Source organism: Nothobranchius furzeri, chromosome 8 (assembly GCF_043380555.1).
Source record: "Nothobranchius furzeri strain GRZ-AD chromosome 8, NfurGRZ-RIMD1, whole genome shotgun sequence".
NCBI lineage: Eukaryota > Metazoa > Chordata > Actinopteri > Cyprinodontiformes > Nothobranchiidae > Nothobranchius > Nothobranchius furzeri.
This window is the reverse complement of record NC_091748.1, coordinates 48,462,046-48,721,912: the sequence shown is the minus strand read 5'-3', so window position 1 is coordinate 48,721,912 and position 259,867 is coordinate 48,462,046. Positions and strand designations below refer to the sequence as shown.

The 259,867-nt window shown below is 42.0% G+C and overlaps 7 protein-coding genes and 1 long non-coding RNA gene across 19 annotated transcripts; 4 read left to right on the top strand and 4 right to left on the bottom strand.

The window, feature by feature from the left end:
• Positions 1-29,275: 29,275 nt before the first annotated feature.
• On the bottom strand, positions 29,276-53,708 carry hapln4 (hyaluronan and proteoglycan link protein 4). Its single transcript, XM_015971621.3, has 7 exons — positions 53,563-53,708; positions 52,342-52,468; positions 34,091-34,280; positions 33,703-33,875; positions 33,498-33,613; positions 32,994-33,180; positions 29,276-29,867 (listed from the first exon to the last, which is right to left on the bottom strand). The coding sequence occupies exons 1-7, from the start codon at positions 53,563-53,565 to the stop codon at positions 29,476-29,478; spliced, it is 1,188 nt and encodes a 395-aa protein (XP_015827107.3). The 5' UTR covers positions 53,566-53,708; the 3' UTR covers positions 29,276-29,475.
• Positions 45,306-46,925, bottom strand: LOC139071543 (uncharacterized). The gene is made up of 4 exons (XR_011521393.1): positions 46,787-46,925; positions 46,167-46,262; positions 45,995-46,084; positions 45,306-45,536 (listed from the first exon to the last, which is right to left on the bottom strand). It is a non-coding gene; the product is annotated as an uncharacterized lncRNA (long non-coding RNA).
• Positions 53,709-63,073: 9,365 nt separating the features above from the next.
• On the bottom strand, positions 63,074-82,102 carry tm6sf2b (transmembrane 6 superfamily member 2b). 3 transcript variants are annotated; one of them, XM_015971626.3, is made up of 11 exons: positions 81,993-82,102; positions 76,031-76,152; positions 73,527-73,630; positions 70,229-70,326; positions 69,782-69,885; positions 69,402-69,484; positions 68,948-69,072; positions 67,651-67,752; positions 67,282-67,374; positions 63,844-63,963; positions 63,074-63,416 (listed from the first exon to the last, which is right to left on the bottom strand). In XM_015971626.3, exons 2-11 carry the CDS (start codon positions 76,108-76,110, stop codon positions 63,180-63,182), a joined length of 1,146 nt encoding a protein of 381 aa, XP_015827112.1. In that variant the 5' UTR covers positions 76,111-76,152; positions 81,993-82,102; the 3' UTR covers positions 63,074-63,179. The 3 variants fall into 3 exon arrangements, with proteins under 3 accessions (XP_015827112.1, XP_015827111.1, XP_015827110.1); XM_015971625.3 differs by lacking the exon at positions 81,993-82,102 and adding an exon at positions 76,356-76,440; XM_015971624.3 differs by lacking the exon at positions 81,993-82,102 and adding an exon at positions 76,345-76,435.
• On the top strand, positions 81,116-169,357 carry sbno2b (strawberry notch homolog 2b). 2 transcript variants are annotated; one of them, XM_054730010.2, is made up of 32 exons: positions 81,116-81,268; positions 99,887-100,116; positions 103,365-103,453; positions 122,521-122,644; positions 153,523-153,696; positions 154,561-154,644; positions 156,169-156,277; positions 157,771-157,931; positions 158,018-158,151; positions 158,295-158,385; positions 158,478-158,621; positions 158,720-158,837; positions 158,922-159,027; positions 159,156-159,309; positions 159,396-159,572; positions 159,657-159,754; positions 160,292-160,374; positions 160,489-160,671; positions 160,756-160,877; positions 160,993-161,124; positions 161,231-161,366; positions 163,853-163,965; positions 164,949-165,020; positions 165,110-165,218; positions 165,317-165,388; positions 165,471-165,614; positions 165,774-165,868; positions 166,882-166,974; positions 167,069-167,200; positions 167,390-167,466; positions 167,709-167,899; positions 168,201-169,357. In XM_054730010.2, the coding sequence occupies exons 2-32, from the start codon at positions 100,006-100,008 to the stop codon at positions 169,256-169,258; spliced, it is 4,686 nt and encodes a 1,561-aa protein (XP_054585985.1). In that variant the 5' UTR covers positions 81,116-81,268; positions 99,887-100,005; the 3' UTR covers positions 169,259-169,357. The 2 variants fall into 2 exon arrangements, with proteins under 2 accessions (XP_054585985.1, XP_054585984.1); XM_054730009.2 differs by having other exon boundaries at positions 154,558-154,644.
• Positions 169,358-175,488: 6,131 nt separating this feature from the next.
• Positions 175,489-197,954, top strand: tjp3 (tight junction protein 3). 4 transcript variants are annotated; one of them, XM_015971628.3, is made up of 30 exons: positions 175,489-175,594; positions 185,408-185,464; positions 185,911-186,035; positions 187,561-187,663; positions 187,740-188,073; positions 188,217-188,320; positions 188,422-188,611; positions 188,736-188,811; positions 188,907-189,001; positions 189,150-189,234; positions 189,561-189,740; positions 189,839-189,942; positions 190,071-190,155; positions 190,777-190,853; positions 190,948-191,038; positions 192,164-192,249; positions 192,328-192,400; positions 192,955-193,028; positions 193,225-193,288; positions 193,371-193,527; positions 193,603-193,711; positions 193,784-194,003; positions 194,100-194,305; positions 194,388-194,483; positions 194,597-194,673; positions 194,784-194,994; positions 195,089-195,189; positions 196,183-196,770; positions 197,415-197,473; positions 197,552-197,954. In XM_015971628.3, the coding sequence occupies exons 2-30, from the start codon at positions 185,417-185,419 to the stop codon at positions 197,673-197,675; spliced, it is 3,942 nt and encodes a 1,313-aa protein (XP_015827114.3). In that variant the 5' UTR covers positions 175,489-175,594; positions 185,408-185,416; the 3' UTR covers positions 197,676-197,954. The 4 variants fall into 4 exon arrangements, with proteins under 4 accessions (XP_015827114.3, XP_054585987.2, XP_015827113.3 ...); XM_054730012.2 differs by lacking the exon at positions 175,489-175,594 and adding an exon at positions 178,702-178,720; XM_015971627.3 differs by lacking the exon at positions 175,489-175,594 and adding an exon at positions 179,562-179,802.
• Positions 197,955-201,082: 3,128 nt separating this feature from the next.
• Positions 201,083-218,036, top strand: arhgap45b (Rho GTPase activating protein 45b). 4 transcript variants are annotated; one of them, XM_015971630.3, is made up of 24 exons: positions 201,083-201,484; positions 202,512-202,743; positions 203,760-203,942; positions 210,144-210,284; positions 210,364-210,448; positions 211,278-211,350; positions 211,515-211,590; positions 212,271-212,402; positions 212,497-212,558; positions 212,658-212,768; positions 212,843-212,923; positions 213,001-213,168; positions 213,247-213,384; positions 213,483-213,679; positions 213,776-213,885; positions 213,974-214,060; positions 214,139-214,240; positions 214,328-214,491; positions 214,776-214,964; positions 215,047-215,184; positions 216,068-216,330; positions 216,405-216,627; positions 217,064-217,163; positions 217,262-218,036. In XM_015971630.3, exons 1-24 carry the CDS (start codon positions 201,206-201,208, stop codon positions 217,675-217,677), a joined length of 3,750 nt encoding a protein of 1,249 aa, XP_015827116.3. In that variant the 5' UTR covers positions 201,083-201,205; the 3' UTR covers positions 217,678-218,036. The 4 variants fall into 4 exon arrangements, with proteins under 4 accessions (XP_015827116.3, XP_015827115.3, XP_015827118.3 ...); XM_015971629.3 differs by having other exon boundaries at positions 202,497-202,743; XM_015971632.3 differs by lacking the exon at positions 201,083-201,484 and adding an exon at positions 201,854-202,115.
• A 292-nt stretch (positions 218,037-218,328) lies between these two features.
• Positions 218,329-226,417, bottom strand: polr2eb (RNA polymerase II, I and III subunit E, b). 2 transcript variants are annotated; one of them, XM_015971633.3, is made up of 8 exons: positions 225,958-226,417; positions 225,422-225,596; positions 225,122-225,237; positions 221,416-221,496; positions 221,280-221,338; positions 221,097-221,175; positions 219,468-219,540; positions 218,329-218,652 (listed from the first exon to the last, which is right to left on the bottom strand). In XM_015971633.3, exons 1-7 carry the CDS (start codon positions 226,012-226,014, stop codon positions 219,475-219,477), a joined length of 633 nt encoding a protein of 210 aa, XP_015827119.1. In that variant the 5' UTR covers positions 226,015-226,417; the 3' UTR covers positions 218,329-218,652; positions 219,468-219,474. The 2 variants fall into 2 exon arrangements, with proteins under 2 accessions (XP_015827119.1, XP_015827120.1); XM_015971634.3 differs by having other exon boundaries at positions 218,329-218,458.
• A 648-nt stretch (positions 226,418-227,065) lies between these two features.
• gpx4a (glutathione peroxidase 4a) lies at positions 227,066-231,122 on the top strand. Of its 2 annotated transcripts, none has more exons than XM_015971636.3 (7): positions 227,066-227,232; positions 228,261-228,355; positions 228,428-228,572; positions 229,966-230,117; positions 230,266-230,290; positions 230,422-230,481; positions 230,694-231,122. In XM_015971636.3, exons 1-7 carry the CDS (start codon positions 227,137-227,139, stop codon positions 230,724-230,726), a joined length of 606 nt encoding a protein of 201 aa, XP_015827122.1. In that variant the 5' UTR covers positions 227,066-227,136; the 3' UTR covers positions 230,727-231,122. The 2 variants fall into 2 exon arrangements, with proteins under 2 accessions (XP_015827122.1, XP_015827123.1); XM_015971637.3 differs by lacking the exon at positions 227,066-227,232 and adding an exon at positions 227,963-228,120.
• The last annotated feature ends 28,745 nt before the right edge of the window (positions 231,123-259,867 follow it).

Sequence of the window (259,867 nt, the reverse complement as noted above, 5' to 3'; positions counted from 1 at the left end):
ACGCCAAACAAACACGGATCGTAAACATGAACGGGATCGGCTTGGATTTTACTTCGTCGGAGTTTACTTCACACTTTAAAACTGAAGAAATTGTTTTATAAAGTCAGAAATTAAATAGACTAAACATCTCCGACCCTTACCGTGCCCCTGGGATACTTTTTAAAAACGCCAGAAGCTGTCGGAGCGGACTTCTTACCGGACCTGGCCGGGGAACCCCTTGGGATTTACCTGGAGGAGCTGGCTCATCAGGCGGCTGGGGAGAGGGAAGTCTGGGCCTCTCGACGCTACAGCCCCCGCAACCCGACTCCAGATACGCGGATGAAAATGGATGGACAAATAACAGATTTACATGTAAGAAGTTTAAATAGAGTGCTGTGCTGTTTGAATGTATAAACTGAACGCCAAGAGAAATCACCAGTTTGATTTTTTTTTTCCGTGAATAAAATAAATATGTCAGGCAGGAGCGTCTCAGGATCTGTCTGAGATCTGCCTCGGTAAGACAGATAATAGCAATCCAAAGTGCTTTTTATGTGTGATCTGACAATTGATCAACCATTGCTTAAAAATTAAATACAGCTTAGCCGGTTAATTGCTGTGATCATAAAACACGTAAACGGCAGCACGCAGAAATCACGAGGCAACGTTTTACGTGATGTTTACTTGTTGCTATGAGTAATAAGACAGAAAAAGCCACGCCAAAATAAGTTTAGGAAGCCCACTAAGAATCGTAATAAAAGCATTTAAAATAAATACCATACACAGTTGAGGAAACGTTGGTTTAAGTACCTGATATGAAGTGGTCGCTGCATAAGCGAAAACCTTTACTCTCGGGATCCCACAGCTTCATTTTAGCCCGGTCACTAGCACGTTTTATTACAATGATCCAATGTTTGCGGCGCTCCGGATCTTGGGGAATCCTGTAGATGGCTCATTCCTTATGTCGTCCGTGTCTGTTCTGCATCCTGGGGCACAACAGGAAACTACCATATTTCCCATCTGATTGAGTTTTCTGACAATAACAAATAGTCCAGCTGCGGGCTTCTGCCTGCCAATATGGCGCCGTTTCGATTTGAACTGTTGCATGCCGGGAGAAGTGACGTCAACTCCCGGAGCTCTATAGTGGGGTTGTGGGCAGTTAGTGCTTGTGTAGGGGTAAATATAGTTGCTTTTAAGCTTTATATATTACCTTTACTTATGACCATTAAGCTGGGGATATTCTATATTTATATTCTATATAAATATAGAGTATCACTCTGATTGGTTTTTGAATGTTTAATCAGAAAATTCTAGGATTCTTTGCTTTTTCAGGGATCAAACACACTTCGTATCATTTCAGACTGAGTCAGGTTTATAAAAGGTAAGAATTTATTTTCGAAACTATTAAAAACATGACGAGTTAACCAAGGCTACTGTGATGGATGAATCTAAGTGGATGGGATGGGATGTATGGTGATTGAATGGTGTGTGTTTATCAGAACCTCGTATCTAGAAGAACTGAGTTTTGGGTGTGAAAAGAATTTGGTTTGCATTAAACTAGGAAGTCGGTTCTTATCAAAACGGAATCAGACGTAATCATGCTGTGTCTTCCTCACCCTTTCTTTGGAGACCCCCTTCGCGGATCCAGAGGTCAGGAAGGTCGGATGACCACTGGGCACCGAGGTTCAGTAGATTAACCGCAGCACCGACGCTCCAGTCCAGAGATGTCGCCAGGCACACAGGTTGGAACTAGTTTGCGTCTAGAGCAGCTGTTTCTGAATAGCTGAAGGAACCCTTTTGCTGTGTCAGCTGCAGGCAGCTTTTAGCTTGTCGAAAGCTTGTCAAGAGATGTGGTGGTTATAAAGTTTCCTCTGGTGGCCAATCCGGAGTTCTGCTCAAAACTAACTGAATGCTGAATCACTCCGCAAGTGATCCTGCTTTAATATTCTCATATTATGATTTACTTGGCCAATCGGGACGTGCCATGTTGAGGTGTTAACAACAACCCTCAGAACATCACGCCTTCTCAGATACAGGATGCTCTGATTTGTGGGTAAGAAAATATCTATGTGCAGTGACATTACTTTAACTTTAATTTATCTCTAATGAACATTGTGTATGAGTGTAGATAATGATTCACTTGTTAAATCAAGCATTACTGATCATAACACCAAAATGTTTCATTGTAATAATAAAATTCTTTTCAACCACAGTAATTTAGGCACAGATTAATCAAAACATTTCATTAGTATTCATATAGCATTTGTTAATTCAACCATATTATTATTTAATGATTATTTAACTTATGAGTTGTAAAAGTTCCTTTTTCATGAGAGTGAGCAATCCTGCGGTCTTATCAAAAGAAGGCTTTGTTTGGGAACATAGGCTGACATCCTGTTCCCCCTGAAATGTCAACAAGGTTTGCAGAGTCTTGTGGCTTGTTGGAAGATAGAATAAAACCTACAGATGCACTTAAATGCCAAAATAATGACTACACATGTCTGCAGCATTATAAGACACTTGTCTATAATCAGGATGAAATTAGGTCTGTAGATGACCGGTGGCATGTAGGTCAATATGTAGGTGAAAACTGTCCATTTCTGGGCGTTACACTTGTCTCTAGAATTCATAAGGTGAGAGACAAGGACATATGTCCATTACAGGGATGCACAGACTGACTGGACACACCGATACACATCTGGTCATAATTTAGAGGTTTCAAATGACCAAATATGCATGCGAGAGGAAACCAATAGATGCAAGAGGAGAACCTACTAACTCTCCTCAGACAGGCCACAGCTGGGAGTTTAACCTGTAAGATTTCTGATGCAAGGTGTAGCGTTAGGAAGCTTATAATGGTCTGCCTTAACAGCTGCCCCTTCACACAGTACCATCGCCAAGGTCGAACGTTTGGTTCAGTATGTTTACATTCCAGAAGAAGAGACAGAAGAACAGAAGAAGAACGCTTTTCATTGATTAATCAAAGTACTTTATTTGTGATAAGCTAATCAAAGCATTTGTTGATCATTAATAATCAGGTGAATGATCTGTGAAATAAAGATGTCATGAGTTATGTGTTTAAATGAATAAACAGGGCAGCACCAGACACACTGACATGCATTACCATGGAAACGCATGACACATTGTTTTCAACCAATCAGAACTTTCATCTGTGGTAGGGCAGAATCTGGTTTGTTTATGAAAGTAGTCCAATCCGGTTTACTAAGATTCTTAAACAACTGGGAGATATAAAAAGAAGGCAACGCCATTTTAAGTCAGTTCCACGTTCAGTTCCACTTTAAGCAGTTGCATGTTAAACTCAGCTCCAGGACATCCGAGTTCCTAAGGATTTCCATCGTCATCATTTGGAAGTGCAGACTGGCCAGATGTACTTCCGACTTTGAGCTGAAATCTGTCAAGCTGGAGATTTTGCGTCGTTTGTACCAACGAAACGACTTTCCTTCAAAATAAGGGTGAACTTGCTGACGCCTGCCGACTACACCGGAGTTATCCTCAGACGGGCGTTGTGTGCTGCGACCGCTGTTTCAACCAGCTCCAGTACCCATTAAGGTCCGAGGACCTGGCAATTCCTGATCTACACGGGAGACTCCCTACGGTACGTGGTCACGGCACAAAATGGCGGCTCATGTCATCAGCTTCTGAAGCCTCGTGGTAGCCTAGACATAACAAACCAGACTCGCTACGTCAGCCTAGAGATTCTGAACAAAACACACACACACACACCAACACGAAACATCTAAATCCATATGCATTCATCATTGAGATAGTCCTGGTAGATTGTAAGAATTTATAATTATAGAAATTAAAGATTCTTAAACGATCCCAACTCTCTCTCTCTTTCTTGTCTCTCAGTCAATACAGAGTGTTTAAGTAAACTCCCTGATGATAAAAACAGCCACTTCTGATTGATTTAATTACAGTGTATAAATATACAAAATCAGATAATTAAATAATCTAATTACAGTATATAACTATACCACTTCAAATCACAACAAAGGCAATGATGCAACCATCTGGTAGCTTGGTTGTTTATGTATGAGGTCATTTCCTTATGTTTCCACTTTATTTTTGTTCCTCTGCTGGTGGGTCAGTGGGCTGATCTGTTCTCTGTGCTCACACCTGCTGGTAGAGTTGCCTGTCTGGAGCTGTGATATCACACCTGCAGACCATCACCTCATCAGCTAAGCTCAGGGAGCTGTATATCCACATGGCAGTGTCACCTGATATGGGACCAGGGCAAATCACAACCTGGGTGGAGTCTTGCTTCACCCACATTTCCTGTTAGTGTGCCTAAAGGGGGCATCGCCTGGCAGACCGAGAGAGTGGCACCTATTGGTGACAGGCACCCCCCTCAACACCCCATAACACACACACCACCCCTACCCCATACACACAAGCACACACATAGAAGACTTACCACGTAGTGCAAGCAAACCAAGAACCTGCAGCAGGCTGGAGGGATTTCTCTCCATCTCCATCACTGGGAGAAAGGGAGGAGGCAAGCAGCTCTGAGCCGTATCGTTTCATATCGACCTGTGAGTGGCCGAGCCAGCTGGAGGTGTGGGCGGCTGAGACTTTCTGTCCTGTCTCTCCAGTCTCCGTTCGGTCCTGTGTCTTCCCTAATTGCTCCCATCTGCCTCTCGTCTTCCAATCACTCCAGATCCCAGTTCCTCTTGTACTTCAACCCTTCCAGTTCTGTGTTCCTGGTCCGTTCATTGTTTTAGTGTCCCGCGTGCTTCTGATTACAAACCTTTCTGAATGTTCTTGCCTGCCTGTTTTTCCCCTGCATCTTGGATCCTCACCTCAACCTCAACTCGCCCTCAGACAGATGCACTTAAATGCCAAAATAATGACTACACATGTCTGCAGCATTATAAGACACTCGTCTATAATCAGCAAGAAAAGATTTTTTAGGATGTTACTTGCTCTTTAACTTTCCTGTCCTCTTTAAAGATTTCTGTGACCTGCTGTCAATCTTGTTTTACTTACCATAGATCCTCACAGAGTTGGATAGCTCCTCAGTCCCCTATCCTCTGAAAAATGTGCATCTAGTGATAAAAAGATAAATCTTGTCTCATTAAAGTAAATTCAAGTGTATGTAGAGAATACCAGATGCTAAAATGCTTCTCTTCCTTCCTGATCCATAGAACCTCCTCCTCCTTTATCTGTAGCACAAAAAAAAACAACAACAACAAGCTACCTGCTTCTGTTTTATGTTTTTAAATGTGTTTGAACTCTTTTTGTAACATGTGGTCATTGTATTCAAACAAATCCATCTGATTTAAATGATGAGCTAATGTAACGTCTGACCCAACCCTTTAACACTGAAAGAGGTGCAACCATTATTTTCAACAACCTGAAGTGAAGTTCTCTGTTGCTGACAGTCTGATTATCACCCAGGATTCATCTGCAAGCCGTGGGAGAGTTTCCAGAACATAAACAATGTGTTTTCTCTCCCGTCTTGCTAGCTGAGTGAGTCACACATGCACACTGATGCGTGAAGGATTAGCTGCCTGCTGAGACGCAGCAGACACTCGGCGTGTGCTGGGGATTTACTGACTTCTTCTCCTCTGGTTTGTCTTTGTTTGTAGTTTTGTGACAACAAAGTTGCAGTTATGAATGGGTTTGGAGTTTAGTGAGGTATTTATTGAATAGCAAACTGGCGGTCTACTTGAAAAACTAAAATTAGATCTAGAAATGTACTTGTGATGACCAGTGGTCAAAAGAAAGGTGTTGAAATAATAAATGCCATGAAAGCATCTGAAGAACAATTTAGCTGCCAAACTAAAGTGTTTACAAATGGACTACCCCTTTAGTTGTGGGTGTAATTAAAGTTATTGTGCAAACTTAAAGCAGGATCGTGTTAATTAATTTTTTGTGTGCAAGTTGAATTATTAAAGACCAAAACTGGGAGCAACATTTGAAAAAGTAGAAAGATTTTGCCAAAAATAATGGAAACAAAATATCATGAGAGGAAGGTTTGTTTAATTTATGGATCTCATAACCAGACTAGGATGGCAAATATATTTAACCTCTGAATATATTTTCTCTAAATATTTTGGGTCTTCACATCAGCCTCTGAGAATTTTTCCTTTAAGGCAGAAAACTGCGCACAGGCCAGCAGGTGAACTGGGTGTCCTTTGTGACTGGGAAGAGATAAAGTTTTCTCTTTCTGAATTTATTCTGCTTCCTCTCACCCACAAAGAGCCTCAGAAGCGTTCTGTAACGTCCAGCAATGGTCAGTTTAGGAACAGTCTGACCTTTCAACATCTATTCAACATCTGGTCAGAAAGGAGACACAACACTGCATGTGTTCCCTTTAAATGAGCCTGCCTTTATACCAGCTGGGGCCCACAGACTCTGCAGCTCTGAAAGATGACAATAACTTTCTTTCCCCAAGGTCCCATCTGTCTGCCTCCACAGAAGGAACACCTCCAGCTCGAATCAGTTGCTAAAATCAAGAATGATTTCCTAAATCAATATGAACGTCTTCCATGACTTATAATCTAGATAATTATTAAATAAATATTTGTTTATTACTACTTACAATCATATTATAATGAAATGCTTCATAAATCTGTGTTCAATAATTATGTTATGTTATGTCTACAGTAGCAGTGTGGCAGCATGTTTATACGACGAGGTCCTCACAGTTGCGCTCACACAATAACAAGTACGGTTAAGTTAAACTCCAACACATGACTTGCCCGTTTAAGCAGTCAGAGAGTCCGGTATCAAAGGAGGTGTTTCTGAGTTGTCTTGGTAACATCTCCCAAGCTGTCAGCCTTTGATTGGCTGTGCAAATCATAACATCAAAATCTTAAAACTGGATGATGCTGAGTGATTTGTGAGTTCTAGTGAAAGCTTCAGACCGGCCACCTGTCGCAACCTCTTTAACCATCAAAGATTTTGACACGTCGTCAAAAACCTTTCTGCACCTACAAAGTTGAGACAGCAAAACAGTTCCTGCAGAACAAAGCTGATATTATTATTAGACTCCTTAAGAGTCCTCCAGACGCATGGATCCATCCAGCTGTTGTAACCCAAGACATCTCTGGACTGAAGAGTCGGCACCACGGTATTCTGCAGCCCTCTGGTGCCAGCGGTCAGCCGACCCCTGTGACTTTCGGATCCACTAAGAGGGTCTCTCTGAAACAGCTGAAGTAGACATGACAGATTGTGTCTGATGTCTTTATGAAAGATAACAACTTCATAGTTTAGCGCAAACCAAATTCTTTTTCATTCCGGAGACGCTGCTCTCCGAGACTCGGAAGTTCTGACCTACATCACATTGACACATAGCTTTCATCACATTTAGCTCCATTCAATCACAGAAAATGCTTAGTTCACTTATCATGTTTTAATTGTAATGAAATAATTTCTTACTTTTATAAACCTGACTCTTTTCTAAATCAAAATGAAGTGTGTACATACATATTTCATATTTATATAGAATATCACATCTTCCTGGTCATAAGTACAAATAAATAATCCATTTGCCAACGCTACAGTGTTGACCAGACGGTTTCTGCACACCAGGGCAAAACCAGATACTGTCTGCTATTTCCATCATTCTGCGTCCAAGACGCTTCTTTACCTCTCCCCTCTCTTCCTCTTATCTTTCTTCATTATTTGAAGTATCTTCCTCCACCCACAGCATCTCTTCTTTATTCTTCATCTCTATTTTCTCTCTGAACATGTGTTTAACATTCAGTTTTATCAACCTTCTGCTGTTCCAGAGAGTTGAAGGAATCCACAAAAAGCCACCATAAGTCCGACTCTTGATTTGCACAGAAGATTGCTGCAGGACAGCAGTCATTAGAAAGAACCATGATAACAGTAAAGCACATGTTTCTTTAAAGCTATCTGCAAATTACAGGGAGAAATCTCTGGTTCATTAGCTTCAGTGCACTCCGTTAGATGGTTACCACTTTCAATTAACTCAGCACTAATCTCGTTTCTTCCTAGCAGTGAAGAAAACTCCTCACAATTTGGCTAATTACCCATCTATACAAACCAGTTCCTTTCAGTGCCTAACATAAATCAGCAACAGGCACGGCACACAGGATGCATGAGGCATTATGGGAGATCATTTAGTGGGGCAGACTCTTTTCTTTTGCTGCGTCCCTTGGGCTAATGGTGTTTGGACACTGAGTTTATTTGTGTGCTCAGTCACAACAAAATGTGGGATAAACTGTGGGGAGGAACTTTCCCATTGTTGTTATCTTTGTAAGCTACGCAGTCTGTGAATGATTGATCTACACGAGAATGTCAGATACATTTATTTCATCCAGATCTTAATTAAAATTCATAATAAGGTTTTAAGGGTAAACTCCTAAATTTCTTTTTTCATGTGTGACTGTGATTTATTCCATTTGTGTTTGAAATAAATTCATAAGATGTAAAGAAAAGACAATTTTAAAAACGAGCATCAAAGAAAAAGCTTATCTGAAGTAATCATGAACAGAAACCGTCAGTAAATAAAACTTCCAACCTATCAAACCACACAACTCCGAAGGTGGAAAAAGGAAATCCTACAAACCTTTTTAACGTGGGATTTGAATGACAGGTCCTGGTTGAAGATAACACCAAGGTTCCTTGCTTTGTTCTCGGAGACTAATTTAATGCCATTCAGGTCAGATTATTGACTAAGCAATTTCCTTTTCTGAATTTCAGGCCCAAAGATGAGAACTTCCGTCTTGTCTTGATTTAAAAGCAAAAAGTTTTGACTCATCCAATTTTGTATGTCTTCAAGACAAATCTGTAATCTAACTAACCAATTAGGTTCTTCGGGGTTAATGGATAGATATAACTGAGTATCGTCAGCATAACAGTGGACGTTTATCCCATGCTGTCTAATGATTTTACCAGTTGGAAGCATGCGTATATGTATATATATATATATATATATATATATATATATATATATATATATATATATATATATACATATCCCTTGTGTTGCGTTAGAAAGCTGTTTACACCTGTGGTGTTAGCGGGTCCATTTGGGCCCGTGATTTTAAAATGCTTGAAAATGTTTAAAATTATCAGTTTTCTTCAAATGTTGTTTTTCAACTAATTGCTGGCTTAGTATGTATTCATATAAATGGAACCAGTGTGTGAATGGTTTTTTTAGTTAGCGCCACAGACACAGCAATTTAAAATATACCACTCGTTTCTGATTGCAAAAACGGTTTAAATTCACTAAATATATTTCTTCTTCTTATAGAATGAGTAATAATAAACTATAAATGTGTTATAAACTAATATTAGAGTACACCTATCAAATTTTTTTTTTTTTTTTTTACTATTTTAAATTATTAACAATAGTGACATCTTTGGTGTTTCGGGTCAAAACTGACCCGCATAGATTAATGGTACGATAAAGGCAAGTCATTTTTTTTCCATAAAACCAACTTTTATTCAAGCAAACCAATTAACCAAACAATTTAACCATAAAATGAACAATGATAAACAACACTGTGTGTGTGGTTGTGTGTGTGCGCATGCACCTGCATTGACCGTAAACTGAACATTGAAAATAATATGGTGTAAGTGCAGGTATGTTGTTTTAAATTAATCATAATCTAAACAATGGAAACAATGAAAACAAAATATAAGATTGTCGAAAAATTTGAATAAGGGTGCCCCATGTCGGTGTTTGCCTTTGGCCCCCAAATTGCTAAATCTGCCACTGTGTGTGTGTGTGTGTGTGTGTGTGTGTGTGTGTGTGTGTGTGTGTGTGTGTGTGTGTGTGTGTGTGTGTGTGTGTGTGTGTGTGTGTGTGTGTGTGTGTGTGTGTGTGTGTGTGTGTGTGTGTGTGTGTGTGTGTGTGATGTGGGCCATAACTGTGCACACTGGGCCAAAATTGATCCTCCGAGCAAGCCGTAGCTTTTAAGTGATGCATACAACAGCCAGTTTTCTCTGCCAGGCCATTTTGGACCCGTAACACCACATATGTAACTCTTTTTTTTTCTGAGACCTTTAGAATTTACTAAAACTGTGAAAATTGACTTTGCTGCATTTAAATAGGTGTGTCTGAGGATTAGATGAAGTCTCATTCCAGGACAAAAAAGGAAAGAGTACTTTTTACACAGTTAAACTTGAAAATGGATCAATTTAGACCCTAACACAACAGAAGGGATTTAGTAAAAAGAATTGATTCAAGCACTGAACCCTGTGGTACTCCACAAGTAACCTTGGAGTATGAAGAAGATTTGTCATGTACATTTACTAAATGAAATCTGTCAGACAGGTAGGATTTAAACCAGCCTAGGGCTGTTCCTTTGATCCCTACAACATGTTCAAACCTTTCTAAAAGAACATTGTGATCAGCTGTGTCAAAGGCAGCACTGAGATCTAACAAGACTAGAACAGACACAAGACTCTTATCTGAGGCCATGAGAATATCATTTGTAACTCTCACTGACGCAGTTTCAGTGCTGTGATACTCTCTAAAACATAGGCGTCATTTTAACCGGGGACGCCGGGGACATGTCCCTGGCAAAATTTGTGATTGGCAGCTGTGTCCCCCCCACTTTCAAAAAAGCCTGCTGATGAGGATTTTTGTTTTACCAGCTCAGATCTTATACCAGGGGTCGGCAACCTGTTCCCATCAAAGAGCCATTATTACCCGTTTCCCACAGTAAAGAAAACACTGGGAGCCACAGCGGCCGCAGCGTTGTGGGCGGGGCCTACCCTCAGACAGCAGAGAGCTGCTCACAACCAGGTGACAGCAGCCGGTACCGGTCGCTCGCATGGGCGTCGCACCTGTGGGGGATTCAACACCCACACTTTTCCTTCTGTTTTGCTCACCTCCACACCAGTCTGGTTTCTTTACGTCGCACTCACTCTGTTTGCCTCGTCTCCTTCTTCACCTCCCGCTTCTGACAGCCGATGTTGGGTTTCCAGGAGAGCAGGAGAGGGAGGGACGGAAGAGCTCGACTGAATTCATAATTTTACATCTTGACATTAGCTGTACAAAGTCTGAGTTTGATAAAGTGAAGAACAACAATTTGCAGAGGTTTATAACAGGTGCGGTGCCAGGTTTTCATTTTTGGGTGGGCCACGGTAATTTTGGACGGACCTTAATAAGCAGTGACTTAGTGAAGCAGGCAGGACGTGCTAGAACATTTCGTTTAAAAAGACGTCATAAATGTGTTCCCCCGTCATTTTAATTTCTAAAATATGAAGTAAAAACTCCCAGTTTAATTTTCATTCATTTGTCATTAATATGTAGTCTACACCTGTGCGTTATTAAAAGCAAAGCATCCAGCCCACCTCTCCAAATGCGTAAAATGTGCATCAGCCGCTAGTTAGGCGCGCCGCGCGCACCGTCAGCTGATCAGCCCAGACAAGAGCAGAGCAACTAGAGAAAGAATAGAGGATAATTGTGTCTGGATGTGGATGGAAATTACATTTTACAGCAGCCTGATCATCATTTAAATACATAAACCATCACCTGGCTTCTTGTCCACGCTATCAGCATTATTTTAATTGGTGTGTGTGTGTTTTCCACTTCAAACACTGGTCTAACCAACCAGAGCAGCGTGTCCAGTAACATATTAATGTTACAATTAAACAGTTTCACTTCATGTAGGCTAGGAACATTCCACCTGCCGTGGCCCGACTGCTTCTGCTCCACATGAACTTGGTGCGTGATCAAATGTCTCTACAGGTGCTTTCTGAGCTGAATAGGCGATTCTGCCTCAGACTGGATGCGTCATGCGTCTCCATATTAGAGACGGGAACAAGCGCTGTTCAGCCAAAGTTTCATAATTTCATAAAAAGAACATTTTTCCAGGTGACACATCCCTCAGGGAGACCGGGTTTCCAGAACGCTTCAGTGGGAGGAAATCTTATCGCATGCACCGTGGTTCTGCGCTGCGAACCCCTCTACAGATCTTCATCCCACTGTCCACCGTGGGCGCTCCGAGCCGCGCTGAACACAGTGTCCAGTATAAAGCTCTGATGTTCTGATGGGAATCAAGTTACCTCTGCGATGTGCGTAACGATTGAAATGTCAGCTCATCCATGCGCATCAGTGTGCGTCGGGGTAATTCTTTCAAAACAACCAACATCCTTGAGTTTATCCGTCAATATGTGGCAAGGTAAGGTGGAGAAATGAGGGCCCGGGAGGGATTCGATCCCCAGACTCCCGGGTGAGAGTCATACGCTCTAACCAGTCAGACAAAGGGACATCCCCTTGGCCAAGTAGCCAGGGCGCATTATCTATTGGGACACTGTGACAGGACACTCACACTGCCACACCTGATTATGAAACTTTGGCTGAATAGCGCTTGTTCCTGTCTCCAATGTGGCGACGCATCCAAGAACCTGTCTGAGGAGAAGCCCAGAATCTGACATCCTCCAGCTCAGGAAGCGCCTATGATTACGCACAAGCGTGACGCGTCAACCCGGTCTCACAGTAAGACCGGGTTGGACCTGTTCAGGTTTATGCAGACCATCTTTACATTTAGAATTGGCATACAGATGTAAAATTAATGCAGTAAAATATAACGCTTTTTATTTAAATATCCATTCATTATTTTACAAGCACAGAGAGCCGCATCATGGAAGAGCCGCATGCGGCTACAGAGCTGCCGACCCCTGTGCTATCCTACTTTATTGTCCCCAGCAATTTTTAAACCCCACTCAAATGTATGGTTATTGTCCCCAGCAATTCTGAAAACAAACTGACACCCTTGCTCTAAAACCAGACTGAAATTCCTCAAACAGTGTTTAGATGCTCAGATACTTGGATGGCCACTATTTTCTCAAGGACTTTGGATAAAAATGGAAGGTTAGATATTGGTCTATAATTCCTTGGGTCATCTGGATCCAGAGAAGGCTTCTTAAGTAAAGGTTTGATTACAGCAACCTTAAAATCCTGTGGCACGTATCCATTTACTAGGGATAGATTGATTACATCTAGAATGGGGGCAGTAACCAAAGGAAATGCTTCCTTAAATAATTTGGTTGGGATTGGATCCAAAATGCAAGTTGAAGGTTTAGATTAAGCTAATATTTTTAAAAATTCTGAAAGCTCAACTGGATCAAAACGGTTCAAACACTGATGAGGTTCTACAGTTACCACTGATGCTGTTTCACTTACAGAGGAAGAAGATATCACATTAAGAAGGATCTAATGATTTTGTTTCTAATAGAATTAATTTTACTTGTGAAAAATCCCATAAAGTCGTTGCTGCTGAGGGCTAAGGGAATAGATGGTTCAGAGCTATGATTCTGTGTAAGTTTGGCAACTGTACTGAAAAGAAATGTTGGATTATTCTTATTCTCCCCAATTAGCGATGAAAAATAAGCAGTTCTATCTTGTCAACCCTTTTTTATAAAGCACAAGACTATTTTTCCAGGATAAGTAGGACTCATGGTGCATAGAGCGCCATGTTCTCTCCAATTTTCTAAAGTTTTTTTTTAAGTTCGTAAATGAGAATTAAACCAGGGAGCAAACTTCCTGTGCCTAATTACCTTCTTTTTTAAAGGGGCAACATCATCTAATGCCACACGTAAAAAAGAAGTAACATTATGAACTAAATCATCAATTTGTGAAGAGCTGAAAATGAAAATATTGCCCTCTGCTATGTTCCTCTGAGATGCTGAAGATAGTAAAGATGGAACAGTGTTGATTTAAAAGATGCAACAGATAGATGCCAGACAGAGACTGACTATAGTGAAATGTATTTTCATGTCTCGAGAACTCGGTTATAAAAAACTCAAAGGTTATCAAAAAGTGGTCCGAGAGGACTGGATTATTTGGAAATATCGTTATTTCCTCACGCTCTATGCCATAAGTCAGCACAAGGTCTAATGTATGATGGCAGGAGTGGGTGGAGCTATGTATTCTTTGGGTATAACCAATTGAGTCTAAGATATTACTAAAGGCTACATTGAGGCTATCATTTTCTATGTCCACATGAATGTTAAAATCCCCCACTATAATGTCCTTATCAGTATTTAGCACCAAATCAGATAAAAAATCAGAGATCTGATCCAAAACCTCAAAGTAAGGGCCCGGTGGATGATACAAAACTACAAACAAGAGTGGTTTTACAGTTTTGAAATCTGGATTAGGAAAACTAAGAAGAAGATGTTCAAAAGAACTGTAACTATTAATTGGTTAGGGATTGATTAATAGGTCTGAATGAAAAATGGTTGCTACTCCTCCTCCTCCTCACCCTGTACTTCGAGATATGAGATGATTTATGTAATTAGGAGTCGACTCTTTTAAACTAACATAGTCCTCTTGCCGCAGCCAGGATTCTGTGAGAGAGAGAGCACTGACAAAGTGGCAGCTATAAGCAAACAGTTTACTCAACTGGCCACTCCTGAACATTTGCTACCACAAACTCCTTCTAGCCCAACCATCTATAGCCCTACTGCTTCATTTTTCTCTTTTTCCCCTCTCACTGAGAACTGTGTGTCCAAGCTTCCCATGTGCAGCCGCCCTACTACATGCCCACTTGACCCCATTTCGACTAAGCTGCTCCAAGCTATTGCTCCTACAGTAGCCGCAGCAGTCACACATGTAAACAACGCTTCACTGACATCCAGTACATTTCCCACCTCTCTCAAGCATGCTCAGGTTAAACTGCTGCTAAAAAAAAACATCTCTTCCTCTTAATCATGTGGAGAACTACCGACCTATCTCTCTCCTCCCTTTTCTGTCCAAAATCATTGAAAGGGTGGCTTTCAAGCAGATCACAGAAACCTCTCACAAAACTGTCTGCTTGACCCTTACCACTCTTGGTTCAAAAAGGGCCACTCCACTGAAACTGCTCTATTAGTAGTGGCGGAATCCTTAAAAGAAGCTAGAGCGACTGCCAAATCCTCAGTGCTTATCCTGCTTGACTTATCGGCTGCATTTGACACTGTCAACCATGGCTTCCTTTTGTCCACTCTCTCTAGCATGGGCATCACAGAGAAAGCACACGCATGGTTTGAAACGTACCTCACAGGACGATCATTCTGTGTATCTTGGCTTGGACAATCCTCTACCGTGCACCATCTTGCCACAGGAGTACCCCAGAGCTCTGTACTAGGACCCCTTGTCTTTGCCATATACACCACCTCACTGGGTGAGATCATTCGATCACATGGCTTCTCCTACCACTGCTTTGCAGATGACACCCAGCTCTATCTGTCATTTCCACCGGACGACCACACTGTCTCTGCACGAATATCAAACTGTCTCTCTGACATATTAAAATGGATGAAATCCCACCATCTCCAACTCAACCTCTAAAACTGAACTACTTGTCATCCCAGCAAAACCATCCATACAGCACAATATCTCAATCCAAAATGACTTTCTATCTCTGGCTCCTTCAAAGGCAGTTCGAAATCTGGGTGTTGTGATTGATGAACACCTGACCTCTAAAGATCATGTTGCCTCTGTTACTCGTTCATGCCGCTTTGCACTGTATAACATACGAAGGATCAGACCATACCTAACACAACATGCCACCCAGCTCCTGGTGCAATCTACTGTCATCTCCCGCCTCGATTACTGCAATGCCCTTCTAACTGGTCTTCCAGCCTGTACTGTGAGACCTCTTCAAATTGTCCAGAACACAGCAGTGCATCTGGACTTCAGTCAGCCAAAAAGAGCACATGTCACCCCTCTGTTCATTGAGCTCCACTGGCTACTGCTAGCAGTACGCATCAAATTCAAATTGCTAACACTAGCATACAAAGTCAGAGATGGTACGGCTCCCATCTACCCAAATCCTCTTGCAAGGGCTTACGTCTTGGCCCGGCCGCTCCGGTCATCACAGGATCGTCAGCTAGCAGTGCCTACACCACTCTCAGGACAATCCAAACTCTTCTTATGCATCGTTCCGTCAGCCCGGTGTATCTCTGACTCAGAAGCTCTGGTGTTGTGCACAGTTAACTCCGGTTGTAGCTAGGTTGCTACCTCCATTAGCTTAGCTCCCACCTCCACGTTAGCTTTGGGTTACCTTCAGGTTAGCTTGTAGCTAGTTCGACCGAGTGTCGTCAGTTGATCCCAGCCTTACGGTCCCACCCTCAGCTCCACCTCTCTTCCCTTTTGTGGAATTGTCTGGGCTTGATGGAACCTGTGACACGGTCAAAATGGCGGTGGTGGCCACCTCCCATTTCTCCTCAAAAATGTGTTATTGGTGCCAATGGAAATGAAGTGTCCAGTATATATGTTGATGGTCCCAGCACAAACTCTCAAAAGGAGGAGTGTTCCACAGCTTCGGCTGCAGGCCAGACTGACAGCTACACAGAGGGCGGGGCTTAGGCTGAGCTCTGAACAACGCTAGATGCAGAGTGCAGAGTGCAGTGAACTATCATTCATAGCCCATGCAATATGGGCTTTGTTATTTTCTACGTGAGAAATCTCATGTGTGCCGTGAATGCATTTAAAACAGGAAGATGCATGAGTCTCATGCTCATTGTGTGAGGTTTGAGAACTCTACTGTACAAAATTGGGATGTTAGCGCACAAGTTTAAGCTAGCTAGCTAGCATCGTTCACTCATGAGACACTTGGGGCGTTTCTCAATGCCAAGGGACCTTGCCTTGATGTCTTGGCCCCGCCCCAGTTGCCTAGGAGATACGTCATCAGGAACCACCAAGACGTGTTCCAATGTTCATGTTCTACCGAGGCATGTGTTCTCCGTTTGCTAGCCATTTAGCTAGCTGAGCAAGGATGCACGAGAGGTGTCTTGTAGCCCAGCCTTGGTCAAAAATTACCCAGAATACACCGCAGTATTTTAAAAAGGATAAGCCGGCAGCTACTTTGGGTACAAATTTCAAGTTTAAAAGTAAGTCAACTGACTAAAAATGTTTTGTTATATCCAAAGAAGTTATCTATGGTTGGTTAGTTGCTTAGTAGTTGCAGCTTCGGTGGCTAGCGGGTTGTAACTCACTTATATATTTAATGTAACAAATATAAAAATATTATTTAAAAAGTAAAAAGCCCGTTATATATTTATATTAAAAGTAATACGTATAAAATACAACATTATCTCCTGTGTCACGTGACGTTACGTGACTGCTGTGGAAGTCGCGGTCATGTGATGCAGGTCTGTTCCATTTAACCGTTTTTGTTTTTTTCAAGGAAGGACAGTTTCCTCGTAAGCAAGGATGCCTGGTCTCGCAAGACATCATCTCCCAAGGCCAGGCACCTCGACACTGAGAAACACCCCTGCTCTCTCCACAGAACCTCCTGACACCACAGCTAAATCTCCCTCCTTTGGCCATCGTTTCTCTCTCTCGCTTGTCTCTGCTCACTGGGGCATGCAGCAGGCTCATAACTCTATAGTTGTGGTCCACCATAAGTATAATTATAAACATTTAAAGTTTCCTCTGTATCAAAGCCGGCATTAGAATACATTTATCACTAAAATGACTCCCAAAGCCTAAATAATTTATTTGTGTGTATATTTAGATCGAGTTAATGTTATGCGGGGCGGATTTAGGACTGAAGAAGATCCAAGGCTTAACACAAACACACACGCGCACATGCACACACGCGCGTGCACACACACACACACACATGACACACACTAGTCAACATCATATATATTTGTCCTGTACCACATAATTTTTAATCTGAAGCTACATATTAAGCATATTCAGGACAGAGTATTGTTCCTGTTAGTGTTTAGTGTGAGATGATAGTAAATATTCCCTTTCTTTCCTGATAGTAAGCTAACTTTAGGCAAACCAGCAGCACAACAAATATTTTCAAATATGACTCACAAACCTGAGTCAACACCAGTATCATTAAAGCTGGGGTTCTGTCGTTGTACTTTTGGTCTAAAAAACGTCCTTATGTCCATCTTCACACATGTTTCAGGCAGAGACTGCAGAAGAAGCCGGCTGCTGAAGGGCTACTTCTTCAGTGGTGGAGGCTCAGGCAGGCTGTATACAAACTACTGCCAGCTGCTCCCTCTCTGTTGGACTTTGGTACTGCATGTTACTTCCGCGATTTAGATCCGCGGCTTTTCATGAAACATTTGGGGCTTGAGCCCAAGTAGCCGGGCCTAACCCCGCCCCTGATGTTATGTTTCTCCAAACTTTTGCTCAAGTGAGGCTCTAACCAGCAATATGCTCTTTAATTTTCAGGATGCATTTAAAATTGTTAAAGATGTGGTAGAGATCACAAATTTAACAAGTCATTGCAGCCGATAAACCAGAGGTGCAATAAACAAAAACAAGGAAGCAAAAAAGTGTAAAAAATAAAATTTTATTAACAAAACTCTCATCTAATTTATTGCCACCCGAATGCAGTAGATGGGTTTGCGTACCTGCATGGTCCTCAAGGCTCTTCTGTCAGGGTTAGCTCCAGGTGGGGTCTACTATGGAAAATATGCCCAAGATAAGGGGTCAGGATAAAAGTGATTCTAAGACTAATTTTATAAAAAGCCACAAAAATGTGCTTTTCTCATATATCACACCGTGATGAAGTCCTGATGCCCCACCCAGCATTTTGTCAGAGCTGCAGGAAAAAAGATTGAACAAACCTCAGCAGCAAAAACCTGAAAGCATGCAATTTTTTCATCACCTTTCTATACCTAAACTTTAAATAATTCAACCCACCATAAGTCTCCCTTACCCAGTTTTCCTTTGTAGTTTGTGTCAGTTTTCATCACTTGACCCCACTTTCTCCTTCCCCTGAGCCCTTGACCTGTGTGCCACAACTCATGAACAAAAGCCATCTCATCGCTCTTTACGCTACATTGTGAGCTGTCTCTGCTGTCACGAGGTCGGATAATTTCATTTGAAGCTCAGAGGGAAAGATGATACGGCCTGATGAAATGAAGAGAGCACGGTCATCTTCTGAGTAAACACGTTTAAAAGACTCAATCACACAACTCTGCTGCAGAACTGTCCTTCTGCCTCAAGTGGTTATTGAATTAAGGATTGTAAACAGCTTTAATTAAGATTTAATACTTGGTCCTATGAGAACTGACTCATTAAGTTCACCATCTGTGGAATGAGTTGATTTGTTTACGCAGTTTGGTCCAATATGTGGCTCTTGCTGCTGTCGTTATTCTTGATAACAAAAACATATTGCTAGCATTTTATTTCTGTTTACCAATTAGCAGGAGCCTTCCTTCTGTTTAGGATAACCTTCACAATTTAAATGTCAGTTAAATTTCTTTCAGCGGCATCAAAAATTAGAGCGCTTTCAAGTGAAAGTTTGCAGCTGATCATGTATTTTTTTTTTTTTTTTTGTATTAGCATCAACGGAGACGACTGTTCATCGAGTTTTATAATTAAGGATGTTCCTGTTCCTTTTTCTCTTCAAAGTCTGAAGCGGCACATGAATCTGTCCAAAAGCAGGATTATTTTCACATCTCAGACCTGTCACTCACTGTATTTCTTTTATCTTCTTTGACTTACCATAACTTCATTTTACACTGCCAGTTGCTGTGACAATTTGACACAACGTGTACTGATGTGTTGGTACAACACCAACATGTGACTCACGACTGTAGTCACTATTCAACAGATGCTGTCACTGTCAAGCTCTCAAGTATGTTAGATGAAAGCTGGGTACCAACTGATACACAGTGTTTAAAACACAAAAACTTTTGTTTTTTTTTTACCACCAACAGGTCTGATTTCTTACTTATTCATTAATAAATCTGAAAGTCTGCCAGAGAAACTGGCACAATTAGGACATCACTGGGTATTATTATTCTAGATCAAGAAATCCCCTAGCAAATGTAGAAGTCTTTATACGATATATACCTGCATCAGTTCTTCCTGTGTTTGCATTTGCACTTGGAAAAGGCAGATATTGATGTTGTGTTTTCCTAAAACTATTGATCTATTTTTTTATTTAATAGCTGAGGTCAGCTGATAGGATGCTCTTGGAAGTGTCAAAAAGAAGGCGCAAGCTCAGAGGTGACAGGGCTTTTTCTGTAGCGGTCCCTAGGCTGCCTTTGAGCATTAGGCCAGCCTCTTCACTGTCTGGTTTTAAATTTCTTTTGAAAACCTATTTTTATTATTTAGCTTTTAACTCAACATGAGTCTTTTTAGTGTTTTTTGGTGTTAGTTCTTAAGCTTTAGTCTTTATGCATTTTTTGTTTGTGTAATGTTTTTAATTTCTGTGAGGCACTTTGGTCGATTTTATACTGTTGTAAGGTGCTATACAAAGAAGCGGCCTTACCTTGCCTTGCCTATATATTTTATTTTATATATTTTATGTTCCAAAGCATACTGGTTGTGCAACGCACCAGGCTAAAGGTCAAAGGTGACAGATTATTTGCTGCTGTGGCCCCCAGACTCTGGACCTGTCCCCCCATTGAGTCTGAGATCAGTGGAGACAGAGGTCTCCTTTAAAAAGCAGCTGAAGACTCAAATGCTCAGGCTGGTTTTGGTGTGACATTTATCACCACCCCCTCCTTATTCTGCTCTTTCTACCTATTCCACCTTTCCCGGGATCCACCAATTTCCCTCCTTCCATTTCATTTTCTGTCTCTCTTTCCCTTACATTTGTAATCACTTTTATATGCGTAGATATGTATTCATTTTATTAGTCATTTAAACTTGTTTTTTAATCTTTATATATATATATATATATATATATGTATATATTTTTGTGAAGTGCCTTGTGATTTTTATCTATATAAAATATTGTTAAATTTCTTTCTCTCTTTTCTTTATCTGACAATATTTTTATGGAGAATTTACAGCAACTAACATTTTGTTTCAAGTCTCACAAAGTCCCATTAGTTAACACACACTGGTGAAATTCATCTCCGCATTTGACCCATCCCCATGGGGAGTGGTAATCTGCAGAAGTGACCGCTATTCGACGCTCCGTTAGAGAAACCTGAGGGTGTGTACGCACACAGGTGCTCACATGGTGCTCTCATAAGTATGGACTTTTATCAACACACGTCTTAAGGCTGTGGTTGACTCTAAACGCACTGTGATTTATTATCGTGTGATTGTTCAGTAAAACAATGTTGAGTTTATATTTCCTCATCAGGTTGATGCAGTGAAAGCGTGTTGCTGCATGTCCGTTTTTTGTTTTGTTTTGTTTTCTCTTTCTGCAGGTTTAGAAGCAGACTCTTGTTTATCGTTGATTCCTTTTGTCTCATCCTTTCTCTTTCACCTCTGTCTCCGTGTTTGATCGGAATTATAAAGCATCCATAAAGTTTTAAGTACCAGGCGTGACATTAAAGCAGACGCTTGGATGCTCCACCTGAGAGTAAATATGTAAGGCTTGTCACCAGCATTCAAACATTAATTCTGTTCGCTTCACAGCCAGACAGGACACGGGAAAAAAATAAAAATAAAAAAGCTGCAGCTGCGTTCAGAAACTATTTGATGGTTTAAGCCCCCGATCCAACCCCTTAGAGCTGAATGTCAAGCAGGGAGGCATTGAGTCCCCTTTTTAAGGTCTTCGGTATGACCCGATCTTGATTTAAACCCCAATCTCCCAGTTCCAACACTCTACCACTACAGGCCACTGAAAAGGTCATTGAGAATGTACTAACAGTACTAATAATAATAATACTAGTAATAATGATAGTAGTAATAATAATAATAACTAGAACATTTTAAAAAGGGATCTGCCACCTGGCACAAGACAGTTTTTATGCAAATTAAAAAACTGCCACACACTCAAAGTTTCAAAGGATAGTTCCCCATTGTAAATCAGATCACTTAGATACATAATAGTACACCTCCCACAGCTGAGACACTCATTTTGATGTATAATTTGTGGGGGTGCACGCAGCCTTTTTAGCCACATTAATGTCTGTGGAAGAGTAATAATAAAGGATATTAATGTTGAAAACTCCTCAGGTGCATAACAATAAGGGCCCTGCTTGCTGAAGCAGCAGCAGCAAGCTCCTTAATAAAAAAGTGATTATTGGCAGAAACTAGACAACTCAAAAATTCAAAAATTCCTGAAGACATTTTAAAAAGGGACTTGCCTGGCACAAGATGGTTTTATGCAAATGTAAAAAAATGCCACACACTCAAAGTTTGAAAGGGTAGCTCAATCTGCCCAAAATAGATACATTTTTCATATAGAACTCAGCAGCCCGTATTATCACCAGAACACCTTCCTTTCACCACATCACCCTAGTTCTCCAGCAGCTTCACTGGGTCCATCTTCAAGATTCTCCTCCATACCTTCAAAGCCATCCACAACCTCTCTCCTTCATATATTTCAGACCCCCTCCCGTTCCCTCAGATCATCTTCCTCCCTCCATCTTGCTGTTCCTTCTGCCTGTCTCCGCACAATGGGGAGCAGAGCTTTCAGGGGGGTTGAGGGTGCTTGAACACCTGCCCCTTTTGTCCAAAGTGCCCCTTTTCCGGTCGTTCGTCCGATTTTACCGTACAAAACTGTTATACTGTGATACATATCGGGCACTAGGACCTTGCGGAGGCAACCGCCTCAAGCTGAGCCCTATTTTTCTCTTAGATCTGCCTACGAGCTCACTGATTGGCTCTGCCGCATCATACTAATGTGTGATTGGTTGTCCCTGCTGTCGCTCTACCTTGCAGCCATGAAGACGACAGACCGGTGTTTGTCTGCTCGCAGGAGTCTGCGTTCATCTACTCAGGGATTCCCAAAGTGTGGTGCGCGCACCCCTGGTGAAAAGTGTAATGGCTACGGAGCTCAGAGAAGTCTGTCACATGTCACCATTAGCGTAGAAACTCATTTGTGGGTGGGCCAAAGAAAAAGTAAGTGGGCCCAATAAATGTAATTGAAAACAAGTATATTTTTGCGTGTGTCCTCCACATGTGCCCTAGCTTCATAATAACAATGCGCCGAGCTTCAGCACTCTGGCCTGCGCACGCCGATATGTTCCGTATTTGATCATTTTTAACGGTGTTGGAGGAATCTGAAGGTGGCGAGTCATTCTGGCAGATTGTAATTAACACCTGTCTCATGCAGGCGTTCTGACATTGTAAACCTCACACACAGAACATTGTGAATGTAACAAAATAACAAGAAATTATTCCCATTCAGACTATTGACAGCGCGCTGAAGATCTGAAGTTCAGAGTGCATCTGTCAGAGGTCAGACGCGTTCCAGCGGAACCACGGCTCACGGGTGCACAAGTGAGCACATCTGGGTTGGGCAGAAGTCATTTTACAACATTGGTTTAAATAGCGTCAATAACGAGACACGGTGACTTGAGCGGCTGTGCCGCGCGCGCGCGCGCACACACACAGATTCAATAAGCGCGCACGCTGCTTTAACTCCGGCGCGCCGTCAGACTGAAGGCAGAAATGAACGCTGCCTCCACCACGATAAAACTTTTAAGAGGTTATTTTTCATTCAAGGTCAAATTAAGATATTAGCTTCTGGGATGAGTCGGGTCCGCTCCAGCCAGTGACTCCTCATGAACCTGACCACATCTCATGTTACTGCAGCATGTGTCATTCCAGTCCGCGTGGCAGCGGATCACAGATTCAGCCTCACCATAAAAAAGCAATAAGTCGGTCTGAGGTAAAAGTGAACATCATGGCTATATCTTTTCCCCTATTGACATTTGATTACGCACAAGTAGGTGATCAGCTCAGGTTTAAGCAGAGCAGAAGGAAGGAGAGCGCTCTGGCTGCACAGGTTAAACGTTCCTACTTTAAGAAAACCGTTAAATTGCATTGTTTATGTGCTACCTGGGCACTCTAAATATTTATTTAAAATAAAATCAAAGGAAATTGTAATGGTATCGAATGTTTATTAATTACTATTTAAAAAATGAAAGTGATGGGGAATTTTTTTAACCCTGTCTGTTTAGCTTGACATCTGATATATAAATATATATAGAGAGAGAGAGAGAGAGAGAGAGAGAGAGAGAGAGAGAGAGAGAGAGAGAGAGAGAGGGGCATGCCCTGATGTGGGGGCTGGGGGGGGGGGGGGCGTCGACATGGTCGGGACATAGAAGGGGGTGCACGGCTAAATAAGTTTGGGAACCACTGATCTACCTGTAAGTTTTTTTCCGCCTGCTTCTGGTCAGCTGGATGGATTTTAATATCAGAGCTTTTGTTTATGTGCGTTTGAGTCGGTGGTTAGTGTGTGTGGAGCAGTGAGGTAGCTGCATGTCTGGGACAGAAAATGGGACATGAGAGAGACTTCTGAAGTGTAGAAGAAACTCACAACAAAGAATCACAGATGTTGATATTTCTCACCGTAGATTCTCCGGGTCATAACTTCTGAATTACAAATCGAATAAAAATACTTCAAATGGTTTCTAACAGTACATAAAACAAGCTTTTCAACGAGGTATTACATGATGTAATTCATGTTACTCGAAAAATCGCTATTAGAGGGAAACCAGCTTTGCAGCGTCACAGAAAAAAATGGAGCGAACCACGACGGGAGAGCAGAGAACCAAAGGGAGGAGATATGGACACGTCAATAATAAAATCCGCCTGGTTGGTCAGGTGTCCCAGAAGGCTGTATGTGTAGATGGTGACATGAGGAGGGACAGATTACAGTCACACTGGTTTTTATTTGAACACTCAACTGTTTACTAAATGATTCAGCTTCATTCCAGCATTATTTATACGCACAATAAATATTTATTTAGCTGAAAATATAATTTTATCAGTGTAGAATTTTATTGACTTTTTGTAATGAATATTTAATCTTTTATTTGGCTTATTGATCTTCATAATGCTGATAGAAATGTAGCTACAGATGTGAAGTAGCCTATGAGTGTTAATTTATGATACTTAGTATTTATTTTACTGTATCCCGTTCTCTGGACCAGACAGGGTCACAGACAGGCTGCAGTCATTAAACTGGTAAACGTGAGGTCAGGGGTCACACTTTTTTCTGAGTGTTTGCAACACAGTTCTGAGTTTAAATAGTTCTTTTGAAATAGTTTGCTCAAGTCATTTTGAGGTACCAGTTTACTAATAAATGTAAAGAAAATTCAAATCCTTTTTTTTCAATTAAGCTGCAGTTTTACAGACCTTAATAAACATAAACACAAATACAAACCAGACTCTGAAAGCTGAGGTTGTTCTGAAAAAAGGAGCAGAGTTACAAATATTTTACACTTTTATTACAATTTTAAAGCCATAAAACAAAAACAAAAATACTTGTTATATTTATGGTCATAAGAGGGTTAACCGTGATAAATGTTCCACCTCCCACAAAGAGATGGTAAAAGTGAATGTGAGCATAATTATATACGTTTTATGACTTTATTATGTATTTTTTATTGACTATTACTCCAAAGGGTTCAGATGAATGATAAATGGCCCGCACTTGTATAGCACCTCTCAGAGTAAGGACTCCAAAGCGCTTTACACTACAGTGTATCATTCATCCATTCACACACACATTCACACACTGATGGGGATGAGCTACGAACAGCTGCCCTGGGGCGCACTGACAGAGGCGACTAATGAAGGCAACTGGACTTCTTTGGTTTCTTTAAAACATTTCACTTCTCATCTGAGGAGCTTTGTCAGTTCTAACTGGAATATGGGAGAGTCAAGCTTATAAGCTGTAGCTGTCTGTTGTTATTTAAAGAGCAGAAACTACTCTGAGTACCCCGCCTCTCCATCTCCTGATGAGTCGTTAGCCTCTATTGATGGTGAGTCATCGTGTTGATTAGATGCAGGAAGGTGTGACCTAGACTGAAACTGCTTAGGAATGTGATTCAAATCTGCATTATTGGTGCTGGAAAGGTGAAATCTAAGCCCCACCCCCATTTAAAGTGGGGTTTTCACGTTTGACATAGATAGCTTATTTTACTCTTCTCTCAAATCATCTATCTTCTCTGTCCAGAATGTGGACTTTGTCATTTTCAAAGGTGTGTCCCTTGTCCTTCAGGTGAAGGTGGACTGCAGCGTTTTGACCTGAAGAGGCGGCTCTCCTGTGTTGTGTTATGTTCTTGTGTAATTGTTGTTTAGTTTCTCTAATGTAAACATCTGGACAGTGCTCCTACACTGGACTGCATAAACGACCCCACTGAGCTTCTGTTTGGGTGTTTTGTCTTCTGGATGGACCAGGTTCTGTCTGAGGGTGTTGTTGGGTTAAAGTTTACCGGGATGTTGTGTTTGGAGAAGATTCTTCTAAGTTTCCCTGGGACTCCTGCCACGTATGTGATGATGGTGCCTTTGTGTAAAGGGTGTTGTTGTTAGGTTGGTAGCAGAGCTCTCATGTTTAGTGTTAAGTTCAGTGAGATCATGGAATGGGATCAAGAATTTTCTACTGACAGGGAAAAGATCTCAGCTAACATAGCTGTAGATCACACTGGATAACTCTCTGTGGTTGCATTTATTTTACTACCTCTTACTAGAGCTGTCTTTAGTAGGTGTAAAATATATTTGGTTGTACACCTGTGCAATAGCAATAAAGTATCTTGATTCCTGTTAAATGTACTTCCTGAATGAGTGACCTTTTCAGGCTAAAATAACAAAATGACAAATACAGACAGAAGGACGACTTCTTTCTTCTTTTATAACGCGTTGCATCACCACCTGGTATCAAAACAGGACTCAGTATTGGAAGATAATCAAAATCAAAGAACTTGGACTCAGATCAGGGGCAGAAATGTGGTTGTAACATCTCTAGATATGTCAGCTTTAAAAACTAAAACTATTATTTATGAACTAACATTAACACTAATGACACTAATTTATATTTTTTTATTATGTTGTTTGAACGGCTGGTGTACTGGTGCAGCAGCAACAACCTGGAGCTCAATGCTCAGAAGACAGTGGAGATGATTGTGGACTTCAGGAAAGTAACAGCCCCATCTCTCCCCCTCGTCCTGACAGACACCCCCGTCACCACTGTGGACTCCTTCCGCTTCCTCGGAACCACCATCACAGATGACCTTAGGTGGGAGTCATCCATCAGCTCCCTGATCAAAAAGGCCCAGCAGAGGATGTACTTTCTGCTGCAGTTTAAAGAGGCCAAACTGCTGACCCAGATGATGGTGCAGTTTTACACGGCCATCATTGAGTCCATCCTCACCTCCTCCATCGCTGTGTGGTACGCTGGAGCCACAGTGAGGGACAAACATAGACTGCAGCGCATTGTGCGCTCTGCTGAGAAGGTGATTGGCTGCAGCCTTCCATCTCTCCAGGACCTGTACGTCTCCAGAACTCGGGGGCGTGCAGGTCGGATAGCAGCTGACCCTTCGCACCCGGGTCACAGACTTTTTGAGCCGCTTCCCTCAGGCAGGAGGTTACGGTCCATCTGGACCAGAACCTCCCGCCATAAGAACAGCTTCTTTCCTTCTGCCGTTAGACTTGTGAATAGATTATAAACACACAACCATGCTCGTCTTCTGTACTCGACACAAAGTCACGTTATCGGCCATGTTACATTACCTGCCATTTTTTATAGCTGAAAGTTTTATTCTAGTTTTTTTTATTATTCTATTTTATTCTATTTTTAATCTTATTATTCATGTTATATGTAGCACATTAGTACCAAAGCAAGTTCCTAGTTTGTGAATTGTTTGTTCACTGACAATGGCAATAAACCTATTCTGATTCTGATTCTGAACCCAAGGGTCTCATTATCAGAATTTTCTAACTTGTTGGATTGCTCTATAAGTGCCCCTTTTTTTTACTTTAACCACCAGCCCAGTCAAAGGTCTCTGTCTGTCTGTTATACGGGCAGTGGCGCCCCCAAGGTGTGGTATTGTTCACCCGTAATGAATTAATGGTACCTCCCTTACCCCGCCCCTTAATAAATCGCCTTAATGTTCCCACAAACCAAACACATACATCTTCTAAGTAAGTTACTAAGTTCACTTAGACATGTGTAAGTCATGGTGAGTCAACAGTACAATGAAATGTGCTTGAAAATGGAAAAATAAACTCATATTTTAGTTAAAATATTTAAATCATTTTTGCTTTTTTATGAAAAACAAAGATGAAGCAACAAATCAGCTAAATTCTCCCAGAGTTACAACAGGGACCGATTTGGTGTGCAGCTCCAGAATTCCTTTGCCCCGTCTTGGGCCCCCCATGAAAATAGTGCGGCGCACTGCTGTAAACAAGGTTTAACGTTTTTCTTCCTGGTAGAAAACAAAGCACAAGAAAAACACGTTTAAAGACATTTTATTTTCTACTCAGTGAACAGTTGCAAATGTCCTGATAATATAAAGATAAGAGGGTAACAGGAGGCCCAGAAATCATCCATTCTGAGGTCAGTTGTAATGTAGCTTTGTATTTTTTGAATTTTCAGCCTGAGCAGCTACTCTTTAGCCAAACAATACATGCATGCCAGTTTAAACTACGACAGCCATAATAAAGCCTGGTTCATGCTTCTCCGTCCGCTCCGCAAGGGAGAGACGCGCACGGATTGACGGAAGCGTTTTGCTCTCATACTTCTCCGTCTCCTGGGGAGTGTTGCAAAGCAATTCCCCGGCAGGACAGCAGAGGGCGTAGCGCTGTTCTGTGGTATCCTGTCATGTATCGGTCCAAGATAGTGTGTTTATATTGTGTTTTTTTGTGTATTTAAGAGACTTTTTAACACTGACTTATTTGTCTCTCATCCTCCTCCACCTCTTCATGCGCTCGCAACCTCTAAATCCACGTTTCCTGTCATTTCCGTCAACAAATAAAATGTCTGCTGCGCATCTTTTCACTCCTCCAGTCACGGGGGAATTAAACATTCACATTTTTAGAGTTTTTCGCGAGGATTCTCCAAGCTTCTCCGTCTCTGCCGCTTGTTATCCTCGGCTCTCTTTATGTTTTTGAGGGCGCAATGGCGGCGCTCTAAACAACAGCGGCGTCCTGACCAATCACAAGCTTGCATTGTCCGTCTCGACTGACGGATGTTTGGAAAAGAGAGCTCGACTCTGTACGTACTTGTGTGCCTGCCGGGGCCCTACGCAAGGACGGATAACGGCGTAGCGTGTCTCCTCACTGACGCAGGCGGAGAAGCATGAATCAGGCTTAAGTAGGACCAAATATTTTAGTTTGTGCAATAATTACTCAATACAGCCTGATGACAAGATTCCAGTGTCTCATTCGGGAGGCTTTAGCGAGAAGGTTGTCTACAAAGTATGAATCAAAGTCATTCAAACCTTCCAAGACATCTTGGATTTATCCAGTCCAACAGGCAGATCAAGTTTTTTTGACCCTGGAATTCAGATTCTGACCCATATGTTTTGGATCTCGGAGCGGAGGCCAACAAACCAGTCCTGTCCATGTAAACAAGAATATTCACAGCCAAAAACCTGTTGTGATGTATGCCTGATTGATGATCAAGCTGCAGTTTAAACCCTGCAGTGTTCCGTATGACAGATCTGTGCTGACACACTACTTAAGATGATTGACTGACCGAAGGCAAAAGGAAAATCTGCTTAATAAAGAAGTCTCCCTTTATTTTGGACAGCCTTGCTTCTTCTTTTTGGCAAATCTGCAGATGAGGACATCTAATCTGTGGGTGTTGGGATTTAAAAGTAATGAATGGAAGCTGCTAAACGGCAACAGCCAAAGCCTAATCTAATCCCTGTTCTGTCAGTTTTCCTGCTTTAAGTAACATTTGTAATATTCATGGGGGTGCTATTGCTGCTCTTCCACTTTGGCAAACTTCGCTTCAGGCTTTGTGTCACTTTAGAACCACCCGTTGTTTCCTCCGGGTTCTTGCAGAAACAGTACACCCCGTAGAGGCGGAACTTTTTATCTGGGAAGCCCAAGTGTCGGACTCCTGGCTGGGATCCTCCACAGCGAGAGCGAGGGTTGACTATAGGGTACCGAATGCTGCCGTCCTCCAGCCAGCCGGCTTCACAGCGGTCCAAAAGCTGAAACTTCCACGCTGCATAAAGCTGACCCACTTTAGCCACCGCTGAACCGTCTCGAATGCATGCCTTCACCGCCTCTGCATAGTTCACTTTCTTGAAGCGCTTGAGGAAGTACACCTTTCCTGTAAGTATGCAGAAAAAACATGTTAGGAATGATGGATTAACCTGAGAAAAGATCAAATCCAGAGATGGATGGAAGCCCCCTGGTGCTTATACTCCTCTGCAAACAGTCATGGTGCTTGTTCTGCTTGACAAACTAATCACAGCTAAACTGATGAGAAACATGAAAACTGGGAGATCAACAAATAACAAAGAATTCAATGGGAGTCAATACCTGGAAAAATGTATTTGAGCTGTACTTTTAGGTTTTAATCAGAAAAACATCCTATTGTTGGGATACAGAGGGGGTGAGACCTACAATCTGAACTGGTTGGTTTTCTTCGTTCTGGCTTCTAGATTATAATTCTCAATAAGGTACAATATGATGAACCTGATTTTCACAAAGGTCAAAGGTCGGGTTTATTTATAAGCGTTGTTACAAACAAATCCTTGTTGTCCTAAAGAGCTGGAAAAGCACTTCAGTAAACATGAGAGAACATGAACAAAGATTACAAGGTCATATGAAATAAATAAAAATAACTAAGCAATGAAAGTGTAATGTCACCCTTTAAAGCCTAAAACTCAAACTAGCAGGAGAAAAGTCTCTGGTAAATAAATAAATATAAACATTGATGCTGCATGTGTTCAAGGATGGCCCTATTTCTAATACTTGTTCCTTCTTGACTGAATTCAATTCAGTTCAATTCAGTTTATTTACATAGCACCAAATCATGTCAGGAGTCGTCTCAGGGCCTTTCATAAAGTAAACATAATACATAATACCAGTCAGTAAAAGGTTTCCAATGTAAGGAACCCAGCATAATGCATCAAGTCACCAACAGGCATCAGTTTCTTTACAGCAATCCTCATACTAAGCAATATGAATGAATGAATAAAGGTGGAAAGCAGTTGCATCATTAGTCAGATAAAGGTCAACGTTGAAGTCAAACTGAGTTAAAACCCAACGCACAAAATGTGTCTTGAGAGATCTTTCTATGACAAGTTTATGAAGTTCTTTCTACAAAGGCCTTCTCACATGAAGCTATTTCATCTATTGTAATTTTGACATTTTCAGTACCTTCCAGAATGATCCATTTCAAGACTCTGTCACCAATAAAACTGATGCCTTTTTTAACAAAAATAACAGATGGTTGTAACATCTAGTTGCTCCCAAAACTGCCCATAAAAATCATGTCAGCAACCTCGGCCTGGTTCTTGCCTTAGCTATTGATTGTCTGCTTATTTGTGAGACTGAGGGCTATTATAGAGGCAGAATATTGTCTCGTACTCCCTCAGGGGACTTTCAGTAAAACGCCTTCCAGCTGGACCGAGGCTCACTATTTGTTTTTGACCACTGCTGCAACCTGCAGCCCACAGCAGACTGTCCTCAGTAATTAACACACATGGGAAGCAACGAGCAGCTATATGGAAGGTTTTACTAAAATTACAGTTATTTTCACAGAAAAAAAATTCTTCCTGAGTGTATCGAGACCCAAACACTGTTTGTGACTGAAATGAAGTCTATCGCCTTTTCTTTGATCTTTAAACAGCTATGAAGTCATGTTTATCAGACCTAGAGTTTATTTCACATTTATTTGGTAACAGAAAATTTCAAATTTCAAGGTATTATGACAGTCATCACAAAAGCTTTGATGACCACAATAAATCCAAATACAGAAAGATATTTTTCAATGGGAAAATCATGGCAGTTGTTGGTCAGTTGTTTCTGTTAGCAGGATAAAATGTCATGGGGTCCATCATGGAAATGGAAAATAGAGAAAAGTAAGTTTCTGAAGGGTTAAAATGAGTGTAAACTGGCTTAGGCCCTGTCCACATGTAGCCGGGGATCTGCCAAAACGTAGATATTTTTCTACGTTTTGGCCTGTCATCCACACGAAAACTGAGTTTTTCACACGAAAACTGATCTTTTTAAAAACTCCGGCCAAAGTGAAGATCTGCGTTTTCTCCGTTTTGGGTGTCTGCGTGTGGACGGACAAAACCGGAGTTTTAAGTTCCGCAACGTCACTTTCCGCGACAAAAAATGCTGACATCACGTGTGCGACCTGTGTTTACACTAGCCGACAGCATGGATGCCCTCAGAGCTGCGCTCGCTTTATCAATTGTCCAAGCGCTTTCTGCTCGTTTGTTTTTGCAAGCGGAATTACTGCTCCTTGCGGAAGACCACAGACGAAGGACGAGGTTAAGAACAGGGGAAGTACTGCCGCCTACAGGTCTGGCATGTCCTTAACAACGTATTTATCCGGGTACGTGTGGACAGAGTTTTGTTTTAAAACGAGGTGGTGTGGATGCAAGTTTTTGGAGGGGCGGATATTCGTTTTTAAAAAACCCGGCTACGTGTGGACTAGGCCTCAGTGGCTTGCTAAAGTGTCAGCATTACAACATTTGTAACTATTTTCATTGGCCCTACCACTGAGTGTGAGACATCACCAAAAATGTCTTTTCACTATGTATTAGGATTCAGTCATTTCTAAAATTGGGCTTAATTAATAGATATGAAGGCTAATGTCCATTAAAGAGGAAAACTATTAATTACGGCCTGCCAGAATGTTCCTTTAAGTAGCAGAATATTAAAATATTAAGAACAATTTTAGTATTGACTGCATCTCTACATGCACACAACAGCTGAGTCTTTTACTACTCCATTTTCTTGTCTGACAAGAGGATCTTGTCATGTGTCATCTGCCCTGCGGACTGTGCAGAACTTTGATGTGATTAAAACTAACCCAGTCTTTGACTTTCCCAAGTTTCTTTAGGGGTATAAACCCAAAGGTGCCGTGTGCAGGCTTTCTTTGGGAACATGATGTAAATTAAAGCTCTAAGATGAAAGTCAATGCTTTGCACCCAGAGGACGCCATGGTCCTTGCAGGACGGAGCCTTTACAGTCTGATTTTAATCCAGTGGCCTCAGGCTGCCAAGATCACAGAGATCACAGAAATGGGTCTCGGTTTCTCGTCATCCAGCGCCCCTGATACATCCTCCTTAAGCCAGCTCTGACGATAATATTCTCTCCTTCAGTCACACAGAGCCACACACACTAAAATCTGGTTTAAGGTATTTGCATTTGAGTTCAAGCAGCTACCCCTGAGTTATTTTTGACACATCTATCTGTTTGTCTCTGTCCAACTCACCATTGGGTTTAGAGGTGAAGCAGAAAGCATCATAGCGCTCGTCGCCCTTGTGCCTGTAGCCGTAGTTCCGTACCCCAGCAGGCGTGTCCTTACGACCGCACTGGTCTCTGGGATGAGAGATGGGGTACTGGACTGAGCCGTCCTCCAGCCATCCAGCATTACACCAGTCCAACCCATCCAGCCAGGCCTGATGATGGGTTAGTGGGTCAGAGTGAAGGATTAAAGACGTTAAAAGGACCGGAACATTTTTTTCTCTATCACCCCTGTCACATCTCTATTAGCCTTAAACCTAATCGCCTGCAGCTCTTTGTTCTGACCACAATCCAGCTCTTCTGCGTATTTTATGATTTTAGACTTGCTCATCTAAAATGTTCGTGACGTCTCCAAATAGGCTCAAAGTTGCAACTTAAACATGTTTCATGAGAGAACAACGGAACATACATATTCCTGGGTCATTTCTGTATTTTTCTTCAACATCACAGGAAAACCAAAGTGTGAACTGACTTTGTGAAGCTGAGCATGAGAAGCCAGGATGGCATCCTGGTGTTTGCAGGCATCTTCTGCCTGGTGGTAGTTGAGCTTATAGCGCCCCTCGCGGACGTAGTATGGAAAGACCACTCCTGCGTGGGCAAACAGCAAACATAGCACCAGAGAACCCAGACATTTGAGGCATTTTACCTCAAAATAATCCAGAAAACTGATTCCTAACCTTCTAGGTCAAGGTTCACAAACCCCGTATCGTCCTCCATGTCATTTGTGACCTCACACTCGTAGCGTCCGTAGTCCTCCAGCGTGACGTTTTGGATGATCACTGAGGCATCACCTCGTCCCGCCTGCTCCAAAAACACCCGTCCTTGATATGAGCCGAACACACGCTGCTGCCTGGAGACAGTTTACAGACATGCTGTCAATTACAGTAGAAGCAAAAGCATCGCTGTGTGCAGCTCTGCCAGAGTAAACTTTGCAGAACTGGTCTTACTTTGTGGGTTTATTAAATAACAGGAAGTTAGTGAAATAAATAAAAACTTGCAATTTTTGTTAATAATTCAGAGCATAAATTATTCTTTTATTTTAAGAAATGTGGAAGCTGAATTTACTTTCCAAGCGCCACAAACACATCCTCAAATTGCAGAGCATCAGTCACTTTAGTCCATTTAATGCGAATGCGAGCGGGATCGGTGTTATCCGGCTCGTGATGAAATCTGCACGGCAGAGTGATGGAGCCACCTCGATGTGTCACCACCTTACCAGGAGCTGTCTGCACAATCACAGCTCCGGATTCATCCTCTGAGGGAGGAAAAGGGAAAAGCAAGATCAGTTGTGACAATCAATGGTAGTAAACCAATAGTTTAACGTGTGTTTTTTTTTCTGATCGCAATAATCTACTTACTTGATTTTTTTCATTTGTGTAGTCATGCTTGGATCTGACATCAGAATATATTTTTCTAAAATTCAGACCCATCATGAACATCTGATCCAAGAATAGCATGAACAACGGAAAGACCTTATTTGTATGCTGTTTGCAAGCATTTACTGGAGCATGGCATTACCATGTAAATGCATAGAAACAAGCAGCTGTGAAAGGCTTCTTGCAACATGTGGACCAGATAATAACACAGACAATTATCCAGCAGCTTCTCCCTTCACTGCCAGCTGCTCTTAAACTCTGCCATGACAGCATCAAGTGGTGCTTAATCTAAACTTTTAATTAGAAGGCTAAAAGGTTACACTGGTTTTTATATTGATGAGATAAAATTGTGGTGGGTTGTGTTTGAAAGTTTAATGACAGCAAAAAGCTACAGATCAACAAATGGTACTATCTTTCCTCTCCATATAAAGCACCTGAGGCATTCTTCACAAGCATGTGCACTTGAGTTGGTGGGTTCAAGCAAAACTAGGATCAACGTGTTTCGTAGGATGCACATTTACTTCATTTTCCAAGGAAGAACATCTTGAGTTTGCGTCTCTGCTCAGTGTGCTTCTCACCCACGGGAAGTGTGCTTTGAAGCTTGTTGTCAGCATGTTTTTCATGATGTTTGTCAGTTTTACAGTTTGAAATCAATTAAATTAAATTAAATTAAATTCAAATATACTTTATTAATCCCAGAGGGAAATTAGAGTTTCAGTACACACAATTCTGAGATCAGACATACATGCATACATAGACACATGACAAGAATTGGTGACTGTGGTCTTTTGTGACCCGAGTCGTGCTACCGTAATAGATCATGAGGGTTTATATGAGGATAGAGTCGGGGGAGGGGAAAAAAGGCACTTCAGAGTTACTCTCACCCGAGAGGGCAGCTTTGCCAGGCAAAAAAACACCTCAGACAGATATGCACACACTTCTGACATTCCACAACATAAGTATCCGCTAGGTGGGGAGGCAGGGTTGGGACTCTCCTCACTTCGGTGCGTGCATCCACATGGTGCAGCGCTTATCACCTCAATTTGGACGGGAGGGAGATTAATGGGTTAGAGGGCACAGTGACTCCTAGATACGGTTCCATGGCCTTCACCGGTCACAGTCCCACCCAGGCTGGGAGAGGGAGAAAGAGCTGCCTAGCGACGGCAGCTGTGTCGTGCACCGTCTACTTTTGGCCTCAAGAGGCCCTCGGTCCGCTGCCTGCACAGCTGCAGGCTGTTAGATAAATTGAGCCTCCCTGTTAAAAGGGAGCTCTTGGAGATATTCTGGGAGAGATGTGCAGATGGGTGTTGGCACGGAGGTGTTTGCTCTCCTCTCTAGCTCTCCTCGCAGTACAGACGTTAAAAGTCTTCGATTCGCTACCTGAGTGGTATTTCCGTTTGTGTTAAGACCTTAGTGGTATTTTTGTGTTTGATAATATTAATAGTAATTCGTGTGTCTTCGTTATAGAGACTTTGCTCACCCTTTTGGTGCAGTTTTGCGTTTACCGTTTAGCCTTATTCCAGCCTATGTGCTGCGCTTTTAGTTTATTATTAGATATCGTTTTTCTTTATTGGGAAATTCCTTTGTTTATTAATACCCAGTTTTGGATGACCCTTTTGTTCCCTTTTCAGCCAAGAGCTTCGTTTTTGTTTAATAAATTTCTTATGGAGAACTGTAAAAGTGTTTGATTCTTTACAGTACAAAATCTTCTTTACTCCCTTAACCACATCGTGCTCCTAGCGAAGCCGAGGGACGTAAAAGAGTGGGGGCTCGTCCGGGATTTTTTGTTATTTATAACATTTTTTTACCCGGAATTTTCATTTGTACTGTGCTTAAAACTAACCTTTTATTTTTTTCTCTTAGAGGCGAAGCAGGAATCATGTCTACCTTTGACATGCAGGCATTTGTGGAGGCTCCATCACGCCAGCTGCTGGAGAATTGCAGAAAATCCGATCTGCAGCAGGTTGCCGCCCACTTCAGTCTGCTCGTCCCCAAGCAGCTAACGAAAGACGCCCTACGTCAGTTCGTCTTGGATTTCCTGGTTGCACAAGAGATTCTTCCGCCTGTGTCACGCCCTCCGTCACCCCCGGTGACTAACGAAGAAGAGAGGATGGAGAAGCCTGAACTAGCCTGCTCCTCGGAGTCCGCTTCACCTCAGCAGAGCCCTTCGTCATCTCCATTAACCGGAGCTCGCCTGAAACTCCGACTGGCTCGTTTGCACATTGAGGCCGAGGAACGCGCTCTGGAAAGAAAGCTTCGACATGAGATTGAACTCAAAAGACTGGGCGCGGATATTCAACTGAGAGAACTTGAGCTCACGTTACAGAGCAGGAAGCGTGATCCTGCCACTGTTCGGACTGTTGAACCAGCCGGGGACTCAGACGCCGCCATTTCGCCTCCCCTTGGGGATGTCCGACCGCCATCTGAGACTCCGCTTACTCCTACGTCTTCTACGACACCATTCGACATCAGCAAATGCCTCACGCTCCTGCCTCCCTTCCGAGAGACTGAAGTGGATGGGTACTTCCTTGCTTTCGAGAGGATGGCTGCGATACTCCGGTGGCCTCGCGATGTCTGGCCTTTGCTTTTGACCTGTAAGTTGACAGGTAAGGCTCTTCAGGTGGTGTCTGCTTTGTCTCTAACAGACAGTGCTAATTATGATACGGTAAAGTCTACTGTTTTGCACGCTTACAAACTCGTACCGGAAGCCTACAGGCAATGGTTCCGCTCCGAAACACCGCGAGACAATCAGTCTTACGTCGAGTACGCTCATAACAAATCGGTTTTGTTTGAAAAATGGTGTGTTGCTTCTCATGTCACTTCACTAGCTGAGCTCAAAGAGCTAATCTTCTTAGAGGAATTTAAGAGACATGTCCCCGAAAGACTAGTACACTACTTAAATGAACAGGTTACTTCCTTCTCCGAAGCCGCCTTACTCGCTGACCAGTTTTCTCTCACCCATCGAGTCAAAGAAACTCGTTCAGAGCCCGTACGAGGAGTCAAATCTCCTCCTAAACTTTGCCCTGCTACTGAGAGTTCTGAGTGTTTTTACTGCCACAAGCGTGGCCATGTCATCAGGGACTGTTATGCTCTAAAGCAGAAAAACAGACGAAACGGCGACTCGCCCAGAAAAACCCGACCGGAAGTGGCTCTTTGTTCATTAAAACCCTGTGCTGAGATAAATGTAACCAAGCCCAACTCATGCTACAAACCATTTTTGTCAGAGGGGCGTGTATCACTTCCGGGTTCTGCAACAGATGAAAAAGTGGTGATATTAAGAGACACCGGAGCTTCACAAACGTTAATTAAAAAGAACGTTTTGCCTTTTTCCGAAATGAGCCGAGCTGGCTACTCTGTGATTTTACAAGGCATTGAAATGAGAACAGTTGCTGCTGAAGTGCATCAGATTAATCTGTCTTGTCCTTTAGTTTCTGGTGTTTTAGCTGTGGCTGTAGTGGATGATCTGCCAACGAAAGGGGTGCCTGTTCCTGAGCTCATCACAGAACCAGAGGTGCAAGAGAGTACTGACAGTTTGCCTGCCTGTGTTCTAACTCGAGCTCAAGCAAAGAGGGATCCAGATATAACCCTCCAAGGTTCCGTTCTGAGCAAGCTTTTCTCAGATTCTGGTAAACAACCAGATTCTGCCATTCGTGTGTTGCCTCAGGTTACTCCTGAGAACTTCCCCATAACCTGTGATGCTCTAGTGGAAGCTCAAAATTCGGATGAAACTCTGAAGCCCTTCTTCGCCCTAGTTCGTGGTGATGCTGAGTCCGCAAGTAGTCCCTCTACTTTACTTTGCTTTACTTGGGTTCTGCTTTTGCTAAGCTCCAACATCCCATTCTCTTGGACCTCTGAATGTAACCAGGCGTTCCTTGCTCTGCGTGACCTACTCTGTTGTGCTCCAGTTCTTACAGCTCCTGACCATTCTCGACCTTTCAAGCTTGAGGTCGACGCCTCTGATGCCGGAGCCGGAGCTGTGCTTCTCCAGGAAGATGCTGGTAGACTTGATCACCCCATCTGCTACTTCTCAAGGAAGTTTAACCTTGCACAACGCCGTTATTCCACCATAGAGAAGGAGACCCTAGCCCTCATATGGTCCCTGCAACATTTTTCTGTTTATGTTGGCAACAGTGCATTCACCACCATTGTGTTTACAGATCATAATCCGCTGGTCTTCCTCCACCGAATGTACAACCACAATCAGCGCTTGATGAGATGGGCCCTCTTCCTCCAAGAATTCAGCTTGGACATCCGCCACAAGAAAGGGACAGAAAACCTCATGGCTGACGCCCTTTCCCGCAGTTTTTCGATTGAGACTCCCTTGTAGGTTTTAGATTGTTCGATCTCTGATAAGGCTAGTGTTGTCTGTTCATTCAGACATCTCGGGAACACTCCGCGGCGCTGGGGATCAGCGCCGTGAGATATTTTTTGTTTAATCTGCCCACCTTTGAGATCTAGGGGTTAGTTAGTTAGTTTTATTTTGTGTGTAGTTAGCGGGAGTTCTCTTTAGTCGTTCGGTTACAACAACTATGGTCATTTTTAGTTGTTGTTTTGAGGGGGGGAGTGTGACGTGCGCCGTCTACTTTTGGCCTCAAGAGGCCCTCGGTCCGCTGCCTGCACAGCTGCAGGCTGTTAGATAAATTGAGCCTCCCTGTTAAAAGGGAGCTCTTGGAGATATTCTGGGAGAGATGTGCAGATGGGTGTTGGCACGGAGGTGTTTGCTCTCCTCTCTAGCTCTCCTCGCAGTACAGACGTTAAAGTCTTCGATTCGCTACCTGAGTGGTATTTCCGTTTGTGTTAAGACCTTAGTGGTATTTTTGTGTTTGATAATATTAATAGTAATTCGTGTGTCTTCGTTATAGAGAGACTTTGCTCACCCTTTTGGTGCAGTTTTGCGTTTACCGTTTAGCCTTATTCCAGCCTATGTGCTGCGCTTTTAGTTTATTATTAGATATCTGAAGTGGAATAAAGGCTTCCAAAATGATGACGGACGACAGCGTCTTTATCTTGAACATTTAATGCTCATTTCATAACGTGAGCAATATCCAAACCTTTTTACGTCTCTTTTTTCTCTCGTCAAGTATAACACAATCAGCGAAGAAGAGTGCATTTCCTGAAGGTTCCCTTCAAAATAAAATACTTGCACAAAAACATTTTCAGTGCTAACAACAGGATTGTATGTATTTTGTAACTAAATACTTAAATGACAAATAAGTCACAACACACTCCCGCCCGATGAACAGATGTTCATCAACAGTTAGCCGTCCTTAACATACCTCTAAGGGATATAGTAACTGTACAGGTCTTCTCAAAATGGTACCTGTAGAACTGCAAACCTTACAGGAACGAATCAGTCCATCTCTGCCTGGAAAAACCTCTGTTATTCTACCCATTTTCCAGGTCTGTCTGGGTGTGTTGTCCTCTCCTATTAGAACAACATCTCCCACCTTTACTGCAGTGGGTGTTGTGGTCTCAGATGTGTGGGCTGATCTTAAGTCCATCAAATAGTCTCTGTGCCAGCGCTTCCAAAAGCCGTTCAAAAGTCTCTGGCGGTATTCCCATCGTCATCCCAGCTCCTCTTTGTTTACAATGGGGGTGTGAGGCTGGGAAGACAGATTCTTTGGTGGTAGAGAAGTTAGTCGGTTTCCATCCAGGAAATGAGAAGGGGTTAGTGGCTGAGGTTCTAGAACATCATTATATACATAAGACAATGGTCTAGAGTTCAACACTGCTTCAACCTCTGTCAGCACAGTTGTTAGTTCCTCAAAGTGCAATGAGGCCCTCCCCAGCACTCTTTTCAAACATGTTTTTACAGATCTCACAAGCCTCTCCCAGAAGCCCCCCCACCAAGCTGCCCGCTCAGCAATGAACTTCCAGGTGATTCCTTTCTCGGTAAAGAACTTAGTGAGTTCTGAGCCTTTAATCACCTGCCACATCTCCTTCAAGTCCTTATCTGCCCTTTTAAATGTTTTAGCATTGTCAGAATACATGATCCTACATAGCCCTCTTCTAGCAATAAATCTTTTTAGGGCTAACAGGAAGTTTTCAGTGGTCTGATCTGATACCAACTCCAAGTGTACTGCCCTTGTTACAGCACAAGTGAACAATACAATGTAAGCCTTTGTCGGTTGACTCTTAGTTTTAACATACAAGGGTCCCGCAAAATCCACCCCAGTAACTTCAAATGCAGCTGATTCTGTTACTCTATCCTGAGGTAAAGGAGCAGTAATCTGCTGTGCCGCTTTAACCTTTAGCTTCCTGCAAATAAAACATCCAGAAACAATGCGTTTAGCGAACTGTCTCCCTCTCAAGATCCAGTATTGCTCCCTCACTTGGATTAAAGTGTCTCTAACCCCAGAATGCATCACCCTTTCATGACAAGAATGAACCAATAGCTCAGAGTATTTATGACTGCTTGGTAGCACCCAGGGGTGCTGCTCTCTGAAGCTAAGATCAGAGTTCTGAAGTCTCCCTCCAACACATATCAGTCCCTCTTCATCCAAAAATGGTTTCAAATCCTTAATCTTAGAGTCTCTCTTCACATTCTGTTTCAGCTGTAACTGTAGGATTTCTGAGCTAAAGCTACTCTCCTGTGTCTGCTTCACCCAGTACCTTTCGGCAGCCCTGATCTCGTCTGCGGTCAACTCTCCTTTCAGTTTCTGACTGGATCGTGTGTTTGTCACAAATCTTTTAACCCATGCAGTTACTCTTAACACTGTCCTAAGTCTACTGTATTTTTCAATGTCAAACAGTGGTTCAACCTGCTCAGATGTGTCAGTTGTACTACAACCTGGTGCTTAGTTTTAAGTTCACAGTTCACCTCAGATGACACATAGCTCTCATCCACCTGTTCTCTTTCATCGGCTGCTGGCAATGATTTAGGTCCACTCCACCACAGCTGACTGTCAATGAGGCTCTGGACATGCTGGCCTCTTGTCGGTAGGTCTGCAGGGTTGGTTTTGCCCATATAATGGGACCACAGCTCTGGATTTGTGAGCTCTTGTATCTCGGTCACTCTGTTGGCCACGAATGGTTTCCACCGCTGAGCAGAGCTATGAATCCAGTGAAGCGTGATCATCGAGTCCGTCCACATGTGAAGCTGATTTCTTTCCAGATCAAATGCCTTTAGAAGACTGTGTCCCAATCTGGCTCCAATAAGTGCACCCATAAGTTCTAAACGAGGCAAAGTCATTTTTTTTAATGGTGCAACTCGTGACTTGGAAGCAACAAAACTTGTCACGGTCTCTCCTTCTCTGTTTTTTCCTTTCAGATAGGCCACAGCACTGTAAGCCTTTTCACTTGCATCGCAGTAAACCTGTAAGCTTACGTTCTGTGAATCTGGATGCTCAATGTGATGCCACCTAGGAATGACCACTAGGTGGAGCAGTGGTAACTCAGCACACCACTGTTCCTATTTCTCCTTTAACTTAGGGGGTAGTTGTTCATCCCATTTAAGCCCACTTTCCCACATCTCTTGGAAAAGGCAATTGGCTCTGATGGTAAATGGTGTGAGAAAGCCAATGGGGTCAAATATGCAAGATGACGTCTGCAAAACACCTCGTTTTTTGTTTTCCTTCCCCTTTACAATGTCCATAAGTCCTCTTTGATCAAACACAAAGTCATCAGTTCCAGATCTCCAGACTAGTCCTAGGACCTTGAGTACATTTCCACTTAACTCACTTTCCACACCATGCTCTAGTCCATTCTCCTTCCACAAGGCTCTGAGCTCAGGGGAGTTTGTAACCCACTTGCACAAGTTCATCCCGGCTTGGGACAGAATGTCTTTTGCTTCTGTTGTCACACAATGGGCTTCTTGCACATTTGATACACTGGCAATAAAGTCATCAACATATAAGGAGTCTCTCAGTGTCTGCACTGTTTTTGTCTGCTTGGTTTCATATTGTTTGAGATGCTTTCGGATTGTGGCGGCAAGCAGGAATGGGCTAGGAGACACTCCAAATACAACTCTGTTCATTCTGAGAATACGCACCTCATTCTCGCAGTCTTTGGTTGGGGGTCCATGGAGCCACAGGAATCGAACTGCATCCTTGTCTTTATCCGTCAGGGATATCTGCAAAAAAGCCTTTGTGATGTCTGCAGTAAAGGCTATCTCATGCAATCTGAATTTAATCAGCACATCCAGCAGATTTGGGTTCAAATTGGGCCCAGTGTACAGACAGTCATTTAGGGATGGGGAATTTTCCTCATGTGATGATGCATCAAAAACCACTCTGAGTTTGGTTGTTGCCTTGTCTTCTCGCACAACAGCATGGTGTGGCATGTAATATTTGACTGAGTTCCCTGTCGACCATGTGTCCTCTGACAGATCCTCACAAATCCCTTGCTTCAGGTAGTCTTGTATCACATCGTTGTAACTGGTATACAAAGCGGCATCAACTCTCAGTTTTTTCTTTAGGCTTTCAAGACGTCTTTTGGCCACCTTTAAGTTGTCTGAGAGTTGAGTTCTGTCAGGTCGCCACGGTAACTCAACTTGGTAGCGTCCATTTTTGAAGGTCGTTGTCTGCTCGAAACTTTGCAAAACCTCTAAGTTTTCTGTGCTCTCTGCTGTGTCTTTAACTATGCCCAATGACTCCACTTCCCAGAATGCATGAAGTTGGTTTGAAATCTGAGTGTCTTCAGATAAGCTAATGTGCATACAAGTGGTATCTGTTACACTGGAGCTCGTCACTGGACCCTGGAGAGTCCATCCAAAAATGCTTTCAACAGCTACTAATGTCTTTGTGACTCTTTGAACATTACCAGAAACAGCTTGCCAGTAGTAGTCAGCCCCTATTAAAACTTGCAGCTCTGCATCATTAGCACCTTCTAGTGGACAGTCTGCGAGCTGCAGCTCCCTTCTTTTCAGCTCTGCTTGAATCGGTCCACTTGGAACTTTAATCACAGCTGCGCATACCTGGGGGGTCTCTATTGCTTCAATCTCCAATTTTTGCTGACTGTTCCACACGTTCTCCAGCTCAACTCTCACAATGTTGCGCTTCTCTGTCACAGGAGTAGTGGATCCAAAAACATGGAGAGTTAGCATCTCTTGTCTGATAACTGGTAGTCCAAGGGCCCTAGCAACATCCTTGTGAATGAAGCTTCGCTGGCTGCCTCCATCCAAAAGACAGCGAGATATTTTTCGGTCTTTGGGGCCCACTGCCCATGCCTTGACGGTCTGAAGCAGTACGGTGTTCTGAGTTTTTATCCTTGATTGCGCAGGACTTGTTACTGAAGATAACACAGCATCTGTATGTACACTACTATTGCTGTTGTCGACCTCAGGCTTCACTTCAGATTGCTCACACACTGACTGATGGTGTCTACGTCTACATAAACCACATGAAATTTTTGTTCTGCAAAACTTTGCTATGTGTTTTGGACCTAAACACACATAACATCTTCCAAGTTTTCTCAGCTTTTCTTTACGTGCACTTACTGAATGTTCTGGGCAATTTTCAGGCTTGTGGTTACTGCTGTCACAAAACACGCAGGTCTGGGGCACAGTGTTTGCTGTGTGCAAGGCAGTAGCTGATGGGGTGCTCCACCTTCTAGGTTTAACATCAGAATCATAGAATGGTTTACCGCCCTGCTTTGGGGTAGCATCCTTAAAGGAGACATAACATGCTTTTAAGTTATTCCTTTTTACATCTAAATCCTTCAGTTGGGGTCTAAATACAGTGGAACTGCAGTTCTTTGGTCTGATTTCCTCATTATTGTTGCTCTACAGACCCTCATCTACCCCTGTTCTGAGGAGAGTCTTGAGAACGAGCCGTTTTTGGGTACTGTCTCTTTAAACTGGAGGAGGAGCTGTAAACTCCGCCCCCCTCCATAGTGCAGACCTGTACTCTCCTCCCCCAGTCGGACTTTGTAGTTCTATAGAGAAATCATTATTTAGCATAGCAGATTTAGCATAGCGTATTAGCATTTTTAAAACATGTGGGGAGGGTAGTTCATCAAGCTGTTTCAAGGCTGCTAACTCTCTCATGCATTTGTCTGTAGTCACACACACACACCCGTCACTGCCGACGGAGGGATCAGCTAGCAGGCACGTGCGCGCGCGCGCGCACACACACACACACACAAGGAATGCTGCTTGCTTATTTATTTCTATAAAAAAATGTTTTAAAAAATGATACAGCTCATTAAAACACCATTAAAAGAATACATTTTATTAAGATCTCTATCTATATATATACATACATATAATTATAAATAATTTTATAAGTAGTCTTATTTTATATTGGGTGTCTTAATGGCTGAAAATGGATAAAAAGCAGTTACATTTTAATTTAAAGATTTGAGATTCGAGTCAAAAATAAAGAACATTCCTCCAAATGTTCTTTAATGTGATCATTATAATTCTAATGCTTACAACTTTGTTTTTATTGTCTGCAATGCGTAGCCTATATCTTTATTAAATATGTGTTTAGCTGTAAAGTGGTAATTCTCTCTAATGTGTACAGAGAGGTGGACATCAGTGCTGCAGTGAAATTCCCAAGATCAGTCTGCTTTGCTAACAAATATAGTTAAATCTGACCTGCATTCTAAATAAATACCGTTAGGTGAAAACATCAGTAGGCATTGAGTTATTGATACAATCCCTAACAGCCAGAATGGAAGAAGAGCATGCTGGGTCATCCTGGATCTGAGCCTGTTCTGTGTATTTACCTACAGGATGCAATAAATGTCTACAAGGCTGAGTTTGGACCATTACATCTAAAAGAAAACATACAATCAGTGATTTTTTTAATTGTTTACATTAATATACAAATTTTCTAAGTATTAACCTCACAGCAAATAAGTAGAACAATATAATAAACAGGCTTTTGTAGTTAAACAGGCGTTGTGCACACAGGTGCTTTGTGTCTCGGTGCTGGTGGTGTCTAGGTCTCAGAGTTCCTGTCCTCCTGCCGTCTTCTGTTGTCCTCAGGATACGGATTGATGTTTCCTGATGATGAGGGAGGGGAAGTATGTGGGCTTCAAACTGGTCCTGGATAACAGTGGGAGACCTCCGTTGTCTGAATACTGAGACCAGAGAGTTGGTGAGATGCAGATCTTCTCTACCTCATCTAGAAACGGAGTTGGTTCAGGGAAAACTTTTCCAAAGACCAGTTCCATGATGTCATCGCCATATTCTGCAATGATAGACGATAACTTTAATGACATATTTTGTTTACAAGCAGCTTTAGGAAAGTTGTTTCTTTAGCTTTCATGTTTATAGTCACGTTTGTGTTTGTTCACAAGTTCACTTTGCTGCAGTGACTTCATATTTTCCTACAAATGTAATAAAATAGTGACACTAAAATTATACAAATGATTCCTTATGAAAGGAAGCTCATTAGAGAGCAGTGCAGACAGACTTACTACATGCTGCAGCTGTTTTTACAGGCCAGCTGCTGCTGAATTTGGGGAAAGTTATTCTGCACACATCCAGATCAGATGGTCGATTACAGAAAATAATGTAATTCAATAATTTCTAAACAGATTAAACAAGTAAAACATCAAATAAATCACTCTGCTGTCATCAGACGGAGTGATTCAGGGGGTGAGGTGTTCTTAATGATGAGGGTGGCTGAGGTGTGTCATCACTCACTTTGGTCTGGTCCAGCTACCATCTCTTTACTGGTGGGTCTCCTTCCTCAGTAGGTGACGTGAAATGCCAACATCTGAACGTTCTGTGTTCCTTAGAAGAGAAGAAAAGTAACATTAGCAAGCTGGCTAAATTATTTTTTACTAGCATCTCGGAGAAGCAGATCTTCACTTACCTAAACATCAGACCAGTTTGTCCCAGCTGAGCTCATCAGGGCTTTAGTCTGACAGCCTGTCAGTGAAACACGGCTCCAGTCTTCTGGATGTTGACTCTAAAAAGCAAAGGAGCATTTTTACTTTTGTTTTACAGCCGATTTTATCAGCTTTCCGACGCTCACGCTCATACAGACGGTGAGCTTTGCTGCGTATGACTGATAAAGTTAGTTTTTATATCTGCAGTGAGACAAAAAACTAACCTCACTCCACTCAGAGATTGTTCTTTAAAACTATTAAATCCACTGTGTTGACGCACTTTAATGACTTTGTCACGCTGCATTTTAGCTGATATGGGACTTTATTTACTGGATGCTAAGATTACATCACACTCACGTAGAATAACACACAGGCTCTCTGCTGCTACAATCAGTGGGAGGTTATCATCTGGTGTAAAAGAAGGCGTTGATCAGAAATCACGTTTTATTCCACGAAAATCAGCCAAATCCACATTGATCTGGGTGCTAACTTTACTAGCATACTGTGCTAGCGATAGCAAGCCGGATGCTAACGCTTTAGTGCTGCTAATGCCCGTAAATCTAAAGTAAAGTTTGTCGACATTTTAGAGTGATATGAAGCTTACCGCTCTGCTGCTGTGTCCCGGTGCTGCCACATTCAGATGCAAATGACTCCTTTTAGATAGATGAAGCCCTCAGTACTTACTAGCCTGGAGACAGGAACGAACGAACCACGCGCACGCGCGCGCGCCCACACACACACACACACACACACACACACACAAACACAAACACACTACTTTTTCTTCTGTGTTTTTTTAGCAGTAGTGTCATCAGTTCCTGGGTTTAAATACTGCCACACCACCCTTCCTTAAAACGAGGAACAGTTTTGAGCTGTGTGTGGCTAAAATAACCAGACATTCTGCATTTTTCCAATAGGACTACAAAAAATCTTAGCGAGAAGAAAAAATGGCAGATTGGCTCTGTGTTTAGCCGAGGGCCATTACCATATTTGGTAGTTATCCTGACTAAATTAATTACTGACGTAATGGATAATGTAAAAACTGAACGGGTGGACAAATATGCCCAAAACTTAATTATTAAATATCTAAATAGCAACTCCAGTGAATAATATAAGCCTTTTTGCTCACTTAGACACTTAAAATGTGAAACACACTGTGTTAATGGATAAAAAAGTGGGTTTTTCATGTTATGTCTCCTTTAACATCATGTCCAGGTCTGGTTAGCTGTAGCGCCCTTTCTCTGCTTTGCAACTCATTCTACAGAAACTCGATAAGCTCTGGAACCTTCCATTCACTGTTGGAGTCTGATCGCCTGGTGTAGGCTAAGGCTATATCCTCTGGGATGAGCTGCAGCAGCACTGGACATAGCAGGCAGCCATAGGTGTCACTGTGCACCCCCAAGGATTCCAAGCTACGAATCTGAATCTCACACTCATCATACAGGTGTCTCAAAGATGCCACATCAGATGATTTCTTTACTGGTGTCAGGTTTAATAATTTGGACATATGAGCACTAATCACAATGTCCTTTCTTCCAAATCGACTCTGGAGTAATTCTATTGCATCATCATAGTTGTCATCTGTCATGGTGAGTCCTGCAATAGTCCGTGCAGCTGCTCCAGTTAGGTAGGATCTCAAGTATGTGAACTTGTCTGTTTTACATAATCCATCATTTTTGTGAATAGCTACTTCGTACTGAGACCAAAATGCTTGCCACTGACTTATTTCACCATTGTACTGGGTTATCAGTAACTTGGGAAGTTTAACAGTTTGTCTTGACTGTGATGCAAATGAACCAGAACCCGCATCACTGACTCGCGCTCTTGTGGACTCACGTGACCTTTCAATTATTCCAGTAGCGCGAAACTTCCATGTCAGAAGGCGGTCCATATAATCCTGTGTGTTTGAAATCTCCGTCTCCAGTGCATCTGTAGGTGTCTCCTCTTCTATGCCCTTATCCAAATCTATTAAACTTTCCTCCTTGGAGATCAAAAGTGTCAGAAACTCACGTAGATTGTCATTATCTGGTGTCTCCTTGCCCACCTCACTCTCCAGGCGGGATAACAGCTTTGTTACCGAGGTCCGTATTGTAGCACGTTTCTTCTTCATCCGCTCGAGCCGGTCCGCCATCTTGGCTGCTAGCAATAGCAGTTAGCACTTCACTCAGTTCTGAAATTTAGTGTAGTCTTACACTTCCCGGGTTTCGGCACCAAAAACTGAAGTGGAATAAAGGCTTCTAAAATGATTACGGACGACAGCGTCTTTATCTTGAACATTTAATGCTCATTTCATAACGTGAGCAACATCCAAACCTTTTTACGTCTCTTTTTTCTCTCGTCAAGTACAACACAATCAGCGAAGAAGAGTGCATTTCCTGAAGGTTCCCTTCAAAATAAAATACTTGCACAAAAACATTTTCAGTGCTAACAACAGGATTGTATGTCTTTAGTAACTAAATACTTAAATGACAAATAAGTCACAACAATATCGTTTTTCTTTATTGGGAAATTCCTTTGTTTATTAATACCCAGTTTTGGATTACCCTTTTGTTCCCTTTTCAGCCAAGAGCTTCGTTTTTGTTTAATAAATATCTTATAGAGAACTGTAAAAGTGTTTGTTTCTTTACAGTACAAAATCTTCTTTACTCCCTTAACCACATCGTGCTCCTAGCGAAGCCGAGGGACGTAAAAGCAGCATTCCACATTTCTTCTGAGGGGGGGAGTTTTTACTTCAGCCTCACAGGCTCAAGGGCATTCCCATTCCCATCGTTGTTTTAAATTGGACTGGATGGAGATCTGGTGACTGTGGAGTTCATTGGAGTCAGGTGAAGTATTTAGAAACCAGTTAGAGATGATCCGAGCTTTAGAACATGGTGCTATTGTGGTCATGGGGTGATGGTGGCTCAGGGGTTAGGAGTTAGCCCTGTAACCAGTGAGTTGTCGGTTTAAACCTAGGTTCCATCCATGTCAGTCGTTGTGTCCTTGGGCAGAACACTTCACTCTCCTTGCTTGATGATGATGGTACCTGTCTACGGCAGCCTCACCTCAGTCAGCCTACGCCAGGGCAGCTGTGGCTACAACGTAGTTTATCACCATCAGTATAGGGCTGGGCGATATGACGATTTTAGACCGTTTTACGATCTACACATCTGACGGTCTGTCATTTTTGAGAGACCTTTTCATCACGATTCACAGCTCTGCTGTTGAAATTCTGCCTCTGAATGAAAAGGGAACTTACCCCAGGCGAATGACACGCCTTTGTTTGACCCTTAACCAATCAGAGTGAGTCATGGCAATATATTAGTGCCCCGCTTGTTTTCACCTGTGTGTGAACAAACATGGCTTCGGCCGCGGCTGAGAGCGACAACGAGGTTTTCGTTCCGAAGAGGAACGCCTCGTCCATTATATGGAGCTGGGTTGGTTTTTCACCAAATGACAAAGAGCAGCAAAACATCATTTGCAAAGTTCGCAAGGAGAGCATCAAGGCAAGTGATGGCAACACCACAAACTTGTTTAATCACTTGAAAAGAAGGCATCCCAAACAATACAATGAGAGCCAGCTGGCAGCTAGAGCTAAAAAGCCTGCGGCTGCAGCGGCTAGTGCTTCTTCCAGGCAGCAAACGCTAACAGAAACACAAAACTCACTCCCTACGACAGAGACAGCAGACGATGGAACAGCGTGACAGATGCAGTGACATACCACTTGGTTAAAGATTTGTGTCCCGTGCGAACAGGAGGAGTGAGATTTAAGAAAATGATAAAAACATTGGATCTGCGCTACGAGTTTTCCAGCCGCAAGTATTTTTCGAACACAGCCATTCCACGCATGTACGCTGAATGCAAAGTGAGAGTTGCAGAAAATATTCAGAATGCGCAGTTATTTGCTACCGCAAGCGATATCTGGTCCAGCCGCACATCAGAGCCTCATATGAGCTTAACTATCCACTACATGAGCAACTGGGAGCTACATAGTATTTTGAACAAGTTAATGTTTGCACAATACGTTTGCAATTGACATGTTTGCACTTTAAATATGTTTACGATTTAAATTTATGTTAAGTTACTTGAAAAACGAGGAAAACTGATTTTTGTAATTGTTTTTCTCAGGGCTTTTATCATCTCTGGTGTGAGTTTAAAATATAAGTGTGTTAGCACTGTGTTGATTATCCCAAATATGAATAAATGTTTATTTATTCAATGTTTCTCTTCTTTAATATGCAATTGAAGTTATGCTATTCATGGATAAAAAATCGTGATAAAATCGAAATTGTGATAAAATATTGGAAAAATCGTGATATTCTATTTTTACCATATCGCCCAGCCCTACATCAGTGTGTGAATGTGTGAGTGACTGCATGTCGTTTAAAGCACTTTGGAGTCCTCTGACTCAGAAAGATGATTTACAACTGCAGGTCACTTATCATGTCATAAAGGGTTGGCTATAGTCAGCACCAATACTCATGTAGTACTGGTGTGTGACAAGTCTCGGGGTAAAGTTGGATGCTGATCTCTCAATGGACCCACAGATAAACTCCGTAGTGAGGTCTTGCTTTTATCAGCTTTGCCGCCTTACTCGCCTCAGACCAGTCTTGAAGTTGAGGCATTCGGAGTCAGTCATCCATGCTTTCATTACCTCTCACCTGGACTATGTAAAACACCCTCCTAGTTGGTGCTCCAGTCTCTGCCCTGAATCGGCTGCAGGTCGTCAAGAACGCTGCTGCCAGGTTCTTGACAAATATGCACCGACGTAGCCATATTACCCCTGTCCTGGTACATCTTCACTGGCTCCCTTTCATTTTCCGAGTACAGTTTAAGTTATTGACATTCGTCTTTAAAGCACTCAATGACCTGGCACCTCCATACCACTTCCAAGCTGCTCACTCCCTATGCACCCACGCGCACGTTGAGGTCGGCTGACCTCCTGCTGCTGTGCACGCCCCGGATGCGATACAAATCACGGGGTGAACGAACATTTGTACATGCTGCCCCAAAGCTGTGGAACTCTCTAGCCATTAAAGTTTGGCAGGCTCCATCATTGGCGGTTTTTAAATCTCATTTAAAGACCCACTTCAACGATGTGGCTTTTAGACAGTGACTCGTTTTAGTGTTTTATGGTGTTATTACTCATGTTTTTATTTGTTTTTGATCGGCATTTTTATCTTCTGTTTTAGTTGCTTGGATTGGTCGTGTTTTGGTCCAGCCTGTGCAGCACTTTGGGCAGCTCCCATGCTGCGTTTTAAATGTGCTATATAAATAAACCATGGTATGGTAGGCTGTAGTGTTTTAACCATGCTGGGTCCAAAGTGGGCCAAGAACATCTCCCCCACATCATCACATGACCAGGTTGAACCATCGATACAAGGCAAGATGGATCCATGTTCTCATGTTGGCTCTCGTGTTTTCAGCCTCTTCTGGTGCAGTTCTGGTGCTCCTGTACGAGTTGTAGCCTCAGGTTCATGTTCTTAGCTGACAGGAGTAACACCTGGTGCGGTCTTCTGCTGCTGGAGTTCATCTGCTTCAAGGTTCAACATGCTGTGGTTTAGAGGTGCTCTTCTGTAGACTTTGGTAGGAACCAGTAATTATTGTCTGGTTTGACCATTCTCCTCTGACCTCTACAGATGCTGCTAACTGAATATTTCCTCCTTTTTTGGACCATTCTCTGTAAACCAGACAATTGTGGGAGAAAATTCAAGTAGATCAGCACTCATACTCACACCAGTTCATCTGGTACCAATAGCTATGCCCTGTTCAAAGTCACTTAATTTTTTTTTCTTTATCAGCCAAAGACTCAATTTGATCTTCTCATCTTCATTATATTTCCATGTCTACATGCACTTAGCTGTTACAATGCGATTAGCTGATTAGCTTTTATATTATGTACCTAAGAAAGTGGACAACAAGTGTGTAGAGACCTGTGATTTCGAAGCCTGTTCGAACTTCAAATGCAAATTCTGTTTTTATTTTGTGTTTCAGTTGCTGCTTCTGTATTTTATAATTCTCAAGAAACGGATACTGAGAAGCTCTTTAGAATATATCCATGTATTATAGAATTTTCCCATTTAATTTTTAAATGTTCAGGGTCGGATCAGTAACAGCCTCGGTGGTTTGCAGGAATACAGGTAGGTATTAGACACATAGAAGAATAAAAAAGGACTTCACCAAGAACGTGCACCACTTTTCTCCTTCCTTTCTCTGTATCCATGGGTGGGGACGACACAGAGAGGGCAAAGGTCAGGATAAACACCATGGAGAACACAATGATCGGTGGGTGAAGCTGCTTTGATAGCTGCAGGAATGAACAAAGAAAGATGAGCAGGACAGACAGGAAACAAACAAGACCTGAAATAATATGGCAGTAAAAAGGAGCTAATTCACCCAGCTTGTTATTAATAGAAATTGTTAAAATAATTAACTGGATCACAAGAAATTTGGCAGAAAAAAATTGATTAAAGTGTGCTGAACTTGTGCTAAAGCTTCATCAAAGAAGGAAAACACTGCAGATCACTGGTTACTTTCACCGTGTCAAAAAAAAAATAACTGAGATTCAGATGCACTTCTGAAAAAAAATTTGTAATAGTTTAAGAAATGCTATTATATATATATATATATATATATATATATATATATATATATATATATATATATATATATATATTGCATGTTTAGTCAGAGAAAGCACCAGTACCTCAGATAAACCCCCTACTGCAGTGTCTGTTTGGTGCAGGAAGGGGGAGGTAGTCTGTGCAGAATTCAATCAGAAGATGGTGTAAGAAAAACAAATGTAAACAAACCAACATTGTGATTATCTCATGCTTTTAGATCCATTGGACATCAATTTATGTTTAAATGCAGTTTAAATACCATTTTGTCCTTACATTTAATGAATCTTTTAGGTTAAAACATTTTATCATTTAACAGAGCCGACTCTGCAGCAAGTCTGCTCTGCTCTTTTTTGTGATGCATGTTAAAGTGCTGATTCGTGCATTTAGATCCACAGATGTGCGCGTGTAGTTTGACTCAGCATGTTAATGATGCTGCATCAGATACAGTAAATCCTGCAGAAGAGAGAGCATTATGCATGTCTGAAAATAGATTTTAAACCTCTGTGCTGTGACTTTTGTGCAGATTTGAATTGTCATTTTTAGCTTCTGTGATCATTCTGTGCTAAAGTTCTGCTGCAGCACATCAATGCTAATCATGAATTCAGACCCCAGTAAAGTAAAGTTTTTAAAGCAATGGCTGACTGTAAACAGCCTTGCTGTATTCATTCTCTCAAGGTTAGTCATGTGATCAAGTCTGCAGCTGCACAGTCGACAAGCACAGGCAGCTGCAGCCCCAGCTGTGAGCTACAGAAAAAGCACAGGAGTCATTTGAACTTACCATGGCTGTCACACGGATTTGCAGCAGATGTTTCTCAGTGAAGTGTTTTAAGTCCTCGGTTGGGATGAATGTTGCTCTACAGCAGCAGCAGTCACCGTTCTCCCTCCATCCATCGCTGCTATCACACACTACAGGGGAAACACCAGTGTTTGTGGGTCCCGCAGTGCTTTAGTGACGCAGCATATAGTTGACTGCTATGTGTGTGAGTGCATGTGTGTGTGTGCGTGTGTGTGTGTGTGTGTGTGCGTGTGTGTGTGTGTGTGTGCGTGCGTGCGTGCGTGCGTGCGTGCGTGCGTGCGTGCGTGCGTGTGTGTGTGTGTGTGTGTGTGTGTGTGTGTGTGTGTGTGTGTGTTCGTGTGTGTGCGTGTGTGTGTGTGTGTGTGCGTGTGTGTGTGTGTGCGTGCGTGCGTGCGTGCGTGCGTGCGTGCGTGTGTGTGTGTGTGTGTGTGTGTGTGTGTGTGTGTGTGTGTGTGTGTTCGTGTGTGTGTGTGTGTGTGTGTGTGTGTGTGTGTGTGTGTGTGTGTGTGTGTGTGTGTGTGTGTGTGTGTGTGTGTGTGTGTGTGTGTGTGTGTGTGGAACAAGGAGGAAACACTGATAGAACCTTAGAAAGATTAAGAAAACAAGTTAAACTAGAAAATTCCTGAAGAAATTTTAAAACGGTTCCTGCCACCTGGCACTAGATAGTGTTCACGCACATCTAAACAATGCCTCTTCAAAGGGCCTGTCATCTATTTCAAATAAATTATTTATGCACACATTTAGCTGGCAGCATGGTGGCACAGTTGTTAGCACTGTTGCCTCACAGCAAGAAGGTTGCAGGTTCAAAATCCAGCTGCGGACTTTTTGCGTGGATCTGCGTGTTCTCCCCATGCATGCGTGGGTTTCCTACACGTACTCCAGTTTCCCCCACAGATCGCAACACGCCCTATAGGTTAACAATTGTACATCGCTTTGGATAAAAGCGTCTGCCAAATAAATAATCATAAACCTTTAACTGATTATTATGCAAATTTCATGCAAATTTAGAGTGGAACACACTCAAAGTGACAAAGTTTTCTCTGTTTTTTGCTAATAATTTTGCCATGAAAATAGAAAAGTAACAGTACAACTCCCACGGCCATGGCACTCGTTTTGATGTGTAACTTGTGGGGGTGCATGCTGCCATTCGAGCCACATTAACATCCGTGACAGAATAATAATACAGAGAACAAATTAGTAAGTAATTAAGTGAATAAATTTTATTTATATAGCACTTATCACAGACATAGAATCACAAAGTGCTTCACATACCTAAATCAAACAAAATGAAACTTAAAGTCATAAAATCATAATATCAAAACAGAAAAAGATAAACATCAGAAATAATACAGTCATAAAATTATAGCATTTCATGAACAGATAAAATATTACACATTTGAGTTAAAAATAAGAAAATAAAGGATTTAGGTAAAAGCAGCTTTACATGAAAGGGTTTTTAGCTGTTTTTAAGTGTCCAGAGTGTCAATGCTACATAAGGTTAAAGGAAGATCAGTCCAAAGTTGGGGTGCAACAGTCTGAAAGGAGCGATCACCTCGACTTTTATATCTGGTCTTTTGGAATTCTCTGGAGAAGAACAATAAGAGGCCTGCTGACAGAGCAGTGACCGTGAAGGACCCTATTCCTGAGTCACTGTCAGTGTCTTCACAGCAATCCTCACTCTAAGCAAGCATGCAGCAACAGTGGAGAATGTCAACCAGGGACAACCCTGAGACAGTAATGGGGGCTCTCCCTACTACAACTACACCGGCAATGTTAAACACTCAGTCAAGGAATTATCAAGTCTGCAGAGGAAACAAGAGGCTGGAGAAAAGGCAGATCAGGTCTTGTGCTCTCCGAGGATCTGCTCCAAAGTATCCTTTAGACTGCTGTAACCCTCTTCCCCCTGCCTCTGATTGTGATTGTGTTCAGCTGGGTGCTTCGGGGCGGAGACAGGTAGTGCAGAAGGAGGCAGGATTCAGACTGCCATGCCATCGTGAAGCGTGGTGCTGAAAGGACAGCTCCCCTGGAACAGTAGTTGAGCCTCCTCCGTTGCAGTACCACAGTGAAATACAAAGGAAGGGGGAGAAAAAAATACACAAAACAAACACAGAAGGCAATTTGTAGATTTTTTCTCCCTTCATGCCTTAGCACCCCCTATGGATGAGCTGCCACTAATTTACATAACTGTTTAAAAAGTTAGTAAAAACAACTAACAGAAAGCCAAGAAACTATGAATGGTAGAAGACCAAAATAGAGTGGTTTTCTATCTAAAACACTAAAAATGTTTGCTGCAAGTTTGAGCCAAACAGCTCTCCATAGCCACTATGTTTTATTCTGAGATGCTGAACAGAACACAATCTATCGGGCTCAAAATTAACGGATGAATAACAAGACTGCTTCAGTGATGTAAAACAAATCAGATGTTTCACGTTGATGAGAAAAAGGAACATGATGGAGTCTGTGTTTACATTAAAATATCAGTCTAACCAGCAGGGCACCACAGGGAGTTGAACTCCGTCTCCTTACTGAGAGTACCATCACCAGTGCCTTTAGCTTTTTATTGTGACATTAAACCATAAAGCTGAACCTGCATCAAGCAGATCTGTGATCAGGATTGGTCATTAAAAAATATTCTGTTATGTTTTTGTTTTTTTACTAATTGTTATTTTGGTAAGACAACCTGCTTACCATAATCTTCTTTCATAAAAGTTTTAGATTCACTCTTAGTCTGACCCCTCACCTGAGACCAGGTTGTTATGGGAGACTCCACCAGAGATGGTGGCAGAGTCCCAGAAAAGCCCAGACCTCAGGATCACAGGGGTACACGAACCCCTTCCCTGCATTAAGATGGTGATTCATCAACGAGTTTTGACTTTATTTTATTTTTAATGTTTTGTATTTTGTATAATGCTTTTTGTGTTTTTTATTAACATAAATGCAGACAAACGAATGACATATACTAGACAAATTGCATTTCTTGCAGAAGAGCTGAGCAGCTCCATCAGGGTAACGCGTCAGGATTTTAGGATTTGGGTTTGGGGCGAACTGGAGTACACAGAGGAAAAAAACCATGAAGCACAAGGAGACACATAAATTATTTAACCAGCTGATTTGTTTCCTTTAAAAAAAACTTGTGCTGCTGTTTTTTTTTTACTTTTTTATTTAATTTAATTTTTTTGGTTCCTCATGGTGGAAGGAGGTACTTCACAGATTCACCTACTCACGCTGTGCAGACATCTCTCTCTTCATCATGCCTCACACCACACCCGACTTCACACTTACTAACATGTTGATACCTAGTTAGTGTTTAGATTCGTTAACTAACCTGATGGGGGGGGCTGGAGCACCCACAGAAAAACCCCACGTAGTGCAAGGAGACACAGAAAGGATTTAGACGAGTGTTTTCTGTGACACAATCCTTGTGTTGCCGTTTTTACGGTGGTGATGTGTGTTAGGGCAGGATGTAGTTGACAGTCAAGCTGTGAGCTGTTTTGCTCTGCTTTGCTTTTGTTCCTTTTCTCCTGGAACTACTTTTGTAAGAGTTTAGGCTTGATTGTTAGGAATCCATGATGTCAAAGGCCAAGTTTGTTAGAAGAACATCAAACCTGTTTTCTGTTTCAAACTCACTCAAGAGATCAGAAAACGACATAATATGGAGCATTTCCCAATCGGAGGGAGTTTGAACTAGATGGACATTCTTCTTTTTGTATTTTTTCTTCTTTCCCTGAAACTTTTTAGCAGGAGCTTTAGTTTCTTCCTGTTCCTGATCTTCACGGTTTGCCATGGTTCCTGAAGACAGCTCTGAAAGTGGTGAAGAAAAGTCCTGTTGTTCCTTAACTCTCCGACTTGGGCCTGATTCAGAATCTGACGTTTGTGGTTCTGTAGCTACGGGTTGATCTGAAACTGGTAGGTTTTCGATCATCCCAGAATCTGATGAATCTTCTGCAGAAGCAACCTCAGTTATTTTAGAAGTAATTTCTTCAACCACTTCTGGGACAGAGTTATGGCTGGTCTTTCTGTTCCTTTTTCTTCTATGAGACATTGTTTTTGTGACTTGTTTTGCCTCCCTGGGCTTTGTGATGATAGCAGATTCAACCAAAGGCCAAATCTGTTAGAAGAACATCACACCTGTTTTCTGTTTCAGAAGATTCTCAGATTCTGGAGCGTTTCCCAATCTGAGGGAGTTTGAGCTAGAAGAACGTTCTTTTAGTCTTGTTTTTTCTTTCCCCGAGACTTTTTAGGAAGAACTTTAGTTTCTTCCTGTTCCTCATGTCCACAGTTTGCCGTGGTTTCTGAAGACAGCTCTGAAAGTGGTGAAGAAACTTCCTTGATCATTTCAGAATCAGAGTAGGTTTCTGGTGTCAGGTTTTGGCTGGTCTCATGTTCTGAAAAAGTTGACTTCAGAAATTATTATAGTTTCTTGGTTTTTATTTCTGTCTCAAAATTTATGATTTCCGTGAGAAAACTCTCTGCAGGACTCATCTGGTTCCCATCTAATTCCAAAGTTTCCAAGTTTTGAGTTTCTGAAACCAAATAATAAACAAAACTTGTTTAGGGATGATTGGTTTGATACAACACTCAGGCCGAGTGGCAATTTTCTCCGAGAATTTTTTTTTAAATGACCAATCCTGATCACAGATCTGCTTGATGCAGGTTCAGCTTTATGGTTTAATGTCACAATAAAAAGCTAAAGGCACTGGTGATGGTACTCTCAGTAGTGAGACGGGGTTCAACTCCCTGTGGTGCCCTGCTGGTTAGACTGACATTTTAATGTAAACACAGACTCCATCATGTTCCTTTTTATCATCAACGTGAAACATCTGATTTGTTTTATATCACTGAAGCAATCTTGTTATTCATCCGTTAATTTTGAGCGCGATAGATTGTGTTCTGTTCAGCATCTCAGAATGAAACATAGTGGCTACGGAGAGCCGTTTGGCTCAAACTTGCAGCAAACATTTTTGTTGTGTCAGATAGAAAACAACTCTTTTTTGGTCTTCTACCATTCATAGTTTCTTTGCTTTCTGTTTGTTGTTTTTAATAACTTAATTAAACAGAAAGAAGGCACGGAACCGGTATAAGGAGGGCTGGCTGCTCCATCTGGTTCAGATGTGACAGAACTCCTTTTGTTCAACAAAACAAAAACATTAATACAAGCTAAAAGGCTGTTGACTCATTAAAATGCTTACCTGTTAGCACATGAAAACAACCCAGGGTTGGGTGACATTGTTCACATTAAATCCATTTATATCATGAGTGTTTTAGAAGCATGTAGACTAATGGGGCAATGGTGGCACAAGAGTTAGGTGGCCACCCCGTAAATGGAGGGCTGCAGGGTCATTCCCCGCTGAGTCTGTCGTACGTCTGCTGGTTAAAGGGAGTAATGATGCTGATTGTGTTTCAGCCTCTCTTCTGTCAGTGTGCCCCGGGGCAGCTGTGGTTGCATTACATCACCATCAGCATGTCACTCACCAACAGCATGTCAATTAGTGGCAGGTGATCCATAGGCGGCGCTAAAGCATGAAGGGAGAAAAAAATCTACAAATTGCCTTCTGTGTTTGTTTTGTGTATTTTTTTCTCCCCCTTCCTTTGTATTTCACTGTGGTACTGCAACGGAGGAGGCTCAACTACTGTTCCAGGGGAGCTGTCCTTTCAGCACCACACTTCATGATGGCATGGCAGTCTGAATCCTGCCTCCTTCTGCACTACCTGTCTCCGCCCCGAAGCACCCAGCTGAGCACAATCACAATCAGAGGCAGGGGAAGAGGGTTACAGCAGTCTAAAGGACATTTTGGAGCTGATCCTCGGAGAGCAACAGACCTGATCTGCCTTTTCTCCAGCCTCTTGTCTCCTCTGCAGGCTTTATAATAATAAGTGTTTAATATCGCCAGTGAAGTTGTAGTAGGGAGAGTCCCCGTTATAGTCTCAGGGGTGTCCCTGGTTGGCCCTCTCCACTGTCGCTGCATGCTTGCTTAGTGTGAGGATTACTGTGAAGACTCTGGCACTAGTCAGTGACTCGATGCAGTCTGCTGGATTCCTTATATAGGAAACTTTTTACTGATTGACTTAATGAAATGAACTGTTTTGAAATGTTTACTTTGTGAAGTGCCTTGACACGACTCTTGTGATTTGGTGAAATTTCTAAAATTTAGTTTTTCTGTCGATGTGGGATGCTGTGTGTACATTAATGAGGAACAAGTGAATTTAATTGATTTTAGCAAATGGCTGCAATATAACAAAAAATTAAATATTGACGGGGGTCTGACTACTTTCTGCACCCACTGTATGATGGAAGTGTTTGTAAGAAAATAAATAAATAAAGGAACATCAAAATGCCAACCTTCTTCGTACAGTTTGTTGGTCGTTTATTTTTGTGGAAGATATTTGAACTTCAATAAAGTATCTGGATAATAAAGTTTTTAATTCAATTCAAGTTTATTTATTTAGCACCAAATCACAACAAGAGTCATTTCAAGGCACTTCAAAGTAAACATTCCAACAGGTCAGGTTAAAGATTTAACAATGACCCACCCACTGCGAAAGCTGCAGTGGGCAAGGTGCTGTGTGGGTAGTCATCTTTTTAGTTATTTTGCTCTATTTTGTTGTGTTGTTCTTTGTTATTGATTTGTTCAGTGTTGCAAAGGTTGTTTGTTGTTGTCATGGTTGCACCTTAAGTGAGGAGGGCTCATCAAGGAGTTGACCAACAGGTTGAGCGGGTTGTCCAGTAATCGGAAGGTTGCAGGTTCGATCCCGGCTCCGGACAGAGAATTCTGCTGTTGTGTCCTTGGGCAAGACACTTAACCCACCTTGCTTGCTGGTGGTGGTCGGAGGGACCGGTGGCGCCTGTGCTCGGCAGCCTCGCCTCTGTCAGTGCGCCCCAGGGCAGCTGTGGCTACATCGTAGCTCATCACCATCAGTGTGTGAATGGATGAATGATACACTGTAGTGTAAAGCACTTTGGAGTCCTTACTCTGAGAGGCGCTATACAATTGTGGGTCATTTATTTATCAAGAAGAAGAAGAAAGTATCATTTCTATAGTGCCTCTCAAGATAAAAATCACGAGGCGCTTCACAAAAACAAAAATTGTAAAAATATAAAAAAGTATTTAGAAAATGTTTAAAAATATATTAAAATGAGCAAATATAGGCAATTGGGATTTAAAAAATGTTAAGAAAGAGAGAGAGTGAATATGTAAGAGGGAAATCAGTGGATCCTGAGGAAGGTGGAATAGGTGGGGAGAGCAGAATAAAGAGAGAGTGGTGAAGAAGGTCATACACGTGTGTGTGTCTGCTCTGTCTTCTTGATCCCCAGTGAGTCGTGGAGGATGGCTGCTTATACTGAGCCAGGATTCTCTGGAGGTTTCTTCCTGTTAAAAGGGAGTTTTCCTCTCCACTGTCGCTTTATGCTTGCTTAGTATGAGGATTGCTGTATAGTCACTGACACTAGTCAGTGACTTGATGCAATTTGCTGGGTTCCTTATATAGGAAACATTATTTCTGATTGGCTTAATGAACTGACCTGAATTGGAATGTTTATTATGTGAAGTGCCTTCAGATGACTCTTGTCGTGATTTGGCGCTATATAAATAAACTTGAATTGAATACAAAAGCCAGCTTGAACAAGTGAGTCTTCAGCTGCTTTTTAAAGGAGATCACTGAGTCCACTGATCTCAGGCTCAGGGGGAGGAGTTCCAGAGTCTGGGGGCCACAGCAGCAAATGATCTGTCACCTTTGGTCTTTAGCCTGGTGCTGCACAACCAGTAGACTTTGATCACTGGACCTCAGGGACCTGCTGGGGGTGTAGGGACTAAGAAGATCACCAATGTAAGATGGTGCTTGTCCATGTAAGGCCCTATTGACCAGAACCAGGATCTTGAAATGAACCCTGAAGTTGACTGGCAGCCAGTGAAGCTGGAGGAGAAGCGGGGTGATGTGGGTGTGTTTGGAGGACTTGGTCAGAAGCCGAGCACAGGTGTTCTGAACCACCTGTAGACGTTTCAGGGAGGTTCTGCTCAGACACGTGAAAAGAGAGTTACAGTAGTCTAAGCGTGAGGAGATGAAGGTGTGGACAACTGTCTCAAGTTCAGAGCGGGCCATGTAAGGTTGTAGGGGGTGTCCCCTGTTCAGGTTAAAGTAAAATATTTATAGTCAGGTTGTAGTTGTCAGAGTTGTCAGTTGACGAGCGCTGCTTATCGCGGCTGCATGCACTGATGTGTGGAGAGTCCCCAACCCTACCTCCCCACCTAGTGGACACTTATGTTGTGTTATGCCTGCAGTCTGTTGCATTTCTGTCTGAGGTGTTTTTTGCATAGCAAAGCTGCCCTCCCTGAGGAGGGTAACTCTGAAGTGCCTTTTCTTTTCCTCCACCTGACTCAATCCTCATATAAACCCTCTGATCTGTATTAAGTAGCGCGACTCGGGTTGCGAATGACCACAGTCACCAATTCTTGTCATGTGTCTTTGTATGTATGTCTGATCTCAGAATTGTGTGTACTGAAACTCTAATTTCCCTCTGTGATTAATAAAGAATAAATCGATCTACGTTCCTACCCTCACCTATGGTCACGAGCTTTGGGTTGTGACCAAAAGAACGAGATCGCAGATACAAGTGGCCGGAATCAGTTTTTGCCGCAGAGTGGCTGGGCTCTCCATTGGAGACGGGGTGAGAAGCTCGGTCTTCCAGGAGGGGCGTGGAGTAGATCTGCTGCTCCTCCACATTGAGAGAAGCCAGTTGAGGTGGCTCTGCCATCTGATTAGGATGCCTCCTAGATGCCTCCCTGATCAAGTTTTCTGGGCACGTCCAATCCGGAGAAGACCTAAAGGAAGACCCAGGACACCCTAGAGGGACTATGTCTCTCTTAGGGTCAGGGAACGCCTTGGGATTCTCCCAGAGGAGCTGGCCCATGTGGCTGGAGAGAAGGAAGTCTGGCCCTCTCTGCTTAGGCTGCTGCCATCACGACCCGACCCTGTATAAGCGGACGAAAATGAGTGGCTTTATTCTGTTTTTAGTCACTTTATATTCATTTTCGATTTTAGTTTGTTAGCAGTCCATGATGTACAGCAGTGTATTAATGAGGATTGTGTGACTCATAAAGGCTAAATTTTAAGAATATTTGGGGCTTTTCTGTGGTGCCTTGTCTCAGGAATGAAGCCTTTGTGCCTAGTGGATTGGGTTTTCATTATGCCATCAGATCACATGAAAACAACCTCTGCAGAGTTTTGATGGTCAATTTAGCAGTTCAGAAGCTTTGACATGTTCTTTGAGACATTTCTAAGCAGGTTTTACAGAGCTGATGTTGTCCTGCTGGGGAAGCTGCAGCTGTCAGACTGCACTTACGCTGTTAGATGTATCTGAAGGATACATCAAAGAACAAGTCTGCATGTAAATGTCTGGTTTTCTCAACATTTCATGTATGACTGAATCTTAAAAAAATTATGTGTTGCAAACACACACACACACACACACACACACACACACACTAAAAGCATGCAGTTGCGCAAAATAATCTTTTAATTTTCAAGAAATTCTGATAAAGCAGGTTGTTATGAGCCATTGGATTTTAGGGATTAGCTCCACTAACCAATAACAGTTAAAAAAATCATTTGTCTTTGTACTTGGTGTCTTTCTCCTCACTGTTTGGCAAACCGGTCTGGCCGGGAAACGGGGAAATCTTGAGGAAAAAATAGGGATTATTTTGAACCCGCATTGCCACCAGAACTGGGGTGGCTGCATAGAGCAAGTTAGCTGCCAACACGGTCCAGAAGACATCGTTTGGGATCCGAAATGGAGCAGCAGTGCGCGAGTGGAGGGATCCTCCAATGTGGGCCCACTGGCACTGAAACATAATAGAATAAGATGGAGGTTAGATGGAGGAACAAGATGGAGGTTAGACTTTTCCTCTTCCATTTTAGTCTGGTTCTCTTTTCTTTGCAGACATATGAGAAGACAATTGAAAACATGGTTTTGCAATCATAATCCAGAGGAATGACTGACATGGTTACTTTCACGAATAAAGAAAATAAACCACCGCAGCAGAGGTGTCCAGCATTAACAGGCTGTTACAGTCTGCAGCCGCCATGTGCAGCAAAATAAAACTCCAAAAGTTCCTCTAGTCCCATGTCCAATCTTTCTGTCAGATTAATATGGACTCACTGGTTTTGGTTCTATTGCTGCAATGCAGCGCATTTGACTTCACTGAGCAACAGTTGTATCTTTAAATTAGCATTTTAGGCCAGAAAGACTTACTGTTTGTGTTGCGTTACCTGGATCATGGCTCCTGCAAAGAATGTTGTCCAGTCTGACATCCAGGTGCACCCAGGTTTAAGGAGGCCATAAACAAATGCACCCAGCAGCGGAAGTCCATAAAAGAATATGAGCAGCATCTAGGAAAACAAACGGGACCATTTTATTCTCTTCATCTACAATTACAGCTGCAGTACCTCAGGAGGTAGCGTGGGTTGTCCAGTAATTGGAAGGTTGCAGGTTCAATCCTGGCTCCAACAGAGAATGCTGCTGTTGTGTCCTTGGGCGAGACTTGCCTGCTGGTGGTGGTTGGAGGGACCGGTGGCGCCAGTGTTTGGCAAGCCTCGCCTCTGTCAGTGCGCCCCAGGCAGCTGTGGCTACATCGTAGCTCATCTCCACCAGTGTGTTCACGTGTGTGTGAATGTGTGTGTGAATGTGTGTGTGAATGTGTGAAAGACTGATTGTGTTGTGAAGCACTTTGGGGGGTTGTAGAACCCTGAGAAGGTGCTATGCAAATACAGCCATTTACTATTCATCATGAAGGTATAACAGAGTACACGCGCACGTGTGTAAACAGAAAGTATCCCAGCATATGGCTGTTAAAAGGGCCAGATCATGGAAAATGCACTTTTTAGAGATTTTTACCATGTGATATTGTTATTTCCTCATAAAAACAACCCCCAAACCTGTTTTTGGTTGCATTTATGCTTTTTCCTGTATCAGCTGCAAATTTAGAGTTTTACTTTGAAAATTCTGAAAACATCTGAATGAAAACGACTTGCCTCGTCAGGTATTTCTCCTCTCCCTGAAGCTGATTGTCTCGATTTTGAAACAGGGATATTCTGACAAATTACTTCTGCATTAGGGTCAAAATGCTGCCATAAAAACCATGCCTCCTGTCTAAAACAACACAAATAATGGCCAACACATGATACATACAGGCATTTGTTTGTATCAGGCCCTGTAGTCTGGTGGTTCGAGTATCACACAGGCATGTGCCGGCTCGTCTCCCAGTTACAGAAAATCTTTTTTCTTATTTTTAGCTACACTTGCCCGTATTCTGTTTTCAACCCTGTCTCAACCGCTTAGAATATAAGGACTATGTTTTTTTACTTTCCTTATTTTATTTAGCCAGTGTGAGTCCATGTGAGGAGAGCAGAGCATCAACTAAAATGCTGTTTGGAAATTACCAAATTCAAAGACGTTTAGAGACACAAAATATTTGGCAGAAAATAACAAAACTAAAACCTAAACAAGATGAAATATTCTTCGGCTGGCTGAATAAATTACTGCCAACACTGGGAGTCAAACCCACATCAACACACATGGCTAAAGGTAGCAAATGTGACTACTGGACTTTCAAGGCCAACGGTGGGCTTGCCTATAAGTGTGTTGTGTTGGAGCGGGGATGGGTGGAGTTTCACTGATTCAAATCATTTCAGTTCCAGGTATAAATTCAGACTGAGAAAAATAACTCTTATTTAAGATAAACGACATCTCAATAGTGCCAACGGTAATATTTTATCAAATATTGTGCCTACCTTTGCTCTCAAACATTTAAAATAACATGATCTGGAACCTTTAAGTTACATTTAGAGGTGCAGAACAATTATTGTCCTTGAGTGTGTTTTTTATTACTGACCAACTCTTTAGCAGGCAATTACCTCTCTAGACATGCTGCACTTTGGCTGCTAACACTAAAGCCATAAAAACAAAGGTTAAAGCCCAAATTTCAAACAGACTGATTATTTTTAGTGTCTAATGCAGGGGTGTCACCGAATCCGGCCCGCAAGCGGGTTAAATCCGGCCCACGAGATGGTTGTGTAAACTTTATTTTCATACTTTACAATGTAGAGTGAAAATAAACTTATTTTTGTGAGCAAGTTTTCTCTGTAACGAGTATAAATAAAACAAAGCTGCGCTCAAGGCTCACACAAGAACTTGAATCACATCCTGAAGTTGGCCGCCACTCAGGATGTGACTTCTGATATTGATGTGCTGGTGAAAGCTAAAAGATGTAAAGTAAAATGAGTCAAATATACTTTAAGTGCTGCATGAAACTGATCTAGCCTTGTGATCTGTAAGCTCTTTGAATCACTAAGGAATGTTTATTTATGTATTTATTTATTTATTTATTTTCAAATTTTCAAGTACACTTCGGGTGTTGTACTTATACTATTTTGGATACACTGTCCTCAGGCTCCAGCCTTGTTTTATATTGATTGTATTAAAACAAAGAAAACAATCTGAAGTTGTTTTTAATTTACCGGTCCGGCCCACTTGGGACTAGATTTCCCTCAATGTGGCCCCTGAGCTAAAATGAGTTTGACACCCCTGGTCTAATAGAACATTTGCTCTGTCAGAGTAGAACATTTGCACAAAAGGTACTTTAATCTTTTTAGATGGCAACAAATCTAATCTAATCCTTAAAGTGCTTGGGTTTAACTTCAGTCAAGCCAAGCAGAAAATGCATAAAACCGAAAAACCCTGAATGCAATCATGCAGTTGTTCTCCCTGCTTTTCAGTTTTACATTATTCTGCAGGCCCAGTGCTAATGTATCAACACAAGCTTCAACAGAAACTTGCATGACCTTCAGCTGAAAGCATTTGGAGTGTGAAAACCAGTTTCCAACTTCATAAAATTCTCAAATTAAACCAGTGAATGATTTATTTTCACAGTCTGCATGAATTCTAATGTGTTAAGCCTAAAAGCCAATCATGTACGCCCTTCAGTCTTTTGATGAAATGTCTTTGTTACTGCTGCAATGCTAATTTAGCATATCATCCATCGTTATCAGTGAAGAAGAAGAAGAAGAAGGTGAACATTAAGTAACAAGCCAGGTCTCATCATATATTAGCCTTAGCCAAATGTGCACAAACACACACATCTGCAAACTCCAATGACCGTAATTTTACATGATGCACACACACACACACCCTCCTCCCACCCAGACAGATGCTGATGGGAAGCTTTGGGCGAGGGATTAGCTTATCAAGTTCCCGCTGTGTGCTTTGTCTATCTGATCAATGATTTCAATTGTTCCTGGACTGCAACCTCGGCAATGTCTTTGGATAACCTATTGACAAAGCCTCGCACACCAAACAAAACACACCGAAACGCAAAGTAGTGACAGGGTCAGAGGGGAATGAAAACAACAGAAAGCAGACCCACTCTCAAAGTGCAATCTGTTATCCATCTCAGGTGAATGATGGAGGGAGACAAAGATGTACTGGTCTTTTTGACCCACTTTCGTTTCTGCTGTAATGATGAAAAATGGCTTCAGGTTCACAGAGTAGATGTGATGCGGGCAAAGTTCTAGCAAGTTCAAAGTGATGTCTATGGAAGCAGAGGGCTATTATTATCTGGGATGTTATCTAAAACAGGATGAGGAACAGCTCACAGGTGCTGCAGCAGCTCTTCAGGATGAATGTGGAGACAGAGAGAGACAAAGACCCACCATAACTTTAGGGTAGCCCACGGGATCCTTCAGGTAGGGCTCATACTGGTTCAGATACACAGCACAGGCTTCGAGTGGGGAGTCCAGCGCCACCTTCAGAGAGCAGTTTGTTATTACAATAAGATGAATGAATTAATTAATGTTAAGCTTTGATCAAAATGTCATTTACATTTTTAGATAAAAAAAAAGTGCAACATATTTAAAGAGAGAACCCCTCCCCCCAGCGTCCAAGTAAATAAAGGGGAAACAAAAATCAACAATAGCCACAAAGTAACATGTAACTCTTCTACAAGAATCTACTTTGAAATCTATCATTGCAGCCTGGCATTGATCTCTAATCACAACAAGCTGCGTGTCTGATCCACTAACCAGGCCTCTGAGGACGGTGAAGGACATGGCAGCCAACAGGAGCACCACCAAGATCAGATCTAAGGGACGCCAGATTAGCTTCATGCTCTGGATGTGTTGAGCCTGTGTGTAGGTGTCACCATGAAGCACAGAACAGACACGGTCAGTCATAATTCTTTTTATTTATCATACGTTTATACGTTTATCAACTTAAAACAATGATTAAAACAGGCTGCTCCAATTTGTTTGGTTTTTGTTTTTCATTCCTTGGAGGAAATCTGCCTTTTTCCACAAAGATATCTAGTGAACAATTTCACTTCCTATGTATGTGACAGGATGTATGTGAGTGAATGTTTCAAAACGTCAACTTTAAATCAGTTCTATTTCAACTTAGGCGTGTCTGCAGTTTATGTTCTCAGCTAAGTCCCAGTGTGCAGTCATCCTTAGGGAACATTTTAAAGCAACTAAAACATTTTTATGATGCTTTTCCAAACCCCATTCCATGTTGCTCCAGTTTTTATATTTGTATTTTTACGTTTCTTTGTAATTCAAAGCTCCACCTCGCTGGTGGCGCCAGTGTTCAGCAGGCCTTGCCTCTGTCAGCTACCATGTGGTAGCTCATCACCACCAGCGTGTGAACGGGTGAATGACTGATTGTGTTGTGAAGTGCCTTGGGGGGGGGGGGGGGGTTAGAACCCTAAGAAGGCTCTATACAAATACAGACCATTTACCATTTGCAAATATTGCAGACTAGGTCAGTTAGATCACTTAAAAGGGTTTTAAAGGTAGGCCAAATGCGGCAAAGATCTGCAAGTTTTACCCTCTGGTGGTTTTCCATGTTTCTGAATAAATCTGCATCAGGATAAACACTTAAATGAAAAGGTTTGTCGGGTTTATCGGGTGATTTATTATGGAAAATTTAAATAGAGTGTACAGTTTATCAAGCATCTGTGCACAAATGTACTTAAAATTCAGGTTATAGAGATTAGTGATTTTCTATAAGTCAGAAATTGCAGCTTTAAAAATAACAACGAGTCAAGCGATGACACACAGAAAATTAGGACACTGTAAGATGAAAAGTGAGTTTTGGACCTTTACTTATTTGTGGTGACTCATCATAGTTCCGCTTGCTACTGAAATGTGTTGTCATTATTATCAGGCGAACGCGTTTAGCCTCCATAAATCATAATCATCACAATCACTTGCTCAGGGACTGGACCGTAGAGTTTAATGTACTGATTAAGTACACCCAGCAAACACTGCAGCTATAAAACTCCTACTTCAAATCAAGGTTTAATCATTAGTGCACCGGACTCACATTGTACCCGCCGATTAGTGGTCTGTCCTTGGGCCGAGTGAACAGCGTAACAGCTCCCAACACGGGCATCAACAGAAAGAGAAAATTGAGCCAGAAAGCTGGGCGGATCTCTGTTCCGTATTTACCTGCCACAGACAAACCGTTATCTACTCAGCCATGCAAAGGATTACAGTAAACATGCCGGTTAAACCTCCTAATAAAAACCTCTAGGACACACACACGCACACAGCTTGGGTGAACACACTCACACACAAGTTTGATCTTATGACACTCATGTATGCAGACTGAAATGTCAACAACAGATGCTCCGAGTGTGTTTGGTGCATTGTTCTGTGGGTTGTGTTGGCAGGCTGAACCGTGACACTGATGGGACACGGCAGGGGCAGATGTTCGCTTGATTAAAGTTTGTCATCATGGAGCTGCTGGAAGAGGGATTGAAGATTAATGGACTCACCTGCCGCTATTCCAGTAATAAACACACTCATGTTGGCGCACAAAGAGCCGGCCCAGAACAGACCCAGGGTACGGTAGGCTCTCCTGCGGGGGAAACACAAACATTACAGGGCTGTGCATCATCACTAACTCATTCAGCACTTTCTAAAGCGAAGAGCTGATGTTTTTATGCTAAACTTTAGATCAAACACAGAAAAAGTGGGCCTGAAGCTCATCATGCATGTTGCGTATGAATTCCATTTACTTTTCATGTCATTCTTGTGTCTACAACATCCATACTCTCCTACAGAGTTGTTTGCTCCTCTTGAAATGTGTAACATGCTATTTGAATGAGGTATTATGGGATGTAAAGTGTGTACAGAGTACTCTGCAGATACCCACCTGTCTGTTATCCTGCTGATCATCATCAGGTACATGATAAAATGTGCTATTCCATCCCAGTAACACATCATGATGCCATAAGAGGTCCCCAAGTAGGGTTCACCCTAAACACAATACATTCAGATAAGTTTGGAACAGGGCTGCATATTGGTACAGTTGGCAGCACTGCCCTGCAGCAAAAAGGTTGTGGGTTCAACTCCCAGCTGCAGCCCTCCAGCATAGAGTGAGCATGTTTTACTCATACATGCGTGGGTTTTCACAGGGTGCTCCGGCTTCCTCCCAAAGGCTAAAAACATGCACGTTAGGTTGACTGGTGAGTGAGTGCGTGTAATAGTAGTGATGATTGGATTGTTTGTAGCAGCATAACTAAATTACAAACAGGGTTTTTTTAAACATGAATTTATTCTGCCTAAATTCATACAGAAAATGTGAAAATACTAAACTTACAGTCTTCTGGTAGAATTCCATGAAACCGGAAACAATGCCGTCATGTTCCAGTGCACTGATCAGGTCGATGACACAGGTGAAAGAAAATTCTGCAAAGACTGCAAAAAGAACAAAAAGTACTTTAATGCCTGGTATTATTTTTTTTTATGTCAAAAGTGTCTCTTTGTGTCTCTTTCAAATATTTTAATTAATGTACGTCAGTAATTGAACTCAAAAGGTGAAACTAAAATGGACTACTTACATGCAAAGCCAGATGTTTCTAGCCTTTATTTATTATAATAGTGATGATTATGGCTTACGCCTGATGAAAACCCCACATTCAAAATCTCAGACAGTTAGATTATTGTGAAACGGTTCGATATTCTAGACTCACAGTGTTACACTCGAATCAGCTAATGAAGCCAGAACACCTGCAAAGGTTCCTGAGCCTTTAGATGGTGTCTCAGTCTAAGTTGAATGACTTAGCACCACCTCACCCCTGCCACGTGGACCTCAAGGGATAAACCATCAACCCTGCTCAATGGTCAACTTTCCTCACAGGGTCACCCATGAAGACGGTGGGGGGGTTAAATAGATAAATAAAACAATACTATCTGAACTGACACAATTTGACACTGTACTATGTGATATGATAGATTTTCCCCTTCAGTAAATTGGTTTTGCACTCTGTTTTGCTTTTTTGTTTTTCAAAAGAAATTTTATGATTCACACAACGTTGAACTGAAAATAACACGTTTGCTTTTCCTAACTTGTCAAGAAATGTTCTCGGCTGTTACTGAGTGTGAAAGGTTTTCTTTCCGTTGGTTAGCTACTGGTTAACGGAACACAGTGGTGAGCAAATGAAGTCTGAGCAGAGAGATAAGGTGAAGACATGTTTAATTCACAGCGAGGAGCCTGCCTTCAGGTTTAAAGCCCTGCAGAGCTAAAGGCCACATCCAGCTGGTACAGTTTGAGCATGGAGCCATGCAAAAACATGTTAACTCTCAAATGTAGTCTAGTGGTGGTTGTGGCTTGGGATTCAAGTCCGGTCGGGTCATACCAAAGACCTTAAAAATAGGACCCAATGCCGTTGCTGCAGCTCACTGCTCCCCACAGGGATGGGTCAAATGCAAAAATATCATTTCTAATGACTAATGGGACTTTTAAATCAGGAAGGTCATTATTGTAAATGCCATTTGACATCAGTCTATTTATTTGGATCATGTTAATTGCGATCCTTTGTAACAAGCACTTGTTGTGAACCATTAAAAGCACATGCAGACTGGATGTTTGAAATATAGGTTAGAGATAAAATTCAAGTTATAGAAAACAAACAGCAAGATCCGAAGAACTGAAAAGTGAATGTGCACTTGTGTTGCACTGAATCATTTCATGTTTTCCTCTGAGTTGGTCAAATTGGGTATTTGTGTATAAAACATAATCAATAACTATAAAACATACGTAGAGTCCCATGGGTCATGGGTTCGATTCCAGCTCCCGCCAGGGGTATCCTGCTGTTGTGTCCTTGGGCAAGACACTTCACCCAACTTGCCTGTGTTAGTGGTGGTCAGAGGGGCCGACGGCGCCAAATGGCAGCCTCGCCTCTGTCAGACCTCCCCAGGGCGGCTGTGGCTACAAGTAGCTTACCATCACTAGCAGTGTATGAATGTGAGAGTGTGTGACAGCGTCTTTGGGTGTCTAGAAAAGCGCTATATAAGTTCAATGCATTATTATTAGTAGTCTTCATCTCTTTCAGCATGGGCCCCAGCAAATCGTGCTTTTTGTGCATGGGCTTCAGGAGAGGCTTCCTTCGTGGACGATACCCATGCATGCCGTTCCTCTGCAGTTTTCTCCACATGGTGTCACGGGAAACGGTCCCTCCGCTTTGGTTTTCTACTGCTTTAGCTAACTGCAGTGAACTTGCATGGTAATTTTCTTCAACCCTTCATCAGAAGGCACTCCCGTCGAGAGGTTAACCACCGTGCAGAGAGCAGGACGTCTCTAAAGTTTTTGGATCACTTTTATTTTGACCGGTATGCAAATATTTGCTCATCTTCTTGCGGCCCTCACCTCTTTTGTGTGAAGAAATGATTTCCTTTCTCAGATTTTGTGAGGTTTCTTTTCCATGAGGAGTCATTGCTGACACCATGAAATGGGAAGGGCTTCATTAGTCATCAGTTACTGGCAATGTTGGTGTGTAGACACAACAGTGTAACTTATCCTTCTGTTGGCATATTTGCATATTCTACTCATGACATACTGCATTTATTCTCTGTTGTCTTCTCCTTCCTCAAAATCACCAAATTCTTTTTTGAATATCCAACAGGAGGACTGAAGAGAGCAGATAAAAAACTTTTTTTTTTTACTTTTCTTGCTTCTTGTTCATAGCATTACCTTAAAGAGCAAGTCACCCCCTACAAGAAACTTACTTCACTCCCTTTTCATATTTGAAAAATGCAACAAATGCTGTTGCCTTGCAGACCGAGAGGGCGGAGCCGCAAACAAATACGCACACACACACACACACACAGGCTGGCTCACAACGACATTGTGACATCATAAGGACCATTTTCCATCATAGCATACCTCTTAGCCAATAGCGGTGGCAAATTTAAATTCAAATGCAGTGCAGAGTTTTTACCCGACGACGGCACAACACTGACAGTTTTAGGCAGAAAATTTAAATTTTAACTAAAATGCACTTAAGTGCAAAACTATTGACGACACGTGTCTGCAGCACAATTAGACACATATTTATATAGTTTATCAGCAAAACAAAGTTGATTTGGGGGTGACTTGCTCTTTAAGCCCCACCCACAATCATCCTATTGACGTCCAACGAAAATGACCTCAAGCATCAACTGCAGCAGGGATTTGTTAGACTAAAACTAGAGAGCAGTGTGAGCTGATGCTTTTAACTAGCCACAAACAAATGAAGCACAAAGTAACGGATTAGGCACGGGGCAAGACTTACTGCTGTCACGAGAATATTTTCTAATATTTGTGCACGAGGCCAGTCTGGAAGAAAGTCTTAAACCTAAAGCTAGAATGTTAAGTAAGAGTGAGTGCTGTGAAGTTTGCATAGGGATTGGTTCAGTCATGCCACTGAAAAGTCTGATTAAGCTGATCGGTTTAAGCAGCTTTCAGCATTTCGGACAAACTCTGAACACAATTGGTGTTTTTCTCTCTGACATAGCGAGCAGAGGGGGAAGATTCTGGAAATCCTTTTGTGTGAGTTCAAATCAGCTTCAGATGAATGTATATAACTCGTGTATTTGGGAAAAGTGTGTGTTGCGAGTTCAAAATTATACATTATTACCGAAGAACAAGATGTCTTTAGGGGGGTTTCCACGAGTGATGATGAAGTAGAACAAAAACACAACTACCAGCACAGCCACACCGATCTCTAGGATCACGTAGGGCCTGTGGAAACAAAACAGGGAAGAAACACATTGTTGGTGAGTTTTTCTATGGAAACTCACAGTTCAGCCGTACATTCAATATGAGAAGTTTAATGAGAAATTAAAATCAATAGCACAATATAATAGTATAACAAAGAAACATTTGCAGGTTTACAAGCAAACACTCAACTTACACAATGCTAAGAATGGGTGCAGGCAGAAGCCCCCCCCAAACCCTTTGAACTTAAACAAAATTTTAGAATGGCACACCGATTCCATAATTTTTACATCATGTTTGAAATGTATGGGAATATATTCAAATCCCTATTCTAGCTTTATAAAAACAAAATAATGACCTTTAATGTTTTATGCATTTTTTTCATTGACTTGATTCATAATATTTAATCACATTTGATTTAAACATACCCTTAAACTTTACCATTGTTGAACAATCTTTTTGCTCCTGGTCTAATTTATTCCACACATCAACCCCAACACAAGAAATACAAAGTTGTTTCATTTTAGTTCTTACTTTAGGCTTTCTAAACATTTTATACCCTCTGAGATCATAAACACTCTCTCTGATCTGGAACAGATCCTGAATGTTTTGGCATCAAATTATACATCACTTTATACATAAATTGTGCAGTTCTTAATGTAACTAATTATCTTAACTTTAATGCTTTTAAACGAGTAAAAAGTAAATGTGTATGCTCTCTACAAGCTGCTTTGTATTATTCACATCTTAAAATCACTTCATTCATTTAAAAAAAAAGTTTGCTTACAGTTACATGAAATCTTCTTTTCTTTGTGCTAAACTGCTAAACAATGACAAATAGACACCAACGATCATGCAACACCCACAGGAACAAAGAGAAATAAGATGGAAGTGTGAGGAGAAACCGTCTTCATGCTTAAAGTGTGTGCGCAGGCAGGCTTCATATGGTGATGGATCAAACTGGCCAATTTTTTTAAATTTTTGCTGTTTTTGTTGCTTCAAATTATCTTTTCAAAAAGAAAATGCTCATTTGAAATCGGTGCAAAATATGGAATAAACCTATTTTGTGAGCTTGGTGTGACTGTATTTCCACTCGTGGCTTCAAAAAGCAGCTCTGAAGAGCTTTCATCAATCACTGGCAGGACGTGTGGGAAGCAGCAAGGTAAGGTGATGTTAGTTCAGCAGAACCCTCCATGTTTACCGGTCAAAGGTGCCACCGACTAGCAGCAGAAAAGATTAATGTAGCCAAGATATCGTCCAGCAAACAACATTACAACCGCTGAAAACTCAGTGTCTGCTCATAGAGGGAAAGCAAAGGCTGTGAGAGCCAAGGCAGCCTCTCTCGCTGCCTCAACAGCACGCTGGGGAAGATTTATGCACACAGTACTGTTTGTTTGCAGAGTGAAAGAGCATGAGGCATTCTGAATGTCAAGAGCAATTCATCAAATGTCTCTGTGCCGTCTGGGCCGATTGTCAGTTTCCACACAATCCATAAAAACTGCTGAAATGGTCACTTGAAAGTGGTTTCAGCATTCTCTTACAGGGAAAGTCGTAAAATTAGAATATGGTGCAAAAGTACTTTTATTTCAGTAAAAGCAAAGGGTCCCAAATCAAGTACTGAGAATGCATGATTATCGTTTTTCAGAAGTTTGGCATTTCTCTATTTAAAATCCTTGTTTTATTGATTTTATGTAATTTTCTAATAATCTGAGATTTTTAATTTGGGGTTTTTATGAGCTGTAAGCCATAATTATCACAATTATGACAAATAAAGGTTTTAAATGTGTGACTTTGCATGTAATGAGTCCATCTCATATATTAGTTTCACCTTTTTAGTAGAATTACTGACATAAATATACTTTAGCACGATATTCTACATTTTCGAATTTCAGCATTTCACACTTAGTGTTTTTTTAAGATCCTATGTAAGGTAGGAAGCCTTTCTATTCAGCTGTAAGCATGTGCATTACAGCTATGAGCAGGAGACAAACCTGAGAAATAAGAAAAACATCTTGCAACTTTAAATTCAGAATAAATCCACAAATATTTTGTTTCAGTCGCCCCAATTTTTACTCCTATTTGAATTCAAGTCATATGAAATGTCATGTTTACTATATGTGAGCTTATCGCTTATAGAAGAGGGGGAAAACGTTCTGATTAAGTTGTTTAAATATTTGTATTTTTTGAAGCTGAAACAAACACACACAGACAGTGCCCTCTGGTGGCGAAAATGAAAAAGGCGCCCTAATATTTGACTTGTGTACATCTTAATTCTAGATTTTTAAAGGTTTTCATGACTATAATGATATGCATTTTAGTGTCTAAATATTCTAACTGGATTAACGTTTTAAGAGATTTCTCCCATAGACAGTAACCTTGTCAATCTCTTTGAAAAAAAAAAGATTAGTAAAAGTTACAACTTACTCTTGAAGCTCAGGAATGGTGTTCATGGCGTAAAGAACGCCAAGAGCAGAAAATGAAAATAAAAAGACCAAAATTTCCATCTTTTCAAAAAGCTGTTCTGCCCCCCTCTCCCAGCAGCAACGCTGAAAAGAAAACACAATTACAATCCTATCAACATTCAATCAGAGCCACACCTGATCAATACTAAAACAATATCCCAGCAATCAGGCCTTTTTATAGAAACTTAAATTTAGTATGAAATTTGATTGGCATGAAACAGATTCTAAAATGAAAACTGCAGTTTAAGGAAGACGTGAAGCAGAGCAGAGTCTTACCGCGTGCCTACCTCTGGGTGGATTAATCAAATTACAGCGTGCCTGAGGCAAACACGGACTTTACTGGGGGAATAATCAAGTGGCAACAAAGAAGCTTTGCTGGAGAATGTTGTGCAATTAGGTTTTTGTCAGAGATTTAGTTTTAAGACGATTTTAAGTTATGTGAAATCCTAAACAGTGGCGCAATTACTTGTTTCACAAAGACGCACGTGCGTGGAGAGCAGCCTGTGATGGTGTTCCAGACACTGCAAATGTCATGTTGTGTGCTGAAGTTTTAAGTAGCTAAAATTTGAATAGAAATTAACAGAAATATGTAAGATCGTTTTTAATTTTGGGTAAAATAAACATTAATTTAGTTTCACGAGGAGCAATGTGGTTTTCGTCCTGGCCGTGGAACACTGGACCAGCTCTTAGGGCAGGGGTGTCAAACTCATTTTAGCTCAGGGGCCACACTGAGGGAAATCTAGTCCCAAGTGGGCCGGACCGGTAAATTAAAAACAACTTCAGATTGTTTTCTTTGTTTTAATACAATCAATATAAAACAAAGCTTGAGCCTGAGGACAGTGTAGTACAAGTACAACACCTGGAGTGTACTTGAAAATTTGGAACAAAATTAAAAATCAATAAATAAAAAACACATTCCTTAGTGATTCAAAGAGCTTACAGATCACATGGCTAGATCAGTTTCATGCAGCACTTAGAGTATATTTGACTCATTTTACTTTACATCTTTTAGCTTTCACCAACACATCAATATCAGAAGTCACATCCTGAGTGGCGGCCAACTTCAGGATGTGAGTCAAGTTCCTGTGTGAGCCTTGAGCGCAGCTTTATTGCATTTATACTCATTACAGAGAAAACTTGCTCACAATGATACGTTTATTTTCACTCTACATTGTAAAGTATGAAAATAAAGTTTACACAACCATCTCGCGGGCCGGATTTAACCAGGGCCGTATGTTTGACACCCCTGCCTTAGGGGGTCCTGGAGGGTGCGTGGGAGTTCGCCCAACCAATCTAAATGTGTTTTGTGGATTTGGAGAAGGCACTTGACCGCGTCCCTCAGGAGGCCTGTGGGGGGTATTTCAGGAGTATGGGGTACCAGGCCCTCTGATACGGGCTGTTAGGTCCATGTATGACCGGTGTCAGAGCTTGGTCCGCTTTGCCGGCAGTAAGTTGGGCTCGTTCCCAGTGAGAGTTGGACTCCACCAAGGCTGCCCTTTGTCACCGATTCTGTTCATAACCTTCATGGACAGGATTTCTAGGCGCAGCCAAGGTGTTGAAGGGATCCGTTTTGGTGGCCTGAGGACTGAGTCTCTGCTTTTTGCAGATGATGTGGTCCTGTTGACTTCATCAGAACGTGATCTCCAGCTCTCATTGGAGCAGTTCACAGCCAAGTGTGAAGCAGCTGGGATGAAAATCAGTTCCTCTAAATCTGAGACCGTGGTCTTGAGTCGGAAAAGGCTAGAATGTCTTCTCCAGGTCAGGGACTAGGTCCTGTCTCAAGTGGAGGAGTTTAAGTATCTTGGGTTCTTGTTCACGAGTGAGGAGAAAAATGGAGCGTGAGATCGACAGGCGGATTGGTGCTGCGTCTGGAGTGATGTGGGCGTTGTATCGATCTGTTGTGGTGAAGAGAGAGCTGAGCCAGAAGGCAAAGCTCTTGATTTACTCGTTCATCTTCCAACCCTCACCTACGGTCACGAGCTTTGGGTAGTGACCGAAAGAACGAGATTGCGAGCACAAGCGGACGAAATGAGTTTTCTCTGCAGGGTGGTTGGGCTCTCCCTTAGAGACAGGGTGACAAGCTCAGTCATCCGGGAGGGGCTCGGAGTAGATTTGCTGCTCCTCCACATCGAGAGGAGCCAGTTGAGGTGGCTCAGGCATCTGGTCAGGATACCTCCTGGACTCCTCCCTGGGGAGGTTTTCCGGGTCATGTCCAACCAGGAGAAGCCCTAAAGAAAGACCCAGGACACGCTGAAGAGACTATGTCTCACGGCTGGCCAGGGAACAACTTGGGATTCCCCTGGAGGAGCTGGTCCAAGTGGCTGGGAAGAGGGAAGTCTGGGCCTCCCTGCTTAGGCTGCTGCCCCCGCGACCCGACCCCAGGTAAGCGGCTGAAAATGGATGGATAGATGGATGGATGAAGCATTAGTTTTGTTACTTAGAAATCGTGTGGGCTGAAAAGTTCACTTGTTTATTTGTGGAAGCTTCATCACAGCAAATATCAGCAGATATTTGATGCTGCTAGTGATGTGAACGTTCACAGAAACTTACTTGTACATTAGGAATAAAGTGACTGACAGACAAACATGTGAAAAGAGACAAAGAGTGAAAACAGCAGCATATTTAAATGCTTTTGCTTATTTGTTTGGCTTAAAAAATCCAGCTCATATCAATCTTGCCAACTCAATCCAGCAGGGGGCGCTACATACTAAACAATATGTTGCACTTCAAATGCAGTTTTCACACAAAAATACATTTTATCTACATTCTGTTAATATAATATTGCATTTTTCCTACCTTACATTTGCTGTAGAGTGTTCCTCAAGAGCATTAATCTTCTGCAAGCAAGCTAAATGTCCACATTAAATCATGCATTAGCATTAAAAGATGTGTACTACATGAGTAAAGCACATACCGGTATTAGTTTAGTCTAATGTAAAATGGCAAATTAATTTAAACATCAGAATGACTTTTGTTCATTTAATATTGCCTCTAATTCTATGAAGCTGCAAGGGGAACAATAAAAAGAGATGTGAATCAATATGATCTAAATTGTCTGGATGCAATGGTGCTTTTTTTGTTTAGTGTTGTTGTTGTTTTAATTTTGAGATGTTGGTTTTACTTCATTTCTCTTTTCTTGTAAAGAGCGAACAGGGTGGGCAAACGATTGCATGAGTTTTGTAACACATGCAGGATTTGTTTTACAATGCCTAGTACCTGCACTACTGCAGTTTTGTATTCCATCAGCCATCACCTCGCTGACAGCTGACATCTGATAATTGCGCAAATCTAAAAAGCAAAGACAAAGAACATCCCTGTCGGTGTCTCGCAGCAACAGAGACACCACCCTCTGCTTTCCATCACTCTCCTTTTGTTGGGAAAAGGAAAGATTGTTATACCAGGAAAGCAGCGGCTGCGTGTGCTTACGGGAAAACCTTTGGAACTCTTCCAGTTTTGTCGTTCAATACCACAAAATGGACAGACGAATGCCAAAATCAAACTATGGACCCACAGGAGGGAAAAAAGTGTATTTGATCAGATTAAAGATTGAAATAAAACGTGCTTGTAAATAGAACAACTTCTGCAAGGGGCGTTGACTATTTGATGAATAATATTTTTGAGACATTATTGAATAAATAAAACACAAGAAGAGAATGTGCTTTTGTATCCTGAGAATAGCTTAAATTCACCATAAAGAAAAGCAGCTGTGAACGTTAAAGCTGCCTGTTTGGGAATGAGTGGGAATCAAACTTAGAACAAAGACTTTTTTAGCCATAATTATTTTTGCTTCGACAAATGATGGTCTAGATTCTAGGCTAAGGCTTGTGTGTGTGTGTGTGTGTGTGTGTGTGTGTGTGTGTGTGTGTGTGTGTGTGTGTGTGTGTGTGTGTGTGTGTGTGTGTGTGTGTGTACTTCTTAAATGTAGACTATTTCATGTGAACACAAAGGTAATCAATTTCAAGCATTGTTTATGAAGAAAGTTGCTGTTCATTAATTTTGAAAATGTCATTTATTTCTCCTAAAGTAAATAATAAAACAAACAGTTATTCTAAAGGTGTGGTTGACTGAAAAAACATATTTCAATTATTATTTCTGATTATAACAGTCACTCTGAGTTTTTCATGCTGGGTAAACATGAAAATAGTCTCCTACACCTATCTTCTGCATTTGCTTCTGATAGAAAACTCTAGGACTTGAAAATCCTCACACTGTGATCCATTCATGCCTTTCCCATGTTGGCTTGTGCCTGCCCACGGTAAGGCTTCTTTTATGTTTGCAACAAGGAGAGAGAGTGGAGAGTGTGTAAGTGAGTGACTTTGCAACATAGCTGAATGCAATCTGTTAGCCAATCAAAAGCAATGCGTGTGCATATCATTAATAATAATGAGCAATCCTGCTGTTGTCAACCCATCTCCGCACCAGCAAACTTCTGCATCTCAGAACAGGAGCATCACAGCTTTTTAAAAATGACTCAAAAGCCAGTGATTTACACCAGAGAACACTGGAAATGTATTGAATAAACAAGTAAACCACACCTTTAAAGCCTATGCTCTGTGACTAGCAACACATATTACAGTTTATCAGTTTCTTTCTAACCTTTGTAAAGGCCTAAAAAAACTTTCATATTATCGATATAGATTTGTAGCATAATTTTAATTTTAATCATAGAAGAACAATTAGACACTTTATAGATGAGATGCTTTAGAAAATTAGAATCCAAAATTGAACAATTATTTCAAATAATTTATTTGACTGGAATCCATGCTTCAGTTTAGAAATCCACCCTTTTTTTAAATGAAGGTATAGCCTTGACTTGACGGAGCTTATTACCATATTATTACTTAATGTGTTAGTACATACTATTACTGCCATTAAGCACTTGTGTGAAAATAATTTTCTTTCGTGCATATTGGTGTGTTCGACCCATGGTTCGACCAGGTGTGCAGACACTGCTGCTGCTGAACTATTTGTGGCCTGTCTGTTCTCGGCTCTAGATCAACAAGCAGCACCGAGCGTGACGACAGCGGCGGAAATATTTTTCCCTATTCAAAATGGCACCGTCTCAATCAGGAAGTAGAGAAAACAACTACGAAGAATAAGTTGGATAAATATCCCCATTCGCGTGACTTTGGCGCGGGCAGACGCTCAGAATCGCTCGGTGTGTGTGCGGGTTGGACTGAGGGTAAATAACACATTCACGGTAAGTGTTCGTCGAGGATATCTTCCAAAGGCGAGCGACACATCGGCTTTATAACAAGATGCATTCTAGGCAGCCTCTCCTAGGAGCGCACGTTTTTAACAACGGTCGGCGCCGGGGTTTAAAAAAACGTGTCAAGTTCAGTGTTAGTACACAGTTATAATAGTTCCTAGGTTGATTGTTAATATTTGTTGGCTATTAAAATAGACAGCAAGTTTTAGATATTTCACTTTTAGCATCTAGTAAGGTCATTAATTATATACAGCTTAGTTAGGTTTTCATAACCAGTGACATCTGCGTCTATTGTGGGTCTTTATAAACTTGTTAACTTTTAGGTTTAAAATAATCAAGTGGGTGCTTTTAAATAAAAATTGTACACAAAATTACAACTTTTGAAGTGTTTGAAGGAACGTTTATCCCATCGTTGTTGTAGCAGTGGTCTCAAGCAGTGTACAAAACAAGCATACCCAAAGTCGCCAAAGGGCTATTAAAGATGCTAACACAGCTAGCCTCATTATCTATATAAAGTATGCCGTTTATTAATCGAATATTACGAACATGTGTTTTGTTTCGGCTTGTGTGGTTGTTAAAGAAATAACAAAATGTTTACACGATGTACGTTTTAAAGTCCTGCTTTGGGTTCTCGCCTCTATTGTCGTTCGTGAAGCTAACAGCATTAGCATTAACACTCCAGCTTTAGCTGCTGTTCTTTGTGCTTTGTACTCACCAGAGTAGCTTTCTACCTTTATTGGAGTCCACATATCGCTTTGGGTCAATACTAGCAGTGTGGAAACTTCACTTGAGTCTTTAGGACATCATATGTGGACTTAAGCATGTACATTTGCAACATTTAGATTTATTAGGGGTTCGTTTCAGAAACATTTCTATGGACGTGTTCGGCTTAAAAGTCTTCTCACAAGGCTGAGGGAGAAGTCCGTGCCTCTTTTCTGTGGAAAAGTTGGGAACAGCTAACTTCACTCAACAGTGAAACATTACCTAACTTTATGTGTTGTGTCTAATCCAGCCATCACGAGTTTTTCTGGCTTTATATGGACATTTAAAGCTAAGACTTACGTGTTGCCTTTAGGGTTTACACTCTTATACAACCCTTAATTTATGTTGATGAACAAAAGGAGAAAAGTCAAGGTGTTAGAAATGTTTTTTCCAAATATATTATTTTTATTTGCGTGGTTTCAGTCATTTGAGGTAAAAAAAATGTCAATGCCATGTCCAAACATATGGCTTCAGTAGAGAAACGTGGCTGCTTAGAGAAGGTGAAGGTGGTAGGTCTCAGAGCTGGCCCCTCCAGTTCCTTTGATTTCCTGCAGTTTTCACCTTTTGGTTTCTCCTGTCTGTCGCCTGCAGCAAAGGCTAGTCGAGCCTCATGCAAGCCTAAACACAGCAGGCTGCCATGGTGGTTGGCTATTTTTCTAATTATGTCAGTCCCACTTGCTGTGAAATGAATAACATGCCAGGTTCCTCTTTCAGTTTTAGTCAAGTACCCATACCCGCCTTTGGTCTGCCTTTAGGGTAATTTTATTTTCAGATCCCTCCTGCAGCCACATCAGGATCGTGTTCTGTCACCAAACAGGCTGCTTGTTGTTTCTACTAGTGTTGTATTTTATTTACAATGCCTTTATAATAACATGCTTTATTTGTTTGGGAAACAGATGAGTAAATATTTCAAACAAGATGTTCATAGAAATGACAAGATGAGAAGGATCTGGTGTCACACCAACACTTACATGTGTGTTTTTTCTCCAGCGACTCTCATTAAATTCAGCTCGGGAGGTTTTGCGTAATCTACCTGACAGGCAGACAAATAGCTATGAAAGCATATCTCTGTCTTGGGTCTCTTCTTGACTGAGCAATATTAGTGAGGGTACCCTGTGAGTAGGGTGTGTGTGTTAATGTGTGTGTGCTTATTCTGCACAGCTAATTTTCCACTGTGTCAGGCGATTGATGGTTGCGTGCCCTGCGGGGACGTTGAGGGTCAGAAAACATTAAAATCTGTTTGCATGGTGTTTACAGCCTACAGGAAATGTGAGGATGATACACGCAAAGTATGAGGGCATTTCTTACAGCAGGATTAGCAAGTTTGATGAACTCATATTCCATTTTGTAAATATCAGTTTGAATGTAACATTATTTATTAGTCTTCTTTTACTTTTGTGTGGTGAGTTTGGTCAGTATCAACTCTCTCCCCCCCCCCCCCCCCATGCTTTTTGTGACTTAGCCTTTATTCTGCTCTTGTGTTTGCAACCTTTTCTCTCCCCCTCCACCCTTCAATTGATGCCAGTAATAAATCTCATTTATGGCTTGTGGGTTGATTAGAGTGAGACTGAAAAATGTGGCGTGGAGGAAGGGAATTGGGTCCAGGTGATATGTTTGATTCAGTTCCTGCTTTCTCGGAATCTGGCCTTGGTTAGATAATACTTCATGCATTTTAAATATAGTGTCAATATTTGGCCAGAGGGATAAAAAGAACTGTTGTTGTGGCCACAATTACATGAAAAAAGTCCTTTGTGACAGTTTAAGTTGGTAAATTATTTTAGTATTTAGACCTGGAGAGTCTGTGGATGTGTCTCAGGTCAAATGAGAAAATGCTGAACGTTTTCCCAGCATGCCTTAGTGCTTTGTCTTCTGATTTTCTGGGTATAAATGTGTCATATGCTTTCTGAGAAAAGCAAACAAGGAGCTCGTCTAAAGAAATATGATAACTTAATAGTGTGTGTGACTGAGTACACAGTTTTACATTTTTTTAGTCATCAGATTATATTTGTAACAGAGTTCATGTGATGAGCAGAGTTGAAAAGGAATATATGTCATGTAATATATATACATGACTGGTTATTTATTCTCATCACAGTTGCAAATATAATGCTTTACATTTCTATGTTTTTAATTTGTCTCAGGACACAACATACAAAATAAATTTACAGCCCAAAAATGTATACATTTTTAAAATGTTAAAAATCATAAAAAGGCGTATTTAAGAAAGTTGCATTAAATATAATTGTTTACTGGATGCTTTTTGCTTTTTAAGCTGTGGGAAACTCAACATTCAGTTTTAACAAAACCACATTTCCATTTTGCAGTCTACTTTTTTTTTTTTTTACTTTTTACACACTTATTACATCTACTACTTCCTGAGCTGTTAATCTGCAGTTGGTGGGTAGTTTCATCTTGACTGACTTCATTTACTCAGGACTATTCATTTTATTGTATGAGTGTGGGACATGCAGATGAAATGTTCATAAAGGAAATTTCTGCCTCCTTTGACGATTTCCTCAGCCAGTTTGTTTTCATGCCAAATTGTGACCAGTTTCATCCTGCCTTGTATGTTTGCACAGTTGGCAGACTGTTTGTTTGTCCTACTTACCTTTGTCCATGTGAATCAGGTCTCCACATTTTTCAAATACACTAATGTATAAAAAAGGGATTCTCCGCATCTTTAACATTGGTTTTATACAGGAGGGGAGTTTAAACAATCATTTGTGTTGAGTCAACCAATTGAGATTGCTTCATCTCTTTAACTTCATCTTTCTAACTGTGTTCCTCAGAAAGAGTTACTTGTTACTCATTTATCAAGTGAGTTGTGATGTTTTATATCAGCATAGATAAAACCCATCCTTATTTGGAAAGCTTAGTTCATAACTTAAAGTGTGGTCATACAGCTTTTAAACAAATGCTCTGACATCCCAACCTCACATCTGCAGCAGCTGCCTGTTTAAAAACCTCAGACTGAAGTAACACAGCAGCCCTAAAGTCATCGAGCCACTCTGTCAACATAACTCACAATCGTGTTCATTTACCTAAAATAATTAACCCTAATATGATTTGTTACTCTAATTACATTTATTATCTGGCAAATGGACATTGCCTCGTTCATTTTTGCAACCTTCATCTTGTGGTTTGTCTCAGTGTTGACAGGAGGAGTGCAACGTTTGAACTCATTCCTAAAGAAAACATTGGACCTTGTTCACAAGATAAAGAAATGCACTAATTGTTTGAATAATTTGAAATGAGCGTCCGTTTTAACGTCACATAAACCATTCTTTTAATTCAATATTTGCTGGAAAGTGCGACTGTAGGAATGTAAAGGCATATATTAAACACCTGGTTTCTCAGTTTATAAAATGAATATGGGTGATAAACATTGGTGAATTAGCTGCACAAATCTGGTCAGTTTTCCAGCTCCGTTAGAGTTTGTGCCACATTTACAAATTCAAGAAACATATTAAAGATATGGAACACTGAAAAACCATTAATTATTTCAGATTAATCAGTCACTGAGGTTTTTATGCAAGCTGAACATGAAAATGGTCTCCTACACCTATTTCCTGCATCAGCTTCTGATGGAAAATAGTAGTGATGCACCGATATGAAATGTTTGGGCCCATACCGATATCCATTATTAGGGCTCTATTAATCGAATTTTAATCAGAATTACGATCTGACTTTGGAACAATTCTAAAAACAAAACAAGCTGATTATTTGCTTCACCCTCTTGCGCTGCTCCAAGTTGCAAAACAAGCACATCTCATACAGTGTTGCTAACTTAGCAACTTGTCAGCATTTCTAACAGCTTTTCAGACCCCCTTCTTGACCTTTTAAATCCTAAAATTGCCTAGTGAACAACCTAGAAACATTTCTGGTAACCCTTAACTACTTTCTGGATAACCTTCGTTATGTTGACAGGGTGGGTCAATGACTTTAGGGCTGCTGTGTTACTTTTAGTTTGAGGTTTTTAAACAGGCAGCTGCTGCAGATTAGGGATGGGTACCTTTGACATTTGAATCGATTCGGTACTAATTCCCGGTACCTAGGAATCGATACCGGTACTTAACGGTACCAATTTTCGATACTTTTGGGTGTTTATTATTTTAATTCTCTTTCATAATAAAATATATATATTTCTCAATATATAACAATATTTGATAAATATCACGATAAATAACATACAACTGTTTGTATTTTAACATTGTCCTTGTAGTTTTATAAGCTGATAATTAAACTGAAGCAAACATCTTTACTGTGAACTAAATTTACTGTGTATCTTCATTCCTTTTGCCGTCTTTTTTCATTTCATTTTTCCCACTGGGAAGATAGAATTTCCGAGGAGAAAGCGAACGCACCATTAGCTGATAACAACGGTGGCAATGGAAGCTAACATATCAAGCTAACGTTATCTTAAACAGTTTATTTAGCTGCTGGAGCAGATTAAAACGATGATGCCTCACACTTAAATCGTTGTTGCTGGTCTCATCTTCACCCAATCACCCGTCGCATTTAGTAAAGTGAAGCCAAACTTTAGAGTGCGTTCATGTTCTTCTAGTTGGAAATTCGGAGTTCCGAGGAGAAAGCGAACGCACCATTAGCGAAACGGAAGCCAACATATCAAGCTAACGTTATCTTAAACAGTTTATTTAGCTGCTGGAGCAGATTAAAACGATGATGCCTCACACTTAAATCGTCACTGGTTTCGTCTGCACCCAATCACCCGTCGCATTTAGTAAAGTGAAGCCAAACTTTAGAGCGCGTTCATGTTCTTCTAGTCGGAAATTCGGGGTTCCGAGGAGAAAGCGAACGCACCATTAGCAAAACGTAAGCTAACATATCAAGCTAACGTTATCTTAAACATTTTATTTACCTACCGGAGCAGATTAACATGAGGATGTCTCCCTTAGATCTTTGTCGCTGGTTTTATCATCACCCTGTTACCCATCACATTTAGTGAAGTGGACCCAAGCTTTAGCGGGCGTTCTTTCTACCATGCTGCCAAGTTTACAACTGGCTCGCAGCGAGCGATGACATAACGCTCTTGCGCATGCGCAGCTGTCTTGTCGAGTTCTTGTTATGAAGGACGGGTACTGAAACGAGGCACCGTTTGAAATGACGTGAATCGGTGCTCGGTCGGTACTATCGAGCTCCGGACCCCACGTGTCTCTCAGTTAGTAGACACCATATTGGCAGGTAAAAGAATCTAAACAAACACCGATGTAAACATGAACGTGACCGGGATCCGCTTGGATTTTACTTCGTTGGAGTTTACTTCACTCTTTAAAACCGAAGAAATAGTTTCATATAGTCAGAAATTAAATAGACTAAACATCTCCGACCCTTACCGTGACCCTGGGATACTTTTTAAAAACGCCAGAAGCTGTCGGAGCAGACTTCTTACCGGACCTGGCCAGGGGAACCCCTTGGGATTTACCCGGAGGAGCTGGCTCAGGTGGCTGGGGAGAGGGAAGTCTGGGCCTCTCGATGCTACATGCCCCCGCAACCCGACTCCGGATAAGTGGATGAAAATGGATGGACAAATAACAAATTTACACATAAGTAGTTTAAATAGAGTGCTGTGCTGTTTGAATGTATAAACTGAACGCCAAGAGAAATCACCAGTTTGATTTTTTTCCGTGAATAAAATAAATATGTCAGGCAGAAGCGTCTCAGGATCTGTCTGAGATCTGTCTCGGTGAGACAGATAATAGCAATCCAAAGTGCTTTTTATGTGTGATCTGACAATTGATCAACCATTGCTTAAAAATGAAATACAGCTTAGCCGGTTAATTGCTGTGATCATAAAACACGTAAACGGCAGCACGCAGAACTCACGAGGCAACGTTTTACGTGATGTTTACTTGTTGCTGTGAGTAATAAGACAGAAAAAGCCACGCCAAAATAAGTTTAGGAAGCCCACTAAGAATCGTAATAAAAGCATTTAAAATAAATACCATACACAGTTGAGGAAACGTTGGTTTAAGTACCTGATATGAAGTGGTCGCTGCATAAGCGAAAACCTTTACTCTCGGGATCCCACAGCTCCATTTTAGCCCGGTCACTAGCACGTTTTATTACAATGATCCAACGTTTGCGGCGCTCCGGATCTTGGGGAATCCTGTAGAAGGCTCATTCCTTATGTTGTCCGTGTCTGTTCTGCATCCTGGGGTATAACAGGAATCTACCATATTTCCTGTCTGATTGAGTTTTCTGACAATAACAAATAGTCCAGCTGCCGGCTTCTACCTGCCAAGATGGCGCCGTTTCGATTTGAACTGTTGCATGCTGGGAGAAGTGACGTCAACTCCCGGAGCTCTATGGAATTTGGTCGGTACCTTAAAAAGTACCAAATTCGGTACCCATCCCTACTGCAGATGTACTTCAGCAAGTTACTAACTGCTAGCCACTGAAGCTGCAACTACTAGCAACCAACCAACCTTAGACAGCTGCTTTGGATCTAAAAACATTTTAGATATCAGCCCGATAGCTACAATTAGCTGACTTACACTGGAAATTTGTCTCTGAAGTAGCTGCTGGCGCCTGATCTACCATCCTTTTGAAAATTCTGTGCTGTATTCTGGGAAATTTTTGACCAAGAGAAAGCAACAAGGCACCTCACATGCATCCGTTCTCAGTTAGCTAAGTAGCTTACAACAGGCTAGAGGCACTAGCTGAAACATGTAAGGTAAACAAATGACTTTTACCAAACTGTGTAAGATAAGAACTAAGAAAGTGGATTACGGACAAAACACAGTACGAACGCACAAAAGAAGTGTAATAAGTAAGCACTGGTTACACAAAATATTATAAAGCCAACAGAAAAATGCTCTTGAGTTGTTTACAAACAGTGTCCTTTTTATGTAAATTAATCAAGCCTTTGACCAGATATAGGTAAACAAGAAGACTTTTGTAAAAGCTTTGCTGTAGTAAAATGATTAAGATACAATATTTCAAATGTTAATACGGCAGCAAACAGTATTATTCTTTGAAGATTAGTGCACTGTTGTTGCTACAGCTGACAACATTTTACTGTTGCACTGCTGCATTGTAGTTTTTTTATACAAAGCATTTCTTTATATTAGGTGTAATCAGGATTGTGTTCAATCGCATCTCCTTTCAGATGAGTTATTGCTTTAGAAGATCAGCAGCATAATGTTTTTGTTTTTTGTCCTGTTTGTGATTTCTCACAATGGTGTCGCTGCCCTATGAAACACTGGTCTTTATAGGTCAATAAACAACGTTGTTTACTGGATTTGGTAACGATTGAATTCAACTTGCATGTGGGAGGAGGAGGCTTATTGCTTTAGATGTATTGAAACTATTCTTATTGAGATCTTTCATGCTTTCAGACTAAATAAATTGTTTCATCTAATTAAATGTGTTGAAATATTCCTGATTTATGATCTGCCCCTAGTCACTCTCAGATTGCAGCGATGTTTGATTCCAGTGGTCTGGTTGCAGCCCTAGTGGGTCTGATCAGCCAGCTCCAATAGCTAAAGGAAACTGGGCTGAACTCAGCAAAGCACAGGGATACAGGCAGGCAGACGGGTTCTTTGCCGATGTACATGTGGTGAAATGTTCTCACGCCTGCCAATATAGCAAGGTCAGTTAGAGTGGAGCGGAGTGCTGTCTGGGTTTCAACAGTAATTGAAGGCAGCTCACCACATTTCAGTCACCTCAGTGAGTTTTAGACCGCAGTTCACAGATTTTTTTCCAGGCTCTTTTTCTGTAATATTCATTATTTTCCAAACTGTGTTGTGTTGTTTGGTCTTAAAATTAACTCCATGAAGAACTCTTTGACTAACCACAGCAAAGAGATCCGGGTGTTCAGATGTTACTGTCTCCAATAAGCAGAGTAAACCATCTGGAGGTCAGACTTGGTGCGAAGCAACAGTTACGACTCCAGCGTTTTGTTTCTGCAGACGAGTGAGGAACAGATTTAATGACAGGCATTGCCATTGGAGATGGCTGCAGAAAGAAGAAAACAACAATCTGTTACAGCAAAAGAAATGTACATTTCAATATCAGACAGTGAGATAATATGAAGAAGCAATGAGATTACAGCGTGGGAGTGTGACATGAATGTAGAAGGAGATGGTCCACATTTTGAGAACTGAAAGGGCCGATATGAGTGTTTGACAGGGTTAAGGTGGGAAGGCTAATCTACCACAAGAAAAGACGAGGAATGGATAAGCGATTGTGTTTGCTTTTGCGTCTCGTTAGGACCGGAGATACCCTCTTGACATTTGAAATTTGTTACCTGAAGTCTCAGTTGTTCAATATTGGTATTGAACTCAGAAGTTTGTAGTAATTGTGACGAATAGCAAATGCCTGGCACCTACAGCTCAACTAAAGCTTTCGGTTTTTGGTTAGTACTTTTACAAATTAGTTTGAGCAAATCAAGAAGTAGTCTTTTTAACTGATTAGCTTAACTAGAACAATAAAGCTAAGAGCCACATACTGCTAGCATGTGTCACCATCTTTTAGTTCAGAGAAAATTAGATGATGGAGGAAAATGGGGCAAAGAGGCAGCAGCTAAGTGGATTGTTCATTCTTTGATCTAGTCGGCCTTTGATCTATTTCTGGTGGGTGCTGCTGGTGGAAGTGGAAGAAGAGGTATTATCCCCAAATCGAGTGTCATCAAGCTGCTACAAACCCTTTAATGTGGTTTTGTTTGGCTCTTTTATGCTCCTCAGAATCTTTCTTTTTTTTTTTGTCTTTATTTACAACAAATAACCATTACGGGAGCCTCAACGGCTTCATTAAGGTTTATGAATTGATTACGTTAATGCTTATTTCAGATGGAGGGTCTTGATGATGTTATTCGTCATCATCAGAAGGATCCATTTAGAGTGAACTGATTTGAGCAGATGATTCTTCTAACCATTCTTCTCAGTGTGCTGAAATCATTCAGAGATCTGCTCATTCATTCGGCTTCTCTTGTCCCGGTCCAGAGGGACAGCTGATAAATATTTCAATGGTGGAAATGAAATAACAGCAGACTCCTAAAACCAAATTTGTTTTCCATTTCCCAGCTTTTGATAAGACAACAGATTCACTTCCAGTCATTTGATCATTATTCTCTGGATGGTATCTCACTTTTATGGACATGACTGTAATATTAAACAAAGCTCCAGTCATGGGAGCTTATCAAGCATAGCTAACATTAATTTTCTTTATAGGTGTGCTTACAGCTAGGTGTCGTGTATGTTCACATAATGCCAAGTTTGGAATTTTTATGCGTGGATGAATAATGCAAGTTGTTTTTAATGACTGAGCTCTGTGTTTCCCTGGGAAGTAACTTGTTCCTTTTATGAATATTTTATCAGAGCAGCTAATGAATCCAGCCGGTCACGACAATCATAACCAGCTAATGACCCCCTCGTTCCTCCCTTGTAAAGCAGCTGGACCTCGATTATTTCTAACCCGATTACTTTTTGATGCAGATGGACTCAGACCAACGATGAGTCAGTTTCATTCACTGGACAGAATGATCGTAAGTTGGCTTGCTTTTAGCAGAGACAGATACAGGCTACAACAGGAAAGAGAAAGCCTGAGGGTTGCCTGTCACATGAGAAAAGTATGTATGCTGACACCAATGCAGTAGATGCATGTGGGCTGAAAGTATAACTGCGTTCCTTTCATGGATGGATTACGGAGCAGGCCTAAAGGACGGTGTAACCCAGTGGGTTCCTGGGTTTCACCCTCAAAATGCTGCTGAAAGTAGCAAAAACATTGGTAGAAAGGTCACACTGACTGCAGAACGGTCACATTGACCTCAGAGAAATGTATAAAATCACCAGACTCTCAACATATCAACTAAAGTAAACAAATAATAATAATAACCTTAAGAATAAACACTGAATGTGCATGGTTCTCTTAATTTTTCATATTTGTTTTCTCTTTGTTCTATGATTGTATAATAGAGGCTTATCTGAGTCTTATTGTGCCATAAATGCTACGTCTGCTTTCTTTGAACTACAATCGGGAAATGCTGTTTACTCTCAAAATGCTCTCCTTATGATGGTGCAAATAGTTTAACTAAATAAGATTTTAATGCTGAGAATTGAAAGAAAAATTGGGGAGAAAATAATTTTTTTATTGATATTTTGGTCTAACATCTATTAGGTACTTACTGATGTTGTAAGCACAAGCTGCTGTGATGAAGATTCGTTATCATTCCTCTGGAGGCAGGCGTTGCAGATTTGCAACGGTTAAAACCTACCTACCTGGTTACTTCACACACGTATTTCATGAGCATTTTTTAACCCAGAAGTACCCCTGAAGGACTTAGTTGTTCGTCCTTTTATCAAAACTTATTTTGAGCCTGAGAGGGTTAATTCTTTTCTCCCAAATTTTCCCCGGTTTATTTACTCTATTTTATTTTTATATTGAGGTGATTGTTTTCCTTAGTTTTTAGTGATTTAAATTTATTTTTATTATATTGTTTTCAGTGTTTTCTCAGTGATTCTTTTTTCATGATTTTATATGATGATCAAAAATTTTTTTACAGATATAACACTAGAAAAACATATGTCACGTGATTGCACGTCTCCCTATTTAGGGACACCTGTGTTAAGGTTTCGGATGATGCCCTGAAGAAGGTTGCACGCGACCGAAACGCGTTGGCTTATATTATAATAAATTATTTTTCGGAGTGCATGACTTTTTTTCTTCCATATCTACTTTTGAAGCATTCAAATATGTTTGTTACAGTTGAAACTTATAGTACATATGTGATCTATTTTAGTTCAAAGGTTGTTGCTGTGCCCATGATAACACATTGTGTATCACAAACTGGAATCCCCTCGTATGAAGTAGCTCTCAGCTTCACAAAGGTTGATAACCCCTGGTATAGATTTTATAATCCTTTACACAGCCACCAGTTTCATGTTTCCGGGGGAAATTTTCCTTCAGCCATCCTGTATTTTTAAATATATAGTCTGGCCACCAGCCATCGCAACAACCCAGTCGCAGTGCAGAATTTACAGTTGTCTTTCAAACAGTCTCTGCACACAATTGGACAGTGCTATGATTAGAGCAAAGAAACACCTTGAGGCTTCAATGGAGTGTGGCTAGACTGACCTACTACGGCCGGTCTAGGTTTCTTGGCTAGTTTTCTTGCAGAAAGTGTCCTAAAAGGTAGCGCGACTCGTGTTGCGAAGGACCACAGTCACCAATTGTTGTCATGTGTCTTGTCCATGTATGTCTGATCTCTGAATTGTGTACTGAAACTCTAATTTCCCTCTGGGATTAATAAAGTTTTGATTGATTGATTAATTGATTGATTGATTGATTGATTGAAAAAACAGTGAGTGCTACAGCTAGCTGCAGCTATTTGTGCTAGCTAAAAACTACAAACCTCTATGTAATCAACCAATCCCCAAAGTTATGGGCTCGACACACGGGAGGTGACAAACGACCGCGATCAGCAAAATTTGTCGCTGTCGCTTTTATTACCTGACACACGGGAGGCGATCCGCGGCGGCGGCCAGCGGCAAAGCCGTACGCGTTCTGTTCCATGGCGAAATCGAAACTTCCGTTGTTTTGTTTGGCTGTGTCAGGTTGGAGGGAATTAAGGTTATTTAAGCGGTTCAGAGTTAATAAAGCGGTAGATATGATGTTTCACAAGGTGCTGCTAGAGTTATGTGAAATCTTACTTCTGATTTTACTATATAAAACATAACAATAATCAACTTCTCCTCCATGTTTGCTCGGAGATGTACGGAGCATCCTGTCCGCTCATTGGTCAGTGAATGAAACCTCCGTTGATTGGTCCTCGTCCGAGCGACAGCGATGAAAAGTTGAAAATGTTTCAACTTTCTGGTATTGTGTCGCTGGGTCGCCTGTGCACGACACGTGCATGAGCGCAAAATGTCACATGCACGTTTTTCGCGTTTCGCTTGGTAGGAGAGAGACCCGCGATTATCGCTTTGTCTCGCATGTCTCATTGAAAATGAATGGAGGAGAGGCGATGTCGCCTCCCGTGTGTCGAGCCCATTAGGCTTTCTACAGAAATGAACTAAAACAGGTCTTAACTGTTGCATCAAATACAAATATTTTTACGCCTACATTTTATCCTAACCCTAACCCTAAAAGCTGCATTTCAAACTGATTATTGGGTATACAAAAAAAACAGAATTTCACTATGATGTTCTGTCAGGACTCCACATGTGACTTTGTATTTGTCAATGGGATAGCGTGCACAGCTGCATGCCAGGCAGGAGGTCTCCTTGTGAGCATTAATTGTGACTTAGCAGCTTAAGGAAGTCACACTTCCCGGGGTTATCTCCATGTGCTCTGGCAGGACAGTGAAAGCCACCAGTCTTGATGTCAGGAAGTCATTTGTGTCATCAACTCACACTTGGTGCTGACACATGGGTGCAAGGTGGGAGGTTTTAGTGGTTCCTACAGCATAGGTTGGTTGGAATGCGTTCATCAAGGGTGATATTAATGTTTCTATAAAGAGAATTCATGTTAAATCTATACATTGGTCTTTTGTGAATGGTGTTTGGGGGTTTGTTTCACTTTGTTGTAGATTTTGCTCACATGAAATGGCTTATTATGCTTTCTGGCCACCCATAGGGAGAATCAGGTGGGGGGTGCACACCAAAAACCAACAGTAACCTCTGACGTAACAAGTCAAAAGGGTTACACTTCTGTTCAGCTCAGGTCACGGAATGGTGTTTCACCGGCCCAAAAGGTTTCGTTAACCAACAATCCAAACATCAACTAAGCTTAAAGAAATACAGTCAAGAGTCATACTTTAGCGTATTTTGGCTGGAGAGGACATTTATATTCAGTTTTGGTTTTTTTTTCCATCACCCTCCTTGCTTTAGTTAGGGGTAATACGGAGTTTGACCTTTTGTTTTCCTGGAACGGTAACCCTGAGCTAGGGCTGCTCAATTAATCGAATTTTAATCACGATTACGATCTGAGTTTTGAACGATTATAAAAAACAAAACAAGCCGATTATTTGCTCCTCCCGCCTGCGCTGCCCCGAGTTGCAAATGAAGCGCTCCTCCCACAGTGTTGCCAACTTGGCGACTTTGACGCTATTTCTAGCAGCTTTTCAGACCCCTTCTTGACTTTTTAACTTAAAAGTATCTAGCGAACACCTCAGAAACATCTCTGGTAACCCTTAGCTACTTTCTGGATAACTATCGTCGACGTTTCCTGCAGGTTAGCTAAACACTCCGCCTGCTCTCCGGACCGTTCTTCAGGACATTAGGAAAGGGAATGATGTAGTGATGTGTCAGTCGCTAAAGAAACAGCTCTCGGAGCCGACTCCCTGTTGGAGTAACCAGAGTGAGTGACACACACACCACCTGCGGACTCCTGAGCCACTAAAAACGGCTAAATGTGTGCGTGCTGCGCGCTAAACACACGTGCAGCTAGCCCCGATTGCTGTGAGAGCAGGTTGGGGGGTGGGGGGTGCAGCTGTGGTTGGGACAATTATTACATTAACTGATGGACTTGTAAATAAATAGTTTATAAATAAGGTAGAAATAAGTTCCTCACGCTGATAAATAATAACTAATCTCTCTGAGGACACGGTGCTAGTGCACTCTCCTACAGCACCTTGACATGACTGAATACGTATTATGCAACATTTTGTGAACATCAATTTATTTGCATGTATTTGTTATGAATGCCACAGTATAATTCTTCCTGTCAGTATTTGCAAGATATTGGTATTTGGGTCTGTACTGGTTAGACTTACATGAGTTAAACCAAGGTCTATAGCCCTTGGGTCATTGACTATGAGCTATAAGTATATTGGTCTTTTTATACTGCGAATCAGGAGTTCTTTTAGTGATCATCTTGTTTCTTATTTTCGTCCTGATTGTGCCCTGAGCAGTTTTATGACTGAATAAAAACAAATAAAATCAACATAAATTGAAAAATCGTCCTAAATAATCGTGATCTCAATTTCAGTCACCATAATCGTGATTATTGTTTTTGCCATAATCGAGCAGCCCTACCCTGAGATATCTGGGAGTAGTCTTACTAAAATCAGTGCTGATTATCTGCAGAAGATCTCTGGAGAAGTTGGGATGTAAACCAGCCTTCTGCGTAAGAGACAGCCACTAATACTGTCTTGTGTTGGTTGGTGGTGGAGGATCAAAGGGTGGGGGATTATGGAAAGACGCATGAAGAAGTGTGACTTATAAATGACCGCATTCAACAAGAAGCAGCTTCACCGTTTGAAGATGTGATCTTGGGTTGGAGGGTAATGAGAGGCTGCCTGCTATTGAAGAAAACTGAAGTGGTTTCAGCTGTCACATGTCCTGACTTAAGTTATGTCAACCTGTTGCTACACTTAGTTCTGAGCTTTCTCAAGTGCCATTTCACATGACATCCTTTTTTCTTGCAAAATATTATTTTGCCTGAACATTTTGGAATTGCATCTCTTTATTTCTAACTTAAAACTCATCCACATGTTTCCCACTCATAGCGTCACACCGGCAGCCTGCAGGGAAAATGGCTTCTGCCATCGACACGAGTGGGAAATACACACACTCAGACAAAACTGCTTTTATTTGGACCCACATGAACTCTGTTAGACTTCATTGCCTCACCATTGTGCCCAGTGTACACATCTGGTTTTTGCTCCAGATCAGCAAGTACAAAGGGGAGGAAGGATGAGAGAGAAGAAGGAAAAATAGTTGAATTTTTTGGCTTTGCTTGTGTCTGCAAGGTGTTTAAGAAATGGCTTGTCAAACTGGAAAGATTTCAGAAGCATTTGATAATTTATCGAAGAGGAGTTTACATAAAATTCATCCGTATCTTGTTGTTTTAACATATCAAATCAAATAACCTTTTGTTGGAGGTTCACTATATGTTTCGAATGTACAGATCAATCATCTTCATAGTGATATTAGGTTTAAAAGGTATGAGCATTAAAATATGAAAGCAGTAACTAACTACGGGGGAAGGTAGTCACCAGAGTTCAGCATCTTGACAGCTTGTTGGATGAAGCTGATGGTTCCCTGAGTGTAATGGGTGGGAGGAGTCATCAGCAAGGCTGAGGTGTGTGTGGAAGAGGTGGGTGTCATTGAGGGAGGGCGGCGGGGCTCTGGTGATCTTACTGGGGGGCATCTTGTGTCCGTTGCAGGGGCTTTCAACTCAAGGCAGTGCAGCCTCCGTACCAAACAGAGGTGCAGCAGGTGAGGATGCTCTCGATTGTCCTCCAGTAGAATGAGTGCACGATGGGATGTGGGACTTGTGCTTTCCCTAGTTTGCATAGAAAGTAGAGGTCACTCTGAGCTTTCCTAGTCAGTTATGCGGCGTTCATAGTTTCAGAGTTACTGAAGGTGCTATAATTTCATTTAAAGTTTGTTGTTTGTGTTAAATCAGAAAATAATGAATTATTTTGACATGGAGTTTTAGGTTCTTTTTTTAACACAGGAAAGATTTTTTACCTTGCTGACAGTTTCAATCACTCCTGCGATCTTCATCAGAGCTAGCCGCTAATGGAACGTCACTTCCTTCTCCGTTCATCTGCGGGCAGCAGAGGACGGTGTCGCCCTCTGCTGCCGGTTCTCTCCTCACAGATGACACAGTTCCATGCATGATCATGGAATAAACGGAGCAGGAAGTGACGCCGCCAATAGAGGCTAGCTCTGATGAAGATCGCAGGAGTGATTGAAACTGTCAGCGAGATAAAATAAAACTTTTCTGTGTTAACCCTCTGGAGGCAGGCGTTGCAGATTTGCAATGTTAAAACCTACCTACCTGGTTACTCCACACACGTGTTTCATGAGCATTTTTTAACTCAGAAGTACCCCTGAAGGACTTAGTTGTTCGTCCTTTCATCAAAACATATTTTGAGCCTGAGAGGGTTAAAAAAAGAACCTAAAAATGCCTTCAGAAGAAAAACACAGAATGAATCTACAAAAGAAAATTGTTTTGATAGTTTTTAACTCATTCGCTGCCAGCCATTTCCTGATCGGTGAAGCTGCCAGCGTTTCTCACCGTTTTTACTGTTTTTTAAGAGTCACAGAACGTTGCGTACTAGGATGATGTCGACGCCAAAACAACCAAAACAAAGCGGAGACTCACCTCTTACATCAGGAAGAATCCACGCGTTTCGAGCTTTATCCGTTGTTGAATTGTGATCGGCAGAAGCTTTTCCGGTTCATGCCTCACTTTTTTTACAGCAGCGGCCCAAAACGATCTCCTAACACATGGATTTTCTGCTTGCTGATCACGTGACGTGTGACGTATGTGGATGAAGATCGGCTTTAGAGCTGAGATGTTTGTTCTCACGGTGCGGGGGCTCGTTCTGATGCCCACACAGTAAAATAAGGCAAATGACGACTTTAGTCGTCATTGGCAGTGAATGAGTTAAAAGTATTAGTGGATAAAATGAAATAAAATAGTATTTTTATTAACTTGTTTCATTCTTTTGTCTTTGCTTTAATACACATTGACGCTGCTTCTGTAGTCTCTAAAATGTAAATAACTGAGAACAGCTGTAGGTGTTTATAAATGTCCCCCCATTCCCACCCCACATCACATAAACTAAGTCATGACAGTGATCACGAAGAACAACTTTGTGTTGATCTGTTGTAATGATTTAAATGAAGTGTAACAAAACTAAACCATTAAATACTACTGACTGATGTGATTAGCACTTAGGGGTTCAAGTGGTTTTCTTATCCCTTTCCCTGCTAGTCAGAAGAGTCATTTTGTTAGAATGCCTTTCAAACGAAAAGCCTTTTTTCCAGATTACAAAACCTATTCTGTAAAAATATTCTGTTTGTGCAAAGAAAGCAGGAGGAATACTGTAGGAGAACTGTAAACCAACAACACGATGTGATGTTTCTGCCCGTGGAAGTGAGGAAGAGTTTCATGTCTGGGGTTTTGGAGGAAGAAGCTTGTGTCTGGTCTAACCGGTCTGACCTGTCTGTGTGTTTGGCACAGTTTGAGTTGTAACACACACACACACACACACACACACACACACACACACACACACACACACACACACACACACACACACACACACACACACACACACACGCGTATTTATATGTGTGGACCTCCATTGACTTCCATTCATTTAAGTGACTCCTCTATGCCGAACTCATACCTCATCAGTGGGGTTCTATTCCTAACCCTAACCCTCTAAAACCAAGTATTAGGGTTCTCCATGTTGTGGGGACCAGCAAAATATCCCCACATCATGGAAATGTCCACACTTCACAAGTTAAAGTCAACATTTGTCCACTTAAACATGTAAAGACAAGTACGTACACACACAAGCTTCAGTCAGAAACTAACCTGTCCGTGCACAGCACTGCCTGATTATGTTTCCTTTTTACGTTTGGCATTACATATCATAAAGTTTATTTCTGCTTCCCTTGTTTCTAAAGGTTCTCTAATGAACCTTTGGTAACACCAGTTAATAAAAATGCCCAAACAATAATTATAACATCTAAGTCATTATAAACATATCTGAATTGTATTCACGCATTTACAAAAGCTTTTATGTCTTTATTGTTTATTAATGTCATATGACTGAAGTTTGTTTAGGTAATTTTTAACCATTTAAAATAATTAAGTGAAGAAAACATTGAAGATATTTGTCACTTTTCCACCAACATAGTGTTCTTTACATTAGAATAGGCTAGGCCAACTCTTTTAATGTAGTAAGTTTTATGTTTTAGGGAAAATGAGATTAGCACCAATGCAGTCTTTATTTGTTCCCTGAGTTTGAGGTATGTAATCTTTAAAAATGTTGAAAATGATTTTACATAATTGTCTCCAAAGCGTATTATCATGTCTGCTCTGTTTCTTCTACCTCCCATTGATCCCCATCCTCCTCCCCAGATCATGGAGAGCCCCTGTCCCTGTTAGGGGTATCACTTCATACACAGCCAGAACGTGGGCAGCAGGAGGAGGGTGCATCATCTAGTTCTGCTTGTAGTCATGTGTGAAGCTGCGATCTGATGCCCACCCTTACCTCAGCTCTGGCCATGGACGGGGAGAACTACCTGCATCCAGAAGGCCCTCAGCTGGACAGCAGCTTGTTCTCAAACATGGGTTCCTCAAACATGGAGGTAAACCAGGATGCTGATGATGCTTAATACTTTGGTTCACACTGTTATTGTTTGTGAGCATTATATTCAAGCAACAATTTTTTCTGCGAGATAAAGATCTTGAAGTTGCAGTGTGTAAGAATAAAGTAAAATTTCTACAGTGAAATAATCCCAAAACAGACGAATGTTTCAATCATGTTGGATTAAAGGTTACATATTTTATTCTCAGCAGGCTGGGGGGGTTGCCAGTTTTTCTCCTTTCAAATTAAAGTAAGGAGGGATGTAGCTACAGTTTACCATCAGTGAGTGTGAGGTTGCCTTGTCTCCTGTGAGTTAACGCTGCAGCTCTGACATTTGTAATTTGACTACGGCCAGCAAAAAGCACCAGAGTTGTTTGAAGAACCAAAGCCAGTAACAAGATCGATCTAAAAGTTATTTCTTGTACCCCTAAGAAGCCACGGCATCTTTTTGTTTTACTCTATTATTGGGTGAAGCAGGCTAGAGGCTAACGTTGAGCTAACAATGCTAACGGTGAATTATAAACAAATAGGCAGCTCTAAAAATATCTCAACCTACTTTTTTAATTACCAACAGCTCAATATTACAGTAAAATGTGTGTGTGAAGTGAATAACGAGTCAAAAGTGGCATTTTACTTTCTTAATGTTCCCACTGTCCTAATGGGTGATCCCGTGAGGAAAGTTGGCCATTGAGCAAGACTGAAAAAGGTCCACGTGGCAGGGGTGAGGTGGTGCTCACCCCTGCCACGTGGACCTCAAGGGATAAACCATCAATCCTGCTCATTGGCCAACTTTCCTCGCGGGATCGCACCCATTAGGACAGTGGGAGCGTTAAATGAGTCGTTCAGAGCAATAACGGCAAGCTACCAGCCAGACGGTTAAAAACAACACTTCCTTTATGCTGGAAACATCTTTGCATAATAAGCGTAGTAAGTGCTCCCTACCATAAAACACCTAAGAGTGCTAGCACCAGCTATGACAAAGTATTTATCCACTTATGAACTTCAGTGTATGGCTCGTCATTGCTAGTCATCTAGAATATTCTGGTGCAGATTTGTAACTGGTGACAGGCACGAAACTTACAAAACAAGAGTGAGAGAGTGACTGCAGTAACTACATTTGACCACAGGATGCCGTCTTACTTTTTTTTACACACTGCGCCTTTAAACTTTAACTGTAAGACACTTTATCACTGCTTCATGTGACCTGTGGTAAACAGAAGTCCTAATGGAAAGGAAGTCAACCCATTTGTATCTCCACCTAGACAAAATCAGTACAAAATCCGGCCACCATTTACTGATAACAGTGGTAACACATAAGTAGACAAACATGCTAAAATATGATAAAAACTTATAAAATGGGCAAAAATATTCTGCAACATTATGGTGTAGAACGTCGGGATAAAATTATGATGAAAATACATGTGAAAAGGACAAGAAAAACATTGCATTGAGGTAGGGATGCACTGATGGATCAGCATTTGATCCCAATCGGCCGATAGCGCCCCTATCGGTTTTGATCGGAGTTTTCAAAATAGATCAAAGCAGACCGATCAGGTAGGGTTGTCACGGTAACCGGTGTAGCGGTAAACCCCGGTAAAAAAAAGTTGACAATAATAATAACCGTCTTGTTTTTTAAAACATATATTATCTCGGTGGGTTTACCGTGGCTGCGGTGCAGGCGCGGTGACCCTTACCAGACACCGTATCATCTGCTGAAGTTGCCGGCGGCACATGCACACTTTGTTGTTTACAACCAAAACTTTCTTGAAGCTAAAGCTGAAATAATGGTCAAAGGAGGAGACGGAGACGCTTCAAATCTCACGACACATCTGCGTGACCATCACCCACAACTCTACAGTCAACGCAAGGCAAGCTAACGTTAGCGTTTAGCTAAAATGCGTGATCCGAGGATTTGGGTTGCGGGAGAATGCAACGAGTCGCTATATAAAGCAGCAGCAGCGCCGCTACCTGCATATAAACCGTGTCGCGGACACCGCCATGTTGAAATGACGCTATGCATTACGGGGCTCCCAGGGGCAGATAAGAGTTGGTCTCTCTCCGAGAATAATTATGAATTTAACAATGATTACTGCCTGATGACATTTTCCCACATCTGCAAAGCTCACTGGAAGGACACAAACCGAGGACAATATTTTCCTGATATAGGGTTTATTACTCAAGTAAGGGTAAAAAAGTATCTGATTAGAAGGCTACTTGAGTACTGAGTATAATCTGATCTAATATTTTTAAAATGATGACATCAAACAGACAAAAAATAAGAAGTTATGGGCAAATATTGGTATTTTAAAGACTTAAGGGGAAAAATGTAAACAAATAAACAACATAATTACAAAATAACACATTTTAGGCAAAATTTAGACACAAACTGAGGACAATATTTCCTGACATACAGGGTTTATTTAATTGTGTGAAAATGTAGCATGTTTAAAAAAAATACCGCGATAATACCGAAAACCGTGGTAATTTTGGTCACAATAATCGTGAGGTTAAATTTTCACACCGTGACAACCCTAATACAGACCATTTTAGATTAGGTTACATTTCCTTTATTCCCAGATTATGTAGTTTGTAGCACTCATTATAATGTTGTAGAAAATTTCTGGCCAGTCCACGTGATCGGTATCGGAGATCGGCATTCTTTGATATCGGTATTGGTGATCGGCAGCAAATAACCTGATCGGTGCATCCCTACATTGAGGTAGATGAGGTAAGATGTAAAATTAAGTGCAAAAATAGGTAAAGACGCATTAAGAAGTAATAAAGCAAAAGTATAAGTGGTGCAATTTGTTTGACTGATTTTGCATTTATATCTCTCCCTCCCTCTGTTCATGTGTGTGTGTGTGTGTGTGTGTGTGTGTGTGTGTGTGTGTGTGTGTGTCATACATGAAAGTGAAACCTCATGATGATTGGTTAGTTTAACTAAGCCAACCATGTCTGGACCTGTTTAATCACAAAACTTTCTGTCATCAGACTCAGGTGGCCGTCTAGTTCTGAATAAGAGTTCATATGGACTTCTTATTTATTGATGTCGTTGGTAAAGTGTAGTTGTGCATTATTGTGTTCATAAATAATATGAATAGGACAGTTTTTTTGTTATACATTTTTTATAAATGCACCACTTAGACAAACTGAGGCCATTGTGAGAAATCTCTTATGGGTATAGACATTTTTAATAGTTTTAGATATATCCTATTTTTGTAATCACAGACTTTTCTTTTGTGTGTTTAGAGTTCCATATATGTCCCCTCTGGCACCTGGGGGTCCTTCCCTCAGCAGCCTGGCTACAGCATACGCTGCCCTATGCAATCTGGAAACCAGTAAGTGAATATTAACTTGTCTTACTGTAATGTGCACGATCACGAGACACAAATTCTATTCAAGTAGCAGAAAATACTGCAAGTGAAGGGAAGTTTGACCTAAGGGTTTGTGCTGCAGTTATTTTCCATATGGCCAATAAGCAATAAAAAGTAAATGGTCCATAAAAAGCTACGACTTTCAGCTGAGATAGGATTGTATTGGTGAGACAACCGCAGCTTCTGTGTGTACATCTGAAAGTCATAAAACCAAACATATTGATTATAAATCTTCTTTGCTTTAACATTAATGTCTTATCCAATACAGGAACATATATGAAAATATTAAAGTTCTGGCTTTTCTTATCTAGATCCAGTGTTGCCTAAAAACACCAAAATCCATGCTGCCACGTTATAGAGCCTGATACAGTCGTGTCGACATGGCTAATATAAAACTTTCTGTCACCACGCCTCAGGCACGCATTGCAGGGGGTGGTCTTCTTCATAATAACTCTTTCACTTCCTGTTGTGGGCGGCTTGATGTCAGCTGCACTAGATGGGGGTTAAACGTAACATCCTGCAACTTTGAGCTGATTTTGTGATCTTATCTCTAAATGAGATGAAGTTGTCCTTTCTTGCGTGATGCTTGTATGTGTCGGAGTGTCATTCAGACACTGTGAGACATCTTTGCTTTGTTTTGAAGGTTAGCAGAAAGATAACTGCTTTGCAATCAGGTGTATTTAGGCACTTAGTACAAATGATGGTACTTTATAGTGTAACCCATGACTCACCTTTTCCTTACATTTGAGCTTGGTTACTTGTATTTGGATATACACATATATTAAAAATCCTCAACTAAAAGTAACCAAGAGAAAAACTTTGCACAGACCACTACAGCAGCTTTTCCCAAACTTATTTAGCCGTGCAGCCCCTTCTATGTCCCGACCATGTCGGCGCACCCCCCAGCCCCCACATCAGAGCATGGCTATATGTGTGTGTGTGTGTGTGTGTGTGTGTGTGTGTGTGTGTGTGTGTGTGTGTGTGTGTGTGTGTGTGTGTGTGTGTGTGTGTGTGTGTGTGTGTGTGTGTGTGTGTGTGTCAGACGTCACTCTAAACCAGGGATTCCCTAAGTGTGCCCTGGGGGTGCGCGAGCTGCCGCTAGAGGGTGCGCGAGGTGAAAAGTGTAATGGCTGCGGAGCTCAGAGAAGTCTGTCAAAAGTCACCATTAGCGTAGCCAGAAACTCATTTGTGGGTGGGCCCAATAAAAGTCATTGAAAACAAGTATTTTTGCTTGTGTGTGTGTGTGTGTGTGTGTGTGTGTGTGTGTGTGTGTGTGTGTGTGTGTGTGTGTGTGTGTGTGTGTGTGTGTGTGTGTGTGTGTGTGTGTGTCCTCCGCACATGCCCTAGCTCAGGGGTCAGCAATCCGCGGCTCTGGAGCCGCATGCGGCTCTTCCATCCATCTGATGTGGCTCTCTGTGCTTGTAAAATAATGAATGGATATTTAAATAAAATGCTTTATATTTTACTGCATTAATTTTACATCTGTAAGCTAATTCTAAATGTAAAGATTGTCTGCGTAAACCTGAACAGGTCCAACCCGGTTTTACTGTGAGACCGGGTTGATGCGTCACGCTTGTGCATAATCATATCGGCGCTTTCTGAGCTGAAGAGGATGTGAGATTCTGGGATTCTCCTCAGACGGCTCCTGGATGTGTCGCCACATTGGAGATAGGAACAAGCGCTATTCAGCCAAAGTTTCATAATCAGGGAACATTTTCTAAGTGACAAGTCTCGCTTCAGTCGGAGGAATCTTCCTGCATGCGCTCTGGTTCTGCGATGTGCTCCAAGCCCCTCTCCACATCTTCAGCTCGCTGAGGACCTTATGTAGTACACGCTGACAGTGAGCTGCGCTGAGCAGTGTCCAGCTCAGATGTTCAGATGGGAATCTTTTCTTGAGTGATTTAGCTACATCTGCGATGTGCGAAACGAATAAAGTGTCAGTTCGTCTGCTTACGTCGGGGTAATTCTTTCTATTCTTTCTCCGTCAAAATAAACTGTCAAATACGGGAACTATCCAGTCAACACAAGCCCTGCTTTTAACTGTTCTGTTTTCTTGTGAAAATTGTTGCAAAGAGATATAATTTAACTTGATTACCACCAGAGCCGGGCGCACTGCGCCATTATCTCCGTCACTGTAAATGAGGGAAAAACAAAATTGATCGGATGCTTTTCTGACCTTCCCCACCTACAAAGTTTAATTACAACAATCAAATGTGACAGAGCCTGGATTTGTATTCTGAACAGTCTAAACATGTTTTAAAAAGAAACGTATGACAAAAGTGGCACCTGCTCAGTAAAACCAACAACAGGGTGAAAAATATCAAATATTGTAGGCAGAGACGGGCTACAACTTCTGGATCCACTTTATATAAATCGTTTTATTGATTATCGTCTTATGAAAGATAACTTTGACGTACACGAGCGACCGGTACTGGCTGCTGTCACCAGTTGTGAGCAGCGCTCTGCTGTCTGAGGGTAGGCCCCGCCCACAACGCCGTGGCTGCTGCGGTGTTTTCTTTACTGTGGGAAATGGGTAATAATGGCTCTTTGATGGGAACAGGTTGCTGACCCCTGGTTTAGCGTGACATCTGATATATATATGTATATATATGTGTGTATATATATATATGGCCATGCCCTGATGTGGGGCTGGGGGGTGCGTCAACATGGTCGGCACATAGAAGGGGGTGCGCGGCTAAATAAGTTTGGGAACCACTGCTCTAAACAGTCACTCGACAAGACAGGGTTAAAAAAATATGATCGACCTTTTTCCCCATCACTTTCATTTTTAAATTAGTAATTAATAAACATTCAATACAATTACAATTTCCTTTGATTTAATTTTAAATAAATATTTAGAGTGCCCAGGTAGCACATAAACAATGCAATTTAACGGTTTTCTTAAAGGGACTTTACGGACTTTTGAATTTTTATGCTCGTGATTGCCCCCTCAGGCCAAAAGCGTAACGGCAGCTTCAATAGTAGGCTCGTGCACGAGGCGCGCATGCTGTACATGCACACTCCTTAACGAAAATAACCGCTGAGACAGTCCCATGTGTGTGTGTGTGTGTGTGTGTGTGTGTGTGTGTGTGTGTGTGTGTGTGTGTGTGTGTGGCCCAGAGGACAGGAGAACATGCAGCTAATTAATTAAATAATTTGGTTCTGTACCTTTCTCTTCAGCACAGCCGACGAAGGTTTATGATGGGTCAGTCCTCCTGCATGCTCAGATCATTCCCTTCCCTTGCTTGGAAAATTGTTCCAAAATGAAAGTTGAACCCACATCTTTTTTATCTGTGAATTCAATGCCGTTCAGCGAGTCTCAAATAAAAATGTGGGCATCTTACTGTATAATAATATATCATTAATGTAGAAAAGAAACTCTTAATGAACTATGTTCACACCCAGACTTGAACTCAGGTCTTCTGCATGGGAGTCAGACATCTTACAAGGTGAGCTACACTCTAGTAACATTTACAGTATCTGTAACTTTTATATCCTTGATGACACCTGAAACAATGTCAAACCAAAGAACGGTTCGAAGCGAAAATGGCTATTTTGTTGCTAATTTGCAGGAAATATCTAGAAGAAAGTTCTACAGAAAGTAGCTAAGTGTCCTCAGAAATGTAGCTAGCTTTGTCACTAGGCGTTAGGAACAGCGACAAAGTGGCACGGCCTCACTCTCTGCTGCTAAAGCTATGGATAGCAAATGCTACGGGCTATGGCTGAACGTGAACGCGCATGAAGCAGCCTGCTCGACCCGAGCATCTCTCTTTTTCTGTGATTTTACAGAAAAACAGGCAATCGCAGTAAAAATGCCAGGGCTCATTCTACAGGACCAGGGCATTGCAGGAGAATGTATGAAGAAGACATTTATTATTTCTGTACATGTTTTGGCTGTCAGACTTCCATAATGTCCCCTTAAAGTAGGAACGTTTAACCTGTGGTCAGAGGGCTGGGGGTAAACGATTATTTTTAAAACAATTATTCTGACGATTATTTTTTCGAATAGTCGACTATTCTAATGACTATGTAGACGATGAATCTAGCGATTATTTTCTTACTGCACAATTAATCAAAACAAGAACATCTCAAATAAATTCCTCCAAAACGTTGATAAATTGTTACTGTAAGAGAATAAACACTACAGACCTTCCATTTTGTATAACACTGCTTTTATTGTTGGTTATGTTCTGGTGACGTGTAGAACTTGGGAGTGCAGGATGCTGCCTGAGAGGTGGTTGGAGACGGAGTGTCCCCATGCTGCTTTGTTTTGGTCACTTATGTGCGTGAGGCGAGTGGTGTTACGACTCTTCCTGGGGAGTTTGGCTCGTATGCAAAAAGGAAGGGACAATAACGGGATTTAAAAGTTAAAATGATGATCAGGTTTATTTACAACAACAAAAAACAATAATCTTTCCATCCACAGGTTGGGAATAATAAAACTAATTCTGCCTGTGGGGAATTAAAACAAAAGTACAAATAACTAGGGATGTCCCACTGGGCAAAGATTACAGGGTTCTGGACCAAAATATGGATCTCCAAAGGTCCAAACTCTAAACTGGGTGGTTAAAGCAAACTCAAGGTGATATTTTAAACTAAACCGTAAACCCACAACACTCTAAATGTAATAAAAGGGAGATCTACGCCACAAAAAAGATGAAGTCTAAACCAAAACGTAACAGCTTATCCAAACGCAAGAAGCTGTTAGCGAAAATGCTAACAGTAGTTTTACCAACATTAAGTTCAAGTTACCAAGTTTAAATAAACCAAAAATACCCAACAGCAAACAGACCAGCACGGAGGAGAGACTGCTACCACCAAAACAGCTCTCCTAATGTCTGAAAGAAGCTCCTTTATGAAGGGAGAACTGCTCCCGGTGATTTTCTACATCTGCGGTAGAGACGGAGCAGCGCATTTCACCCCGGGAAAACAGGAAAGGAACCTAGTAGCGGACGGACATTGTTCCGGGTCTTCTGTATTTGGCGGAGATGTTAGTGAAGGCAGAGAAGAGGGCGAACTAGAGGAAAAACAGGCAGGTTCCTCCTCTATTTACAAACTCCTGGGGATGCAACAAGTGGGCGTGGTGCGTCGACTGCCGGATCTAACGTCGACAAATTTTGAGAATCGAGCCGTCAGCGTCATCGACGCTTCGCTACAGCTCTAGCCAGAGCTCTCTCCTTCCTTCTGCTCTGCGTAAACCTGAGCTGATCACCTACTTGTGCGTAATCAAATGTCTATAGCGGAAAAGATGGAAAAGCTATAGCCATGAGGTTCACTTTTGCCTCAGACCGACTTATTGCTGTTTTATGGTGTGGCTGAATCTGCGATCCGCCGCCACGCGGACTGGAATAACAAATGCTGCAGTAACAGGAGTTGTGGTCAGGTTCATGAGGAGTCGTTGGCTGAAGCGGACTCGAATTTCATACGTCGTCCCAAAATAGAAGCTAATATCTTAATTTGACCTTGAATGAAAAATGTTGTTATAAAACCTCTTAAAAGTTTTTTATCACGGAGGAGGCAGCGCTCATTTCTGCCTTCAGTCTGACGTTGCGGCGCAGCGCAACGCCGGAGTTTGCGCAGCGTGCGCTTATTGAATCTGTGTGTGTGTGTGTGTGTGTGTGTGTGTGTGTGTGTGTGTGTGTGTGTGTGTGTTGGGCACAGCTCCATGAGCCGCTCCAGTCAACGCGTCTCGTTATTGGCGCTATTTAAACCAATGTTGGAAAATTACTTCTGCCCAGCCCAGATGTGCTCACATGTGCACCCGTGGGCCGTGGTTCCGCTGGAACGCGTCTGACCTCTGACAGACGCACTCTGAACTTCAGATCTTCAGTGCGCTGTTAATACCCTGACACGTTTAGAATGCTGTCCCACAGTCAGTGTGCTAATATAATATAATAATGCTAAAATTTTCAGATGGGAATCATTTCTTGATTTATTTTGTTACATCCACAATGTTCTGTGTGTGAGGTTTACAATGTCAGAACACCTGCGTGAGACAGGGTGTTAATTACAATCTGCCAGAATGACTCACCTTCAGATTTCTCCAACACCGTTAAAAATGATCAAATACGGAACATATCTTGCTATTGACAGCGTGCGCATTATTATTATGAAGCTGGGGCACATGCGGAGGACACACACACACAGGCGCAAAATATACTTGTTTTCAATTACATTTATTGGGACCATTATTATTGGGCCCAATTACTTTGTCTTAGGCCCACCCACAAATGAGTTTCTGGCTACGCTAATGGTGACATATGACAGACTTCTCAGAGCTCTGCAGCCATTACACTTTGCACCTCGCGCACCCCCTAGCGGCGGCTCTCGCACCCCCAGGGGTGCGCACACCACACTTAGGGAATCCCTGCACTGCTGCAACGCTATGATGATGCACATTAGCTCACAAACAGGAAGAAATTCCAGTCATTTTTATCACAATTTTTAATTTTTTGTAATTTTAGACAACTTTTTAAATAATTTGTTACATTTTTATTTTATTTCATTTTTTTTGTTAAGCACCTTGTGATTTTTGAGAGGCACTATATAAATGATTGTTTTCTTTCTTTCTTTTTTTCCTGTAAAAGCTGCAATCACAGATCAAATGTTATGTGTGTTTTTGCTTTACTTTTCTACATTTTTTTCTTCTCAGCATGTTAAATAAAAGTTACATGTGACGACGTTAAGGCACAGTCTGGTGTTTTCAGCCGAACTAAAACAGAAAGTTTGTGATAGTTGTAAAAGACCATTTTCTCAATTTCTACTTCATGATGAAGTGATTTAAAAGAAACATGAAGGGGCTGTGGGTTACAAACGATATGTTGATAAACATCATGAACATCCATTTTCTGAACCCGCCTTGTCCATGCAGGGTCGCGCAGTCCATCGCAGGGCAAGACAGAGACACACAGGACAAACAATCATGAACACACAGACACCTAAGGACAATTTGGACAGACCAATCAAACTAACAGTCATGTTTTTGGATGGTGGGAGGAAGCTGGAGTACCTGGAGAGAACCCATGCATGCACAGGGAGAACATGCAAACTCCATGCAGAAAGATCCCAGGCCAGGAAGCGAACCCAGGACCTTCTTGCTACAAGGCAACAGCTCTAACCACTGCGCCACTGCGCAGCTAACATTATGAACATTATGGTTTTCTTCAGAAATGGATTGTCACTTAGAGGAAAATGAAGAAAAAAACATGTGAAAGCTGAAAATTTCTCTGAGGTGTTTTGTTTGAATGGCGTTGTGAGTCAGACATGTTCCCAAAACAGACTCATAATACCAATGTGAGACCAGTGTTTGGAACTCACTTTGCTCCATCTCACACATTTTCTCAGTTTTTGCTAACAATCAGGAGAACATGCTTGGATCACAAATGTTGCACCATTATTATGTTTTGTTTACTTCTTGTGTTCAGTCTGATTTTTCACCCACGTGACTTTGAGTGCACTTTGGTGCTCGATTGAACTGCTGTTTGGTTACTTTGCTCTCTGCTGGCAAAGTCCATAGGTTAGACTTGAAACTGCTGGTTTGTCTTCCCAGTTTGTGTCTGATAATAAGCAGAGGAGTACATGAGTCACATGACTCCAGTGAAGGAAATAAAAATGCAGGGCAAGTTTGCTTGAACCATTATCTTCTAGTGCCCACTCACATCTGCAAAAGCACACCATGTTCTTTTGAACACAATGAAATATACTAATTGGGATCAAATTATTCTGGCATTATTGTATTTAATCAAAAAAATAAAACTACATTGTTGGCCATTTGCTGAGTTCCCCTAAAGTATCATTTAAACTAGGGATGTAAGAAAATATTGATATGGCAATATACCGTGATATTTTTTCCTGCGATATTATATCGAAATTCAACAGCCATGTATCGAGTTTTTGGAAGAATTTACATTCAAACGTGTGTATTTTCTTTTGATTTGGTGCAAATCAAATGTCAACCACTAGTTTGCAGCAGTGTGCAGTAGGTTTTGTTTCCACCACTGAAATGTAAATCCCTCTATTATGGTTCAGATACCTCATGTTACACATGTTACATATCAATTTGGACTGTTTATTGAATTTTCCTACGATAAAATCAGTCTAGAAAATCTCTTAATATCATCTGGCTGAATGTATCGCAATATATTGTGATATATCGTATCGTCTCCCCTTTATAGTGATACGTAACGCCAGAATATCACCACATGTACATATACAGTACATTCCTAATTTAAACCATCTCTTTGTTTAGAATTTCTGGAGAACAGCATTGAAAATCTTTTTACTGACGCATTTAGTTAAAAATGCACTAAAAACAGCACTCTTGTTTCTCTAGGTGCAAATTAAAAGTACAGCTGCTTCTCCAGATAAGTATTCTTGTACATCTTTTTGTAAACAGTAAATGTTATTTTCTACAGTTGTTGACATGAGTGAATTGTATTTAGAAAACTTAAAATATCAAACACACACAAATTAAATAAATATTTCTTTGTAAAAATCCAAACTATTAAACGATTATTAGACTTTTGCTTAAAAATTACCAAAAACTCAGAGAATTCAAACAGTTATTTGTTATTTTTATTAAGCTAAATATGTCATTGATCTAATAAGCATGGATAGATCGGTTTATCGGTTGGCCGGTACATCAGACCAATATTTACTTTTTTTTTATTATAGGCATCTGCTGACTTTTTTAGTTAAACAGTTTTAAAGAGAATCACATTTGCGAACAGCCTGGTGCAGAATTTTATTTAAACATATGATCACATTACTGAAAAACATCTGCTAAATAAATGCTCTAAAACATTGTCACGCCGGGGACACACCGGCCGCGGAAGCGCCGAGAAGCGAATCGCTCACGAAATTCGGCCGCTGCTCGCCGCTCCTCAGTTCAGATCAGACGCGCCCCAGTCGAGGCGCGCCTCGGCTCAGCTGTAGTTTTTCTTTTAAACACTTGGTGTCCTCCATTTCCTCTCTGCCTTTTCTCAGCTCTTTTCCTCTACGTGTGTGTGTGTGTGTGTGTGTGTGTGTGTGTGTGTGTGTGTGTGTACCTATGGTATGTTGTTTCTGCCAGTTGAATCTCTTGGAACCCGCTCCAAATCTGCAGCTGTATCCTAGCAGTTTTATCCGAAATAGGTACGTAAATAACCGTTTTTCGGGGGTCGTACAGCTCCTTGTGTTTCTCAACTTCCATAATTAATTTAAAGTCATCCATCTTAACTGCTTGCCTCAGACTTTCTGCCTCTCTGTCCTCTTTGCTCCGGTGAAAAGACACCCAAAACCACACCCCCCTTCACGTGGTCACACACGCACACAAGTTCAATGTGTGTGTGTGTTTGTGTGGTTTTTCTGCAGTGTCTGATTACGAACACATTTGACTATTGCGGAATTTTTTTTTGAAATGTTTTATTTTGTTAACTTTACCGGCCTGCCTCTTATGTCTAGGTTTGACTTCCTGCCAGAATTGACGCGATTCACTCGCGGCTCGCGAAAAAAATAGAGCCAACGCCGAAATGATCGCTGCACGGCGCGGGCTGGAGCGCCGGCGCGAGGCGATTCACGGCACTTCGGCGGCCCATGTGGTCTATAGAATAGGTTAACAAGGGCGCCGAATGAAGGCGGTCCCATTTTTGCGGCACTTCGCTGCGCTTCCGCGGCCGGTGTGTCCCCGGCGTCAGATGACATTTCTTTAAAATTGCCTGTTTTTTACATTTGACACCTGGTCAGTTTATGGAGTTATTTCTTCCGGCTCTTAGAGAGTACAGACGCTTTTTTCCTCCTCTCCTCCCTATCTTATCCCAAGGCTCTTTGTCTGTCTTTGGGTGTACGGCGCTTCTGCATTTTTTCTGGAAACTGGAAATTATTAAAAATGGACCTGGTCAGTTGGTCTCTCAACGCGATTGACAAAATTTTTTCAATGATGAGAATGAGAGAAGGAGCTCCCGGGTGCCCCTCTGGGACAGAGCCAGCTGGGCATATCATGGACTCCTGGAAACAGTGGAACCTGATCTGCCTCTCTCAACTATCTGTAGAGGATTCTGAAGATGTCTGGATATTCGTGGTGTTGGTGTCAGGTTTCTTGCTGTTTGGCCTGAGCCGTTACCTGGCTTACTGGAAAATTAATAAGCTGTTGAGGAATATTGACTCAATCCCAGAGCTCAGGGATGGATTACACCGCGCTGTGAACGCACAAACTCATATAATTGTCGAGATGAGTCGTAAGCTTGGAACTTTGGCTGAGATTCAGACTCTGGCACAGAAGGTGGATTCGATCAAGGAGAAAGTGGACGGAGCAGCACGGTTGGCAATAGATTAATTTACGCCATTATTGGATTTAGAGGGGTGGAGACCAACAGAACTTTAAGACAGAGAGGAAATTTTCTCTGTCTGGCCCCAGAACAAGTTCTTATCTGAATCTGGTGCCTTTGAGCCTGTGAGGCTGAAGTGATTACTCCCCCTCAGAAGAAATGTGGAATGCTGTCGTCACCATGGCAACTCTGTCTCCCTATCCCAGCCTAGGGCTGGGCGATATGGCAAAAATAGAATATCACGATTTTTCCAATATTTTATCACGATTTCGATTTTATCACGATTTTTTATCCATGAATAGCATAACTTCAATTGCGTATTAAAGAAGAGAAACATTGAATAAATAAACATTTATTCATATTAGGGATAATCAGCACAGTGCTAACACACTTATATTTTAAACTCACACCAGATGATAAAAGCCCTGAGAGAAACAATTACAAAAATCAGTTTTTCTCGTTTTTCAAGTAACTTAACATAAATTAAAATCGTAAACATATTTAAAGTGCAAACATGTCAATTGCAAACGTATTGTGCAAACATTAACTTGTTCAAAATACTATGTAGCTCCCAGTTGCTCATGTAGTGGATAGTTAAGCTCAAATAAGGCTCTGATGTGCGGCTGGACCAGAGATCGCTTGTGGTAGCAAAAAACTGCGCATTCTGAATATTTTCTGCAACAAGTCTCTAAATAAAGTAAAATTTTCCAGTGCAGATTGGAGACAACCCATAGAAGCACTGATTTGATCTAGGGCTGCAACTAACGATTATTTTCATAATTGATTAATCTGTCGATTATTTTTTCGATTAATCGATTAATCGGTTTGTTATTGTTTAGCTATTTAACCTATACAAGTGATGAATACATTTCAGTTAAGAAAAAGAAAAACATAAGAGAATTGTGCAGTTGACTGCAATCTATTTTATTGCACATGAACACAGTCAGCGGTGTAAAATGAGCTAAACAGTGCAAAATATCAGTCCAGAATAATTTTTGGCATCAAAATATAAGAGGCAAATTCCATAAAAAATAATGCAGAATCTAGAATAAAGTTTGTAAGTGGTATTCATTGCTGGGGGGTGAGTGTCTTGTTCCCCATGTAGTTGTCCATCGTTGCTCGTTTTTTTCTGCATAAGAAACACAAATAGACTGAAATAAGTACACATATAAAATAAAGCAGCACACACACTACAACACTTAATCAATATTACATTATTTGAATTAATTAACAATATACAGTGATCATTTATTTTGATAAAAATGTGTTGTGAGGCGTTTTACAGCGTTAGACAGTAAAACAGCCTTTTAATAGTAAAAAAAAAAAAAGGACTTTCTGAATTTCTCCTGTATTTAAAAATTGAAAGTAACTATGCCACGTTATATTCACCTGGACACAGCTCGTCTGTATATTTTTCTCCGCTGAGTTGTCCTTTTTTGAATGAGGAGCATGGGTTTGTGCCGTTTTTCTCTTAACGAGAACATTCTTATAAACAGACGTGCTAAATTTGGCAAGCGCATGATACACAACACGGAGGAGATTCACGATTGCATCTAGTCAATCAGAAGTAGAACGCCGTAGACTGACGCGGCAAAAAAACCTGTTTAACATTCACTATAACGAACTCGGCTCCCAAATTTGATCTGTGTTAGCTTGTTTATTTTCTGTTACTTACCGGATTCACCGGACTTTCCTCTGCTGCATCAGCTCCCACATGTTTTCGCCTCAAATGTTCACATAGGGACGTCGTGCTTCCGTCGTGCCATGGTTTTTGCATATTTTGCAGGTCACCCGTCTTTTAAAAGCATCTAGAGTGAAATGCTCCAGTACTCGTGAGGTTTTTGTCCAGGGTTTCTCTTGTTTTGTCGATTTTTCTTCCGTATTTCTTCTTGATCCGCCATCTCTCACAGCAAGATGAGCGTCAGTAACGTGATACGTCATGAAAACCGAGGGCACTTATTGGCTCATTTCTTCTTCTACGGCTCCACTGGTAGATCAGTGGCTCATTACTGCCACCCACTGGCGGCAAATTTAACAGATTGTAACCGATGTCAGATTGTGGTAAAAAATAGACTTTATGCGGTAAAATATGATTATTAAACAACTAATCGATGACTAAAAAAGTTGTTAACTATTTTAATAATCGATTATAATCGATTAAATCGATTAGTTGTTTCAGCTCTAATTTGATCTCATTTCAGAGAATAGAACAGGTTAGATGCACCTAATAAATAAAATTACTAACAAACTCAGGAATCTTTCTTTGCTTCACTGTTCTGGTGCTGAAAATATCACTAATGTGGATCAAAGGAGATACACAGATGAATGCACCTCTTATTATTTGGAAACTACATTTACTGCAGCTGGCAGAGGCAGAGATTGTTTCTATTGATACACGGATTTACAGAATCATTTTAAATTGTAATAGGGGAAGACTGCAGGAGGGAGCGGTAAAATACAGGGGGTCCCCAACAAAAACAAGAAACTACGAGTCTGATGAAACCCGCTGCTTTTCCATCAGGCAGTCACGGGGCATCTCCAACGACCCAGTGACCGAGCTCAGTCCGGTACCGACACCGGCTAGGCAGAGGGTGGACGAGCCGAGGCGACGTCGTGCTCTGCTTAAGAAGAAGTGTTATTTTCCTGCTTCAGAAGAAGCGTCCAACGTGTTTTTACGCTTTCTCCGAGACATGTCACGTCACTAAGTTGTTAGCGCCGCGCGCTAAGGAAACCCTGCGTTCCTCTTCGGAACGAAAACTTCGTTGTCGCTCAGCCGTGGCCGAAGCCATGTTTGTTCACACACAAGTGAAAACAAGCGGGACACTAATATATTACTATGACTCACTCTGATTGGTTAAGGGTCAAACAAAGGCGTGTCATTCGCCTGAGGTAAGTTCCATTTTCATTCAGAGGCAGAAATTCAACAGCAGAGCTGTGAATCGTGATAAAAAGGTCTCTCAAAAATGACAGACCGTCAGATGTGTGGATCGTAAAACGGTCTAAAATCATCATATCGCCCAGCCCTATCCCAGCCTGGGTGGGATTGCGACCGGTGAAGGCCGTTGAATCGTTTCCAGGAGTCACTGTGCTCTCTAACCCAATTACCTCCCAGCTACCTCCTGTTGCAATAAGCTATACTTTATACATGACTTGATTAGTCGACTAATCACCAAAACACTGGTGATTAGTCGTTTATAGTGAGGCATGAATCTTTTTTAAAATCTTGCCTACTTTGGCACCATCTGCTGCTTACTGCTTTTCTGCTCGAGGCACATGCATGGTAGTGGCCATCCCAGTCAGCCGTCGCATCACGTTTGTTACCAAGCCAACAACATACACACCTCGGCAAAGAAAGACTGACATAAGGCCCCTATCATTTATAAGCTACCATCTGGTCTTTACTTTTAGATGGCACATAACAGATCACGCTTCAAACTAGAAGCTAAAGGTAGGTATATTATAGCAGCTACATCCTGTTGCAATAAGCTATACTTTATACATGACTTGATTTGTCGACTAATCACCAAAACACTGGTGATTTGTTGTTTACAGTGAGGCACCGATATGACATTTCTGGGCCGATACGATATTTGATATTAACATCACTGGTTTCGCCGCTAACCGCTATTTGCAAAACCGATATACTGACATTAATGCTGTTAAAATCAGCAGATTTGATATAGAATGAAAATCCCCCCCCCCCCCCCCCCCCCCCGGAAACATAAATAAATGGAAAAAATTTTGGTTGTTAATATCACCCCAGTTTTATTTATTGGACCGATACCGGTATGTAAAAAAAAACATTGGCCGTAACTGATATTGATGCCGATATATTGTGCCTCCCTAGTCGATTTTTTAAATAATCGTTTGTGGTAGCCCTAGAAATGTTGTGCATCCACTGTTATTATTAATGACAAAATAGTATGTTAGAAAGGCGTAAAACATCTAGATCAGCGGCACTCAATAGGCGGCCCGCAGGCCAGCTCTGGTATAATAAACTTGCAGCACCCCCCGTCAGAGCTTGAGGGGAAGGGACAAGTGTGCATTGCTGTTTCATTATATTGTAAGCTTGTGTGTTGTGTGTAGAACTGCCAGCACACCAACTATTGCACACACACACACGTCCCGGTCCGACAATCCAGAAGCAGCGCCTCCCGGTCCAGACCTCGCGATTTCAGGTCGTTTTGTGGAGTGGCCCTCGGCCCATTACATTTGAGTAACCCTTATCTAGACATTGGCCATGGAAATTGGCCCACAAGGTCCGATGCACATGCAGCAAAGTCTTCTTGGGAAGATACTGAAACCTAACGTTGCACCTGAGCGCCGATCAAATGCCACCCCCCTCCCAGGGATGAGTAAATGCAGAGAAATAAAAGGAAAAAATTTTATGGGCTGGTTGAGGTGAAACAATGGCAAGTGAAAAGGGAGCCCGTCTTCATGACTCGGACCTAGTCCACACGTAGCCGTTTTTTTTTTTAACGAATATCCGCCCCTCCAAAAACTTGCATCCACACCACCTCGTTTTAAAAAAAAACTGTCCACACGTACCCGGATAAATACGTTGTTAAGGACATGCCAGACCTGTAGGCGGCAGTACTTCCCCCGTTCTTAACCTCGTCCTTCGTCTGTGGTCTTCCGCAAGGAGCAGTAATTCCGCTTGCAAAAACAAACAAGCAGAAAGCGCTTGGACAATTGATAAAGCGAGCGCAGCTCTGAGGGCATCCATGCTGTCGGCTAGTGTAAACACAGGTCGCACACGTGATGTCAGCATTTTTTTGTCGCGGAAAGTGACGTTGCGGACCTTAAAACTCCGGTTTTGTCCGTCCACACGCAGACACCCAAAACGGAGAAAACGCAGATCTTTACTTTGGCCGGAGTTTTTAAAAAGATCTGTTTTCGTGTGAGAAAACTCCGTTTTCGTGTGGATGACAGGCCAAAACGTAGAAAAATATCTACGTTTTGGCACATCCCCGGCTACGTGTGGACAGGGCCTCAGAATGAAACTTAAATCCTAAACCCAAGATGTGAAAATTGAACTGAGAATGTGCAAATAAAGAGTCTAAAACAGAATGATTGTTCAGTTACTTCTTTCTGTTCTGATTTAACTCAAGTCATAAAAAAGACATGTAATTTAAAGTATTATCAGACTGTTTTATCTCTGCCAGTATATTGTGATTAGTATTCCACCTATGGTCAGAAGTCCACGGTTTTCATTTCAGTCCAAAGCCTTTATTTTGTTTTGATTCAAGAAGATAAAAAGGATAAAGTTGTTTTCTCAGCTCACTAAATTTTGTTTGAACTTCCATTTCCTTCACGACAAATTTCAAATGCTTTTCACAGAAAAAAGCCAAAGTTCACTTGTTGCACCCAGTTTGTATGAACAGGGTTCATCATGTTTGTACAGCTATTAGGAAGTGTTCTTCCAAGGAATCAGCAGTTTCTGTGTGTAGGTGTGTTTTTTCACTGCGGTGACATGCACCACAGCTAGACATTTATCTGTCTGCTATGGTGTCAGTGCTGCTAAACTTTTGAATCTTAATATCATTAAAATACCAACACAGGATCATCTTTGCATTACATTTTAAAGCAATTATTAGGAACACTTAGCTTTTGTTGCAAAATGTTCTGTAGGTTTTAGTCACCTAAAGTGAAATATGTTTGTTACGTTCATTCTGTGTTGGTTTTGTAATTCCATTGTTTTTGGTTCTTTTCTATACAGTACACCCTTGCAAACAGTCAACATCGCATGGATGTGCAGGTCATGTCTATATTGAGTGTCCGTCCAGACCACGTCTGTAGAATGTCCAAACTAGGTCTTTGCACAGTGGGACAGAGTAGCAAAGCTTGTTTTAACCTTTCGTGTTCTGCTGTCGCCTCCATCTGAGCATCATCGTTTACGTCACTGTTTATTTAAAGTTGGTCACTGTTCCTGATAAAAAAGGTTATAAGGGTAAAAATAAAACATTCAGTTGCCAACTTACTTGCCAAATATCAGCTGTGTAGCTGACGCTATCAAAGACTGTTTAAATGTTACCATGACAACAGTTAGTTTGAATGTACTATGAGATTTTCCCTTGTTTTATCAGTTATGACAGCGAGTAACATGGTATTATAGCTTAATATGTTGATTTTATTTGTGAAATTACCATTCCACTGTGAACCTCACTTGGCGGCCCGCGGGCCACATTCAGCCCTCCAGACCTTTCTGCCCAGCCTCCCAAACCTTTGGGCCCTAACAACCCCCAATTGGGGGACTTTGAAGTTTAGCAGCAAAATTCATGTCCCAAATATCAACGGATGTTTACGTTCTCCAAATACAACTATATATGTTTATATGGAAAACAAGGCCATTTTTTTAATACATAAAGAGCAAGTCACCCCCAAATCCACTTTTTTTTTGCTGATAAACTATATAAATGAATGTCTAACTGTACTGTTGACATGTGTAGTCAATAATTTGGCACTTTAGTGCATCTTTGTTAAAATTTTAATATTCTGGCTAAAACTGTCAGTGTTCTGTCCTCTTCAGGTAAAAACTCTGCACTGGATTTGAATACAAATCTGCCATCGCTTTTGGTTAAGAGGTACACTATGATGTTAGCTGGTACTATTTGATGTCACAATGTTGTTGTGAGTCTGTGTGATTAATTGTTAATGGCTCCGCCCTCTTGGTCTGCCAGGCAACAGCATATTTTTGCATTTTTCAAACAGGAAGTCAGTCTGGAGTAAGACTTCAGTAGGGGGAAACTTGTTCTTTAAGATAGAATAATACTTGAACATTATTTTAGAAGAGTATCTGGCCCTCATGATGTTTGCTGGAAAAAACTCTTACCCTTAAACAGATTATGTTGAGGACCCCTGCCTTACCATGTTACTTGTTGCCATAATTGTCTGTGCAGTTATTAAATTAAATTTACAATGAGAAAGCTCGTGTTACACTCAAACTTGCTGTTGTCATGGTAACCTATACACAGTTGTTTATACCGTCAGCTACAAGCTGTACGTCCTCCCAATATCTAAAAGTATCTAAATAGGATTTTCGGTTGGTGCTTTGCTAATAAACCTGTATTCTGAAGCAGTTGAGGCTCAAATCAGACACAAAAGGATATTCAGAAGTTTAATCAGTTCCTTTAACCGGGAGATCCTAACCGGTTTTGCTGATGGAAGCAGCTGATAGCAGCCTGCCAAGACTTCAGCTGGAATAGTGTTGCTGTCATAGCACTGTTGGGGGAAAATAACCACAAAGGGGATTCCCAGTGTGAAGGACTGCAATTGCAGTCTTTATTTTTTATGATTTTCCTTATCAGTCCATTTTTTTTATCAATAGGTTGAAGACAACATTTTTAGATGGCATTACCATAGTTAAAAAAACAAAGACCAAATCTTTGAAAGCAAACAATAGAGAAGTAAGATAAGTGGGAAGGGTGAATTTTGCGGTAAGTTGTTTGTTTCCATATATTTTCTTAGATGCCTGGTCCATCCTCGTAGTGTGTTTTAAACCTAAATCAACCAGTTTTCCTGATCTCTGAGGACACAGGGCCAGAGGAAACCGAGTGAAATCCTTTGAATAGCTTTGGCAACGCTTCAGCTGGTTCAGCTTGAGCCCTTGCACTTGATTGGACAAGAGGAGCACAAGATAAAACGTTTTAACTTTACAGGAGTTTACTTTTGGTTTTGTTTTTAGCGTTCAGGCACCACTGTCAGCGATGTGGGTTGTTGCGTTTTGATAACCCAGTTCAGCAGGAAACTGAAAACATTTCATGTTGGGAATACAAGGAGATGTCAGATTTTAACACAAGGTTCAAAGACATGGTTGGTTTTCAGGACAAGTTGGTAGGAGCTGCTTTTTCCATCTGTCTCCTTGACTCCCATTTTAATGTCTTTGTCTTCTACCTGTCTTTATTTAACCCTGCCTCTGTCTGTTTGAACTGGAGCCATTATAAGTTGTTTCTTTTATGTTAAATGCCTCAATACAATAACTTTAACCATCTTGGGGCGACGGTGGCACAGGAGTTAAGTGCTCGCCCCGTAAGCGGAAGGTTGCAGGTTCGAGCCCCGCTCAGTCTGTCACTGTCGTTGTGTCCTTGGGCAAGACACTTAACCCACGTTGCCTGCTGGTGGTGGTCGGAGGGACCGGTGGCGCCAGTGCTCGGCAGCCTCGCCTCTGTCAGTGCGCCCCAGGGCAGCTGTGGCTACATTGTAGCTCATCACCACCAGTGTGTGAATGTGTGTGTGAATGGGTGAATGACTGATTGTGTTGTAAAGCGCCTTGGGGGGTCCCAGGACTCTAGAAGGCGCTATATCAAATACAGGCCATTTACCATTTACCATCTTTCTCTGGCAGTTAGTTATTATCAGCTCTGGACACTCATGTTCTCGTTTATATCTTCAACTTACTCAATAATTTGCATTGTAACCATGACGCTGAACCTTTTACAACATCAGCAAAGAAAAGTGAAAATGTTTCAGTTGTTAAACATGTGATAAACACGTGATGTGTTTGGAAAGAATATGTCTGAATTTGACACCTAATGCTTCACATGTGATGCTTTTATGTAGTCTTTTTAACTCTTCTAGGACTTTCTGTTTAGTTCAGAAGTAAAAAGCTGTTTAGTTTAACTTCTTTAAAGGTTACAAACTAAAACCAAATGAGTCAGAAGCTTATCGGTGCCAGTTTTACTTCAATACTTCATAATAAACATACCAAACATCCTCTTTCCTCTCCAGGCAATACCACTTGAACAGCAGCACTACCACCAACGTCACAGAAATGCATTCGGACATGTACTCGGGATTCTCTGACATGGACTTTTCCGGCCTCAACCTCCCAAGGAATGTGGATCTCTCCCAGGTTGGTTTCAAATATATTTTGTAGATTTCAGCTTTCTGTTGATTATTTTATGTTACTTTTTGTTATCAAGAGAAAGGACAATGATTCCAACCTTCTTATTTCATCCTATTTTTTGAAGATCATCTTTTTTTCCAGAACCTTCTGTTTTGCCTAAACCAGTGGTTTCTGAATTTGGGGTCAGAGCACCAATGTGGGACGCAAAACACTTAAGTTTGGGGTCTTCAGGTCATTAAAAAAACATTTAAATAAATTATTATTATTTAGAATGTAATATTTATAATATGAATGATGAAATCTAAGAATAATAGTTAAAATGGACATCAGGTTGAAGTGGATTCTGTTTTCATTTTGCAGTTCTTTTTTTAACATTGTCCCTAAACGTCAACCAATGTTATTTGGGGTTGTCTTTATAAGTCATACCAATTTTGTCTATGGGGCAGGAGCTGAAAAGTTTGGAAATCAATGGTCTACACAAGTGATCCCCACCCTGGGGTCAGTGAACCCTCCAAGGGGGTCCGTAGAGATTGTAAGGTATCCCCACAACTTTGTCTCTGCTGAGGTTTTGTGGTTACCAATAATATATGTGTAAACATTACATTTATAAAATCCCAATAACACACCCAATAGTATAATTAAAACTCTGTGTAAGAGTTATAACTCAGTTTGTAATTGCTAATTTTTAATGTGTGTATGCAGGGTAAGCATGTCCATGAACAAAGGCTAGGAACTGCAGCAATACCTGCATAATTCTTGCTAAAGGTATTATGCTAATTTCCTTATTCAGGTTCTGTGGAAAAATAATATCCGACCAGAAAAGATGGTTGAACAACTGCAGTTTGGAGAAATACAGATGAATGTCTGGTTTTACTAACTAGTGGCTAGCTCAAGTGGGGTCAAGTCCAATGCAAATTACTTCTATCTTAAAATTATTTCAGTGTTATACATTCATTCAAATGCTTTTTTAGGAGAACAGAAATTTCATCATTATCCATTTTAATGATGTGATTTTTACATAGAATTTTCTTGTTATTTGCAAGTGCAAAATACTGTCTCACTTCCAGTTCAGTCTGGAGGCATTTAAGGTGGAATTTTTTTTTTAAATTGCCTAAATAACAAGGGCAGAACCAGGAGGACAAAAATTAAACTTGCCCCGTTTTTACTCTGAAAGCATCAGCGGTGCGGAACGGCAGCGGAACGTCACTGCTTCAAATAGAATCCATCATAGTCTATGATGTGTTTCAAACTAGCTGTGACATGGCAATTTTCAGGTGCGTTCCAAAAGCGGCGCCGCTAAAGATAGGATCTGGTTCTATTGTTGCTTCTGGGACACTTCGATTTACACCGTTAACATAGGGCTAGTCAGGAAATCACACACGGTTTCAGATTAAAATTTCCAGTAATTTTCAAAATAAAAGTACTGCAGCAATGCTATTTCATATATGTGTAGCTTACGTGTGACCCTACGGCTTATTTACTTCCAGTATTGTTCCAGAAGTGCAGCGGTGTGTTTTTCATGGCTTTAATCCTGGCAGTGGAGAGAAACAACATCAGACATGGCATCAAACAGTAATATCAAACGTGATTTCCTTCTTTCTGGTTTGATGGCAAATTGCATGAACAAAGCTTGACCTCTGAAGTCTCGAGGTATCTTGTGATCTCACGAGTCAAGCGAGGAGGACGGTGGAAATCTCGATGGATTTTGTGATCTTGAGTCGAGCAAAGAGCACAGCAAGGACGCCGCGCCAAGTCTCTCCTGGTGTGAAAATGACAGCTTTGAAGTTTGCGAGTAAACCGTTCTGATGCATCCAGTGTGAAATCGGCATTCGTTTTTAAAATCACTTCTTGCAGTGATACAACCAGTGAATCCAAGACCACACTGCCCACCATATCTCTGCTCACACTGCACTCACAGTATGAAAGGAAGAACTGTTATAATTTTCACAAGCATCTGGCTGCAGACATCAGCTGGCGTCTTTGCCGTGACAGGAAATGACGTATCCGGAAAAACAAGACATCAGGTCATTACCTTCGCCAGAAGTCATTACCTTTGCCGGAAGTAGTTTGGATTTGTCGAGAAAAACCATACCGTGTCGTTTTTCTCTTCGATATGTACATATTTAAGAGAAAGATTACACGGTGGTTCATTACCTTAACCAGAAGTCATTACTTTCACTGGAAGTAGTTTTTTTTAAACAAAACTTACCGGAAACAGCTTTTTATTTCGGATTTTTTTTCTCTTTAGATCTGGACTGGCAAACTTTTAAATAACATTGTTATCTACGTTGCATGAAAATTGAATATTAAATACCTTTGTCCTTCAGACAGGGAATTTTTGACAGTAGCCCTAGCACATACATATGTGTGTGTGTGTGTGTGTGTGTGTGTGTGTGCGTGCGTGCGTGTGTGTGTGTGTGTGTATATACACACACGCACACACACAACAATAAAAGGCTGTAAAGTGAATAAAAAAACATGTGGAAAAAATGAGAACACATTAAACTAAGACTTTTCAAAATGTGCAAACAAAATAGTACTGGCTAAATATTCAGTTTTATTGTTAAGCCCAAGATGAACTTTTGACCTACACAAATTGCTAAAGTGCAGGACTCCCAGAAGAAGTGAAAAACATTTCAGCAACGCTCCTCTCTCACCAGCAACAAAAATTAGTAACAAAATATCTGTAACTCTGTCCTATTGTGTATCACAGCAGCTTATTGCAACAGAATTTAACTACGACAGCTGATAACTATTTAGCTAGTTGGTATTTATTTTGAGTGAAAGACAAGAAAACCAAAGAAACACTTAATTTCACAACCATTTTATTTTGGGTACAAATTAATTTGCTGAAGCATGGCTTTCTCAGCTGCATATCGATTCATCCCCTCCCATTTTTCCAACACTTTTATTGTTACCTGAAAAACATGCAGGATTACTTCATTGTTGTCGTCGTCGTCTTCCTCTGCTTATCCGGGTCCGGGTTGCGGGGGCAGCATCCCAACTAGGGAGCTCCAGACCGTCCTCTCCCCGGCCACCTCCACCAGCTCCTCCGGCAGGACCTCAAGGCGTTCCCGGACCAGATTGGAGATGTAACCTCTCCAACGTGTCCTGGGTCGACCCGGGGGCCTCCTGCCGGCAGGACATGCCCGAAACACCTCACCAGGGAGGCGTCCAGGAGGCATCCTGACCAGTTGCCCAATCCACCTCAACTGACTCCTTTCGATCCGGAGGAGCAGCGGTTCTACTCCGAGTCCCTCCTAAATGTCCGAGTTCCTCACCCTATCTCTAAGGCTGAGCCCGGCCACCCTACGAAGGAAACTCATTTCGGCCGCTTGTATCCGCGATCTCGTTCTTTCGGTCATTACCCAAAGCTAATGACCATAGGTGAGGATTGGGACGTAGATCGACCGGTAAATCCAGAGCCTGGCTTTCTGGCTCAGCTCCCTCTTCACCACGACAGATCGGCTCAGCGTCCGCATCACTGCAGACGCCGAACCAATCCACCTGACGATATCCCGATCCCTCCCACCCTCACTCGTGAAAAAGACCCTGAGATACTTAAACTCCTCCACTTGAGGTAGGGCCTCTCCCCCGACCCGGAGTTGGCAAGCCACCCTTTTCCGGTCGAGAACCATGGTCTCAGATTTCGAGGTGCTGATCCTCATCCCAGCCGCTTCACACTCGGCCGTGAACCTACCCAGCAAGAGCTGAAGGTCAGAGCTGGATGAAACTAGGAGGACCACATCATCCGCAAAAAGCAGAGACGAGATTCTTCTGCCACCAAACTCTGTTAAGGATTACTTCATACACTGTCAAATGTTTTAGAAAAGTAACTTTTATACCAACCACTGCTGAAGACAGCGTTGTACCTCTGGAACAAGGACATCAAACACCAAGTCCAGAAACTGGAACTCTCCCTTCTTTATTAGTTTATCTATTCCAGAGCATGAACCAATCCGCTCTGTCAGCTCGTCAACCTATAAAACACGTTAACATAAAAATGAACAAAACATTCCTCTTAGCATTGGACAACGGACCCAGGTGGCCCACTGGCCACGCATCGAGATAAATAAATGTGATGCAGCTTATTGTAAGTCAGTATACATTTACCTGTGCATCAGCAAAGTGGAACATCAGTGGCTTTAGTCTTTGCTTTAATTTAAGCGAGACACCTGGATTGTGCCACAGATACATGCGGCCAGACTTCACTCTACCGCTGCAGAGATCCTTATACAAAGTCTGAGTAGAGACAAGAGTTAAAAATAAGCAACATTACCACAGAAAACAAGGGATTGCATTATCCTATGTCCAATTTTAGATTCTTAATTTATTATAATTAAACATTACCTTGATTTCACCATCTGAAATCACTACCTGGGTTCCATTTTTCAAAGCCTCGATTGTCCTGTAATTTAGATAAAAATGCATCTTATTAGCAAATGAAGAATACAAGCACATGTAAGGAATTTTGTCAGTGTCACTTGAAGAAGTCCGATATTCATTTTAGATCTATATTTAAAGGCCTCTAACTCCTGAATAATTTGCAGCTACATGTGCTTAAATCCGGTAATATTAATATAAACCAAACCCGATCAAAGCAGTCAGTCGACAAAATTTTTTATAAGGATAGGATTATTCTGAAACAGAATCAGAAGGAGGGAGGCAATAATTAGAGAAGCGGCTACTATTTCAAAGTTATTGTACCTGTTGCAGGACACCTGATTTGTGCAACCACAGTCGAATGACCCAGCACACCACACGCAATAACTGAAAAATATTTAGAGATATTGAAAGCTAAGCTTGTTCAGAAAAAAAAAATAATAATTTTTGGGTGCACAGGACCAGTTCCAGTGTGGGCCAAATGCTGAAAAATAAATTCATAAATCTGTCTTTTTTGAAGTTTCACAAATCAGAGGAAGGTTTCACAAATCACAAACTGTTTTATGCATTCTGGTACGAGCCCAGAATAATCTAAAACAGGTTTGAAGAGTGTATGTGTTGTAGTTTTTGAGCTAGAGCAGATTAAAAATGGTCAGAGAAGAGAAAAATTGGGTGTATTAGCCCTTTAGCCATTTCCCAAATTGGAAGCTAACTTTTGAAACCACTTACACATTTCTGAAAATCTACGCTTTTTAATTTAAAAAAGGGTATTAATAACGTTTCAGTCAAGTCAGTATTAGAAATCGTGGTCTTTATATCATATCTAAATTATATATAAAGTTAATATTATTACTTTAACTGTTTTAACAAACAGGGAGACCAGAAAAATCAAATAGCTAAGTTAAAGCTAAGCTACAATTGATGATAGCTTTATTTATGTAGCTTTTGTGTTAGCTTGTGAACTCCCTGCATTCGTTTTAAGACCGCGTGTTAATATTGATACAGTTAGCTATGAAACACGGTGCCTTTGTAATAATTCTCTGGTAAAGCTTTAAATGCTATAGTGCCTACATTTAAGAACTAAGAACGGTTGCTTACCTTTCCTCTTTGAAACCCGTCGAGTATGGTTGAAACAAAAGCTGCTGCCAAAAAAGACCAACTTCCGGCCGAGGTCTTTCACTCGTCGATTTTCCGGTAAAAGCAATGACACGCCATCTTGTTCTCGCTAGAAAGTTCTTCCGGTGACACGCCAGCTGATGTCTGCAGCCAGGTCCTACTCATAATTTTGACAACCCATTCTAGGTTATATACACTACGCTAGCCAAGTTTCAGAGTAGCAGTGTTTCCCCTACATAGCTGTAGCCGTGGCAGCCCGCCACGGCTGAAATCCCAGTGCCACGCCTGTAAGATCCCACGTTTTATTTATTCATTTATTTTATTTCATTTTATTTTATTTTAGCGCTGTTTTCTGAAGAAGCAGCGGGAACTACTTTGTTGTTGCATGTGATCACAGCCGGCAGGAAGCAAAGAGGAGGAGGCAGGGCAGGGTGGTTACAGCTAGGGATGAGCCGGATACTCGTTTCAGACGAATGCCAAATCCCCCCTGCAAAATGTGTCACTGAGAGTTTAAAACAAATATTATTCTTGTGCAAATATTGGTGTATTCATCTTTAATACTAGTTATACAAATGTAGCAGTTGCTGGATTGGTGCAGTTCATGATTTCACGTGTCATAATTCCCCACTCCCCACCACAGCTGGAGAAATTCCTAAGGGAAACACTGGAGTAGGTATTAGCAGCAGCAGTGGAACAGGAACTAATTACCCACAAAAAGATTAAGATGTGAGGAAATTAATGCAGAGCACAGCCAAAGCCGGGGCCATTAGTGTGCATGGGTAAATAGTTCCTGCTCCATGACTGAGCTTTAACTTTCAGAGTCAAGACAGAAAACCAAAACAGAACAGTGTCTGACAGAAAGAGGTGTTGTGTGGGGACATGTGTCTAATGAGACAGCAGCTAATCCTAGCTGCAGCAACTGTAGTTCAGGCAACTGGAGGCCTGCAGGCCACATTTTGAGCCAAATCAAGGTGTGAAGAACTAGGTGAACCTCAACTTTTGACCAAACAAATAAATGACATGGTTGAGTGGAACCGGCCCCGTTGTGACTAGTTGTTAGTTCATCATTACTCAGATCTAATCATTCTTTCTCAAAACTGAGGTCATCCATAAAGTTATCAGTACAACAGATAAGTTATTTGTTACTTTAGCTTTAGTCAGAAACCCACCTAAAAGATCAGGGGTCTCATTTATCAAACTTTGCGTAGAATCCTTACTAAAACCGTACTTAAGCTCAACAAAAAAAATGTACTTACGCCAAGTAGGTTTGTGATCTATCAAACATGGAGTACGCACCGCTTCACGCAATCTCCGTTTCATAAATCAGAAAGTATCTAGAAAGTTTCTCAGCTGCTTTTAGTCACATCCCGCCCTCACCACGCCCACTTACTGCCATAAATAGTCAATGCAAAGTGCCTTGTGGACCTCATGCATATACATAAGCCGGTTTGTTGCGGCATTTCGATCACGACCGCAGATCAAGGAAGCGCTATTTCACAAGCAGAAATTGAGGTACTTGTGGGTGAGGTGGAGAAATGAAAGGAAGTGCTTTTGCAAAACAAATAAGAGAAAATCCACAGAGTGGCACAGCGTTACTGAAGCCGTCAATGCTGAGTTCTTCAGAGAGATCTGTGGCGGATAATAAAAAAAATGATCAGATTAGGATTCGAACCACAGACGCCCGGGTGAAAGTCACATGCACTAACCAGTCAGCCAAACAGAGATCTCCCCCGTCCAAGTAGCCAGGTCGCATGATCAATTGGGTCACAGTGACAGGACACGCACTGTAACAGACGCATGACATTCTGTCTCAGTCTGTCCCCCTGCTGATTTTCTGCATTCCGTATTCTGCGCTTCAGGCTGTGTGTGTGTGCGCGCGCGCGCGTGTGTGTGTGTGTGGTGGGTCTTGTTCTGTGTGTGTATGAAGCGGTACAGGTGATAATGCTGCAGGATTTCATAATTTTATCCTTCTCAGCAGCAGCACTGCAGGTGCTCTCCATGTCCAACATGTGCGTAAGCCAGGACCTTAGTCAACTTAAAGTTGCGCACATTTTTCCGCTACGTTTTCTTTCATAAATCCCCTAGGGCCTCATGGGCTGCACAGTGGTTACAGCTGTTGCCTTGTAGCAAGGAGGTCATGGGTTCGCTTCCCGGCCTGGGATCTTTCTGCATGGAGTTTGCATGTTCTCCCTGTGCATGTGTGGGTTCTCTCCGGGTACTCTGGCTTCCTCCCACAGTCCAAAAACATGACTGTTAGGTTGATTGGTCTGTCCAAATTGTCCTTAGGTGTGAGTGTGTGTGTGCATGATTGTTTGTCCTGTGTTGCCCTGCGATGGACTGGCTCCCTGTCCAGGGTGTACCCCACCTGATTGCCCGTTGACCATTGCAGATAGGCGGCAGCATTAGAGGTGGGCTTCCTCTTTAGCTGGTTCAAGATGGCTGCCACAGAGGACACCTCCTGAGGGTAACAAACAAATTCATGTTTAACACAGATTACATTACAGTCCTGTAGGGCTGCAACAACGAATCGATAAATTCGATGAAAATCGATTACTAAAAGCGTTGGCAACGAATTGCGTCATCGATTCGTTGTGTTGCGCAACTCTTCCAAAAGCCCCCTCCCCTCCTGCCCGCCTTTGAGCGCAGACCGGTGGAGAGCCGGCAGGTGTTTGTAAGAGGAACATGGCAGAAGCAGCGAGACCCCAAAAAAGTAAAAACTTCTAAAGTTTGGGAGCATTTTCAGTTAAATCAGGCGAAGACATGCAACGTTTGTAGGTCAGACTTAGCATGGCACGGGGATACTACGGTGATGATGCAGCGTCTTAAACGCAAGCATGTCAGAATCATCAGCGAGGAAGGAGAGAGCTCGGTGTCCGGGTAAGTAAAAAACTTTTCAAAAGTGATTCACCCAAGCCCCGGATTATTACACAGGCTAGACATGCCCTAAGCTCGTAAAAAAAAGTCTATAAAATTGTAAGCGCGACGCTATTAGATAGGCGGGGGTGGGGGGGGGTGTCCTCACAAGCAAAAACGCTTTTAAAAGGGAGGGAGGAGTCCTAACTGTTGCTGCAGGCGTGTTGTGTGCGTGTAGTTATATACTGGTTAATATATTTTTGGGTTCAGTTGCTTTCATGTGTCCTAATGTGAGTCTATTTGGGATCATTGGAATGATCAGCAGCATCTCTTGATGTGACTTTATGGCAGTTGCCCAGGGCATCATCACAAGGAGGATGGCATTCATTTACTTTTGTTTTATTTGGTATTTTTCAGTCATTTTTGGAAATAGTGATTAATTCACAGCCTATGTTTAATTTCATTTAAAAATTAGTTGTTTGACATCCCCAATTATAATAAATGTCTACAGATGAGATCAAACAAAACAGATGAGAATTGCCCTTAAAGAGCAAGTCACCCCCAAATAAACTTTTTTTTGCTGATAAACTAAATAAACGAGTGTCTAATCGTGCTGCAGACACGTGTCGTCAATAATTTGGCACTTCAGTGCATCTTAGTTAAAATTTAAATATTCTGCCTAAAACTGGCAGTGTTGTGCCGTTGTCAGGTAAAAACTCTGCACTGTATTTTAATTTAAATCTGCCACCGCTATTGGCTAAGAAGTATGCTATGATGTAAACTGGTACATTATGATGTCACAATGCTGTCGTGAGCCTGAGTGTGTGTGTATTTGTTAGCGGCTCCGCCCTCTCGGTCTGCCAGGCAACAGCATGTGTTGCATTTTTCAAACATGAAGCAGGAGTGGAGTTAGACTCTGGTAGGGGTTGACTTGCTCTTTAAGCTGTTTAACTTGGACCAAGCATTTTAGGTCACAGATAGGTGTAGCTTAAGGTCTCTGTCTATACACCTTATAAGACAATTTAGGTGATGGCATGTTGGTTTTCTGCTATTGAACTGTTTTCTAATAATGTTGTGTTTAATAAAGTGAAGGAAGGAGAAAAATAACGTTTCCCTAGCAGTTTTAAAAAATGTCCCTATGTAATCCGATTAATCGATTAATCGTGTCGAGACCCCATCCGATTAATCGATTATCCAAATAATCGTTTGTTGCAGCCCTACAGTCCTGCATGAACACTCTTTAGTTAAAGAAAACATGTTGCTTCTCAACAAACGTAGCGTAAAAATGTGCGCAACTTTAAGTTGACTAAGGACCTGGCTTACGCACATGTTGGACATGGAGAGCACCTACAGTGCTGCTGCTGAGAAGGATAAAATTATGAAATCCTGCAGCATTATCACTTGTACTGCTTCGTTTTCACATAGAACAAGACCCCCCACACACACGCGCACACACACACACACACACAGCCTGAAGCCAGAATACGGAATGCAGAAATCAGCAGGGGGCTAGATTGAGACAGAATGTCAGGCGTCTGTGACAGTGTGTGCCCTGTCACTGTGACCCGATTGATCATGTGCTCTGGCTACTTGAACAAGGGAGATCTCCATTGGCTGACTGGTTAGCGCGCGTGACTTTCACCCGGGAGTCTGGGGATCGAATCCTGATTGGATCATTTTGTTTATATCCGCCACAGATCTCTCTGAAGAACTCAGCATTGACGGCTTCAGCGACACTGTGCCACTCCAGATTTTCTCCTATTTGTTTTGCAAAAGCACTTCCTTTCATTTCTCCACCTCACACACAAGTACCTGCATTTCTGCTTGTGAAATAGTGCTTCCTTGATCTGCGGTCGTGATCGAAATGCTGCAACAAGCCGGCTTATGTATATGCATGAGATCCACAAGGCACTTTGCATTGACTATTTATGGCAGTAAGTGGGCGTGGTGAGGGCGGGATGTGACTAAAAGCAGCTGAGAAACATTCTCATTAGTCTCCGATTTATGAAGCGGAGATTGCGTGCAGCAGTGTGTACTCCATGTTTGATAGATCACAAACCTACTTGGCGTAAGTACATATTTTTTGCTGAGCTTAAGTACAGTTTTAGTAAGGATTCTACGCAATGTTTGATAAATGAGACCCCTGAACTGTCCCTTTAGGGCTACGATTTTTCTTCTGCTCCCACATTTTCATACTGTACTTTAAACATTTGCTGCTGTGACCTTTATATGTGTGATCTATTTTGGACCATTTATTTTGTTTGTAAGAGGGTTTTTAACACTGTTGAGAACAATATGACCATAGTGGAAGTGGCATTGCTGTGGGCTCACTTTATGGATTTAACTTGGCATTCCAGATGGTTACCATCTATCATTTGCATTTTTCTATTCCTGTGCCCTTTGGACTCTGTCCATCCATTCCCTTTCAGTTAGAACTGTATGAGAGCTATTGCAATGTCACACACCAGTGGCTTTCTAATGTGAGCACCATCATGGAAACACATTAAAATGCAGAGTTTTTATGGTCAGTTTTTAAAGTTGTGTTTTCAAGTATTGTCACGTCCAACCCAAAGTCCTTTCTACAGGCAGAAAAATAAATGGTTATCGAGGCTTTTTTAGTGGGTGTGAGGTATGACGTTGTTGTTTCATGACAAGGATTTCCTGCATCATCTATGAAACTTCAAGGACCAAAACAGAATTTCAATAAATCTCCATGAAATCATCTCTGTACCTGCTGCAGCTTGTTCAGAGGCATTTGGGTGGAGTACATCCTGGACAGTCATTCTAACATGCCTCTTTTGTTTCTTTTCATTATTTTTTTCTTGAGTCGGCTAGACCACCCAAAGGAAACAGACATAGGGTACACACACTTCCAAAAGCCAAGATGGCTCATTTTACAACCTTACTGTACATATTTTGGGGGTTGAAAGGACATTTTTAGTGGCCTTCCTAAGAGACTTAAATGTTCCCAAGAGTGCATTTTTTAGCATCTGAGACAATTTCAGGAAACACTGGTTGATTTGTAGAACCAACTATAGGCAGACATAAAATACAAAAAAGAGAGCTTGTGTCTTTAAAATATCAGTAAAGTATAGTTTTAATAATAATAGCTATTCCTGTTTTTGTTTTTTCTAAATATATGTCTTCAAAAAAATCTTAAAATAGATTTGTGTAACATCTGATTTGTTATGTGAAACACTTGGTCTAAATGAGGATAAACAACTTGTTGCTTCTCAGTGAGTTAAATAAACACATACCACAAACAGTATAATGTTTACTTTGTTAATGACGTATTTAATACTTAAACTTTTTGGGTTATTCACAAACAGCACCATGTGGCTGCTCACAACAATAACCCCTTTTTTAAGAATAGTTCCAGATGAATCTATTAAAATAGCTTATTAGCAGTAGTTTATGTAAGCACACCTACTTTACACGAGTTTCACATCACTTTTGTTAGCAGACACAATATTTTACTTGTCATTACTCAACAAAACCAACGTGCAGAGGTTTTGGATTGGACGACAAGCTATGTGTCACCCTCACCATGTGCACAGTAATGCTGATTTGGGTTTAATGATTAATAAGGGGGTTCCCTAATTTCCACCTCCCAGTACTTGCTTTTCCTCCCCAAATCGTCCATGCGTTTAACTTTGAGTGGTTATCGTAATCTGGAAATATTTGAGAATATTTGAAAAGCAGCAGGTTTGGTTTCCTGGTACGGATCACGTGGAACAGCCTGTGTCTGTGTCTCTGTATGAGAAAGAGAGGGAGACATTATGTGCTCATGTAGTGCTTTCTCAGCTGTTCTTGCTAGTTTGGGACACACAGCGTCATGTGAGGAATGGAGAGAAAATCTAAGTCATGGGGTCATCATGACTAACCCTTCTCAACCCCTACCCCTTTCCTTGATGTCACCCATTTCATTTAGCAACTGGTGCTCCTTTATTTACTTTTTCCCCTCTGTTGGTCTGAATATTGAAATCAGCATGTCCTGTTTCTGTTCTGTTGCTGAACCATAACATTCAAGTTAGTTTTTTTGGAGGTTATTTTGTGGTTGAGCAGTTTTGTTTAAAAACTCTATTCTGTCAGCCACTATGTTCACATCTACCTATTGGTCTCATTTACTGCCTTACAGTCATTAGGGAAACCTCTTTCAGTTTTTACTGTGTTACGGTGTTCAGGTTTGTTTATATAGTGCACCAGAACTCAATTGGAGTATCCTGATATTGTGAGGAACCACGGTGCTGCAGCGTGTAGTCAGGAAGTGTTTCTCCACTGCATCCTTGAAAACAGAAGGCAAGTGTTAGTCTAGCATTAGAAAAAGCTGAAAGGCTATAAATCCCTCTCAGGCCATTTGTCAGATAAAGTATGTCACCAGCTAGTAAATAAAATAGAATACATGGTCACTGTACCATAAAGTAGCTGAAGTGGATTTGGTTTATTTATTTACTTACTTATTTTATAAGTTTAGTTTCACATTGTTGAACTCAAGGTTTTAGATACAATTTCCTATTTTTACCAGATGTCCCATCTGTTACAGTTACTAATGGTCTGGCAATTCTGCTTTTGTTTAGTACTGAAGGAAAAAACAAAGTGTGCATGGTGCAGCTGCTGTTGTAATTTTTTGACTCATATTTACTAGTAACAAACCAGTTCCATTTAATGGAATATGATTAATACCGGAAAAGCCAGTTTCAGAATCATCTAAACATTTAATCGAATCATATAGGCAGTGGGAGCTTTTTCATTATGACTCCTCAAATGTAAAATTAGCTGGGGCCCAGGGAAATTTCACATCTGTGGGTACGCTTATTACTGTCTGTCAGGGCCTTGAAATAAGATTGTGGAACAAACAGCAGATATGACCAAATTATTATCTGATCACTGCTAACGTTATTTAGCAGAGAATAGCTGGGACTAGTACTAATGCACTGCAAAAATATGTACTTTACGTCAGCGCTGTGTAAAGCCTAGTTTACACTCGTCCATCTGTGGGGGTGTGGAAACATGCAATGCTTCTTCAGCAGGCATATAGAGGCTGACAGGAAACATGCCCAGTTATTTTGGAGAGCTCAAGCCTGGGATTGTTAAGCATGCTACTTCTTTTAATTTTGTCTACAGCACCACCATTGTGGAACAAAAATAGGTGCTGAGGATATCTAGCAACAAGCATGAAACAGATTGAAGAAAGTCTTGTAGAAGAAATCAGATGATATGAACATTTATACAACCCTCGAAGGAGAACAAAGATGTGCTGCAGACATTTAATTCTTTGAAGGAAAATGGCAGGAAACATATGTTTGGAGGAGGCAACTGCATGAGCACCTACTCAGGTGTAAATGTGGTCATTTGTGGACCTAAATTATGTTTTTTATTTCCCTGCATAGAATCAGAATGATTTTATTTAGAAAAAGACAACAGTTGAAAACTCACTTGCTAACCTCTCTGGCTAACCTCAAAAAGAGAGCAGCGCTTTTCACTCGTTCACTTTCACACCCCTCCCTTGTTTTGTGTGAAGAGTCCGTGGCACGTTTATGCAGATTTCCACTCATCTTCTTGTTCTGTCTCTGTTCCTTTCACTGTTACACTACCTCATGCACAATGCATTTATAGGAAGAGTTCAGTTGCAATAAACTTGCTTTAGTAAAAAAAAACTTAATTATTTGCAGGATAGTTGTTATTGAAAACACATTTTGAAAATAAAGTCTGTCTGACTGTCTACCTGCCCAACTTCAGCAGGTGTCACTGATTGGCCTTCTTTACAAGGAAGTGAGAGGACCTACAAACATTTTGAGCCCTGACGAAGGCCCTGTGAGCTGAAACGCGTCGACAGAACGTTTTTAACCATTTAAGCCATGTATCATTAAAGGCTTTTTAACTTTCAGTCTCCTGAGTGCCTGAGACCTCTTTTTGCTTAGCATTCATGTGGATCCCTTGGCCGAAGACCACCAGTGAGAGTACCAGATAATTTTTACACCACTGGAGCACTTTCAGCATTTTTTCTATTTTCTGACAGACTATAGTTTACGTCTTTAACTCTTGCTGATCGTGCAGAGGAATAGACGTAGCCTAGTGAACTAGACCAAATTCTTGCTTTGCAAAGAATGGTCTAGGCACGCTCCATTGGAACCTCAGCAGCTCCTACCAGGACTCTGGCTAGCCAATCACAACTCTCTAGAGGGATTTCAAACACATAAAGAGCTGTGATTGGTCCGTAATCGTGGGCCAATCATAGTGCTCTATCTGCTTAGTGAACAAATCACAGAGCTTTGTCCGCTTTGTGGGCCAATCAGAGCACTCTATATGCCTGGTGGGTGGGATGATGCAACAGAGTGAAACAAGAGTATGTCACATTCATTGTCCAGTGGAATGCGGAGATCATTTGAAAGACAACGGTAGAACCCGCCCCACAACCGAGAGCCATCAATGGAGCATGGCCAGACTAAATAATACATTTATTATTTAGTCTGGCTTGCCAGGCTAGAATAGACGTACTGCAGAAAGATCAATGTCTTTCTCTGTCGTAACTGCATTAATATATCCTTACGTGGAACTGAAGTGGGAGATAATACTAGAACACTCAGGGGGGCATAAGAAGAACCTGCAACACAGCATAATAGTACATTAACTGGGATGCATAATTCTGGTTCCAGTACTGATTGCGTTTACTTTAGAACCACAGCTCTTTGCTGCCTGTGTAGATGGACACGGCTCAAACTCTGCCCCGTTGTTTCCAAAAATACTTAATGTGTCAACAAACGTCTGCAGAAGAAATCAGAAGAGATCCTTGGTATTCCTAATTGAAAATAAAAATATTGTATTTAAAATAATTCTTGTTGGTAGCCTAAAAAAGTAAATGAATTATTTTAATTTTGTTGAAACTCATTAATCAAAACTCAATTCTGCCGTACTTCCCCCAAACAATGCACTTAAAGGGATTGTTTTAGAGGCCTGATTTTCACAGAGGCTGTTAATTAAATATACTTTAGGCATTGTGGATTTTTATACATTTGTTTTTAAAATAGATATTTATTAACTGAGATGATTCCGTTTTACCTTCAAAAACTGATAACATATTTTTAAAGTAAACTGTGAACCTGCTCACACAAATGGTAGTAAACACCTTCTGAGTCTGATTCTTGAAAAATAGGTGAAGGAAATCAGGGATTCTGTCTACCCTGATGTCCCTCTGTGGGACTATAACACACACACACACACACACACACAACCCGTTCATAGTCATTTAATGATGACACCAAGATCAGGCGCCGCTCTGTCTCTGAGAGTCTGACTCCTCTTCAGTGCGGCTCAGATGGACATCACTCTACATCACCGTGCCAGGTTGATATCCTGGTTTTCCTGGAAGCTAGGATGAACAAATCTTTGTAACCAAGATAAATCACATTATTTGGCGTTTTAAATACCACAATCTGCTTATTGGTGAGAAATGTATTTATGAACTGCCAGCACTGTTATCTTTTCCATCCTGAAAAGCTGATGCATTGTTGTGTTATATCAGCGTCTTGCATTTGTTGAGACGGTCCGTTTTTCCCCACAAGATTACATGAATATTCTTTTTTGTGCGTCTTCGACAATCACGCCCTCAGTTCCAGTAAGCGGGAATGACCTTTTGAGATGAAGAATACGTCTGTAATTTTGTACTGGCTGATGTCTCCAAAAGTGCTCAAGTCGGCAGAATTTCAGCTCACACTTGATTCCTATTTCTGAACTGCCTGTGATGTTTCTGAAACAATTACTGCCTCGTTTGACGCTATAAAGGAGATGGATAGACATTCTGTAGTCATTTTTGGCACGTTTTCCTGATTGTGTTTCTTAAACAGCTCATTTGCTTCCCTCTTATTGACTGTTCCACCCCTAAGCACTCCATGCAAATTGATACTCAAATGATTCAGGAGTCATTACACGAGCAACCACTACGAACTTCACCTGTTAAAGACCAACAGAGAAAGAAAAAGCAAAGGAGACTCAGTAGGGAGCCCGTCTCTAAATATAATAATCATTAAATTGTGACCCAAAGCCATTAAACGTAGCAGCAAGCAGCGCTGTGTGAGCAGCAGCCAGGTCCACAGCGCAATACTGTTTACACTACAAATGCGGTTGAGTTACACCATGTACAGTAAAATGGGCCCGACTGCCAGTAACTCTAGTCACTTACCAACAAAAGCATCATTTCCTGAAAGCTCCTCCTCCCCTCCCTCCCTCCCTCCCTCCCCTGCTCCTCTGCTCACTCACGCTCTAACCACCTTTGTGAGCTCAGAGGAACTAGTCCAACACCCTCTATTAGTAAGCCCTCTGCGCAGATACCTGCCTCTCCTCATGAAGCAGGAAGCATGTTTCAGACGTGATCGCGTCCCCTTTGCGTGAGGGCCTCTGAGCGTGTCTGTGTGAGTGTACCTGTGGCGGAGAGGCAGATGTCTGCCAGGGAGGAACTGTGAAAGTGTCCCACCAGCTGTCAGGTGGTAACCAGCACTAACTTCCTAATGGAGGTGGCTTTTGGATTCTGGGAGTTGAGGTGAAACAGGAGCTGAAGTGTGTGTATGTGTGAATTTTACCCTCCCCGTACTGCAGCGGTTGGACCCATGTCTTTCATGCAGATCTGGACTAAATTATATTCTCAGCTGGGGCGCCCGCTTCCCAAGGTACTGTTGCCTGCCATCTATGAGAATCAGTCTGTTCACTGTTTCTGTTAAAGATGTGTTTATTTTATCTTAAACTGAACAAGTGCTGCTTTTTACAGATTTTTTTACGTTGTTTCTGTAAAAAAGGAGTAGAAAGGATTTGTGAGCCGCTATTATCTACTTCTTTATTACTACAACTTCCTGAATGAATTTGGAACACACTTCCTTATAATCACAAACCCGAAGAAGCAGATCTGTGCATTTTCTTGTTTTTCTGTGTAATCCATCTGAAGCTTGGCTGACATTTAAACTGATCAGTAATCAAGAAACCTCAGCAGAAACTTTGGTGATAAGTGATGAACCGTTACGGGACTGAGTTCCTTAGGAGTTCATTTCAGTGAAAAAACAAAGTTTAACCTTTTTTTTTAAATGGAATTGATTGAATTAATTCTGGTTAATAACTGATATAATCAGGTTTAAATAGAAGTTAGTCGGTTGGTTAATAACTCAGGATGTGAATTCCTTTTCTGCCCATCAGTCAGACTTCCTTTGCTCCACTGAACCAGACTCTCCCAACCGAGGACGATTGTCTGTCATTGTCCTTTCTGTCTTCCAGTATGTGGTAGAACCTGATATCTCACCTTGTTGGTTTACTGGTTGACTATTAGAAGCAATATAGTTGTGAAAGACCATAAGTAGGGCTTCCTTGTGTGTTTTTTTCTCAGTTTGTCAAGCAATGATGATTTATGGCTTTTATCGCTTTTTATAGCCGAGCTTGCAGAGTCTGTTTCCACTAAAGCTCAGAGCTAGTCTAATAGCTCCATGTCAGCATTTCTTTGGTCACTGATACTTGTAGTATCAGTGTATGTAGTTAGAATTTTTAAACATTCTAGTTTAATTATTGAGAACATACTTGTGTTATTTGAAACCTTTGGTTGGAGGTTTTCTGTTTCACGCAATATTTTTGGAGACTAAATGCCGGTAAGAAACGTCATCTTTTACATATCGGACCGTTTCGAAACACCTTTCTAACACACTTCCAGTATAATGGTCGATAACATTCAAACTCCTCATTACGTATGCCAACATCTACCTGGAACGTTTTACATATAAGCCTCAGGTTGACAAGTCATGTTTTCCAAAGCGTGTTTTATTTATGCTTTTTTTAATTTTATTTATTTATTTTTTTGCATTTGTTCTTGTTTTAAGACTATAAAACATTTCCAACCTGTCTTCAAAGCACACTGAGTCTTTGGTGGGCACATGTCAGTTTCCTGGTATTGCATTAAACCTCACGCATGACCCTCCGCGTGCAAGCTTACGGGAAGTGAATAAACAATAATGAAGAGGATGAGTGAGAAGCATCGAGTAGGGGGTTGGGGCAGGGTCTGTGCTGAGAAAAGCTGCAGGATGGGTGTGATAGGGTGTGTTTTATATTCTGAGAAGACATGTTTAATGTTTGTTGTTTGTGTGCTTGATTAGTGCCTTTCTAAGAACGCCACTGAACGTGTCAGAGTTAAATGCCAGGTTTCATCTCAGAGAAAGCTAAAGCCACAAAGAAGAGAAAAGAAGGGCTTTCATTTCTGCTACCAGACATAAAACAACGCAGCAGCTGCACGAATCTGACAGAGACAGAAGTTCTGGTTTTGGTTTTTTCCTCTGTGTTTTCAAGAATGGGATATTGGTAGTTGATGATTAATTGATGATAACAATTATTTTCTAGTTAGATATTCCTTCATGAGGTAATCGATATCAACGAGTCTGCCTTTGTCTCTTCAGGTTGACTCACAGCTCCAAGCTGCAGCTGCGGATGAAGCGCTCTTTCTGTCAGAAAGATAATCATTAAAAACATTTTCTGAGTTTAACAAAGCTAATCTGCAGCTGTCAAAAAGACTCATCGTGACCCGTAATTGTCTAATTGTTCTCATCTTTTTCAAGAATCCAGACCGTGGCAGTTTAATATTGTTTTGACCATTTTTAGCATTAAATCAGGCTTTTTTCCCCTCATATGTAATAGGAACAACATCTGTCTGAGTGCTACTTACACTTACTGCAACTTTATTAATGAGATAAGTCCTGCCTTCGTTTATCTGGTATTGTTTCAAAAGCAAGCAAGCTCACAAATCATCCCGTAACATGACAGAACCAAGTTTCTGATGAGGACAAACTCGTTTTTGGGTATATATATATATATATATATATATATATATTTTTTTTTTTTTAGGTTTTTGTAACAAATGTTAAGTTTCAATGGACAGCAGTAGCTCAGCAGATGTGGCAATATCGTAGCTCATTGTCACCAGCGTGGGAATGTGTGTGTGGATGACTGATTGTGTTGCACTTTGGGGGATTGTGGAACCCTAAGAAGGCGCTATGCAAATACAGGCTATTTACTGTTTATCAAACATCCGAGCTCTTTATGCAGCTAAAGTAATGTAAACTGTGTATGTTATGTTCCATTTTCTGTGGCCCAACAATTTCTGGGAAAACTATTTCGCTGACCTGAGCAAAACCTTCAGAGATGAAACTCTGGTGCAGCAGAGAACAGCATGACCCTTAAGATACGATGGTGAACTGGAGCGGCGTTTTAGAGGCAGAAATCATCCAACCAGACGCTAAAAACAACTGGAATGAGTAAAAATCAGAACATCTGAAGGACACGTGCTGCTCAACAGAAGAGACCATGCTGCAGCTTTTTATCGCATCATTTAATTACATCTGTGCTGCAGAACGTGTCAGTGGTTTGGTGGTGGCCAGGCAGCTCAGTCTACAGAAGCACATTAATGCTAAGCTATCCATTAGTTTGGCCTTTGTGTTCAAAAATTCTTCATTTTTGTTCTGTTATGTGTTTTCCTTACAAATTACAACTTCTCTCTTGGCTCAGATTAAAAGTAGAAGTTTCATTTTTTTTTATTGTTTTGTTGTTTATTTCTGTACTGCTAGTAATTTATTTTTCTTTTAGAGGTCTAAATGTTGTGTTGACGCTTCAGATGTCTTGGGTTCAGTTAGTCTGAGATCATGCTTATAAAAACAGCAGCTTTTCAAAGTAATGTATTTATTATTGTTTTATTTTCTCAGTTGAAATATCACGTTTGACATTTAGTGTCATTACATCCCGGTCATACCGTTGACCTAAAGATATTTCCGTTGCATTTAGTTTCTTATTTTTTGTTCATTAAATTAAGCTTAACCCTTTCTAAATCCATGCCCTCTACATATGTACTGCTTAAGGAAGAAACAGAAGTACAGTGATCCCTCGCTACTTCGCGGTTCGTTTATCGCAGATTCACGACTTCGCAGATTTTTTCTTTGGAGCCTTATTCAAGGGAAATTCGCCGATTTGCGGTATTTTTCACCGATTCGCGGTATTTTTCTATGCGAAATATCAAGAAATTCCTGTTTTTTTTTCATCAATTTCATCATAAAATGCACTTTTTGTAATAAAACTATAAAAAAAAAACAAGTAAAAATACAGTACTATGTAAAGGGAGGGTTTTTAAAGTCTGAATACTGAATACGTACCTGTTAAATAAATACTGTAAATATGGTGTCCCTACTTCGCGGATTTTCACCTATCGCGGCCAGGTCTGGAACGCATCTACCACGAAAAACGAGGGATCACTGTATTTAACAATAATACTGGAATAAAAACCATAGTGCACGTTTGAAGTGCTCTCTGATTTAGTTTGAAAGGGGCTGAGATATCTTCAGAGCATCTTCTGACTGCTCATTCAACTTTTGATGGGCTGCTGCTTCCTGCTCTATTTATTCAGAAAGCCTGAATCAAACTAATTTCATGATGCCTGTAGATGTTTTCTTATTTAATGTGACATCCTGCAGGACGGTGTGGAGTTTTTCTCAGAGCTCACATCCAAAATTTAACTGGTTTTAAATGTTTGTCTCACTTGGTTCTTAGCTGAGAGCCAATCCGTGACTCAGGCCTGGCTCACACGGCAGGATAATCATGCAGGTTTTTGTGCCTTGTGAAGCCGTGAATCGTGCCATGTTTACTTCATTCCAGTTGATCTTACCAAATGACCCCTCTGATGGACAACGTGTGAAAGAAAGTGTGTTTGTTGCCATGTTGCCGGACACACACTAGTACCAAAACTAGTATATCTGTGATTTTTCCATCACCGTGAGGTGGGTGCTCTCTGATTCTCTGGAAAATCATCTGACTATGTAAAAATCTTGCCGTGTGAACCGGGGCTCAGTGAGCTCACCATACTGCATGGGTCACGGCCTGATATTGGCTCTTTGATCACAGGTGTGTGAAAATGTGTGTGTTTGGCATCCTGACATCCAAACAGAGCCCGGGTGTTTATGCGCTCTACAGGAACATAAACTCAGAGGTTTTTCTTTAGTTTCAGTTGAGTTCCCACACAGAGCAAAGCTGAAAATCTGTCTTACATGTTTTTGTTATAAACGGCTGAAGTCCTCCCCGTACAAGAGTTGAGGAGAGCGGATTGCGGTTTTGAAAGTTTTGCATAAATGAGACGTCATCTTATCCAAACATGGGTCTCACGGTCTTCTTCTCTTGACTCTTATAGGAAACACCAAAGCTTGGTTCTGTTTAAGCCAGTTCATGTGTTTTTATTGCATGATTTCTGGATTTACTGAGCTTTTAGCTACAAATTGAGTCGCTCCCAATCCTGTTGACGCCTTTTTGGGATGCTTTCAGCATCCGAAGCACACACTATTTAGACTTGAATTGTTGTGTTTCTGCTCAGTTGATTTCCACAAGGCTGCTAAAGCATTCTCAGTTATTCAGGCTACAGAATGTCACATTTTTCTGTTTTATTCCCCCGCGTCTGCTGGAGATGCAGGTTTACACTGTAGTGAAACATGCCTGAATGAGTGCCAGCTCATCATGCCGGTTCCCTTTGAGTGACTTCCTCCTGGCTCAAAATAAACAGCAACAGATGAGATTTCTCCCGTTTCAACTCTTATTCTCTCTTCATTTCTGTTTATCAGCCCGTGCTGCTCGTCCCTTCATCACTTTGTGTGTGTGTTTCTCCCTGAACCTGTTCAGTTGCTCAGCTGCATCCTGGTACACTTGACATGGCATCCTTTTATTTTCCAGAGCATATGAAAACACTGGAAAATTCCAAGGAGGCTTGTACGCAGCTGGCTGTCGCTGGCGTGCCGTATGGACCCTTGGCGCCACGTCACGTGTCAGAAGGTTGACTATATTACTTTGTTTGGCCTAAAATAAAAGCTTTTCTGTGTCAGGCCTGGATATATTCACAGTAACCTTGACAAAAAGCATATTTATTTTGATTTGTATGCCTTGAATGTTTCAAATTAAAATATAAAATAGCTGCCCATTATTCATCCAGCCTTTCCCTTTACAGTAATTTATGTGGCTTTAATAGGACTCGGCCAAATGTATTCAGTGTGTCTTTCTTTTTTTTTGCTAAAACTTCACTTTTAGCATCAATAGGATGAATTGCTTGCTGAGCAGATTTTATTGGTTTCTAACGGGAGTTCTTTATGATGTGTAAAACAGCAGCAGACATTGAAGTGTTTGCATTTCTTTCTCTTGGATGATTTTTTGTGCCTAGATTATCTCGCGGGCCAAAAGAAACTAATCTGAGGCCTTTCATGTGTATTAAAACACCCGCCTTGAGACAGGTTGGCTCCTTCTTCAAAGCTCTTCTTCTGGATAAGTTAATTTTATGTCTCGATGTCAAAGCCACAGTCTGTACGGTCCTCAGAGCGCTTGGCCTGCTTCCCTGCTGCACACCACTACAGTTTATTACTAAATCAAGGGTCTTCTTGGTTATACGTTAACCAAAAGTAAATGGTTTTCCAAATAGTTTGTGTGACGTTTCAAGCAAAACCTAAATCTATTAAAGGTGCACTCAGATACGACGGGGGACATTCTGACAGAAAGGCAGATGAGCAGGACCTTCTGGTCCGGAGCTACAGAAACACACAATCTCAGCTCATCAATCAGGTTCTGCTGACTACTGTACATGGACAAGGTGAACAGCTGGCCCCTGAGAGGGGGGGACATTGTTTTAGTCAGCTGCTTGTAGGAGGTGCTTTGGGTGATATCTGTGTCCCATGCACTGCCCCACACAAACCACTAAACCACACAAGATAAAATTAGAAAACAGGGCACCTACATGACTTTTTCAGGTCCTTAATGGGTTGCATCCCACACTGCTGGTGTTTTAGTTTTGTATTTGCAAATATTATAACTCCTGTCTTCAATGTGAACCTTCAATGATCAAAGAGGAGTTAGATTTCCTGCTATAATGACTATGCATGTGTGGTATTTGGTCATAGCGCTAATCATTAAGTATGAGCTATGTTTCTGTGAATGAAGCCTGATTTATGCTTCTCCGTCTGCGTCAGTGCGGAGACACGCAACGCCATTATCCGTCCTTGCGTAGGGCACGCAAGTACGTACGGAGTCGAGCCCACTTTTTTAAACATCCGTCGAACGAGACGGATTACGCAAGCTTGTGATTGGTCAGGATGCCGCTGTTGTTTACAGCGCCGCCATTGCAAGGAGAGCCAAGGATAACTAGCGGCAGACACGGAGAAGCTTGAAGAATATCTCGCGAAAAAACTCTAAAAATATGAACGTTTAATTCTCCCGTGACTGGAGGAGTGAAAGGATGCGCAGCAAGCATTTTATTTGTGGACGGAAATGACAGGAAACGTGGGTTTAGAGGTGGGGAGCGCATGAAGCGGTGGGAGAATGAGAGACAAATATGTCCCTGTTAAAAGTCTCTTATATACACAAAAAACACAATATAAACACACGATCTTGGACCGATGCATGACAGGATACCACAGAACAGCGCTACGCCCTCTGTTGTCCTGCAGGGCAATTGCTTTGCAACACTCTCCAGGAGACGGAGAAGTAAAAGAGCAAAACGCTTCCGTCAGTCCGTGCGTGTCTGTCCCTTGCGGAGCTGACGGAGAAGCATAAACCAGGCTTAACTAGAACCAGAAAAATAATCAACAAAATGCTGAAAAGCTCAGAGAGGCAAAAAGCATGAAAAGGTAACCAGGTGGATTGGGCTGAAAAGATTGGGAGGGAATAACAACGTCAACAGCTGCTGATGTAAACATACTGAGGGCATTTAAAGTGTGAGTTTGTCCATGTGTGTGAGTGGGTGTGCAGGGTAAGTGGGAGTACACAGTGATATGTTTCCTGGTCTTGGAAAAGCAGACAAACTGGTGGCGTGTAGGAGGGGGAAACCCTGGGCTTGGCCTCGACGGAGCCTCAGTGTTTGGCCTTGCACCAAAGTAGGTTATTGGGTTTAACGGGATGTGGGTCAGAGTTATAAACAGCTGTTCTTACCTGGTATTTGCCTTTCCTAACCGCTTGTGTTAAAGGCAGAGGTGTATTTGCTTATTAGTTAGTTAAGTGAGTGATGCAAAGCAGGAAGTAGGTTGTCCTCTCAGTGCAAGACGTCAACGGATTCTAACGGCTGTTGATATTTCTAAGACATGAGTGAAAATAACAGCTGACTTATGTGCCAAAGGAGAAATGTGGTTATTTCTTTATTGGAGAAAGGTCAGGTTGATTTCCATGTACAGCTCGGCTGATTATCACAAGTTTAATGGCAGCTGTTGATGCTACAAGGGGTATTCTTTACACACATTAATGTAGTAGTGTTTAAGTAAGTTCTGTAAGTACCTCTCATTTTAAAAGGGGTCCTAGAACAACTTGTGGGTTTTTTTTTTTTGCCCTTTTTTCTTTAAGAAAATGTTTTTTGTGCATTTATATAGCTTTTGTTGGGGCTCAAAATGGCCCAGGAGCCATGATAAATGGTATAATACAATGTCATAATAAAGCCCTACAATGGAAAGACTGGTTTACCCTGCCCACTCAGGCATTTAATGAATATTAATGAGCTATGTGCTGATGGCTGGTTTTCCCTGATGGCTCTATGACTCAGTATGAAACTGAAAGTTTTATGTACAGTATCCAAATAACTCAGTAGGCAAACCACAGATTTATCATTCATTCAAAGCCTCTATATCCCCAGTACATCCTGTCGACCAACAAGGACGTTAGCAGTAGCCAGGGCTAGCATTGCTCTTCAATTAGCATTACTATGACCAACAATATACACTGCCAATGTTGAAATGGGTTGGGACATGCAAATTTAAGAGTGTGTTTCTATACCTATGGTGTGTTATGCCATCTTTACCCATTTCTATAGGAAAGCAGATCTGAGACAGCACAGACTATCCATTATGTTACTTTGACCACCCAAGCTGCCTACATTCACGTGTTAGGAGGCGTGTATGTGACTCTGTGTAAGATGCTTGCACCTCTTGAACTGTAAGGCTTGTGTCTCACCTCATTAGCCATTTTTCCAGAAACACTACTCAGCCTAAAACAGCTCACTACAGCATGGGTTAACTCAGCTCACCCTAGCCAATAATCGTCCGACAGCAATGTTGGCTCTGCTCAGCCCTTTGACCCACAACGGAGCCGGGACTGAAAAGCAGGGGGAAATACCGAACCGTGCTGTTGGAAACGTCAGCCAGACTGAACCGCACCAAACCAAGTCACACTTAGTAGTGCCGTTGGAAAATGGCCTATTTGTGTCTAAGTTAAATCTCGTCAGGCAGAAAACTGTTTCTATCCATGTGCTGCAATCCAAATAACTGTTTATACAGACACACGTTTCATGTCTGCTTTGAGCCTTCACATGAAGTCCACTTTACAGTGGTCGAACTGAGGAGCTCAACGTTTCACTTAGGCTTCTGAAATACTGGCAGAAAAACACAGAAATGAAAGAGGAACAAATATTAAACCAAAAATCATGAGTATGAACAAGTGACAGGAAAAACTGTGGCTTTCACGTCTTATGCTGTGTCCACAAACACTCACCTACACTCACACTGATTTTTTTTAACTCAGTGACAGAACACACAAAAAAGGTTTCAGGCAGATTTAACCCCCCAAAAACAGTTTTGCTGGAGGCATTTGCATATATTTGCAGGTTGTGTGTTTGTTGGACAGCAGGAAGATAGTGTGTGTGTAAGAGAAAGGCAGGATTAGTAGTTGGATGATTGTAAGGTTTGTGTGCTGTGGAGGGGGGGGACAGATTGCCATCAGGGGCGGTTGGAATTCAAAGCTTATCTTGGTGCAGCAGAGTCCGCTCCTAGGAGCGGTGGCTGGAGTAGCCCCGAGTACGAGCCAAACACTGCTACCGCTGCTACGCTCGGCTTAATAACCTGATTTGCACGGCTCCCGAGGTTGGACGTGTCCTGGTTGGCACCAGAACTGAGAATTTTACCGCAGAATTTGCAGAACCTTGTGTTAGACGGGCCATCGAGTAGGAAGTCACTTCTGAATGTAACACAGAGCAGTAGCTGGTATCAGAGCACCGTGTCTAATTTAGATTTAGCTGGGGAAAAAGGGGTGATATGCCATATTTCAGTTTAAGCAACTCGGCTTTCATTTATTCGATAAATATGGTCTGTTTTTTGTCTGACCATTTTTAAAGAGCTGATATTATTACTGCAGTCACCCTGCTGTTATTGTCTGCCTGCTGTATTTTCCATGATGGAACATGCTTGTCTGTGGTTATCTGAGCGTTTTGGGTCCAGAGGAAGGAATAAAAACACAGAAAGATGAGATTAGTGACACTCAGATAACTGAGAATAAAAGGAACAGAGTAGAACGTGACAGATTTTGTGGTCTACCCTTCTGTCACTACAGCTTAGTTATCTCCGGGCTAGAACACCTTCCTGCCTTGCTCATGCCTGAGCTTGCCCTCAGGAAGCAAACACACAAATAAAGAGAGGAAAAGAAAGAGAAAAACCGTGAAGGAGCTGAACAACAAACTATAATCATAGCGTCACCGGAAAACTCAGTGCTCCACCTTATAAAGGGACTTTATTTTTCTAATTACAGCCGTCCAAATGTTGTGGTCAGTAAGCCTTTTTGTCTCCATAATGTCATAGGGTAAAAATATACACGTGTGTAAAACACACACAGAGTTTTCCTCCGCCTGCTGCTTATCATCCTCACTGTGCTCCATTCCCACAGTGTTGACACCTAAAGCTGCAGGTCTCATCTTCTCATGCCTGCGAAACAATTTCAGATGAACTGTGAGTAACGTCTGACGGTCCGAGCTGCTTCTCAGCATTTATTCAGTGGCAGCTTGTTGTTAAGTGAGTCAGCATCTCAACTGGTCATTTATCTCTCCTACTTTGTACTTTGTGCTCGTTGTACTGCACTATCTCTCTTTTTTAAGTTATTCTTAGTTTTAAAAGCAAAATGTGATTCTTGTCAAAAGACCTGAAGTGGGTTGAAAGTGGAAAATTAGGGTAAGGTTTTTAGCGGGCATCTTAACAAAATATTTTTGGTCAGTTTTGTAAGGCCTGACTCGAGCTGAGCTGAACCGGAGCGAGAGTTCGGGATGTAACGTGTTTACAAACCCAAGAGCGGAGTGACTGACGCCGGGCAGTAGGGCTGCAACAACGAATCGATAAATTCGATGAAAATCGATTACTAAAAGCGTTGGCAACGAATTGCGTCATCGATTCGTTGTGTTGCACAACTCTTCCAAAAGCCCCCTCCCCTCCCGCCCGCCGTTTCGCGCAGACCGGAGAGCCGGCAGGTGTTTGGAAGAGGAACATGGCAGAAGCAGCGAGACCCAAAAAAAGTAAAAACTTCTAAAGTTTGGGAGCATTTTCAGTTAAATCAGGCGAAGACATTCGTTACCTGCAACGTTTGTAGGTCAGACTTAGCATGGCACGGGAGAACTACGGTGATGATGCAGCATTTTAAACGCAAGCATGTCAGAATCATCAGCGAGGAAGGAGAGAGCTCGGTGTCCGGGTAAGTTAAAAACTTTTCAAAAGTGATTCACCCAAGCCCCGGATTATTACACAGGCTAGACATGCCCTAAGCTCGTTAAAAAAAGTCTATAAAATCGTAAGCGCAACGCTATTAGATGGGGGGACGGGGGGGGACTTGCGCTGCTGCGAACCGGTTCCGCCGTCACATTCCCGCAGAAACTGGTTGATCACACCGGGGCCAGACTACTAGCATGTGGTTTTACAACCACAATGTCCTCAGAAGCGAAAACGCTTTTAAAAGGGAGGGAGGAGTCCTAACTGTTGCTGCAGGCGTGTTGTGTGAGAGTGCAGTTATATACTGGTTAATATATTTCTGGGTTCAGTTGCTTTCATGTGTCCTAATGTGAGCCTATTTGGGATCATTGGAATGATCAGCAGCATTTCTTGATGTGACTTTATGGCAGTTACCCAGGGCATCATCACAAGGAGGGTGGCATTCATTTACTTTTGTTTTAGTTGGTATTTTTCAGTCATTTTTGGAAATAGTGATTAATTTTGATTAATTCACAGCCTATGTTTAATTACATTTAAAAATTAGTTGTTTGACATCCCCAATTATAATAAATGTCTACAGATGAGATCAAACAAAACAGATGAGAATTGCCCTTAAAGAGCAAGTCACCCCCAAATAAACTTTTTTGCTGATAAACTAAATAAACGAGTGTCTAATCGTGCTGCAGACACGTGTCATCATTAATTTGGCACTTCAGTGCATCTTAGTTAAAATTTAAATATTCTGCCTAAAACTGGCAGTGTTGTGCCGTTGTCAGGTAAAAACTCTGCACTGTATTTTAATTTAAATCTGCCACCGCTATTGGCTAAGAGGTATACTACCATGCAAACTGGTACATTATGATGTCACAATGCTGTCGTGAGCCTGAGTGTGTGTGTATTTGTTAGACCCTCTCGGTCTGCCAGGCAACAGCATGTGTTGCATTTTTCAAACATGAAGTGGGAGTGGAGTTAGACTCTGGTAGGGGTTGACTTGCTCTTTAAGCTGTTTAACTTGGACCAAGCATTTTAGGTCACAGATAGATGTAGCTTAGGGTCTCTGTCTATACACCTTAGAAGACAATTTAGGTGATGGCATGTTGTTTTTCTGCTATTGAACTGTTTTCTAATAATGTTGTGTTTAATAAAGTGAAGGAAGGAGAGAAATAACGTTTCCCTAGCAGTTTTTAAAAATGTCCCTATGTAATCCGATTAATCGATTAATCGTGTCGAGACCCCCGATTCATCGATTATCCAAATAATCGTTTGTTGCAGCACTACCGGGCAGGTTGACACGCGGTTTGTTCTAGGAATCAAACCGTATAATGACTGGAGAGCACGGCGGCTCCAAAGGTAACAAGCTGACTTACTTTGAGTCGGCAGGGTGAGTAGCACGGCCTGATCTGGTCAGAACGGGCTGAGTGATCGGGTTGGATCTGGTCGGAACTCGGAGCACAGTTCGGTTAGAACGATGACTGAGTGGTTTGGCGTTGAGCTGTACTTCCTTATGTAGATGTGGCGGGTGACGTGGGCCGGAAGACTGGTGCTGGGAATGCTGGGTAGTGGAGTTCGGTTGGCCTGGGTGAGTGTGTGGTCCTCCCCCGGAGGATGTCGAGGGTTGTGAAGGAGGCAGCGTGACAATTTTGAGTACAGACATCATATACATAGACGCGACGTGGACTGGGGCTGCCTATTGGAGCTTGCATAGTGGTGAGCTGCCATCTTGATTGGGTCCCCAATCACCCCCAGCGCTTTTATTTTTAAGGTGTTTACCCAACTAAAAAACACATTTCATTGTGATTTTAACAAAACAAGACATATAGTATGGCATGATCATTAAAATACAAATATAATACATATACTGTAAAATACTAACAGGTAGGCTAGCAAAGTCAATAGTAATCCCATATGAACTGTTTTCAATAGGCACAAGTTGCAAAAACAGGCATAGTTGCCCATCCTGTGTGGGTTTGGAGAGAGAGGGACCCATCCAATATGGCGGCAGTGCTGTTACGCTCTCCAGCAGCCAATGGTGTTTTAGTGTAAAAGTTCTAAATTACTCCTGAGTGAACTCTGTTTTCCAAGTAAAATTTGCATTTGATGGTTTAAACAGTGAAACCATCAGTTTAAAGGTGCTATCTCAATTATATCAGATGTGTTTGACATTTTAAAGTTGCTCAACTTAGCAAAGTCACTGTTGAGCAGCCATGTGCATTGTTGCCCTTTAAGCAAACGTTTGCAAGCTGACAAATATTAAAGCTGACAGTCGAACCCCTCCTCTCCAGTTCTTGCTTAAGACCAGTCCATGCTGACCTCATCCCCCGATCTGTTTTCTCAACTCTCCTCTCTGTATGTGATCGCTCGCTGCCAAGTTTATCTGATGTTACAGCAAGTTGTTTCTCAAGAGTCTCCAATTTGTTTACATTTGCTTTCTCATGAAACTGCATGGGATCACAGGAAGTGGTGCATTGCTCCCTCTGGCACGATAATTGTAATAATATCCTGTAGTGAGCGTTAGGCTTATTTACAGATCTTTTAATGCCTACATGTGTGAGTTTATGGAGGAGAGGGGGTGTGTGGGAATCTCCACACATGACCCTGAGTGTAGTATTCATGGAGTTAGTGTCACCATAAAACGGAGCGATCCGATTCCAAAAACAGCCTCAGCTCTGTTGAAGTTCACCCCCACCCCCGCTCACACCCTATCTCCCCACATCCGTGTTTATATGTCTCTGGGGGACCCCGGGGAGCCTATGGGAGGCTAGTTAAAGGCCTTGGCATGCTAATAGCTCAAAAAGGACACGAGTAGGGGGACAACTGCAAGGCAGTCAAAGCTGAGAAGACACAATTGGTCCCTTTACGCATGACCTTAGCTTTCCTTCACTAGTTTGTGTGTAATTAGAATTTTGTTCAGCCTACTTGGCTTTAACATAACTGATTCATGTTTCTTTTTATGTCAGCATCAGTGCCTGAACCTGGTTTTATTAAGTCTTTGGGCCACTTTTACGATTCTTTTGGAAATAACCCCCCCCCCCCCCCCGTCTCTGTCTCCAGGACTTGTCCTGCATCGATGACCTCTCAAACTCTCTGTTCTCTTCTCCGGCTGACTCGCTGTCAGAGTATGATGTTTCCCAGCCCTTTGTCAGCGGAGACAACCTGGACCCAGTGCCCACACTGTGGGACATCAACACTGGTGGCACCACTACACCAGCACAGAGCCATGTAGAGGTCAGTACGCCATCGGACACAAACGATCTCCAGAAACCCCAGTTACCATAACTACCTCTAACCACAGTAGAACAGAAACTTGTTTAACATGGATGGATTGCTGGGGGAGCGAACAATAGTAGCATTGTCCTCCCCGGCCTGTGTGTGTTTTACGTCCGTGACGTTTTTAAACTAGGCTCAAGATCATTCTTAGACTGAAATCCATTCTCTGCAGCTGTTTCCACTCAAGTTTTACTTTAATTAACATAAAACATAAACGATATTTCATTTTGGTAGAACCTATATAGAGATGAACAGCTGTTTGGTTGAAAAGAAGTTTGCTGGCTTGTTAATTGCATCAAGGTAAGTTTAAATTTGCCTCTTAATATTTAAAAAAAAATTTGAGTAATATATGTTTTCAATACTCATAATTTATTATTAAATTTTGTTCAGGCTTTGTAGTGATTTTCAAAATAAAAGCACTCTGGGACTTGTGAGAAAGTTGTTCCCGTGTTTCAGCTTACTCTGCTGTTGAAGCCTCTATATTAAATGGGTTCAGTGACATGTTTGATATGATCAGAGAGCATTTATTTCTCTCTACTTCCTGAAAGCCCTTTATGTTGTACTTTTCATTCTGCCCTCATTCCAGCCGTTATGTTTGCCAGACACGCACAGCTTTATCTTTTTTGTTGTCGCTGGCTTTTCATCGCCAGACAACCAACTGCATTTTGTTGAGTTCTGCTCTAAGTGACGTCCATGAATCCTTTATAGTAGCAAACCCAGTGATTACTCTGGGCTTTTCTTGGGTTTGTTTTTCTGTTGCATTTACACCTGGTGTTTATTTGAGTTTGTATTTTTCTTTATGTTATGTTTTGTTGACAGCAGAATGGCACCGGCAGGTTTCAAGGCTTGGCCAGTTTGGATGATATAACTGCTATTATCAGCACTCCACCTTTAGGAGGATTCCAGGTAGCTTCTCCAATCTGATGTTAAAATGAAACCAGCCTCTCTAACCAGCTGAGCCTTTTCATGATCAGTTCTCAGTAAAGCACGGGTGTTAGATGTGTGTTTTAGCAACGCAGGGGAATTCCTTTTTACTGTTAAACACTGAAACATAGCACCTCACCAATATAGGGATCCCGTTTTAACACAATAGAGCGTGTAGGGATGGGTACCTGTGACATTTGAATTGATCCAGTACTAATTCCCGGTACCTAGGAATCGATACCGGTACTTAACGGTACCAATTTTCGATACTTTTGAGTGTTTATTATTTTAATTCTCTTTTCTAATGAAATATATATTTTTCTCAATATATAACCATATTTGATAAATATCACGATAAATAACATACAACTGTTCATATTTTTACATCGTCCTTGTAGTTTTATAAGCTGATAATTAAACTGAAGCAAACATCTTTACTGTGAACTAAATTTACTGTGTATCTTCATTCCTTTTACCATCTCTTTTCATTTGATTTTTCCTACTGGGAAGTTAGAATTTCCGAGGAGAAAGCGAACGCACCATTAGCTGATAACAATGGTAGCAATGGAAGCTAACATACCAAGCTAACGTTATCAAACAGTTTATTTAGCTGCTGGAGCAGATTAAAACGATGATGCCTCACACTTAGATCGTTGTCGCTGGTTTCATCTTCACCCAATCACCCGTCGCATTTAGTAAAGTGAAGCCAAACTTTAGAGCACGTTCATGTTCTTCTAGTTGGGAATTCAGAGTTCCGAGGAGAAAGCAAACGCACCATTAGCGAAACGGAAGCTAACATATTAAGCTAATTATATTTACCTACCTGAGCAGATTAAGATGAGGATGTCTCACTTAGATCGTTGTCGCTGGTTTCATCATCACCCAGTTACCCATCACATTTAGTGAAGTGGACCCATGCTTTAGCGTGCGTTCTTTCTACCATGCTGCTCTGTTTACAACTCGCTCGCAGCGACCGACGACATAACGCTCTTGCGCATGCGCAGCTGTCTAGGCAAGTTCTCGTCATGAAGGACGGGTACCGAAACGAGGCACCGTTTGAAATGACGTGATTAGGTGCTCGGTCGGTACTATGGAATTCGGTCGGTACCTTAAAAAGTACCGAATTCGGTACCCATCCCTAAGAGCGTGCAAGTTTAGTTCAGGATTTTGTTAATGCTGCAGATGATAATGTTGCCTTTTGCATTATCATCTGTTTGCAGACACATAAACCAGATCGCACTGGCATTGCCTTAAAAGGTTTCATATGCAACAAATGAAGTTTAAGAGCATTAGTCACCCACGTGCTAAAAAGAGATCCTTGTCATTTCCACGTCTTTTACCTTTACCCGATACAACTTTGACCTACAAAACTGTTTTGTCCACAGTTTCCTGCTTACTTGTTTCTAACTCTGTTTTATTTGACCTTTATTCTTCATAACCACTAAAATTTCTACAACCAGACCCAAGTGTTGTAAATAAATTCATCTGGGTGTCTGGTGTTTCCAGGCTCAGGTAACGCAGCCACCACCGCCGGAGGAGGAAGAGGATGCTGAGGAGGAGGAAGCAGAAGAGCTGGGACACGTTGACACATATGCTGAGTACAAACCTTCCAAATGTAAGTTGTTTTGACAGAAATGTTTACAAATTCTGTTGTTACATGTTGCTTCTGCTGATTTGTAAATAATAAACAGCTGAGACATTGTGGACAGTGGATCCACTTTGGCCTTGGATGTTCTCAGACTAGCTGTTAGCTCTTCAGTCCTATAGAGCTCCGGACGTCACGTGACTCTCAGTTAGTAGACGCCATGTTGGCAGGCAACAAAGGTAAACAAAATGAACGGGATCGGCTTGGATTTTACTTCGTCTGAGTTTACTTCACATTTTAAAACCGAAGAAATCGTTTTATATAGTCAGAAATTAAATAGATTAAACATCTCCGACCCTTACCGTGCCCCTGGGATACTATTTAAAAACGCCAGAAGCTGTCGGAGCGGACTTCTTACCGGACCTGGCCAGGGAACACCTTGGGATTCCCCCGGAGGAGCTGGCCCAAATGGCTGGGGAGAGGGAAGTCTGGGCCTCTCGACTTAGGCTACTGCCCCCGCAACCCGACTCCGGTTAAGCGGATGAAAATGGATGGATGGATGGACAAATAACATAGATTTACATGTAAGAAGTTTAAATAGAGTGCTGTGCTGTTTGAATGTATAAACTGAACGCCAAGAGAAATCACTAGTCTGATTGTTTTCCGTGAATGAAATAAATATGTCAGGCAGGAGCGTCTCAGGATCTGTCTCGGTGAGACAGATAATAGCAATCCAAAGTGCTTTGTATGTGTGATCTGACAATTGATCAACCATTGCTTAAAAATTAAATACAGCTTAGCCGGTTAATTGCTGTGATTATAAAACACGTAAACGGCAGCACGCAGAAATCACGAGGCAACGTTTTACGTGATGTTTACTTGTTGCTATGAGTAATAAGACAGAAAAAGCCACGCCAAAATAAGTTTAGGAAGCCCACTAAGAATCGTAATAAAAGCATTTAAAATAAATACCATACACAGTTGAGGAAACGTTGGTTTAAGTACCTGATATGAAGCGGTCGCTGCATAAGTGAAAACCTTTACTCTCGGGATCCCACAGCTTCATTTCAGCCCGGTCACTAGCGCGTTTTATTACAATGATCCAACGTTTGCGGCGCTCCGGATCTTGGGGAATCCTGTAGAAGGCTCATTCCTTATGTCGTCCGTGTCTGTTCTCCATCCTGGGGCACAACAGGAATCTACCATATTTCCTGTCTGATTGAGTTTTCTGACAATAACAAATAGTCCAGCTGCGGGCTTCTGCCTGCCAATATGGCGCCGTTTCGATTTGAACTGTTGCATGCTGGGAGAAGTGACGTCAACTCCCGGAGCTCTATAGGACAGAAGCTATGTTTCTTTGAACAGAGGCTGTTCAGGGAGGTATCTACAATGCGTGAGATGTTAATATTTCAAAATTATCCACAAAAACACACTTCAAGCCATTCACTTGTCTACAGTTGTTTTCCTTAGAACCTGGTGCAGTTGGATGTTAACCTGTTTTGTCTCTTTTTGTCCCTCATCAGCCACTATAGGAATTTCTCATCCTGACATAGTGGTGGAGACCAACACTCTGTCCAGTGTACCACCTCCAGATGTCACGTACACTCTATCTATCCCAGAGACAACCATCAGCAGTGGTCTGCTGTCTGCACTGCAGCTAGAAGCTATCATCTACGCCTGCCAGGTGCTCACAACAAAAGACAATACAGGAGGAGTTACTCATTTTGAAACTATGCGGTTTTAATACTGTCTCTGTTTTCATTCCCTCAGCAACATGAGGTGATCCTTCAGAACAAGCAGAGAGCAGGCTTCCTGATTGGAGATGGGGCGGGCGTCGGGAAGGGGCGCACCGTGGCTGGCATCATCCTGGAGAACTACCTTAAGGGCAGAAAGAAATCACTGTGGTGAGGCATATTTACTCCTCAGAGGTGCCAAGTAACTAGCTTTTAGAAGTATCGTGTGTCAGATTGTCCTCGACATGTAGGAGCTTGTTTTGTGCAGAAATGGGCCAACTTCTGATTTTTTATTTTTTTGTACTTGCCCTCAGGTTCAGCATATCCAATGACCTGAAATTTGACGCAGAGAGAGATCTCAAAGACATAGATGCTCCCAATATTCCTGTGCATGCCTTAAATAAGGTAACGTTTAGTGGGGAGGAAGTGTTAACCAGTAAGGCTTTTTTAAGGCAAAGAGCGTTTTCTAAAACCGAATTATTTAAATGTCACGTTAGATAAAGTACGGAGACACAGCTACCTCAGAAGGAGTCCTGTTTGCAACTTACTCTGCGCTGATTGGAGAGAGCCAGGCAGGAGGGCAGCATCGGACCAGAATTAAACAGATCCTGGACTGGTGCAAGCCAGAATTTGATGGAGTTGTATCCTTTTATCTAAACCAACGTGGAGATAATGTACTGAGTCTAAACTTCACTACCAGCTGAATGCATTTGTGCCCCTTAACCTTTTACCTCTGAAGATTATTTTTGATGAATGCCACAAAGCCAAGAACGCCACATCCACCAAGATGGGCAAAGCAGTGCTTGACCTTCAGAGCAAGCTGCCGCTGGCCAGAGTGGTGTACGCCAGCGCCACAGGTACGCTCAAACTGAAACACACACCAGCGCTCACAAGGAAGTGGCATTGTGTCTGAGTATAGATGTGTCTGTCACCTCCTCCAGGCGCCTCTGAGCCAAAGAACATGATTTATATGAGCCGCCTGGGAATATGGGGTGAGGGCACACCATTCAGAGCCTTTGACGACTTCCTGCACGCCATCGAGAAAAGGTGTGTGGAGCAGAGTTCCCTCTGAGGCATTTAGATCATTTTGATAGATAACTCCATGTTGGAAAGTCCCATCCGATCTGTCAGTGGCAGACCCAAAAATGAATTGTATTCATGCTGTTTGCATGCAGAGGGGTCGGGGCCATGGAGATCGTAGCCATGGACATGAAAGTGAGCGGCATGTATATTGCCAGACAGCTGAGCTTCTCTGGAGTGTCTTTCCGCGTCGAGGAGATCGGTCTGGACAGTGACTTCAAAGAGGTCTATAACAAAGCTGCCAGACTGGTGAGTTTGGATCCTCCGCCTGAAAATGTATCTGTGAGAAGGATTGGGAACTCTGAAGTGACAGTTGACAACTTGATTGTGTCCAGTGGGCGGAGGCGCTGCAAGTGTTCATGCATGCGGCTGACGAGCTCGGTCTGGTCAGCAGGAAGTCTCTGTGGGGGCAGTTCTGGTCGTCTCACCAGCGCTTCTTCAAATATCTTTGTATCGCTGCCAAGGTGCGCTCCCTGGTGGAGCTGGCCCAAAAAGAGCTGGAGGCTGGCAAGGTCAGAGCAAAACAGCACAGGGCCACGAGTCTAACTGATCCTGAATGATGTCATGTTCATGTGCCCTTTTGCTCTCGGTTGTAGTGCATCGTCATCGGGCTGCAGTCCACTGGAGAATCACGCACCAGAGAAGTCCTGGATGAGAACGACGGGCACCTTGACAGATTTGTTTCTGCAGCAGAGTGAGTAACAAGGATGTTTTAGATCGTTTTAGGGTTTCACTGTTGACAAATTCACAGCCACGTTTGACACTTTAATTTTTCATACCTTTCTGACCCTTTTGACCCAGTTTGAACTCATGACTGTGGTCTAACTGGAGACGGTTGATTCTGATTTGCTTTCACCGTATTTTACTGCATTGAGCTGCTGTGTAATGTCCTAGTTTTGGTAGTAAGTTAGTACTCAGGGCTCAGTTTGTCCTCATTCTGCAGATAACTGTTGATTCAACAAGTGAGCCATTCATAAAAAAGAGAAGAAAAGGAAGTAGTGAGTGCTTTGAACTCAGTTGACCCTAATCCCTTTTGCAGCAGACACGTCTGAGAGTTTGGTTTTATTGGATCACACAGGAGCATCTTTATCTTCCTGTCAAAACCTGACGTCTTTAACGAGGCCAAATCAAGAATGCGTGTTGCATTGCAGCTGCCTTGTGTTGTCATGATTGCTTTGATATCGCAAAGTTCCTTTCCTTTTTTTTTTCTCTCTCCTCCCTTTTGCTCTAGGGGAGTGTTCCAGTCTCTTGTAACAAAGCATTTTCCTTCAGAAAAGCAAAGGAGAGAAAAAGCACCAGGGAATAAGAGAAAACGTGAGTAGCACAGGGCCCATTCTGACTCTCACTTAACCAATAAAGTATTTACTTTTATTAAAAAAAACTGTGTTTGGTTTCTAACTGAAACTGCGTTTCATGTGGACCGATCAGGGAAGCCTAAAGGCCGGCAGCCCAAGATACCCAAGCACACAGTGGACAGCGGCGGTGTGATCAACATCTCCGACGACAGCAGCAGCGACTCGGACGGCATGGACACAGACTCCAACTCCTCACCAGACTCCCTGCAAGACAACGATGACGTCATCTTTGTACACCACACTAGCCTCCAGTCAGGTGGGTGTTCAACCCTCAGAGTCTTTGCACTAAAGCCTCGTGTGCAGTTGTAACTTAATCGTGTGCTCCGGTTTGAATTTACAGCCAGAATAGAAGAGATGAAGCAGGGTCTCCTCAACAAAATATCTGTGCTGGGGAAAGAACTACCTCTCAATACATTAGATGTGCTCATCGATAAGTTTGGAGGACCAGATAAAGTCGCTGAGGTAAGAATTTAGATCCGCTAGCTCATTTTTCTGGTTGGAGCATAAAGATTATTAGACTTTCATGGTATTTTCCAAACGTGCGTCTGTAGTGATGGTGTGTTTTGGTTTTTCACAGATGACTGGTCGGAAGGGTCGTGTGGTTCGACGTCCAGACGGCAGCGTTCGTTATGAGTCGCGGGCCGAACAAGGGTCCACAATCGATCAGATTAACCTCAAGGAGAAGGACCGCTTCATGACCGGAGAGAAGGTCTGCTTCAGCAAAGCTGAATGTCCATTTCCCAGAAAACTGTTTGATTGTTTCTAGCGGGTTTTTTTATTGCTGAAACTTAATGACATTCCATGTTTTTCTACAGTCGGTGGCCATCATCTCAGAGGCAGCCAGCTCTGGGATTTCCCTGCAGGCAGACAGACGAGTGAAGAACCAGAAGCGAAGGGTCCATATGACCCTGGAGCTGCCGTGGAGCGCGGACCGGGCCATCCAGCAGTTTGGTACGTCAGGAAACGTTACCTTACAGTGAGCCTGTCAGAGGTGGAGAACAGACTTCTGCTTATATAAACATGAAACTGGGAACTTGGCAGAGGAAATCTCAGGCCTTTCCGAGTGCATTTAGTTCAAATTAGCTGTGATGGTGTGTTGGTTTTGCAGTGGACCCTTGTCTCTCAGAACAATATCAAGCTGACCTCACTTTGTCTGAATCAGTTTTCCTCCCAAGTGTAACTTTACATCAATGACCCATGAACTGGATGTATGATGTAACGGTCTAACAGACGCGATCCAGTTTCTGTTGGTCGCTCCGTTCCCTCAGCTCTTTACAAACTTCTGCCTGTGGCAGAGCCACGGTCGGCTAAAACGTCTTTGATCTCTATTCCCTATGTATGAAAAAAGGTTGGGTTCAAATTTATTTGCTCTAATGACCTCTGTTCCTTCCTCCTCTGTCTAAAAGGTGTCACACATTTGATTCAGTTAACTCGATCCGGTCTTTTGTTTGATGTTCTGAAGTTTATGTACACAAAAACACACATTTGGAAAACGAGGTTGGTTATTTTCTCATGAAGCTTTTCTGCAGAAGTTAAACTTTCAGGGCAATTCTGTGGGATTTTTTAAGTGTATGTTGTTGTTGTTCAACGCAACAAGCTAGAGAATTACCTTTTAAAGTTGTTACAAAGCAGATTATGTTGTTAAGAAAATCCCCATTTTACTCAGGAAATAGTAAAACATCAAATTTATATCCAACTCTTTGCTGCCAGTAAACAGCAGATCTGAGCACATCTTTTTCTTTTTTCTTTTGTCATTTCTTTGTTGTTTGTTTGTTTTTTTCACTGATTTGTTGCATCTCTTTCAGGGTTATGGCACATAACCACACAGTGTGTGGAAACTATGTATGTACACTCTCACTGGCCACTTTATTGAGTACACCTTGTTAGTACCAGGTTGGACCCCCTTTTGCCTTCAGAACTGCCCTGATCCTTTGTGGATCCTCAGAGGTTTTGGTCCAGATTGACATGACAGCATCACACAGTTGCTGCAGATTTGTCGGCTGCACATTCATGATGCGAATCTCCCGTTCCACCATGTCCCAAAGGTGCTTTAGTGGATTGAGATCTGGAGTCTGTGGAGGCCATCTGAGTACAGTGAACTCATTATCATGTTCAAGAAACCAGTCTGAGATGATTGGAGCTTTATGACATGGTGCATTATCCTGCTGGAAGTAGCCATCAGAAGATGGGTACCCGGTGGTCTTAAAGGGATGGACATGGTCAGCAACAATACTCAGGTAGGCTGTAGTGTTGCAGCGATGATCACTTATGGGCCATTCCCATCTGTACCGGGTCGGCCCGGGCCGGGTAGCCCCAGTCGGCCCCAGCCTGGCCCGGTTGATTCCACACATGCTTGCCTTAAGCCCATGTGGGCTGATTCTACCCACCAATCAGAGGCTTGCTCTAATGGAAGGTGTGAATTTGCTGTCAGCAGTGGGTGTGTTGGTCCTGGTCGGCCTGAAGCAGACCCCCTCGAGAAGAGGGCTGAGAATGAGCCTTGGTTGGCCCGGAAAAATACCAGGCCACCCAGATATGTAAACAACCTACGCTACCCGGCCCGGGCCGACCCGGTACAGATGGGAATGGCCCTTTAGTACTAAGGGGCCCAAAGTGTGCCAAGAAAATGTCCCCACACCATTACACCACCACCACCAGCCTGAACCGTTGATACAAGGCAGGATGGATCCATGCTTTCATGTTTATGACGCCAAATTCTGACCCGACCATCTGACTGTTGCAGCAGAAATAGACTCCTCAGACCAGGAAACAATTTTCCAATCTGCTATTGTCCAGCTTTGGTGAGCCTGTGTGAGTTGTAAGCTCAGGTTTTTGTTCTGAGCTGATAGTGTGGTCTTCTGCTACTGTAGCCCATCTGACTCAAGGTTCAACGTGTTGTGCGTTCAGAGATGCTCTTCTGCATACCTCGGTCTTAACGAGTGGTTATTTGAGTTACTGGTGCCTTTCTATCAGCTCAAACCAGTCAGGCCATTACTCAGACCAGCCCGTCAGGCACCAACAACCATGCTGCGTTCAAAGTCACTAAAATCACCTTTCTTCCTCTTTCTGAAGCTCAGTTTGAGTTGAAGTGGATTGTCTTCACCATGTCAACATGCATTGAGTTGCCACCATGTGATTGGCTGATTAGTAATTTGTGTTAATGAGCAGTTGGACAGGTGTACCCAATAAAGTGGCCAGTAAGTGTATGACTGTAGAACAAGAGGCCTTGAACAGCCTCTGTTTGGAGAAATAGCTGTTTTACTGGTTTTACATGTGCTGCCGCAACTCCAGCTGCCAACATTTCACAGCTGTTCATGCAGCAGTATTTTATAAGCCATTACCTGTTTTATCAAAACACTTCAAAATGGCCAAAATGGCCCTTTAAAGTTGACTTAATTTTACACATTATTGTCTAATGGAGCCCTCTGTTGTCCTCTCAGGTCGCACCCATCGGTCCAATCAAGTCAATGCTCCGGAGTACATCTTCCTCATCTCGGAGTTGGCTGGAGAGAGACGTTTTGCCTCCATTGTGGCCAAAAGACTGGAGAGTCTGGTAAACACAGCAGCCTAACATGAACCTCTTTATTCCTTTTGATAGACTAAATCATGATTCTAGGGAGAGTTAGACTTTTATTTACATAATGCAGCCTCAGATGGTTTTATACTGCAAACGTAAACTTTCTGGGATGCTAGGGACGTTACTATCCACTCTCCTTCCTGTTACTCTTCAGCATTCAGTTTTTTTCAGAGTTTGTTTTCACATTCCCAAAGTTTCTCCTTAAACCTTAGCACTCTCTCTCTCACACACACACACACACGCGCGCGCGCGCTCACACACACAAATCTGAATAACAGAAAACTGAACGAGCAAAGCAAAAAGAGCCTGTCTGAATGATTTATAAGACTGCAGCTATTTTCCGTCATTATCGATGCATTTCTTCACCAGCAGTCATCTATTTCCATAGTGACACAGCATGATGGGAGTTTTGGGGGAAAGGGTGAGGAGGGCGTGAGGGGAGGGGGGGGATGGGGAGGGTTCCAGGAAGTCATTCCTGCCTTTGCCAACCGCGTGTGGTGAAAATGTGTGTTGGGAATAGGCCTCGTCTCATCCGCCTGCCTGACTTAAAGCTGATAAAAACAGTGGGGCAACCCTTTGCAGCCAGCTGACTCCAGATCAGCAAGGAGATCTGTTTTGGTCAGGAGAGCCCTTGTTTTTGTACCTGTTTCTCTGGGTGTGGATCCAGCTGCTGGTTCCTGTTGTTGAAGTGGGTTTGGCACAAGGTAAAAATTCTTTCAGTTATTGCATCGAGGTTCACTCTTGGATCTCATGGTCTGGCGGACTTTTCTCTCGCAGCAAATTCTCACGAGTCATGTCCTCGTTTTCATGTTTAGAGCTTTTCATTCACTAGTTATATTTTGTGTTCAGGTGGGGATTGGAGGTTTGAAGCCAGCAGCAAATCATATCTGTGATGATGCTGTGAAACGCTGTAAAGTTAATAAAATCGCTAATAATCCTGATGCTGATCCACTGTGCAGGGTGCGCTGACCCACGGAGACAGAAGAGCCACTGAATCAAGAGACCTGAGCAAATATAATTTTGAGAACAAGGTGAGATCATTCAGGAAGCTTTGACAAGCACATTGAGTCCTAAATCTTAATTAGAATCCATTTTTACTATCTTTATTTATTTTTTCCAGTATGGAACCAAGGCTCTAGATAAGGTTACCAAATCGATTCTCGGCCACATAGAGAACAAGGTTCCCCCTCCCAAAGGATACCCTGGGGGCAACGCCAGGTTCTTCCAAGGTATCATCCAGCTTTGGTCATCCTTAGTTAAACTTCAAACACACCTCTCGCCTTCCTCTTCTTAATCAGCACACACCTCTCTGTATGTTTGATTCTAGAGATGAAAATAGGAATGATGCACGTAGGCATCATCTGTAAGGAGCCTCGCTTTGGGATCAGCACGGAGAAAGGTACCAGGAGTTGTGTTTTATCACACGTGCATCTCAGCTGCGTTGAGTTTTCAGCATTTAAGTTTGTGCTGCTTCATCTCAGACTGCAGCATCACCAAGTTCCTGAACCGCATCCTGGGCCTGGAGGTCCACAAGCAGAACCATCTCTTCCAGTACTTCACAGACAACTTTGACTACCTGATTGAGAAGGACAAGAAGGAGGGCAAATATGACATGGGAATCTTAGGTACGCTGTTTTTATCACATTCATGTTTACAGAGTTTTTTATGATCCAGATCACCTCAGAAATCGTCCGACGTTGTCAGTCTAAACAGCAGGTCTTTTGTAGTAGCAGTGTCTGTCGGCCCGTGTTGATTCCTGAAGATCGTCTGTTGTTCTCCGACAGATCTTGCTCCCGGAAACGATGAGATTTATGAGGAAAAGCAGGAAAATTTCTTGACGGCTGGAAATCCTCAAGATGGGCAGGTTGTTCTTTATAAGGTAGGAGCCTCTCCGCCTTCTTTCTAGTGTGACTCATCAGCTGTGCTAGTGCAGACCAGCATTAACCCTCTGGAGGCAGGCGTTGCAGATTTACAGCGTTAAAACCTACCTACCTGGTTACTCCACGCACGTGTTTCATGAGCATTGTTTAACTCAGAAGTACCCCTGAAGGACTTAGTTGTTCGTCCTTTTATCAAAACTTATTTTGAGCCTGAGAGGCTTAACATGGTTCTCTGATATCAGTGTTCTCCGTTAGGTCAGAAACGTTTAGCTTTAAATCCAGCAGAACCTGTGAGAATCCACAGGTGCATCTCCCCCACCTTCATGTTTCTGAAGCAACAAATCAGTGTGGATTACCTGGTGGAGGGAAACTCGAGTAGTTACGCCTCCAGTGCGTTTTGATTGATGTCACTGCGTTTATTAGGGCTTATCTCAGAGCTGTGACGCTTAGTCGGAGGTGGCAACAGGATAATTACTGGTATATTCAGCTTTTAGCTGCCAGCTGCAGGCTAACCTCCACTTGACATTTCAGAGATGGCAGTAAAACCGAACTGTGCACAGAAGGACTCCTTCAGGGAGTCAGAGTGTGCATTAATGTGCTTTTATTAACTCAAACGTAGGTAAATGTCCCAGGAATTGAGAAAATTATGAATTAGCAGGTGTTTGGATTTCTTTGAACCAATCAGAGCCTTGATCAGCGTTAAACCCAGGGTGCGGTGACACGCGGCGTCCCCATGTGCTTTTCTGCGTGTCCGTTAAGTGTTATGAAAGCAGTCACCAGAAAAGAGAGCATGACTTGTTATATCATGATCCACATCCCTAACATGTGACCCAGAAATCAGTGTGTTGTGATTAAAGTTGATGTTAAACAGTAACATGCTGGTGAAATTAATCACGGACACAAAAAAGTAAAAAGCAGGATCTGTTCTTCGTCTGGTTTTAGATTTAGGTGAAAACATTCACCACCATTCAGTGGGATCGCGCTTCAGTCTTTGATCTTTTTTGCCCTGCAGATCAGCGTGGACAGAGGCATGCCCTGGGAAGAGGCACACGCCAAGTTCCTGAAGCTCAGTGCCCCTGATGAGGGCTTCTACCTCTCCTATAAGGTGGGTGTCTCTCCCCCCAAAAAAACAAGACTGCATGGACGTGGTTGATATTATACTTTGAAACGCTGACGCTCTCTGTGTGTCCTCTCTACAGTTGCGAGGTAACAGTCCGTGTGTCCTGCTGGCCGAGCAGGGCCGAGGTAAGAACTTCCTCGTCTACAAGCCCAACATTGGAAAGCAGACACAGCCAGAGAGCCTCAACAACCTGCTGCAGCGGTACCACAAGGTGGGAGCAAAGATGTCTGCCTGGAGCTTTTACTTTTACCTGAGACATGGGCTGTCCGAGGCCCGAGTTCACGTTGACATCACGGTGTCTGCTGCCCCCTTGTGGACAATTAAACATCTTGATGTCGTTTTTTTTTTTAACCAACTGTTGTTCATAAGAAGCTTTCAGCTGATTATTGTGTTATTTCAGGTCACTCCTGAGGAAGCGAAGGACAGCTGGGAGAACCAGTTCACCTTCTCCCTAAAGAATTGTAGTCACGCCAACTGGTGAGCAGAAATCCACTACATCCCTGAGGATTACTGGCTCAGGCTTGTGCTTACCAGCATTCCTTGTGTACACTTCAACAGCTTTAGAAATCACCTAGTCGGAGAGACGTCACCTATAAGTGTGCCACTATGATGTCATCATAGTAACAAAAGGACAGCTGTCTCTGAACCCTCCTGTCATAAAGTGTTGCAGAAATTGCTTCAGCTACAGAAAATAAGGAATCTCTTTGTGTTTTCCGCAGGAACGGGAAGTGTAAGAAAATCGAAGAGGGCCAAGAGTGTCTGCAGGGGATGCGCCTCCGCCAGTACCACATGCTGTGTGGAGCTTTGCTACGGGTGTGGAAGCGGGTGTCTGACGTGGTGTCAGAAATCACCAGCTCCAGCATCCTGCAGATTGTCCGCCTCAAAACTAAACAGCGCAACAAGCAAGTCGGTCAGTACACCCTGCTGCCTCATTTAGGGTTTTAGAACATTTGTGAATCTCAAGCCCAGATTTTGTAATTAAAATTTTTTATTTATTAGCTGTCAGTGAGTCGTTTTGAATTTTAAATATGATGCTGAGTCATGATTATGGATAATTGAGCCTGTGCTGTAAATCTGTCATTTATCTCCACCGGGTTGCTGAACGTGTTAGATCAGGACTTGTGAGCAGAGCAACGTTAGGAGGTTGCTGACTGGAGAAATGTGGGATCGAGTTTTGAGGAGTCACCTCTCTCCCTCCCGTCTCCCGCCAGGCATCAAGATCCCAGAGAACTGCGTGGCTCAGGTGCGCAACGTGCTGCTCCAAATGGACGAGGAGGTGAAGAAGCGGCGAAAGGAGAAGGAGCGCATGCAAAAGCTGCAGGAGCAGGAGAGCAAACTGATGCAAAGTCTGATCAGTCAGAACCCTGTGCTGAACCAGTCCCTTCAGACTCCGAGCCAACTCTTCAAACAGAGCATCACCCAAAACGCGCTGCAGAGGACACAGAACCTTTCCCAGCTACCGGAAATGCAATCGGCTTTGCAGAAACACGGTTTGCATCTGTTGCCTTTCCATAGAAACCCGAGCCAAACCCACAACGGCTGGCCAAACACTTCCCTCAGCGCCTCTCAGGTCGCTCTGCCCAACACACTTAACCCCAGTTTCTCTTCGTTTCTCCAGCCCTTCATACAATCGTTCCCACAGAAGAGCCCCGCTCTCCCACTCCATCAGACCACACCGTCTCTTAACTTGTCTTCCAAGAATCCACTGGATGAGATCTTGGACCTGACTATGAGTTCACCTTCGCCCTCTCCAGACAGCACGGACTGTGTGCCGGGCCTGGACAGCCTGTCAGACTTTAACCTGGATGATCTGATCTCCGGGAGCATCTCTGATGCCCAGCACACAGCACAAACACAGCAGCCTCTAATGCCTCAGCAGCAGCAGCTACAGGCCCCCCTTCAGCAGCCGCAGAACCACAGCATGTTGACCGGTAACCACCACCAGGACCTACTGGATCTCTTTGACATGCCGCTGTCTCCCCTGGTCACCACGCAGAAAGTCAGCCCTTCATCCTCGGCCTCCTCCGGCTCTTCCTCCACCTCTTCTTTGTCAAACAACATGGTTTCTCTCTTCTCCAGCCCGTCCTCATCCTCCTTGTTTCCCCCCCCTTGCTACCCCTCCACTTATCTCCCCACCCAGTCAGATGCAGTTTCGTTGCCCAACGGCCACTTTGGCTCGGGTGCTCTTGATGTGCGTGCAGCTCTGAACAGCATGCTGCAGGCCGGACAAGACCGCAAGTCTGTCATTCAGTACCACCAACAAGACTGAGAGCTGAACCCCGTGGTCTGGAGTTTGTTCGGTGCATTTTGTTTTCTGCAGTCTCCTCTGACCTACCCCCACCCCCCCCCCCCCCGGCCTTAAAGCTTGGTTTATGCTCGACGCATTCACTTTCTGCGCGGTGATGCGGCTCGCGGATGGAACGCGCTTCACAACTCGCAGCGTTTATGGTTCATGCGGCTCGTCTCTGCGGTGAGCCAATATTCTCCCAAACTGTAGGGGGCAGCATGGAGCTCTACGGCATGCATCCAACACTACACCATAGAAGTAGAAATGACTGTTTACAACATGGCATTCTAGCAATTTTAACAGCGTCCTCGTCTTTTCCGACAGTGCGAGCTATTTCTCTCCAAGAATTATTAACATGTTGATCACGGCGATCTCTGAGAGCTGAATCATACAAATGTCTGTATTTACCAACCTCTACCATACTAGTTCTTGCCGGTCCGCCATGTTTTTCCGTGTCCGACCGTCCACGTGGTTAGAAAATGTCCTAGGTGCGCGTTGCGGAAATTTTGGGCCGTGCGGAGGCGCGGTGGAGGGGCGTGGTTGTTAAAATGACGCAATTTTGCCGCGCGGAGCCTTGCGGACCTCGCAGACGCGTCAAGCATAAACCAACCTTTAGTCGAGTCACTGCCTGTTCTGTGCTGGGCTCACCCCCTCCCTCTGTCCACCCTCACTGACTTGTGGCTGTTCAGGTGAAAGCAGACTCATTTAAGATCTGATTTCTGCACCAAAGTGTGCCCTCCACAGCAAAAGGCAGCTGTTAAATAAGTTTGAAAAAAGAAGTGGAAGTAAAAAAAAAACATGAATTTTTTTTTTTTTTTTTTTTTTTTTTTTTTTGTCTTTTAAACTTCCTGCTGCTGATTTGTACGAGGTAGGATTGCTGGAAGCTCCAAATGCCTTTCACCAGTTAAGACTTTGCTTTACTGTTACTTCACTTTTCATGGGTGTTTGTCTCGGCTCAACTTTTTAAAAAAGGAAAATAAAAAGGTATGCAAGGTTTGGATTTAGTGGGGAAAAACGGTAGTTTACCTGGGGAAGAAAAGGAGAAAATCTTTTAGCTGATTAGCCATAAAATGCCTCCGTTTTCCTCGACACGTTCCCTCTGTTCTCCCCTGCTTATATGAACACTAGTGTGAGGAAAAATGGAGAGGAAGACCAGTCTGCTGTTGCAAACAGTGCCTTCAGAGAAAACCTAGAAATGCAGTCTTTAAAGTCCGTGTAGCCTAATGTAAAGATTTGTACTCGTGAGTTTTATTTTTTAATTTAATACGGTAGATTTGTATTTAACCTCTAGGCCCCCCGGTGAGTCGGTGGTTTATGTTACACGATGCTGGTGACACCTCCTCTTGTCTGATAATGCTGGCGTAGCTGCTCGCAGGATCGGGAGAATAAACAAACGTATTAATCCTGTTGGTTGAGATTACAGAAGATCAGCGAGGAAATGTTGGAATATTTGAGAGCATTGAGGTAATCGGGTGAGTGATGTAATCCAGTCCAAAGGTGGGATTCAGAGAATTTTCATGTTGCCACGTCTCTGTGAAACACATAACACTACGCTCACAGAGCATCCTCTGTGTGTCCTCCTGAATCCTGCAGGTTTGCCTTTGTTCTCTTTAGCCCAGTATTTGTTAAATAGTGGTACATCACACAGTAGAGCAGCATGGATACCCACCCCCCATTCCCCAAACCCCATTTTTTATCTCTGTTGGTCTGGAGTCCCTGGAGAATATCTCCCGTCTTTGTTCCTGTGCATTTGTGTCATTTTATGGTCGTCATGGTGATCAAAATGAGTTCTGGTTATGGTTAGGTATGAAAGTAAGTTCTGTGGGGGTTTCTTTGTTTTGTTTTACTAAACAAATGAGTCAGTGTCTTCAATCATGCAGGGTTCCAGTCGAGTTCAGCAGATCTAAACCACCCGAGAGGCGCTGTGGTTTAAGTTGATACTTCGGCTCTGCTCCTCTCTTCGAGTCGCATCGATGCTCTGTCTCTGTCGTTGGCTTGCGGCGAAATGCCGGCGGTCCCACTAACCCAAAAGCAATAAAACCATCTAATGGAGTAGTTTTAAAACGAAACAAAAAGAAATCCTCTTGTTTACGCTCAACAGGCAAAGCTTTGTGGTTATCTCTGCACGGTATGAATCCTCTTATTTCTGCCCTGCGTCATTCTGAGGTGTGTGTGTGTTTGTAAAGTACATTTTGACCGAATGGACGCAATGCGTTCTCGATGTTTTCGTCATTTATTGTGATGGAAAAATAATGTTATTTATATTTAAGGGATATTTAGATTTTAGATATGTTATCTCTCGTTATAGTTCATAAAACCTTTGGTCAGGGAACTTATGTTAAAGATTGCTATAAAACAGATTCTATTATAACCTGCCACCAAATAAGATTGCACTGTTCTGTACGGATGTACGGCGTCTGGATTTATTCTGCTCTCTTCGGTTTAGCTTTTGTTTTTTTCTAGTTGCTCCAACGTTTTGTCAGGCCGCCAGTTTGCAGAAATACCAAAGTTATCCTCAGACACCCCTAAAGAAACTGGCTCGAAGATATGAGACCTTTTTATCATGCTCAGGAAGAACCCCACAGATTTAAATAAAAACCCCTAATAGCAGTGATGAAACTAATTCATGTCGTATTTTGTTTTGTTTCTGTGCTGTGATTCTTGCTGTATTTATATTTTAGACTTAATGTGATGGGTTTGTTGTTCGTCCTTGTGAAAATGTCAGTGAATCTAAGTGTTTATGCCATCTTAGGGCAAAGATCAAAGGCTGTGTTGTTATTATTATTATTCTGTGGACAGTTTTATGTTTTACTTGTCTTGCAGCTGTTGAAGCATTTAATCCACGGAAGCGCTGGCAGGTTTTTGAGTTGATCCACACCTGTTTTATATTGTTATATGCAACTGATACGTCCTGACCTTCATCCTCTCCTTCATTATGGGATTGAACCGACTCTCAGTCGGAATCGTTTGCAGAATCTCACGGCTGCTCGTCTCTTTCCCATATTCCTTAAAAGCCACATTCCCAGACACAAGTCTACAAAGGTTTTCTTTTTTTTTTTTGTCACAACATTAAAGCTTTATGTGTTCGAGGGACATGAACAGCATTTTTAGGAAAACAGCCTTTTTTATTTGAACGTGTCCATTATTTGCTTAGTTAGGTCTTGATTCTATCATTTTGCACTAAGAACGGCGTAATCCAGTTACTGTTCGTGTTGGTTAGGATTGAGCAGTGCGAGCTTGTTCCTGTTCCTTATGGATCACTCTCTGTAAACTGTAACCTTGTTTCTCTGCCATTTGCATATTATATAAATGTTATCACTCTCAAATAATTTATTGTTAACAGAAAATGAGACAAAAAACATGCTACTGATTGTATGTATTTTTAAACAAAGCCTATTTTTTCTGTAAAAAAAAAACAAAAAAGAAAAACTGTGTTCAGCACTTTTATTCTGGGTTTTGCTTTTGTTTTCTATATATATTTATAATTTAGATCTAAATGTATATATTGTAAAATTGTGCCTTTTGACTAATTCTTTTAAAAAAAGGTTTTCTACTCATTTAAGGAAGGAATATAAGGAATTGCAATCTTAACTTTGTAAACAAATAAAAACTTGAAGATTGCTGAAGCCCGAGTGTCATTTCTTCACCACAGTTGTCTCCTGTTGTTCGATTAAGGTTTTATTTTTTAAAGAAAATTGAAAAGCAAATCATTTAAACGGGGGAGTAACCCAAAAAGTTGAGGGTCTTTTTTTTTTGTTTTTGTACATATAATGGCCTGTATTTGATATAGCGCCTTCTAGAGTCCTGGAACCCCCCAAGGCGCTTTACAACACAATCAGTCATTCACACCCTGATGGTGATGAGCTACGATGTAGCCACAGCTGCCCTGGGGCGCACTGACAGAGGCGAGGCTGCCGAGCACTGGCGCCACCAGTCCCTCCGACCACCACCAGCAGGCAACGTGGGTTAAGTGTCTTGCACAAGGACACAACGGCAGCGACAGACTGAGCGGGGCTCGAACCTGCAACCTTCCTATTACGGGGCGAGCACTTAACTCCTGTGCCACCGTCGCCCTGTTCTCTGTGGTCAACACTTTATTCTTTCTCTTTATAATCGAACCACTTATCCCTCATGGGGAAGTATCAGCAAGATGAACGCCTAAGAGCAGTCTACTCTTATCTACGTCTTTAAACCCTTGTGCAGGACAAATTATTAAAAGATAAAAGGAATAAACAGCCTAAAATAAACTACTGGTAAATCTCTATTTCAAATGCTAAGAAGACACAAAGAAACATATACTATATAAAAATACTGTAAAATTATATTAAATGAAATTTACAAAACTAGCCAGTCGATGTGGCTCGGGCGTCTGGTGAGGTTTTCCAGGCACGTCTAACCGGGAGGAGACCTAAAGGAAGACCCAGGACACGCTGGAGGGACATGGTCATGGGAGAACACCTGGAGCTCTCCTGGAGGAGCTGGCCCAAGTGGCCGGGGAGAGGGAAGTCTGGGCCTCTGATTAGGCTGCTGCCCCCCTCAACCTGTCTCTAAATAAGTGGAATAGGATGGATGTATGGATATGAAACTATTTCAAAACAGTTCACTAATATAGCAATAAAATACTTATTCTGTAAGGTGATTTTTATTTCATCAGTGAGTGGCATCATTTTTAACCCTCCCACTGTTCTAATGGGTGTGACCCCGCGAGGGAAGTTGACCATTGAGCAGGATTGATGGTTTATCCCTTGAGGTCCATGTGGCAGGGGTGAGGTGGTGCTCACTCCTCACCCCTGCCACATGGACCTCAAGGGATAAACCATCAATCCTGCTCAATGGTCAACTTCCCTCGCGGGGTCACACCCATTAGGACAGTGGGAGGGTTAAACTGTTTGGTCGTACTCCTCCTCGGCTACTAAAACATGTTTGACTTCATTGAAACTGTCAGAAATTGCTACATAGCGGCAGGACCTAAAATACAGGAAAACCCAGGAAGTGCCAGGTAGGTTCAGAAACCAAAGGTGTCACTTTGGGGCTGTGGTCGGGAGCAGAAATAAACAAAACATGAGGGTGAAATCACACGGAACTGATAGGGACAGGAGGACTGAGCTGGGTTTGTATAAACATGGAGTGAAAACAATGACAAACAGGTGTGATAATTGCTGATGATGATGGCCTACAGGTGTGACTAGTTACCTGAGGGATGGGAGGTAATGCAAAAACCCAGATAAAACACACTAGAAAAGTAAAACATGACACTGACTGGGCTAAGTTAAAGAGTAAACATAACTACAACTGAACTAAAAAGGCTCGGAGAATAAACTAAACCATGAACGACTTATAGAGAAAACATGAACCAAATAAGAAACATATGAAAAGGGAAACATTATGAATGACTGGGGCAGATGAGTGGCTAGGAGTAACTATGGGGATGAATAAAAAGGCTGAATGAATAAATCTAAGGGGACAGGGACACATCTGAGCACAGGGATCATGACAGTGTGCCCCGGGGCAGCTGTGGCTGCACTGTAGCTCATCACCACCTGTGTGTGAATGTGTGTGACTGGATGAACGATTCACTGTACTGTAACTTCGTAGAGTGCTCAGACTCAGAAAGTGTTATAAGTGCAGGTCATTTATTATTTATCATTTTAAACTGTTTGATGATGGTTCTGCTGTGTGGTTATAACTGTGGGTCGGATCTTGTTCCAGGAAGTTATAGCTGTTCTAAAACAGAGCTTGTGTGAAATATCCTTCTCCTTCTTTATAGCGAGAAAAAAAAAAGATCTGTCTAACAAACATAACAGAGGGAATCAAAGCTGGAGCCTGATCGACAAAATTCAATTTGGAATAAAAATAATTATGATTAAAATAAATAAATAATGTCAAATTCATCTTATTTTACTATTTGTTGTTATAATATTAATTTAGTTACAAAGAAAAATGAGATTTGGTCCAGTTGTTTTTAACAATACATTTCCAGATTGATGTCGGTTTTCTGAGGAATAGTTTGGTCGTTTAACGTTGTTTAGTGTAGAAAAGTCGGCAAAGTTTCCAGGTTTTTGCTTTCTGTTTGTTTGTTTGTTTGTTTGTTTGTTTGTTTGTTTGATGACAAATAGCTTTGGTTCAGTAGGCAAAAGTGAAAGACTTCTTTATGCGCAGCATCATTTGCGTCATTACGTCACGAAACGTTGGGCGTTCAGACCACGCCTCCTCCTCACCTGAGTTTTTCAGAGAAACTTTCAAGAAAAGGAAACAGTCTTAAGGAGCTAGCAGAGCTACGTGGGAAACTTCTGGGGGATTGTTAAACTCGACTGAACGGTAAGCGTAAAGCCAGCGCCACAGCCAGGTGTGCTAGCGTCACTCGTGCCAGGTTCCGCTCCACCTGCGTGTGAAGGAGACGCTAAAAGACTCCGCCGGCGCCCCAAGTCAGGGAGTTATTCTGAACTTTCCGCCTAGTGAGGCTAAACTGAACTATCATTATTTAAAAATACTATTTTTAGTTTTCCTACTTTTGTGATGATGATCTTTGTGTTATTTGACCCTTTATGGTTTTCCCTGGGTGGGTTAAGCGGTCTGTGGAGTTAGTTTAGCTGTGTCTGACTGACAGCTGCTAACCCAACTTTGCCTCTTTGCTCTCACCTTACTGGTTCTGCCACACTCAGGTTTCTACCTGCCTGCTGCAGAGTTTCACAACAGTTTCGGTCACATTCCCAAAGAGTTGTCTCTCCAGCTGGCCCTAATCTCGATCTGGCGGTGTGTGTGGAGGGGATTCCAGTCTGGAGCTTCAGGGGGAAGTTCTCTGAGAGGTTAGAAGGTGTTAGAAGAACAAAGGCTGAGCTGGATCACAGCTTGGGGAGGGAGAGAGGCAAAATGATACATTTATGGATTCAAAATGAATATCCAAAGTGGATTTGTGGTGTGAAGCAGCAGCTCTGAATGAGCGAAAACAAAAACATTTCATTTAACATTTATTTTAGTTTATTTTCTATAGTTAGACGCTTCTCATGGAACAAAACTCCATCCCATTGATGACACCAGCAGCCGCTGATCCCGTGTCAAACTTTGAGATGCCAAGATGAGCAAGTTGATAAACTCAGGCCACAAAAAGTAGATTTCAAAAATGCAGAAATATGTTTGTTTATTTTATTTTTTAGAAAATGATCTGTTAAAGTTTGTGTGCAGGACCTAAGAAGAGATTCGTATAAAAGGTAAACATCTCGTTCCCTGAGTTTGATTTGTTGGGTTTTTTCTAGATTTTTCATCTTGAAAATAAAATGAAGTCCATTATCAGCATCCAGATCAGGATGTGGGTCATTCGTCAGTGTCGCTGGCTGTTGATCACGTTTTTGAACGGCTCTGTACAAGTTTCTAACTTAGTAAAAGTCAGTGTCTGTGGTATTTAGTAGGGAATTCAATTAAAAACAATAAATATTTTTAAAGAAAATTATTTATATTATAGAATATGTGACCGTATAGCCTCTATTTATAAAAAGATTTTATGTACTAACATACCATTTTTAAGTCGGTTTATCTTGCATCAACAGTAGGGGTAGACCGATATTTCAGTTATTCGATACATCGGGCCGATATTTACAGCTTTTTATCCATTGGCCGATATTCATCCTTAAAGCTGATCTAAAGTCAGGTACATCCTCGGTCAGCCCATTGCTGTTGCAGAGTTTATTTTAAATGCTTTTTTTTTTCGTTCACTAATAACATTTGCATAATAAATACTCCAAATTTACTTTATATAGATCTCTGGTTTTAACTCTAAGCAGTGCACAGTTCAGATTTGACTACTGGAGATCCTTCCTGCCAACAGCCATTATAATATACAACAACTCTTTGATGACTTGATTATTATTATTATTCTGAGCTACTACAGCAATCAATTTCCCTCTGGGATTAATAAAGTATTTTTGAAGTGAATTGAGTTAGTTAAAATCAGAGTTCATGAACCGATTCAGCTCCAGAAATTTAAGGTAGAAAATGTCCAGCCATAAAAATCGGCAGTACATATCGATATCGCAATGAAAAACCCAATATCAGTCTAACTCTAATCAACAGTCTGTGCTGGTGGGCAACTGCCATCAAGGGCCACACAAAGCTCACCAGAGCGGCGTAAATGGCCGATGGGCCACATCTCTATCCGTCTATAAATTAATTAGACCAACAATAAAATGTTTTTTTATAAATAATCTGTACTGATCGTCTCTGAGCTTGTACTGTACAACTCCTGTTCAAATCCATGTGTTCGTCAACACACTGAGGCAAATTGTTTTAAAAGCAGGAAGCATATCTTAAAAAATCACTAGATTTTAAGGTATCACATTGATGTATTTCTGTATCATAGAGCAAGTTATTCTTAGGATAAAGAGGCAAATGCAAACGAGACCTAACTGATAAAACTGTACTTTAGGAAAGAAATGTCAACCTTTTAGAAGACCTTTTAACTCAAAAAACCAACAACCTCATGTATTAGATGTACTATTTTATACATCTCTCTATACATCTGGGAACTTATTTTGTTACATTTACTCCGATTGGCTCAGCATAGCTGAAAAAAATGTTATTTTTCTTGCCCTTATTTAGAGAGAGGTGGAAAGAATGGGTCTTCTCACCGTAGTTTGCACACCGTTGCACTAGGGGGCGCTTGTTTGCTCTTGATTGAACTGGTCAGATGTCAGCAGTCTGTCGGTGGTCACTGTAAGAAAAACTGTTGTAGGTTTAAATCTAATTACTTTCTTGTCCTCCCTGATTTCAGTTACCTGTAGAAGAAGGCCTCTTTAGTCTGGCCTCAGAGAGCCTTTTAAAGCAGCTACTGCTGAGTCATCCAATGTTGGCTGGATGTTGGTTGGTTTTCAGCCGAATTTACCACTCCTGAAGCATTTTTATCTTAGACAACAAACAGAATGAATTTTCTTCATGCTCACCTGTCGGTTGAATGCTCTGAGCAGGTGTCCCTGTAACTGTTCTGCAGGTGTCTGTAAAGTGTATGTTTGCTCTGCTGACGGCATTCCTGGAGGAAAGTCTCACGAGAGGAAGCTACGAGACCCTGGTCTGTGTAAATACAGCTACTCTGCGGAAACCACTGGAGTGTTTGTGGTGTAAAGAGAAACCTTGTGACTCCTCATTAACACGTTACTAGCTCAGTGGTGTAGTGGTATGTATGGTCGGGTCATACCAAAGATTTTAACAATGGTACCCAATGCCTCCCCGCTTGACACTCGGCATTAAGGGGTTGGAGTTGGGGGTGAAATCACCAAATGGTTCCCAAGTGCAGCCATGTCTGCAGCTGACCGCTCCCCCATGGGGATGGGTGAAAGGCGGAGAACAAAATTCACCACACACCTGTGGGACTTTAACCACAGCCAGTCTCGGCTTTGAGCCTCCTCAATCACTTTACAATCCCTGTCACCTGGAACGATGGAAGATTTTTAAACGGTAAGCCGTTTCCTGTTGGAATTTGCTGTGAAGCAGCGTCTCCAGCGATGGTTTTGAGTACCGGTAGTTTGCATGTGAGACGTCCAGTGAGAGTGACCTCCCAGCTCAAAGCGAGAGAAACTCAACAGGAGAGGATCCACCTTTTGTTAAGAACGTGTTTGTTTTAAGTTACCAGAGTAGCTGCTGGGGTTGGGGCTCTGTCGTTACACTGATGAATAATAGATCCCTAATGATGTGGCCACCCCGAGGCCAGCTGTTGCACCTGGATAAACTCTGGTCTGGATCCTGCAACGACCATGTTTCTATTCACATAATGAATGAAATCCAGTTTTCTGCACGCTCATTTCCTCCCCCTCCTAAACAAGTCAGGTGCAGCCAGGTCAGGGTGCTGTGGTTTTAAAGGGACAGGGCCCTGATGAGCAGGAAGCTCTGCAGCACTCCCGTGCTTCAGGGCGTGGATAATCGTCGACCACAAAACGGAGATAAGGTCAGACTTCTAGTTGCCACGGCACCGTTTCCTGATGCCGAGGCACAGCAGAGCCGCTGTAGGAACCTAGGAAACTTAACTCCGGGCCAGAGGGTCTATATTGTAGCAAACAACCCGTCAATTATTAACACACCAGTGCTCTCATTCCTCGGCTGTAACCATGGCACCCAGCAGGCTGAAACTCTGCCAGCAGCCTGGGACCTGCTGCTGTCTTATTGGAAAGTTGACCAAGACGTGCACTTACTACTGACACCACGGAGCGGGACCTGTTTGACTTTTTGAACCTTTAGCAGAAGGACTTGCCGATGACTCGCAGCATGCGTTAGGAATGATGAAGTGTGACATTTTTCATTTATTCTTGGATTTGAGTTATTAGTCTAGCTGGGACCTCTTCCTGTTGCTTTTTGTCATCTTTGTGTGTGAGTCGTTCACTGACCTGCACACAGGTGGAGCTTTTTGATTTGGTCACTTTTTTTAAAGGAGAGAACCGTATTTAGGTATCAACATGAATCTGAGGCAGAGAATGAAACTGCTGAAGCACTTTGGCTCTGAGCCGCCGGAGTTGAAGCCGAAGCCTCCGCTGCTGGTGGTGCCTGTGAGTCCAACACCGGCTGATATTCATGCGTGTTCCTTTTTCCAGCTTATTGAAAACATTTAAAAAGTGTTAATTTGTGCAGAATGGTAGTTTATGGCTATGATTCAGAAGTTTAACGTGTCAAGATCGCACCCGTTTCTGTACTGATGAATGGTAAAACGTTATGTCAACATCACAAAACTGCAGCTAATAAAATAATCCTAGTAAATCAGAACAGATCAGGCTTTGAAGTGAGAAGTAAAACATGTTCCTTGATGACTGAGCTTATAAAGCAGCATAAAGCCAGTTTAGGCATTAGAAATAGAAACATTTGCATTATTGTCCGAAATGTTCAAATATAAATAATTTTCTAAGATCAGATGTTTGCTGTTTTTTGACCACTCTGACCCTAAATCCTTAAAAACTTATCAGACTGAACACCCTTAAATACACCTTAATTGCAAAAAATGGTTTTCTTCTAATTATTTTGTGAACTGAGCTGACTGGAAACAATCACTCATGTTACTTAAAACATTCTGCCTGTTCTTCTCTTTCCTTTTTAACTGATAACTTTTAAATACTTTAACTTTTACGGGGAATGTCAGGTTTCATGCTCTACCTTTTGCGTTTGATCTGAAACTAAAAATACTCCCGTTACCCCTTCAGGATTAGGATTTAATGTTGATGTCAACCATCGAATTAACAGTCAGAATTTACACTAATCAACAAATAATGGTCTGGTAATCTGAATCTGCCATTTTTTATGTGTCATCAGCTTAATCCGAAACTCAAAAGTCTGGTTTTGTTCTGTGGATCCATTAACGCACCACAACCACACACCAATAAACAATCTCTGCTGAAGTGTTTTATGGCGAATGAACTGATAAGCATTGGCAAACTTTTTAATCAATAACTAACAAGTGAAGGAAACTTGGAAAGACGGTGAGATGTTTTCTTTCCTGGGAGGACCTGGTGCAGCAGGTGTGCTGCTGCGCTCGTCTAAAGGATGTCTCAAGTGTCAGGGATTTAATTTGCATTTCTAAGCAGCATTTAGTCCCTCTTTAAAGAGCAAGTCACCCCCTACCAGAGTCTAACTCCACTCCCACTTCATGTTTGAAAAATGCAACAAATGCTGTTGCCTGGCAGACCGAGAGGGCGGAGCTGCTAACAAATACACACACTCAGGCTCACGACAGCATTGTGACATCATAATGTACCAGTTTACATCATAGCATACCTCTTAGCCAATAGCAGTGGCAGATTTAAATGAAAATACAGTGCAGAGTTTTTACCTGACAACGGCACAACACTGCCAGTTTTAGGCACAATATTTAAATTTTAACTAAGATGCACTGAAGTGCCAAATTATTGACGACACGTGTCTGCAGCACAATTAGACACTCGTTTATATAGTTTATCAGGAAAAAAAAGTTTATTTGGGGGTGACTTGCTCTTTAACCTTCCCTTCCTACTCATTTCACGTGGATAAGTGACCCCTGATTCCAGCAGTAACGTTGTTTGCTGGTAGGTTAAAGGCTGCACAGCTCCACCTTAAATCCACCATCAACAAAGGGCCCTGTCGGGACCATAAGAGTGGGCAAACGCCCAAGTGGGAGGAGCTCTCCCCAGGTGAGGTCTTCGGAAAAAAAATCCCCTTTTCCTGCTGAGGGAGAAACTCCACAAGTGATCGTATTGTGAATAATTTCTGCAGCAGGGTCACGTTTCAGCTGGACATAAGAGCTAATCCAAAGGAATCTGTGGATCTGGGATGGTTTTGTGGTTTCTGCCTGGTACCATATAGACTATACAGCGACGTCTTGTTTGTGCAGCAGTTGGGGCCGCAGGTGTTGTTGAGGTTAGAAACCCCAGAGGAAAATGGAGGTTAGGTTTAAAGACCAGATGGTAAGTGAGAGTAGAGAAGAGTGGATTATGATGCATGTTGTGGTTTAATGAGATGCAAGTCAGTCAAATATTCTCCAGAGCCGGCAGAACCAGAAAGCCCAGAAAGGGCCGCAGGCTCCTTTCAGAAAACTCAATCACCGTCTACTCCCATAACTGGAATAACTTATTTTGAAACGTGTTGTCAGTTGGTGACTGAAACTGACCTCCCTATTCAGGGGCATGCCGTGCGTTATACCTGCATGAACAAAGCTCAGGTTGCTTCTGCTCATTTACATATTTTGGAGAAATTTCCCTCAGATGAGATGAGCTCACAAGAACACACCTGTTCTGATGTAATCTTTCTCCATCTGTTGCAGACAGTCGTGGAAAAACATGACCTCAAAGTAAAGTTCTGCTGTTTTCTGTCACTGGGAGCTTTAAATGTAGGTCTTCTCAGCAGCTTGAAGCAGAGTTGTCCTCCTTTACTTGCCTTTCAGACGGAGATTTATGACCTGTTTACACGACTTGCCCTTTGCTATTTCTTTGATTTTACTTCAGCTCTTCTTGATTTATTATCCAGGGGCACTTGCTTCCTGTTGGGTCCTCCGATTCCTCGCTTACGCTCTAGTTTCGTTTTAAAATGACTCGTTGGAAGGAGCTTTTGATTCTGATCTGGTTTTGTTCAAAAGAGCATAAACAGTTCCAGTGATCACACAAGCTCAGCGCCGGTGAGGTTGAATTGAAACAGCAGTTTAACACTAGTAGCTTGTTTTGTCTTTTCTCTCTGGTTAATCATGAACTAGGACAAACATTTAGTCACCAGTCGAAGGTCAAACGCTGCAGAGTTTCACCGAGGAGTTAAGATTCTTCAAGAACTCTTTATGCAAGAGGTTATGTTGCTCATTAATCCCCCACCTTCTTCAGTAATTGGCTGGTGTTGGTGCATAGTGACACAAGTGTAGCTGTGAATGTTCTACTTTAGTAAACATCAGTGTGTAGCTCTGTGGCCCACATTCTAATTAAATTCACTCCAAGCTGTTTTTTTACTCTCATCGACTTCTTTGTGTCCTGTTTCATCCGTTCTGTCTGCAACATGAAAAACGTAATGGTGGTTAATCAGTTCACTTCCAGTCCATTCACAAATGTAGAAAATGCTAATCATGAGAAGCGTGTGAAACAAGTGGAAGCCTTTGTTTTTTGTTTCTTCCCCAGAAAGGTGAAGGGATTTCTTATTTTCCAGATGTTGGACAATAAGATCTCCTAATCTGGACTTTAGTCTTCTCGTTGTCCACTGACTGAAGCAAAATCTAGTATTTTAGGATTAATTTGAAATGAACAAACTGAGTAAATGTTAAAGGTACACGAACAAATGCACATCAATCTCATGCTGAAGTTTTGATCTAATATCTTATGTTGAGAAATTATGAAGTTAAGGTGAAATATTGAAAGTAACATTAAGTTTGATTTTCTACAGTATTGTGGGATTTCACGTGATCTTTGGCATTGAAAGTATGCGATGTGAATGTCTCTGAGCTACGGCTACACTAAACGTTAGCTCATTCTGTACACCAAACGGCGGTTCAGTCATTTTTTTGTTCTGTTGCCGTATTCTCCAGAGTTATACAAGTGGGGAAAAGCTGCGTGTAACCAGCCCAGTCATCAATCTGGTTGATTATTTTCATTTGCAGTTGATGGGATTATTGAGGCCACCAGGGAAAATTAGGATCATTATTGAGGAATTTTGACTGTTTTTAAACAAATTGCTAACTGTTACCATTCACTTACATCAGAGCTATTTAGTTCCAGGCCTCGAAGGTCTGGTATCCAGCACGTTTTAGTGGTTTCTCTGGTCCAACGCACCAGATTCAGTGGTTGAATCACCTGTGCAGCAGCTCATTAAGGTCTGCAGAAGCTTGTTAATCACCTACTAATTAAACTCGGGTGTGTTGAAGCGGGGTTAAAACCAAAACATGATGGATATACTGGCTCTCAAGGCCCGTCATTGAATCGCCCTGACTTAGATTGTTTATGCTAAGCTAAAGCTAACGGAATAGGCCTTGTGATCACATGTTATTACCGTTGCATTCTGGGATGTGGCGGACACGTTGATGGCCTCACGAGTGTAGACAAACCGTGAAAACAAACGGTGTGTTGCAGAAAAGAAGCAGATTTGTGAGAAAGTGTTAAGCAACATGTTAAAATCCCGAGAGGCATGCAGAATATTCAGGGATACGTTAAATAGGGCGGCCAGGGACCGGAACATGGACAACGTCGGCAATCTGAACAGTTTGGATCTACAGTGATCCCTCGTTTATCGCGGTAGATGCGTTCCAGGCCTGGCCGCGACAGGTGAAAATCCGCGAAGTAGGGACACCATATTTACAGTATTTATTTAACATGAGAGGGAGCGCAGCTGATCCTCATCAGCCTGATCAGCGGGAAGGCTTTAAAAGGAGGACGGTTATCCAGATACGACGCCGGATGATTAACTACTGCCTGACTCGCTTCTCCTCCGGATTCGCTCCCGTCTTGGAGACTTCTGGATACTCACCAGTTCGCTGCCTGGATACCAACTCCGCTCTGCCGTCACGCTCTCCACCGTGCTCACGCTCCCTCTCCGTTACCTCGTCCTCCTCTGCCACCTGGAAATCTACAATTCGCCTCTGGATATCACCCCGGCTCAACTCCCCTCCACATTCACCCTGAACTTCCGCATTTTGCCGCTTCCTGGTTTACCCTCCGCTGGATTACCAGTGCGCCCTCAGTTCTCATCATTAAAGAAACAAAATTATTGTTTATCTTTTACCTTGACTCGAGTCTGATTCTGTATGTCTTGGGTTAGACACTTACCCCAAAACGTGACAGAAAAATACCGCAAATTGGTGAAAAATTCCGCAAATTGGCGAATTTCCCTTGAATAAGGCTCCAAAGAAAAAATCCGAAGTCGTAAATCCGCGATAAATGAACCCTGAAGTAACGAGGGATCACTGTATAAGGAAGACCCAATAATGGATCAGTGAGGACATCTTGTTGCCACTGCAGTTCTGACTAAAATTCACAGAGAGGTAGAATATCCCTTTAACTTGCTGTTAAAGCAGTCCTGAGTCTGGTTAAGTCCAGATGCTGATCGCATGTAGCGACATCCAATGATTAGTGAGGGTTTAACTGTATTTCGCCCAGCGGTTTATGGAGGATGTTTTGTTACAAACAAGCTGGTACACTGGAAAAAAATATTATAGAATTATGTCAAAATACTAATTTTCTATCTTTAGCTACAAATATTTTACTATAACCTGTAATACCTGGATGTGAGGCTTCTTTTAGTTAACCCCAATATTAGTGGGATTTGGTTCATCAGACAAAAATGTCCTTTTTTTATTGTCAATTTTCTCAACCAAAGCAAGAATTGTAGAAGACCGTTGTGGTGTACATTTGCAGCTGCATTACCTTTTTTTTTTTGTTAGACAGGTGAAGGCCAACACCTTACAGATACAGGAGCGTGTGTACACCTTTTGGCACCTCCTCCATACCGGTCAGGCAGGATTGATGCAGGTGTGAGCATGCTCAGATCAGGTTGAGTTAAACAAACAGGCTTTTTATTTGCTTCCAAGCCAACCCGCCTCTGTGAGAGGATCAGCGTTATGTTTCAGGGGAAATAAATCGTGGTTTGATGTCCAACTGAAAAATTAGGCTGTGAAATCAGAGCGTTGTTTACTTTAACGTTGTTGTCTTTTTGTGTTTACAGAAACCAGGTATGGAGGAGTTGACGATATGGGAGCAACACACAATCACACTAAACAAAGTAAGTGACGGTTTATCATAAGGTTTTTAGGAGTGTGAGGGTTTGTGCTGAAAAGATTTTATCGGAGAAAAGAAAAACACACACGTTAAATGTTTGTTTTTACATTAACATCAGTTCAGATTAGTGGCTACTTGGGTAGAAACAGGTGGGTGGAGGCTGGGGGTGGGGAGCTGCTCCAGTATCATTCTTGAGGCTATCGTGAGGGACTTTCATGACTGGACCATTCTTCCGACATCTCAGTTTCAGCAGGAATTCAGAGCGACGCGCCCTGCACCGACTGGCTTATCATTCTCCTGCTGCTGGAATGTTCTCCGTCTCCCGCTATCTCATCTCCCAACTCCAGCTCTGCCCACTAAATATCCTGCATTCCTTCTGTCTTTCATGCCTGTCATTTTGTCTCTGTCTTATCTCTCTTTATCTTTTATTTCTTTTTCTTTAAATGGCAGGACTCCAAAGTGGGTTTTGGTTTTGCCCTCTCAGGAGGCAGAGAGAAGCCTCATCCAGAAACGGGAGACACGGCTGTGGTGGTGTCGGATGTTCTGCCAAATGGACCAGCCATGGGTAGACTCTTGTAAGTTAAATGGTCGTACTTGTTCAAAATGACCTTGTCCCCCACATTCGTGTTAAAATATATATGAAAAGTGTTTAAGCATGAACATGTCAGAGATGGGACTCGGATCTCACTCACTAACTTTAAACCAATTAAAGAGGCCATATCATGGAAAACCCACTTTTTGGAGCTTTTTACCGTGTCATATTTTTATTTCCTCAAGAGAAAAATATCAAATCAATTTTTGGCCGCATTCCTGCATTTTCTTGCTTCTGCTGCAAATTTAGTTATATTTTTGGAAAATTTTGTAAAGCATCAAAGAAGTTAATCTCATCATCAGGCCCTGCTCCTCTCCCAGAAGCTAGTCTTGATATAAATGCTGTCTCTTCTGGCTAGCTCAGGATGTGTGGCCTCAGTGACTGCTACCATGTACCAGACTCGGTAGTCGTGTTTGGAGTGCTGGCCTGCTATGTAGTTTTGTGCAGGTTCACATCTCGGTCTGAGTAGTAACTTCTTTTTAGCTACATTTGCCATTGTGATGTTTTCAACCCTTTATTGGTAAACCGTTTAAAATATAAGGAGCTTTCTTTGGGGATTTTTTGTCCATGTGAGGTGAACAGAGTAAATGGACTAAAATGCTGCTTAGAAAGGACCAAATTCAAAGATCTTTAAAACCACAAAATGTTTTGCAAAAAATGTTCAATAAAACTGAACAAAAAAAAACATGAAATCTGCCCCAGCTGGCTAAATAAATCACTGTCGACATCACCGGGATTCGAACCCACGTCAGCACATGGCAGAACTGAAATGGAAGGTAGAAGCCTTTACCACTGGACTACCAACACAACAACTGTCTGGTATGACATGCAGACATGCTACATCTTGTCAGTGAGGGCGTAGTTTCACTGAAACAACGCGTTTTATGTTCGGGTTCACTTCAGGGTGATGAAAATGACTCGTATTTAAGATATAGGACATCTCAGTAGTGGCAATAGTTATATTTTTACCATAAACGGTGCCTAGCTTTGTTGTGAAAGGTTAAAAATGGCATGATCTGAAACCTTTTAAACTGTTTTCTTTTTTCGTGTTAGATGAAACATTTGCAGACTGACTCCCCTTTTCCAGGCATCCTGTTTAAGAATCAGCAGAAATGTTGAAAGAATATCAAAACTTGTGCATACGAAGAATAACTGTCCTGTAGACTTTTATTTTGGTAAACGACTCTGCCCCTGCTGATTAGTGGGATTTTTTTCTTTTAGGATGAGAACTGCATCTGCTAAATACCTTGGAATTACAAACTGTAGGCAGTCCAGAATCAGTTAAACATTTACTTTCTACTGGTTTTACTGCTGGACACTAGATTAAAAGTCCAAAACTAGCAGTACAGCAGGTCTGTGTTGTAGGACGACCAGGAGGATAGCATCCAGTGAGAGACCTGACTCTACCCAGACAGGCACCTCAAATCTTACTGCTTGATTCGAACTTGGGGAAAATAGGACTTGTGTTCATCTCTGCAACTTAAAGAATGTTTTCTGATGTTTTGCAGCAACAAAGACCAAATTGTCATGGTCAACGGAGTTCCTATGGATAATGTTTACTCCAACTTCACAATTCAGACCCTCAAGTCATGTGGCAAGATCGCAAATATAGTGAGTATGAACAGGGCGCCAACTGAAGCTGCTAGAAATAACTTCTCACCAAATCTCTGCTCTTCTCTTTCTGCAGACGGTGAAACGCCCTCGGAAGATCCAGATCCCGGCCACCACCAGGCCATCACGGGCGTCCTCCCAATCCAACCTGCTGGATCCAGATACCACCAGGCGAACACGGGCATCCTCCCAATCTAACCTGCTGGATTCAGATCCCACCAGGCGAACACGGCGCTTCTCTGATGGAAGCGACCAGCGCGATGCGAGCCGCTACCGTGCTCACAGCTCCTCTCCAGCCCGTAACGGTTATGGCACATTACCTCTATCATCGGGGTACAAGAAGCTGCCACAAAACTACTCTGCAAGCAAACCCATCAAAACCACCTTAACTAAAAAGAAAGTCACAGATGGTAAGATTTCTGTTGATCGCTGAGTTCCTATTTGGTGTCTTTAGAGCTCAGCAGGATAAATACAAAATTTAGGCTTTAAAAGGTCTAAAAAATAAAATCCACACGTCTCCTTGGAAGTGCTGATTTATTACTTTTTTCTGCAGAGTATGGGTTGAAGCTTGGCAGCCAGATTTTTATAAAGCACATGACAGACACTGGCTTGGCTGCAAAGGAAGGCACACTGCAGGAGGGAGACCTCATTTTAAAGGTGACTTTTTTTTCTTCTAATTTTAAATCGATTAATTTCAAAATAAGCTTCTTGGGTCCGTCGTATAGCTGGTGTATTGTTTTTTTTTTTTTTCTGAGTAGATCAACGGTATGACGACTGAGAATCTTTCACTCCTGGAGACCAAACATCTGGTAGAGAAGAGCAGAGGCAAACTGACCATGACGGTCCTCAGGGATGACCGCAGGTTCCTGGTCAGCATCCCCGAGGTGGTGGACAGCGCCCCCAACAGCGAGGAGGATCGTAACAGAGACAGCAGCTCGGAGATGGAGGGTAAGAGACAGAAGAAAAAATGAGGTGGTGAGCTGAGATGAGTGCTAAAATAATAGAAAAAAACATCTGGATGTTGGTCTGCTAAGATTCTGGCTTTTAAAAACATATATTTTCCATGTTTCAGACATTTCCGACATTGAGGAGGACATCACCCCCCGCAGAACATCAAAACAGCACACCAGAGAGAGACGGACTCGCAGGTACAAACCCAGCTCCCTCTGTTACTTAAATATTATCCGTTTGTGAGGATTATGCTGTTCTTAAAGTGCTGAAAAATGAAATATTTCCTCTTCAGAGCCAGAGCAGAACCATCTCAACGGGCCAAATCTCGGGACACATCACCTGTGCGCTCCACCATGCCTCCTCTAAGAAGCTACACCTCTCGCAAAGGTGGGTTAGGACACAATAAATGATGACCCGATATTTGTGCTCCTTTAAAAACGTGTAGCCTACAGAAGAGGAAAAACTGGGAGAGGAAACAAATTCAGATCTGACTTATGTTGTTCTGAAAGTGAAAAGTTGTCTGTCGTCTCGTCAGATCCAGTGGATTCAGAGTCTGATCGCAGCGCCTCGCCGCCTCCTGTCAGGAAAGTTGTTCCTGAACTGAACCCCAACAAATACAAGTCAGTATGTTTTAACTTTCACTTATTTGTCAGATTGATGCATCAAACACTAGAAACCTTAAAAGTCTTACCAAAGTATTAAAATTAAAGGTTTATTTGTATATTTTATGATTGTTAGAGATGACCACAGTCGCGGGCTGATTTGCTCGACTTCTGCACCACATTAGCAATTATTACCGTTTATTCTTCTACCCAGCTCTTTTACACACGCACACGTGTAAAATCCAGTCTTAATTCCATAATAAGGGGAAGATTACATGGATTTCTATTGGTGTAATCTCACAGCTTTACCTAGAAAGAATTGTTTTGTTTTTTTATGTGTGCAGGCCTTTATCAGGAATGACCACTCTCCCAAACCCAAAGTTTTCTCCAATGAACCCTACCTGGAACACGTCTCGCGCCTCCTCCTCGTCCTTGCGGCCCCGCAAACCCGTGTCAGAGTCTGATTCTGACCGGAGCTCCTCCCCGCCGCCGCGCATAGACAGCCCTCGCTTGGACAGATACAAGTACAGAACATTTATTTAATCAATTGTTCAAAGAAATCTAAACTGACGTGACTTTTTTTCATCTTAATCGCATTAAATGGTTTTGTTTATCCCTGCAGGTCTCTTTCTGATCTTCCTCCTGCTGATGTGAGCTCTTCCCCCATCCTTATTCGACAGGATCCTCTTAGAAAGGTCAACTCCCCTGTTAGGATCCCTCCTCCAGGTCTATACACACACACACACACACACACACACACACACACACACCCTGTTGGGGCAAAACACTTTCAAAGATGTGAAATCAGGATAAGACCACCTCTGTGTTTTAATTCCTTCCTGGTTTCTCTGCAGATTCTGATTCTGACTCTGGGTCAAACACCAACATGGCTCCTCCTCAGAGGCTCAGCTCCTCCTACGGCCTGGACTCCAGATACAGGTACACATGAAGGTCCTCCAAAATCCCCCACCCCCCACCCCCACCTGAAAATCACCAGCATCTCATCGAGTGGAAACAGCTGATTAAATACTATTCTTTTGGTTAACCCCAGCTAATGATGTGCATTTATTTTTAATGTAAATGACACTTTTCTGTTTTTGTGATTTATTTTTTTGTTTTATTTTGGTTTTCTTTTTGCTTTTAATTTTCTATTTTTATTCGTGTTTTGTCACCTTTCTTTTGCTTGGTTTGTGGTTTGGACTTGTATGAAATGTGTTTGCGTTTTAACTCATGAAATAAAATAAACGTTCTTTCCCTGAACATGTATGTATCTCTTGTATGTGAGTGCTGATTAAACAGAGGCAGCTCAGATCCCTGATTGAAAATCTGCTGCACGAGTTAAAATCGGTTTAAACCAGCAGTAAATAAAGCAGGTAGTTTGATCGAGTACAAAGCAGTTAATCGGCCCAAAGAGCGTGAGCTTCCCCAGAGGTAATCAGGTGAATATTTAAAATTTCAGTCTCAGACCATCATTACAGCTGCTGGAGCCCCCCCTCGTCAATCATAACTGAGATGTGTTGTTCTCCTCCCTCACTCCCACCTCCCTCTCTTCTCTTCCAGAGTCCTGCCGGATGTTGCTCTGAAGCCTCAGGTGGAGCCGCCGCGCTGGAGCACGCCCGACAGCCTCCCACCGAAAGGTCAGTCTTTGCATGTCCACCCAGAGCTCAGATCAAACGGGTGTTTTATGTCAAATGTTCTTGGTTTTTATTTTTTTTCTTTCCACGTCTGCAGCTAACTCGGACATTGAGTCAGAGCCCAGCTATGAGTCTGTCCCTCGCAAGGACTCCACAGACAGTGAAGACAACACCACCAACAGGCCCAGGTGAGAAGCTCCTCACAGTTAAATCTAATCATCTGTTTGTCAAATCGCCTCAACTTTATTTGTAAAGCACTCGTAACAGTCGGAGTTAAGTAAAGGACAAATGAGTAAAAATAATAAAATCAAGAAGGGAAAAAAAGACATTGAAAATTCTTATGATTTTTTTATATAAATGATTTTATGCGTTTTAAATCTACTTCGAAATTTTACTTTCTGAGAGTTTGATTCATATTTCTCCAGTCGTTCGTTAATTATTGTACCAACATCATGACGCTCCATTCAACCCTAACTTCAGTTCAGATCAAGCAGAATGAATGTTTGCTGACTGGCGCATTAAAAGACTTTCAGAGGTTTTTGTCCTACGTTTCCAGTAAAGTTAGTCTGAAAATAAACACGCCATGGATCAAAGTTTAACCAGCTGTTGATGGTTAACACCTGCATCTCTGCACTAGTCTACAAACGGAACACATTGTCTTCATGATGAACTTTTTAATGGTCAGCTGTCCTCCAAACCTGGGCCTAGACACCAGAAAACTTTGTCACCATTGGTTTTAGAATAACGCCCACTCGAGTGCATTTTGTCCACAGTCGGAAAACTTGAGGCTGACTTTTAGGGATGTGTATTTTTGAAATTCTGGCGATACGATACATATCACGATACAGGGGAGATGATGCGATATATCACGATATATTGCGATACATTCAGTCAGACGTTACAAGCAATTCGTTTTACTGAATTTATTGTAAGAATGTTCAATAAACAGTCCAAACTGATACGTAACATGTTTAACATGAGGTATCTGAACCATGATGGAGGAATTTACATTTCAGTGGTGGAAACAAAACCCGTTGCACACTGCTGCCAACTAGCGGGTGGCGATTGAATCGCGCGAAATGAAAAGAAAATACACAAATGTTTGCATGTAAATTCTTTCAGGAATTAGATACACTGCTTTTGAATATCGATGTAATAATCGCAAGAAAAAATATCACGATATATTGCCATATTGATATTTCCGATACACGGCTTTTGAAAATCGATATAATATTGCTGGGAAAAATATCACGATACATTGCCATATCGATATTTTCTTACATCCCTACTGACTTTCATCTTTACCTTCTCAGTATCCTTCCTAAGAAATCCACTTCAGTTGCTGCAAAGCCAGAGCCTTCACGAAGTGTCCAACCACCCACCAGACCGCCTCCTGATGGTCAGCATTTAGCCTTCTTTATGCTCATAAAGCAGACTGATTGTAGTAAATTGTGTTTTTTTTTTAATTCTTTTTCAGATTCCTCAGAGTCAGATGAGCTTTCACACCTCAGGAGGTCTGGCAGCTCAGAGCGAGAGGACAGCAAACGCAGGTACGGCTTTAAACCTTTCCCTTTGGTTTCTGTTGGGTCATGTTTTTGTTTGAGAAATCCCAAATGTAAGAAATCTGCAGAAGGGGTTCATGATTGAAATGTTCTCAAACTTACTAGAATAATTAGTTTTAAATAAACTCTTTAGGAAGACAAACCTGTTGATTTGCTCAGGTTCTAGTTGTGTATTTTTGTTGGATATACAGTAAAATATAGATCTGCAAGATTTAACTATGTTTCAGCAACAGTTTTTAGTTCAAAAGAATCCCATGGAGTGTTCTTTATATGTGTTTGAGTCCTTTTTAGATTTATTAACCTGAAAATAGACGATGCAGATTACTTGCAAAGCTTTCTGGAAACGGCAGCAGCTGCTCTGAAGGTGTCTGAAACTTGACAGATTATTAGACACAGATTTGGGGGAATTTTCATTTAGCTTCAACCTCCTCCAGTTCACATTCAGTTTATTAATCTTATGTGGGGAAATATTTGAAGAGTCTTTCATTAGACAGAACAAAGGAGCAAGTTGATCACAAAGGGCTTCTTGTCCGTCCCGACAGAGCTCCCCGAGCTGCGAATGGAAACTCCACGGTCCGCTCTGGGATTTCAGTGAAGAACAACCCCATGCTCCAGTGTAAGGCTCAGGAAGACTTCACATTTCTGTATGATAAAGCATTTTCTTATTGATGTGAATGATCTCCCACTGATGGTCCGCACCAATCATCACTCAAAGATTGTTTTTTAATGTTGTTTTTATCTGATCAGTGTCCTTTAAAATTTGAAACCATCAATAAAAATCTGGAGTCTCACTTTTTACATTGTTCCTGCAGCCAAACCTGAGGAAGAGCCGCTTTATTTCCTACCTCCAGATTCTTACCCATCATCTAATCCAGGGTGAGGATTTTTTATATCTGTTACTCCTGATATGAAAACACGAACAGTTTAATTACAATTCTTCTCTTCTGTGTTCTGTCAGGTACAGCTCAGATGTGCAGACGGTGAGGTTTGTTAAAGAGAACAGCATGGGCCTGAGGCTGGTGGGAGGCAACGACGTGGGTATCTTTGTAGGCGGAGTTCAGCCCAACAGCCCCGCATACGCACAGGGAATGAAGGAGGGAGACCAGATCTTACAGGTGACCACATTTAGGGTTTAAAACTCCAGCTCAAGCTAGAGCTTACAAAGCTAAAACCGACTTTTGCTCTTTTAGGTAAATAAAGTCGATTTTAGCCACTTTACCAGAGAAGAAGCTGCCAACTTCCTCCTCAACATCCCGGCGGGAGAACCAGTGGAGATCTCCACGCAGAAAAAGATGGACAGTACGTGCTGAACAAAAAAGGTCAAAGGTGAACTTTTCAGATTATTCATCAGCTCTAACCTCGCCTCTTTAGTTTTTAAGAAGATTATTGGATCCAGTTTGGGAGACAACTTCTACATCCGCACGCACTTCGATCACGAGGCGGACAGTCCTATTGGTCTGAGCTTCACCAGAGGAGAGGTGTTCAGGGTGGTGGACACGATGCATCGTGGGAAAATGAGCAACTGGCTCGCCATCCGTATGGGGCATGACCTGCGTGAGATGGATAAAGGCATCATTCCCAACCAGACCCGGTAGGGAAGGAGGAAAGGCCTCTCCCTTTCCTCTTCCTTCTCCTCCATCTAGATTTTTGTTTTTCTCCATGATTTACTAAAGCTTTACTCCTGCAGGGCGGAGAAATTGGCCGCCATCGAGCGCTCGCAGAGGCCAACTGCAGAGAGGCCGGTTTCAGGCCCACGAGCAGAGTTCTGGAAACTCCGAGGACTCCGAGGGAATAAAAAGAACGAGAAGAGCAACAGGCGGACTCGGGATGACCTGCTGCAGCTCACCATTCAGGGCAAATTCCCGGCCTACGAGAGGGTCCTTCTCAGGGAAGGTCAGCATTCTTGTTACTTAAGTCTTTAGAAACGAATAAACCGGAACAACAGGTGTTAAAACGGTTTGTTTTGTTTCTTTAGCTAATTTCAAACGGCCCATTGTCATCCTGGGTCCTCTGAATGACATTGCCATGGAGAAGCTGGCCAGAGAGATGCCTGATGAATATGAGGTGGCAGGTTAGTTTTGTTTTTATAAATATTTCACTTCTAAATAGCAGTAATGTGGTTTTAGTGTTTGTATTGAGGCTTTGCCGGTGTTGAACTGTGTTTGTCCTGTGCCATAATGACAGAGATGGTTCCTCGCGGTGGAGGAGACAGCAGCTCCACGGTTATTAAACTGGACACGGTCAGGAAAATAGCAGAAAAGGTGAGCAGCAGCTGTTGAAACTCCAGCCAATACGTAGATTTGACAGATGTGTTTACTTTTAAAAGCACGAACATCCTGTTTGACTGTATTTTTGTTCCCTGCTCTGCCAGGATAAGCACCCTCTACTGGACATCACGCCCACTGCGGTGGAGAGGCTGAACTACATCCAGTACCACCCGATGGTGCTGTTCTTAGACCCTCACAGCCGCAAAGACGTGAAGGCCATGAGGCAGAGGTACAACCCCAGCTCCAACAAGAGCTCCAGGCGCCTTTACTCACAGGCTATGAAAATGAAGAAACACTGCAGCCACCTGTTCTCAGGTAACCTGGAGCAAACCTACAATAGACGCATGTCTGGTAACTTCAGGTTTTTAAGAATTTAGACCAACCTCCCATGTCCTGACCCCCTTCCCAGCCCGTATCGGCCTGCAGCCTGGCTCCAACAGCTGGTACGACACTCTGAAGGAAAAGATCCGGCACCAGCAGCTCAAGCCTGTCTGGGTGCCTGAAGTCACGGTACGGAACATCAAACACGCCTAAACAATAGAACATTTCTGTTTTAACCAGGGTTTTCTTAGAAACTAACCTAAAGGTTAAAAAAGTGTACTCAGAACATTTTAAAATAAATTACAGATCTGTAATAAAACTACAAATTTGTGGTTTTATTAAACAACCTTGGACTCTTCAGATGGATTAATATTTACTAGTTCAGCACCTAGAATGTCAGAGTCATGTAAATGGCCTGTATTTGTGCAGCGCCTCCCTACCCAGGGCGCTTCACAACACAGTCAGTCATTTCTCCATTCACACACTGATGGTGATGAGCTACGATGTAGCCACAGCTGCCCTGGGGCACACTGACCGAGGCGAGGCCTGTCGGACACACGCACCACCGTTCCCTCTGACCACCAGCAGCAGACAAGGCGGTTTAAGTGTCTTGCCCAAGGACACCGCAGCATTCTCTAGTCAGAGCTGGGATCGAACCTGCAACCCTCCGATTACTGGACAACCCGCTGTACCTCCTGAGCTACTGCTGTCCCACTTTTTTCTGCAGTCACACGGGTGCACTGTTGCCTCACTGCAGTGGCGTGTCCAGATCTTTTAAAATGGGGTGGCCCAGGTGAGGCACAACTTTGTGTATGGGTGGCACCAATGGCTATGCTTTTTTGTTTTACCCCCCAAGTCTTTTGTGAACAATGAAAAGCCTATTTAAAGGTAAATTAGTGTGGTGGCACCTGGGGTGGCCAATCCGATTCCAAGGGTGGCATGTGCTACCCCAGGCCACTCCCTGGACACGCCCCTGCCTCACTGAGTTCCTGATTCATGTTTCTCCTGCAGCCGTTCTGTGTGAACGTTTTAAGCCCCTATGGCTTTATGATCATGTGTAATTTAGCATGTAACATGTGAGTAAATGTGTGTTGGTCCTGTGAGAACAGCATTCAGAGCCAATCCTATTAGACAGTAGAGAGGATTTTCTTTTAACGTCTCCATCCTTTCTCATCTGTGCAGTTGGAGACCGGAGATCAGGATCTAGATGCTCTGGACCAAACTCAGACAGACTACCTCAGTGCTGCCAGTGACCTGGAGGACACTGATGGAGAGCCCTTCACTGACGGAGAGGCCTACACGGATAACGAGGATCTGGAAGAAGGTCGGAACGCTGCCAAGTACCAACAGAGCTCCAGGGAAGCCGGAGCCGCTTTAGCCCGGTCATCTGAGCCAGCCTACAGTGCTGCAGATGAAGCAGAGGACAGTGATGACGAGTATCCAGAGAGGGAAATCCCACCTTTGATGCAAGTGCCTGAGCCCAGGTCGGCTCGCCTGGAGAGTCACAGCCCGCCTCGGAGCGCTGCGGAGGAAGAAGATCCATCTCATCGCAGCTTTTCTGACTCAGACTTTGATGCTCTAGATGAAGTTGCACACAACACTCCCTCAGATGAACCACCAGATTTTGTGGCTCCCAATCCCGTGACGGGATACTCGGTAGATGAGCCTTCATATGATGATGAAGATGATGAATTTGAAGAGGAGGAGCAGGAGCAGCCAGAGAGCAATCCGCATGCTAGCCTCTCTGCTATCGAACAGAGATTAGAGCAGGTTTGTACTCCTACAAAATTCCAACCCAGAGCCATTTCAACATTAAAACTTCCGTAAATTTTCAAAGAATCGATTGAAAGGATTTTTTATTATTATTATTATTTTGATGAAAAGTTAGGAAAAGCTCACTAAAGTGAGCGTGGGGCTCTAAGCTGTTGCTGCTGCACATGTGAGTCTTTATTTTCCACAAAGCAAACAAAAACATTTGGATTAGAGAAGTTAGTCTGGTTTAAGTTGCAGCTTTAAGAATAATTATAAATGGTACTTGTAACAATTATTAGTATTAATTAGAATAAAAAAATCTTCAGTTTAGGTTGAGATGCACTTGTTCTTAGACGACTGGAGGTTTTCCTTCATGCTCTCGGAGGTTTTCCCGTGCGTTGAGGATTGAGGCAATCTCATTTGCATGATTGCACAAAAAACAAGTCTCCCTGTGGCTTTTACATCTGGTTTACATCTCAGGTCAACTGTTTAAGCAAATCTGTCTCCTGTCTGTTTTTACTGAAATGAAGAACCAAATCAAAATAAATTTGCTTGAGAATAAACTTCAAATTACTTTATAAATAACAATGAAGGCATAATCATATAAAATGTCAGCTGTAGTTAGTTTTATTTTTTATTTTTTACTACATATTTTGTTGCAGACTCGAATGGCTGAGCCACAGGCCCAGGCGGAGGAAAAGAAAGCCCCTGCGTTCATTGTGTAAGTCTTCAGTTAAAGGATTCTGGCAAACCCAACAGCTGCTGATTTTCACCTCCTCTCTGTTCATCACCTGCACAGGTTAGCTCACCACCACCAAGCCGTCCAGTACAGACGCACGCAGATCCGAGGCAGCGACAGCTCCGAGGAGGAGGCGGTGGATGAAGAGGACGACATTGAATGGGGTCCTGCAACTGAACTCTAGACAAAGGAGTAATGCAGTCACTAAGAAACTTTTGTATTCGATGGATTTGAGGGGCCGTGAGATCAGAGGAGGCTACTGTCGCTGCTAACTACATCTTTGGCAAAATGTTCACGGAGACCATTTGGATCAAAGTGCCTTTGTAATGTTGTAAAATATAAAATGTCTTAAGAGATTCTTCTAAACCAGTCTGTGTCCACAGAAAACACCAGGCCGTTTGTCACTTTAGCTCCTTTTTTTAAACGCCTTTTTCTACATTAAACTGTTTTCCTGATTTTAAAATGAGTGTATTTGATTGTTCTAGAGTCAAACCTGCAATATGAGATCAGACATGATCACTGGTGGTCAGTTTTACTGTTACGGTTAAAGAGGTTTAGGTACTATATTATAGGACTGAAAACTTTAAAATCTCTAATCAAGAGGAAATTGACACGTTTTTTTTTACAACTATTAAATAAAATTCTCATTTAGAATTAAATCTCTTTTTGAGAGAAATAAAGCAAGTTACTTAAATTACTCCAAAGTTGCGTAACATTTTTAAATCCTTCTGAATAATTATCCCATGAAACAGCCAGAATAAAAAAACCCTGCCGTTCTGACTCCGGGGACAGATATTTGTAAGCTATCATTTTTTATTTACATAAACTTAAAAAGGTGCCAGCTAAACTCAAATTTGTAAAACCAAAGTAAGGGAAAGATTATTTTACAAATGGAACAAAAGTATTGTTTTACTTTAAAATAAAATCGGTTCTTAATTATTAGATCAAAGACTCAAAAATCTTCATCTATGACAGTGGTGCTCAACAGGGGGCTTGCAGGCGATGCCCCTCTCTATGGCCCCCTGATTTCAGTACTTGTGTCAAGCCAGCCTCCAGTTTGTCGTTTCTCCGTCTATTCAAAGTATTACGGGAAGGGATGTGGAAACCGGATTTCAAAATAAAAGTAAACTTCGAGTGAATTAACAGATATTTTAAGAACATAACAGATAATTTAGGCTTGTTCACTATTAGCGGACTGTCAATATCAAGGCAATCTTATTTTGGATTTCAAAGTAAAAGCCCTGTGAATTTTCAACTCAGTCTGATGTTGCCTTCCAAAATAAAGGGCTTTTAAATGGCCCATATCCGACCAAACTTTCAATGATTTCAAAATGCTCTAAAATGGAAAATTGCTGTTTCCACAGGGTAATTCCACTTTAGATCAACAGTATACAACCCCACAGTGATACCTTCTCAATATCAAGTCATTCTGATGTTGCCTTCCAAAATAAAGGCCTTTTTAAATTGTCCACAATTTACCTAATTTTCAGGATTTCAAAATGCTCTAAAGTAGAAAATTGCTGTTTCCACAAGGTAATTCCACTTTAGAACAACAGTACTACCCCACAGTGGTACTTTATCAATATCAAGTTATTCTGATGTTGCCTTCCAAAATAAAGACCTTTTTAAATTGCCCATATACGACTAACTCAACAATTTCAAAATGCTCTTAAATAGATTTTTGCTGTTTCCGCAGGATGACTACATGTTCGATCAACAGTATACATCCACACAGTGATTCCATATCAACATTAAGTCAGTCTGATTTTATTTATTAAAATTTACTGAAGTGGATTTCTTGTCTTTACATATTAATGACACAATCTTCTTTGTATTTGTAATGTTATGAAATAGAACCATTTTCATAAAAGCAAGATAGGTAAATCTGTTTATCTTTGAAAACAAATCCCAGAAAAAGGGAACAGCTCAATACAAGGAGAGTAAATTGTAAAGTCCAAAAGGTTCAGTCATGATACCATTATAGGTGCTTGCTAACCCAAAGCCCTGCATGTATGGTGGTGTGATGGAGTGGGGATGAGGAGGGGAGGGAAGTGAAGGCAAAGTACTCTCTCGTGTGGCCAGGTCCCCCGCTGACCCAAGTAGGCACCCCTGGAAGCCACAAATGTCCATCTGGACGGGGGCCTACATTAGCACCACCACCAAGCCCCACGGAGCCTGGGATGGTGGGCGCACATTGTAACCCACCACAGAGGAAAATGCATCCACCCAAACATTCAATAATCTCTCTGACTGCATAAGACAAAAGACACCACGGCTGAGTTTATTCTCCACCTCTGTACTAATTTTAAAGTTAACTATTGTCTTTTTTTGTGGGTTTTAAATGTGGTGAACTCTTGACAAACAAAGGAAAAATAACAAACAATACAAGACTATTATAAATTAAAGGGCCTTGGAGATGTCATTCAAAATAAAACCAATGCACATCAAAACATACATGTGAGTAACAGAAAGAATAAAAAAAACATTTCAGAATAATTCTAAGGTGGAATTACCCTGTGAAAACAGAAATTATTCTTTTTGAAACCGTTCCAGGAGTAAGTCTGATATGGGCAGTTTGAAAATGCTTTTATTTTTGAAAGCAAAATCAGAATAAATTGATATTGATACAGTATCACTGTGGGGTTGTATACTGTTGATCTAAAGTGGAATTACCCTGTGGAAACAGCAATTTTTCATTTTAGAGCATTTTGAAATCGTTAAAAGAGTTGGTCAAATATAAAATTGCTGTGGTTGGATAGTGTTGATACAAAATGCAACTACTCTTTGGAAATATGACTTTTGCTTTTAAGAGCATTCTGAAGTCATTGAAAGAGTAGTTCAAAAATGAAAATTCACAATAAATCCAAAATAAGATGGCCTTGATATTGACAGGGCGCTAATAGTGAACAAGCCTAAATTATTTGTTATTGCGTTCTTAAAATATCTGATAATTCACTCGAAGTTGAAATTCATTTTGAAATCCGGTTTCCACTTCAATTCCCGTAATAATTTGAATAGACGGGGAACAGAAAACAAACTGGAGGCTGGCTTGACACCAGTATTTCACTGAGGCATTTCAAAGTAAATGCTCAACTTTGGGGTAAAGTATGCTATTCAACCTTCGGAGACCCAAACTTATATTTGGTGGTATTAAAATAAAATTAAAAACAGTTGTAGCACTTGCAGGACTCTCATAAATGTCAACATAATATTACTTAGATTAAAAAATAAACAAGATTGAACATTTCCTTAAAAAATAAAGAGAAGGAAAAAACAAAGTCAATTTAAAGTGTCTGAATAAAAAATGTCTAAGTTGAAGAGAGTTAAACAATATAGTGCGAGAAGCCGATCTCAGGAGTTTAAAGAGGACCGGGCTGTAATTTTGTGAAGAGCAGGTGCACAGGGTGGAGGGAGGCCACATGTTGGAAACACACGTGCGTCCGGACTGACTGATTGAGTTTGGAGCCGCCTTGTCTCTGTGTACCAGCAGCGGCCCGGAGACGCAACAACTCGGGAATGCTGTGGTTTTACTCCACTGCTCCTGGACTTTTATTCCAGCTGAGAGAAAACTTGCTGGAAAGGTGAATTTCATCCGTGCGCGTGTCCTGCGCCCCCTCCCTCGACGCACTTGCGCGCTAAGCGGATGCTCTTAGATGCGCACAGCCAGTGCGCGTCGAGCCGTCCGTTTGTGCGTCAGTGAGCCTGCGCGGCTCGATGAGCGACAGCAGGAGGAGGAAGACACTCAGACAGTCATCGTGGCTCAGAGTTGGCCCGGATGGCACCGACGTCCCGCTGAGGGCCAGCGGCAGAACGCACAAGTGGCGAGTTGGGGGGTGGGTGGGGGGGCTGTGCGTAAAACTCAAAGAGGTCAGGATGGACGGAAAAGGCACGCTGAAGATGTTCACCAGGAAGAAGCGGGAGCTGATCAAAACACCATCCATCTCAAAGAAGAGCAGCGCAGGAAGCCCCGGGCCGCAGAGCGGCGCCCCGTCAGTGAGTGGCGCATCACTTGTGTGTGTGTGTGTGTGTGTGTGTGTGTGTGTGTGTGTGTGTGTGTGTGTGTGTGTGTGTGTGTGTGTGTGTGTGTGTGTGTGCGCGCGCGGCCGCGCGCTTGGTGAGTCAGATGACCTTCAGCTGGGGAGTACAGGCTGAACATAGGGTTCCTGATTTTGTGTGTGTGTGTGTGTGAGTGAGTGTGTTTCGGTGACTTCTTTCTACACCAGCTGACACTTTAGTAGCTATCTGAGAGTTGCTGCAGCGATCAGGGTGAGAATATCATCGGTCTGAGTGAGACTCTTTAAAAACCTTCAGGGCAGACCTGACCGCACACTGGCTCCTATCTGATCAAGTACTTTATAGGAAGTACTGCCATGTGGGGGTCTTGCCACTGGAGCAGCAGTTAAGAGACTGCAGGTGTGTGTGTGTGAGACCGCTTACATCCAGAAAACTGTGCCGTATTTAGAATGAAGTTTGAGCTGTAGGGAGTTGGAGGAGCAAAATGAAACGAGGAGGTAAAAGTAGTTTCAATCCGTACTCGACTAGTCAGAGAGTTAAAAAGTCTGAGTCCAAAGGAAAAGAGAGGCTGGACATACTGCCCAACAAACACACCATATGGCTCAAACAGGTATGTTAAATTACACTCACCTCCACACCATCATGTAAGGTGTACTGGCACATTCACCTCCATCTTTCTTATAGTCCTAAAGCCAGTCCAGGACAATGGGATCTATAAATTGCAAGTATTTACCTGCGTTCCTTATTTTGTAAACACGTTTTAAGGTCATCATGTCCTTACTCCAAACAGTTGATATTTGATGTTATGTTCGGTTTGCCACACCCAACGCTAGCTTGGAGTCGGGAAGTGTTGCACAACGCAGCACAGGATCTTGTGAAAGTCTTTCTACGTGTTTACCAGCAGGCCATGCATCTCACAGCTCATGGCAAGAACAGAAGCACAAACGTTTAGATTTTTTGAATCAAAAACTCCTTTATTCTCATCTCTCAGCTGTCCATTCTCCAGGAGCAGCCTCGGAAAGATGTGGGTGATGCCAGCCTCTCTTCCTCACCCTCTTACTCCTCTTCTTCAACTCTTACTCCAAGCTCGGTCAGCCTGCAGGACTACTCCGCGTCATGCCCAGGCACTCCCAGCACCCAGCACAGCAAGCTGGTGGCAATGCAAGGAGTGGGCTGTGGGTCTCCCGTGACTACCCTGAAGAGACCGACCACCCTGAGCCGCCACGCAAGTGCAGCAGGTCTGTTGTTGACTTCATCACAACCAGTGACCCAACATGACCCCCCCCTGAGCCTAAACAGAACTGATCAAGATGTTAAATCAAAAGCATCCTTAAACTAACGCTGTCAGTTTTAACATAAGGTAATTTTATGTCGAGAGATGCTGGAATTATGGCAAGATCTGGTAGCACATATGTGACTCTCTGGTACTAATGCACCAAATCTGAGCTCAGCATCTGTAAAATTCACTGAGGTACAGCTGGGCTTGTGTTGGTTAACGGTGATGAGCTGGGGTGGCCATCTTTAAATGGATTTGGATTAATTGGTAGGAGATTTTGTGGAAAGTTACAATAACATGCATCCAGTTGTTCAACTTGCTAACAAAAACACAGACCTAAGACTCACCACCACCCCTTTACCTTTTGGGGTTTAGATGATGGTGATGGTTGAAGTCCAAAAAGGAAGGCAACTGGACTTGTTTGGTTTCTTGAAGACGTTTTGCTTCTTATCTGAGGAGCTTTGTCAATTCTGACTGGAATTTGGCAGGGTCGAGCTTATAAACCGTAGCTGTCTGTTGCTGCTTAACGAGCCGAATCTGCCCCAGGAAGTCTTTGATGTCATTATGTCCTATGGTGTCCATATTGACTAAGCTTCTCAAATGAGAGGCGGAACGTCTCTAAGAAACCAAACAAGTCCAGTTGCCTTCATTTGAACCCTTTGGATTACCGCGAGCTGGACGGCTGAGCACCTTCACCAGCATGGTTGAAACACTTTACGCTGCGTTCCAAAAGGTTTGTGTTTTGGGGGCTGTCTGGCTAGATTAAAACATTAAAAATCTTTTCATTTATTTTGGCTTCAACGAGTTGCCTGGCAACCAGTGAGTCCCAAACAAACTTCAACCTAAACATCCAACTCTTTATTGTCACGTGATCAGGAGTGCTTTCCAAAATTTGGAAACAATATGAGGAAAATAAAATTTAAAAAGTTGAATCCGCTAGGGTTGAATGGGTTTACTAACGCTTCTGTCTATCTTCAGGGTTCCCGCTTCCATCATGGGTCCACACCAAAGGTCAGGGTAGAGGGGCCTTGATCCCATCTCCTCAGGCTGAGAGTGCAGAGAGCACAGTCATCGAGGTGGAGGACATCCCAGCCCTGCTGAGGGACGTGGCTCGCTTTGCCGAGGCCGTGGAGAAGCTGAAGGATGTCGTGTTGGATGAGGGTGAGTTTATGGAGTGTACACAAACAAGCCATAAGTCAACACACGCGAGAAGGATCCAAATATTTACAGCCTTGTCTGTCAAAGTGAGTCAGACTCCGGTGTGGTGTTCTGTGTCCACCCCTGCTGGGATCACCTAACTGAGCTCTGACCACCGTGAAGACAAAACACACGTGTTTGTGCAAAGGCAGGTTTGTTGGTTGTTTCTGCAGGGCGCGTTTGGAGATTAAACAAGGTTCCTCCTCCTCAGCATCACTCCATTTTGACAGGACCCCACATGACGAGAGCATGAGGCCTTTTTGTTACATCAGCCGCGTTTACGAACACGCGTGTGCTTTACGTGCAGCAGCTCAGAATGAAGGCGGAGCTACCGCGCTGCAGAGGGTGAGCTCTGTGCTTCCTCCAAACGAAGGGTTGCGTTTCCGCTGCGTCTACACAGTTAACCACACTCTTGTCTCCTGCAGGAAGTCAGCTTTTTGTTTAACACACACACACACACACACACACACACACACACACACACACACACACACACACACACACACACACACACATACACTTGCTCTTTGTCTTCTGCACAATGCAGCTCAGCTTGAATCAGACCTGTAAAGTGAGGGAAACACTTCAGACATGACCAGACTCCTCCTGCTAAACACACAACCTGAAAGTAATGCAGGGGCTGTTTTTATTTATTTGTTGTCATGTTTTGCTGCTTCAAAAAGAAGTCCTGTTATTTGTTTCAGTTCTAAACAGGAAGCATTGATGGACGCCCTGTGCCAGACAGCTGTACTTCCTCCTCTCATGGGCTGCTTACATCAGTGTGACGCTTCGTTTTCCTAATTAGCAATCAGATTTCTTGTTAAGCCTCACGCTAAAGCCTGTGATGCACTACTTTTGGTGAACAAGGTGACTGGAGTGCTTGGTCTGCTGAAAGCAGATGCAGAGCAGTGTTAAAACTAGTGACTAATCTTGCTAATCTATGGAGAGTGCCACATCCTCTCTGCTGCTGCTGCTGCTGTGTGCTCACTCAGGTCCTTCGTTTCATTTTTGCTGTTCACCGTTTTTATTTTCAGTTGAACTGTGGGAGGATTGAGGGTCGGCTGTCTTTAACCTCCTGTCAGCAAGCTGCTCTAGTTAGCAAAGTGACAGTGAGGGTAGCAACACAAGGCAGAAAAACCCACGATGAAAACCTTGAGTTAGACCGAGAAAACACGGAAGCAGACTTTCGACGCGTCTACAGCGACCCCAGAGCTGATGCTGACTGAAAAACCTGCGACCCTTGCTGGTTCTTCGTTAGCAACCACCGCATCGGTCTGTTCTGTAACAGCAAGCAGAAAAAGAAACCTGACTTTAAACAACAGACCAGTCAATGATGGCATCCTGCTTTATTCGTCACACTGGAAAGTACTGAAGCTACAGTAAGCTTCATTTGTCTTTGAAATGAAAATTTTTCGTTTTTATTATCTTTTGTGTGTTTTATGAAGCACCTTGTGATTTGTGTGAAAGTCGATCTTTTAAAAAAACCTTGGTTGTCAGTAGATTGGGGGGGGGGGGGGGGGGGATACAAACTGGTGGTCACTGCAGGTCTCTGCTGCTCCAACGGGACTGCAGTCACTAGTTCTGGTGGGGAAGAATTATCCCCGTCAAGCCTCTCAGGGCAGAAGCTGCTTGGATCCTTCTGTTACCGGTGCACTTCCTGTATGAAAAGCAGCTTCAGCAACATGGGTCCTTCTGATGAAAGGCTACATTTAAAATGGGACACGTTTACTGCATCACAAGATCAACATAAAACTGATCTCTCAGAATCTTTTGTGGTTTATTGTGAAAAAGATCTAACTTTTTCTGTACTTCACCTGTTGATCCAACTCTTACCTGGCTGTTACTATGGCAACCGTTCCTCGCTACAACGCCAGTTCACTGAACCAAATCTGATATGTAGTAAACACTTGTATATTTTTATGCCATAAACTTCATAGTTTTACTTTTTTCATTTTGAACTCCGTAGCTGAATAAATATCTGATAAAAGATGTTTTGATTCAAGTCGTGCACTGCCCAGGGAAAAAGTCATGACTGGATTTAAGCAAGTAAACAGACCGGCGTCTCCTATTGGATAATTACTACATGGGTGATCATATTTCAGCGGGTAACAAGTTATTTAACCCCAACTGGTGCAATGAGTTGCTTCTAATTTCTGAAACAACCATGTGGAAAGTCACATCTGGTGGTCGTGGAAAAGACATTAGTCTGTTAGAGAAGGGTCAGATCATTGGTATGCATCAAGCAGAGAAAACATCTAAGGAGATTGCAGAAATGACTAAAACTGGGTTAAGAACTGTCCAGCGCATTATTAAAAACTGGTCTGATGAGTCCAGATGGACACTGTTCCAGAGTGATGGGTGCATCAGGGTAAGAAGAGGGGGAGATGAAGTGATGCACCCATCATGCCTAGTGCCTACTGTACAAGCCTGTGGGGCGCTGATGTCGTTAGGTCCGTTTTAGGGGGGCTTCAGTCCCCCTAAAATAATCACAAGCCCCTCTATCATTTTGAGTTTTTTTAGGGCTGGGACTTTAACGCGTTAATTATGATTAATTAGAAAAAAACGACACGTTAAAAAAAATCCACGCATTTAATCGCAGCTTGCATTTCGAGCACGGCGGAACCTTTGTCATTTCACGACTTCTTCGTAGACTGAATATCACTGACGCACACAACAATGCACAGTGCTAATGGCTACTAACGGAATAAAAACGGAAAGAAGTTGCCTTGCTTGGACTGATGCAGGATTTAGGAAACCCGTCCGCCTCTTTTCTTAACTTGAAAAAAAAACTTCCAGACAACAACGGAGTCCGTGTCACGGACATTTTTCAGAAATCGTTACTGCTGCGGCTGCCCGGTGGCACAAGAAACTTTACAAAAGTTGCGGTAAGCTATATTTTTAACATTTACGTAACATCTGTGCAGCGCTGAAAGCACCAGACAGAATAATTCTGTGCCCTAACAGTAGTTTATGAAAGTAGTCAGACAAACGAGAGGCACCTGGCTGCCGCTGGGAGAACGCTCCATGCTCTCACTACTCTGTAAACAATCACAAACAACGTGTCTTAAAGTTGAAAACAGAAGTTTAAGTTAAAACAGAAACACTCTGAAACTTTTCTGATGATTTTCTAAACAATTCTGTCGGGGAGTTATACGTTTCTGAGACGAGTCTCTGTCTAAACATCACATGCATTACTATCATTAAGCAGCAGGTGTGTTGAAGCTGTCATCAGCTAAGGGGCGGATGCTGAAGTGCATCAGGGGCAGCGAGGAACGAGGAAGTTGTGATCAGGCTGGAGATCACACCAGATTCTCTGCTGCAGGTTTGAATCTGCGGGTCTGCAGCATCCCTGAGACAGCAGGACTTCCCATGTAAGGAAGGTCCGCTCACCTGTTCGTCAGATCATTATTTCCTCGCCATGATCTTTTATCTTCCCATCATCCTCCAGTCATCCAACTGGAACCAGTTAGTGTTCCTGACCATTCCCAGAATATGCCATGCCTGCTCTGGTGTTAAAAGTTAGTACATTTAAGTCCTAGATCATATTTGTGCCTGTTCTACTGTCATTTTGAAGGATTATTATTTATATGTGTGTTTTTACTACATTATGAGCAGAAATGCTAATAAAAACTCCCAATTATACAAACAAGTGAAACTGGAAAAATTAGAATCTGGTGCAAAGTCAAATTTATTTCAGTCATTCAACTAGACAGACTATTTAAAGGCTCAGGAACCCTTTGCAGGCATTTTCTATTTGTAATAATAAATTTTAGTTGATTTGGGTCTTGTTTCAAATCACACAGTGACATTTGATTAATTAAAATGCATTTTTTATTAAAATCTTTAGTTTTACAGTAATACAGTTGTGGTCAGAAGTTTACATACACTAGTAAAAAATATAATATAATGGCTCTACTGAGTGTCCTGTTATTTCTAAAACTCTGATTTTTCTCTGATAGAGTGATTGGAACAGATACTTCTTTGTCACAAAAAACGTTCACGATGTTTGGTTCTTTAATGTCTTTATTATGGGTTAACAGAGAAAAGTGATCACATTTGCTGGGTCACAAATATACATACAGCAACATGAACTAGCAATTTTGGTGACTTAGAAACGTGTCAGTGAACTGAGCTTCATAGCATGGCCTCTTAACTTCTTGTGAGTGATTATGAGTGACTATGTTAACCCATAATAAAGACATTAAAGAACCAAACTTCATGAATGTTTTTTGTGACAAAGAAGTATCTGTTCCAATCACTCTATCAGAGAAAAATCAGAGTTTTAGAAATAACGGGACACTCAGTAGAGCCATTATATTATATTTTTTACAAGTGTATGTAAACTTCTGACCACAACTGTAACTATGTCTAATGTTTAATTCTCTGTCTCATAATTTTAATTAAGTTTTGCTTTGAGAGCACATTTTCCTGAACGATTACAATGCGATTAATTTAGATTAATAAATTACAAAGCCTCTAATTAATCAGATTAAAAATTTTAATCAAGTCCCAGCCCTAATTTTTATATATATTGTTATTTTGTCTTGTAATTGTTAATTACATACTCCTTTATTCCATATCATATCAGTGTTATTCATATATTAAAACTGTCAACTGCACACTCATTTGGCAGAATACAAGTTTGACAATTATTCATTTGTTCTTTGTCATATTTCAGTAACATTTATAATTAAGCAAGTTGTAATTAAACAAATGACTGCAACATTTCCCCATGTTAAGTGCAGTAAACTGAAATGAATAGCTTTATTTGGAAATATAGCATATCTAATTTTTAATGGACTCATATAAAATCTTTCTTCAACATAGACCCGACCAATGAACTGATTAAGCGTTATTATTTATAAAAAGAAGAGAGAAAATGCACAAAGGTAGGAAAGGAAAAGAAAGTGATGAAATAATAGGTTTTGTTAAATGTTCTTCAGATAATGAATTAATTGACAAAGTTTTTGCAGGGTGTGAAAAAAATGTTCAAGGTCAAGCTCCTGGGGCTAAGCCCCCCCTATTTCTCAATCCTAGTGACGTCCATGCTGTGGGGGCAGTGCTATGATCTGGGGTTGCTGCAGTTGGTCAGGTCTAGGTTCAGCAACAGGATGTGCTCCAAGAATGAGGTCAGCTGACTACCTGAATATACTGAATGACCGGGTTATTCCATCTTCCCTGACGGCACGGCCATATTCCAAGATGAAATGTCAGAATTCATCAGGCTCAGATAGCGAAAGAGTGGATCAGGGATCATTTTCACACATGGATCGGCCACCACAGAGTCCAGATCTTGACCCCATTGAGAATCTTTGGGATGTGCTGGAGAAGGTCAGACTCTACCACCATCAATGCAAAATCTTGGTTATCTAGCATTGATGATTGATCTAGATCCCGTCTCTCTGACCTGCTCACTCCCTGTGCACCCACGCGCACGTTGAGGTGGGCTGACCTCCTGCTGCTGTGCACGCCCCGGATGCGATACAAACCACGGGGTGAACGAGTATGAGCATACTGCCCCAAAGCTGTGGAACTCGTTACCCATTAAAGTTCGGAAGGCTCCATCAGTGGCTGTTTTTAAATCTCGTTTAAAGACCCACTTCAACGATGTGGCTTTTAGACAGTGACTCGTTTTAGTGTTTTATTGTGTTCTTAGTATGCTTCATGTTTAATCTGCTTTTGATTGGTACTTTTATCTTCTGTTTTAGTTGCTTGGATTGGTTGTGTTTTGGTTTAGCATGTGCAGCACATGGGCAGCTCCCATGCTGCGTTTTAAGCGTGCTACATAAATAAACTATGGTATGGTATGGTTGGTGAAACATTAATGCAACACTGGATGGAAATAAATCTTGTGATATTGCAGAAGCTTGTTGAAACAACGTCATAGCGAATGTGTGCTGTAATCAAAGCTAGAGGCGGTCCAATGAAATATTAGTGTGTGAGCTTCTTGTTTTCCGGCGTAGTGAAGACATACCCTGTGCATGTGTGTTTTTTTATATTCAATATTGACAAAACACTAAAAGCACCTTAAGCTACTCTTTCATGATCATCACCAAGGAGAAACTCAAAGAAATCTGTAAGACGTCTGTTGAGCTGCAGCGAGACTGTTTTTAGGAGTAGGAGCTGCTCTTGGTCCCTCACCTGTCATGTTTTTGTATCACACAGGTAAGGAGAACCAGAGACCCGTAGCCCACGAGTGTTTGGGAGAGGTGCTGCGGGTTCTGCGACAGGTCATCAGCACGTATCCTCTGCTAAATACCGTGGAGATCCTCACTGCTGCTGGAAAACTCATATCCAAGGTCAAAGGTCGGTAACCTCTGCAGTGGAGACGGGAGTTTTAAAGCCTCTTATCTACTGGAACCTGAACACCTGATGGCTTTTTCAGGTTTCCACTATGAGGCGCCTAACGAGACGGACAAGAAGGACTTTGAGAAGGCAATTGAAACCATTGCAGTCGCTTTTAGCAGCAAGTAAGAACGATGATGATGCTCTTCATTTACAACATTTCTGTTCAGTTTCTGAGCTGCATGATGGTGTCCAAGCAGGTAACAGTTTCTAAAGGCAAACAGAACAATCACATGGTGTCTGTTTGCTATGAGGAACGAGACGGAGAGAGAAGTGCAGCGATGGTGACACATTTGCATGAGACAAAGCTGAAAACAGGAAGTGGTTTTTCATCTACCGTCACTAAACCAAAGCTTGAAAATTCACTTGACTACCTGGCGTGTGTTAAAGGAACAGATTGCATAAATTGAAACCATAAAATGATTTATTTGAGTTTTCTATAAACCGGGAAACCAACGGGTTTGTCTCTGCTAAGAAGTCAATCATCTTGCTTTAGTTTTATTCAGTTCTTCATAAAAACCAATACTAACAATTGGTTTGTTTAGTTTTTCTTTATTTTAAGCAGCAGTTTATCAATTGTTGGTCTGGGCTCTTTCAGAGTCCAGACAACTGTCAGAGTTTTAGGAGGAAGTGAGCTGGCAGACGGTTGAAATCTGCACGATGAGCCTGTTTCCTCATCCCCTCCTCCACTCTGACTTGTTTTCTGTCATGAAAAGAAAAACCAAGATGGAGAGCTCACTTTTATTGTTCACCCTGATTTGTAGAAAACAGCAGTTTCAAAGAAAATCTATCAAACCTGATGGAAACCACTATGTGTAAATGTTTTTATCACTTCCCGTCTCCTGTGTGCCTCTGGAGGTTTCACATGACGCTGAAAACTCTTCCTCCTGGTAAAACCTAAATCTCACCTGCTGCTTTGCTGCGCTGTAGAGGTCATGTTGTGTTTCTCCTCAGCGTGTCCGAGCTGCTGATGGGAGAAGTGGACAGCAGCACGCTGCTATCCCTGCTTCCCACGGAGAAGAGCAGAGTGAGTTTAAAATCCAGCTGTTGATAAAAACATTACTCTGTATGTGCACTGTGTAAATATCCACCATGGCTGTGTATGAAGTGATTGTCACTCCCAGCTGGGACTTCAGTAGTTGCTGATGAACCTTGATGTTCATCAGTGATGGATTTCTTTGTGTTTTCTAGTCAATGGAGAACTTGTACGCTGCAGCGGGACAGGGAGCCGAGGGGGGGCACTCCAGGAGCGACCTGCAGGACATGGGTACACAGCAATCGTCCTCTCCTGTCATCTAATTACTGCTGCTTCTTCGCCTCAAATTCTCATAATAGTTGCATTAAAAACGTGTTTTTCTTCACACATCCAGTGATCAAGCTACATTAATCCACCCTTTATCCATTTAATTAAGAGTTTCTTTAAAGAGTTGCTCCAAACACTGAACCGCAGATCTCCCCCTGCTGATGTAAATGACAAAATGCATGGATGTTCTCTTTTTTTTTGTTAGATTGGACGGACAGAAAACAAATTTTATTAAATTCTCTGAAAAATTAGCTAGAAAAAAGTATTATTTTTTACTGTTACAAACATTAAACCAAATAACGAAATCTACTTTGCCCTTGATGCTAACCCCAACCTTTTTAATGCTTTAATCCTTTATTTGTGTTATATTTGTATTTTATAACCTGTTAAACTTGACATCCTCCACTACAGGACAGGAGAAATGAACAGGATTTAATGTGGCTTTGAGGAATGAACTAGTCCTGATAACGAGATAGAGGTTTTAAAAAAGTCAAACATGTTTGGCATTAAAGATCAAATTAAATCATGTCAACTTTATTTTTGGAGAACGTTCAACACAACAGAGTTAACATTTACAAACATGGACGTAGTTGGGGGGGAGGACAACCACAGACACAAACTTGTTCCCGTGTTCTGACGTGCAGGCCGCGGGGAGGAAGTGGACGTGATTCTGCAGCGCAGCGAGGGAGGAGTGGACTCGGCTCTCCTCTTCGCCAAAACTATTTCCAAATACATGAAGGACCTGATTAGTTACGTGGAAAAGAGAATTTATCTGGGTGAGCAGAAAGCGCCTCTTGTTTGAGCTTATTAAAAGACAAATGATTGTAGATTTTGTTTTAAACAAAAACACGTGAACATCCTGTTTTCCAGAGACAGAGTTCTCCAAAGGCCTCCAGAAATTATACCAGTCCTGCAAACACAACATAACACACGTAAATCTCAATCATCTCGTATCTAAAAATTCACATTTTATCGTTTTTGACATGGATTCTTCTTTTACTAACATTCAGCCTATTGTGGTCTTCCTCCAGCCACACATGCCCTTCTTCTCCATCTACTCTCTGGCTCTGGAGCAGGACCTGGAGCAGAGCGTCGGGCTGCAGCAGGCGAACACCACCCTGCACAACCAGACCTTCATCCAAGTAGGTGCAGCGTGGCTTCAGCATGGTTTAGCCGCATGTTTGTGAATCTAACCTGTACGTTACCCCCTGCACAGCCGCTGACGCAGCGCAAACAGGAGCACGAGAAAAGGCGGAAGGATATCAAGGAGCAGTGGATCCGGGCTAAAAGGAAACTGGTATGACGTTTGATAATTTTGCACATTGTAGTTTAGACTTTCTGCAGCAATAACAGTCAAACGCGTCTTCTGGTTAGATGGAGTGCGAGGCCAACCTACGGAAAGCCAAGCAGACGTATGTCGCCCGCTGTGAGGAGTACGAGAAGGCCAAAACGGCAGCCTCCCGAGCTGAAGAAGAGGGAGGAGGATCTACAGCAAAGTCTCTGGAGAAGAAGAAACGATTGGAGGAAGAAGCTCGCAACAAGGTTCTTATCGATGACGTTTGAAATTTTTGCAACAGCGCAGGGGAAAATGGAAGAGGTGAACAGGGTGTGTGTTCACAGGCAGATGAAGCAGAGGCCACCTACCGTACCTGCATAGCTGATGCCACCACTCAGCAGCTGGAGCTGGAGCACACAAAGGTCACGGTGCTCAGACAGCTGCAGGACATCATCAAGCAGAGCGACCAGACGCTTCGCTCGGTCAGAAAACACACACACACACACACCACGAGTAGTTTCAGTGTGCGTCTCCCTGCTAAAAATGCCTCAACTCTAACCCCCCCCCCCCCCCCTCTCAGGCGACCATCTCCTACTACCAGCTCATGCACATGCAGACGGTGGCCTTGCCGGTCCACTACCAGACCCTGTGTGAGAGCAGCAAACTGTACGACCCCGGTCAGCAGTACGCCGCCCACGTGCGAGACCTGCAGCTCCCCGAGCAGCCCAGCGTCCACTACACATTCGAGGCGTACTCTCCCTCCAATTCATCATCACAGTAAGAGCTCCGATCACATCGCTTAGGCCAGAAACCTAAAGACGGTGATTGGAAATGTGAAAAAACAACCATTTTAACTGAACATCTACCGAACAGCCACGGCCACAGACCAAGAAACGACAGCTTCAACACCGACACACACACCGGTCCTTCAGAATGTCCTGCCGTCAGCACGGATGCTGCAGCTGCAGAAGCTCAGCGGAAACGTAAGCGATGCTGAGCAAGGAGTGATTTTTTTTTACTTTGTGCGTTTAAGTTGTGATTTTCATGTGATCGCTCTGATTGTTTCCTCAGGGCAAGGCCACAAGTCGTGGGGTTCAACGGTGAGCAACGACAGCGTCAGAGGAGACGCAGGCCTACATTCTCCCACTGCCAGCACGAGTGAGTCTGGTTTCCCACCACTTCAAAACGAACCGTGGATGTGTGAAGCCCTTTTGAAACCACACTGATTTCCTTCAGATGATCTCCATAAAATCGCTCGAACATCTTCAACTGGAACAATGTCATCAGATGAGGAAGCGGATGAGAAAGACGGACACGTGTCCTCCTTTGAAGCCCCGAGTGAGCTTTACAGATTTTCTTCCTCATGTGGCTGTGTGTGTTTCTTGTTTTGGAGTGTGTGTTTGTGATGGAAGTCCTTCTTTTCAGACATAAACGGCATGGATCCAGACGTGGTGGTGTCCACCAGGCCTTTCCGTAACATCGGGTTGTCCAAAGCTGCCCAGACGCATCGACTCAGGAAGCTTCGGACTCCCGCCAAGTGTCGTGAATGTGACAGCTACGTTTACTTCCAGGGGGCCGAGTGTGAGGAGGTGAGTAAAAGCTGCGATCGCCTCACACACGTCATTTGGTTCAGACATTGCTTCTAGTTTTTGTTTCTCCTGACTTTGACTCGCAACTTTTGACGAACCCCACAAAGATGATCTGAAAAGAAACTCTTATTATAAACTGTTTAGATTGTTTAAATAGTTTTATAGAATACATTTCTTACAATTCTCATAAGCTTCCATGATCTACGCGGTTGCACGGTTAGTCGTTTGACAGAAGAATGCATTAGTTGTTGGGAGTCATGGTCACCTTTCCTGTGCCCTCCCAGTGTTTCCTGTCGTGCCACAAACGCTGTCTGGAGACTCTGGCCATCCAGTGTGGTCACAAGAAGCTCCAGGGCCGCTTGCAACTGTTCGGCAGGGACTTCTCTCAGGTTGCCAGCTGTGCCAGTGACGGCATCCCCTTCATCATCACAAAGTGCATCTCTGAGATTGAGAGACGTGCTCTTAAGATGAAGGTGAGTTGTTTTTCTTTTCTGTGCAGCTCCAGGCGTCTCAGTCAGAGGCGATTGGGTGTGAACCGCTCCTTCCTCCTCACAGGGAATCTACCGGGTGAATGGGGTGAAGACCCGCGTGGAGAAACTGTGTCAGGCCTTTGAGAACGGGAAGGAACTGGTGGAGCTGTCTCAGTGCTCCCCACATGATATCAGCAACGTCCTCAAGCTTTACCTGAGACAGGTACACGGACGCAGGCCCGTTTAGACCCAAGGAAGACATGTCGGAGAATTCAAATGCATGCAAGATATGTATGAGTCCAGTTTTAGACCGTTGCATTAAGTTTTCAGCTTTTATTGTTTAAATGTGAGGAAATCATAAAGTTTAGTTATAAATGTGTTTTTGTTGCATGAAAAATCTTCCCCAAAACCAGCAGCCTGGTGAGTCGTTCGGTGTATGTAAATGTATGCACACTGATAACTTTCATTATTTATTTAAATTTGTAATTTTTTTTATTACCTTAAAAATAACTTGGCTGAGCTTATGAACTAATTTTTATTCAGTTTAAATAAATGCTGATGAATCAACAATTCTCCAACCAGCTGAATTACAATTAACAATAACTGTTTTCAGAAACGTGTGTGTGTGTGTGTGTGTGTGTGTAAAAAAAACAGTTTTTTTTGGCATTAACGTCATAGAAAAATCCCAAACTTCCTGGGATTTTTCTGTCAAACACCAGTTTGACAAACACATGCAGCTTTGAATCTCATTCGTAAGCGGTTTCAGTCTAGGTCGCACCTTCCTGTATCTAATCAACACGATGACTCCCTGTCAATAGAGGCCAACGACTCATCAGGGGATGGGGAGGCAGGGTACCCATAGTAGTTTTGGCTCATTAAATAAATAAACAGCTCGACTCTCCCATGATCCAGTTAGAATTGACAAAGCTCCTCGGATGAGAAGCGAAACGTCTTCAAGAAACAAACCTAGTTGCCTTCATTTGAACACTTTGGATTACCATGACCTGGATGACTGAGAACCGTCACCAGCATATAAATACCAGTTAAATTTAATGTTGCATTTTGTTATTTGAATATTCGTTATGGTAAATGTTTGTTTCCTGCAGCTGCCGGAGCCCATCATGCCGTTCCGTCTGTACAACAGACTCATGGGTTTGGCTAAGGAGAGCCTGCAGGGTGAGGCAGACACTGCAGAGGGGGAGGAGGGAGGTACTGGCCCAGCTGTGGGCAGAGGTCCTGAGCTGGTGGATTTAGGCCCAGACACCGAGCCAGAAGTGCTGGTCTTAGTGGACAGCCTGAAGGAGCTTCTGAAGGAGATCCCCAAGGCTAACTTTGCTACGCTGCGCTACATCACTCGCCATCTTCGAAGGTCAGTGGCCATACCAGAAAAGGTTCAAAAGGTTTCCAGCTGCACCTCTTGATCTATTTGTATCTTCATTCTAGGATTGCTGAACTGGAGGAAGACAACAAGATGAGTCCCAGTAACTTGGGGATCGTGTTTGGGCCCTCCTTGATGCGGCCCCGTCCAACTGGAGCCACGATATCCCTGTCCTCTCTGGTAGACTACCCCCACCAGGCCAGGATCGTCGAGGCCCTCGTTGTCTTCTACTCCTCAATCTTCCAGGCCAAAACCTCTCAGTCCAAATCCTCCCGCTCCACTCAGCAGGTACAAAGCGGCTATCGGGAACGGGACAGCATGAGTCCCGTCTGTAACTTTGTCCCACAGCGGGAATGCCATTTGGACATTCAGGATATTATTCTGACACGTTTCTTCCCGATTCCATTTTTGGTTCTTTTTATAACACAGGAACGGTTTCTGTTTACCTTGCTAACGTTTCATTTGCCAACTGCAAAACATCCTCAGAGCTGACGCTGATGGTGGCGTCGCTTCCTACTCCGTTTATCTGCGGGCAGCAGAGGACGTTGTCGCCAGAGTAGGAAGTGATGCCACCATCAGCGTCAGCTCTGAGGATGTTTTGCAGTTGGCAAACGAAACGTTAGCAAGGTAAAGAGAAACCGTTCCTGTGTTTTAAAAAGAACCAAAATGGAATTAGAAACTAGACGCAGTAAGAACACACCAAAGACGTTTCTTCCTGTTTCAGGAGAGTGTCACACATGAGAAGGCGGAGAGCACCGGTGATGGAGAAGATGTGAGCAAAGAGGAGAACAAACCAGACTCTGACAAGCTGGAGGAGGGATGTGGTAAGTCTTCAATAACATTTCCTAAAATATTACTTTTATTAGCGCCATTTTGAGGAAAAGGAATGATTTTTTGTTTTGTTTGTATTTTCGATTTCCAGGAAGTTCGCTGGGATCACTGGGCTCCAGCGAGCAGCTCGTTGACTCTGACTCGGATGAGAGTTGCCAGAGACCCTGCAGCCTGATGAAGCAGGAGAGTGAGGTGAGCATGGACGAAGACCAGCTGAGCTACAGGGACAGCTTGGACTTGTCCAGTCACTCCGCCCTCCACACCGACCAGGAGCAGGACACCGAACTGGACACCCCAGAGGTGCCGGACAGCAGATCACCAGAAGATGATGACGCAGCTGCGGAGCAGGATGTGACATCATCACTGGCAGAGCTCAACGTGAACCAGTCCAACAACAACCAAGCCTCTACTCCCGTACTGGGCCTGTCGGGGCTTCCACTGACCCAACTGAGCAGCAAGAATCTGCCCCTGACGAGGAAGCGAGACACAGAGCCTGAATTTGTCTGAACAAGGTTTTATACGTTTCAAAATGTCTACTTTGTGTGTCAAGTTTTTAATCTGACTGTGATCCGTCTCTCCTGCCAGTGAATTTTCTGCATGCTTACTGCTCTGATGGAAATAACCTTAAATGTTTTACTGCAATGAACAAAACTTTCTTTTTAGTAGATTTTAATTCTTTTTTTTTTCTTTTTAATGAAAAAGTTTAAGGAAAAATGGTTTCATCAAGAGAACGGTCCAAACAGATGCGTACGAGCGGCTGAAGATATTTCAGCTCTGAAATTTAAAGTGAAGCATTTTCTTAGAAATGGCTCCTGTTTGTTCTTATGGATGTTTGAACTATTTTAATAAATTCATTTAATTCAGAACACATTTTATTTTGGTAACATAAGTAGAACATGAACACTGTAGCTCTGTGGAACACACCCATCATGCATTTACAAGTCTTGGCCACGAGTTATTTTTTTTCCTCAGACTTGTGTAACCTGTTAGTGTTTTGAATAAACTACTTTGGGGCGGGCATGACGAAGTATTCGATACGGGTCTAAACAAAAGTTCATCAGGCTCCAGATCCTGCCGCAGCTACAGAATAACCTAAAAGAAGGAAGGTACTTTTCACTTGTACACACTGTAGGCTGAAACCTTTGAGTTGTGCCACAATTCAAGTACAAAAGATGCTTTTATTTATTTTTTACAAAATTCAGTAATTACAGGAAAAATTGGAGTTCAGCAGACTAACGATCCACAGATGAGTGAGATGCCGCTGATCCTCAACTTCAATCCGGAAGAACTTGAAAAGAAAACAATTTTCAGAATCATCAAGTCTTACGTGTTTACTATGATGAATGACGCACACTTGTATAGTGCCTCTCAGAGTAAGGACTCCAAAGCGCTTTACACTAAAGTGTATCATTCATCCATACACACACATTCACACACTGATGGTGATGAGCTACGATGTAGCCACAGCTGCACTGGGACGCACTGAAAAACACAAATGGGTATACAATTACTTTCTTAAAGGTCCGGTATCCAGCACGTCTTAGGCCTAGTCCACACGTAGCCGGGTTTTTTTTTTTTAAACGAACATCCGCCCCTCCAAAAACTTGCATCCACACCACCTCGTTTTAAAACAAAACTCTGTCCACACGTACCCGGATAAATACGTTGTTAAGGACATGCCAGACCTGTAGGCGGCAGTACTTCCCCCGTTCTTAACCTCGTCCTTCGTCTGTGGTCTTCCGCAAGGAGCAGTAATTCCGCTTGCAAAAACAAACGAGCAAAAAGCGCTTGGACAATTGATAAAGCGAGCGCAGCTCTGAGAGCATCCATGCTGTCGGCTAGTGTAAACACAGGTCGCACACGTGATGTCAGCAGTTTTTTGTCACGGAAAGTGACGTTGCAGACCTTAAAACTCCGGTTTTGTCCGTCCACACGCAGACACCCAAAACGGAGAAAACGCAGATCTTCACTTTGGCCGGAGTTTTTAAAAAGATCCGTTTTCGTGTGAAAAAACTCAGTTTTCATGTGGATGACAGGCCAAAACGTAGAAAAATATCTACGTTTTGGCAGATCCCCGGCTACGTGTGGACAGGGCCTCAGTTTTTACTGTTTCAACACACCTGATTTCAATCAGCAGGTAATTAACACTGAGCTGCTGCACAGGTGATTCAACCACTGAATCTAGTGTTTGAGCAGAGAAACCACTAAAAAGTGCTGGTACCGGCCCTCTATGCCCAGAATGTAATTCTCTACAAATCCTTAATCCATGCTCTATTTGCGGTTCTGTCCACACTTACCTTTGGGTCACTGCACCAGCCTGTAGGTGATGTACCTTCCAGCGGTTTCACTGGGTCTAATGATCTTCACCACCTGGGAAAACGCAGCTTGTGAGACACCGACTACCTTTACATGGAGCCAATATTCGGGTTCCAGAAACATTAACTTTAACATTTGGAATAACCCGTTTACATGCACAAGTAGAGTGTTACCCCTGTATACATGGAACTTCCAATATCCTGATTACATAGCGTCAGGACCAGGACGTACGGGCTACGTTAAGACGCAATTTGAGTCATTTGCTGTTTTTCTTCCTAAATAAACACCATGTGCATAATCCAACCACAAGAAACTGCAAAACAGCAAATGACACCTGATTTGACATCATTTGATGTTAATTTGTTTTTTTTTATCAGGTACAGTGCATATTAGGTAGCATTTGTGGTACTAATAACTCACATTACTACCTGTATTTATTATTACAATTGATCTTAGTTACGTAGCTATTGTGCTTATAAGGCGAGCTGCGTCTCGCCATGTTGACCTCTACGTGTTCACTTCCGGTTTACTTCTGCTGCTGCCGGTGCACGAGGCGCTCAAGCCCCTCTCCACATCTTCAGCTCGTCCACCTTACGTGCACGCTGTCAACGAGCTGCCCTGAGCACAGTGTCCAGTTTAATGCTCAGATGTTCTGATGGGAATCTTTTCCTGATTGGTGTAGCTGCCTCTGCGATGTGTGTAACGATTAAAATGTCAGCGCTTCTGCAGCCTTGAGGTTTCTCTGTCCAAATAAACGGTCAAACACGGGAAATAGCTGGTCAGTGAACCCTGCCGTTTAGCTGTTTTGCCTTCTTGTGAAGATTGTCGCAAAGAGAAAAATTAAACTCGATTAACACCAGTGCCATGCGCACTGCGCCGTTACCTCCATCACTGTAAATAAAGGAGAAAAACAAGTTGATTGAATCCTTTTCTTACCCTTTCCACATTGTTTAATGTAAAGTTTCGTTCTGTAGAAAGTTTAATGACAATCCAACGAGACAGAGCCTGGATTTGTTGTCTGAACAGTGTAAACATGTTTTAAAAGGAGACGCGTCAAAAAGCGGCACCTGCGCAGGGCCGGTAGGCCCACACACAACGCCACGGCTGTGGCTCCCAGTGTTTTCTTTACTGTGGGAAACGGGTAATAACGGCTCTTTGATGGGAAAAGGTTGCCGACCCCAGATCTACTCAAACGACCAAGATTCCTTGTGAATAGAACATGCGCACCTTATGAAAGGGTTATCCCGATACGAGTTTACATGACCTGATACTTGGGTTAGAAAAGGGTTACCTCCAGGGTTAATTACCCGGTTTGTAAATACCCGGTTATGAGCACAACTGGGTTTTTGCCGGTGTTTACATGGCCGTGTGGAACCGGGCTATTGGCTGCATGAAAGCACGGTCACAGTTGGAAAACTCAAAACTATTTGTGTTTGCATTTGGACAATAACTGTGCCCATGACAACCCAGCAGTTTGTGTAAAATGTAAATGAGTGGCAAATAATATACAAGTGATGTTAGAGAACTCATGATGTGACATGTAATAATGAAAACTGGTCACAGGTCCTGTACAACTCTTACATGTGAACAGGAAGTACTCGGTGCTTTACCTGTCCTCTTTTCAAGCCAAAGTAGCGCGCCACAGGGTCTCCAGCCTGAATCCTCGGTAACTGACTTTCTTTTAGTTTACTGAAGTAATCATGTTAAAGAAAACAAAGGTATGTGAAATAAAAGCCCTCAAGCGTCAACACAAAACCTGCAGCATAGTAAAAAGAGGAAATCAGTAAGGATACTATCTTGCTAGAAGCTCGGTCACTTCCTCCTTCGTCATGACGATGTGCTCAGGTACAAGCTGAAAGTTCAGACACAAAACTGAAACCCACTATTCTCAGTATGTACACAAAAAAAAGAACATGATATGCTTTTTACCTCGTGCTCGGTGATATTAATAAGCAGCTCCTGTTGTAGAAACTGCTCCAGTATGTACTTCGGTGCCATGTCCACCAAAGACTGTCAGGAAATTCAGTTTCAACTTATTAGACAGGACAGTGAAAGCCAAATAAAGACAATTTTACTGATAAAATTACATGATCTTTTTTCTTTCTCCATAATAATGGTGTTTACCTTGGGCCTATAACAAGCTCTCCTCGGTGACACTCACCTGACTAGAAAGGGTGCTCGCTGCAGAACCACAAAGGCGGAGCTGCACCAGAGTCAGCCCCGCCCACTCACGCAAACAGCCTAGCCCACTGACTTCTTCTGTTTTTTATTTTTTTATTTTGTAGCAAACTAACCTAACCCACATGAATTACGGCTGTTACTAGTTTACAAATGTTAATGCTACGTTCTATGCTCCAATTAAACAAGATAAATATAACTTGCTACGTGACAAAGCCTGAATATATCCCGAAATGAAAAGGTTTCTTTTAGCGAATATCTGTCCATAGCCGCTCCAACAGAACCGGGCTACAAAAGCATTTAAGGACAATTGTTTGGTGAGCCCTGGTAATCTAGTGGCAACATCGTCACACCTAAGTTTTGCTTTCCCCTCAGCTGATGTAGGTTCAACTCTCGGTGGGGTCGGCAGCTATCTATTTATCCAGCTGAAACATTTAATTTGTTTATATTTTAGTTGTAATGTTTATTTTCTGCAAAATATTTATATCTCTAAAAGTTCTTTGAATTTGGTCGTTCCTAAACAGCATTTTAGTTGGAGCTCTGCTCACAAATGGACTCACACTGGCTAAATAACGAATAAATAGAAAAACAAACACATTAGTCATTATATTGTAAACGGTATACCAATAAATGGTTAAAAACATAGTACTGGCAAGTGTAGCTAGAAAAGAAGAAAAAAGTTTGCGCCGTTACCGGGAGGTGAACCTGCGCAAAATTACATGACAAGCTGACTGCACAACCAGTTCACCACTACATCTGATAACAAGCTAGTGGCATCACATGTAATTGTCCCATCCAGTGTGTTTTTGTAGATGGGATGTATGGTTTTTCAGCGGTGTCTCAGTAGAAGTCATTTCAGAGATAATTTGTCAGAAAATTCACAGAATATCCAGATTTGAGAACCAAGACCAGACCCGCTTCGGAGGAGAGGACCAAATTGAAGCTGAGATGGGAGGAAAATGTGTGAATGAGGCCAAAAATGGCTTTGGCGTGTTTCTTATGAGGAAATGATAATATAACATAATAAAAAGTTCCAAAAGTTAGATTTTTAATTATATGGAAACCTTTACAAAAACGGTTCAGTTAACCTCTCAACTCAGTCCTCAATCCTGCATTTTAGATGATATTAGCTATATCACCCTCTTTGGTTCCAGGATGCTATTAAGTCTGACAACTGGAAGGAATTGGACTGACTCTGATGGAATGGGCGGGGCTGACTCTGGTGCAGCTCCACATTTGTGGCTCTGCAGCGAGCACCACTTGCCTGTCTATGGGACTGTGGAACAGCCAATCAGCAGTAAACAAAGCAGACTTCATTACTGCATATGCCAGTCACCTGTCACTTGATGCCCTGGCTCTCACTGAGACCTGGATCAAACCTGGTGACGATGAACCCAGCTGCACTCTCAATCAACCACACTTCTCATGCATCTGGCCGAGGTGGTGGAACAGGCATGTTAAGTTCCAACAAATGGAAATACAGTCAGTTGCTACCCATAACTAAGTACATCTCCTTTGAATACCATGCCATCTGGGTAACTGCACCGAAAATTATTCTTTATGGTTGTTATATATCGACAACCAGGACAACACGGAGACTTTCTAGATGAACTTGACACCCTGCTCTCCTCCATTCCTGAGCATGACTGTCCCACAATGGTCCTTGGAGACATGAATATTCATCTGGACAACCCCATTTCATCAGGTTTCCTGTCCTTAATGTTATCATTTGATCTAAAAACGGTACAAAGTTCATTCTCTGCCAGCATCACTAATGCAAAGAAAGCTTTCTACACTGACAAAATTCTCAGCACTTCTGACACTCAGAAACCAACTCCCTTCCTCCAAATCGTGTGGAGAACTACCGACCTATCTCTCTCCTCCCGTTCCTGTCTAAAATCATCGAAAAGGCGGCCTTCAAGCAGGTTGCAGAGCACCTCTCACAAAACTATCTGCTTGACCCATACAAATCTGGGTTCAAAAATGGCCACTCCACTGAAGCCTTAAAATAAGCTAGAGCGACTGCCCAAATCCTCAGTGCTTATCCTGCTTGACTTATCTGAATTTGACACAGTCAACCGTGGCTTCTTTTTGTCCATACTCTCTAGCATGGGCATCACAGGGAAAGCACACTCCTGGTTTGAATCTTACCTGACTCGGACAATCTTCTGCTGTTTACCATCTTGCCACAGGAGTCCCCCAGGGCTCTTTACTAGGACCTCTTCTCTTTGCCACATACACCACCACATTGGGTGAGATCATTCGATCGCATGGCCTCTCCTACCACTGCTATGCTGACGACACCCAGCTCTATCTGTCATTCTCGTCCGGACGACCTCACAGTCTCTGTACAAATCTTGGACTGTCTTTCTGATATATCAAGATGGATGAAATCTCACCATCCCCAACTCAACCTCTCAAAAACTGAATTACTTGACATCCCAGCAAACCCATCCATACGACACAATATCTCAATGCAAAACGAGCCCCTATCTCTGGCTCCTTCACACACAATTTGAAATTTGGGTGTTGTGATTTATGACCAGCTGACCTTTAACTCATTACCTTCCGGTCGTTTCCTGATCAGTAAAGCCCTTCGCTGCCAGAGGTTTTCAGCGTTTTCACAGTTTTTTGAAAAGTCACCGAACGTTGCACTCTATGATGATGTCAACGCCCAAACTACCAAAACAAAGAGTAGACTCACCTCTTACATCTGGAATAATCTGCGTGTTTAGAGTGTTATCCATTTTTTCATAATCCGTTGTCGAATTGTGATCGGCAGAAGCTTTTCTGGATCGTGCCTCACTTTTTTTTTTACAGCAGCAGCCCAAAACGATCTCCTAACACATGGATTTTTTGCTTCCTGATCATGTGACGTGTGATGTACATGGATAAAGATCAGCTTTAGAGCTGGGATGTTTGTTCTCACGGTACGGGAGCTCGTTCCGACACCCACACAGTAAAAAAAAAAATACAAATGATGACTTTAGTCATCAATGGCAGGAAATGAGTTAAAGATCAAGTTGCCTCTGTCACTCGTTCATGCCGCTTCATGCTGTATAACATATAAAAGATCAGACCATATCTAACAAAATATGCCACCCAGCTCCTGGTTCAATCTACAGTCATCTCCAACCTCAACTACTGCAATGCCCTTCTAACTGGTCTTCCTGCCTGTACTGCGAGATCTCTTTGACCTTGTCCATTTTCAAGAAACTCCTGAAGACCCAGCTCGTCAGAGAGCATCTTCTAAGCTAGCACCCTCCCTGCACCCGTCCCCCACTCTACTGTCCACTCCTTATTCACTTCCCTTTACGATTCATTATGCTGCCTCACTGCCACCTAGGATTGACTGATTAGTGTTTGTTGTAAGCCTCAAGGGCAACCTGCTGGCTTCATTATTACTTGTAGGTCTTTTGGACAAAAGCGTCTGCTAAATACATGAACATAAACATACCTGTTTTGCTGAAGGCGTCATGCCCATCTGAACAACGATGATGGCTCGAGTGATATTCTCCTCCTGCATTCTCTGACAGTACATTTTAATGGTCTTGATCCCCACCTTGGGTTCCTCTGGTGGGACAAAAATGGACAAAAAAAAGATGAATTCATAACAATTTTCTTCAAATCAAACACGCTTCTCTGTTCCAAATGTAATCACCCAGTTACTTCTAGAAAAGACTGATGCACTGAGCAAAAGTCACAAAAGTCACCTGGTCTCCATTTCTGTTCAATCTCCCAGTTAAAATAAACATACCGGGAAAGAAAACAAACATCTGGTCAGTGGGATCATCATTGTGTGCCACCAGCACCGTGAGATCTGTTCGTCTGGGACGACCTTCGCTCGGTTTGTCTCCAAACTGACTCTTGAACTCCTCCAGAGTCTGGTCCAACTCGTCCTGGGTCACAAGGTAACCTCGATCATGGCACAGCTGAAGGAGGAAAACATCAGAGAAGGTATCAGAAAACTCATTTAATAAACATTAAAATTAAATAATTCGTCTGTTATTTTGTCGAACTTAAACACACTTATTTAAATTTTACAGAAACAATTGTTGCAGTCAGGTTAGAGCCGCTAGTCTTGCTTCGTACTTTGGTAAACTGCTTAAAATACCAGTGGAACAAGTGTTGAACAAGCTAGTGTTTAGCCAGGCTGTCATAATGTTAAAATAAGGAGTACACAAGTCAAATTTAACGGAACTTCAGTGATAAAAAATACATTCATTCATGTTGAGCTAACGAGCTAAAAGAGGCTAACAAGCTAAATAAAGAAAACATTCAAACCTAACGAACCTGCATGATGGTTTTGCGGATCTTCCAAAGTCTATATGTTTCCTCTTCATCATCCATGTCCTGCTAAATAAGCTGTGTGCACTAGATTTGGTCAGAAAATGATTTTTTTTTTGTTATCAATATCGCTCTTTAAGCGAACGCACGTTTCCCGATTGACTGACACAGGCTGATGACGTCAGAAAAGCTGACCTGAAGGGGTTTGCTCCTTCTCTGCTTTGCCGGTGTTCATGTGCTTTTTTATCTGACTAAAGACCAGGAATGGGGTTTTTCGCTTGGTTCAGAGACCTTCTAAAGTTATTGCGCCTCTAGCATTTGTTAACGACAGTGCCATCTTACAACGAGGCTTTTCCAGCAAATTAACTTCAAAGACGTCATCATAAACCAGCAATCACCGCCGCTGTTCTGTTAGTTAAATAAAGATTTTCGCCACTAGAGGGCAGATTTGTGTCCCCTGTTGGATAATTTTAATTACATCATGTCCCCATTATTTATCAGTATGGAAAGCATGCTGGAGTCAGACCATTTGTTCGTTCTTACACAATCAGACTAGATGCATCATTGTGGATCAGTACACGGAAATGTGTCAAGACTGTGTGCGCCACGAATCGTATCCTAAATGAACAAGGTGTGAAAAGTGGGTGTTGCTGTATTTAGTCTGATTGTGTAAGACCGAACACCCCAGCAATCTTTCTGTGCAGATAAATAATGGGGGCATGATCTAATCCATGTCCCAGATAAAGTAAATAATTTATCCAACACCCTCCTCCTTCGATTTGAACGTTAAAGCCATCAAATGGTGAAACTCTGTACGACCTCTAATTGATTGTATTAGATAGAGGGTGTTTGTTTCAGTGCGAGTGACGTGCTGTACATGCTGCTTCGTGAGTAAACTCCCCCTCTCGCACAGCGCGCCGTGACATGCGCCAGAGACTTAATGGTGCAGACTCCATGATTTCCGACAACAATGCTCAATACAACAACAACGACAACAGTGATGATGATGATGATGATGATGATGATAATAATAATAATAATAATAATAATAATAATAATAATAATAATAATAATTTTACCCTTGGCCCACCTAGTAGCCTACAACGGGGCGGAGTCACGTGCAGCTACAACGAACAACCGAACAACGCATGGATTTTCGACAGAAGTGACCTTTTCTATAACTAAATGAGGCCGTTATATGTTGTTTTGGGCTTGGGGGCTGTGGCGAGCAGCGGGACACTACTGGCCGTGATTTTGTATTTTGTTTTATCCACGGCAGCGGTAAAGTAAACCTCCGTGATACTTGGCTTGTTTTATAATGAGATTTAGAAGTTGTGTAACTGAATATGGCTGCTGTGACATCTGTGGTGCCCTTGCGGGCACGATTGCAGACAGTATTTACACAGGCAACGCACTTCAGGTTGTGTAAATGTTGAAAGTCACGATAGGACACCAGCATTCCTCTGCATCATCCCCACCCCCCTGTTGCGACAAGCTGATAAGCCTATCATCATCATAGTATTAATACCTTCATGGTATAAACACTTTTCTGTTAGTTTTAGATTTATTTTTGTTCTGTGTCTAATTTGTGACCATCTTTGTAAATCAGAACTGTATTAGTAAATGATGTCATCACCTTCTCTAATTGCACATTTTCTGATTTGCTCAGCGTTTCTTCCTTCCTGCACTTTAACCTCATAAGCACACAATGCTGTTTATTCTAACAGCTTGAAACACTCATTCGTTTGTCGTCAGGGATTTATATGATTTGTTTGTTGGCCCTGACCGCGCTTGTGTAACAGACTGTTTTATATGAATAATCACATTATGCGTTTGATTGGACTTTTACCTTTCGCCCGAGTCACATGCACCTCATCTTTCTGTGAGTTTTATGACATAGCTATGAACTTTGGCCTGCAGCACGCGTGCTTTTGATCAGGGTTTGTTTTGTTAGGACCTAAGAGAGGAACCTATTGGAGAAATCCAGCTTATCATTTCTGGTCATTTCGACCCGCCCCTTGTACATTAAGGCTCTGTCAGATGTGAGGTTCAGCAGTGAGGGGGTTGCTCTGACAGATTAGATTGTTCTGTAACAGAGAAGCTGAGAGAGGGGCAGCCATGCGCCTGTTAGGGTGCACAGTGTTTCTCTCTGTCCTGCTGCAGGCTATGGTAAGGGACTGACATTTTGATTTATTCGTTGTATTTATTCTATAATGCATTTTTGTTCATTTGCACCAAGATATATTTTTAATCAGGAAGGTTTCTCTTTATGTCTCTAGTAAGATTTTTTCCCCCACCTTTGTCAACAGTCGTCCCCAACAGAGGACTGGCAGAGAGCCACGTCCATTTATGAATTCAACGCAACAGACATCGATGGAAATCTGGTGTCGCTTGAGAAATACAGGTTGGTTTAACTTCATCTTCCTAAATTCACTCCCCACAGCTCCTTTTTAATGTTCTTGTGTTTTAATTACAGGGGCTATGTTGTCATCATCACCAATGTTGCCTCAAAATGAAGCAAAACCCCAGTAAACTACTCTCAGTTTGCGAAGATGCACGCCGCGTACTTTGAGAGAGGTTTACGGATCCTCGCCTTCCCCTCTAACCAGTTTGGGAATCAGGTAAAGGTCACGTTTTATTAATGTTCTGGTAAATGGTACCTGTGCCTTGCTGCTGGTGTACTTGTAAAAGTATATTTCTATTTTATCCCATTTAAATCCATGCTAGATCATGATCTAAAACTGTCATGTGAAATAGGAAGAGATTTGCACAAAGTATTTTATAATCAGGCCATTTATCAAACTAATAAAGGTTTTCTTTTGTTTCTGATGCAAACTGGAATTCATAAAACTTATTTTAGGGCTATAAAAATGCTTTTGGGTGCAGAATTATCTTTATTTTCTTTAAAGTGACAATGTGTATTTTCCCTAGCGATAGGGGGCAGTACATATCTGAATCGCTGCAAGCAATGCATATTTTTGTGTTTGGGTAAGACCTTAGGGTCAAAAATCCATGGGAGCGCAACTTCCAGCTAAATGACAAGCACAGCAGATTCCCTTTCATCACTGGAAATGAGTGAAGAGGTGAATGTGTAAAACAAAAATTGGCAAAAGATTTGTAACAGTAAATGCCTTTTGTCCTCATGGGCTCCCATGGAAGAAAACATGGCATCTAATATGGCATCACCCAGGGACCTAGACCCGGTCCCATGTATTTTATGAAGCTGCCAATATTTTCAACAACTGGGCATCATTTAATTTATTTTAAACTACATTTCGATGGATATTCCCGGAGATCATGGTTTAAAAAAAATACACATTGTCACTTTAAACGTAAGATAAAAGAAATTAATTTAGCTTGGGAATCAAATCTAATCTAAGTGGGCTTTTCTATGGAACTAGGATTGGGACAATATTGCATGCAACTTGTAACGTGTTTTGTAATTGTGACTTTTGTTTTGCAACATGTAATTCACGTTTTGTAACACGTAACTTTCATTTTGTAGCATGTAATTTTGGTATGTAACATGAAACTTTTATTTTGTAACTTGCAGAAAAAAATCAGTGTACAACTTTCAAATCACAAATCTCAGTCTACAGTTACAAAACTCAAGTCTACAAGTACAAAACATTTTGTCCCAATTCTAGCTTGCTTCCAAAAGAACCAATGAAAGGCTTTGCCTTGGCCAATCATGTGTCATGGATTTCTATCATTCTCACTGTAGAGTGAGATGTGTGTTTTCAGAGTTGTGAGTTGAAACTTGTACATAGATTTTTTTTCTGTAAGTTACAAAATGAAAGTTTCATGTTTTGTGCAAAAGTTACGTGTTACAAAACAAAGGTTATATGCTACAAAACGAGATTACAGTTACAAAACTTACAAGTTACAAAACTTGGTACAAGTTACATGTAATATTGTCCCAATCCTAGTTCCATACTTTTCTGTCTAAATCTTTAAAGTGAAACTGTCTGAAAGTCATTTTTTTCTCTTTTCTGTTCCTGTTTATGTCTTTAGGAGCCGGGAAACGAGACACAGATCAAGATTTTTGCCCAGTCATACAACGCACAGTTTGACATGTTCAGTAAGATCGAGGTGAATGGGGAGAATGCTCATCCTCTGTGGAAGTGGCTGAAGGATCAGCCCAACGGCAGAGGCTTGTTCGGAGAGTACGTACAAAAGACTCAAATATGACGTTTAAGGTTTATTATTATGACTGCAAATGATCTCATCCTAAAAATTACTGTGCACTCTGTAATATAAAATGAGTGAGTAGAAATATATTCTAATGTGATGTATTTATTTTTAATCCTGCAGTAGCATCAAGTGGAATTTCACCAAGGTAAAATGTATATTGTTATTTATTTTTTTTACAATATCTATAGTCCACATTTTTCAGTATGAAAAATGACCAAGTGTCTGATCTGGAAAGAAACTATGCTGTCGTCTTTAAGTTGCTTTTTTTGTCTCTAGTTTTTGATCAACAGAGAGGGGCAGGTGGTGAAAAGATACGGACCCCTCGATGATCCAGAAGTACGTACAAAACATCCTTATCTTTCTTAAGTGAATAGATCTGAGCTGTAACAAATGCCTAGAAATTGCTAATGTTTATTGGGATTCATCACAAAGGGACATTCATTTAGTTGATTATTTATAAAAACTAGTTTCACAATGTGTAAATGGTACATTTTTATTCTCTTTTCCATCTGAACTCCTTTTCAAAAATATCTTTTTTTTTTTTGCAGGTGGTGGAGAAGGATCTTTCTAAATACCTTTAACCTGTCTGTCATTACTCATTGGCTGATATTTCATTCACTGTCTTACTGTCATCATTCCTTTCTCTGCCTCTCCAAGCACCAACGGACGGAGTTCAGATCCACCCCAGACCAGTGACGGTCTGCTCTCAAACCCGCTTGTCGGATAGAACAGACCCGATGAAAATGGCGTGCAAACCTTTTGGGGGGGTTTTAAAAACGTGTCGTCTTTTGGTTCATTGGAGGGAATGAGAAACAACCCTATGAGCGTATCAGTGATTCCTTTTGTTGCATAAATAAGAGTTGCTTTGTTTTCTTAATAAAATTCAATATTATGTTCTTTTGCAAGTTATAATTCCCCTACAGCTTTTATTGTTGAGAATACTGAGAGATTATGAAATAAAAAATGTTTGGAAATCATTGCAGTTAATCTTTGTTTATCAAGTGAGTTGTGATTTATCTCATTAGATTTATTTATGCTGATTACTGACAGTGAATGATTGAACAGTAAAGAACAAAAATGACCGTTTATGCTCCTGGTTCATTAACAATGCTAAATGAAAAATAATTACTGAATACTCCACTTATTAAAACAACGTAAAGTCAACCATAAACAGATCTCATTATGGGGTGGAGTCTACGGTTGTCTTTCAAACAATGAACAATGTGACACACGTATCACTATGGATGTCAGTCAATGGGACTGTACACCATAAACTGTTGACGAAGTAAATGCATTCTTTTTCTAAATAAAAGACTTTATTATCTTTATCTGCTCTTGACTCAAAGAAAAGTCCAAGTCTAAATACTCCAGAGTTGACGCCAAAGCTGTTTCAAACGAGTCATTGCCATCTTTGTTGTTTTGCTCTCTTGCGGAAACACCCACCCACCAAACCGATAAAGCGCTGTGATTGGAATTACGTTGGATTGTTGGGCCTGCTGAGGTTCCAGTGGAGCGTGGCTAGCAAAGAATCGTATACATTGAATGTCTATGGTGGCTAGACCAGAACCACTGTAGTTGCAGCTTTTCATCACTGGAGGGCAGACATCCTAGCTGGGTGTACCACTTTACTCCTACTGATGGGAGACAGTTTGTCATCAGCCAGCTGGCAGATGATGCTACAATTTTTCTAAAAAAAAAAAAAATACCAGTCAGGTGCCAGTTACCCTAAAAATCATAGATGACTTCTCAAAAGATTCTGGATTGATCTTAAACTTAAACAAATGTCAGGTATTTTCAAAAAATTCAATGATCAAAGTGTTTGTAATATAGCGGTTCAACACAAAGTAACCTATTTGGGCCTGATTATCTGTAAAGATAAAGCAGAATAACTGCTAATTTTCCTCCAATTATATAAAAAAAACAGGAATTCAAGTTAAATCAATGAAATTTAGGTTTCACCCTCCCACTGTCTTTATGGGTGACCCTGTGAGGAAAGTTGACCACTGAGCAGGATTGATGGTTTATCCCTTGAGGTCCACGTGGCAGGGGTGAGGTGGTGCTCACTCCTCACCCCTGCCACATGGACCCAAGGGAAAAAACCATCAACCCTGCTTATTGGTCAACTTTCCTCGTGGGGTCACACCCATTAGGGCAGTGGGAGGGTTAAGAGGATGACTGTTGCTCTGAAAAGCAGAAGGTCTATCTCAAATGACTTTTGCTGCCATTTCTCTTCATGTGGACAGCAGAACTTTGGGGGATATTGACCAAATGCTCTTCAACTTATAATGGGAAAACTGAACACAATACATTAGAAATAGTGGGATGAATGACTATAAAAATGGTAGACTCAATATTTTGGATTTCATTTCATTAAACAACACATTCAAATTTAATTTGCTTAAAAATTCTATCTCCATTTGAAATTTTATTCCTCACTACGTTTTCTCTAGGTTTGGTGGTTTAAATTTGATCCTGGGCTGTGACTAAAATGTAGTGAAGCTTCCAGAAAAACTTTCAATATATCACAAACAAGTTATATTAGCCTGGTCCCCGATATACAAACACGATTTTACTCCTTTGTCACTGATATTTGGAAAAGAGTATATGGACCATTCCTAACAAGTATTTTGTAATTAATAAGGTCAAAGAAGTCTAATTCAAAACGCTTCATAAATGTTGTCCAGCAAATCACTGTATGACAAAGTTCAAGAGGGGCATTGATGTAAACTGTTTTTGTGGAGGCCACCCTGAGACTTTCAGCACCTCTTTTGGATCTGTTCACATCCTACAACTTTATGGACTTATTTATCTAGATTAAGATTTATTATTTATTTCTTATTTTTCACAAAGACTTCACTTTAAAATGGGAAAATATCATATTTTTGTTATTTCACATGCACAGATAAGAAGTATACTTTATTCTAAATTTGTTAAATATTCTAGCAAAATTCTATTTCCACAAATGCAAGCATCATAACCAAAAACCAAATTTCTAACACTATAACGCCCTATCTTACATAAAATTGATTAGTGGATCGTTAAACAAGAAGTCTTTAAAAATGTGAATATTTGCAATACCTACAAATTATTTGAGTATATGTTCTTTGTTAAAATTTGTATACAATTTGTTTCTTTGTGTACTTATACTTTTATTTAATAAAGTTCCGATATCGAGGGATCCATTTTAACCTTTTTTATTGTCTCTAACCCTTTACACTAATCTAAAGGGTTTTAAAAAAGCTTCAAGTGGATCCCCCATTATTTTTTTTATTTTTATATTTCCATTGTATAAATAAAAATCATGGAAGATGCAGTTTTACGTTGTTACAATGTGGGTGTGGTGCAAAGTGCGTTGCAGATTTGCAACAGTTAAAACCTACCTGGTTACTCCACATACGTGTTTCACGAGCATTTTTTTAACTCAGAATACCCCTGAAGGACTTAGTTGTTCGTCCTTTTATCAGAACTTATTTTGAGCCTGAGAGGGTTAAACGCTTTTGTCTCCTGCTTCTGTTATATCCAAAAAGGCGGGTTATATGCCGCCCATGCCTACTAGCAGAGCTGATGCTAATTGTTAACTGACAGAATGACATTTAAGCTAACAAGATACAAAATGGTTTTGGTTAGTTTTAACATATGTCGATCATGGTTTTAACTTGAATAATCCACTGAGTTATGCTAAATAGCTACTGTATAGTCTAATGTATAGATGTGCTTAAGTCAATGTGGTTATGGTTGTAGCTGAGGGTGAGGAATCCAGTGTAGGTTGATGCTTGATGTTATACAATGATAACATGTATTTAAACATTAGATATGGAGTGATACTGGATACATGTTAGAATTTATATAGTTTAATGGTCAAGTGCAGCTTTACTAATACACTTTTGTATATCAGATCGAGGACATTATTTCTGGACATTTCAAATGGACATTTATTTATTTTTATTGTGTCCCCATTAGTGTCCATTAATCTTTCCTCAAAACTTTGTGCATGGTGAGTTTATTACAAATCCGTTGGCATTTATTTAAATCTAACAAAGGTGTATAAGAGGCTGAAAAACATCAGATATCTTGAATGTTTCTATTTGAACCTCCTGCTCACAGGAACCATCACATGGCTCCGGTGGATTGCTTTCTCAATTCAATTCAATTTTATTTATATAGCGCCAAATCATGACAAGAGTCGTCTCAAGGCACTTCACATAATAAACATTCCAATTCAGGTCAGTTCATTAAGCCAATCAGAAAAAATGTTTCCTATATAAGGAACCCAGCAAATTGCACCAAGTCACAGTGACTTTACAGCAATCCTCATACTAAGCAAGCATATAGCGACAGTGGAGAGGAAAACTCCCTTTTAACAGGAAGAAACCTCCAGAGAATCCTGGCTCAGTATAAGCAGCCATCCTCCACGACTCACTGGGGATCGAGAACACACACACACACACACACACACACACACACACACACACACACACACGCACACACGCACACACGCACACACACACACACCAAGGAATGTGTCTATAGTTATATTGTGATGTCTTAGTAAATATTCTATTTGGTGAAAGATAAACTTTATTGTATTTATCCTAGTGGATCTATAATTAAACGGATAAACTAGTAGTAGCACATCAAAAGTCAAGGAAAGCAAAAAGTTATTATCAGGAGAGGGAGAATGTTTAAGTGGTTAGCAGCAGTGTGCTAGACGATGGCCCCCTCCATGAGGCCACCACAGCTCAGCAGAGCATCATTGTAGCTTCTTCTGGGGAGAAAAACACTTAGAGAGAAAATGAAGTTAACAGCTGAAATTGCAGAAAATAATACAGTTAAAGAGCAGATTGTAGAAGAAAGCAGTAGAGTATGGAAAGTGGTCAGTGTATCCTCCAGCAGTCTAAGCCTATAGCAGCATAACTACAGAGATAACTCTGGATAACCTATCCTATTTAGATGGAGGCATGTTGGAGGCAGGGCAAGGGAGAGCCATCTTTACCGACTGTACACTCCACCTCCCTCTACTCCCCCACTTGTCCAGATCCAGGCTAACATCAGATTTTAACCATAGGCCCTATCAAATAAAAATGTTTTAAGCCTATTCTTAAAAGTAGACAAGGTGTCTGCCTCACGGACTAAAGCTGGGAGCTGGTTCCACAGGAGAGAAGCCTAATAACTAAAAGATCTGCCTCCCATCCTAATTTTAGATATTCTGGGAACCACCAGTAGACCTGCAGTCTGAGAGCGAAGTGCTCGGTTAGGAACGTATGGAACAATCAGATCACTGATGTATGATGGAGCTTGATTATTAAGAGCTTTATATGTGAGGAGGAGGATCTTAAAATCTATTCTGAATTTAACTGGTAGCTACCGTAGGGAAGCTAAGACAGGAGAGATATGATCTCTCTTTTTAATTCTCATCAGAACTCTAGCTGCAGCTTTTTGGACAAGCTGAAGACTTTTAACTACATTCTGTGGACTTCCTGAGAGTAATGAATTACAGTAATCCAGTCTTGATGTAATAAATGCATGAACTAATTTTTCAACATCACTCCTGGAAAGGATGCTTCTAATCTTAGCAATATTCCAAAGGTGGAAAAAGGAAATCCTACAACCTGTTTAACTTGGGATTTGAATGGCATGTCCTGGTCAAAGATAACACCAAGGTTCCTTACTTTGTTCTCGGAGATTAATGTAATGCCATTCAGGTCAGGTGATTGACTAAGCCAGTGGTTCCCAAACTTATTTAGCCGCGCACCCCCTTCTATGTCCCGACCATGTCGACGCCCCCCCCCCGCCCCCACCTCTCTCTCTCTCTCTCTCTCTCTCTCTCTCTCTCTCTCTCTCTCTCTCTCTCTCTCTCTCTCTCTATATATATATATATATATATATATATATATATATATATATATATATATCTCAGATGTCAAGCTAAACAGACAGGGTTAAAAAAATTCCCCATCACTTTCATTTTTTAAATAGTAATTAATAAGCATTCGATACGATTACAATTTCCTTTGATTTCATTTTAAATAAATATTTAGAGTGCCCAGGTAGCACATAAACAATGCAATTTAACGGTTTTCTTAAAGTAGGAACGTTTAACCTGTGTGGCCCGAGCGCTCTCCTTCCTTCTGCTCTGCGTAAACCTGAGCTGATCACCTACTTGTGCATAATCAAATGTCTATAGGGAAAAGATGGAAAAGATATAGACATGAGGTTCACTTTTGCCTCAGACAGACTTATTGCTGTTTTATGGTGTGGCTGAATCTGCGATCCGCTGCCACGCGGACTGGAATAACAAATGCTGCAGTAACAGGCTTTGTTGTCATGTTCGGAGTCACTGGCTGGAGCGGACCCGACTTTAATACGTCATCCCAAAATAGAAGCTAATATCTTAATTTGACCTTGAATGAAAAATATTGTTATAAAACCTCTTAAAAGTTTTTATCACAGAGGAGGCAGCACTCATTTCTGCTTTCAGTGTGACAGCGAGCCGGAGTTTGCGCAGCGTGCGCGCTTATTGACTCTGGGTGTGTGTGTGTGTGTGTGTGTGTGTGTGTGTGTGTGTGTGTGTGTGTGTGTGTGCGCGCGCGTGCGGCACAGCTCCATGAGCCTCTCCAGTCACCGCGTCTCGTTATTGGCGCTATTTAAACCAACGTTGTAAAATGACTTCTGCCCAGCCCAGATGTGCTCACTTGTGCACCCGTGAGCCGTGGTTCCGCTGGAACGGGTCTGACCTCTGACAGACGCACTTTGAACTTCAGATCTTCAGCGCGCTGTCAATAGCCTGAATGGGAATAATTTCTTGATTTATTTAGTTGCATCCACAATGTTCTGTGTGTGAGGTTTACAATGTCAGAACACCTGCATGAGACAGGGTGTTAATTACAATCTGCCAGAATGACTCGCCACCTTCAGATTTCTCCAACATCGTTAAAAATGATCAAATACGGAACATATCGGCGTGCGCAGGCCAGAGTGCTGAAGCTCGGCGCATTGTTATTATGAAGCTAGGGCACATGCGGAGGACACACGCAAAAATATACTTGTTTTCAATTACATTTATTGTGCCCACTTACTTTTTCTTAGGCCCACCCACAAATGAGTTTCTGGCTACGCTAATGGTGACATATGACAGACTTCTCTGAGCTCCGCAGCCATTACACTTTTCACCTCGCGCACCCCCTAGCGGCAGCTCGCGCACCCCTGGGGTTGCGCGCACCACACTTTGGGAATCCCTGGTTTAAAGTAACGACGATAACGACGGTCAACAGAAAAGTTTTCATGACAACCGCTCACTGACCAGTTGAACGTTCAACTGATAGATAAGAGGTAGGCAACCACGCCTCCCCTGCCGTCACCTGCAGCACGGTGAAAATTTAAAACACCTGCGCCATGGCTAATAAACAAAAACATTCAATTTGGTGCCTACAATACCGGCCCCTAATTATTATACTTCAAGTAATAATTACAAAACTCAAGTATCTCAAGTTACGTTGGTTCTAAATTTCAAACAAAATTATTACATTTGGTCTTACATTCATCAATACGATTACCGATAACTTCCTGGTAAATCTATGAAGCCAATATCCCACGAAGAAAAAGAAAACAAAACTTTAAGATGAAAAGTCAGTCCAAGTTCCTAAATGTTCTCAGTCTCCTGCAAAAGACAGACTTTGGTGATAGGCCTATTTAGGAATCCAGTCTTCGTCTCGATCCGAAGATGATGAACAAATCCTTTTTTGTCTTCGATAGATAGACATAGATCTTGAATTTTTCCAGCTAGCCAGGAATTCCGTGGTGATGACTCATCAACGATGATCACGATGTCTCCAGGCATAAAGTTATGTTGTGGGTTGAACCACTTCTGTCTTTATTGTAGTTGTGGCAGATACTCTTTGATCCATCGCTTCCAGAATAGATCTGACATATATTGGTCTTGTTTCCATCTTCGACGTAAATACAGGTCTTCCTTGTGAAAGCATCCTGATGGAAGTGATGGTATCGTTTTCAGAAGTAGCAGATGGTTAGGGGTCAATGCTTCAAGGTCATTCGGATCTGTAGAAGCCTTTGTAATGGGTCGATCATTTAAAACAGCTTCTGCTTCACAGAGAACTGTTCTGAGACTCTCTTCATCAAGATTTTGTAAGTTTAAGACGGAGTTGAGAACTCTTTCTTACAGACCGTATGAGTCTCTCCCATACGCCACCATGATGAGAACCAGTTGGTGGATGAAAAGTCCATTTTATGTTCTTTTGGAGAAGCATATTGTGTATACAACTTTGATTCCATCCTTGTTTCATTTCCTTTAGCTCACGATAGGCTCCAACAAAATTGGTGCCATTGTCAGATCTCACCCCCAAATTCCGCTCCGCTCCGGTCCGCCCCCGCCCTCCGCAGCCGCTCGCTTCCGAACTCAATTTTTACTGGTACCCGCTCTACAACGGCTCCGCTCCGGTGCGGAGACCTGAGGGGGGCAAACAAGCATGCGTGGGATTTTCGAGATCTTGCGATACAGTCCGAGCAATAAACGCGGAAGTTAGATCCAAACACCCGTTGTGTGGGAGAAGCATCGAAATGAACTGTTTAATCTGCCTATCATTTGTGTTGAGAGATCAGCAGTGTTTGGATCAACAAAGTGTGACTACTTTGATAGTAGAAACTGTATTTATGGCTTACTTTTGTGTATTTAAACTTCAGCCGCCACTGATAGTTGTTAAAAGTTGTTAAACCTGTGCATATGAAACAAAAAACGCCTTTTGTTTATCGATGTATTGTGAAAAACAGAAGTTGTGCCCACTCCTTTTCCTGTTGGACGGTTGTGATTTCTGTCCATTTACTGCGGAGGTGCTCTGGCGTCCGGCGAAAATAGGATCGATTCTATTTTTGCTGGACGCCGGAACAGAGGGCGCCGCACTGCCGGAGCACGGCCGCAGTAGTGGAATTGCTCTGATTGACTACAACGGGACCGATTTTGCTCCGGCGTTCGTGTCGGAGCGGAGCACAGCGGAGCGGAGGTAGTGGAATTTGGGGGTTAGTTCTTTCCCTTGACCTCGTCTGGCGATAAAGCGGCAAAGGGCATTGATAGATGAATCTGTATCCGGTGATGATGCCATCCCTATGTGAATAGCTCTTGATGCCAAACATGTGAATACCACACCATAGCACTTTACAATGGTTCCTCCCCGCTTTACTGGAAAAGGTCAGAAATAATCAACCCCAACATAGGTGAAAGGTGGTTTATCAGGTGTTACCCTATGTAAGGGCAAATCTGCCATCTGCTGATGTCCTGGTGAAGCATGTATGCGTCGACACACAACACATTTAGCTACAATTCTTCTGATTGGTACTGTAACGCCTGGAATCCAGTACTTTTGTGCACTTTGGCGAGCATATGATTGCGGCCTCCATGACCCACTTCTTTATGGATATGTTGTAGGTTTAGATTTGCAATGTGAGAGTCTTTGGCCGGAATCACAGGATGTTTCATCTCATCTGGCATGGATGCTCTGTGTAGTTGCCCGCCAACTCTCAATACACCTTCTTTCAAAATTGGATTGAGTTTGCAGATATGACTGGTTGCTTTAACATTGTTTTCTTTTGTTAAACAGGAAATTTCGTCTCCAAAATCTTTCCTTTGACAAAAGGAGATTATGGCGGTTTCAGCATTGTCCAGTTCTTGAACTGTCAGATTGTTTGTGAGCATAAGCCTTTCATTGTTTGCTTGACCATCATGTTTTTGTTCAGAACTGTTCTAGGTTTGCATTCTTCTTCTACTGTTGTATAAAAGCAGTTCTTTAACTCTTAGGATCCATGCTACTGCTTCCATTTCTGTTGATGCTTGAACAGCGTTCACAGTTGTCTTTATTTCTGCATCATGTGATGAGATCTCTTCAACTTCACCGGGGTTATGAGGCCATTCCTCTTGTGGTAACAGGAGAAACGAAGGTCCAGACAACCATGTCCTTTGAGTCTTTCGTAACAATATAACGATCATACCTCGAGAAGCCAAATCAGCTGGGTTGCTTTTTGTTTTGATGTGTCTCCATTGCTGAGCATTTGAAACCCTGGTAATTTTGGAAACTCTGTTGGCAACAAAGGTGCGGAATCGTGTTGTTTTATTGTTTATTTTAGCACCGAGATGCTATCAGTCCAAAATACTGAATCCGTTAGTTCCATTTGAAGCTCCTTTTTCCACATCACATCCACATGCTTGCTACAGTAGCAGCAGTCAGTTCCATTCATGGAATTGTAATCAGTTTCAACTGAGCCACACGCGATTTTCCCATGATGAATACACTGTGGGTTTGGTTTTGATCATCTTTAACAAGCAAATATGTTACTGTTCCATAGCAGTCCTTGGATGCATCCGCAAAATGATGTAGCTGAGCGGACTTCAGTGTTCCAAAACGGTTTGGTTTAAAACGGCGATTAGCTTGAAAATCATCCAACCTCTGGAGATCTTGCAGCCAAGCAGTCCATTCCTGCATGACTGTTTCAGGTAATGCTTCGTCCCGTCCAATCTTTCTTTGACACAAATTTTGTAAGATCTTTTGGCAATCAATATCACAGGTGCCAATAGTCCAAGGGGGTCGTAAACGGAGCTTACTGCAGAAAGAATTCCACGTCGTGTTAATGGTCTAGCTTTCAAAATGATTTTGAACTTGAAAACATCAGATTCAACACACCATTGAACACCCAAAACTCTTTCTACTGGAAGATTGTCATTGGTTAAGTCCAAAACTTTTATTTATTTTGCTCTGTAAGCTTCAGGTATTGTAACCAATACATCCCGGCTGTTGCTTATCCACTTATTCAGCTGAAAGCCTCCTTTCAAGCATAGTGCACTGAGTTCATGATAGAGAGCTTTTGCTTCCTCGTCAGAAGCTGCAGAGACCAGGCAGTCATCAACATAAAAATTGTTTGATTGTGTTCACTGCTTGAAGGCTGAATCGTGCTCCATGATCTTCAGCACATTTTCTTTGTGCAAAATTTGCACAACTGGGAGATGATGTTGCTCCAAAAACGTGTACTGTCATTCTGTACTCGACCATGTTTTGAGTATAATCTCCTGCAGGCCACCACAAGAATCTTAACAAGTCTCTGTCCTCCTCTGGTACCTTTACCCGATAGAACATTGATTTAATCTCTGCAGCAATAATGACAGGTTCTTTACGAAATCTTGTCAGAACTCCGATCTGGTTAAGTCGGGCCCCTGTAAGAGCTGGCTATTCAGTGAGACTCCATTGTACTTGGCCCCACAGTCAAACACCACTCTGAGTTCTTTCTTTTGCAGATGGAGTACACCATGGTGAGGCAGGTACCATTTTTTGCCCCTGCTGTGTTCCAGATTGTCTTCTGTTACTTTTTCTGCGTAACCTTTGGAGATTATGTCTGACATGAAGTTATTGTAGTCTTGAAGAAAAGATGAGTTCCTTATAGACTTTCTTTTCAGGTTTTGAAGACATTGTTCTGCCACAGCTCTATTATCGGGCATGCAGATTCTTGAGTCATTAAATAGGAGTCCGATGTAATAATGTCCATTTTGCAACTTGACACTATTAGAAACTTTGTCCAGAAATTCCTGATCTTCCTTGGAAGGTTACTTTTCGTCTCTGGCACACTCTGGAAAATCTGTTTTGAATTGCAGATGCCAGAGGTTCATCAAGCTTCTTCACGGATATCCTATTGACGCTTAGATGGGGTTCCTCTTTGGTTTGGGTTTCACCCAATGGTCCATTAACTGTCCAGCCAAGTGCAGTTTTAACAGCATATGGTCCATCTCCAACACTTTTGACCACGTCTAGCGGTTCAAGAACCTTAAGCACATTCAAGCCAAGCAGCAAATCAATTCCTGAGTCGATTTCAGGTAGATGTATTGACTGCAAATATTAAGTCACTGTCATCTGGAATATTTTCTTTATTCACAGGCATAGCCTTCTGGGTGTAAAGAGTGGGAAGATCATAAAATTCATTGTCTTCCAAATTTCAAACAATATGTGTTTCAACAACCTTCTTTTGTGCCATGGTTCTTAACAAAATGTTGGATTTTCTTCCTTGAAGATTTAGCTTATTCATAAGCTTGTCTGTTCAAAACGATGCAGTACTTCCCAGGTCAAGGAATGCATAGGTATTCACTGTCACATTTCCTTTTATAGATTTTACCCTCACAGGTACTATTGACAGTTTGATTTTATCTCTACTGGCCCCAGTAAGAGCACTTGTCTGAATAGAGACTACAGCACGTTCCCCAGCTTGTTCCATTGTTCCTTCTTGAACCTTGTTTGTTGTCCTTTTTTGGGGTATGTGTAGCATTTGAGGATGTTTTAACCCACAGATTTTGCAGTTTAAGCGCTTTCTGCAATCCTTACTAATGTGACCTTTACAAAGACATCCCAAACAGACACCATTTGCTTTTAGAAAGGTGATTTTATCTTTATGTGTTTTACTTTCAAACTCTTGACACTTTTCTAGAACGTGGTCTCCTTTACAAAACAAGCAATACATGTGCTCTTTGGTAATTTTCATTTTCTTGTCCTCGTCATTTTCCTTTTCAGCTGCTGACACAGAAGTTGCAAAAGAACTTTCCTTGGATCTTGAATAAGCTTGCAACTTCAGTTTCCTTGTGTCTTTGTTCATTGTGCGCACATCTTTGATGTCCCCAAAAACTGGATCCGATGCAATCTTTATTTGCTTTTCAAGACAATCAATCATGTCCTTGAATTTAGCTTGTTGATTATGTTTCTCATAAAAGTCACAGACAAATGTTCTCCACTTATCTCTAAGTCGATAGCGTAACTTTTTTATTATGGCGAGCATGTTGGCTGGCATATCAAGCTCCATAATATAGTTCAGATCCTCCATAGCATTACAACAACCTCTAAGAAATATTATGTATGCTTGAAGAGCCCTTGTGTCTTCCGGTTTAATTGACACCCAAGAAAGAGCCTTGCTAATATAAGCTGTAGCAAGTTTGTGTTTGTTTCCAAAATGCTGCTGAAATAAAGATTTTGCTCTTTCAAATCCTCTTTCTGGGCTCATGTGCAGGCAACTCCGAACGAGTTCTTTTGGTTGTCCCCTTGTGTGTTGTTCCAAATAATAAAGTTGGTCTCCAGGATTTTTATTCCTGTTTTCAATATTGTGTTCAAAGGATCTGATGAAAGTCTGATACTTACAGTAAGTGGATCACCATCGAAAATTGGTATCTCCTCCTTGGGTAATGCAGAAAGGCCTTGTTGCTGGATCAGTAAAGCTGTGAGTTCGTTTTGCTTACTCATCACAGATATAATGTTGGAATTTCCCTCTTGACCAGAAAGTTGAGATGTGACATGTCGAATTGCAGGTGAACTTCTGGTGTTTGCTTGGGAAGTCAAGAGATCTGCAGAATGGGTTTGAAATTGAGTTGTGACTCTATCTGTAGTAAAAAGTGGTCGTGAATCTGCAGCGTTATGTTCTGATAACGTGTGCACGTGTTTTTTATATGCAACAGCACCAGTTCTGATGTCTGACACGTTACTTGCTGCTTCCTTTAATGCATTTTCAAAATATGACATCATACCATCAGATGGTATTGATGATTTACTTTTAATGCTGGATCCTTTTGAGCCAATAAGGACTTTCATCTTTGCCATACTAGCAGCAAAATCTGTTTCCAGCTCCAAATGCTCCCTCTTTCTCCTTAATTGTGCCTCTTGTTCCTCTAAGGAATGCTTATCTTTAAGCAGTCTTTGTTTGACAACCAGTGCAGCTGTTTCTGCTTCTGCCATCATCCGAGCAGAGGTTGCACTTGGCACTCTGTAGTTCGAGCCGGCTGAACTTCCTTTACTTCTTTTACTTCCCACATTTGAAATGCTATCTTCTGGTTTTATTTCATCTTGTGGGTCCTGTGCTTCCTTTGATGAAATGATCTCTGTAGGAACAGGTAATTCTGGCCCAGCGACAACGGGCACGGCCTCTTGAACATGGTCGGTTCTCATAAATGTCCTTCCAGTTTCCTGAAGCCACTGCTTCACCTCTTCAACAAAAGCAGCATTACTTTTTGTTATGCGTCCAAACCATTCATCTTGAGTGCTGTGCTCATCTTTTGAGATTAATAACACAAATGAATCATGAGCTGATTTTGCGTTATCATACAGTGTATTCACTCTTTCGAAGTTGGTTTGTACATCTTTTGCATTATCATTATTCTTCATTAATTCTTTAATTTCACGGGAAAACCCTTTAATTTTATTCACATGGAATAGTAGTTCTTTCTGCAAACTTTCCATTTTACAGGTGAGCGCTTTTGCCGTGGGTTTAGCAGATCTTTTTTCTTTCTATTCACATTCCATTTCTTTCGTTTCACTCATTGTTGCTTTATCACATGCATCAAAACGCAGCATCAAACGTCTTCAGACGGCTTTGATTGACGGAAACAGCTGTTCTTCGGTGCGAACCAATACGCACAGTCTGCTGCGTCTTGAGGCGAAATACACAGCAGCTTCCTCCAGCGTTTGCTCTCCGGCATACGCACGCCACACCCTAATAATGTCCCCCAATGGACAAGCGGTGACTTTCAAACTGTGTTCCTATGTTCAACCAATACACAGAGTAAATCAGCGTCCTACCGCTTCAGATGGGGGCGTTGTGCTGCTTTCCATTAACGACAGCAGATCAGCTGATCCGTTTCCAGTGCCTGAGTGCGGCCGCTTTCAAACTCCTTCCAACGGTAGTAATCCTCCGATCAACAAAGCTGTCACTCTGCGCAGTCCTTCGTCACAATCCTCTTCTTGTTTGATGCATCGAGCAGCTTTTCTGTGGACCATTTGTAGCGGCTTCTTTCCATTGAAAACGCCGCTGTGAGTGAGTGGGCTAGGCTGTGACGCATGCGTCTTCCAACCAACCATTTCTGAATCATCTTATTTGTTTTTTATTTGTGGTTAAAATACATAGGTTGGGATAAATGAATTGGCTTCTGTTATATTAAATGGTTTACAGTAATGATGATAACGATGATAACGACGGTCAACAGAAAAGTTTTCATAACAACTGCTCACTGACCAGTTGGACGTTCAACTGATAGATAAGAGGTAGGTGACCCCCCCCCCCCACGTCACCTGCAGCACAATGAAAAAGTAAAACACCTGCGCCATGGCTAATAAACAAAAACATTCTATTGAGCACCTACAATCACTTCAGCCTCACAAACTCCAAGGGCACCAGATTCAGATAAAAATTGTTTTGGGGACAGACAGAGATAGTTTCCTCTCTGCCTTAGCCTTCTGTTGGTCTTCAACCCCTCTAGATCCAATAATGGCGTAATTAATCCATCCCAATTCGTGTTGATCCGTCCACTCGCTCCTTGATGGTATCCACCTTTTGTGCCAGAGCCTGAATCTCAGCCAAAGTTCCAAGCTTACGACTCATCTCGACAATTATATGAGTTTGTGCGTTCACAGCACAATGCATTCCATCCATGAGCTCCGGGATTGAGCAAATATTCCTTGAAAGCTCGTAAATATTCCGGTAAGCCAGGTAACCACTCATGCCAAACTGCAGGAATCCCGACACCAAAACGACAAATATCCAAACATCTTCAGAATTCTCTACAGATAGTTGAGAGAGGCATATCAGGTTCCACTGTTTCCAGGAGTCCATGATATACCCAGCTGGCTCTGTCCCAGAGGGGCATCCGGGAGCCCCTTCTCCCGTTCTCATCGCTGAAAAAATTTTGTCAATCGCGTTGAGAGACCAACTGACCAGGTCCATTTTTAATAATTTCCAGTTTCCAGAAAAAATGCAGAAAGCGCCATGCACACAAGACAGGACAAAGAGGGATATGACATTTCAGACACTTTGACAGGTCTTCACATACTCTACCCCAAAATTCCTGGACAGGTGGACAGGACCACAGTGCGTGAATGTAATTGTCAGGAATATTGTTTGTGCAGTGTGTACAGGTGTCAGACGACACAAACCCCATCTTGAACATCCGATGACCTGTATAGTGTACTCTGTGTAGAATTTTGTACAGAATAAATTGTAAATTGGAGTGTCTGATCATTTAAAAAAAATTTTAAACAAGTTTGGGACCAGAATTTCTGGTCAAAGCTGACTGATAGATCCACCTCCCATTTTTCAGTAGGGATTACTATTCTATCGTCTATTTTGGACAGTGTCTTATATACTTTAGACAGTAGTTTGGGGGGTTTGAGATTATAGAAGTGTAATACCCTTGGTGGTGTTTGTAATTCTATTTTATTGAGCTTAAATTTTTGTTTGACTACAGATTTAATTTGGTGATATTCTAAAAAGCTATTCTTATCTAATCCAAATTGGGAGACTTTTCGATTAAATGGGATGAAGTCCAATCCTTCATAGATGTGTTCCAGGTATAGGATTCCTTTATTTTTCCAGTCCAGAAGGTTCATCATTTTATTATTTTGCAAAATATCAGAATTATTCCAGATAGGTGTGTGTTTGCATGGTATTAGTGAAGACTCTGTCATTTTTAGATACTCCCACCATGCTGTCAGAGAGGTGCTGATACTAATACTTTTGAAGCTTTCATGTTTTCTTATGTTTGAGCTAATAAATGGTAAGTCTGAAAGCTCTATCGTATTGCAAAGTGTCTGTTCTATATCTAACCAGGACTCATCTAGTGGGTTATCTTGCAACCATCTTGGTATATATTGCAGCCTGTTGGCTAAGAAATGATAATAAAAGTTGGGTAGATCCAGTCCTCCTTTGTCTTTGGTCTTCTGAAGCATTTTTAAGCTAATTCGTGGAGGTTTATCCTGCCAAAGGAATTTGGTAACTGAGGAGTCCAGAGATCTAAACCAGTCAGCTGGTGGTTTGTTTGGGATCATTGAAAATTAAGTAATTTATTCTGGGTAAGACCAACATTTTAAATGTAGCAACTCTCCCCATGAGGTAAGGATTTCCGTCTTGCAAGATCATCTTCCACTTTCTTTAAAAGTGGGATGTAGTTTAGTTTGGTTAGAGCTGCTAATTTGGGAGAGACATTAATTCCCAGGTATGTGATATTCCCTGACTCCCAACTGTGTATTAAGCACATTGATAAAAGAGAAATTAATTGGTAGAACTGTGGATTTTAACCAGTTTATAGAGTAATCTATAACTTTTGAAAAAGAGTTTATCAGTTCTATTGAATGGGAGAGAGAGGATTGAGAATTCCGGAGAAAGAGTAAAACATCATCTGCATAAAGACTGATCTCATGTTCTATTTTCTTACACTTTATCCCTTTAATACCTGTTGTTTGCCTAATTGCTGCTGCTAGTGGTTTGATAAAGATAGCAAACAGTGAGGGGAAGAGTGGGCATCCCTGCTTGGTCCCCCTCTGAAGACAGAAGCTAGCTGATATTTGGTCGTTTGTCCTGACACGTGCAGTTGTTGAACTGTATAATGTTTGTAGCCAGTTTATGAAGAAGTTCCCAAAACCAAATTTATGTAAAATTACAAATAAGAACGTCCAGTTAACTCTATCAAAAGCCTTTTCTGCATCTAGAGATAATATACTAGTTTCTATGTTTCTACTGTAAGAGAAATCTATCAAATTAAGTAATCTACGCGAGTTTGTGGATGACTGTCTACCCTTGATGAAACCAGTTTGGTCAGGGTGTATTATGAAGAGGGTTACCCTCTCTAATCTTTTGCCAGGGCTTTACAAATTATTTTGAGATCAACATTAATAAGAGAAATTGGGCGATAGCTGGTAGGAAATGCAGGGTCTTTGCCTGGTTTTAACAAGAGGCTAATATTGAGTTCATGTTTGGCTGTAATCTGCCACTCTCTTCGATTTCCCTCACCATTCTGAAAAATATTGGAGCCAGAATGATCCAGAATTCTTTGTAGAACTCTGCTAGAAACCCGTCTGGACCTGGAGCTTTCCTATTAGTCATGGATTTAAGGGGTTGTTGGAGCTCAGCTGATGTTAGTGGCGAGTCCAGGACTGTAACTTGGCTGTCTGATAATTTAGGAAGTGTTATCCTGTCAAGGATCTCATTGATCTCGTTATCTGATGGGTTTATCTGTGGTGAGTACAAAGTTTGGTAAAAGTCTCTGAAGGTGTTGTTTATTCTTTCAGGGTCATAAACTATATTCCCAGTTGGGTCTTTAACAGCAGATATGGTAGTTTTTTCTTTATTTATTTTTAATTGGCTAGCTAAAAATTTACCTGATTTATTACTATGTTCAAAGTTTTCTATTTGTAGTCTTTGTGCTAAAAATTGTGTCTTTTTGTCAATAATTCCATGAAGTTCTAATTTAGCTTGACGTAATTTGCTCAGTAACTCTTCTTCTGTGGATGCCTCTAAAGACTTAATGATTTCCTCTAACTCCTGAATAAGTGTGTTTTCAGTTTTTTTTCTTATGTGTTGAGAAAGAGATTATTTTACCTCTCATCACTGCCTTTCCTGCCTCCCAGAGAATAGATGCTGATGTTCCAGGCAGGTCATTATGTTCTAAATATAACGCCCACTCCTTTTTAAGAAATTCTATAAAACCTTCATCTTTACGCAGTGATGTATTAAACCTCCAGTTTTTGCTTGGTGGGATTGTCTTCTTGTTTACCAGAGTTAAAGAACCCGGAGCATGATCGCTGACAACTATGGGGTGCATCTCAGTATCTGAAATGTCAGCTAACAATGAGCTGCTGACTAGAAAATAATCCAAACGTGAATGAGAGTGATGGACGTGTGAAAAAAAAGTATACTCTCTACGGTTAGGATGAAGAGATTGCCCATCTGTATATATGATTGGTTGCCCATCGGTGGTGGACTCCATCTGAGCACATGTGTCACTTTGTTTATTGTTGTAAAGCTCCAGACGTTCATGGAGGTCTTCAATCATGGAATCCCCTGATGGTGCTCCATATTCCCTTTTGAAGATGGTGTAGTATAATCTGTAAAGGCGTTAATTAACAAACATTTTGAGTGGGGGTGTAGTATATATATGCATTATCGTATGTTCTGGAAACACAAGTTTTCTTTTTATTTGTTATTTTTGGTGGTTGTAACAGCTTATTACCTACCTGTAACCTTTTTATTTTTCTTCTTCCTTTTCTCTAAGCAGTGTTGGGAACATTACTTTTAAAAAGTAATTAGTTATAGTTACTGATTACTTGGTCAAAAAAGTAACTCAGTTACTTACCGAGTTACGAGATTATAAAAGCAACTAATTACCAAGAAAAATAACTACTTCGTTACTTTTTTCATTAAATAATGCAAGAAAATGGGTTCCCCCGGGAACAAGGAGCAGGGCGGGAGGAGGGGGACCCGGAGGGAGGCCCCAGAGGAACCAAGGGACTGATGGAGAGGCGGCAGGGACCAGCAGTGTCCGGGGGCCTGCGCCTGGGACAGAGGAGGAGGTGACGGGCCCTTGGAGGCCGGCGCCTGCGGCAGATGAGGAGGCGACGGGCCCTTGGAGGCTGGCGCCTGTGGCAGACGAGGAGGCGTCGGGCCCTTGGAGGCCGGTGCCTGTGGCAGATGAGGAGGCGACGGGCCCTTGGAGGCCGGCGTCTGCGGCAGAGGAGCTCTGCAGGCTGGGCCAGGGACATAGTCTCTGCAGGCTAGACCGGAGCGACCTTCAGAACCACCATTGGAACCGGAGACGGTGGAGACGTCGGACCAGAGAGAGCGCCGACCTCTAGAATGGATAAGGCGACTTCAGACGAGACGACTTCAGTGGCGACTTCAGACGAGACGACTTCAGAGGAGACGACTCCAGACACGTCGACTTCAGAGGAGACGATTCCAGACACGTCGACTTCAGAGGAGACGACTTTAGACACGTCGACTTCAGAGGAGACGACTTCAACTTCAGAGGAGACAACTTCAGAGGAGACGACTCCAGACATGTCGACTTCAGAGGAGACGACTCCAGACACGTCGACTTCAGAGGAGACGACTCCAGACACGTTGACTTCAGAGGAGACGGCTCCAGACACGTCGACTTCGGAGGAGACGACTCCAGACACGTCGACTTCGGAGACTTCGGCTTCAGAGGAGACGACTTCGGAGACTTCAGCTTCAGAGGAGACGACTTTGGAGACTTCGGCTTCAGAGGAGACAACTTCGGAGACTTCGGCTTCAGAGGAGACAACTTCGGAGACTTTGGCTTCAGAGGAGACTTCGACTTCAGAACACGAGGAGGTGTCGACTTCAGAACACGAGGAGGGGTCGACTTCAGAACAGGAAGATGCGTCGACTTCAGAACAGGAAGGGGTGTCGACCACAGGACAGGACCGGGCGTCAACCACCATCGACTTCTGGTCCGGGGGCGCCGGCTTCTTGTCCGGGGGCGTCGACCTCTGGTCCTTCGATTTCCGGACCGTCGACCTCTGGACCGCCGGCCTCTGGACCGGAACCGTCTGCTTCTGGTCCGGGGGCGTCTGCTTCTGGCCCGGGGGTGTCGGCTTCTGGCCCGGGGGAGTCAGCTTCTGGTCCGCCGACTTCTGGACCGTCGACTTTTGGACCACCGGCCTCTGGACCGGAACCGGAACCGTCTGCTTCTGGTCCGGGGGTGTCGGCTTCTGGTCCGCCGACTTCTGGACCGTCGACTTTTGGACCACCGGCCTCTGGACCGGAACCGGAACCGTCTGCTTCTGGTCCGAGGGAATCGGCTTCTGGTCCGGGGGAGTCGGCTTCTGGTCCTTCGACTTCTGGACCCTCGACTTCTGGACCGCCGACCGCCGACTGATTTATCGGAGCGCACGCTGGACAAAGAAACAATGAACCGACACAAGACACAGAACAGAAGGGGTTTAAATACAGGAGGACCGGGAGTTAAGGTGATTGGGAAAACGAGAGGCAGGTGGGAGTAATTAACGAGACACAAAGCTTAACCAAACAGGGAGACAGGACAGGGTGTGATAATAGTGTGATATTTAACAAGACCCCAATCAGCTAAAATTTAAAATTGCAAATAGAAACACCTGTAAAATTTCCTGAGCCTTTAAATGGTCTCTCAGTATAGTTAAATTCAGTGGCGGGCGGTGCGTTCCACCCCTGGGCCTTCAGTGATTTCCTATTCAGTCCAATCTAATTTAATACACCTTAAAATACCATCAATAGGACATCACAGCTGGAGAAACCTCTCTCTCTCACACACACACACACACACACACCAGTGGCTGGTCAAGACACATAATTTCCAGAGTCTTTAAAATCAAACTCGCATTCCCAGTTGAGAGTAGGAAGCTGACCACGGAAACCGTCAAATCTCAGAAATGAAAGACGGGTTTACGAGATGAGACAATAAAATAAATAAGTAAAGCAAACACATTATTTGCATTTGTTTTGGAGAAAATTGTACCGCGAAACAATTGAACATGTTGGCGCAGCTGCACACACCACGTCATTCACAATATAAATTGCATAGAAACAGAACACATAGAATTATTTCATTTTGCCATTTTATTTCGTTACCATTTATTGATTATTAACAAAATAAAATGACAAACATTAAAAAAATACTAATAAAATGTTTCTACTCACCAACATAAATGTCCAGCATGGATCTCCTCCTCTCCTGCTCATTAGAAAATAAAATCCATCCTTCTTTCTTTCCTCAGGAAAACCTCAGTGGCTCTGTACAGTTTATCTGTGCGCTTCAGGTCCATGAGTGGATCCTTTTCTACGGACATGGAGGCTGAAAGCCGTGTCTGCCCGGTCGTGTTTCTGGCGTACGTTTTAACGCGCTTTAATGCTACCAAATCCATCTGATGCGAGCAACAGGTGTTCCCAGCAGAATAACCTGCAGCGGTTCTCTGAAGCTGTTAGCCGTGGGTACCGTTCTTAGTTGCTTGCCTGAAAATGACGAACAAATCCTTTCCCCTGCTGGGACAAGCCAGCTAGCATTGGAGTCAGACGACCTGTTCTCACAAGATCCATTTTTTCTTGAAAGGTCCGTCTTGAAAATGGTGTGGCAAGTTAATCTGCAACCAAGTCCGTCCCTTCTCCTCTTTCAGCCATCATGTGTTCAAAAACACACCGATAGCTGCCTATAGATACAAATCTCTGTGTTTAGTTTTGATATTTTGCTTCATGCCGCTATAAAAGTTCTAACTACTGCTTATCCAATCACAGGAGGCGTTCATGTCAACTTTTGCGTGAGGCCAGCTAGCTGGCCCGGGCCAAGCTGACTCGTGAGCTGATTGGCTATCGCAACTAGATCGTCTCTGTTCACTTACAGCGGACAGTGGGCTTCTCGATTGATTCTGAAGGCCTAGAGCAGACTTAATCTGCCTGAAAACACAAGCTAGCTTAAATCTGATTGGATAACACCCAGCCTTGGTATTTTAACACTGGAAGCAGCACAGCCAAGTGGGTATAATAGGATATAAAGAAAATAGACCAGTAAACATTTTTTTTTATTTAAAAATAATTACCAAAGGAAAAAAAATACATTTACGCTTTTGAGTATGTTTAGGCCAGCAGAGAAGGCTTTGCTGGCCCTGACTGCCCACCACTGGTTAAATTACTGAAATGAATGTAATTTTGCACAACATTTTAATTTTTCCAGCTTCACATAATTGTGTGTTTTTAGTTGCATTTCTGTTGCTGGTAATCTAGTAATGGTTAAATAAATAAATACAATCCTTTAAAATGACACTAGAAAAGGCACAAATCTGATGGAGGACTTACATTTACTAACTTGGGTCAGACCCAACCACAGAAGAGCTGAAGCTGGGTGGTAAACACACACAGGTAGTTCTAATAACACCTGAGCGTCCATGACGTCTGAGACTGATGCATCAGTGTTACAGCGGGACTAAAGACATGATCAGAAACAGGTTACAGCTGGATGATCTAGGAAGGTAGGACATCAGGACGTCTGAGCGGTGAACAGGTGAGTGGACCTTCGGCATGTCCCGCTGTCACACTAGGAAGGGCACGGCTGCAGATCCACACCTGCAGCCGTAGATATTCATCACGTCTTCCTCGTTCTTCACGGGCCGTGATGCTCTTGGATGAAAACATCTGCCTCTTTAGCTCCTGATCAGCTGATGACAGCTTCAACACACCGCACTGCTTAACGCACGCATTTCCTTATCAGTAACAGAAACAACGTTTTGATAAAAGAAGACTGTAATTAATTAGTTTGCTCGTTACTGAAAAAAAAATGTTTTTTTAGTAACACGGTTATTTTAAACAGCGTTATTCCCATCACTGCTCTGTTGTGTCTACAGCGTGCAGTGACTGAGACACTGAGGGTCTCCGCCCACCCGGCCAATCATCATCGTGTTTGTAAGTGTGTTACCGACACCTCTCCCTCCTCGGCTGCAGCTGAAGTGTGGCGGTCAGAAAGCCTCACACTGTTGCTCAACGTTTGACACCATTCTGAACCCCACCCCTGACCCCACTCATGACAAAAGCTCCATCATAGCACTGACTGACTGATCATTTCATCTGCACCATAGCCTGAGTCAGAGAGATGCTCAAGAATTTGGGTGGTAATAAAATCAGCATTTAACTGACTGAGGTCAAGCAGACCAATCAGGTGTTCCTCTGGAATGCCATTACAGACAAATCTAACCATGACTGACTGATTCTCCACATTGCATCTGTCCCTAGTTCCATCACTTTTAATGCAAAACCCAGCATAATCTGCTGTCACAATTATATTTGATCTTCTTTAATACCATTTTTGTCAGTGTTTCAATAATTTCATTTTGTATGTTGTGAGAGGTGTATTTTGCATTTTCTGGGATGTGTTTGTTTATTTAGTTAAATTTGGAGTCTTTGGCCAGTGTGTAGTCGACCATTTTTAAGAACAGTCCTGCAGAGAAATCATCACCACTGGAGCTTTCCTCACTGCCACGAAGTGGCAGTTCATTTACTGCTGGGAATTGAACTACTTCTCCAATAGTTTTTACATAGTATCTGTTTTTCTGGATTTGTGTGGGACTTAAATTACCTATTGTTTCCCCTGTGGCCACTCTTTGGGACATTTCAGACCAGGCTTTTTGATTTTTTATGTGGCATTGACTTGATGCCCCCAAATTTGCAACATGGGAAACAAAAGCATGCATCCAGCTTTACTGAATATTCCAGCCATGGTCTCCTACGATGCCAGGCAGGGCAAAATGAGCGCATGTTCTTCCCAAAATGGCGCTTGGGGAAAACAAGAGCGGTGGGTTGGGACGGTGCGCTACTGTTCAGGCCTGTGTCACCCACAGCGACGGCTGGGTTGGTAGCGACGGGGACAGCAGGAGGGGCTGCGGTGCTTGTGCAACCGGTTGTGGCGAGCTGAGCAGCAGCAGCCGATGAGCCGGCTTCTGCCGCTAGTGCTTTAGCACTGAAGCTAGGTTTAGAAACCAGGAACCTGCACATGTCGACTCGGCTCACTTCAAAAACAAATTAAAGAAGAGAACGAGGCAAACTAAAACCTTGAGAAAGAGTACCAAATAATTCCAGTGACCGACAGAAGAAGAAAACTTCAACCAGTGGCTGAGCTCAGATAACAACGGTGCGTCTCTGTGTTCTGCTGCTGACTGTCTGCTGGGAGCGTGTGAAGCAGTGTTGCCAGATCCAAAATCCCACAATACCGTACAGAAAGGCCTAAATTATCGTTTTTCAGTACAAATTATCGTACATCATACATTTGATAATAACGTTCTATAAACGACTTCTCACTCCAATATGATATAACAAAGAAGGTGTTTTATATTGCCCATTTTAAATAAACATCTTTAAAACCAGTAATATAATGCCTATAAATGTGCAGTGTGTCGGCACCACTCCGACCTCCACGCATTGACACAATATGCACATTTGCACAGTCCTATTTATTTCAATTCTACATAGGTTAAACGCACGCGACAAAACATCACAGCAGTGGAAAAACTGACCCAATAAATGACAAAGAAGTCTACTCACCTAGTTGCTGATCTCGATCTCCTCAGCTGATTCACTGTCTGTCGCAGCAGAATGCCTTTAATCACCTGTACTAAGTGGTCTCTGCTTCTCATTGCAATGTTGTGCTCGGCTAAAAAGCCACATAGCTTGATTTCAGCATTTTTCACATCATTTTCAAACTTCTCTTTTTCATTAGTTTGTAGGAGACATTTAAGTATAGATTTCTGGTTTGGCGCAATGCATTTGACCCGTTCTTTGTGTTTAGCTCCCTTTGCGTGATTCTTGAGAACGGTGATTTCTGATACCATCTGGATGTTGCAGCAATGACAGAAAGCCTTGGTTTCGTTCCCCGTAACAGGTGCAAGCCATCCTTTGAAAATAGGGTCCAACTCCCACGCAGGATGATAAACTTGTGTCCGGTGTTGCTTTGCTTTACCTTCATCCGTCCCTTCTCTGGCTTTTCTTTTAAGATTAGAAGCCATTGTCTCGTCGCTCTGTCCTCCTAGATTAGACTTAACTCGGCGAGCTCGCGGGCAAACAGCAAAAACTGGCGGGCCACTGCCACATTATATAACCTTACAGTTTCTCGCGAGAGTAGGCCCTATTGATGTGATTGGGCTATTTATTGTACAGACCCAGAGTCAGTTTTTGTAATAGACACAATAGCATAAACCTGTAAGCACTGACGTGAAATCTGACTTCAGAACAGTTTAAAATTATATAATGGACTTGGGAAAGCCACAGCAAAAGACGGTGTTACTAGATGCAATGTGAAATTATCGTACATTTGAGGATTTTTGAAACTATTGATCGTACAGAGCCCAAAATTATGGTACAAATAAGATAATTATCGTACATCTGGCAACACTGGTGTGAAGCGACTGAGACACAGAGAACGAAGTGCAGTGGCTGGCCACACCTTCCCTATGCATCTACCAATCAGCAACTACTTTGAATGACAGAGAGAGAGAGAGAGAGAGAGAGAGAGAGAGAGAGAGAGAGAGAGAGAGAGAGAGAGAGAGAGAGAGAGAGAGAGAGAGAGAGAGAGAGAGAGAGAGAGAGAGAGAGAGAGAGAGAGAGAGAGAGAGAGAGAGAGAACTCTGGCCCTTTTTTGTGAGAGGGTGCTCGCTGCAGAACCACAAAGGCGGAGCTGCACCATAAGGTGGAGCTGCACCAGGGTCAGCCCCGCCCATTCACGCAAACTCAGCCTAGCCCACTGACTTCCGTTTTTGTTTTCCAACTTCATCGCAAACTAACCTGACCCACATGAATTATGGCTGTTACTACTTTACAAATGTTAATGCTATGTTCTATGCTCCAATTAAACAAGATAAATATAACTTGCTACATGACAAAGCCTGAATACATCTTGAAATGAAACGATTTCTTTTAGCAGATATCTGCCCACAGCCGCTCTAACAATAATGTGGTGCAACAGCATGGGTGATTGTCATATGTGCTCTGGTAGTCCAGTGGTAAGATCATCTGAAGTAAATTTTGCTTCCCCCTCAGCAGATGCTAGTTCGATTCTCGGTGAGGTCGGCATCAATCTATTTAGCCAGCTGAAACATTGAATTCGTTTATATTTTAGTTGTAATGTTTATTTTCAGCAAAATATTTATATCTCTAAAAGTTCTTTGAATTTGGTCGTTCCTAAACAGCATTTTAGTTGAAACTCTGCTCACAAATGGACTCACAATGGCTAAATAAACGAATAAATAAATAAACACATTAGTCATTATATTGTAAACGGTATACCAGTAAATTGTTGTAAACAGTACTGGCAAGTGTAGCTAGAAATTAAGAAAAGGAGTTGTAATCTACCTAAGATTTCTGCCACTGGGAGTCGAACCTGCGCAAAACTACATGCAAACCTGCCTCCATAGCCTCAACCCAACCCCATCTAATATGAATGAAGTGGCGTTACATGTAATTGTCCTATCCAGTGTGTCTTTGGAGATGGGGATGTATGGTTTATTGGCGGTGTCTCAGTAGAAGTCATTTCAGAAATAATTTGTCAGAAAATTCACAGAATATCCAGATTTGAGAACCAAGACCAGACCCACTTCAGGGGAGGAGACCAAATTGAAGCTGAGATGGGAGGAAAATGCATGAATGAGGCCAAAAATGGCTTTGGCGTGTTTCTTATGAGGAAATGACAATATAACATGATAAAAAGTTCCAAAAGTTAGATTTTTAATTATATGGAACCTTTACAAAAACTGTTCAGTTAACTTCTCACCTCCGTCCTCAATCTTGTATTTTTTAGCTATAAAACCCTCTTTGGTTCCAGAATGCTATCGAGTCTGACAACTGGAAGGAATTGTACTGACTCTGATGGAATGGACGGGGCTGACTCTGGAATGGGCGGGGCTGACCCTGGTGCAGCTCCACCTTCTGGTGCAGCTCCACCTTTGTGGTTCTGCAGCGAGCACCACTTGTTTTTTGTCAGATCTTTTCAAATTTGGGATTTCTACATCTCATCGCATTTGGGGGGGCAGTCACTATTTTTAGGGGGGCATTGCCCCTCCTTGCCCATGCCTACATCCGGGCCTGGTTATAAAATGCCTTTTTCTGACTTGTCTAACTCTGGGGAGTCTTAACAAGACACAATTTTACTGAGCGGTGGAATATTCCTTTAAGTTAAAATGTATTTGTGGAAACCACAGTTTACAAGAAAAAACTTGAGTGTTAGATTTATGCTGTGACTGAGTTTGTGTGTTCTGTTGTTTTTGAGATCTGCTAAATAAATCTTATTTGCATTACTTGGAACCCCTAGTGAGTTATTGAGACAGTTCTTTGATGTGTAATAGAGAAATAAGTTTGCATCAAAAAGGCAGAGAATGAAGGGTTTAAGCTTAAGAACATTTTTATTTCTTTTTTTTTTGTGAGGGAGATTTGTTGGCCACTTTATCAGCTATCGGCCCTATGTTATAAGTTTTATATCGGTATCGGTCCCAACAAAAGCATATCGGTCGGGCCCTAGTTGATACCTCAGCCCAAACCATTTCATACTGGAGCCGTGCTCTCTGACCTGATCCTAACCTCAAGATGATCTGGGATGATGTTCTCCAAGTTCTCCTTGGCACAAACATGACACCAGGGACATCTAACATTCATGGCTGTATTAACACATAATCACACATACACACACGCACAGTAATTATTACTAGTTGTAATTAACATACACTTGATTTTAATGTGCCAATCTTGTTAATTACTTACCTTAAAATGAAGGGAATAATCTCTGTCAGCCTGTCTGTCTCTCAGAAACACACACATGCACATATCCACTTCTGCACCACCCACCATCATCACTATTACAGTTTATATCATAATTAATTCAAAATAGAAATAAGATAAACAAAAAAAGCACATCAATAGAAACTTTTGAATAAAAAACATTTTCTGCCCCGTTTTCATAAATAAATCAAAATCACCAAAATTATATTCCTTATTTACCTTTAATATATCTTTTGTGACTTTGAATATGACTCCTAAGATTATTTTTTTACCCTTTGAATTTCCTTCCTATCCATTGTAAATCTATTGTTTGTGGGTTAGCTTTCTCACAAAAACATATTTACCTCTGCTCAGATATCCACATCAGTTGCGAGAGGGTGCTCGCTGCAGAACCACAAAGGTGGAGCTGCACCAGAGTCAGCCCCGCCCACTGACTTCTTCTGTTTTTTTTTTTTTGTTGTTTTTATTTTATTTTATCGCAAACTAACCTGACCCACATGAATTACGGCTGTTACTACTTTACAAATGTTAATGCTATGTTCTATGCTCCAATTAAGCAAGATAAATATAACTTGCTACGTGTCAAAGCCTGAATATATCCCGAAATGAAAAGGTTTCTTTTAGCGAATATGTCCATAGCCGCTCCAACAGAACCAGCCTAGAAGAATATTTGAGGATGAATCTTGGCGAGTCCTGGTAGTCTAGTGGCAACATCGTCACACTTAAGTTTTGCTTTCCCCTCAGCTGATGTTGGTTCGACTCTCGGTGGGGTCGGCAGCTATCTATTTAGCCAGCTGAAACATTTAATTTGTTTATATTTTAGTTGTAATGTTTATTTTCTGCAAAATATTTATATCTCTAAAAGTTCTTTGAATTTGGTCGTTCCTAAACAGCATTTTAGTTGAAACTCTGCTCACAAATGGACTCACACTGGCTAAATAAACAAATAAATAGAAAAACAAACACATTAGTCATTATATTGTAAACGGTATACCAATAAATGGTTAAAAACATACTACTGGCAAGTGTAGCTAGAAAAGAAGAAAAAAGTTTGCGCCGTTACCGGGAGGTGAACCTGCGCAAAATTACATGACAAGCTGACTGCACAACTTCACCATTACATCTGATAACAAGCAAGTGGCATCACATGTAATTGTGCGATCCAGTGTGTTTTTGTAGATGGGATGTATGGTTTTTCAGCGGTGTCTCAGTAGAAGTCATTTCAGAGATAATTTGTCAGAAAATTCACAGAATATCCAGATTTGAGAACCAAGACCAGACCCGCTTCGGAGGAGAGGACCAAATTGAAGCTGAGATGGGAGGAAAATGTGTGAATGAGGCCAAAAATGGCTTTGGCATGTTTCTTATGAGGAAATGATAATATAACATGATAAAAAGTTCCAAAAGTTAGATTTTTAAATATATGGAAACCTTTACAAAAACGGTTCAGTTAACCTCTCAACTCAGTCCTCAATCCTGCATTTTAGATGATATTAGCTATAACACCCTCTTTGGTTCCAGGATGCTATTAAGTCTGACAACTGGAAGGAATTGGACTGACTCTGATGGAATGGGCGGGGCTGACTCTGGTGCAGCTCCACCTTCTGGTGCAGCTCCGCCTTTC

Bases quoted from the DNA above. Each gene is read 5' to 3' on its own strand.
- hapln4 (XM_015971621.3), bottom strand. The intron at 33,876-34,090 runs GTAAATTCAGCT...AACTGTCTCCAG, and splicing joins GTGTTTGTGGCGCTTGGAAA to GCAGCAGCGTGTGTTCGGCT. The intron at 33,181-33,497 runs GTCAGTTCACAC...ACCCATCATCAG, and splicing joins CTCATGCTCAGCTTCACAAA to GCCTGGCTGGATGGGTTGGA.
- tm6sf2b (XM_015971626.3), bottom strand. From the start codon at position 76,110: ATGGAAATTTTGGTCTTTTTATTTTCATTTTCTGCTCTTGGCGTTCTT. The intron at 70,327-73,526 runs GTAATAATGTAT...TTCTTTTTGCAG, and splicing joins TAAAGACATCTTGTTCTTCG to TCTTTGCAGAATTTTCTTTC. The intron at 69,886-70,228 runs GTAAGTTTAGTA...TATTGTGTTTAG, and splicing joins TGGAATTCTACCAGAAGACT to GGTGAACCCTACTTGGGGAC.
- sbno2b (XM_054730009.2), top strand. From the start codon at position 100,006: ATGCCCACCCTTACCTCAGCTCTGGCCATGGACGGGGAGAACTACCTG. The intron at 165,389-165,470 runs GTACCAGGAGTT...GCTTCATCTCAG, and splicing joins TGGGATCAGCACGGAGAAAG to ACTGCAGCATCACCAAGTTC. The intron at 167,467-167,708 runs GTGAGCAGAAAT...TGTTTTCCGCAG, and splicing joins AATTGTAGTCACGCCAACTG to GAACGGGAAGTGTAAGAAAA.
- tjp3 (XM_015971627.3), top strand. From the start codon at position 179,713: ATGAATCTGAGGCAGAGAATGAAACTGCTGAAGCACTTTGGCTCTGAG. The intron at 187,664-187,739 runs GTGAGTATGAAC...CTCTTTCTGCAG, and splicing joins GTGGCAAGATCGCAAATATA to ACGGTGAAACGCCCTCGGAA. The intron at 189,235-189,560 runs GTCAGTATGTTT...TTATGTGTGCAG, and splicing joins CTGAACCCCAACAAATACAA to GCCTTTATCAGGAATGACCA.
- arhgap45b (XM_015971629.3), top strand. From the start codon at position 201,206: ATGAGCGACAGCAGGAGGAGGAAGACACTCAGACAGTCATCGTGGCTC. The intron at 201,485-202,496 runs GTGAGTGGCGCA...CTCATCTCTCAG, and splicing joins CGCAGAGCGGCGCCCCGTCA to CTGTCCATTCTCCAGGAGCA. The intron at 210,285-210,363 runs GTCGGTAACCTC...TGGCTTTTTCAG, and splicing joins ACTCATATCCAAGGTCAAAG to GTTTCCACTATGAGGCGCCT.
- polr2eb (XM_015971633.3), bottom strand. From the start codon at position 226,014: ATGGATGATGAAGAGGAAACATATAGACTTTGGAAGATCCGCAAAACC. The intron at 221,176-221,279 runs GTATCCTTACTG...TGATTACTTCAG, and splicing joins ACCGAGCTTCTAGCAAGATA to TAAACTAAAAGAAAGTCAGT. The intron at 219,541-221,096 runs GTAAAGCACCGA...GCGTTTTCCCAG, and splicing joins TTGGCTTGAAAAGAGGACAG to GTGGTGAAGATCATTAGACC.